The following is a 252,273-nucleotide window of genomic DNA, read 5'->3' as shown; positions in this document are numbered from 1 at the left end:
CATGTACTCATAAAGGTCTCTGCATTTGAAACCAGCCCATAAATACCAATGAAGGAGACTATTTGTAGCTCAGGGTTGAAATGAGGGGTCCTTGGTGCTCTTTGAGCTTGCTTGTTTTCTTGCAGACGTTTCATGACCCTAACTAGGTGACACCCTCAGTGCTAGTAAGGAGTGTGGTTTGCTGTCATATAAACACACTCCTTACTAACACTGATGATGTTACGTAGTTAGGGTGATGAAACGTCTGCAAGAAAAAAAAGCAAGCTCAGAGAGCACCAAGGAGCCCTCCGCCCATAAATGAAATACAGCAGCTGCACTTAAACTTCTGTACTACTTCACAGTGCTTAACAGCCCCTCTCTAAGCAATTTATAGAGTCAGCATATTCCCCCCCCCCACAATCTGGGTCCTCATTTTACTGACCTCAGAAAGACAGAAGGCTGAGTCAACCAGCTTACAATAACAATCGGGACCAGAGCTTTTGTCACTAAACAAGGCAATTGTCCTGTGCAATTGTACAATCTTTTTTGCTGCAGTCCTTATGGGAGAACACCAAGATCATGGCATCCGGCCCTCTCAATTCCTGGCAAATAGATGGGGAAGAAATGGAAGTAGTGACAGATTTTATCTTCCTGGGCTCCAAGATGACCACAGATGGGGACTGCAGCCAGGAAATTAAAAGATGCTTGCTCCTGGGGAGGAGAGTTATGGCAAATCTCGACAGCATACTAAAAAGCAGAGACGTCACCCTGCTAACAAAAGTACGTATAGTCAAGGCCGTGGTTTTCCCAGTTGCAATGTACTACTGTGAAAGTTGGACCATAAGAAAGGCTGAGCGTCAAAGAATTGAGGCCTTTGAACTATGGTGCTGGAGAAGACTCCTGCCAGTCCCCTGGACTGCAAGGTGATCAAACCGGTCAGTCCTAGAGGAGATCAATCCTGACTGCTCTTTAAAAGGCCAGATCCTGAAGTTGAAACTCAAATACTTTGGCCACCTAATGAGAAGGAAGGACTCACTGGAGAAGGGCCTAATGCTGGGAAAGACTGAGGACATTAGAAGAATGGGACGACAGAGAATAAGGTGGCTGGATGGAGTCACTGAAGCAGTAGGTGTGAACTTAAATGGACTCCAGAAGATGGTAGAGGACAGGAAGGCCTGGAGGAATGTTGTCCATGGGGTCGTGAAGGGTCAGGCATGACTTCACAACTAACAACAATGGTTGTTTAAGTGACTTGCACGATTGTTTAAGCGAATCAGACTCTTCCCATTGACTTTGCTTGTTGGTAGATCACCTGGAAAGCCACAAATGCCACATGAGCTGGTGGACAATAAAACCGTCATTAGTACATGTCCGTTGTCAAGTGCCCAAATTTTGATCCTGTGATCGTGGGGACACTGCAATGGTTGTTATATGCGAGGACCAGTTTTAAGTCACTTTTTTTTCAGCATTGTGGTATAATTGAATGGCCACTAAACAAGTGGTTGTAAATCAGGGACTACCTGTAGACTTCAATCATCCTTAGCTGGACTGGAACTAAGATAGTCTTTTGCTCATGTTCCAACACTGTCCAAAGGCAGCATCAAGACGGGTTGAATTGGATACCCATTGACTTGGTGGGAGGTGGGGGGGGGCTACAAAGACAGAAAAGCTTTTAGAAGAAGGAGGGAATGAGGAAGAAAGACAATTATCTATGCAGAACTTACCAGAAGTCTGTACTTGAGGGATTGTCTCACCCCATTGGGATTGGCCCATCCCACTGGTGCCAGCAAAGGAGGCTTGCTATAGGTCCATCAGCCCAATGACTCCGGCTGGTGGGGTCTAGGAGGAGGGCCTTCTCTTCTGTGGCTCCTGCCCTTTGAAGGTCTTGCCCCCCCCATGTGAGGTCGGCCCCAACCCTTCTATCCATTTGTAAGGGCCTAAAGATGTGGCTCTGCCAGTTAGCTTCGGGCCCCAGTGGGAGAACAGAATAAAGCAACAGAACAACAGAATAACAGAGTTGGATGGGACCTTGGAGGTCTTCTAGTCCAACCCCCAGCTCAGGCAGGAAACCCTATACCAGTGGTTCTCAACCTTTTTAATGCCACAACCCCCAACAGGTCGTAAGTTGAGGACTACCCAACCGATTGTAAGTCGAGGACTTTCCCTTCCCGGGAGCACCACGCATGCGTGGTGCTGTCCCTGCACCGGCCGAGGAGTAGCTGGCAAGCGGCAGAGACAGCGCAGGCCAACCACCGGCTGGGCCACCAGCTGGCCCAGCCCAAGGGAGGTAAGACACCCGCCGGGCCCCACATGAGCCAGCAACCCTCCCTGCGCCCGCCGACCTCCCACCTCCCACCCCTGGCCCTCTTTTACTTACATTTTTAGTAGTTGCTCAGCAGGGAGGGGTGGAAACTTCCAGACAGCTCGCCTTCACTGCAGAAAACTTGCAGCACCGTTTGCAGACTGGGACTTTTGGCGGGCTCAGCAGGGCAGAGACAGCCTGGACAATTCCTATTGGCTTTTGAAAGCCAACAGAATTAGACTCTGTTCAAGAGAGTCTATTCGATTGGCTTTCAAAAGCCAATAGAATAAAAGGGAGTAGCACAGCTAAGGAAAAGGGGGAAAAAATGGCGGACTGCGTTGTTTGGCGACCCCCGTGAAATGGTCGTTCGACCCCAAATGGGGTTCCGACCCACAGGTTGAGAACCACTGCCTTATACCATTTTAGACAAATGGTTGTCCAACCTCTTAAAAACTTCCAGTATTGGAGCGTTCACAACTTCTGGAGGCAACTTGTTCAACAGATCCTATACCATTTCAGACCAGTGGCTTTCCAGTCTCTTACAGTATTAAAAACTGTCAATGATGAAGCACGGAGGTTCTTAAGAAGAGACTGGACAGCCACTTGACTTTCCAGGCTCTGAATCGACAATCACTTAACTGATATCAGGAAGTCAATGGGCAATGCATATTGGCATTGAGGAGACCAAGGGATTCAGGTACAGTAGTTAGCAAGGGCTCCTGTGCACAGTGAGCTAGGCACCTTAGCATATAACCAACCAAGCTGACTGTTGATATGAGTCCTGAAATGTGTGCAAAGAAAAACAGACGCCCATTGAACAGTACAGGTAGTCCTCGACTTACAACCACAGCTGTGCCCAAAATTTCGGTTGTTAAGTGAGACACGAGTGAAGTGAGTGTTTCCCGATTTTACGACCTTTCTTGCGACAGTGGTTAAGTGAATCCATGCAGCTGATATGTCAGTAACTGAGTTGTTAAATGAATCTGGTTTCCCCATTGACTTTGCTTGTCAGAAGGTCGCAAAAGGGGATCACATGACCCCGGGACACAACAACCGTCATAAATATGAACCAGTGGCCAAGCATCTGAATTTTGATCACATAAATCATGGGGATGCTGCAAAGCTGGTAACTGTGAAAAATGGTCATAAGTCACAGTTTTCAGTGCTATTGTAACTTTGAATGGTCGCTAAATGAATTGTTGTAAATCAAGGATTTCCTGTATTAAGGACTAGGGGTTTAACAAAGCAGCATGCCTTCCATTCCTACATCTGACTCTAAAGATGTGAGGTAATTGATAGCCAGGAACATTTAATAATAATAATGATAATGATGATGATGATGATAATAATAATAATAATAATAATATATTATTATTATTATTATTATTATTATTATTATTATTATTATTAATTCAGAATTCAGACAGACAAGCACCTGCAACATAACACCCCAGACTTAACAATTGTCGATAAGAAAGACAAAAAAGTCTGGATAATGGACGTGGCAGTGCCTGGAGATAGCAGAATAGAAGAGAAAGAACTGGAGAAGATAACAAAATACAAAGACCTACAAAGAGAAATAGAAAGACTGTGGCAAAAGCAAGCAAGGGTAGTACCAATAGTCATAGGCTCCTTGGGTGCAATCCCAAAACAACTGGAGCACCACTTGAACACCATTGGCATTGACAAATTCGCTATTAGTCAATTGCAAAAGGCAGCCTTATTAAGAACTGCTTCCATCCTGCGACGATATCTGTAATACCATCAAACATCCACACCTGCCTATCCCAGCTCCTGGGTAAGGACTCGATAGGTAGACAAAATGCCAAATCCAGTCTGAACATCTGGCTGACTGTGTGATGATCGATAATAATAATAATAATAATAGGAAAGCCGGCCTTATTAGGAACTGCTTCCATCCTGCGACGATATCTCTAATAACATCAAACATCCACATCTGCCTATCTCAGGTCCTTGGTAAGGACTCGATAGGTAGACAAATACCAAATCCAGTCTGAACATTTGGCTGACTGTGAGATGATTAATAATAATAATAATAATAATAATAATAATAATAATAGACTTTTGCAATTGGCTAATAGCATTGACAAATTCGCTATTGGTCAATTGCAAAAGGCAGCCTTACTAGGAACTGCTTCCATCCTGCGACAATATCTGTAATACCATCAAACATCCACATCTGCCTATCCCAGGTCCTGGGTAAGGACTCGATAGGTAGACAAAATGCCAAATCCAGTCTGAACATCTGGCTGACTGTGCGATGATCAATAATAATAATAATAATAATGATGATGATGATGATGATGATGGAAGGGAAGTCATCTAGGTCATAACCATTTTATGAAGGCAATTCAAGAGAATTAGAAAAACCCAGCCAAATATTACATGTAGAGTAGATAGAATAGATATGACACAACTTTCTCTCTTCCTGCTAAGAGCCCTGGTGGTGCAGTAGTTAGAATGCAGTATTTCAGGCAAACTCTGCTCACAGCCTGGAGTTTGATCCTGATAGGGTTCAGGGTTGACTCAGCATTCCATCTTTCCCAGGTTGGTAGAATGAGGGCAATATGCAATACGCAAAACATTGTAAACTGCCCACAGAGTATTGTAAAGCACTATGGGGCAGAAGGTAAGCCTAAATGCTATTGCTAACCAAGGATGACTGAGGTTGGATATACTGAATGAGGTTTGAAGGATTGAAATGCATTTGCTCCTTGTGGTAATTTCAATTGCCTAATTGTTCCCCCGCCTAAAGAGAGGTCGAGACTAGTCATACCTGTAACGCATGCCTTTATTGTTGCATGCGTGTAAATAAACCTACGTCATAGAAATGCTCCAGGCTGTAGTTTAATCTGAACCTTTCGAACCTGTCACTGTTGGGAAATGGGATGCACACCCATAACGGGAGGCAGAATTACACAATCCTAGATTCTCTTCCCCAATGAGCTATGAAAATTTTGAACTGGTAGCACCCTTTGAACTGGTCCATGGTGCTGATTTGAACAGGATTCAAGGCCATAATTCTCAACTCCTGAAAGGCTAATCCAGAACAAATGAGGGCAGGCACTATGCATAAGCAACAGAGAAGGTTATTCAAAGAGACTTGGAGTAGAGAATTTCACCTGGTTTTTGAGCGATGAGATGGAGTCCTTGTAAACTTAGCAGATGATCTACCTTCCTTCTTTCCTCCTTTCCCTGATCTTAGAATAGAATAGAATAACAGAGTTGGACGGAACCTTATACGTCATCTTCCTAGTCCAATCCCCTGCCCAAGCAGGAGACCCTACACCAGTGGTTCTCAACCTTTTTAATGCCACGATTCCCAACCGGTCGTAAGTCAAGGACTACTCAACCGGTCGTAAGTCTACTCAACTGGTGCAGCACCGTTTGCAGAATGGGACTTTTGGCAGGCTCAGCAGGGCAGAGACAGCCTGGATAATTCCTATTGGCTTTTGAAAGCCAATAGAATTAGACTTTATTCAAGAGTGTCTGTTCTATTGGCTTTCAAAAGCCAATAGAATAAAAGGGAGTAGCACAGCAAAGGAAAAGGGGGAAAAAATGGCAGACTGTGTTGTTTGGTGACCCCCGTGAAATGGTCGTTCGACCCCAAATAGGGTCCAGATCCACAGGTTGAGAACCACTGCCCTACACTATTTCTGACAGATTGCAGTCCAGTCTGTTCTTGAAAGCGTCTAGTGATGAAGCCCCCACAACATCTGAAGGCAGATTTCTAGATTGAATCTCTCTTTGATCAGTTTCCATCTGTTATTCCTTGTCTGGCCTTCAAGTGCTTTGGAAAATAGGTTGACTCCCTCCTCTCTGTGACAGCCCCTCAAATATTGGAACACTGCTATCATGTCTCCCCTGGTCCTTCTCTTCACTAGACTAGCCATGCCCAGTTCCATTACCTCCTTAATGCAGTACGGCAATGCAGTATCAAAGGACTTAAAATTTTAACCCCAAAGCCTATACAAATGGAACTCAACCTCATGGGTGTAACACAAGAAAAGAAAACAGGGTCATCTGCCCAAATGAAGCCATCCAAGCAACATCCTCTGGGAAAAATCAGTTTTTAGAGCAACAAAACTGATTAGGGGACTGGAGGCTAAAACATATGAAGAACAGTTGCAGGAATTGAGTATGTCTGGTTTAATGAAAAGAAGAACTAGGGTTGACCTGATAGCAGTGTTCCAATATCTCAGAGGTTGCCACAAAGAAGAGGGAGTCAAGCTATTCTCCAAAGCACCAGAGGGCAGGACAAGAAGCAATGGATGGAAACTGATCAAGGAGAGAAGCAACCTAGAACTAAGGAGAAATTTCCTGACTGTTATTTATTTTATTTTATTTATTAAAATTTATAGACCGCCCTACTCCCGCAGGACTCCGGGTGGTTAACAGTAAAAACACAGCATTACATAACAAAACAAACAATACAATAACATTCATCCAGGGGTCGGATTTTATAAACCCCAGGGCTGCCGGAAAAGCCAGGTCTTAAGCAGCTTGCGGAAAACCAACAGGGTGGGAGCAGTCCTAGTCTCTGGGGGGAGCTGATTCCAAGACGTGGGCGCCATCACAGAGAAAGCCCTCCCCTGCGGCCGCACCAAATGGCACTGCTTGGCCGACGGGACCTGAAGAAGGCCCAGCCTGTGGAATCTAACCGGACGAAGGGAATTATGAGGTAGTAGGCGGTCTCGCAAATAACCTGACCCTGAGCCATATAGAGCTTTAAAGGTAATAACCAACACCTTGAATTGGGCCCGGAGACCAATAGGCAACCAGTGCAGCTCACGGAGGATAGGTGTAATGTGGGTGTACCGAGGAGCACCCACTATCACTCGCGCGGCTGCATTCTGGACCAACTGTAGTCTCCGAATACTTTTCAAGGGTAGCCCCATGTAGAGCGCGTTGCAGTTAATTAATCAGTGGAATGACTTGCCTCCAGAAGTTGTGGATGCTCCAACATTGGAGGTTTTTAAGAAGAGACTGGACAACCATTTGTCTGAAATGGTATAGGGTTTCCTGCCTGAGCAGGGGGTTGGACTAGAAAACCTTCCAGGTCCCTTCCAACTCTATTATTCTCTTAAATGAATGGAATTGACTAAGAGATATAAACCTTTTGAAGCACAGCCTGTTATCTTAAATGAGATAAAAGTGTTTTTTTGAAGCACAGCCTCTTATCTTATTAGAACGATTTCCATAGATTAGGCCTCAAAGTGCCAATGGGTGATGTTTTCTCTTTGGCATCTACTATTCCTGCCCCCCTTTCTTGATTTTTATGGGAGATGCTTCCTCTCTTGTTTTATTCTTGATTTCTCCTTTTCCTTGTCTTGAAGGTGAGCAGGAGCAGGAAATAATTTTAAATCCACAATCTATGGAAACCTGAGTAACCTATGAATGTATATGCTTACATCATCTGTTGCTCATGCTGTTCTTTTCCAAAATGTGTAGATATGAGTTCATCCCTTTTGTAAGGTGGGGCTCTTTCTCAATATCCTTTGGAAGGGAGTCCCACCACTGCATACTGTTTAATACAAAACTGCAGTGAGCCTCTATTACAGATTGTCCTCGACTTACGACCGCAACTAAGCCCAAAATTTATGTTGCTAAGCAAGAAATTTGTTAAGTGAGTTTTGCCCCATTTTCGCCCCATTTGTTAAGTGGATACCTGCCGTTGTTAAGTTAGCCACATGGTTGTTAAGTGAATCTCGTTGCCCCACTGACTTTGCTTGTCAAAAGGATGCACAAGGGGATCCCATGACCTCAGGACACTGCAACCGGTATACTGTAAATAGGAGCCAGTTGTCAAGCATCTGAATGTAAATCACAGGACCTTAGGCATGCTGCAATGGTCGTAAGTGTGAAAAATGGTCATAAGTTATTTTTTTCAGTGCCATTGTAATTTGGAACCATCGCTGGACAGCCATTTGTCTGAAATGGTATAGGGCAGTGGTTCTCAACCTGTGGGTTGGGACCCCATTTGGGGTTGAATGACCATTTCACGGGGGTCGCCAAACAACGCAGTCCACCATTTTTTTCCCTTTTTCCTTAGCTGTGCTACTCCCTTTTATTCTATTGGCTTTTGAAAGCCAATAGAATAGACTCTCTTGAATAGAGTCTAATTCTATTGGCTTTCAAAAGCCAATAGGAATTGTCCAGGCTGTCTCTGCCCTGCTGAGTCCGCCAAAAGTCCCATTCTGCAAACGGGGCTGCACCAGTTGAGTAGTCCTTGATTTACAACCAGTTGAGTAGTCCTCGACTTACGACCGGTTGGGGGTCACGGCATTAAAAAGGTTGAGAACCACTGGTATAGGGTGTGTTTGCCCCATTTTATGAGTTTTATGAGTTTTCTTCCCACCATTTTTAAAGGAATCACTGCAGTTGTGAAGTTAGTAGCATGGTTGTTAAGTAAATATGGCGTGTCTAGTCAGAACGTCACAACAGGTGACCACATGATCCCAGGACACTGCGACCATCATAAATACATGCCAGTTGCCAGTTATGGGTGCCCCATCACTGGAGGCTTTTAAGAAGAGACTGGACAGCCATTTATCAGAAAGAGTATAGGGTCTCCTACGAGACCAGGGAGTTGGACTAGATGACCTCCAAGGGCCTTCCAACTCTCTTACTGATAAACTGTTAAATCTGAATTCACTTTTTTCAATGCTGTTATAACATGGCATGGTTACTAAATGAACGATTGTAAGTTTGGGTCACCACGATGTAAAAAAGATGTTGAGACTCTAGAAGGAGTACAGAGAAGAGCAACAAAGATGATTAGGGGACTGGAGGCTAAAGCGTATAAGGAACGGCTGCTGGAATTGGGTATGTCTAGTTTAATAAAGAAAAGGACGAGGGGGGACAGGATAGCTGTGTTCCAATATCTCAGGGGCTGCCACAAAAAAGAGGGAGTCAAGCTATTTTCCAAGGCGCCTGAAGGCAGGACAAGAAGCAACGGATGGAAACTAACCAAGGAGAGAAGCAACCTAGAACTAAGGAGAAACTTCCTGACAGTTAGAACAATTAACCAGTGGAACAACCTGCCTCCAGAAGTGGTGAATGCTCCATTGGACAGCCATTTGTCTGAAATGGTATAGGTTTCCTGCCTGAGCAGGGGGTTGGACCAGATGACCTCCAAGGTCCCTTCCAACTTTATTATTATTATTGTTGTTGTTGTTGTTGTTGTTGTTGTTGTTATTAGTCAAGGACTATCTGATATCGTCCGTGTCCCTTCCACCCACCTTCTGTTCTCCACGCCATCCTTCTCTTATTTTACCTCCCACTCTTTGTTCCGTTCCTGGAATCTATACAGTCCAGATGAAAAGCCAGTCTGAACAAATGTTTTCTGAGGCATCCGGGGAATTTCCCAAAATGTAAGAAAGATCCTTTCAAAAAGTGGTTGCATGTGTATTTTTAGGGGTGTAACTCTATTGTGACAGGGCACACCCAGGCTTACATTGTATTCCTTTCCCAAAATCAAACTGGGTCACATTCAATCTCTAAGTTGCCCGTTTCCATCGGATTTGTCTTCCTTCGTGGAGCAAAATACAGATAGTCCTCGGGTTACAACAGTTCATTTAGTTGCCCTTCAAACAACAGCATTGTTAAAAATTGACTTATGACCGTTTTTCACTCTTAGGACCGTTGCAGCGCCCCCATGGTCATGTGATCAATATTCAGACGCTTGGCAACCGACTCATATTTATGACGGTTCCAGTGTTCCGGGGTCATGTGAATCACTTTTTGCAACCTTCTGACAAGCAAATTCAATGGGGAAGCCAGATTCACTTAACAACCATGTTACTAATTTAACAACTGCAGTGATTCACTTAACAGCTGTGGTCAGAAAGCTCATAAAACGGGGCCAAATTCACTTAACAACTTATCAACAGAAATCCCTGACATATGACCACAAGCGAGCCCAACTTATCTGTTGCTAAGCAAGACAGTTGTTGAATGAGCTTTGACCCACTTTAGGACTTTTCTTACCACCACTGCTAAGTGAATCATTGCAGTTAGCAACATGGTTCTTAAGTGAATCGGGCTTCCCTATTATCTTTGCTTGCCGAAAGGTCATAAAAGGTGATCATGTAACCCTGGGATACTGTAACCGTCATAAATATGAGTCAGTTGCCAAGCATCTGAATTGTGATCACGTGACCATGGGGATGCTGCAAAGGTTGTAAGTGTGAAAAACAGTCATAGATCACCTACTTTTCAGTGTCGTTGTAACTTTGAAGAGTCACTAAATCAGGGGTCCTCAAACTTGGCCACTTTCAGACTTGTGGACTTCCACTCCCAGAATTCCCCAGCCAGCATGGCTGGCTGGGGAATTCTGGGAGTTGAAGTCCTCAAGTCTGAAAGTGGCCACGTTTGAGGACCCCTGCACTAAATGAACGGTTGCAAATCAAGGGCTATCTGTATTAGAGAGGACTCTAGTAGGTTGGCATGGAGCTTTAGATAGCAACTGGTTGTTGAAATTGGCTTATTGGTTTTAGGAAACCAGTATGAGCTAAATTGGATTAATATTTGGGCTGGTGGAAAGATTGTCAAAGATAATTGTTTGGACATTATCCAAAGAAGATATGCAGAAGAGCAGAAGGCATTGCAGACCTTTCTACTAATGACAAGAAGCTCTTGGTGGAACTGAAGAAGATGGAACATGAGCGTCCCAAAGAGGTCTTTTCAAGAGGCAACTGGACTTTTTTGTTTTTCTTTTCTTTGTTTCATGTCTCCATCCAAGAAGCTTCTTCAGCTCTGACTTTTCAGCTTCAGAGCTGAAGAAGCTTCATGGATGAGAAGCGAAAGGTCTTCAAAGAAAAAACAAAGAAAGTCCAGTTGCCTCATGAATAAAAGCACCTTTGGGAGTGTCATGGCCTGGATGACGGAGAACCTCTGTAGACATGGAACATGAGAAAATTAAAGGTTTGCCTCTGGAGAAACGTCAGCAAATAATGAGCAGGGATTTCAGACTTTTCTTAACTCTAAATAGAAACAGTTTTAGTATTTAGAAATACTAAGGTGACCAACTTTTTTACAATGAGAAGGAGGACACAAATAAATTGAAGAAAAAAAAGTGAGTCTAATGCGTGCGTGTGTGCCGTGTCATGTTTCGGTAAGAAGTAAACAAAGCCACTTGCGTGCGGTGCACTCTTGCGCGCGGCGCGCTCTCTTAAAACAATTCTCCTGCGCGGAGCGCATGCGTCTCATAATCGCGTCTCGCCACACTGTACCGCGCCTTGACGAATCGTCATGTCAAATACAAATACATCACATCACATGCAATGGATCGGCATCGATCGAATACGGAGATTTACAGATTAGTCTTCAAATATCAAAAAGGAGGACATGTAGGAGGACATCTTTCGAGAGAGGACAGAACTTACAAAAGGAGGACTGTCCTCCTTAAAGGAGGATGGTTGGTCACCTTAAGAAATACAGACACAAGTACAGGATATGCATACAAGGCATGTCCACACGTATCTCACTCACTCACATCATAATTTGCCAAAAGATCTTTGGAGTGTTCTGAGGCTACAAGCTAGACAGTAGGAAAAATGTTGCTTTAGTTAGTTTGAATCAGACTAAAGATAGTCCTCAACCTACAACAGTTCACTTAGTGACGTATGAGCATTTTTCACACTTCCGCATCCCCAGGGTCACGTGATCAAAATCCAGAAGCTTGGCAACTGATTCATATTTATGACAGTGGCAGTGTTCTGGGGTCATGTGATCCCCTTTTGACAAGCATAGTCAATGGGGAAACCAGATTCGCTTAACAACCACGTGACTAAGGGAAGTGATTCACTTAACAACTTTGGCAAGAAAGGACATAAAATGTGGCAAAACTCACTTAACAAATGTCTCACTTCACAATAGAAATTTTGGGCTCAGTTGTGCTTGTAAGTCAAGGACTACCTGTATTGACTACTCAAAAAAAAATAATACAAAAAACAGTTGCATTTTGGCTGGACAGAAATTGCTTCTTAGGGGAAAGAAAAATAGCTTTTTAATTGAAAGAAAACATTGCTGGAAAGATGTGTGGCCTTGCCTTTCAAACAGAGAAAGTTAATGCCATTGGGAACTTGTTATGAAAGTAAAAACAGTAAATGAAAACTGTGGATGAATGTTGACATTTATGAAGACAAATAACGTTGCCAATCCTGTTTAGTGAACTTATTATAAATGGTGAAGAAGCAAAGGTTATAAAATACATTTTGGTTCTTGGGAAGAAAGAAAGAAAGAAAGAAAGAAAGAGAGAGAGAGAGAGAGAGAGAGAGAGAGAGAGAGAAAGAAAGAAAGAAAGAAAGAAAGAAAGAAAGAAAGAAAGAAAGAAAGAAAGAGAAAGATGGTGAATAAGCAAAGGTATAAAATAGGTTTGGGTTCTTGGGAAGGAAGGAAGGAAGGAAGGAAGGAAGGAAGGAAGGAAGGAAGGAAGGAAGGAAGGAAGGAAAGAAGGAAGATGGACAGCGGCTAGACAAGCAGAGATAAGTTCTAGGGAAGAATAAAAATTAAGCTATAATTGTAAAGGATTTTTAAGACTGCAGAGATCAAATTTGTTAAATGAATATGGTTTTTTTCCATTGAAAGTGGAAAGCTGGACTTTGAAATGGGAGCAAGAGAGAGACTTTTGAAATAAAGATCTGGAGATGGTTGCTATGAGCACTGTGAACTGCAAAAACAACTATCCAATTGGTTGTTCACAAAGCAATAATTGACTGCTGGTTATGATCAGTAAGCAGATCACTTATTGTGGTCATGTGATAGGAGAAGATGTTGAGCTATTATGGAAACTATGCTTGGTAAGGTTAAGGGAAGTAGAACAAAGGCAATAGACAGAGTGGATGGGACTGATGAAGTAATAAAATTATCAGAAGAACCTGGAAGCAGATTGTGATGAAACACATCGGTCTACAACGTTGCTTCACAAATCAGGGAACTTTAAGATGGATGAACTTCAATTTATACTGGCTGAAGCATTCTGGGAGTTGAAGTCCACCCATCTTCGAGCTGACAGAAGGTTTAGAGGTGGAGTAGAAACCCATCTGAGGAGGCTTTGGATGATCAGTTATGACCCTCTGGTCCAGGAGAAGGATCACCCAAGCAAAAAGGGATCACCTTGAAGAGGAAGATCCCTACCCACAAGCAAGAGAAAGGGGGCTCAAGAAGTGGGGGGGGGGAGAGAGATTCAGATGTAAGGGCCTGACGGATACCTGTGAAAGGAGGAGGAGCTAAGTAGCTTGGTGAGGACTTCAATCTGGCTTAACAATTTGCCCAATCATCCTTCCGCATATTAAATTACAATCGTCTGGACTTCCTGGTATTTTTATTACTAAACCCTGGTGTCTCTGAAGTAATTAATTTATTTAGATCATCCGGCAACTTAAGATAGATTTCATTAAAAAAAATTTCCCTGAATTCCACTCCCCACCCACCTTGGTAGGAACTATTCTGACTTTTTCCGGAAAAGCGTCAAGTTCAGGTCAAATGTTCGGGGGTGGGGGAGGAGGGGGGAATGGTTTACAGTTTCCACCTAAAGTTTTAGACACAAAACAACAGAGTAGTCTGTTTTGTCTGTTTGTATATACCACACACACACACATACAAACACACACGGGGGGGGGGAACAACATTGATAAAAAAGAGAAAGAGAGAAAAATCAGCACCTGTAGTCCTTGACTTATGAGCACAAATCACCCTGAGATTTATGCTGCTAAATGAAAAATTTTGTGAAGTGAGTTTTGTCCCATTTTACGACTTTTCTCGCCACATATGTGAGGCGAATCACCACAGTTGTTAAATTAGTAACACCGTCGTTAAGTGAATCTGGCTTTCTCATTGACTTTGCTTGTCAGAAGGTCACAAAAGGGGATCACTTGAACCCAGGACACCGCAACCGTCATAAATAGGAACCAGTTGTCAAGCATTTGAATGGAAATCACATGACCATGGGGATGCTGCAATGGTCACAGGTGCCGTTGTTCAGTGCCGTTGTTTGGTCACTAAACAAACTGTTGTAAGTCGAGGACTACCTATATGTCAGGAAAAGGATTTGTCTGTGCTAACTTTAAATGAACAAGGATTTATTTTGCTTTTGCTTTTAAATAATTTTATTGAATTAAAAAAAGGAATTAAAAACATTGAACATGGTAAATCAACATTTGACAGACATCTCAGTCCATATTTACATTAATTACAAATAAATGTCTTTACAGTAACATCATTCTAATCTCAATCTTAACTTATCTCATTATAATGACCTCCATTTTTTTCCTACCATCTATAAAATATATTCCATATTTGATAAAAGTCTGTTTCATCCTGATTTTTTAATCTTTTAGTTATCCTGTCTGCGCAATACATGATTTTCTGAATTAATGTTTCCCCACTCGGTACAGCCGTAGCTTTCCATTTTTGAGCAAATAATATCCTTGCCGCTGTAACCACGGGAATGAATAAATATGTGTCATCTTTACTTACATTTTTTTCAATATCAAAACAAGAGTTAAGACAACAAGGAATAGACATAGAGTGCTGGTCTTATCTCCAGATTCAAGCAAGATACACGAAAGATAAGCAAGAATGGGGTATTAATAGACAAGATATGGGGCTAGACAAAATATTGCTAGGCCTGGAGAAAAAACAAATAAAGAATATTTATAAACCCTTATTGGAGTATAGACTATTCGAAGAACAGGTCAAAGAAACAATGGTGACATGGGCGATAGATCTAGGACATAATATTAATTTGGATCAATGGCAGCAGGTATGGATGCGAAACAATAAAATCACATTGGCGTCAACATATAAAGAGAATTTGTATAAGATGGTTTACAGATGGCATCTTCCTCTAACCAGATTAGCAAAAATGTATAACGGATATTCATCTATGTGTTGGAAATGTGAAAAAGAAAGGGGCACTTTTTTCATGTTTGGTGGACATGTAGAAAATCACAGGTGTATTGGCGTATGGTCTGGGAATGGGCAATAGAAATGACTATGCAAAACATTCAGTATAAACCTGAGGCATTGTTGTTAGGAGTATTTTACTTTTTCAGCATAAGAATGTCCAGTAACTATGAGTCCCAATTAATAACTGTGATTGTGACAATTATGAAACAACTTTATTTCCTTCATGGCATCTGGGGAAAAAATTACACTTCAATTGCTAGGTTAATGCACGGGCTGGAAATCAAAGCTAAACATAACCAGCCAGTCCTGTCTGCCCATCCTGTCCTCTTTTAATATCTTGTGCTTGGCTATAATTAACTTTGCAAGTTAGCATCAAAGCTGATGGTCAGCATACCACAGAGGTCATGCCATAGCTACGGATACCACGAAGGTCCAAGAAGGACCCCGTCCCAGCAGACACAGGTGAGAGATTTGGGCTGGGGATCCCCCAGGGAGTTACAAAGGAGCTCTGTCAACGTGGGAGGGTGGAGGGCGAAAGGCTTAAGGGTCATGTGTCATGTGTGCATGTGGCAAGAGTCTTCTGTGGGATTTGCATGTCCACGTGTTTCTTACTTGAGTATCAGACAGACATAATCATAATTACAGCTCAGACCTGAATGTTCTCGAAGAACCGATTGAAATGATAAGCCTCGGGAATATGAAGGCACATCCCAAACAAGAGACAGGGCCTGTTCATAGACTACCTGAGATCACATATCACACTAAGACTGAGAAATATAGTGTGACTCACTACGTTTGGGCTCAATACATTGCATGAACCCCAACCACTGTGGTTTGTCAATAGCTCTTGCGATTAGTGTGCTATGCAAAGTTAACTGTGACTTATAAAACAAAACAAGGCTGAAGGTTTTCTGTGGATGTGAACCCTCATTCAGAACAAAATGAGACAGTATTCATTAAGTGGGTGGAAACACCAACAAAACAATTATTGCCAGAAATTAGGGCGGAACTCCTCATTTCTAATTGTTTAATAATTAGAAAGTATTAATCTCTGATTCAGATTACAAAACCGCAACCACAATAAAGGTATGCTCATATCCATTATGTATTGGTTAGGTAGTACTGGGGGGGGGGGAAACAAGAGGAGGAAGAGAGCATACCAGACTATTCTGGCACGTTACATATCTGTAGATTTTCTAACAACCATCATTCAGTTCTAGGAGCCACTACATAATATTTCATGTTTCCTACACAGTGAAAAAGTGTGACCTTCGTCTCATACACAACTACTTTGTATGCTGTGACTTGAGGACAGTACAGGTAGACCTCGACTTAGTGACAGTTTGAAGTTAGAACAGCGCTGAAAAAATGACTTATGACTGTTTTTCGTACTTATGACCACTGCAGCATCCCCATTGTCGTGTGATCAAAATTCGGGCGCTCGGCAACTGGACGTTATCTGTGAGGGCTACAGTGTCCCAGAGTCACATGATCTCCTTTTGCGACCTTCTGAGATGCAAAGTCAATGGGGAAGCCAGGTTCACTTAACAACGGTGTTACTAGCTTAACAACTACAGGGATTTGCTTAACAACGGTGGCAAGAAAGATCGTAAAATGGGGCAAAATTCACATCTGTCTTGCTTAACAATAGAATTGTTGGGCTCAGTTGTAAGCCGAATATTACTTGTATGTATTTAGATATTCTCTCATTTTACTGTCTTCCATGCTTTCGTTGGTATTTTTCTCACTGGGTTCTAAGACGACATCACAGTTTGTGAGAGGAAAAATCTCCAATTTGTAAAGCGATGACATCATGATGTGATGAGGATGATAATGATTTAAGATCAACCAAAATAAGACAATGTGAACACTTTCCAATTCTCCCAAATGTTTCATGAGCTGAAATGTTACTAAAAAAAAAAAACAATAGGGTGAGATCCAGTTTTCTTCACCGCGATGTAAAAAAGATGTTGAGACTCTAGAAAGAGAACAGAGAAGAGCAACAAAGATGATTAGGGGACTGGAGGCTAAAACATATAAGAAACAGTTGCTGGAATTGGGTATGTCTAGTTTAATGAAGAGAAGGTTGAGGGGGGGACATGATAGCAGTGTTCCAATATCTCAGGGGCTGCCACAAAGAAGAGGGAGTCAAACTATTTTCCAAAGCCTCTGAAGGCAGGACAAGAAGCAATGGGTGGAAATTAATCAAGGAGAGAAACAACCTAGAACTAAGGAGAAACTTCCTGACAGTTAGAACAATTAACCAGTGGAACAATCTGCCTCCAGAAGCGGTGAATGCTCCAACACTGGAAGTTTTTAAGAAGAGACTGGACAACCATTTGTCCGAAATGGTATAGGGTTACCTGCCTGAGCAGGGGGTTGGACTTGATGACCTCCAAAGTCCCTTCCAACTTTATTATTATTATTATTATGGATCATTGCACAGTCAGCCAGATGTTCAGACTGGATTTGACATTTTGTCTACCTATCGAGTCCTTACCCAGGACCTGGGATAGGCAGATGTGGATGTTTGATGGTATTACAAATATCATCGCAGGATGGAAGCAGTTCCTAGTGAGGCCGCCTTTTGCAATTAACTAATAGCGAATTTGTCAATGCCAATGGTGTTCAAGTGGTGCTCCAGTTGTTTTGGGATTGCACCCAAGGCACCTATTACTATTGGTACTACCCTTGTTTGCTTTTGCCACAGTCTTTCTACTTCTATTTGTAGGTCTTTGTATTTTGTTATCTTCTCCAATTCTTTCTTGTCTATTCTGCTGTCTGTAGGCACTGCCACGTCCACTATCCAGACATTTTTGTCTTTCTTATCGACAATTGTTATTATTATTTAAAGTAGTTTCTTGAAGAAAGAGTGATAAGAATCATTTTGGTTATTTTGGTTATATTGCACTAGTACAGGGATCATCCAGCTCTGAGTTTGTTTGTTTTTTTCCTCACAACTATCTTCTTTTCAGAAAAGGATGACCTGCATGGACAGACCTCCAGATATGCTGGAAACTTCTTCAGAACAACAGTTGGAATTGCGGAGTGAGGGACATGCAGACAGATTTTTCACTACAGCTCTCCTGCTGAGGGGACAGGACCTGCTTGTGGATACAACCGTGACTTTGGGTCAAAAGGACTATAAAGCCCATGGCCTCCTTCTGGCTGCAGTCAGTTCTGTCTTTCTGCAACGTTTAGAATGTGGGGTGCAAGAAGGGATGAATCTGGATGGTGTGACCACACCGTCTGGCTGGGAGGCCATTTTGAATTTTGCCTACACAGGAGTGTTAGAGCCCACCCCAATTGTGGCCGGAGACATCCTGGATGCAGCTGAGGCCCTAGGTGTCCCTCGTTTGGCTGAAATATGCAAGGTAGTATTGATAGGAATAGAGAATGAAGATAGACTAAGTCCAGTGGAAGAGAAATGGAAGACACTACAGAGGCTTGAAGAGCTGTACAATGAAGGCATCGGTTGGGACATGGAACTTAAAGCTGAAGGAGATACATTTCGAGGTATTGGGTATGTCTAGTTTAAATGAAAAGAAGGAGTAGGGGTGACATGATAGCAATATTCCAATATCTAAGGGGCTGCCACAAAAAAGGTGGTGGTGGTGGTGTCAACCTATTTTCCAAAGTGGAAATGGATGGAAACTAATCAAGGAGATAACCAACCTAGAATTAAGGAGAAATTTCCTGACGGAACAATTAAGCAGTAGAACAACTTGCTTCCAGAAGTTGTGGGTACTCCAACGCTGGAGGTTTTTAAGAGGAGATTAGACAACAATTTGTCTGAAATGGTATAGGGTTTCCTGCTTAAGCAGGAGATTGGACTAGACCAGTCCAATGCTGGCTGTGGAATTCTGGGAGTTGAAGTCCACATGCCTTAAAATTGTCAAGTTTGGGAAACACTGGACTAGACGGCTTTCAATGTCTCTTCCAATTCTGTTATTCTGAGGTGAATAAGGTAGAGTTGGTAGAAAAGCAAAAAAAATAATAAAAAAAAATAGAGTGCAAGGCCTCAATAGGTTGGGAAGAACTGGAAAAAGCCAGATTTGGGGTAGGAATTGTCTTGGAGTTAGGGTCATTATGACTTGTGTTAAAGATACAGTCCCTCAATTTCCTGACATCATCTTCTCTACTTTCAGTTCACCGCTTAGCCTTGGCTTGTGGCTGTGAATTCTTCCATGGTATGTTTACCAGCGGCATGAAGGAAACTCAACAGACCAAGGTTCCTCTTTGCACCCAATTCACTGCCGCTGATCTGGGGTTGATCATCTCCTTTGCTTACACAGGAGTGCTGAGAGGTGGATGGGATTATATATTTGAAGCTGCACAAGCTGCTCTTCAATATCAAGTCTCTGGCATCTTGGACCTCTGTCTGGATCTGTTCCACTACAAGCTCACTCCAGAAACCTGCTTGGATGTTCTGTCTTTTGCCCGTGCTTATAGTCTACATGATCTTGAAAGCACTGCAGAGAAGTTTATATTAAACAACTTTGCTTGTGTCATGAAAACGGCAAAGTTCCTAGATCTTCCTGTAAACCAGCTGGTGGACTTTCTTAGTTCTGATTCACTCTACATCCTCTATGAACTAGAAGCTTTCCAAGGAGCTGTCCATTGGTTGACTGCTGACTGGGCTGGGCGGATGAACTGTGCTGAGAAAGTGTTGCAATGCATCAGATTCCCACTGATGTCCACTCAAGAGCTCAAGCAGGTGCGGAAAGAAGAGATGATGGCTAATCCTGGTCGCCTCTACAATCTCATGGTTCAATCCTTAGCTAGCATTCCACCAGGTCCTTCCAAGATGGAGCAACTTCCTTGCCGGGTGAGATATCCAGAGAAGGTCATTGTGATTAGCGGAGGAGATACTTTGACAACAAATATGGCTACTCGCAGCCCATGCCAAGATTTCTGGTTCACCCACCGCTTCCTCAATGGCATCGGCTTGGTCAAACAAGTGGAGTGGCGTCGTCTTGGGTACCTTCCAGAGAAACCACGATTCCGACATGCTGTAGTCGTCAAAGACAATAAGATGTACCTCTTTGGGGGGAAGCATTTTTATGGCGTCAGGGATACTATGTGTTCAGTGTTCAGGTGAGCTGGAAGACCTGCTGCTTGAAGACAAGAATTGGGAAGGAAGGAGAGTACGGATGTGGTCCCATTCAGTGAAAATACTTTTGAGTAAGAGTGGGAAGATGTCAGGTTTAATGTTTTAATGAAGCATCCAATGGTCATGATTATGAGGGAAGGAAATAGCAATAGCACTTAGACTTACATACTGGTTCACAGTGCTTTACAGCCCTCTCTAGGTGGTTTACAGAGTCAGCATATTGCCTCCCAATAATCTGGGTCCTCATTTTACTGACCTTGAAAGGATGGAAGGCTGAGTCAACCTTGAGCCGGTAAGAATTGAACTATTGAACTGCTGGCAGCTGGCAGTCAGCAGAAGTAGCATGCAGTACTACATTCTAACCACCATGGCTTATTCTGTGATTGATCTAGCATTCAAATGAATGAATGCTGGAAACAACCAGCATTCCTGGTTAAGGTATCTGAAACCACAGCTGAGGGGCAGCTAAAACATTTTTATATGATTCTCCAGTGATTGGGAATACTGGTTGGGCTCTCATCATAGGTTACCATGTCCCCAAGATTCATGATGAAGCCACCGAACTAGCAACATGTCTATGGAGATTCCCAGTCATTCAGATCATGGTTGTCCCAAAGGTGCTTTTTCAAAAGGCAACTGGACTTTGTATTTCCTTGAAGATGTTTCACTTCTCATCCAAGAAGCTTCTTTTAGAACTGAAGAAGCTTCTTGGATGAGAAGCAATATGTCTTCAAGGAAAAACAAAGTCTAGTTGTCTTTTGAAAAAGCACCTTTGGGTGAACTAGCAACAATTTATATCCATCCATCCATCCATCCATCCATCCATGCATGCATGCATGTTATCTGAGAAGTTGGGATCCTTATCATCAGGAGCTTAGCCATCTGCCAACTTCTGATCCCCCCCCCCACACACAGTTCAGAAAAAAATAGAGTAAAATCCACAGTGCTCAGAAAACCTAGAATGGGTTGGACAGGGAAGAGACTTATTCCTGACACCCTGGAGTACTTCAGAATTGTTCTCTGGCCTTCTGCCTGTGTATCCCAAAGCCAGAAGAAAGAATTAATCCACTGATCTAATTTTGTTCTATCTGGTCTGATTTGGTTAAATAACTATACCATCAAGTATCTATCCAATGCTACTTTGGTGTGTGTGTGAGACCCCATCTTTGAAATAACTGGCTTTCTGTGTTTCCATAATACGTCTATCCTTCATATTATCCAGCTAAATATGTTGTGGAAATCAAAACATAGCCTAATAAATCCCAGAAGGTTTTAAGAAAGTCCAGGAGGGATTGTGGCTTCTCGGTTCTCTTGCAAATACTAATTAACCAAACTTTCTACATATGGACTCTGCAACTGAGAAATAGGAACCAGGATGTCCCTAGTTAGGCTTCCTTAACCAGGAGGAACATATCTGGCACATGGACTGTCCAGGAATAAGGACTAGTGGCCCATTCATAACCAACTTAGAGACAGAGTTAACAGAATAACAGAGTTGGAAGGGACCTTGGAGGTCTTCTAGTTCAACCCCCTGCTCAAGTAGAAACCGTATACCATTCCAGTCTAATGGTTGTCCAATCTTAGAAACCTCCAGTGTTGTAGCACCCACAACTTTTGGAATCAAGTTGTTCTACTGATTAACTGTTCTAATTGTTCTAACTTCCTCCTTAGTTCTAGGTTGGTTCTCTCCTTGATTAGTTGTCATACATCCATTGCTTCTTGTCCTGCCTTCAGGCGCTTTGGAGAATACCTTGACCCCCTCTTCTTTGTGGTAACCCCTTAGATATTGGAACATAGCCATCATGTCACCCCTATTCCTTCTTTTCATTAGACTAGGCATACCCAATTCCAGCAACATTTCTTCAGATGTTTTAGCCTCCAGTCCCTTAATCATCTTTGTTGCTCTTCTCTGCACTCTTTCTAAAGCAAACATGTCAAACACAAGGCCCGGGGGCCAGATGCGGCCCACGAAGTGGTTTCATGTGGCCCGCGAAGCCATCCTGGAAACAGTGAGGGAACGGCCCCCACTCCCTTAGCCGTGGCCCAGGCCGGCCGGGAGCCAATGTACAATTTTGTGGTGGCCATCTATGCTGAAATGCATTCAGTCTTAGCTCCACAAGGCTGTCTGGAAACAGCAAGCAACCAGCCCCTGCTGTGTCAACCCTGCCCCCTGGGTGCATGCTGGGGAGGTGTCACCCTTTGTGAGGAATGAAGAAATGCACTATCGCCTGGAAGTGGCCAGCAAATGGTCCTCGCCTCCTTCACCTATCCAGCTTGATGGGCTCTGGCGGAGGGGTTTCAGCAGGCAGTGAGGCTCCTCCAGTGGACCATGCCTTGGCATTTGCCCTGGTCCCACCCCCTTCTGCCAGAGACCCTCAGATCTGTCCCATTCCTGCCCAGGCCCCCACAGGCACCCTTGACGCGAACAATGTAGAGCTGGCCATGCCCATCCAATAGGCCACACCCTCTCCGTCCGCACCCACCCAGTAGCCACATCCTGCCACACCCGCCTGGCCCCCCGAGGGCAACCGCAATGCTTATGCGGCCCTCAATGAAATTGAGTTTGACACCCCTGTTCTAAAGTCTCAACATCTTTTTTTACATTGTGGCGTTATTTCCATAGAGAATTCTTATTCCTTTTTTTACAGGTTTGATCCTCTTTGCGGGAGTTGGGAGCGACTAGCTGACATGACCAATTGCCGGAGCTATTTTCCTGCAGTTTTCCTGCATGGTTTCTTCTACGCTCTAGGGGGGAGCTCCAATGAGGTTTATTGCCTGGATTCTGTGGAGTGCTATGAAACTCAGAGTGACACATGGAGGTAGGAGCTCATGGAGACTTAAGCAGATGTGCTAGGTCCAGGTCTGGAGACCATGCAGTGCAAAGGATATAGGTAGTCCTCAACTTAAAATCTTTCATTTAATAACCATTCTGTCACGCGCCAGGGAAATCAGGAGATCCAGGCAGTTCCAATAAGCATAAAGATTTGTTGTAAGCTTAAGCTCTCTACAAGAATCTGAACTACTAATAGTTAAATCAATTTGGCACTAAATGAGGAATTCATGGTCAGCTGGACTTAAATCTTTTGTGGGGACAAAGGATTCATGACTAATGACACATTTGATCCCTCCCTCAGGCTCCGCCTGGTCATTTCCTACACCAGTGGTGGCGAACCTATGGCACGGGTGCCAGAGGCGGCACTCAGAGCCCTCTTTGTGGGCATGTGCGCCATCGCCCCAGTCCTAGGCCTTCAGCTGGGTTTTATAAAACCTTTTCGTTTTAGGCCTCTGCCGCCGTGTGTAAAAAAAAAAAAAAGGTTCAATCAATCAGTCAATTTCAACTTCTCGCGGGAAAAAAAAAAGATCTTGCAAAGTTGGAATTGATTGATTGAACTTTTTAGTCCCACCCAGTCTGCCGTTTCCACCGCAGCCACGCCCACCCAATGGGCCACACCTACCTGCCACCTGATGATACATAAGTGGGTTTTGGGTTGTAGTTTGGGCACTCAGTCTTTAAAAGGTTCGCCATCACTATCCTACACATTTGAAGGTACAGCAGCACTGAAAAAAAGTGACTTATCACCCTTTTTCACACTTAGGACTGTTGCACCACCTATGTGGACATGTCACCAAAATTTGGACATCGCTTGGCAACTGGCATGTATTTAGGACGGTTGCAGTGTCCTGGGGTCACGTGATCCCCTTCTGCAACCTTCTGACAAGCGAAGTCAATGGGGGAATCCAGGTTCACTTTACACCTGTGTTACTAACTGCACAGATTCACTTAACAACTGTTGCAGGAAAGGTCATAAAATGGGGCAAAGCTCCCTTAACAACTGCTTTGCTTGGCCATGGAAATTTGGGGCTCAATTGTGGTCATACGTCGAGGGCTTCCTATAAATCTGAAGGGGCTGGATTTCAGAAGACAACCTAAATATCTGTTTTTCACAAATAATTTGTCGGGTTTCGATGACCTAGCTAAACATCTCACTCTATGCTCCAGCAAAGCAATTATTTTCACGTCCCTAATTTTCCTTTAGGGGTGCAATGGCTCAATAGTTAAGACCCTGAGCTTGTCAGCTGGAAAGCTGACAACCTGGGTTCAAGACCCGAGCAATGCACAACGGGATGAGCTCCCGTTCCTGCTCCAGCTCCTGCCCCCCTAACAATTTGAAAGCATCCAAACACGAATAGATTAATAGGAGCAGCTATTCTACCAGGGAAATACAATAAAGAGAAAACATATTTAATTATTCATGTAATTACGGCAGCCAGGATTGTGTTTGCACAAAATTGGAAAGCTCTGAAAGCCCCCCCAGAGGGAGAGGTGATTAGGAAAATACTGGAATGTGCAGAAATGAATAGACTAACAATGGCAATTAAAGATAAGACAGAGTCAGACCACTATGAAATCTGGGGAACTTTTTATGATTGGCTGAAAAGATAATACGGTTAAAAGATAGTTAACATCAATTTAGATGGAAGAAGAAGGAGCAGATAAGGAGGGAGACCCAGGCAGCACAGTATTGAATAACTGGAGGTTGTATAAATATTTATAGAAGTATATACCGAGAAGGTTAGATAAATAGAAGTATTAATATAAGAGAAAATTAATCTTATTGTATATAATACAGATAGGGAAATTTGGAGAGAGAAGTTGTTCAGACATTACGCCTGAATTGTATCTGAAGAGGGATGAGAGGGAAGAAAGGAGAGGAGAGAGAAAAGAGTAAAGGAGGGGAGAAGGAAGTAGGAAGGTTGGAGGAGAAGAGGAGAAGTGGGGAGAAAGGGAAGGAGAGTGGTGAAGGAAAGAGAAGAGGAGAGGAAGAAGAGGGAAGTAGGGAAGAGAAGAAAGGGAGAAAGAAGGTAGAGAAGAAGGAGTATGGATACAGTGAAAGGGGATATGGGCGAGTAACACCAAAAGTCATGTGTATGTATTTATTTCATTTTATTAAAAGTATCTTATATATGAATGTTAAAAGAATGTACGTTAACATCTGATAAATATCATGGTATATGTATGGGGGAGAGTTTGGAAAAATAAAAAATTATTAAAAGAAAAAGATTAATAGGAGCAGCTTTGGTGGGAAGGTAACAGTGTTCTATGCATCTTTGGTATATAGCAGTGGTTCTCAACCTGTGGGTCGGGACCCCATTTGGGGTCGAACGACCATTTCACGGGGGTCACCAAACAAGGCTGTCCGCCATTTTTTCCCCCTTTTCTTTGGCCACGCCCCTGCACCCAGTGATGTATAAGTGGTTGGGGGTCACCATAACATGGGGAACTGTATTATGGGGTCACGGCATTAGAAAGGTTGAGAACCACTGGTATATAGTCATGCTGGCCACAGAAAATGTCTCTGGACAACACTGGCTTCCTCAGCTAAGAAGCGGAGAAGAGCAGCGCACTCTTGAGTCCGACACGACTTGATAGGGAAACCTTTACTTTACCTTTAATTCCCCTTTATTTATTCCCACCTTTATTTTATTTCAGGCCCTGTGCACCCTTGCCAACCCCAGTCTGTGGCCATGCAGCTTGTGTCTTGGATGGATGGATCTACATCACGGGAGGCAGCGACGGCTCGTGCCGCTGTCAATCCTCCCTGATTCGCTATCGCCCAGATGGTCCACCTCTCCTTCTGGCCTCCATGCAGGAAGAGCGTGCTGGGCACATCATGGAGGTGCTGAATGGTCGGATCTATGTGGCTGGCGGTCTACGATGGCGGGACGGGCACGGGGGCTACGCTGACCAACTGGCTTGTGAGAGGTACAGTCCAGATCAAGACCTGTGGGTCACCTTGCGCCCACTTCCCCAAGCTCACGTCATCGCTGCCTCTGCCATCTTGAACGGAGAGCTCTACATTCTTGGAGGCTACAGCCATAACACCTATCGAGACACGCATCTCATTCACTGCTACAACCCTGCCCACGACCGTTGGGTCAACCTGGGGACGTTGCCCCAGGCTTATGCTGATCTAAAGGCCTGCATTTTAGAAATACCCTCCTCTTACAGACAAAGTGAGCCCTCAGTCACAGAGGCTCCCAACTTGGACATCCCTCCTGATGCTTCACTGGATGTGCCCTACCAAAACTCTGGATCAAGCTGCTGAAAGGCTTGAAGGTAGCCTACTGGCACAGGTCCTGGATTTGCATGGAGAGACCCGGGTTCAAGTGACTTCCTTGGGTGATTTTGGGGTTGTTGTGGTGGGGATAAAACAAGGGGAGAGGAGAGAAGGACTGTTCCGTGTATGCTTTGAGTTGTCAGCTAAAAGGCAATATAAATGCTAATGTTAGCAAAAATGGAGGCAGCTCTCAACTTGCAACCATTCAGTAACCATTCAAAGTTGCAACAACGCATTGAAAAATGTGACTTACGACTGGTGCTTGCACTTAAAACCAACGCAACATCCTTGCGGTCACATGACACAAATTTGTTTTTTTAGCAAGTAGCATTTATTTATGATCGTTGCAGCATCCCAGGGTCATGTGATCTCCATTCGTGACCTTCCCGACCGGCTTCTGATATGCAAAATCAATAGAGGAAGCCGGACTTGCTTAAGGAGTTCATGGTTCATTTAACAACTGCAATGATTCACTTAACCGTGGCCAAAAAAAAAAAAAAGTTGTAAAATTAACTATGACTCACTTCGCAATCGCTTTGTTTAGCAATGGAAATTCTGGTTCCAGTTGTGGTTGTTAAGTCAAGGGTTACCTGAAATAATATTATCTTTATTTCTCACTAATAACAATAATAACTGTATTTCCCCCCTTGGATTGCCACTTAATGCAAATTAGCACTGAAAAATATTTTTATCTGTTTGAAAAAGCAAAGAGACCGGAGAAAGAGCCCTCATTTCCATATGCAGATATGATTTCTTTGCAGCTGGATTTTTGTGCAGGTGAACTCAGTTGGACTGTGCAGACACAACTCAAGTGAAAACCATTGAAAAGGCAGAAATAGTAATATGTTGGTTGAGGTTCTAGATCACATGAGGAGGGCTCCACTTCCAGGACAAGGGGCGCACAAATTCTTTGAGTGGTAGTGGTTCAGGCCAGGATGATTTCATGTATGTTGTGATTAAAATTAAACCTAATTAATATTATTCTCTGGTCCTGCTTCTCACCCCCAACTTTCACCAAAGCTACACCCTTTTAATATCTACCTGCTCTGCATCTGATAAAGGCATCTAATCTGTACACATGAGAAGTCAGGCAAACAACACTACAGTGAATCTCTCCTCACTAACTTCTTAAGAAACAGGCATCTATCTGCCCCATTGTGGGGTATTTCCTGGATGACTTTCTCTGCATTTGGAAAAGCTAACCAGGGTCATGCTTACTGTTAAATGGCACTTTTATTGCCATAAAAGGAATCTAAGTAACTCCAGAACCTTACGGTATATTCTAGGCTCTGCTACAACAAAAAAAGTTAAGAATTGTCTGAACTGTATAATCCAGTGTTTCTTAACCTAGGCAGCTTCAGGATCTGTGGACTTCAACTCCCAGAATTCTCCAGCCAGCATACTGGCTAGGGAATCCTGGGAGTAGAAGCCCAAACTTCTTAAAAGTTGCCAAAGTTGAGAAACACAGGTATGACTACTAAATAGTTGATTCATGATACTCAGTTGTTGATTAAAAGTGTAAGAATAGAATAGAATAGAATAGAATAGAATAGAATAGAATAGAATAGAATAGAATAGAATAGAATAGAATAGAATAGAATAACAGAGATGGAAGCGAGGTCTTGAAGGTCTTCTACTCCAACCCCCTGCTTAGGCAGAAAACCCTATACCATTTCAGACAAATGGTTATCCAATCTCTTCTTATAATCTTCCAATATTGGCGCATTCACAACTTCTGGAGACAAGTTGTTCCACTGATTAATTGTGTCAGGAAATTTATCCTTAGTTCTAGGTTGCTTCTCTCTTTGATTAGTCTCCATTTATTGCTTCTTGTCCTGCCCTCAAGTGCTTTGGAGAATAGCTTGACTCCCTCTTCTTTGTGGCAACTGCTGAGATATTGGAACACTGCTATCATGTCACCCCTCTTCCTTCTCTTTATTAAACTAGACATACCCAATTCCAGTAACCATTCTTTATGTTTCTCAGCCTCCAGTTCCCTGATCATTTTTTGTTACTCTTCTCTGCACTCTTTTTCTAGAGTCTCACCATCTTTTTTACATCGTGGTGACCAAAATGAATCAAGTTGGAGAATTTGAAACAAAGGATAATAGGCATATGGCATCCACAGTTCAGCTTATATTGCTGAATTTATAAAGTTTTAACTAAGTTTAGTAGCCTCAATCTGTATCGCTCAAATTCACTGGGCAGATACTCTGTTACCATGACGTTCTCCAAAATAATAAAAAATTTAAAAAAGTCCATAAAGACATGCCAAACTACTTCTCTATGATGCCAAGAAAATTACATCACTCTAAGCTGCCAGGGGCCAAACTTGACTCAAACTTCTAATGAGGTATTATTTCATAAGCAGGAAGAGTCTGCCAACTTGTGTTTTGACATAACCAGCAAATCACCTCAAAGTCTTCCAAAGATCCCTCCATTTGGACCAGCCTAGGAGAAAAAAAGTATTTCTGATTTTCTGATTCATCCACTGCTTCAAATTACTGTAGAATATCTGAGGGAATTTTCTTACTCGTAACCCCGTGGGTAAGAAAAGTGATTTTTTTAATTAAAAAAAAACTGCCTATGAAAATGAGACTATCCCATATGTTTAAATATTAAAAAAAAAACAGGGAGAAAAATAGGAACATGAATGGGAAACAGCAGAACGTTTAAAACACAACCAGAAAAAGTCCATCTAATTTATTACCTGATTGAAGAGAATCTGATGCTTCTGAATGGATGCAAAAGTCCTTACGGAGAGTGTTGTGTTCAGAAACAGGAAGCATCACGGATTCTTGATTAAATGTTTGCAGGCTGGCTGTCTTTGTTATTTCTGAGTGCAATTACTTTCACAATGGATTTTTGGATTCAGCTAAAAAAACCAGCTAATCTTTTAGCAGTGATTGATAGTTGCTCTGCCCAATCTACTAGTATTCTTGCTAGTCATCCACTTTTACACATCTAACCAGAAAAAGATTCTAGGGGTGGTTCTCTTCTTAACTGGTCAAGCTCTTATGCCCACAGGATTAAACATGTGTATTTAAGAAGAATAGGATATTTCTAGCATATTTAGACTCCCAGCATGGGGCCAATTGATCAGACACTGAAGGGGGCGTTATAGAGCCATATTCAAATGCAGTAGAGAGGGTTGCAGAAGAAGCTTTGTTTTAGATAGGTAGAAATTCCATAGGTAAAGCTCATCTCTCAGGAGAAGCTCTCCACAAAAGGGAAAGCTTCAATTGTTGAGTGACATATGAACCATATAATGTAAACCTTGCTTACTATAAAAGAAAAAAAATGTTCATAATCGTAAATTGCTCCAGTGCCTAGGAAGTTAGGTGTTAGGATGGTTAATTTCATGTTTAAATGAAGCTGCTTTGGTGTATTGTGGTATTGATCAAGGAGTAGGAAAAAAGAAAGAGGGTACCTTGGATTCCAAGAAGGATCACAAAAGTTTAAAACAGGGATCTTCAAACTTGGCCCTTTTATGACTTGTGGACTTCGACTCTCAGAATTCCTTAGCCAGGCATGTTGGCTGAGGAATTCTGGGAGTTGAAGTCCACAAATCATAAAAGGGCCAAGTTTGAAGACCACTGGTTTAAGAGATAAAGGAGATACTAAAAACAATCTATGGAAGGTAGGAAGCTTATACAGCTATCTGCTGTAATCTAAAATCAATGCTGTGAACATATTATTAGCTACTGTATTTCCAGGACTAGCAAGTCTTCACATTTTGAGGTCCTGATGAAAAGGTAGGATCCAAATGTACCTGGGAAAAAAATATAAATCAATAAATGTTGGACTTTATTACGGAATTTTCCCCAATGCTAGGTCAAAATGCTTTCCACCCATTTTGAGTGGGAAAAATGAATGGCCTTGGAATGTGGTCCTTATTGCCTACTGTATATCTCTGCCTTTAGCCAAGTCCCTGTCCTCCCTAGCAATCAAAGTCTCACAGATAAGATCCATGATCAATTATAAAGAAACAGTCAGTCCCGAAATATGCTGGACATTAACAGCCATGAAGGCTTTGGAAAAAATATTGAGATGCCATGATATGGTTGTCTTGGATGGTGTTGAAAAAAGGAGAAAAATACTACAAACTACTACAGCTAAGGATTTCAGACTGAAGATACAAAGAGAATCCCAGCAAAGAAAGAAAGAAAGTAAAAAAAAAAAAAAGACAGGATATATGGGCACTAGCTAACAAAATGAAATTCAATGGTGAAAAAAGTAAGGTTCTACATTTAGGCAAGAAAAACCAAATGTACAGGTATAGTATAGGGGGTACCTTGCTCAATAGTAGTAACTGTGAGAGGGACCTCGGAGTCCTAGTGGACAATCACTTAGATATGAGCCAGCAGTGTGCTGCAGCACAAGAAGCAATGGATGGAAACTAATCAAGGAGAGAAGCAACCTAGAACTAAGGAGAAACTTCCTGACAGTTAGAACAATTAACCAATGGAACAACCTGCCTCCAGAAGCGGTGAATGTTCCAACACTGGAAATTTTGAAGAAGAGACTGGACAGCCATTTGTCCAAAATGGTATAATGTTTCCTGCCTGAGCAGGGGGTGGACTAGATGACCTCCAAGGTCCCAACTTTATTATTATTATGAGCTGCAGATGACGTAGAGATAACTGCAGTTTTGTGGATTTATAGGAAACATTAAACTTGGATAAAAAGAGTTGATAGACTGCAACTGGGCATTGTGAGTGAATCAGGCCACTAACTTAAGCCACCATATTACTTCATGTGTTTATTTCCATCCCACCTTTATTATTTTTATAAATTGCTCTAGGTGACAAACATATCTAATGACTCAAAAGTGGTGAACATATCTAATACAGTCTTCAGCTTATACCCACAACTGAGGCCAAAACTTCCGTTGCTAAGCAAAACGGTTAAGGGAGGTTTTGCCCCATTTTATGACCTTGTTTGCCACTGTTGTCAAGTGAATCACTGCAGTTGTTAAGAGAATACCATGCTTGCTAAGTGAATTTGGCTTCCCCAGTGACTTTGCTAGTCAGAAGGTCGCAAAAGGTCTGTCGTGGTTCCGACAGGTGAAACTCTTCAAAAGAACTTCGAGGCATTGTTTACCTTAAAGAATCTTTTATTCGAGTAGCGTAACATCGGCACTGCCTAATCGAAGCCAAAAACTGAATTCCTCTCCCCTGGGCACATAGTATTAAAGCACAATTTCTTCCTCCAATTAAGAGTCATAAATCACATTCCCCAATTAGCTAGAAGCACGGGCGTCCTCTCCAGTTCTCCAGCCCCACCAATTCTTTATCAGCTCCCGGCTCAATAACCTTGATTCTCACACTAGGTCTAGTGTTGTTATGTCTAGCTAGACTCTCCTTCACATCCTGCCCCTCCCAGCATCATTTAATTCTAAAAGGGAAAAAGATGGCTACATTTCCATCTGTTGTCAATGCAAAACATCCAATGTTAGCAGCGTTGACAAGGTGAACACATGATCCTAGGACACTGCAACCATCATAAATACATACCAGTTGCCAAGCAAGTGAATTTGGATCATGTGACCATGGGGAATGCTGCAAGGGTCGTTAAGTGTGAAAAACTGGTCATAAGCCACCTTTTTTCTTTCTCCCCAGTGCTATTTTAATTTTGAGCAGTCATTAAACAAATGGTTCTAAGTTGGGGATTACCTGTACTCGTTCTTCCTCCTATTTCCCCCACAACAACTACCCTGTGAGGTGGGCTGGGCTTAGAAAGAAAGAGAGAATGGCCCAAGGTCAGCTAACCAGTTTTGGTATCTACAGCAAGATTAGAATTAAGACCCATGGATACTTTTTTTTTTTCAAAAAGCAACCGGATTTTCTTGTTTTTTTTTTTCCCCTTGAAGACATTTCGCTTCACATCGAAGAAACTCTTTCCGTTCAGAACTGAAGAAGCTTCTTGAATGAGAAGCGAAACTTCTTCAAGGAAAAAAAATGCCTTTTGAAAAAAAGCATATTTGGGACAAGCATGATCTGGATGGCTGAGAATCTCCATAGACCAGTGGTGGCGAGCCTATGTCACGGGTGCCAGAGGCGGCACTCAGAGCCCTCTCTGTGGGCACATGTGCCGTCGCCCCAGTCCTAGGCCTTCAGCTGGGTTTTATAAAACCTTTTCACTTTAGGCCTCCACCGCCCTGTGCAAAAAAAAAAAAGAAAAAAGGTTCAATCAATCAGTCAATTTTAACTTCTTGCAGGAAAAAAAAAAGATCTTGCAAAGTTGGAATTGATTGATTGAACTTTTTAGTCCCACCCAGTCTGCTGTTACCACCGCAGTCACGCCCACCCAATGGGCCACACCCAGCCAATGGGCCACACCCACCCGGTACCCGACGAAGCATAAGTGGGTTTTGGGTTGCAGTTTGGGCACTCGGTCTCTAAAAGGTTCGCCATCACTGCCATAGACATTAGAATTAAGAGTTTCCTGGTTTCTAACTTGATGCCTTTAAGCACCAAGTCGCCGGCTTCAGTGAGCTGGATGCTACTTTTGATATTACATCACAATTTAACTGGGTGGCTTACATCACAGAGGAAGCCTCCACAGAGAGTCCTTGACTTACAACAGTTCATTTGGTGTCCGTTCAAAGTTACAACCGCACTGAAAATAGTGACTTAGGACTGTTTTTCACACTTAAAACTATTGCAGCATCCCCAAGGCCACGTGATCCCAATTAAGATGCTCGGCAGCTGACTCATATTTATGACGGTTGCAGTGTCCCGGGATCACGTGATCCCTTTTTTGTGACCTTGTGACAAGCAAACTCAATGGGGAAGCCAGATTCACTTAACAACCGTCTTACTAATTTAACAACTGCAGGGATTCACTTAACAACCGGGGCAAGAAAGGTGGTAAAATGGGGCAAAACACAATAAATGTCTCACTTAACAACAAAAATTTTGGTCTCAATTATGGTCATAAATTGAGGACTATCCTTATTTGTAGCTCAGGATTGAAATGAGGGGGTTTTGGTGCTCTCTGACCCTAACCATAGCCCTAATCCTAACCCTTAACCCTCAACCCCTAACCTTAACCCCCTAACTCTAACCCCCTAATCCTAACCCTAACCCCCTAACCCAGTGTTGGCAAACCTTTTAGAGACTGAGTGCCCAAACTGCAACCCAAAACCCACTTATGCATCGTCGAGTGCCGGGTAGGTGTGGCCCATTGGGTGGGTGTGGCCCATTGGGTGGGCGTGGCCAATTGGGTGGCCAAGGCTGCGGTGGTAATGGCAAACTGGGTGGGATTAAAAAGTTCAATCAATCAATTCCAACTTTGCAAGAACTTTTTTTTTCTGCGAGAAGTTGAAATTGACTGATTGAACCTTTTTTTTTTCTTTTTGCACATGGCGGTGGAGGCCTAAAGCGAAAAGGTTTTATAAAACCCAGCTGAAGGCCTAGGACTGGGGCAACGACATGCGTGCCCACAGAGAGGGCTCTGAGTGCCGCCTCTGGCACTCATACCATAGGTTTGCCACCAATACCCTAACCCTAACCCCTAACCCTAACCCCAACCCTAACCCCCTAACCCTAACCCTAAACCCCAACCCTAACCCCCTAACCCCCTAACCCCCTAACCCCCTAACCCTAACCCTAAACCTTAACCCTAACCCCAACCCCTAACCCCAATCCTAACCCTAACTGATGATGTTACCTAGTTTAGGTAATGAAACTTCTGCAAGAAAGCAAGCAAGCTCAGAGAGCAGCAAGGACCCCTCATTTTTGATATCACCATTCAGATACATCACAATTGAAGTGGGTGGGTTACATTCAGAGCAGAAGCCTCTACAGCAGTGGTTCTCAACCTTTTTAATGCCGCGACCCCCAACCGGTCATAAGTCGAGGACTACTCAACCGGTCGTAAGTTGAGGACTACTCAACTGGTGCAGCACTGTTTGCAGAATGGGACTTTTGGCAGGCTCAGCAGGGCAGAGACAACCTGGAAAATTCCTATTGGCTTTTGAAAGCCAATAGAATTAGACTCTAGTCAAGAGAGTCTATTCTATTGGCTTTCAAAAGCCAACAGAATAAAAGGGAGTAGCACAGCTAAGGAAAAGGGGGAAAAAGATTGCAGACTGCGTTGTTTGGCGACCCCCGTGAAATAGTCGTTCGACTCCAAATGGGGTCCTGACCCACAGGTTGAGAACCACTGCTCTACAGATAGTCCTATGGCCCCAACTGAGCCCAAAATTTCTGTTGCTAAGTGAGATATTTTTTAAGCATGTTTTGACCCATTTTATGGTCTGGCCACAGTTGTTAAGTGAGTCACATGGCTTTTAAGTGAGTCACAATGGCTTCCCCATTGACTTTGCTTGTCAGAAAGTCCGCAAAAGGGGATCACATGTCCTGGAGGGACACTGCAACCATCATGAGTCAGTTGCCAAACGTCTGAATTTTGACCATGGGGATCCTGCAATGGTTGTATGTGTGAAAAACAGTGATAAGTCACTTTTTTCACTGCCATTGTAACTTCAAATGTCACTAAACAATCTGATAAGGGAAAAAAAAACCCAGCTAAGAAACTAAAGATCCTGATTCGTATTAATACTTTGCTTAGTTATTTTCCAATAATTTTTAGAGACTGTCTATTTGCTTGTATACTTTTATTGTATTGATTTTGTTGGAGTGTTGTTGTGGTGGGGTGTTTTTTTTTTTGACCCGGGTTGTATTTCCTGTTTTTATTGCTCGTTTTGATTGTTTGATGTTGCTGGTCATTGATCAAATAAATAAACACAATTTCAAATCGGTCATAATTCACTTTTTTCAGTGCCTTTGTAACTTCGAAGGTCACTAAGTGAACTTGTTGTAAGTCGAGAACTACCTTTGCAGTATATATTGGAGGTGGTTGACCTTTTGAGAGCTGTCTGCAACAAAATCCCATTTTAATGTATGCTGATTAATGTACATTTAAAGTGACAATAAAGTTATTATTCTATTCTATTCTTCTATTCTATTCTATTCTATTCTATTCTATTCTACATTCTGTTCTACTCTACTGTTCTATTCTACTCTACTCTACTCTATATTCTATTCTACTCTATTCTATATTCTATTCTACTGTATTCTACTCTATATTCTACATTCTATTCTACTCTATATTCTGTTCTACTCTATTCTATATTCTATTCTACATTCTGTTCTACTGTATTCTACTCTATATTCTACATTCTATTCTACTCTATATTCTGTTCTACTCTATTCTACATTCTGTTCTACTGTATTCTACTCTATATTCTACTCTACGTTCTATTCTACTCTATATATTCTATTCTACTCTATTCTGCATTCTGTTGTACTCTATATTCTATTCTACATTCTGTTCTATTGTATTCTACTCTACATTCTATTCTACTCTACTCTATATTCTATTCTATTCTACTCTATTCTATGTTCTATTCTATTCTACTCTACTCTATTCTAAGTTCTATTCTACATTCTGTTCTACTCTACTCCATGTTCTATTCTATATTGTGTTCTAGTGTATTCTACTCTACATTCTATTCTACTCTACTCTACATTCTACATTACACTACTCTACTCTACTTGTATTACAGTAAGTTCCCGCGCTGGATCCCGGATCAAAGCGTCGAATCCTTTCCCTGCGCCTTAACGTAACGGGTTAATCCGGAGGCTTCGGGCGAGGCTCCCTCGGCTGTCTCTAAGAGGAGGAGGAGGGCCCAATTCCGTTTATCGGCAAGGCAATAAGCGCCCTATGACCGGGGGTGGCGCCTCGGCCGCCGCTCGCTTCCTTCTCCGCTTTTCCCCTCCTTGCGAGTTCGGAGCACGGAGTTCGCTCGCTCGCTTGCCCGGGAGGAAGAAGAGGGGGCGCGGGTCTGTCTCCGGCGTCCGAGTCCGGAGCTTCTCCGGGGGCTGAGGAGGAAGGGTGAGAGGGCGCAAAGGACGAGCCCGCGAGGCTCGGCTGGCACTTCGGTTTAGAGACGCCGCTGCCGCCGCCGCTTCCTGGTTAGAGCCAAGAGCGCACAAACATCATCAGCTGTCCTGGGCGGAGGGAGGGAGGAGGAGGAGGAGAAAAACAACAACCCCCTCATCGTTTTGCCGGTTGGCGGCATCGCTAAGCACCCGTGTCACGCCTCGAGCTAGGCCGTGGGGATGTGAAACACGTTTTCCCCCAGCGTGCTGAGTCATTCCCGAAGCGCTTGTTTGGGTTGTCGGGTCAATTATTTCCACTCCCCCTCCCCAAGATTTCTTGCAGATGAGAGAAGAGTTTTGAGCCTCTTTTTTTCTTCTTCTTCTTCAAAGGGATCAAAGGCGTTTTTATTGTACAGGTAATCCTCGATTTACAACAGTTTGCTCGAGCTAGGCGGTGGGGATGTGAATCAGGTTTCCCCCGAGCATAATCTCCCTCCTACATCTTGGTGTGGCTGAGGAAAAATGAGTGAACTCTGCCTTTGCACTGGTTGAGGAAGGCGCAGCATTGAGGGAGAAAGTTGCCCAAGACAATTATTTCCACTTTTTCCCAAGATTTTCTGCAGATGAGAGAAGAGTTTTGAACCTCTTTTTTTTTTTTTTTCAAAGGGCTCAAAGGTGTTTTATTCTACAGATAGTCCTTGGCTTACCATAGTTTGTTTAGTGACCGTTTGAACTTAAAATGGCACTGAAAAAAGTGACTTATGACCATTTTTCACACTTAGGACTGTTGCAGCATCCCGGCAGTCACTTGATCGAAATTCAGACACTTGGCAACTGGCTCGTATTTACAATTTAACAATCCTATTACTAACTGAACAATTTCAGTGTTTCATTTAACACCGTGGCAAGAAAAGTTGTAAAAAATGGGTCAAAACTCACTTAACAAATGTTTCATTTAACAACAGAAATGTTGGGGTCAATTGTGGTCGTAAGTCAAGGATCACCTGTAGTTTCCATTTAGAAACTACTTCAGAGTTTCTTAAACTCCACAACTTTTACATGTGTGAACTTCAACTCCCAGCTTGGAAAGGCAGGGGTTTATTCACACAAACCCGGGCATAATTTTTACATCCTGGTTTATTGAACAAATCACTGTTATGTAGATCCACAGGGATTAATGCCCCCCACACTGAACTACATAAGTCTACTCCCCCCAACAGCCCACTCCCAACAACTATTCCAGCACAAACAAAAAGTGGTTAGTTTGCTTGCAGTTTTGTGTGGGGCATTAATCTATTCTCTCTGTGAAGCTACATAATGATGGTTTGTTCAATAAACCGGTATGCAAACATTATGACTCCAGGTTTGTGTGAATAAGCTACTGCCTTTCCAAGCTGAGGTAACTGCACCAGCCTTTCCCAACCCGGCTGCCCTTTAGGAACCATTTTGGTTGAGGTTTATGGGTTATGGAACCTATGCATGCTTAATGGTTTGGGGGGCCTAGGGGGGCTTTCCTGCTGTGTCTTTCCTTAGAAATGGAGGCTACTACAGATAGTCCTTGACTTAACGACCACAATGGAGCCCTACATTTTTGTTGCCAAGTGAAATGTTTATTAAATGAATTTTGCCCCATTTTGCGACCTTTATTGCCACAGTGGTTAAGTGAATCACTGCAGTTGTTAAATTAGTGACACAGTTGTTAAATGAATCTGGTTGTCCCATTGACTTTGCTTATCAGAAGGCCGCAAAAGGTGATCACATGAACCCAGGACACTGCAACGGTCATAACTGTGAGCAACTTCCCAAATGTCTGAATTTTGATCATGTGGCCATGGGGAGGCTACCATGATCATAACTGTGAAAAATGGTCATAAGTCACCTTTTAGTGTCATTGTAACTTTGAAAGGTCACAAGTAAAGACTGCCTGTAAAGAAATTATAGGCACCTTTGTCAATATTGACCTATTCACTTTAATGTTTTATTGCGCTTGTTTTTAATCGTCCTCCTTCTCTTGTACATGCTTCCCAAGTTCAAATTTGCCCCAGAGGTAAATGTATTGGCAAACCAATCTTTGCATAGTGAGTTGGCATCACCCTGTTACACATAGGGAAGAACAAGAAGCCATGTTGGGTTTGGACAGACACGTCACCCCATTGACATGTGTGAAATGAAGGAAGTTCTTTTTTTCTCACACCCCGGATTAGTGGCAGTGACAATGAATTAACCAGGGATCCAGGGTGAGGGAAAATTGAGGCTTAAGGATTGAGCAAGTTTGTGTCATCTGAAAGATGTTTGGGGCCTTGAGTTCAGGGTAGGGAGCTCTCTAAGCCAGCGGATGGGATGTGTTCCAGGATGTGATCCAAACAAAGGTCATACAGGTTTTTAATTTTTGTTTTCTTTTTATCAAGCGTCAGAGCCAGGAGAAAGATATTTGAGCAGTAACCAGTTCCAATATTTCACCCTCAGCCACTTTAAGAGCAGTGGACTTCAACTCCCAGAATTCCCTAGCCAGCATGGCTGACTGGAGAATTCTGGGAATTGAAGTCCACTGCTCTTAAAGTTGCTGAGGTTAAGAAACACTGGCTAAATCTTCTTCAAACAGCCAAGCTCCATCTTCAGTGCTTCTAAATGAGTTTGAATTATTTGTGTGGGTAATTTGGCCCCTTTTCTAACCAGGCAAAGCATTATAACAAAGTAGTTTGTGCTTTGGGATTCTTAGTGTCTCAGCTTGGTGGTTTTCTTGCAGACATTTCATTACCAATCTAGGTAACATCATCAGTGCTAGAATGAAGTTTGTGATTTGGCCATCATAAACTGAACCTAATGTCTGTGTGTATGAGCATGTGTGGGTGCGTGGCTAGCATATAACAAAATGTGCCACTGATTAGAAATTATATTCCTATTTTTTCATCTAGGTATAAAGAAAACGCTTCTGAAATGAATTCATAAGTTACCATCTATCACAGTCTGCAGAAGTGACAGGTGAGCTGGGCCTGTCTGGTGATCCTTGGAGAGGTAAATCTTTAATCTTCTTTTCTTTATCTTCTAACCCATGGCCTTCTCAAAAATGCTATTCCATTTCAGCATTCCTTCTCCTTGACTGTGCCTTTGAGCTTATTGATTTTCCAATATCTAAGGGGCTATAACAAAGAAGAGCGAGTCAAGCTATTCTCCAAAGCACCTGAAGGCAGGCCAAGAAGCAATGGATGGAAAGTAATCAAAGTGAGAAGCAACCTAGAACTAAGGAGAAATTTCCTGACAGTTAGAACAATTAATCAGTAGAACAACCTGCCTCTAGACCAGTGTTTCTCAACCTTGACAATTTTAAGGCATGTGGACTTCAACTCCCAGAATTCCACAGAATTCCAATGCTGGCTGTGGAATTCTGGGAGTTGAAGTCCACATGCCTTAAAATTGTCAAGGTTGAGAAACACTGGTCTAGAAGTTGTGGAAGTTTTAAAGAAGAGACTGGACAACTATTTGTCTGAAATGGTATAGGGCAGGGGTAGGCAACCTTGGCTCTTTTATGACTCGTGGACTTCAACTCCCAGAATTCCTGAGCCAGCCATACTGAGGGGAAAGGGAGAGGTTTCCCAGCTGAGCCATGCTGGCTCAGGAATTCTGGGAGTTGAAGTCCACAAATCATAAAAGAGCGAAGGTTGCCTACCCCTGGTATAGGGTTTCCTACCTGAGCAAGGGGTTGGACTAAAAGACCTCCACAGTCCCTTCCAACTCTGTTATTCTGTCTTTTCTTGGTCTTCCGTGTTGCCTCATAACCCCAACCAAAGGGCTAAAAATGCAAAACAAAGGCCGAAATATTTGATTTCACCCATTCTGAAGCCAGCCTTTTTGCAGCCAGTGCTATAAAGCAGGGCTTTTCAACCAGTGGTACATTGGCACCTGGCAGGTGTACGTGACTATCCTAGAAAAGTAGTGGGGGAGGGGAATGAGCTGAACCGGTGGCAGCACCGCACAAGCCTGAGCGAGAGACGGCTGGAGCTGCAGGGCTGATAGGGCTCAGCGGAAGCGCCAGGATCAGTGCCAGGCTCCAGCTGGAGTTTGGCACTGATCCTGGTGCTTCTGCTGAGCCCAGAAGAAGCGCCGATCAGCTGGAATGTTGCAGCCTCTCCAGGGTCTTGTGATTTACATTCAGATGCTTGGCAACTGATTCATATTTATGACAGTCACACCGTCCCAGGGTCATGTGAAGTGACCAAAACCTGCTGCAACCACCCAGCAGACGGGGGTAATAAAAAACAAACACCCCCCACCCCACCCCCGCTGCCAATCCCCAACAGAAATGCTCACAACAATGAAAACCTCAGACTGGAGGAAGAGCGCCGCTGGGTGGGCAGGCAGGTGTCTTGCTTGGCTTGCCTTGGGGGGCACTTTTTTCAGTGCCATTGTAACTTTGAACAGTCACTAAGCGAACTGTTGTAAGTCGAGGTCTACCTGTACTTTATCACTTTTTTCCTTTTTTGCGGGGGGTGTCATCAAGTTTTTGACACCTAGCTAGGCGACTGGTGGTACTCGGATATTGCCCTATCCTAAAAGTGGTACAATGGGTGAAAAGGTTGAAAAGCCCTGCTATAAAGTGTCATTCTTCTTCCTTGCCTATGGCTTAAGAGCAGGGAACCCTGTCTCCTGTAATTGCTAGGGCAGTGTTTCCCAACTTTTTAAGATGTGGGTGGGGAATTCTGGGAATTGAAGTCCCAGAAGACATTGTAAAGTGGCTCAGGTGTCATAAGGGATCATTTAAACTCAGCGATGTTGGCTTAAAAATAAACTAAAAGAACTTCTGCTTCCTTTTTGCAGCAGAATCACAGTTGGTCTTGCACATCCTTGGTAAGGATGCGAGAGTTTTAAATTTAAAAAGTGCATTTTGAAATATTGTACGTACTGTCAAATTATCTTTAAAAGTTTGGTGTTTTGTCAGTCAAACAGCAAGAATATGCGGGTTGGGCTGGTTACGAAAAGGCAAGTCTTGGGCCTTTGAAAAGACAGTTTTATGATTAAAGAAAAAAAAAACACAATTACTTTTATTTCCACTTGGGAACCGTTTCTGGATTTTGTGCTCGAGGTGGAAAAAAAAATGAAAATTTGATTTTGAGTTTTATCGATTAGATCAGTTTGTTGTTGCAGAAATGACTAGTTTATACTATTATGCAAAAGTTTAAAAGTTGAGGCTTGATGCTATTACCTTATTCTACCAAAGAGAGTCGCAAATCAATACCTTTTCTTTCTTTTTCCCCTTTTTCCTACAGTTTTCCCTTTTCTTTTCCCTCCCCTGTCTTTCCTACTGTTTTCTTTTGCATTTTTGCATTTTATATTTATTTATTTATTAAAATTTATAGACCGCCCCACTCCCGCAGGACTTTCGGGCGGCTAACAATAAAAATACCATATAACTTAACAAAACAAACAATACAATAACATTCATCCAGGGGTCGGATTTTATGAACCCCGGGGCTGCCGGAAAAGCCAGGTCTTAAGCAGCTTGCAGAAAACCAACAGGGTGGGAGTGGTCCTAATCTCCGGGGGGAGCTGCTTCCAAGACGTGGGCGCCATCACAGAGAAAGCCCTCCCCCGCGGCCCCGCCAAATGGCACTGCTTGGCCGACGGGACCTGAAGGAGGCCCAGCCTGTGGGATCTAACCGGACGTAGGGAACTATGAGGTAGTAGGCGGTCTCGCAAATAGCCTGGCCCTGAGCCATATAGGGCTTTAAAGGTAATAACCAACACCTTGAATTGGACCCGGAGACCAATAGGCAACCAGTGCAGCTCACGGAGGATAGGTGTAACATGGGTATACCGAGGAGCACCCACTATCACTCGCGCGGCTGCATTCTGGACCAACTGTAGTCTCCGAATACTTTTCAAGGGTAGCCCCATGTAGAGCGCGTTGCAGTAGTGTGAATAAATTAATGATAATAAAAAAACGGTTTTAAAAGCAAGCTTGCCAGTTGAATTTGCATGCCCATTTTGGGAACAAGCAGTTCACAACTGGGCTTTTACTCAGGCACACAATCACTGCCTTTATTTTTTTTCCTCTGCAGAGACTGAAACCCTGTTGACTTTGTCCTCAAAGACTATGGATCCCGTTGCCCTACATTCCATGGAGAAGCCTTCTGTCCATGCTAATACTCCTGTTCCCCATATTCTCCAAAAACTGGAGGAATCTCGACTTCGACTTTTGAATCCTGTCCGTCCTTTAGGATTGTGGGTAGGTTCCCTGAAATCTCCTGTCACCCAGGGCCAGTCAGTGGCTGATCCCAGAACAGTTGATAACCTCAGCTTCCTTGATCTCAAATGATCCAGGTTGGCCACTCACCATGATAAGGTACAGCTAACGCTCTGTGCCTATGAAAATATTCCTAATAAGTGTTGGCTTCAACTGAATTCCTGGGTAGTTGATTTAAATGTTGTGCCTTTTTCCCAACCGCACACGATTATGAGAAACAGAAATGGGGAGGGTCTGAAAGTGGTGTCCTGGCAAGTGGGAGGCCCTGGCTGGCCTCTGTTTTTGAAAAGAAGGGTTAAGTCTAAGTGGGATAGGAGACCACAAGGAGATCTCAGAGACATACACTAGACCAGGAAGGTGAAAATGCCAGCAGCAGACTTGCTTCTATCATAAAGCCAAGAAAACTGCAGGAAGACATCTTGTGTCATCTCTAGAAATCAGGTCCAACCCTTCTGCCAAATTATCAAGCGAAATTTTCAGGGTATCGGAAGGAACAAAGGAACCGTGCCGACGCTTGAATTCAATTGTTGCTGCTCCACTTATTTAGATGTGTCTGATTGTGTCCCTGCAGAAAGATGTGGGTGAGGCGGAGAAACTTGGTTTGGCACACGTGGAGAGCTTGTGGAAAGGCCCGGAAGGATCTACAAAGAGTGACAAAGTCTCAGAGGCCAGAGAGACATCGGGAAGAAACCAGAACCAGGAACAAAACAAGTTAATGGTAAGAAAGCTGCCGCTGAGTGAAGTCAATTCAAGTGGAGCCTATTGTAGATTGAAGAATACAGGTAGTCCTCGCCTTACGACCACAACTGAGTCCAAAGTTTCTGTTGCTAAGTGAGACCATCGTTAAGTGAATTTTACCCCATTTGACAACCTTTCCTGCCATAGTTAAGTGAATCATTGCAGTTGTGAAGGGTTGTTAAATGAATCTGGCCTCCCCATCGACTTTGCTTGTTAGAAAGTCGCAAAAGGTGATCACGTGACCCTGGCACATGGCATCCGTCAGAAATATGAGTCAGTTGCCAAAGCATCTGAATTTTGATCACTTGACCACGGGGGTGCTGCAACAGTTGTAAGTATGAAAAACTGGTCATAAGTCACACCTTTTCACTGCTTTTGTTAACTACAGACCAGTGATGGCGAACGTTTTAGAGACTGAGTGCCCAAACTGCAACCCAAAACCCACTTATGCATCGTCGAGTGCTGGTTGGGCATGGCCCATTGGCTGGGTGTGGCCAATTCGGTGGGCGTGGCCCATAGGGTGGGCATGGCTGCAGTGGTAACGGCAGACTGGGTGGGATTAAAAAGTTCAATCAATCAATTCCAACTTCGCAAGATCTTTTTTTCCCCACGAGAAGTTGAAATTGACTGATTGAACCTTTTTTTTTTTTTTTTTTTTTTTTGCACATGGCGGCGGAGGCCTAAAGTGAAAAGGTTTTATAAAACCCAGTTGAAGGCCCAGGACTGGGGCGATGGCGCGAGTGCCCACAGAGAGAGCTCTGAGTGCCGCCTCTGGCACCCGTGCCATAGGTTTGCTACCACTGCTATAGACAGTCATTAAATGAACTGTTATAAGCTGAGGACTAGCTTTACTTGGGGGTTGGAGTGTGTGTGTTGTGTGTGTGTGTGTGTGTGTGTGTGTGTGTTTGACACGATGGCCTTAGATGGTGCTTTTATTTTGTTTCTTTCCCAGCTGTCTGAATTTCTGCAAACCGGGCCTAAGAAATTGCTTTCCTATTGCACCTTCTCTCAGCCAAATTTGCTGCGGTTGGAAAAGCCCTTCGGGACACAGTCCGCATTTTCCAGCCTTGCTTTGCCAGGGTTGGAAGAATCCAGAGCCCGGTTGTTGCACCCTGTTGTTCCAGCAAGCCTCTCTCTGGATTGTGCAATGCTTTTGAAAAGCTCCTCATTGCTTCATTGGCCAAAACGCAGTGCCACTGACATGCCAACTGAAGAGGAGACCTTTCAATCTTGTCATGAACTGGAGGAGCACCAGGTAAGAGTCAAACTTAAGTTAAGAAGGAAATATAGGTTGTCTTTGACACAAGACTCCCCCCCCCCAGCTGAGCCCCAGCTTTCTGTGACTAAGCAAGACAGTTGAGTTTTGCCCCATTTTACAACTTGGCTTGCCGCATTTGTTAAGCAAATCGCTGCAGTGGTGACAATAGTCACACGGTGATTAAGTCCATCTGGCTTCCCCAGTGACTTTGCTTGTCAGAAAGTTGCCCAAAAATGATCCCATGGTCCTGGGCTGCTGCAACCGTCATAAATACATGCCAGTGGCCAAGTGTCTGATTTGATCATGTGACCAGTGGTTGTAAGTGTGAATAAACAGGTGTAAGTCAGTTTTTTCAGTGGCCATTGTAACTTTGAACAGTCACTAAAAAGAATGGCTCTAAGTCAAAGATTACCTGTCATAGCTTCCACCTTATCTGTAGAAATTAAGTACCCAGTCAAGTCTCCTTCGCGTTGAGTTTGATTCCTGATGGCACATTCAAATATTTATTTCTAAATATCAGTGCAAATTATTTTTTTTTTGCACCATGGATGGGGTTTAGATGTATGGATTCCATGAAGAAGAAGGATTTGTTGTCATTGTTGAAGCTGTGTGCCATTACCTTCTTCCAGATTTTTTTTTAAACTTCTCCCAACTATTTCACAGTAGGGCAATGTTTCTCAACCTTGTCCACTTTAAGATATGTGGGCTTCAACTCCCAGAATTCCGCCGGCTGCGGAATTCTGGAAGTTGAAGTCCACATATCTTAAAGTGGTCAACGCTGAGAAACACTGCAGTACTCTAGAGTATTTTTCAATGTGCTCTAATATGACTTCTTTGTAGTCTCCCCTCTAAGTAATCTTGACTGTCTTTACTTCGTTTCTGCATGTAGGAAAATCATCAACTCTGAAGGGTAAGAATTTTCCTGCTCCAGATCAGTGTCAGTGAGCTGATTAACGGGAGACCAAATGGGGTTGAAACGGGCAACATCTACTGCTATTGTAATATCCACACATTCATTTGGAGGGCACAGGTTCAGGAAGGCTGCTGTGTGGAGATGAGTTAGAGAGGATGGCTAGACAGTGATCTAAACCGGAAATGCAAAGCGTGATTTATTGCATGCATAGCACCTGTTAGGAGCAGCTTTAAATCAAAGCTGGTGTTTCCTTGGAATTGCATTATGTCATCTTGGAAATGAACACCTTCGGTTTAGGGTGTACCTGATGGGTGCTTCTCGCAGGCAAACCTCTTCACAGATCTCTGCTTGGGAGCTTAGATTAGCTTTGAGTCTATAAGGCTGTGCAGAGAGTGGTGAGGACAGCAGAAAAGATTATTGACAGTTCATTTCCTTCTAGCCAGAACGTAGCTTATAAGCGATGTGTCAAGGTTCTGACTGACGAACTCAATGAAGCATAGCTGATATGATCCAATCTCTAATGCAAAACTTTATTGAGCAAATTGTATCGGCACAGATGAAAGGAAAACCAGCTCTGGCTATTTGGTGCCAAAGCAGCATATTAAAAGGAAAGAAAGTCCCTTCCCCCCTGAGAGTGCAGGTCACATTACCCAATTATGCTTCAGACCATTATTATAAGAAAAAGTCTTTGACTTTGAGTAAACTATGTTGCATGACCTGAATTCTCAAACTTAGCAGCTCACCACCTGCAAGGCACATTCCATTCTTCCTCCTATCCCCTGGGTCTGTCGGCAAGCCCAGAAATGGCTGAAACAGCATGAGCGTTCTTCGAGCTCGACACGATGATGACCAGGATCTGCAGCATTGTCATGGATGCTCCACACCATCTCCATGACCATGTTTCCTTGTTACCTTCTGGGAGGAGGCTTCATGTATCCGAAGTAGAATAACTAGTTTCTGTAATAGCTTTTTGAGAGTTACCAAATTAGATACTGTGTGTGGCCAATGGATCTCAAAGGAAGGTGATACAATAAACGAAAATGAACGGCGTGTTAAATGTGGTTGGCAGGCATTTGGCAAGGTAAGCATAATTTTTCAAGGACAACCTCTCCCCTGTGCCTGAAAAGTTTTCGATCAGTGTGGGCCACCTGCTCTAACATATGCCGGTGAAACATGGACACTAACCACACAATCGATACAAAAGCTACGCGTGGCGCAAAAAAAAAAAACCACGGAAAGATACATGCTCAGCATTACAAGACAAGATAGAAAAAACCTGCAGCATGGATTGGAGAACAAAAGTACGCGGTATCATCGAAGGAGTAAAAGAATTGCAATGGAAATGGAAGAACTGATGGCAGGTGGATCAAGGCAGTCACAGAATGGATCCCACTCGATAAAAAGCATCCACAAAAGAGACCTAAAATGAGATGGATCAATGAGGGCCCAATTGGCAAAGGAAAGCCCAGGACCGTATCGGTTGGAAACATGCAGAAGAGGCCTTCATCCTGCAGTGGATCGACAAAGGCTAGAATGATGATGATTTTTTTTGGAGAGTGGGCATCAGAATTTCATTTTTTTAAATGTGTGCCAGTGTGTTCACAGAAAAAAGGGACAATAAAAGCTATCTTATAGTTACTTTTTTCTCTGATGTGTTCCCATGATGTCTTCTGCTGTGCTTCAACGTCCCCTCCATGCATTTTATGGGGACTTGGGGCTGAGAGCTGCCTCTCTTTTTCAGCACTCGTTGGTTCCAGACATTTGACAAACAGTTCCTTATTAGATAGCTTGAATGGGCAGCATCGACACACGGTACGTGCTGTTGGAGCAGATCTGGAAAATCAAATGGAGGGAATGGCATCCTAAACTTCAAGATAGCAGCATCACCTTCTTTCACATTTAGTGGGTGGCCATTGCTTGTAGGATGATTTAATAATAATAATAATAGTAATAATAATAATTGTTAGAAGGGACCTTGGAGGTCATCTGGTCCAACCCCCTGCTCAGGCAGGAAACCCTATAACATTTCAAACAAATGGCCGTCCAGTCTCTTCTTAAAAACTTCCAGTGTTGGAGCATTCACTGCTTCTGGAGGCAGGTTGTTCCACTGGTTAATTGTTCTCAGTGTCAGGAAGATTCTCCTTAGTTCTAGGTTGCTTCTCTCCTTGATTAGTTTCCATCCATTGCTTCTTCTGCCTGTCAGATGCTTTGGAGAATAGCTTGACCCCCTCTTCTTTCTGGCAGCCCCTGAGATACTGGAATACTGCTATCATGTCCCCCCTCATCCTTCTCTTCGTTAAACTAGACATACCCAATTCCAGCAGCCGTTTCTTATATGCTTTAGCCTCCAGTCCCCTAATCATCTTTGTTGCTCTTCTCTGTACTGTTTCTAGAGTGTCAACATCTTTTTTACATCGTGGTGACCAAAACTGGATGCAGTATTCCAAGTGTGGCCTTACCAAGGCATTGTATAGTGATATTAACACTTCACATGATCTTGATTCTATCCCTCTGTTAATGCAGCCTAGCACTGTGTTGGCCTTTTTGGCAGCTGCAGCACACTGCTGGCTCATATTTAAGTGATTGTCCACTAGGTCTTCAAGATCCCTCTCACAGTTACTACTATTGACTTAGTGGCTTCACAGTGACTTGTATTTTTCTTCTGTTCAACGGTAGAAACAAGAGGATGAGATGGACTCATTTGGTGGCATCCCAGAATATGTCCTTGCGGTGCCGGAAGATGAGTCGGAGCAACTACAGGAGGAGGATGACACCCTGTTGTCTGAGATACAGGAGGAGGATGAAGGGTTAGCTGTAAAAGAGCAGAAGGTAAGCGGGCAACTCTTTGAGGGCGCCATGATTCCCCCCCCCCATTTTTGTGGATGTTTGCAAACAAAAACAGCTTTGCAAGCAAGAATAATGCAGGTAGCCCTTGACTTACGACCACAACGGAGCCCTATATTTTTGTTGCTGAGCGAGTTTTGCCCCACTTTACAACCGTTCTTGAGTGAATCAGTGCAGTTGTTAAGTCAGTATCATGGTTGTTAAGTGAATCTGGCTTCCCCGTTAATGTTGCCTGTCAGAAGGTCGCAAAAGGTGATCACATGACCTTGGGACATTACAACCATCATAAATACATGCCAGTTGTCAAGTCTTTGACCATGTGACCATAGGGATGCTGCAAGGTTTATAAGTTATGAAAAAGTGATCATAAGTCACTTTTTTCAGTGCTATTTTAACTTAGAACAGTCACTAAACAAATGCATAGAATAGAATAGAATAGAATAGAATAGAATAGAATAGAATAGAATAGAATAGAATAGAATAGAATAGAATAGAATAGAATAACAGTTGGAAGGGACCTTGGAGGTCTTCTAGTCCAGCCCCCTGCTCAGTGAGGAAACCCTACATCGTTTCAGACATATCGTTGTAAGTTGAGGACAACCTGTACTCATTCCTCCTCCTATTTTCCCAACAACAAGAACCCTGTGAGGTGGGCTGGACTGAGACAGAGGGACTGGCCCAAGGTCAGCGAGCAAGGTTTGGTGTCTAAGGCAGGATTAGAATTCAGAGTTGTAAGTGTAAAAACAGTCATAATTCACTTTTTTCCAGTGGTGTTATAACTTTGAACAGTCTCTAAACAGATGGTTGTAAGTCAAGAACTACCTGTGCTTCTGCATTCTTTTGTTCTAGTTTCCTACTTAGTCTGGAATGGTTTTTTTTAAAGTTCTCATGGTATCTTTTTCTCCGGATTTATAGTAGTTAAACAGTCTCTTATGGACTAGGAATTTAGAATTGGTAAGGAAATTCCCATGAGCATTACCTCAGTCTCCCCCCCCCCTTTTTTTTTTTTTTTTTTTTTAGCTAATGCTCCTGAGCTTGGTCTGCTGCTCGTTGGTGGAAGGGGCCACTTTTGGGAATCCTCCGGGGTTGCTGCAGCAGAAATTGATGAAAGTATGTAAGAATCTGGCAGAATATGAACCTGAATTCATCCTCAAGGTATGAAAGGTGGCTGTGGAGCCTGGGCTTGAGAGTTGGGGTGGGTGGGATGTGTAAGGCATTAGGAGCAGCTGTGTACCATGGATGTCCCTGAACTTAAGAGGTTATCTGATTATAATTGTTGCAGAGGTTTAGCTCTGATTGCACCATTTTTCTGTACAGGATTGACTTCCCCGGTTTATTGGGTGGTCAACTTTGTTGTGGGTATCATAGAATACCCAAAACCTTTAATAATTTCCTATAATTATAAGACTCGAAACGTTAGTCAAATGATCTGAAACACATCTTCAAATCAACCATGATTTTCACCCATTGTACCACTTTCAGGATATGGCAACATCCGAGTACCACCAGTCGCCTAGCAAGGTGTCAAAAATTTGATGACCAAAAAAAAAAAAAAAAGGAAAAAAGTGATAAAGTACAGGTAGTCCTCAACTTACAACAGTTCGCTTAGTGACTGTTCAAAGTTACAATAGCACTGAAAAAAGTGCCCCCCCCAGCCACAGCCCAGCAAGACACCTGCCTGCCCGCCTGGCAGCGCTCTTCCTTCTGTCCGAGGTTTTCATTGTTGTGAGCATTTCTGTTGAGGATTGGCAGCGGGGATGAGGGGGGGTGTTTGGTTTTTATTCCCCCCCCCCGTCTGCTGGGTGGTTGTAGCAGGTTTTGGTCACTTCACATGATCCTGGGACACTGTGACCGTCATAAATATGAATTAGTTGCCAAGCATCTGAATGTAAATCCCAAGACCCTGGAGATGCTGCAATATTCCAGCTGATCAGCGCTTCTTCTGGGCTCATCAGAAGCACCAGGATCAGCGCCGAGATCCAGCTGGAGCCTGGCGCTGATCCTGATGGTTCCACTGAGCCCTGACAGCCCCGAAGAAGTGCTGATCCTGGTGCTTCTGCTGAGCCCTGACAGCCCTGCAGCTCCAGCCATCTCTCGCTCAGACTTGTGCAGTGCTGCCACCGGTTCAGCTCATTCCCCTCCCCCGCTTCTAGGGCGGTCGCGTACCACCTGCCAGGTGCCAATGTACCGCAGGTGGTACCCATACCACTGGTTCAAAAGCCCTGGACTAGAAGACCTCCAGGGTCTTTCAACATTATACATGTCACATCAGGAGTACTGAAGTACTGAAGGGATTGAACGGTGGCATCACTGTTGCCTGTAGGGCTGCCTAGCCGGGGGGCTCCTTTCACATCCTTGTTAAGTTGCCCATGAAAGTGATCCACTTATCTACTCATTGCGGCCCGCTTTCGAACTGCTGGGTCAGGAGGTGGAGGTCCCTGTAATGGGAGCTCATTCTATCCCACGGCAGCAACCGGGTCTCAAACGCAAGCCTGCTGATCGTCATCCCAGCATCCTAACTTCGTGAGCCAACCCTATGATTCTAATGTAAAAGCTTCAGAATGGCTTTCCCAGTGCCTGGTGCTGAGCATTGTGGACAATTTAAAACATGCGGTACGTGCAAGGAGACCTAAGGGTATTTTTGAATTCTTCAAGAAAGAGAAGTATTCCAAAAGCCGGAATAGAAAAACTCTTAGCTGATTGCAAAGAATATTTGGAAACTGCTATTTCCACAAAACAGAATTATTTATAACTATTCTGACTGGAAGGACATCCAACTTTTTGCACCTATCACAATACTATTTTTTTTTTTCAATTTGTAAATGTCTGCACATCAGCAGCAAGTCTTCATTCCAACTTGCAGAACTATGTTGGGCTGTAACCTGGTACCACATTGAGGGATTGCCTACCGCTGTTTATTTGTTGTTGTTAGTTGCGAAGTCGTGTCCAACCCATCGCGACCCCATGGACAACGTTCCTCCAGGTCTTCCTGTCCTCTACCATCTTCTGGAGTCCATTTAAGCTCACGCCTACTGCTTCAGTGACTCCATCCAGCCACTTCATTCTCTGTTGTCCCCTTCTTCTGTTGCCCTCAATCTTTCCCAGCATTAGGCTCTTCTCCAGTGAGTCCTTCCTTCTCATTAGGTGGCCAAAGTATTCGAGTTTCAACTTCAGGATCTGGCCTTCTAAGGAGCAGTCGGGGTTGATCTCTTCTAGGACTGACCGGTTTGAACGCCTTGCAGTCCAAGGCACTCGCGGGAGTCTTCTCCAGCACCATAGTTCAAAGGTCTCATTTCTTTGTCGCTCAGCCTTTCTTATGGTCCAACTTTCACAGCCATACATTGCAACTGGGAAAACCATGGCCTTGACTATGCTCACTTTTGTTAGCAGGGTGATGTCTCTGCTTTTTAGTATGCTGTCTAGATTTGCCATAGCTTTCCTCCCCAGGAGCAAGCGTCTTTTAATTTCTTGGCTGCAGTCCCCATCTGCGGTGATCTTGGAGCCCAGAAAAATAAAATCTGTTTTATTTAGGGACTCTGAAACATAATTAAATCAGAATAGAGTTGGAAGAGACCTTGGAAGTGTTCTAGTCCAACCCCTGCTCAGAGCAGGGATATCTACATATATTTTGAGCAGGGATAGCTACATTTTGCACACAACTAAATCTTTAAACACCACCAATCTGATATTATTAAGTATTAAGATTCCTAACCATCCAAATAATATTAGGATTGAACTGTTTTTTGCCCACCGAAACGATCTCTTTCTCTTTGCTCAGGTTGCCTTGTATGCCCGCCAAGAACTGAACATCCGTAGTACGGCTAATTTCCTCCTGGCGTTGGCTTCCTACCTTCAGCCCTGCCGCCCACATGTGCGGCGCTATTTCTGCCATGCGGTACAACTCCCATCAGACTGGATGCAGGTGGCCAGGCTCTATCAAGTAAGAACAACTCCTATATTCTCCTATTTCCTCTTCAGCAGGGAGTTCTGGATTTCATCCAAGATGGAACCCTTGGATTGATAGATTGATTGAAGAGTACAGAGAAGAGCAACAAAGATGATTAGGGGACTGGAGGCTAAAACATATAAGGAACGGTTGCTGAAATTGGGTATATCTAGTTCTACTCGTCATCTTCAGGCTGGGGTCTTCGGCTTCGTGCTTCTGCGAGCAAAGTGTGATCGGAGCTGCCGTCTCTCTATAAATATTGGTGGGGGTGTGTGGAGTGCTGGCTTAGTTGCTGTAGGTGGATTGGTTGGCTGTGTTGGAGTTATTGTTTGCAGATTGTTTGGCTGTTTCGTAACATCCTGAGTAGTTGAGGTGCTGGCTGTGTGCCCATTAGTCTTTTGTGTTGTAACGACCTGGGTAATGGGCTGTGTGATGACATCCTGAGATCTAGTGCAGTGATATCCTGAGTTCTGTGTTGCACCATCCTGGGTGGTTGGCTATGTTGTAACATCCTGAGCTTTAGCGTTGTAGCCTCCTGAGTTCTGTGATGTGATGTCCAGGGCAGAAGGCTGCGAAGTAACACACCGGGCTTTGGTTTGGCTCCGAGTTTGTGGTCTAGCTTTGTGTTCATGGCGTGCGTCTGTTTGCTTTGTGTGGAGGTCGGAGGGAGGTGCAGCACCTGTTGATGTTGTCGTGGTTTGGCTTCTGGATGGTGGTTGCATTTCGTCTGAGGGATGGGTTTGGGCTTGGGTTTGGGTCAGGTGAGGGTGAATGGTAGTGGCGTACTGTGTTGTTCTGGGTCCTGTGTCAGTTTTCGTGGCTAGGACTCGTTTGTTGATTAGGGCTAGTTTCCAGATGTCTGGTAGGCAGGAGGTATCATCATGTTTATTCATGTTGTGGGGGTGTTTTTCTATTTCGATGGCTTCCATAATTATTCTCTTGTTGTGGTGTTCAGTTTTGGAGATTAGTTTGGTTCCTTCAAAATCAATTTCATGTCCTGTAGCTTTAAGGTGCTGGGAGGAAGTTTTTTCTTCTTTACTAACTGCGTTCTTGTGTTCTGCGATGCGTGCATTTATTCTCCTATTAGTTTGTCCAGTGTATGTGGCTGGGCAGATTTTGCATGGTATTTCATAGACTCCTTGGCTTTCTAGCTGGATCGTGTCTTTGGGGTTTCTTAAGATGTTGGCTATTTTTGGGTCAGTGCCGAAGGCTGTCTTGATATTGTGTTTGTAGAGAATTTTGCTGATATTTATCTGTGGTGCCTTTGATGTAGGGGAGGAGGGCAATATCGTTGTACTGTTCTATGTCTCGGTCCTTGGGGGATGTTTCCCTTTGGATTAGGTTGGTAATAGTATTTCTTTGGAATCCGTTGGAGATTAATACTTTTGTGAGAATGTGTAATTCAGTTTTCAGGTGGTCTTTGTCTGCCACAAAGAAGAGGGAGTCAGACTATTCTCCAAAGCACCTGAAGGCAGGGCAAGAAACAACGGATGGAAACTAATCAAGGAGAGAAGCAACCTAGAACTAAGGAGAAATTTTCTGACAGTTAGAACAATTAATCAGTGGAACAACCTGACTCCAGAAGTTGTGGATTCACCAACACTGAACGTTTTCAAGAAGAGACTAGACAACCATTTATCTGAAATGGTATAGGATTTCCTGCCTCAGCAGGAGGTTGGACTAGAAGGCCTCTAAGGTCTCTTCCAATTCTAATATTGTGTTATTCTGACTTTCCACTTGGTGCCCTTTCCCTTCTCCTCTCTGTACAGAGCCTAGCAGGGGAAGAAGGAACACTGGCTCCCATGCCTTCCTGTCTCCGCACTGGAATGGCCGATAAGTTCCGGCAGTTTGGTGCCTATCAGTTGGCCAAATACAACACACGCAAGAGCCGGGGCAAGCAACGTCACAAGCCAAAGGCTACAAAGGTAGAGTACTGGGTTTTAAAATTTAAAATTAGACTGTAAACTGGCAGATTCTTTCCTCCTCTCATCTGAGTTGCTGTGATGTCGTGGATGGTTCCCAAACATTCTAACCAATTGAAGGTCAGAAAATTCCTCAAGGGATGCGTGCAACCATTTGGATGCTGAGCAAAGTCCTGAACTAACTTTGATAATGTGTGCAGCAGCTGTTTTGGGGCCCCCTAGACTGGCCCGTGTTACATCACTGTTCCACCACCCGGTTTGCTTCTGAGTGCAATTCAAGGTGTTGCTTATTATCTATAAAGCCCTGTGTGGCATTGATCTAGGTCAGGGGTAGGCAGCCTTGGCTCTTTTATGACTCGTGGACTTCAACTCCCAGAATTCCTGAGCCAGCCACGCTGAGGGGAAAGGGAGAGGTTAATATGCTGAGCCATGCTGGCTCAGGAATTCTGGGAGTTGAAGCCCACGAGTCATAAAAGAGCCGAGGTTGCCTATCCTTGATCTAGGTTATTTGAGGAACCCTTTCACTCCTGTGAGACAGTCCCATTCCACCTGTGCTCGTAGAGCAGTGGTTCTCAACCTGTGGGTCGGGACCCCATTTGGGGTCAAACGACCATTTCACGAGGGTCGCCAAACAACGCAGTCCGCCATTTTTTTCCCCCTTTTCCTTAACTGTGCTACTCCCTTTTATTCTATTGGCTTTTGAAAGCCAATAGAATAGACTCTCTTGAATAGAGTCTAATTCTATTGGCTTTCAAAAGCCAATAGGAATTGTCCAGGCTGTCTCTGCCCCGCTGAGCCTGCCAAAAGTCCCATTCTGCAAACGGTGCTGCACCAGTTGAGTAGTCCTCGACTTACGACTGGTTGAGTAGTCCTTGACTTACGACCGGTTGGGGGTCGCGGCATTAAAAAGGTTGAGAACCACTGTGGTAGAGGAAGTGTACTGCAGATCCTGTCGATCATTGAATTCTGGCTGGTGGGGGTTCAACATAAGAGCTTTCTTTGCTGTGTCCCCAGCCCTTTGGAACATCTTGCCTCCTGAGATGAAATTGGTTCCTACCCTCCTGTAGGTGATATTTAGTTGACCTTCCTGACTTTCCTTAAGACCTCGAAGGCTCTGCCAGTTGGCCTGGGGGTCCAGATGGGAGAATTTTAGTTTGGGGCCTAAAACTGCAATAAATACAAGTTATAACGAAAGATGGGATGGAAGGGAGGAGACTGTACCAGGTATGTGTGTGGGGGGGGAGAGGTGGTAACTGCTGTTAGTCAATCAATCACCTCTCCCCCTCCCCCTGTATAGTCTCCGTCCATCTTTAGCTATAACTTGTGTTTATTGCAGCTTTAATATTTTACCTATGTTTTTATATCTCTGCGTGCACTGAGGGTTTCATTTTAACGCTGTAAGCCTCCCAGAGTCGCCTTGTGACAGGACGGGTGGCAAACAAATTTAATAACTAAATCAGAGGTCCTCAACCTTTTGGCTACCAGGGACCGGTTCCGTGGAGAAAGGTTTTTCCACGGACCGGAGAGTGTGTGGTTTTGTGTGCTGCCTGCATCCCACAGATGGGGCTTTGCTTGTTTGTGCGGCCCGGTTGCTGGCATGCTGCAGCCTGGTACTGCTTCACAGACCAGGGGTTAGGGATCCCTGACCTAAATGATAATCTAGCAACCTAGAACCAAGAAGAAATTTCCTGACACACTGGAAGTTTTTAAGAAGAGACGGGACAGCCATTTGTCTGAAATGATATTGGGTTTCCTGCCTAAGCAGGGGGTTGGACTAGGTCAGGGCTTTTCAACCAGTGGTACGGGCACCACCTGTGGTACATTGGCACCGGGCAGGTGGTACGCGACCATCCTAGAAAAGTAGCGGGGGAGGGGAATGAGCTGAACCGGTGGCAGCACTGCACAAGTCTGAGAGAGAGACGGCTGGAGCTGCAGGACTGTCAGGGCTCAGGGGAAGCGCCAGGATCAGCCCCAGGCTCCAGCTGGAGCTCGGTGCTGATCCTGGCGCTTCTGCTAAGCCCAGAAGAAGCGCCGATCAGCTGGAATGTTGCAGCCTCTCCAGGGTCTTGTGATTTACATTCAGATGCTTGGCAACTGATTCATATTTATGACGGTCACAGTGTCCCAGGGTTATGTGAAGTGACCAAAACCTGCTGCAAACACCCAGCAGATGGGGGGAATAAAAACCAAACACCCCCACCCTACCCCCGCTGCCAATCCTGAACAGATATGCTGACAACAATAAAAACCTCGGACAGAAGGAAGAGCGCGGCCAGGCGGGCAGGCAGGTGTCTTTCTCAGCTGTGGCTGGGGGGGGGGCACTTTTTTCAGTGCCATTGTAACTTCGAACAGTCACTAAGCGAACTATTGTAAGTCGAGGACTACCTGTACTTTATCACTTTTTTCCTTTTTTTTTTGGTCATCAAGTTTTTGACACCTTGCTAGGCGACTGGTGGTGCTCAGATGTTGCCATATCTTAAAAGTGGTACAATGGTTGAAAAGGTTGAAAAGCCCTGGACTAGAAGACGTTCAAGGTCCCTTCCAACTCTGCTATTCCCTTCCCTTCCCTTCGCTTCCCTTCATAATGCAGAACTGGGTGATGGAAGCCAATTGTTTGAAAGGGGGACAACTGATTGTGAGTGTGAATACTGTAGGTCTTTTATAATTAGCCTAATGTGGTAAGAGAGGTTAAGAATACAAGTAGTCCTCATTTAACAATGGCAAGTGGTATCGGTAACACATGTCACCAAGTGTCACGGTCGTAAAGCACGACCTCACCTGATCACGCCAACCTACAACAGCAGTTCCAGCAGTCATTAAGAGAATCCCACACCGTCATTAAGTACGATGTCAACTGGTTGCCATTTGCCACTTCCTGCTGGCTTCCTCATTGATTTTGCCCGTTGGAAAGTCACAAATGACAATGGCGTGACTGTGGGAGGCTATGATGTTGAAATTGTGAGCCAGTTTCCAACCACCCAAACCACGATCATGTGAGTGTGGGCCGCTGCAAACAATGGTACACCCCACTTGTTTAGCACCGTTGTGACTTTGAACAGGTGCTGAACAAGTGGTCGTTAAGCGAGGACTATCTAAAAACATTGAAAAATGCAGTTAAAGCAAAGCTGGCTGAGGAATTCTGGGAGTGGTGGTTAAGCTCGACGCAAGGCTTGAGGAAGTGGAAGACAAAGTTGACTCTTTGGATGACAAAATTCAAGACGTGGAAAGGAAGGTGGACTCCTCACAAGAAGATATTTTGATGTTTCAGTATAGACAGATGGAGTATGCCCTGAGGATTAGAGGCCTCAAGGAAGATATCAATCAAGATTTGGTGGAGGTGGTCCTTACTGATCTGGCGCTGGCCTTGGATATGGATAAAGGAGAATTACAGAGAGAAGTGGAAAAAATTTATAGACTCAACTCCTGGATTGCTAAGCAGAAGAATTTGCCTAGAGATGTGGTGATTTACTTTACAAAGAAGTCCCTGCGGAATGAGATTATACAAGTCTTTTACAACAAAAGATTTCAGATTGCCGCCCAAGATGTCATCATTCTAAAGGAAATCCCATCCAAAATTTTAAGAAGTAGAAAAGACTTTGCTTTTTTAACCAATGAGCTTAAAGCTAGATCGATGCCATTTAGATGGGAAATTCCGATGGGTATTGTTTTGAGCCATGCTGGGACACGCTACAGATTGAACACAGTTGATAAAGCTAGAGATTTTTATACTTCGGTCCTGGGTGCAGGCTCAACTTCATCTGGTCGGAAATCTTTGAGTGGTAAGGAAGCTGAGCAGCAATCTGAGGCATTAGATTTGGTTTCCGCAGGGATGATAGAAGCGGCAAAGCAACGCCAGACGGAGGCTAAAGAGCAGAGGATGACTCGTGCAGCCTATAAGCGTAAAGAGAAGGAGCAACGTAAAAAAGAGCCCAAAGAGAGTTCTCCTGGAAGTGCTTCACCGCCGGTGGGAGGAGCAAGACCCAAGAGTTATGCAACACACGCAGCTCTGTCAGATTTTGATGGTGTCTTCTCCAGGCTGCGTGCCAAGGGAGATGGCAAAGTTTTTGACCTGGAATGTTAATGGATTGAATTCTCCTCAGAAACGGAAAAAAATCTTTTATTATTTGAAGCAACATACCAATGATGTTATTTGTCTACAGGAAACTCATATTTTACTTAAAGACCAGAAATATTTAGTTAATGCTCGTTTGGGATCTCATTTTATATCTCCTGCTCCTGGGAAGAAAGGGGGAGTTGTTATATATGTTAAACAAAACCTACCAGCTTGTCTGGTAGAATCAGATCCCCAGGGGAGATATGTGATGATTGAACTTGGTATATATGGTAAGAAAGTACTTATAGTTGGACTTTACGCTCCAAATCAACAACAGGAACAATTTTATAAACAGTTACATCAAAAAATAACTTTGCTTGATTATAGATCAGTGGTATTAATGGGTGATTGGAATGGTGTCTTAGATACACTAAGGGATAAGAAAGGTTCCTCTCCTTTTCTTAAACAAGCAAGGCTACCTAAAGCCTTTTTTGACATGAAAGAAGACTGGGAATTAAGGGATTATTGGCGGGAACGTAATCAAGAGGAGAGAGACTTTACTTTTTTTTCTGATAGACACCAATCTTTTTCAAGAATTGACTTTTTCTTGATTACCACGGACTTGTATAATAAAGTAAAGAATGTAAAGATTTTTCCTAGATCACTGACGGATCATAGTCCAGTTTGGATGGAGCTGATTCAAGAGAAAGAGGAAAGAAGATCTTGGAGAGTTAATGAAAATTTGTTTAGACAAGAAAAGAATGTTCAAAAACTAAAGGAGTGTTTAAAGGACTATTTTGCTTTGAATATGTATAAGGGGACTTCAATGTCAATGGTATGGGATGCAGGTAAAGCATTTATGCGCGGTGTTTTGATAAAAATGAATAATTTTTATAAGCGAAATCAGATTCAGAAACGTAGAGAACTTGAAGATGAAATTAAATTAAAAGAAAGGGCTTTGATTTTAAATCCTTCTGATGAGAGTATTAAAGAATCTGTAAAGTTATTAAGGTCACAATTTAATATGTTGATAGCAGATCAAGCTGCAACCAACTTATTATTTATGAAACAAAATACATTTTGTAATGCCAATAAGCCTGGGAGATGGTTGGCTTATCAATTAAGAAAGAAACAGAGACAAAGAATAATAGAGAAAATAAACTATCAGGGTAAATTAGTTTCTCAGAAGGAATTGATTAAAAAATCTTTTTTGGATTATTATCAAAACCTATATAAATCTACTAATATACAAATGCTAGATATAAATAAATATTTAGCTGAGGCAAGTTTTCCTAAACTGACTGAGGATCAGAAATATGAAATTAATGGTTTAATTACTAAGGAGGAAATTACCTCAGCAATTCAACAATTGAAATTAGGGAAAGCACCGGGTACGGATGGGTTAACAGCTGTTTATTACAAAGTTCTAATAGAGGAGATGATCCAACCATTACATGATCTTTTTAATGGTATTTTACAGGGTTTAGAGATTCCTCCTTCATGGCGTAGTGCTTTTATATCATTGATTCCAAAGGAGGATCAAGATCTTACCCTACCAAAAAATTACAGGCCTATATCTCTTTTAAATGTGGATTATAAGATATTTGTAAAAATTTTGGTAAATAGGCTTATGAGGGTGGTGCATCATCTTGTGCATAAAGATCAATCAGGATTTATAACAGGAAGGTATATGAAAAATAATGTCAGACAAATTATTAATTTACTAGAATATTTAGACAAGAACAACCAAGTTCCTGCAGGGCTCATATTTTTAGATGCTGAAAAAGCATTTGATCAATTGAATTGGCATTTTATGTTAAGAGTAATGGAAGAAATGAATTTTGGTGAAAAGATATTACAAGCCCTTACGGTAATATATCAAAAACAAACGGCACAACTTATTGTTAATGGAGGTTTGTCGGAGGTTTTTACAATAGAGAAAGGTACTAGACAGGGGTGTCCTTTATCGCCATTGTTGTTTGTTTTAACATTGGAAATATTATTGATCAAAATTCGAGAGTCTCAGGAAATTAAAGGAATATATGTTAATAAAAAAGAATATAAGTTGAGAGCTTTTGCGGATGACTTGGTTGTTACTTTGTCGCAACCTGATTATTCTGTAGTAAACTTATTACAGTTGATTCATCATTATGGTTTGGTCTCGGGTTTTAAGATTAACGTAAATAAGACTAAAATTTTACCTAAAAATATGTCGAGTCAGGAGAAGCAGATTTTGGTCAACTTGACGGGTTTTGAGATTGTTAATAAGGTAAAATATTTGGGGGTGATGCTGTCTGTTTCTAATGCAAAATTATTTAAAAATAATTATGAAAGGTTGTGGGTCAGGGTACAGAAGGACTTGAAGAATTGGGAAAAGTTGCAATTATCCCTCATGGGAAGAATTGCAGTGATAAAAATGAATATTCTACCCAAGTTTCTTTTTTTGTTTCAAATGTTACCAATTTTGAAAAATGAGATTAATTTAAATGAGTGGCAGAAGGGTCTCAACAAATTTATTTGGGCAGGGAAAAAACCAAGGGTTAAGTTTAAAATTATGCAAGACTTCCGTGAGAGGGGTGGACTTAAGGTACCAAATTTGAAATTATATTATGATGCGGTGGTTTTAACATTAATTAGTGATTGGGTAAATTTGACAAATTCTGAGATACTTTATCTAGAGGGATGGGATTTACTTTATGGGTGGCATGCCTATTTAATATTTAATAAAAAAATAGATTGGGCTTTTAAATCTCATATTTTAAGAATTTCTTTACTTAGGATTTGGAGAAAATATTATAAAAGTGATTTTAAAGTACCATTATGGGCTATACCTTGGCATGCGATAGAAGGAATAAAAAGAGGGGTTAAAATGGATATGGTGTCTTATAGACAGTTACTTAAATGGGATGGACAAAACTGGCAATTAAAATCACGGGAAGAGTTAGCACAAGAAAATTTTACTTATTCTTGGTTCCAATATAGGCAATTATTAGATAGATGGAAGATGGATTGTAAGGTGGGTTTTCTTAGAGAAGATGAAAACCTTATTAATCAACTGAAGGATCAAAGACAAACCCACATTAAGAGAATTTATGGGGTTTTAGTTGAATTGGACTCAGAAACGGAACTAATTAAAGATTGTATGATTAGATGGGCGCAGAATTTTGTTGAGCCAGTTTCATTGGACACCTGGGAAACTATTTGGGTGAGAAATGTCAAATTTACTCAAGCACAGAACTTAAGGGAGAATTTTTATAAAATGTTTTATAGATGGCACCTTGATCCACAAAAAATGTCTTATAGGTATCCTGACGTGCAACCCAAATGTTGGAGATGTGGTTATAAGGAGGCTTCTTATTATCATATTTGGTGGTCATGCAGAGAGATAAAAGCATTTTGGATTAAAATATGGTGGAATATCCAGAGAATTTTTAGAAGGAAGGTAAAATTTACTCCGCAATTATTTTTGTTAGGTATTGTTACAGATTGTGATACAAAGGAGGTTGTATTGATGTTAAACTTGATCACAGCCGCTAGGCTGTTAGTAGGACAATACTGGAAGAAGGAATCTTTGCCTACATTGCAGGAATGGTTTCTTAAAGTAGCTTATCTGGCAGAAATGGCAAAGATTTCGGCTTTCTTAAAGCAACAAACGCAAGAGAAGTTTTTTGCTGTTTGGGATAAATGGATAAAATTTATACAATTTAGATTGGGTATACAAAAATATTATATAGTTTTTTCATAAGTTTTATTTTCATATATATTATAGATAATTTTTTATATATATAAATATAAAGTTTTTAATTTAATTTTATTTTTATTTTTTAAGCCTATATTCTGCTCTGGGAAGCTCAGGGGGGGGGGAAGGGAGGTTTTTTTTTTTTTTTTTGGGAGGGCTGGGGGATGGGTTTTTTTTTTTTTTATTTAATATATGTATTGTTTAGTTTTATTTTTCTGTATATGTTGCCTCTTGTTTTGTATTATTTTTCCTTAATTTGTATTATTTTTCCTTATTTGTAAAATTTATAAAACTTTCAATAAAAAAAAAAAAAAAAAAGAATACAAGTAGTCCTCATTTAACAATGGCAAGTGGTATCGGTAACACATGTCACCAAGTGTCACGGTCGTAAAGCACGACCTCACCTGATCACGCCAACCTACAACAGCAGTTCCAGCAGTCATTAAGAGAATCCCACACCGTCATTAAGTACGATGTCAACTGGTTGCCATTTGCCACTTCCTGCTGGCTTCCTCATTGATTTTGCCCGTTGGAAAGTCACAAATGACAATGGCGTGACTGTGGGAGGCTATGATGTTGAAATTGTGAGCCAGTTTCCAACCACCCAAACCACGATCATGTGAGTGTGGGCCGCTGCAAACAATGGTACACCCCACTTGTTTAGCACCGTTGTGACTTTGAACAGGTGCTGAACAAGTGGTCGTTAAGCGAGGACTATCTAAAAACATTGAAAAATGCAGTTAAAGCAAAGCTGGCTGAGGAATTCTGGGAGTTGAAGTCCACAAGTCTTAAAGTTGCCAAGGTTGAGGACCCTGGTTTAGAGGACTGAAGGCTAAAACATATAAAGAACAGTTGCTGGTTCTAGTTTAATGAAAACAAGGACTAGGAGTGACATGATAGTAGTGTCCCCATATTTGACGGAATGCCATAAAGAAGAGAGAGTCAAGTTATTCTCCAAAGTACCTGAAGCCAGAATAAGAAGCAAAGGACGGAAACTAATCAAGGAGAGAACCAGCGTAGAACTAAGGAGAAATATCTTGACAGAGAGAACAATTAGCCAGTGGAATAGCTTGCCTTCAGAAGATGTGGGTGCTCTATCACTGGAGGGTTTTAAAGTTGAGATTGGACAACCATTTGTCTGAAATGGTATAGGGCAGTGATGGCGAACCTTTTAGAGACCGAGTGCCCAAACTGCAACCCAAAACTCACGCATCATCGGGTGCTGGGTGGGTGTGGCCCATTGGGTGGGCATGGCCCATTGGATGGGTGTGGCCCATTAGATGGGTGTGGCTGCGGTGGTAATGGCAGACTGGGTGGGACTAAAAAGTTCAATCAATCAATTCCAACTTTGCAAGATCTTTTTTTTCCCCACAAGAAGTTGAAATTGTCTGATTGATTGAACCTTTTTTTTTTTTTTGCACACGGCGGCGGAGGCCTAAAGCGAAAAGGTTTTATAAAAACCCAGCTGAAGGCCTAGGACTGGGGCGACAGCGCGCGTGCCCACAGAGAGGGCTCTGAGTGCCGTCTCTGGCACCCGTGCCATAGGTTCACCACCACTGGTATAGGGCTTCCTGCTTGAGCAGAGGGTTGGACTAGAAGACCTCCAAGGTCCCCTCCAACTCCATTATTCTGTTAATTGTGAATTAGTTTGTGTGAATGAAGACATATCTATGTCTCCATATCAAATACATCTCTAATAAGGACTCTTCTAGCATGTGAGAAATGAGATTATTTACTTTGGAAGTTTGTTTCTTCCACAGTCTGCAAGAACTACCTCTTGGGACAACTGGAAAAATCACAGACTAGGCCGGAACGAACTCTTTGCGGCAAAATGTGAGGCCTTGCAGAAAACAGTAAGTGCTCTCAGGATATGTATGTGTGAGAATGGAGGAATCCCTCTGTGTTTTCTACTTCATTTTGAACAATGCAAGATGAGGTGCTATCAAGGCATGCATTGAGATTAACTCCCCACCATCAGCCATTTATAAATGGAAGGGGTTTTTAAGGTGGTTGGGGGTATTCCTGTAAAATGCCAATTGCCTGATTCTCTGTCCTTTGACTTCTGTAGCGCCGAGAGGTGATGGATTCAATAAAAAAGAAAGCAGTTGTCAGAGATTTGTTCTCCCTGAAGAATTTGATCCACCGCCTTCACATTTCTGAGCCAGCTCAGCATGTTATGAGTCTCTTGGGACGGAGGTGAGACGGCCTAGCTCAGCCTGGTGTAGCATCTGGCTTTTGAGTTTTCTGCAGGGGTGTAGAGGTATTCTCGACTTAAACAGCAGTTCATTTAGTGACCATTCTACGTTACAACGGCATTGAAAAAAAGTGACTTAGGACCATTTTTCTCACGACTGTTATAGCATCCCTGAGGTCATGTGATCACAATGTGGGCACTTGGCAGCTGGTTTGTATTTATGACGCTTGCAGTGTGCCGAGGTCATGTGATCAACTTTTGACAAGCAAAGTCAACGGGGAAGCCAGATTCACTTAACGACAACTGTGTCACTAATTTAACAACTGCAGTGATTCACTTCACAACTGGGGCAAGAAAGATTGAAAAATGGGGCAAAATTCACCACAAATGTCTAACTTAACAACAGAAATTTGGGGGCCAATTGTGGCTGTAAGTCAAGGACTACCTGTAAGCGGAGGGGGATGCTAAAACTTGGAATGGCAATTTTTCCCTGGAGCCAGCTGACGGGACAAATACCAACAGGATTCCAGAGGTGTAGTCCTCAGCTTACGACCACAGTTGAGCCCAAAATTTCCATTGCTACGTAAGACAGTTGTTAAGTGAGTTTTGCTCCATTTTATGGCCTTTTTGCCACCATTGTTAAACGAATCACTGCAGTTAAGTGAATCATGTGGTCATTAAAAGAATTGGGCTTCACCCATTGACTTTGCCTGTCAGAAAGTCATAAAAGGTGGTCACATGACCCCAGGACACTGCAACCGTCACAAATACACGCCAGTCACCAAGCATCCCCATTTTGATCAGGTGACCACAGGGATGCTGCAATGGCCATAAGTATGAAAAATGGTCATTAGTCTCTTTTTTTCAGTGCCGTTGTAACTTTGAGCGGTCACTAAGCAAGTGGTTGTAAGCTGAGGACTAACTTGTATCCATTGGTTGGTCCATGTGAAAGTTGACCCTTGTTCTCCTCGTATGTTTCTTTTTGCAGACCTTGAGTTCACAGTCTTTTTCTCTTCTCTAGGTACCCCCCAGATCTGCCCTCCTTTTCCCGAAGCCGATTGCCAGGGCCCTGGGACCCGACCCTTGCGGGCACTCGCATGCGGCTGCCGTTGCCCCAGACTTGGGATCGAGAACTGAGCCACCGTGGGAACAAGGCTGCTGTCTGGGAAGAGCTGATTGGTAGGTGGAAGAGTCGACTCCTTTCCTTCCTTTTTCATGGGCTCATCTCACTGCTGGACCCCAAAATCTGAGAAAGGTATGCTTATTAGACAGAATTACAGTGGGAACACGGGAAATAAACACACAGAGAGGCAGTCCTTGAGTTATGACTACTTGTTCAGCAACCATTCAAAGTTATAACTGCTGAGCCGAGGTGGCGCAGCAGTTAGAGTGCAGTACTGCAGGCCACTTTAGCTGACTGTGTTCAGCAGGTCAGCGGTTCAAATCTCACCGGCTCAAGGTTGACTCAGCCTTCCATCCTTCCGGGGTAGGTAAAATGAGGACCCAGATTGTTGGGGGCAATGTAAATATATATATTTACATTGCTTACTGGTGTACACCGCTTAGAGAGTGCTTGCACTTAAAGCGGTATATAAGTCTCATAAATAAATAAATAAATAAATAAATAAATAATGGCACTGAAGGAATGGCTTCACAATCTTCACAAGAGCCCTGGTGGCGCAACGGTTGGAATGGAGTATTGCAGGCTAACTCTGCCCACAGCCTGGAGTTTGATCCTGACGGGGTTCGAGGTTGACTCAGCCTTCCATCCTTTTGAGGTTGGTAAAGTGAGGACCCAGGTTGTTGGGGGCAATAAGCTGACATTGTAAACTGCCCTGAAGTGCTCTTTATACTTTACACAGTGCTGTATGAAGTGATATAGGTGTCATTGCTATCTTCGAAGTTCTGGCTTTTGCAACATTCTCCACAAATCATGTGATTGCGATTCAGGTGTTTGGCAACTGGCTGGCACTTAGGACAGCTGCAGTGTTTTGTGGTCACTTGGTTGCCATTTGTGACCTTCTGTGATGCCTTTCCACAAGCAAAGTCAGTAAAGGGAAAGATGTAATCACCGTTTGCAAGCAAAGTCAAAGAGGAAAACAGATTCACTTAGCAACTGGGTTATTGATTTAACAACGGCAGTGGTTCACTTAACAAACATGGCAAGAAAAGTAATAAAATGGGGAAAAACAGGCCCCAACATGTGCGAGTTGGAACAAATACCTCTAATACCATTTTCTTGAGCACAGGTTCTCCTCAGGGCTGCGTCTTAAGTCCACTGCTGTTCACCCTGTTGACCCATGACTGTTGTACCAGGTTTGCCACCAACCATATTGTGAAGTTCGCAGATGATACAACAGTAGTGGGCCTTATTCAGGATGACAAGGTGGAAGCTTACTTCAAGGAGGTTGAGGGTTTGGTGAACTGGTGTAAGGAAAACAGCCTAGTTTTAAATACTGGAAAAACCAAAGAGATCATTGTTGATTTCAGAAAAGGCAGGCACAGCCATGCTTCTCTGCGCATTAATGATTCACCTGTGGAGATGGTTACCAGCATCAAATTCCTGGGTGTGCAGCTAACGAGTAGGCTGACTTGGTCGCTCAACAGTGAGAAACTGGTGAAGCAAGCGCAGTAGCGCCTGCGTTTTCTGCGTCGCATGAGAAAAGCACATCTTGCTTCCCCTGTCCTGACCACTTTCTACAGGGGGATGATCGAGAGTATCCTGTCATACAGCATCACAGTCTGGTTTGGAAGCATCACTGCTTCAGACAGGAAGGCGGTGCAGAGAGTGGTGAGAATGGCCGAAAAGATCATTGGCAGTTCCCTCCCATCCAGGACATAGCACAGAAGCGTTGTTTGAGCAGGGTCCGCAATATTGTCTGGGACACTACACATCCTCTTCACGACCTGTTTTCCTTGTTACCTTCTGGGCTTCGTGGTATCCGTGGCAGAACATCCAGATTCAGCCATAGTTTCATTCCATACAGCATTAACCTTGTGAACTCTCAAGCTTCCTCCTTCCGTTATATATTCAAGATGGACAGTATTTAATATTTATTTGCTATGTATACATAGGGATGTGGGTCTATACATATGTTGTTCGTAGTATGTTTAGGTGTGCGTCATGTATGTGTTTCACTTTGAGAGCGGGCAACTAAATTTAATTTTTGATGTGTGCCGTTGTCCCACAGTAAAAAAATGACAATAAAGGTTATCCTCTTCTCTTCTCTTCTCTTCTCTTCTCTTCTCTTCTCTTCTCTTCTCTTCTCTTCTCTTCTCTTCTCATCTTATCAAAATTCACTTAGCAGCAGAAATTTTGGGCTCAATTGTGGCCGTAAATCGAGAACTACCTGTAATTCCTGTGATTACTAAGAGTTGAAACTGACTTAATGAGAAATGATCAAAAGAAATTGGGAGTGTTATAGGTAGAACGGGTTTGGAAACTTTGACAGACAAAATATTGCAGGAGTGTGATAATTGTATTTATATTACATTATGTTATATTTGAATCCCTAATGTATTGCATAATGTGACTTACAATACATTATGCTACGCTACAAATTGCATTAATGCTTACCTAGTCACATTTCATCTTATACAACCCTGTGTTATGCCCTTTACATAAACCTAATGTATATGTATGTGTATTAAAATGTTAGTACGCTTCTGTGTTAAGGAACAAGGTTAAACAAAGAATGTAATAATATATCTTGGTAACAACAATGTCATGATGAGCAACATAATGAAAATTCTTTCCTTTAAATGGCAGTCATCTAAACTGCTGGTGGAAAGGAGGATTAAATCATTAGCCAAAGGAGATGTAATACAGCAGATGATACTAAAATATTTAGAAAATGCAAAGGGCAAAACACCAACTCTTGGGGGATGCAGAGGGACCCCTCTATCCCTTTTTTACTCCATTCTCCCACCTCCCAAGCCTGAATATATGTCTGGAAAGGAAAGATATAAGAATCAGGGTGCAATTCTTGAGTTTTTACTCATTTTTTTTTTAAATCGCGGTCTAAAATATCACTTCTGCTTGCTGAGTTCCAGCTTTGTCACCCTGTAAAATTACCATCTGCTTGCTTCCTCCTAGATTCAGGGAAGCTGCCCTTCATGGCCATGCTACGAAACCTGCGCAACATTTTGAGGTCTGGGGTGAGCGAGAGGCACCATCAACGTCTCTTCAAACGCCTCGAGGATAAGGTAATGTCGTCTGTACCAGGGCTTTTCAGCCTTTTCACCCATTGTGCCACTTTTAGGGTATGGCAACATCCGAGTACCACCAGTCGCCTAGCTAGGTGTCAAAAACTTGATGACCTTCCCCCCCCAAAAAGGAAATAAGTGATAAAGTACAGGTAGTCCTCGACTTACAACAGTTCGCTTAGTGACTGTTCGCAGTTACAATGGCACTGAAAAAAGTGCCCCCAAGCCACAGCCGGGCAAGACACCTGCCTGCCCACCCAGCGGCGCTCTTCCTCCTGTCCGAGGTTTTCATTGTTGTGAGTATTTCTGTTGAGGATTGGCAGCGGGGGTGGGATGGGGGCTGTTTGGTTTTTATTCCCGTCTGCTGGGTGGTTTCAGCAGGTTTTGGTCATTTCACATGACCCTGGGACAGTGTGACTGTCATAAATATGAATCAGTTGCCAAGCATCTGAATGTAAATCACAAGACCCTGGAGATGCAGCAACATTCCAGCTGATCGGCGCTTCTTCAGGGCTCAGCAGAAGTGCCAGGATCAGTACTGAGCTCCATCTGGAGCCTGGCGCTGATCCTGGTGCTTCTGCTGAGCCCTGACAGCCCTGCAACTCCAGCCATCTCTCGCTCAGGCTTGTGCAGTGCTGCCACCAGTTCAGCTCATTCCCCTCCCCCGCTACCACTTTTCTAGGATGGTCACGTACCACCTGCCAGGTGCCAATGTACCACAGGTGGTACCTGTACCACTGCTTGAAAACTCTATACAGGTGGTCCTCAACTTACAAGCACTTGTTTAGTGCCCATACAAAGTTACACTGAGAAAAGTGACTTGCGAGCGTTTTTCACCCTTAACTACCATTGCAGCGTTCCCGTGGTCACATGATCAGAATTTGGATGCTTGGCAACTGGCATGTATTTATGATGGTTGGAGTGTCTGAGGGTCATGTGATCCCCTTTTGGGACCTTTTGACGACCAAAATCAATGGGGAAGCCAGATTCACTTAACAACCGTGTTACTAATTTAACAACTGCAGTGATTCACTTAACTGTGGCACTAGATTGTTCTATACCAGGGGTAGTCAGCTAAGCTGGCTCAGGAATTCTGGGAGTTGAAATCCACGAGTCATAAAAGAGCCAAGGTTGACTACCCCTGTTCTGTACTTTAATGTTAATAACTTTCATTCTGTTTCTGCCTTTGGCATTGCTCTCCTTCCAGGACTCTGTCATCCACAGCAGACAGCTTCCTTTCCGATTCCTTTCAGCGTACAAAGTGATTGTGGACCTGGAAAGAGAACTTAAGAAAAAGGGTGAGGAATACTTAACCCGGGTGAATGGTTGGGAATTCTTTATTAACGTTGGAAAGTGCCTCCTAAGTCATTTTATCCTGCTCTGAACTTTTTTTTTTAATGCATCCTTTTGGAATCATGCTGGAACCCACCTTCAGGGAACCTCTGTTTACCAGAGATTCCCTGAGGATGGGCTTCAGCATGAGTCCAAAACGATGCATTAAAAAAAAAAGTTCAGAGCAGGATAAAATGACTAGACTTCTGGTCCCAGAGACTGACCCAGATTGTGTCCTGAAACATTATCCTGGGACAGGTATATTTGCCTTCATTCGTGATGAGTGATGAATGTCAAAGAACGCAAAAATGCTGATGAGGTTTACTAGTCCAGGGCTTTTCAACCAGTGGTACGGGTACCACCTGTGGTACATTGGCACCTGGCAGGTGGTACGCGACCATCCTATAAAAGTGGTAGCGGGGGAGGGTAATGAGCTGAACCGGTGGCAGCACCGCACAAGCCTGAGTGAGAGATGGCTGGAACTGCAGGGCTGTCAGGGCTCAGCGGAAGCACCAGGATCAGCACTCCTTCAGGGCTCTTGGGCTCAGTGGAAGCGCCAGGATCAGCGCCAGGCTCCAGCTGGAGCTCGATGCTGATCCTGGCGCTTCCGCTGAGCCCAGAAGAAGCGCCGATCAGCTGGAATGTTGCAGCATCTCTAGGGTCTTGTGATTTACATTCAGATGCTTGGCAACTGATTCATATTTATGATGGTCACAGTGTCTCTGGGTCATGTGAAGTGACCAAAAACTGCCACAACCACCCAGCAGACAGGAGGGCATAAAAACCAAACGCCCCCTCATCCCCCCCCACTGCCAATCCTCAACAGAAATGCTCACAACAATGAAAACCTTGGATTGGAGGAAGAGCGCTGCTGGGTGGGCAGGCAGGTATCTTGCTCGGCTGTGTCTTGGGAGGCACTTTTTTCAGTGCCATTGTAACTTCGAACAGTCACTAAGCGAACTGTTGTAAGTCGAGGACTACCTGTACTTTTATCACTTTTTTCCTTTTTTTTTTTTTTTTGGTCATCAAGTTTTTGACCCCTTGTTAGGCGACTGGTGGTACTCAGAAGTTGCCATATTCTAAAAGTGGTACAATAGGTGAAAAGATTGAAAAGCCCTGGACTCGGTTACCTACGGATAAAAGTATCTATTTTCAGACAAGGAAACAGAGATCTTCCTTTCTTGTTTCTTTGAGTATCATTTTTTTTTCAGACGAGCCACTCCCAAGTAACCTACAGCTCATCGAAAAGGTCGTAAAGCAAATGAAACTACCAATGAATTTTGGGAAACCCCGATATCTACGGGGTTGCATGGAGATCCCGCTAATTTTCCAGATGGTGAAGAAGGAGAAGAAAAAACTGCTTAAATCCAAGTAGGCGGCTATAGCTAGGACTGTCCTTGTCTTCTTGCTGAGCAGAGGTTCTGGAGAGGGAGAATGAAGTGTTAGGTGTAGGATTTAGACCAGTGATGGCAAACCTTTTAGACACCGAGTGCCCAAAAACCTCCCCCCCACCTGTTCCGCCCCCACCCCGCCCACTCTGCCTCCCCTCTGCCTGCCCCCGCCCCCGCCCGCAAGGCCGCCCACCTCCATGGCCCACTGCAGCAGATCGCCCAGGCGGCCCAGCAGTGCCATGGCGGCCACTCTCTATGCCCGTGCCCTGCAGCATCATCTGCGTGCAACAGGGCACAAGGGCGGAGTCTTGTCCCCGCTGCCCGGCTGCTATGTCCTTGGCTGGGCTATTCCACGCAAGCCGCGCCCAGGCGTGACTCTCCTTTGGGAGGGGCTGCTGGTGAGGAGGGGGCCGCCGGGAGAGGCGGGACTGGGGCAACGGCGCGCGTGCCCACAGAGAGGGCTCTGAGGGCCGCCTCTGGCACGCGTGCCATAGGTTCGCCACCACTGATTTAGACCATAGTAATGGGGTGACGCGATGGCTTACAGGTTAAGATACTGGTCTGGTCTGCTGGAAAGCCAGCAGCTGAGGTTTGAGACCTGAGCGCCACGTGACGGAGTGAGGTCCTGGTCTTGCCTTAGCTCCTGCCAGCCTAGCAGTTTGAAAGCACGCACATGCAACTGGATAAATAGGTACCATTTCGGTGGGAAGGTAACAGTACGCTGCGATGTCATGCTGACCACATAATCACGGAAACACCTTTGGACAGTGCTCAAGGTTGCCTACCCCTGCCATAGACGTTCAACAAGAAAATAGTATTTTTTTTATATTTTTAGACTTTCTTCTGAAGGGTCTTTGAGGCTCTCTGAGCTTGGTAGCTCAGAGAGTACCAGGGACCCCTCATTTCACCCTCTGAGCTGCAAATATTCCCCTTTATTCAGACTTTCTTCTTTCTCAATTTTGTATCTCACAGAGACATCCGCTACACCCCGGAGCTCCTGCAACGTTACTGTCAGGCTCTCGAGAATGCAGTTGGATTATCAGTTAAGCATAATATGCACCCCATTCCTGGACGGACTCTCATCTTGATCGCTAGCTCCTATCGATTGGCGAAACCTTGCGCCCCAGGCCAAAATATGTATTGTCCAACTTACGACAAGGATAACAGCAACGATCAGAGGAAGGATCCCATGACGGTTGGTAAACAGTTAATCAGTTGTCATTTAGTTCTCCCTCTTTTTTTTGGCCCTTAATTTTGTTCAACCTTATTATGTAAGGGCCTCCTTGCAAGCATGAATGCTGTAGGTAGTCCTTGACTTATGGCCATTCCTTGAATGACCGTTCAAAATTAGGATGGGGCTGGGGAAAAAAAATGACTTAACGACTGCTCCTTATATTTACAACCGTTGCAGCATCCGCACATCAAAATTTGGGTGCTTGGCAACTGGCCCATATTTATGATGTTCGAAGCATCTTGGGGTCACGTGATCGCCATTTTACTCTTGGGGACATTGTTAAGCAAATCACTGCAGTTGTTAAGTTAGCAACGTGGTTGTTAAGTGAATCTGGCTTCCCCACTGACTTGTCAGAAGATTGCAAAAGGTGACCCTGGGACACTGCAACCGTCATAAATATGAGTCAGTTGACAAACTTCTAAATTTTGATCACGTGACCATGGGGAACGCTGCAAGGATCGCAAGTGTGAAGAACAGTCATAAGTCACTTTTTTCAGTGCCGTTATAACTTTGAACAGTCACTAAACGAACTGTCGAGGACTACTTGCATTGGCATTTATAACAAATATGGTCAGCTAAATGGTTGTTAAATGAATCATGAAGCATCTTGGGGTCACATGATCGCCATTTTACTCTTGGGGACATTGTTAAGGAAGTTGTTAAGTTAGTAACATGGTTGTTAAGTGAATATGATTTCCCCCTCCATTGACTTTTCTTGTTAGAAGCTGGCTGGGAAGGTTGCAAATAGTGATCACATGACCCTGAGATAATGTCACAAATACATGCCAGTTGCCAAGTGCCCAGATGTTGATCACATGATCATGGGGATGCTGCAGTGGTCGTAAACGTGAAAACCGATCATTGGTCACTTTTTTTTCAATGCTGTTGTAACTTTGAACAGCCACCGTTGTGCGCCTCTTTTCATGTCATTCTTCTCCTCTCTCTAGATCCGAGACTTGGCCATGTTGCTGGGATCCATGTTATATTCAGTCTGTGAACAGGCTAAGGTCTTCCTCTGCAACTTTTCAGACATTGTGGGGGCTATCCCCATGACCGGTTCTGTGCTGAAGGATGTGCAAACCTTACAGAAGATGGTAAGACGTGGAACTGAGAGAGACATTGGGCTCAGGGCAAGGATTTGATTTCAGCAGTGGTGGGGTTCAAATATGTGAACAACTGCTTCTCTGTGTGGATGCTGCTTCCGGAAGTCCATGCTGGGCCTGGGCAACAAAAAATTAAGTACCGGTTCTGCCAAAGTGGTGCGAACCGGCTGAATCCCACCGGTGGATTTCAGGCTTCATCGTCTTTTGCTTTTATCCAGATATATAGGAATAATCACACATTGCATGAATCAGCCAGAGGGTTTAAGGGGAGCAAAGAAGCAGAGATGTTTAGTGACTGGGATTGGTGTAAATTAAATCTAGTTAGGTTCCCTGACTTTAATTTCTTCATCTTTCTCCTTCATTTTTGTTCTGTGTAAGTAAGCATAGCTTTGCTTACCTCCCCAAGGGAATGTTGGGATGGGTGTATAAATTTGCATAATGAAGATTGCAAAAACAATAGGAGAAAAAGAGGTACATTTTCCTCTTCTCTCCCCCCCCACCCCCAATATAACAAAGTAGAAAGAGAAACTGACATGGAGACAGAAGAAGCTGTCAGTCATTGATTGCCAGGTGCTGATTAGCCAGTTAGTGAATCTACAGAAGAGCTCCATTTTGTAGGAGAAGAGAAGGTAAAGCTGGGGGGGGGTAGTAAAATGTGTCATCAGTTTAGAATCCTTATGTTGCCACAAGGAATCCAAGTCCTCTTTGATTTCCACTCCCTCCATCTAGCGTCAGTTTAGTGCTGGCAGTTTTAGTTGTCCAGATTCTTGTGTATAGGCCTCAATAAATCATTTATGCTACAATCTATTTGCATTTATGCTGCAAAAAAATAAATGGGAGCCCTAGTGGCGCAGTGGTTAGAATGCAGTACTGCAGGTTAGCTCTACCCACTGCCAGGAGTTTGATCCTGGCTGGTGCAAGGTTGACTCAGCCTTCCATCCTTCCGAAGTCGGTAAAATGAGGACCCAGATTGTTGAGGGGCAATAGGCTGACGCTGTAAAACCGCTCAGAGAGAGATGTAAAGCACTATGGGATGGTATATAAGTCTAAGTGCTATCTACACAAATGGTCCTGATTCTTTGTGCCTGACACATTTACAATCATGGATCGAGGAGTGGCTGATGTGTCCAATGCTTCTTCCAGTACAATACAGTTTACTACAGTAATGATTGGTCATCATCGGACGTCATCAAGGATTTCTTGACTCGGCGGGAACACGTGAGTCCATGATAAAAATGGAGGAAGCCTTCAATTAGAAGGACAGGCTGGACAAAAGGATCACTTAAAAATCCATCAGGTTAATGAATGTCGGTGTCCTCAGTGAAACAATCACTGCCTCTCTGCCTTAATGTTTCTAGAGGACCTTAGTCCCTCTTCTCCAGATAAATATGAATAATCATGAATTATGTGAATAGGCAGGTGGGTCTGAGGATAGCAAACAAATAGTAATGCTTAGTATATGGGATTGGTGTAAACTAGATCCAGTTAGGTTCTAGATGACCATTCTTTTGGATCTCATCCAAGGAATTGGTTTTTTTTTTTTTTACGATGGTAGCCTTGATTTTGCACAGCAGAAGAAAGCAAAAGTCTTTGCGCTTTCTTGGCCCAGCTGGAAAAAGAGAGGTTTAGGATGGGAGGGGTCTCAAAGCTTTGGTAGCTTCCGTAACAACCCTCAGCATTGGTTACAGCTTCCTATGATCCCATCTACAGGGTGCTGATGGGAGTTGTCGTTCAGCAACCATACACAGGTTTGGGTTGGGGAAAACCTGATGAATGCAACTGCTGGCTGCATGGAGTTGGAGGCTGTCAAGGTCTTCGCTTAAACAGAAAGAAAAAAAAGTTGCAGACACAAGCCGTTGCCTTGGAGTTTTAACATGTGCAGGTCAGCGTGATGAGTCCCTGCGTGTTACAGAGCTCTTATTTTTCTTTCCCAACTCCAGGTTGATACGATTCTCTTGCTAAGTAGTGATGTTGAGGAACTCAGCGGTTCTTGTCTCCAGACATATCGCCACCATATTGCCCCAGACTGCCTTTTCATCAACATCTGTGCTGAGCCAGGGTAAAAAGAGAGAGTGCTTCTTGCCTTAGACCAGTGGTTCTCAACCTGTAGGTCGGGACCCCATTTGGGGTCGAACGACCATTTCACGGGGGTCGCCAAACAATGCAATCTGCCATTTTTTCCCCCCTTTTCCTTAGCTGTGCTACTCCCTTTTATTCTATTGGCTTTTGAAAGCCAATAGAATAGACTCTCTTGAATAGAGTCTAATTCTATTGGCTTTCAAAAGCCAATAGAATTGTCCAGGCTGTCTCTGCCCTGCTGAGCCCGCCAAAAGTCCCATTCTGCAAACAGTGCTGCACCAGTTGAGTAGTCCTCGACTTACGACCGGTTGGGGGTCGCAGCATTAAAAAGGTTGAGAACCACTGCCTTAGGCCCAAAGATGCTTTTTCACGAGGCAACTGGACTTCCTTGTTTTTCTTCGGAGACGTTTCGCTTCTCATCCAAGAAGCTTCTTCAGCTCTGACTGGATGGTGGGGCATGGACGGATTTATATTCTTTGCAAACAGCTGATCAATTGCATTCTTTTAGAGAGTTGTTGAGGCCACCTGGAGGTTTATCTGTGTCCTGAAGGTCACCTGAGTAGTGCAAATGTGTGTGGAGCCTTGGAACTGCTGAAAGGACTGTGTTGTAGACTGGAGATAGATGATGCCATATCCCTCCTCCTCTGTTGAGAGAGGGCTGTTCAATTTTGGCTTTGGTTTGAAAGGGGGGTCAAAGAGGCCACCTATGTCAAAACTGAACAGCCCGCTCTCAACAGACCGGGAGGGATCCGACATCATCTATCTCCAGTCTACAACACAGTCCTTTCAGCAGTTCCAAGAAGGCTCCACACCCATTTGCACTACTCAGGTGACCCTGACGACACAGATAAACTGCCAAATGGGAGCTTGAGACAAGTATGACCTGGATAATCTGGGACATCTTCGGGACAAGTATGACCTGGATGACTGAGAATCTCCATAGACATCCTGCCTTAGACTGTTCATTTGTTTTTATTCCTCTTGATCAGTGGTTCATTTGGGGTCGAACGACCATTTCACGGGGGTCGCCAAACAACGCAGTCTGCCATTTTTTCCCCCTTTTTCTTAGCTGTGCTACTCCCTTTTATTCTATTGGCTTTTGAAAGCCAATAGAATAGACTTTCTTGAATAGAGTCTAATTCTGTTGGCTTTCACAAGCCAGTAGGAATTGTCCAGGCTGTCTCTACCCTGCTGAGCCCGCCAAAGTCCCATTCTGCAAACGGTGCTGCACCAGTTGAGTAGTCCTCGACTTACGACCGGTTGAGTAGTCCTCGACTTACGACCGGTTGGGGGTCGCGGCATTAAAAAGTTTGAGAACCATTGCTCTTGATGGACCCTTTCTGAAGCGCTTCACCCTGAGTGACTGAAATCTATATACCAGTGGTGGCGAACCTACGGCACGAGTGCCAGAGGCGGCACTCGGAGCCCTCTATGTGGGCACGCATGCCGTCGCCCCAGCCCCGCCTCCCCCCGCAGCTCCCTCCACACCAGCAGCCCCCCTGGAGGAGAGTCGCCCCCGGGTTCAGCCTGCTGGAGCAGCGCAGCCAAGCACATGGCAACTGGGCAGCAGATGATGCTGCGGGGCACGGGCGGAGGGCATGGCCACCATGGCGCTGCAGGGCCACCTGGGCGATCTGCAGCAGGCCATGGATGGCCCTGAGGGTGGGTGGGGTGAGGGTGGAGCAGGGCAGGGGCAGGCCAGGGGCAGGGCAGTTTGGGGGCACTCGGTCTCTAAAAGGTTCGCCATCACTGCTATATACTGCTAAAACTCTTGTGTCTGTTTGATTGTTTGTAACCTTCTGTTGTGATTCCGTGCCAGCCTGTGCTCCCAACAGCTGAGTCGGAGGAATCTGAGGAGGAGGTGGAGGAGGCATTTGGGGGGGGCATCAGAGCCAGAGGGAGACTCTGAAGTACAGTTGGATGCAGAGCCTGGGCCCTCCAGTCGTGTTTCTGATGAAGCTCAGCTGGGTGAGGAGCATGAATCAGACTTGGAAGGATCACAACAGATGGACTTGTTAATTGACGCACGCAGGCGGCGTCGATTAGCCAGAGTAAGGCAACAGAGGTCAATGAAGCACCTCCAAAGTAAGAAGAAGCGGCAAGGGGAGGCACCGCCTTAGGACTGCTAATTAAAGGGAGGAGGTGTGGGTGGTGCTGGTTGCTGAAGGCAACCCTTTGAAAACCCCGTCTTGGAATCTTGATCTGTGACTTCTCTTGTGATTTCTTGTTTGTTTTTCATCGTGCTCTTTTGGACTTAAGTTTGCTGTATTTGACAGGTTTGTCTACAATATTAAAAGGGGGTCTTGTTTTTGTTTGCAAGTCTCCAGCCTATTGCAGCAGCAGGGGTTTGGTCCTTGTGAAGTTAACAAGGATGGCAATAGGCTGGAACAGAACACCTTCCTCTGGCATAAACAGTGGATCATTGGGCTACAATTTTTGAATCCATGCACCTCAAATGGACTAACCAAATGCATCCAAAAATCCGGAATTCACGGTTCCCATGGGATTAAAATTTGGCAAAGTTGTGCCTGCTTCAGGCTGCCATGTTACCACAGTTAGCTGTGCTTATGTGATCATCATTTTCCAGACTCCCTCCCAGCTTCCTACAGGGAAAGTCAATGGGGAAGCTTTCAGGAAGTCCGAAAGTTGCTCCCACTGCTTTTTTTTTTGCCTCCCTCTGTTCCTTCTGTTTTTCTGTTTAGGTAAGGAATATTTCGGAAATAACCCAACTGGGGCACAGGTTGTCTAGTTAAACAGAATTCTGAAGTAGCATTGCACTGTGCAACTAAAGGAACACTTTTTTTGCCTTCCATCTTTAGGGAGAAGAGAACTTTTAAATCCAGAAAGGATGTGGTAATCCATGGTTTCAGCGAGCAAATGTTCAGGTAAGCCTCGGAGCTAAACCAGTGGGTGGAAATAAAAGTGGATGGTTTGTGTGAGGTGTGAATGATTACACTTTGTTATGGGATTGCTTTAAGGTGGATCACGGAAGGCTGATTCCACAGTAGAAAAGACTAAAGAGAGTTTACATAATATTGTGTTTCCCTGAAAATAAGACTCAACTGGATAATAAGCCCTAGCATGATTTTTCAGGATGCTTGCAATATAAGCCCCACCCCCAAAATAAGCCCCAGTTCAGATTGTCAGCCAGAGGGATTCATTTAGTACCATATTTCCCCAAATATAAGCCCTAACCAGAAAATAAGCCCTAATGCAACTTTTGGAGCAAAAGTTAATATAAGACCAGGCCTTATTTTCAGGGAAACATGGTAGCAATAGCTCTTAAACTTATATACTGCCCCACAGTACTTTAGACTTAGAGCACTCTCTGGGCAATTTATTTTGTTGTTAATTGCAAAGTCGTGTCTGACCCATCGCGACCCCATGGACAAGGTTCCTCCAGGCCTTCCTGTCCTCTACCCTCTTCTGGAGTCCATTTAAGCTCACACCTACTGCTTCAGTGATTCCATCCAGCCACCTCATTCTCTGTTGTCCTCTTCTTCTATTGCCCTCAGTCTTTCCCAGCATTAGGCCCTTCTCCAGTGAGTCCTTCCTTCTCATTAGGTGGCCAAAGTATTTGAGTTTCAACTTCAGGATCTGGCCTTCTAAAGAGCAGTCAGGGTTGATCTCCTCTAGGATTGACTGGTTTGATCATCTTGCAGTCCAAGGGACTCGCAGGAGTCTTCTCCAGCATCATAATTCAAAAGCCTCAATTCTCAGATTATTGCCCCCAACAATCTGGCTCCTCATTTTACCAACCTCAGAAGGATGGAAGGCTGAGTCAACCTTGAGCCCCATCAGGATCGAACTCCAGGCTGTGGGGAGAGTTAACCTGCAATACTGCATTCTAAATTCTTCTGAAGATGTTACCTAGCCTGGTAATGACTCATTCAGAAACCAACCCACAAGCTTAGAGAACGAATCTCCATCCTTATACTGCATTCTAACCACTGTGCCATCAGGGCTATCAATAAGCTTGGATAGCTAGTGGTTGTTTAAAGAAGCAGTTGGAACGAAAGCAGAAATCTCGGTAGCTGATGGGTGTCTGTATGCTTTACGGTCTGCTGGGAAATTCTAGATTGTAAAAGACCTTTCTTCCTTTGGCCAGGTTTATGTCTGAATGTGGCAATTCCCGGTTCTTAGAACATGTTGACAAAGTTGACGAGATTCACGGCTTGCCCAAGCAACGGCGAACAGCGACAGCTGAGCAGGAACCTGGAGTTGTGTCCTTGACACCTGTCCCCCAGAACAGGTGAGGTTAAGGGGAAGTAGCGAGAAAGACCACGAGTTACTCTGGGTCAATGGTTCTCAACCTTTTTAATGCCGCGACCCCCAACCGGTCGTAAGTCGAGGACTACTCAACTGGTGCAGCACCATTTGCAGAATGGAACTTTTGGCGGGCTCAGCAGGGCAGAGACAGCCTGGACAATTCCTATTGGCTTTTGAAAGCCAATAGAATTAGACTCTATTCAAGAGAGTCTATTCTATTGGCTTTCAAAAGCCAATAGAATAAAAGGGAGTAGCACAGCTAAGGAAAAGGGGGGGAAAAATGGCAGACTGCAGACTGCGTTGTTTGGCGACCCCTGTGAAATGGTCGTTCGACCCCAAATGGGGTCCCGACCCACAGGTTGAGAACCACTGTTCTGGATGGAGAATTGGGTATTGATTCCTGTTTTCCAGCAGGTGGCGCTCTGTGAGGATTTTCGTCTCCTCTACTTTCCGGGATATGCACGGTGAACGTGACCTGCTTATTCGCTCTGTTTTTCCCGAGCTTCGTGCACGAGCCGCCAAGTTCTGCTTAGCAATCCAGGAGATTGATTTGCGCTGGGGAATCACAGAACACGAGAGCCAGAGAAACAAGTATGTGGGTTGTTTATGGAGAAGGAGGCGGGCCGGGTAAATCAGTATCCATATTAAAGAAAAAAGGCTAACAGTATTTCCTAATAGTTAGAACAATTAATCAGTAGAACGAGTTGCCTCCAGAAGTTGTGAGTGCTCCAGTCCTGCAGATTTTAAAGAAGAGATTGGACAACTGTTTGTCTGAAATGGTAGAGCATCTCCTGCTTGAGCAGGGGGTTGGACTAGAAGACCTCCAAAGTCCCTTCCAACTCTGTTATTCTGTTAAATGAATGGAATTGACTAAGACAGTGGTGGCGATCTTTCATGCCACAGTTGATAAGTGAATCATTGCAGTTTTTTAAGTTAAGGACACTTCACTTGCCAGAAAGTCACAATAGATGATCACACATGACCCCGGGACACTGCCACCATCATAAATATGAGGCAGTTGCCAAGCATCCGAATCTTGATCACGTGACCGTGGGGATGATGCAGCGGTCGTAAGTGTAAAAAAAAACAGTCATAAGTCACTTTGTTCAGTGCCGTCGTAACTTTGAATGGTCACTGAATTCATTGTTGTACTCTGCAAAGGAAGAAGCAGAGCATCCGTGTCTCTTCAATGTGCTGAGACACCAAAATCTGTTAAATAAGCATGGTCACCTTGTGTAGCTCTACCTTCCCCGTGTACATCTAGGAAGGGGATGGGATCGAGGCAGAACTGAGGAGTGGGAGAAGAGAGTCACCAAGGCCTCTGTCTCTTTAGGCAGGTGGAATTGTGTCTGTCCGAAGTCTCCCGGAGTGATCTCTTCATTGGAATCCTTGGGGAACGCTACGGTCTTGTCCCGAAAGAGACTTCTTTGCCGGAGGAACCGCAGTATGCATGGGTGAGAGATGATGCTGATGTGACCTTGGGATCTGTTCCAATATCTCAGGGGCTGCCACAGAGAAGAGGGAGTCAAGCTATTCTCCAAAGCACCTGAGGGCAGGACGAGAAGCAATGGGTGGAAACTGGTCAAGGAGAGAAGCAACTTAGAACTAAGGAGAAACTTCCTGACAGTTAGAACAATTAACCAATGGAACAACCTGCCTCCAGAAGCGGTGAATGCTCCAACACTGGAGGTTTTTAAGAAGAGACTGGACAGCCATTTGTCTGGTGTAGGGTTCCTGCCTGAGCAGGGGGTTGGACTCGATGACCTCCAAGGTCCCTTCCAACTTTATTATTATTATGTTATGATCCTGAACAGTGTTTCTCAATCTCAGCAAGATGTGTGGACTTCTAACTCCCAGAATTTTCCCAGCCAGCATCTGGGATGTTGATGATCCAGAACAGTGTTTCTTAATTTCAGCAATTTGAAGATGCGTGGGAATTCTTGGGAGTTTGAAGTCCACACATCTGAAATTTGCTGAGGTTGAGAAACACTGATCATAGAAAGTGCTAAGTGAAAATTTCCTTTCCCAAATGAACAAAAAAAGTAAGCATCAATTCGATGTGCAGGAGGCAGTGATTTAGGACTTGCCTATTGTCGGCAGAGAGATGCATAGTGTATGTTTTATCAGCAGACAGGTCTGGTGGGATTTAGTGGCTCCAACAATTGTTAGGAGAAGGTCCATAGAAATAACATAGAAGCAGACTTAGTTTAGAATGAGCAGAGTAGAGCAACACAGAACAAAATAGAATACTTTATTTGGCCAAGTGTGATTAGACACGCAAGGAATTTATCTCTGGTGCAGAAGCTGTCAGTGTACATGCAAAGCAACAGAGTAATAATAGTCATAATAACGATACCAATAGAAGCGGGCAGTAGAGAAGAGGAGAAGGATAATAATAGTATAGCTGTACAATGTGGGTAAATATACTTAGACATAAGACAGTACTGTGGGCCTAATAAGTGGGCTTAATTAGTCAGTGTTGACAGGAAAGGCAGAAAATGAAGGGAACCAAGACTTAACCAGGGCTAAATGTGATCAAAGACAAAACAGCTGTTGAGATGGTTCTCAGAATAAGAGCTACTCTTTGAATATTTTCTCTGCAGGTGAAAACATATCCACCGGGCCGCTCCATCACCGAATTGGAGGCTGTTCAATTTCTGAATGGTAGCAATGATCCCTCAGCAGGATCTAGGGCATTCTTCTATCTACGAGAACCTGATTTTCTTGGGTAAATTGTTTTTATCAATTAACTTGCAGGTCTTATACACCAGTCTCAATTTACTAGGAGTCCTGATGGTGCAGTGCTTAGAATGCAGTAATCAAGTTAGTTATTTTTAAAGTCAATCAAGGCTGCCTATTCCTTTCTGCAAGATCAGTCTATCCTTTTTATTAAGTATACAGTTTAGATTTAAGTAGCAATAGTACTGAGATTTATATAGTGGCTCATAGTGTTCACAGTATTCTCTAGGTGGATTACAAGTCAGCATGTTGCCCCCAACAATCTAGGTCCACATTTTACCAACCTCAGAAACATGGAAGGCTGAGTCAACTTTGAGCCCATCAAGATTGAACTCCAGGATGTGGGCAGAGTTTTGCCTGCAATGCTGCATTCTAACCACTGCACCGCCAGATTAATAACCTTGCCCTTTGTCTCCAGTTCTTTCCACACCTTCAAAAAGTGCTTTTAAATCCCAACAGCAAATTCTCACACTGGGCTGGATTGTCTTAATCATACATTTTGAGCTGTCTGTCTCTCTTGATCTCTCCAGCTCTGTGCCAGAAGCATGGAAGAAAGATTTTGGAGCTGAGTCAGAAGAAGCTGCCCAACGCATGGCAGATCTGAAGGAACATCTCAGGAAACATGGAAGCTTGGCCGTCCTTAGCAGGTAAAGGGAGTGACATTTGTGTATGTTCTGCGACAGCTGCTGAGTGAGTGGGAGAACATACAGGTAGTCCTCGACGTACGACCACACTTGAGCCCAAAATTTCTGTTGCTAAGCAAGATCGTTGTTAAGTGAGTTTCCCCCCCATTTTATGTTTTTTCTCACCACGGTTAAGTGAATCACCGCAGTTGTTAAATTAGTTGTTAATCTGTCTTCCCCACCAATGTTGCTTGTCAGAAGGTCACAAAAGGGGATCACATGACCCTGGAGCCATCATAAATAAACACAAGTTGTCCAAATTTTGATCACATGATTGCAGTGATGCTACAGGGGTCATAAGTGTGAAAAAAATGATCATATGTCACTTTTTGACAGTGCCGTTGTAACTTCGAATGGTCTCCAAATGAATGGTTATAAAATGAGGACTATCCATAATGTGTCCTAACCTGACCTCTCTTTTTTTTTTTTTTTTGTAGCTATTCCTGTCAATGGGGTGGACTGGCCCAAGGTCAGCCTTTTGTGAAAGGTCTTGAAGATTTTGGACACAGAGTCTTGCGGGATGTGTGGAAATGCCTCCAGCACCACTTCATTGAGGTATCTGCAAACTACCAAAAAGCAGAATATTTGTAGCTCAGGTGCTCTCTGTGGCTTGGTTGTTTTCATGCAAACGTTTCATTACCAAACCTCATACGGTGGTACCTCGGTACTCATCATCCCAAAGGTGCTTTTTCAAGAGGCAGCTGAACTTTCTTGTTTCTCTTTGAAGATGTTTCGCTTCTCATCCAAGAAGCTTCTTCAGCTCTGAGTGAATGGTGGGGAATTGAAAGATTTGTACTCCTGGCAGACAGCTGGTCCTTTGCATTCTTTTAGAGCAGGGCTTTTCAACCAGTGGTACGGGTACCACCTGTGGTACATTGGCATCTGGCAGGTGGCACGTGACCATCCTAGAAAAGTGGTAGGGGGGAAGGGGAATAAGCTGAACCGGTGGCAGCACCGCACAAGCCTGAGTGAGAGATGGCTGGAGCTGCAGGGCTGTCAGGGCTCAGCAGAAGCGCCAGGATCAGCCCCAGGCTCCAGCTGGAGCTCTGCTGAGCCCAGAAGAAGTGCCGATCAGCTGGAATGTTGCAACATCTCCAGGGTCTTCTGATTTACATTCAGATGCTTGGCAACTGATTCATATTTATGACGATCACAGTGTCCCAGGGCCATGTGAAGTGACCAAAACCTGCTGCAACCACCCAACAGATGGGGGGATAAAAACCAAACACCCCCCCACCCCCGCTGCCAATCCTCAAGAGAAATGCTCACAACAATGAAAACCTCGGACAGGAGGAAGAACGTGGCTGGGCGGGCAGCAGGTGTCTTGCTTGGCTGTGGCTTGGAGGGCACTTTTTTCAGTGCCATTGTAACTTCGAACAGTCACTAAGCGAACTGTTGTAAGTCAAGGACTACCTGTACATCACTTTTTTCCTTTTTTTTTTTGGTCCTCAAGTTTTTGACACCTTGCTAGGCGACTGGTGGTAACTGGATATTGCCATATCCTAAAAGTGGTACAATGGGTGAAAAGGTTGAAAAGTCCTGTTTTAGACAGTTGTTGAGGACCCTGATGACACAGATAAACCTCCAAATGGCCTCAACAACTGTCTGCAAGGAGTATAAATCCTTCCATTCCCCACCATCCAGTCAGAGTTGAAGAAGATCCTTGGACGAGAAGCAAAACATCTTCAAAGAAAAACAAGAAAGTCCAGTTGCCTCCTGAAAAAGCACCTTTGGGACAATCATGACCTGGATGACTGAAAATCTCCATAGACACTCGTCATTAAGTGGTTCCGAGAGACACAATGAGTACCAAAAATGATGAGTACCAAACCATTTTTTCCCATAAGGACTAATGTAAATAAATTGAATGTGCTCTCAAACCAAAGGTAATGCACATTTTAAGACAATATGTAAAAAGATAGGGTTATATATTGTCAGAGCATGCGCAGCCATATTGCGCTGAGATAACCCAGGAGTAAACACAGTAAACAGTGGTGTCAAGGTTCCAATAGATCAGACATGTCAAACACAAGGCCCAGGGGCCGGATGTGGCCCGTGAAGTGGTTTCATGTGGCCCGCGAAGCCATCCTGGAAACAGTGAGGGAACGGCCCCTTCTGGGAGCCAATGTACAATTTTGTGGGGGCCATCTATGCTGAAACACATTCAGTCTTAGCTCCATAAGCCCCCCCCCCCGCTTGGCCTGAGAGGAACAGTGAGGCTCCTCCAGTGGACCATGCCTTGGCCCTTGCCCTGTTCCCACCCCCTTCTGCCAGAGACTCTCAGATCCCACTCCTACCCAGGCTCCCACAGGCATCCTTGACGCGAATGATGTAGAGCTGGCCACACTCACCCAATAGGTCACACCCACTCCATCCCCGCCCACCCAGTAGGCCGCAGCCACCCTGGCCCCACCCACCCAGCCCCCTGAGGGCAATCGCAATGCTGATGCGGCCCTCAATGAAATTGAGTTTGACATCCCTGCGATAGATGAAACCCATCAAAAGAACTTCAAGGCAAAAATTCTTCCTTAAAGAAAGGACACAGTGGTCTATATTAAATGGTGGTTTATCTTACACTATCTACAATATCATACCCCAGGAACAATATACATACATGTGCTAATACAGCAATCTCCAACACACAGTAGGAAACAAAAGAGAACGAACACAGCAGCGGAGCCTTCCCTTTTATACAGAGGCTCTTAAAGAGAGACAGATCCAGCTGGCTCTTAAAGGGACTTAGACCTTGCTGAGTCATTCCCAACATTACATCACACATCTCACATTACATAAACTGGTTAGCTGTTAAATTATTACCTTGACATATATCATTGCCTGAGAAATAAACCTAAAAATGAATACGTAAGATTAAATAAAATAAAAACTTCACTTTACCTATGTTGATGAGGAAAAAAGGGCAAAAATACTCAAAATGACCACAGAAGCTAAGATAAGACTTCAATGTGATGTACACAGGGCAAGATGTACTGTGTCACCCTTTGTTTTGACTGGAAAGGGTAGAGGGTCATGAGGTAAACAACACCAATAATTTCTAGCTTGCGCATGGAGTACCAAGCAAACGGCAAGGACCGGGACAAAATTTTCTTGTCAAAATGCATTGAGTACCAAATTTGACGAATTTCTTGACAGTTATACTGAACTGTACTGAACGCCACTGTAACATCAGCACTGCAAGAAAGCAACTAATCTCAGAGAGTACCAAGACCCCTCATATCTGCAAAACTTTGTCAAAGCTCTGCTATAGTCTAGCTTCAGGGATACTTTTTAAACGTTGTCAAGAAAATTTATTTAGAAATAAACTGAGCTTTATGTCTCTCACCTCTCAATTTAGGGAGGCGAATCTGAACTCACGACAGACTCAAAGGAAGAAGAAGGAAACGCTCTGCAAGAATCTTTCCAAGAATTGCAGCAAAGGAGATTTTGTGCCCGGACGAAGCTTCTGAATACCACAGCGGCTCAGATGCGTGGTGGCAAGCTTTACGTTGTGAGCGGTGAACCTGGCCAGGGAAAGACAGTTTTCTTGGTGAGTAAAGGGAGATCTGGAGAACTTGGGACAAGATATGGAAGCTCAGTATGCAGCAATAACAATAGCAATAGCACTTGGGCTTATATACTCTAGAAAGGGTACAGAGAAGAGCAACAAAGATGATTAGGGGATTGGAGGCTAAAGCATATAAGAAACAGTTGCTGGAATTGGCTATGTCTAGTTTAATGAAGAGAAAGATGAGGGGGGACATGATAGCAGTATTCCAATATCTGAAGGGCTGCCACAGAGTAGAGGGAGGGGGGGTGTCAAACTATTCTCCAAAGCACCTGAAGGCAGGACAAGAAGCAACGGATGGAAACTAGTCAAGGAGAGAAGCAACCTAGAACTAAGGAGAAACTTCCTGACAGTTAGAACAATTAACCAATGAAACAACCTGCCTCCAGAAGCGGTGAATGCTCCAAGCCATTTGTCTGAAATGATATAGAGTTTCCTGCCTGAGCAGGGGGTTGGACTAGATGACCTCCAAGGTCCCTTCCAACTTTACTACTACTACTACTACTACTACTACTACTACTACTACTATTATTATTATTAATATTGCTTCATACTGCTTTACAGCCCTCTCTAAGGGGTTTACAGAGTCAGCATATGGCCCCCCCAACAATCTGTAGCAAGGCACGAGGTAGTGCTGGCCCACTTACCCATTAGGAAGTAAAAATCATAATGAATGAATGAATAGCAATAGCACTTAAGACTTATATACCCCTTCATAATATATAAGCCCTCTCTTTATAATCCCTCTAGTATATAAGCCATCTCTAAATGGTTTACAGAGTCATCTGGGTCCTCATTTTACTGACCTTGGAAAGATGGAAGGGTGAGTCAACCTTGAGCTGGTGAAAATCAGACTGCTGGTAGTGGGCAGAATTAGCCTGCAGTACTGCATTCTAACCACTGCACCACCATGGCTCCAGTAATATGTTCTGGTGTGATAAAAATAGTATCACCTGTATGCAACAGGAAATATTAGTAGTTTGGAGGAGGGGAAGGAAAAGAGTCAAGTACAGATAGTACTCGACTTACAACAGTTCGTTTAGTGACCGTTGGAAGTTACAGCAGCACTGAAAAAAGTGACTTATGACCCTTTTTCCCACTTGGTGAAGCATCTCCATGGTCATGTGATCAAAATTCAGACGTTTGGCAACTGACTCATATTTATTGCAGTGTCATGTGATCACCCTTTGCGACTTTCTGACAAGCAGAGTCAATTTGTTGTTGTTGTTAATTGCAAAGACGTGTCTGACCCATCGTGACCCCATGGACAACGTTCCTCCAGGTCTTCCTGTCCTCTACCATCTTCTGGAGTCCATTTAAGTTCACGCCTACTGTTTCAGTGACTCCATCCAGCCACCTCATTCTCTGTCGTCCCCTTCTTCTATTGCCCTCAATCTTTTCCAGCATTAGGCCCTTCTCCAGTGAGTCCTTCCTTCTCATTAGGTGGCCAAAGTACTTGAGTTTCAACTTCAGGATCTGGCCTTCTAAAGAGCAGTCGGGGTTGATCTCTTCTAGGACTGACCGGTTTGATCCCTTGCAGTCCAGGGGACTCGCAGGAATCTTCTCCAGCACCATAGTTCAAAGGCCTCCATTCTTTGGCGCTCAGCCTTTCTTATGGTCCAACTTTCACAGCCATACCATTGCAACTGGGAAATTGGGGAAGCCAGATTCACTTAACAACCATGTGACTAACTTAACCACTGCCACAATTCGCTTAACAACTGTGGTAAGAAAGATGGTAAAATGGGACAAAACTCACTTAACAACTGTCTCGCTCGGGAACAGAAATTTGGGCCTCATTGTGGTCATACGTTCGAGGACTGCCTATATTAGACATTTATTCCTGCTAGCTCTGGAGATGCAGAAGAGAGAAATGGTCTTGGGGAAGAGCTTGAGGCATTTTTTATTCCTCTCTATGGAAGATGGACTTTTGTACTTTGTTAAAACTGGAGTTGCTGGACTGAAATGCTCCCTAAGAGAGAATACTTCAGCTGAGAGGAAATGGTGACTGTTTTGGTGTTTGAGGTTTGGCCGCTTAATACCACTTTACAATGCCTTGGTAAGGCCACACTTGGAATACTGCATCCAGTTTTGGTCACCGTGATGTAAAAAAGATGTTGAGACTCTAGAAAGAGTACAGAGAAGAACAACAAAGATGATTAGGAGACTGGAGGCTAAAGCATATAAGGAACAGTTGCTGGAATTGGGTATGTCTAGTTTAATGAAGAGAAGGACAAGCGGGGACATGATAGCAGTATTCCAATATCTCAGGGGCTGCCCCAAAGAAGAGGGAGTCAAGCTATTCTCCAAAGGCAGGACAAGAAGCAACGGATGGAAACTAATCAAGGAGAGAAGCAACCTTCCTGACAGTTAGAACAATTAACCAGTGGAACAACCTGCCTCCAGAAGCGGTGAATGCTCCAACACTGGAAGCTTTTAAGAAGAGACTGGACAGCCATTTGTCCGAAATGGTATAGGGTTTCCTGCTTGAGCAGAGGGTTGGACTAGATGACCTCCAAGGTCCCTTCAAACTTTTATTATTATTATTATTATTATTATTATTATTATTATTATTATTTATTATGGATCATCGCACAGTCAGCCAGATGTTCAGACTGGATTTGGCATTTTGTCTACCTATCGAGTCCTTACCCAGGACCTGGGATAGGCAGATGTGGATGTTTGATGGTATTACAGATATCGTCGCAGGATGGAAGCAGTTCCTAGTAAGGCCGCCTTTTGCAATTGACTAATAGTGAATTTGTCAATGCCAATGGTGTTCAAGTGGTGCTCCAGTTTTTTTGGTATTATTATTATTACTACTACTACTACTACTACTACTACTACTACTACTACTACTACTTCTACTACTACTACTTCAGTTCCAGGTTTGATGGAATTATAGAAGGGATTGTTATGTTGGCTGGGACCCACAGCTGAAGCTTTCTCTCCTTTTCTTTCCATCTCCACAGGCAGCACTTGCAGAGAAGCTCGGGAAGATGGTGCCGCTGGAAGGAGAAGGCCCTCCTCCCAAGTATCATGTTGTAGCCCATTTCACCAAGGCAGGACCCAATCAGACCAAAGCCCAAGTTGTGTTAGACCATCTCTGTGCCTTGCTGAGGAAGTTGCTAGAGAACCCACCAACCCCACCTAGAAGTTACAGGTTGGTAGAGTCCTAATTCTTCAGATCTGGGCTTGATTAGGTAGATGCTGGACATCATGAGAAGATTGCCTCAAGACTGCCCTCTGCCCTGCAAGTGTGACACAACAACAAAACCCAGAATTCCCAGTCAATTGGTTAATGAGGGGTCCTTGGTGCTCTCTGAACTCGGTTGAGTTGTTTTTTGCAGACTTTTCATTACCCAAACTAGGTAACATTATCAGTGCTAGTAAGGGGTGGGGTTTGCTTTCAGTTTATATTCTAGTGCAGGGATAGACAACCTTGGCTCTTTTATGACTCGTGGACTTCAACTCCCAGAATTCCTGAGCCAGCCATGCTGAGGGGAAAGGGAGAGTTTCTAAGCTGAGCCATGCTGGCTCAGGAATTCTGGGAGTTGAAGTCCACGAGTCATAAAAGAGCCAAGGTTACCTACCCCTGTTCTAATGGCTTGCCCTATCAGTGTCAATCACATGGCTGGGGCATTCTGGGAATTGAAATCCATACATCTTCAAGTAGCCAAGGTTGAGAAATACTGAATTAATCCTGATCTTGCAAGAAGGAAAGAGAGAGATTTATTTTTTGCTTACAGAGGGCTGATAACCCAATTTGAATGCCTTCTCCATGCGGTGGCCAAGTTGCTGAAACGGCGCCAGTCTTTGGTGCTTTTGATCGACGGTGCTGACTTGATCCATGATGCCGGAGGAGAGCTGGTATCTGACTGGCTGCCTGAGAAGATGCCACAGGTAAGGTGTAGCTTTCTTTCATATTTTTCCCAGTCCTTGGCTCCATTAGCCTGGTCCACATACATAAAATCCACTGCACGCCGCTGACGGGGGTGTGTGGCCTTTTTGGCAGCAGCTCGGCCGCGGCGTGCAGTCAGACTCGCTCGCCAGGCTGCCAGCTCCGAGTGCTTAGCTAGCAGGCAGTCTGTTAGTCTGAAGGAGCTGCCCCTGGTCCCAGGGAGTGAGCCCTGCCTGTTCCGTCCTTTGCCTCCGCTTGTCTTCAATGCCAGCGTAACGCTGCTTTATCTGCGTATTCCGATCGCAGCTGTTTTGACAGCCCGGGGACCTCGGTGAGATACAAAGCAGTTGGTTGGAACCTGCAAAAAGATGGAGGTGCAGTAGGTCCGCAGCCTTAAAACCCCCCCATCTGAGAGAGGGGAAGTGCAAGTCCCTCTCTCTGTCTCTCTTTCTCTGCAAATGGCGGAAGACTGGGAGCCGCAGTAGAAGGCTGAAAGAGCCACGTGCGGCTCCAGAGCCGTGGGTTGCCGACCCATGTTCTAGTCCAATCCCCTGCTCAGGCAGGAAACCCTATACCAGTGATGGCGAACCTTTTAGAGATCGAGTGCCCAAAAACTGACCACGCCCTGCTCCACCCCCTGCTCTGCCCCCCCATCCCCCACCTGCCCGCAGGGTCATTCACCACCTCCAGGGCCCGCCACAGACCGCCCAGGCAGCCCAGCAGCGCTATGGCGGTCATATTCTCTGCCCACACCCCGCAGCATCAACTGTGCATGATGGGGTGTGAGGGCAGAGTTTTGTCTACGTTGCCTGGCTGCCATGTCCTTGGCTGCACTGCTCTGAGTGGGCCACGCTCAGGGGCAACTCTCCTCCAGGGGGGCTGCTGGAGAGGAGGGGATCACGGGGGGAGGCGAGGCTGGGGCAACGGCACGTGTGCCCACAGAGAGGGCTCCGAGTCCCGCCTCTGGCACCCATGCCATCGGTTCGCCACCACTGCCCTATACCATTTCAAACAAATGGTTGTCCAATCTCTTCTTAAAAACTTCCCGTGTTAAAGCATTCACAGCTTCTGGAGACAAGTCGTTCCACTGGTTAATTGTTCTAACTGTCAGGAAATTTCTTCTTAGTTCTACGTTGCTTCTCTCCTTAGTTAGTTTCCATCTCACCCTTCCTTGGCTCTGTGTCTCCCTGCAGCGAGTCAGCCTGGTTCTCAGCGTCTCGGCAGAGTCCATGCTGCTTGAATCTCTTAAGCAACGGAAGGATGCCATCTTCATTCCTCTTGAGCATTTGGCCCCTCCAGACCGAGCTGCCATCGTCCGCAAAGATTTGGCCCTGCATGGGAAGAAATTGGAGGAGTCGGCTTTTAATAACCAGGTAAATGGCAAATCTGCAGATCTAGCCATGGTCAGCCTCAAACATTCTGTACAAACACCACCCCCGAATAACCATCCGTCATGCCTCCAGCATATACAACTTATATGCGACTTACAACAGTTCATTTATTGACCATTTAACATCACAACGGCCCTGAAAAAAGTGACTTATGACCATTTTTCGCACTTATGACCGTTGCAGCATCCCCGTGGTCACATGATTTACATTCTGATGCTTGACATCCGACTCACATTTATGATGGCTGCTGTGTCCTGGGGTCATGCATTTCCTCACATTCCCCAATTAGCTTGAAGCACTGCTATCTGGGCCCAATGACCTTGGATTCCCATGGCTGAGTTATTATTGTTATGACTAGCTGGGCTCTCATCCACATTCCCCCTCCCAGCACCAACTAAAAGCAACAGAGAAAAATGGCTGCATTTCCCTCTGTTGTCAAAGCAAGAACCTCCGACTGTTAGCAGCGCTGACCTCATAACTCCCTTCATTTGGAAGAAATGGGATAAAGAGTGGGATGAAACTCAACAAAGCAAGGCATGTCTACTTCTACAGCTGCCTTCCAGATACTACATATGGGCTGCCTTATCTTTCCTGGTTTTATTAGCTGGGAATTATGGGAGTCCTTGACACAGGTTTAGTGAGAGGCAGAAGATCGAGGACAGCAATGGAAAGGCATAATGGATCCTGGGACTCCAATCTCTTCTCTCCATAGATGCGGCTTGTGCTCCTCAAACGTGGCTCTCGGGAACCCTTATACCTAAGCTTGCTGATTCAGGACCTGCGGCTGTTTGCCCTCTACGAGAAGGTGATTGGTCCCTTAGAAGAGCTCTTAAGGCAGGCGTGTCAAACTCAATTTCATTGAGGGCTGCATCAGCATTGTGGTTGCCTTCAGGGGGGCGTGTGGGTGTGGCCAGGGTGGGTGCGGCCTACTGGGGTGGGCGTGGATGGAGTGGGTGTGCCCTACTGGGTGGGCGTGGCCAGCTTTACATAGTTCGTGTCAAAGGTGCCTGTGGGGGCCTGGGCAGGAGTGGGACAGATCTGAGGGTCTCTGGCAGAAGGGGGTGGGACCAGGGCAAGTCCAAAGGCATTGTCCACTGGAGGAGCCTCACTGTTCCTCTCAGGCCATGTGGGAGGGGGGCTGGATGGTGGTGCAGGCTGCCCGGAGCCCTGGGCAACAGAGGTCAAATGCCCAGCACCAAACCCAGCCCCACTTCCTCAAGGCTGTTGCTCAAGGTTCTCCTGGTTCCTCGCTGTTTCCAGATGGCCTTGTGGAGCTAAGGCTGAATGCGTTTCAGCACAGATGGCCACCACAAAATTGTACATTGGCTCCCGGCCGGCCAGGGCCAGGGCCAAGGCAGCGGGGGCCGTTCCCTCACTGTTTCCAGGATGGCTTCGCGGGCCACATGAAATCACTTCACAGGCCGCATCCGGCCCCCGGGCCTTGTGTTTGACATGTCTGTCTTAGGGGAAGGGTGGCTTGGAAAACCAAGACTTCAGCCTATGTCTAAGCCTCAAGAGGTTTCATCAGTCGTTCTTTTCTTTTTTTTTAAATATATCTATCTTTCTGGTTTCAGCTCTCAGAACGGATCCAGAAGCTTCCCATCTCTCTTCCGCTGATGATGCAACACTTGTTGGGTTGCTTGGAGCAAGACCATGGACTGGAGCTGGTTGCTATCACTGTGGTCTCTCTCTGGGCCAGCAGAGATGGTACATTGGAAAGGACTGTTGCCTGTGAACATTCAGCAGCATCATTGGCTCTGGGGTGTGGGTGGCAATGGCCATAAATAAGACCTTTGAGGGGCCTTAGTGCTCTCTGAGCTTGGTTGGCTTCATGCAGACGTTTCATTACCCAGGCTAGGTAACATCATCAGTGTTAGTCAAAGTTGATGATGTTGAACGCTGATGGCATTACCGAGTTTGGATAATGAAAGGTTTGCAAAAAACAATCAAGCTCAGAGAGCACCAAGGATCCCACATTTCAACCCTCGGCTACAAATATTCCACCTTTGATTGATGGGAAAGAGGGAAGCCATTGGCTTCCAGGCATATTGTGGAAGAACTTGTATTTGAACTTGATGCCTGAAGATCTAGTTTCAAGGCCTCTTAACAGAGGAAGTGACTTTGGTCTAGAGATGGGAAGGCCTGGAAAAAAAAAACTGGAAAAATTGGGAAAAAATGTTTCCTCCCCTTTTTCCCCTTGTTTTCCAAGGCCATTTTCCAGGCCTTCCCATCTCTACTTTGGCCCAGCCATTCTCTTTCAGTCCAAGGCTGGGATGAGTTTAAAATTAAGGGAGACCTTCAGCTCATCTTCCTTAAATGACAGAAGAAAGATGTTTAGATATAATTAAGGTCATGCTTTGATGCAAAATATCTAGCAGGCCCTAAGCTGCTCCATTGAAAGGCTGTTCTGCCTTTGATCCCGCAGGACTAATGGAACGAGATCTCTATTCCGTCCTCACTATGTGGAAAGAATTAAATGAGACCACCGTAACCTTGGAAAAAGCCATTAATGCTGGAAGACACGTTGGCAGCTTCCCCACTGCTCTCTTCTTTGACCTGCTACGGAGTCTGAGGGGGTAAGGGACTCACTTTTGGGCTTCTGGCTGAATAAAGATAATTCTCCCTGTAGGTTGTGAGTTGCTGTATGTCGTAGATGAAAAAATGGGGTCTTCATATGTGTGATGCCAAGTGTTCCTAAAAGATAAAAATGGGAATTAGATTAAGGATGCTGTCAGGGGGCTGCAATAATGTGAACAGCCACCAGGTGGCAGAAGAGAAACATAGAGAATCCTAACTGCTGCCCCTGTTTTGCAGTTGGACTTTGGGAGCCCTAGATAAAGTTTTCCATTGATTTTGCTGGGTGACTTTGGGCCCAATTCTTGCCTCTCAATCAAGTGTATGTCATAATGGAGAGCAGACTCTCAAGGGTCTCTAGAGCAGTGGTTCTCAACCTTTTTAATGCCGCGACCCCCAACCGGTCGTAAGTCGAGGACTACCCAACCGGTCGTAAGTCGACGACTACCCAACCGATCATAAGTCGAGGACTTTCCCTGCCCGGGAGTGCCGCGCATGCGTGGTGCCACCCCCTGTGCTGGCCGAGGCGTAGCTGGCAAGCGGCAGAGACGGCGCAGGCCGACCACCGGCTGGGCCACCAGCTGGCCCAGCCCAAGGGAGGTAAGGTACCCGCCGGCCCCACGTATGCCAGCAACCCTCCCTGCGCCTGTCAGCCTCCCACCCTGGCCTTCTTTTACTTACATTTTTAGTAGTTGCTCAGCAGGGAGGGGTGGAAACTTCCAGACAGCTCGCCTTCGCTGCAGACAAATTGCAGCACCGTTTGCAGAATGGGAGTTTTGGCGGGCTCAGCAGGGCAGAGACAGCCTGGACAATTCCTATTGGCTTTTGAAAGCCAATAGAATTAGACTCTATTCAAAAGAGTCTATTCTATTGGCTTTCAAAAGCCAATAGAATAAAAGGGAGTAGCACAGCTAAGGAAAACGGGGGGAAAAATGGCAGATGCGTTGTTTGGCGACCCCCGTGAAATGGTCGTTCGACCCCAAATGGAGCCATGTTTCTCAATATAAGCAACTTCAAGGTGTGTGGAGTTCAACTCCCAGAATTCCCTAAGCAGCAGTCTGCCTGGGGAATTCTGGGAGTTGAAGTCCACACATCTTTAAAGTTGCCATGGTTGAAAAACACTGACCTAGAGGTGTAGCAGAGCACAGATATATATATATATATATATATATATATATATATATATATATATATATATATATATATATATATATATATATAAATATATAAAAAACTAGGAAATTTGATCCATCTCTCTGCTATTTCTCCATAGTCTTCTTGGGGCATGCGGTTCCCCGTCAGAGCTTCCGGGTTCTCGGCTGCAACTCTGTGGCACCCCCTTGAGAATGGCAGTAGAACGGCGCTACTTGAAAAAACCAGGACTGGAGCATACAGCTCATGTGTTCTTGGCAGGTAAATTCCTTCAGCTTTTTTTTTTTCTTAATAGTTGGTGGTGTTTAAATAAAAGGTAGGTCACCAAGTGAGATACCCGTCTTTAATGGGAATTCAAATAGTGTGATATTTAATTTTAGTGCAAATTGTAAACTGATACCTGGTTGTGTTTAATGCAGCCCAACATTTGAGGCTGGGGCACAGTGCAATTAAAGCTAACACATGCATAGTTGCAGTTAGGGTCTTTGACATTGCAAATCAACTGTGCCCAAAGGAATAACAGAATAAGAGAGTCGGAAGGGACCCTGGAGGTCTTCTAGTCCAACCCCCTGCTCAAGCAGGAAACCCTATACCAGTGATGACGAACCTTTTAGAGACCGAGTGCCCAAACATCAACCCAAAACCCACTTATTTATCGCAAAGTGCCACATCAGCATTGTGATGCCCTTGGGGCAGGGGACATGGCCCACTTGGTGGGCGTGGCTGCAGTGGTCACGGCAGACTGCATTAGTGTGGTTGGGACCAGGGCGGCAGGGGCCAGTCCCTCACCATCTCCGGGGCATCCCCGGGGGCCAACACTGCTTGCTTGCTCACTTCCTGCCCTGTTGCTTCCAAACGCCACATGCTCGCTACTCTGGTGAACTCTGCTGGGGCAACGGCGCGTGTGCCCATAGAGAGGGTTCTGAGTGCTGCCTCTGGCATACGTGCCGTAGGTTCGCCACCACTGCCTATACCATATCAGACAAATGGTTGTCCAATATTAGAAATCTCCAGTGTTGGAACACCCACAACTTCTGGAGGCAATTCGTTCTACTGGTTAATTGTTCTGTCAGGAAATTTCTCCTTAGTTCTAGGTTGTTTCTTTCCTTCATTAGTTTCCATCCATTGTTTCTTGTCCTGCCTTCAGGTGCTTTCGAGAGAAGGAAGAGTCTGTCAGAAAAGAACAGTAGAAGTTTTAAAAAGAATAGCCTCATTATTACATTAGGACAGTGTTTCCCAAACTTGACAATTTTAAGGCATGAGGACTTCAACTTCCAGAATTCCACAGCCAGCAATGCTGGCTGTGGAATTCTGGGAGTTGAAGTCCACATGCCTTAAAATTGTCAAGTTTGGGAAACACTGCATTAGGACAAAAATTTAATGTAATTGAAACACATAAACATGGTCATAGCAGTGGCAAAGCAATGCTAAAGATATTAAAATGCCTGAATTTTAATTTTAGTCCTTATGACTCCCTGGCAATTAGGGTCATAAGTTAAGACAGTTGTAAAGTGGATCATCTTTGATCCGATTTGACAACCTTTTCTGCAATAGTCATTAAGTGAACTCTGTGGTCATTAAGCTAAACTATTGTAAGTCAAGGAATACCTGTATTTTGCTTTTTCTAATTACTCTGTGGCCCTCTTAACAATCAGTGCAAATTAAAAGCATATTCTTTTATCCTTTTCTGTGGTACTTCATTAAATATACATATAAAATTTATGTTTACCATTTTTTATTGTCCATTTCCATTGAGCTGCAACCAATTTCCACATTTTCCATGGAAATATCACTTTGGATAATGCAAGTTAGAATAATGAGATCATTTGGTGAGATTCGTTAACTGTACTTACTGAGACTTATCTGTACTTGCGTTCAATTGTGCCATGATTGAACAGATCATTGTAGCACCCCAGCCAACCTCTAGAGGGAGGCAGTGTTTTTCATAGTGGGAGACGGTGTTTAAATTCAACCTGTTGGGGGCAATAATGAGCAGTTGCCTGATATTTTCTCCTCTGTAGCTCACTGGTGGAAACTTTCAGACCCAGATGGCTCCCGGACCTTCCAGAAATCTGAGGCAGAGGCACTAACTGCCCTGCCATACCACTTGGTAAGTGACTCGAATGCTTCTAAGCAACAACTTAGAGAAGCTGGACTGTTAGTCTGAATAAAAGCAGTTCCTTGGAGACTTAAATTCCTAGACCTCATGTTTATAGAGCAAAAAAAAAAGAAAAAAAAGAAAGAGAGAGAGAGAGAGAGAGAAATTCTGTGTATATAAGGCAGTGGTTCTCAACCTGTGGGTCGGGACCCCATTTGGGGTCGAATGACCATTTCACGGGGGTCACCAAACCATGCTGTCCGCCATTTTTTTCCCTTTTTCCTAGCTGTCCTACTCCCTCTTATTGGTGGCCACACCCACTTGGGGGTCACCACAACATGGGGAACTGTATTATGGGGTCACGGCATTAGAAAGGTGGAGAATCACTGATATAAGGAATTGGAAGTGCATCTTTCAGGGGAAATTTTCCATTTTAAAACAGTTTCTTTTACATACAGAATTGTTTTTTTTTTTTCTTCTATTCAGTCCTGTCTGATTCTTAGAGACGCCCTTGCAAGTCCCTGCAGTTTCCTTGGCAAGGATTTTTGGAAGTGTTTTGCCATTCATTCATTCATTTATTTATTTTATTTATGAGACTTATATACCGCTTTAAGTGCAAGCACTCTCTAAGCGGTGTACACCAGTAAGCAATGTATATCTATATTTACATTGCCCCCAACAATCTGGGTCCTCCTTTTACCTACCTTGGAAGGATGGAAGGCTGAGTCAACCTTGAGCCGGTGAGATTTGAACCACTGACCTGCTGAACACAGTCAGCTAAAGTGGCCTGCAGTACTGCACCCTAACTGCTGCGCCACTTCGGCTCATTGCTTCTTTCCTAGGGTTGAGAGAAAATGACTGGCTCAAGATCATTCAGTTGGCTTTGTGCCCAAAACGGGACTAGAACTCACAACCTCCCGGTTCCTTTCCTGACTGGGGTATTCTGGGAGTTGAAGTCTACAAATGTCCTAGTTGCCAAAGTTGAGAAAAGCTGCTTGAAAGAGTGGCCTTCTTGAGTTATAACTCTTCTTCCGCAGGTCCAAAGTGGGCATTTGGACATTCTGGCTTCTTTCCTGACTGATTTAAAGGTTGTCAGCACGCATCTTCACCTCGGCCTCCTCCGTAGCCTCTCTAAAGCCTATGCACTCTATGGTGAGCCATTATGGGATTGAAAGTAGGGGTTCTCTCTCTCCCCCCCCCTCAATAAATTGGGGAATCACAGACCTGGAAAAGGGCTGCAACTTTTTAGCTGGGATGGAAAAATTGCAGGCTGCATTTTGGGCAGGGATGTCCAATCTTGGCAACTTTAAGACCTGGGGACTTCAACTCCCAGAATTCCCCATGTCGGCTGTGGAATTCTGGGAGTTGAAGTCCACAGGTCTTAAAGTTGCCAAGGTTGGACCTCTCTGATTTGGGGGTTGGGGCCCATTCTGTAGAAATACAAGTATGCTAAAAGGGACTGAAAATAGGAATCTATGATCCATTGTTTTCTGTAGCAACAGCTGCTGGCTCAGAGCCCAGTGAGGCAGTCAACTTGTTCGCTGATTTTTTGCAAAGAAACTTCGGGCTGCTTTCCCAAAATCCTCTGCTGCTCCTGCAACAGGCAGCAAATGAGCCTAGATCCTCAGACCTCTGCTCTCAAGCCCGGGCGGCGCTCCAGAAATGTGGGAGACCTTTCCTGAAATGGATTAACAAGCCAGAGAGGGCCCAGCTAACCAAGAGGTAAGTCTACCATGGAGGGATGAGGTCCTTTTCATGCATCTCACAATGTTATTGCTGCCCTGCACCTTTTATCTGCACATTGAATCAAGGCAAATGAACGTCTTTTCTTGTCGGTTCGAGACAGAGTAACTGCATAACTGCGGTTATAATTGCATAATTGCTGCATGCATAATTCAATCAGAATAGAGTTGGAAGGGATCTTGGAGGTCTTCTAGTCCAAGGCTTTTCAACCAGTGGTACGGGGACCACCTGTGGTACATTGGCACCTGGCAGATGGTACGCGACTATCTTAGAAAAGTGGTAGTGGAGGAGCTGAACCAGTGGCAGAACCGCACAAGCCTGAGCGAGAGATGGCTGGAGCTGCAGGGCTGTCAGGGCTCAGTGCAAGCGCCAGGATCAGCGCCAGGCTCCAGCTGGAGCTCAGCGCTGATCCTGACACTTCTGCTGAGCCCAGAAGAAGCACCAATCAGCTGGAGCTCGGCACTGATCCTGACACTTCTGCTGAGCCCAGAAGAAGCCGATCAGCTGGAATGTTGCAGCCTCTCCAGGGTCTTGTGATTTACATTCAGATGCTTGGCAACTGATTCATATTTATGACGGTCACAGTGTCCTAGGGTCATGTCAAGTGACCAAAACCTGCCGCAACCACCCAGCAGACAGGGGAAATAAAAACCAAACACCCCCACCCCACCCTCGCTGCCAATCCTCAACAGAAATGCTCACAACAATGGAAACCTCGGACAAGAGGAAGAGCGCTGCCAGCCGGGCAGACAGGTGTCTTGCTGGGCTGTGGCTGGGGGGGGCACCTTTTTCAGTGCCATTGTAACTTCGAACAGTCACTAAGCGAAATGTTGTAAGTCAAGGACTACCTGTACTTCATCACTTTTTTTCCTTTTTTTTTTTGGTCATCAAGATTTTGACACCTTGCTAGGTGACTGGTGTCTCAGGCAGGAGACACTATATCATTTCAAGCAAATGGCTGTCCAATCTCTTTTGGACAGCTAACTTTTTGCTGTTTATCCATGTAGCTTCTTCAGCTTATCAGATTGGTTATTTACATCTCAATGACTCTCTGCCTGCTCACCTAGCAAGCTTATCCAGATTAGGTGAGAAATTAAACCACCCCAAAGGGCACATATGGGGTCCCATTAACCAGCTTGCTCAGACAGACTCCCTGGTGCTTTTTCCAAAGGCAATTGGAGTGTTTTTTTTCCCCTGAGGAAGAAGCAAATGTTTTGCTTCTCCTCCAAGAAGCTTCATCAGTTCTCATCCGAGAAGCTTCAGAATCAGTGAAGCTTCTTGGATGAGAAGTGAAATGTCTTCTTCTTCGTCCTCAGGGAAAAAAAACAATTCAGCTGCCTTTTGAAAAAGCACATTGGAAACAACTGTGGCCTGGATGACTGAGAATCTCCACAGACATTTGCTCAGACTGTTAAGAAGCTGTTTGGATAAACAGCGAAAGCTTTCATACCCAAAAGACAGAGAACTGCAGTTGCCATGACTCAGCTGGATGACTGAGGATCTTCATCAACCTCTTTTATTTTATTTAACAGCCTTGTTTTGAACCTTCCGTCCACTCCTTCTTCTGCTTCTCTCGCTCCTTCGGGAAAACTGGCCGTCGTGGGTACTGTGGAAGGGACATTGCACCTGGTGGACATGAAGACCGGACAGGTAAAAACGATCTGATTTCTCAGCTTCAGAAGCCTTCCAAGTTCTGTGCTAGTGTTCCGTTAGAACAGTGCTTCCCAACCCTTTTCCTTCATTGTCCCAAACTGCTTGTCAGAAAGTCTTATCAAATATCAAAGACCGCTTGTATGTTTTTTTTCCTTCAGCATCATTTGTAACTTTGAGCAGTCGTGGGACAAATGGTTGTAACTTAAGGACTATCAGTATTATAAAAACCAACATCATTAAGTGATCTTTATGTCATTTCAATTAAATTACCATTGGTAACCCAAAGATGCTTTTTCAGGATGCAACCGGCCTTTCTTGTTAATAATCATAATCATAATCACAATCATAATAATAGTAAAATTGGAAGGGGCCTTGGAGGTCATCTAGTCCAACCCCCTACTCATGCAGGAAGCCCTATACCATTTCGGACAAATGGCTGTCCAGTCTCTTCTTAAAAACTTCCAATGTTGGTGCATTCACCGCTTCTGGAAGCAGGTTGTTCCACTGGTTAATTGTTCTAACTGTCAGGAAGTTTCTCCTTAGTTCTAGGTTGCTTCTCTCCTTGATTAGTTTCCACCCATTGCTTCTTGTCCTGCCTTCAGGCGCCTTGGAGAATAGCTTGACTCCCTCTTCTTTGTGGCAGCCCCTGAGATTTTGGAACACTACTATCACGTCCCCCCTCGTCCTTCTCTTTGTTAAACTAGACATACCCAATTCCTTTTCTTTGAAGACATTTCACTTCTCATCCAAGAAGCTTCTTCAGCTCTGACCGGATGGTGGAGAATGGAAAGATTTATATTCCTCACAGACAGCTGGTCATTTGCATTCTTTTAGAGAGTTGTTGAAGCCACTTGGAGGTTCGTCTGTGTCCTCAGGGTCACCTGAGTACTGCAAATGTGTGCGGAGCAGAAAACATCCTGCAGCCAAGAAGGCTCCCCCCACATTTGCAACTACTCCGGTGACCCTGAGGATTTAATGACCTGTGCGTTCTATTAGCAAATGCATTGGGTTAAGCAGGGAAGGATTATGTTCATTTAACGTGATACATTTAACGAATCCATGGGTTACGAATGTATTAGCTGGCTCGATGACATTCGTAACTCGAGGATTACCTGTATATTACTTTCAGCGATACGAAAAAGGATCTCGGAGTGAGTGGCAGCCCAGAACAAAGAAGAAAAACTGCTAAAAGCATCCTTTTGACCTTTGAAATTAAAGCTTGTGTAGGCTCACTGCTTCAGAGCCCTCTGCCCAAATCCACACAAGCACAAAATGTTTGCATCAGATGAGCCTGGTCGGTGAGGGTTAGGGTTGGCTCTGATTTCCGCCTGCAAATTCTCTTTCTCGTGATTTAGAAGCAGAAATCCTTGTTGACCTCCTGTGACGGAATCTCCGCCTGCGCATTCTTGTCTGAAGCAACCGTTTGTCTCGGGGCCTTCAATGGACGCTTTGAACTTTGGAGCCTGAGAGAAGGATGCAGGTAAATCCGGACCGGGGGAAAAACTTTTTTTATCTTGATTATAGATAGTCCTGGAATTACGACTGCAACTGGGACTAGAATCTCTGTTGCTATGCAAGACAGTTATTAAATGAATCGTCGTTGATTTTGCAATCTTTCCTCCGTGGTTGTTAAGTGATCGCTGCAGTTGTTAAACCAATCCTGGGATGGCTAAGTGAATCTGCCTATTGACTTTGTTTGTCAGGAAGGTTAAAAATAGTGTTCACATGACTCCAGGACGCTGCAACATGGAGTTGCCCAAAACACCCAAATTTTGATCACATGATCATGGGAATGAGGCTATAGTCCAGTGATGGCAAACCTTTTAGAGACCGAGTGCCCAAACTGCAACCCAAAACCCACTTACGCATCGTCGGGTGCCGGGTGGGTGTGGCCCATTGGGTGGGCGTGGCTGCAGTGGTAACAGCAGACTGGGTGGGACTAAAAAGTTCAATCAATCAATTCCAACTTTGCAAGATCTTTTTTTTCCCCACGAGAAGTTGAAATTGACTGATTGAACCTTTTTTTTTTTTGTACACGGTGGCGGAGGCCTAAAGTGAAAAGATTTTATAAAACCCAGCTGAAGGCCTAGGACTGGGGCGACGGCGCATGTGCCCACAGAGAGGGCTCTGAGTGCTGCCTTTGGCACCCGTGCCATAGGTTCGCCACCACTGCTATAGTCTGAAGTGTAAGGACCAGTTCATAAGTCAGTTTTTTTTCAGTGCCGTTGTAACTTTGAATGGTCGTTAAATGAATGGTTGTAAGTTGAGACTACCTGAAATAGAGGTTAACCACAGCTGGAGATGATATGATAGCAGTGTTTCAATATTTGAGGAGCTGCCAAATAAGAAGAGAGGGTCAACTTATTTTCCAAAGCACCTGAAGGCAGGATAAGAAGCATTGGCTGGAAACTAATCAAGGAGAGGAGAATTAAGAAGAAATTTCTCGACAACTAGAACAATTAACCAGTGGAACAACCTGCCTCCAGAAGTGGTGAATGCTCCAACACTGGAAATTTTGAAGAAGAGACTGGACAACCATTTGTCTGAAATGGTATAGGGCTTCCTGCATGAGCAGGGGGTTGGACTAGAAGACCTCCAAGGTCCCTTCCAACTCTTGTTATTCTGAAAAAAAAGGAAACAGAGATGCCACCCATGGAATTATGAGGCTGGAGGGTGTTGACAGCCTGTATTTGTAAAATTTAAAGTAGGGCTACAGTTTAAATCCTTGGGGTGGGCAATATGATGGTGCGTAGATCCTGATTCCTCTTTATCAGCACCTTTGGATCTCCTTCCAGGCACAAATGCAAAGGTCAGGACATAATTTCTGTCTGGTTTGAGACAGGAAATGTAAAAAAGTGAAAGTCCAGTTGACTTAGAGCCAAATGATTTAAAAAAGGGGAGAGATTTGGCTGTTCGGTCTTTACTTTTCTTGTACTAACGGCTCATTTTTCTTCTTCTAGTGCCCTTCTTTGAAGCTTAATACTCCTGCCTCAGTGGAGGAGTATATTGTAAAAATGTCAGAGCTTGCCGAGATGACAAATTTAACTTGTTTGATTAGAAGAAGAAAAAAATGAGAGAAACTTATTTGAAAGACTGGAAACCCTGATAGTTTTTGCTGAAAGAATGTTAAAAAAAAAATGATATGATGATTTATGATTTGGGTGACCGAAAAAGATGCAAATTAAGTGAGGCATGGAAGTGATTTATCAAATATCTAGGAAAAGATTCCAGATTCTTTCAAGATAAAATATTTCAAGAAAAGATTGGACAGCCATTTGTTGTTCTGCTGAGAGGGATGGTGGATAATGAACTGTTTACACCAGGGGTCTTCAAACTCGGCCCATTTATGACTTGTGGACTTCAACTCCCAGAATTCCTCAGCCAGCATGCCTGGCTAAGGAATTCTGGGAGTTGAAGTCCACAAGTCATGAAAGGGCCAAGTTTGAAGACCCCTGGTTTACACAGTAGGTTGGAACTCACTATATTTCATAACTTTTTTTTTTTTGTTTTCCATTGTTTCTTTGCTTTCCTTCATCCTGTTTAAATTTGTCGACTACCTGACGTAAAACCCGTAATGAATATACATTTTAAAATAGAGTTAGTGATCCTGCAGTAAGTCAGATCAGCGAGCCACCACATCTGAGTGCTGCTTCCGGCTTCCTGTTTCTTTATTGTTTTAGGAACCTGAGCAAGGATGCCCACAAGGCCCAAATTACAGACTGCTGCATCAATTCAGATTGTAAACTATTAGCTTCAGTATCACTGGATGGCACTCTTAAGGTATTCTTGACTGGGTTTAGGGGAGGGAATACAGAACTGGATTTAAGCATGGCTGGCTGAGGAATTCTGGGAGTTGAAGCCTACACACCTTCAGATTGTTCAGAAACCCTGGTTTAGAGCCTCATTGTCTGGGAAGGGCCCTCAACATTTCAGATTTTTAAGTTTATTTGTTACATTTGTTGTATACCAGTGGTTCTCAACCTTTTTAATGCCGCGACCCCCAACCAGTTGTAAGTCGAGGACTACTCAACCGGTTGTAAGTCGAGGACTACTCAACTGGTGCAGCACCGTTTGCAGAATGGGACTTTTGGCGGGCTCAGCAGGGCAGAGACAGCCTGGACAATTTCTATTGGCTTTTGAAAGCCAATAGAATTAGACTCTATTCAAGAGAGTCTATTCTATTGGCTTTCAAAAGCCAATAGAATAAAAGGGAGTAGCACAGCTAAGGAAAAGGGGGAAAAAATGGCGGACTGCGTTGTTTGGCGACCCCCGTGAAATGGTCGTTCGACCCCAAATGGGGTCCCGACCCACAGGTTGAGAACCACTGTTGTATATGGAAGTCCATATAAATTAAGTTTTCCTTTTTGGCTCACATGAACTCATTAATTTATTAAAATATACCTTGTTTCTGGATGTATTTGCCCCTTTTGTTTACCCCCCCCCCATAATGCATCTTTGTGGCGTCAGTCACTCTGTTCCAGCCCATATAATGCATCTTAGTGGCATTTTTAACCAAGTTAAAGTGCAGTTATTGCCCTGTTTTCTCTGTCAGCAGTTGCCAAATAGAACCATTAGAGCTTCTCCTACTGCAGGGACTAAGTCTAAATTCAGCATTAGGGGAATAATGGCAGCAATTGTAAAGCATTTACAAACCTTGGCCCCCCCCCAATTTCTCACTATTTTTTTTAAAAAAATTCTCAGCTCTGGGAAGCTGCCCAAGGACATGTGCTCCACCAGTGGGACTTCCCGTGCCCTTTGAACTGCGTGACCTTTCATCCAATGGGTCAGTTGGTGGCTACTGGTGGATGGGACAGATCGGTCACCGTCTTGGATGCAAATGGAATAAGCAAGATCTCGGTAAGGTTGAGAGGGACTCGGCATATAACTGGGAGATGCATGATTGATGAAGACCTACCAGTCCATGGAACTTGCTCTGGGAGTTTTGAGGAAGCAGACAGTTTTTTTTTTTAAAGTTTTTATTTTCCATTTTTCGTTACACTCATACAAAATACTTCAGATAAAGAATAAAATAAATTTATACACACAACTTTCGGTATTGCTCACTCATTTCCCCCCAAACCGCATCCTCCCTCTGACTTCCTCCCTTACTTCCCTCTTCCTCCCTCTTCTTCCTCACCACTCTCCTCCTCTCCTCTTTCTCCTCCACCTTCCTACTTGCTTCTCCCCTTCCTCCTACCTTCTCATCCCACTCCGGATGCAGTCCAGGGAAAATGCCCGAGCAATTCCTCTCTCCAAATTACAACATCAATATTATATACAATAAAACTATTTCTACTTATCCGACCTATTTAACCTCCAACCCACCCTCCCCCCACCCCTCTCCCCCCCCCACTTCCCAGAGCCAAGTACAGGGTTATACAAACATATTAAACATAATCTACTTAACTTTACTAATTATACAATAACCAAAATCATACTAAGCATAATTTTATAAACAAATCCATTATTCATAAAATAAATGAAACTTTGTAGTTCCATATTTCCTTTGAACATATTCTATCCATCTTCTCCAAACAATAACATACCTCTCTTGTGAATGGTCCTTTAAATAAGCAGAAATTTTGGCCATTTCTACTAAATTAGAAACCTTAAATACCCATTCTTCTAAAGTAGGCAGAGAGCCCTTCTTCCAATATTGACCAACCAATAATCTTGCTGCTGTTATTAAATTCAACATTAAAATAGTTTCTTTAGCATCAAAATCCACAAAAATACCCAAAAGAAATAATTGAGGAGTAAACTTAATCTTCCTTTTAAAAACCTTTTGAATGTTCCACCAAATCATAATCCAAAAAGCTTTAATATTTTTACAAGTCTACCAAACATGAAAATAAGTTGCTTCAGAACTACCACATCTCCAACATTTGGGCTGCAAGTTCGGATACATACAAGACAACTTTTTAGGATCCAAATGCCAGCAGACAGCTGTTTTTGACAACCGTTGTCTCTTCTAGGTCATGAAGGACCACGATGCCTCCATCCATTCCATTTCCTTCTCTTCCACTGGGAAAGTTTTGGCAGCGGCTACTTTGGCTGGCTCCATCACCCTCTGGTCGTGGCAGGAGGCCATCATCCTGGGTTCATTCAAGGCTCACTCTGGATGCATCTCCGCGGCTCGGTTCCTTTCCGACGAAAAACTTCTTACAGCAGGAGAAGACTGCAAGGTGCAGCTTGGACCAGGCTGAATGATGTTAAAGACTGAGGGGAGGGATGCAAGGGCCGTGGGCTGATCAGTTGGTTTGAGTCCTCAACTTACATTAGTTCGCTTAGTGACCTTTCAAAGTTACAACAGCACTGAAAATGGTGACTTATGACCATTTTTCACAGTTACAACCTTTGCAGCATCCTCATGACCAGGGGTAGGCAACCTTGGCTCTTTTATGACTCGTGGACTTCAACTCCCAGAATTCCTGAGCCAGCCATGCTGAGGGAAAAAGGAGAGTTTCCAAGCTGAGCCATGCTGGCTCAGGAATTCTGGGAGTTGAAGTCCACGAGTCATAAAAGAGCCAAGGTTGCCTACCCCTGCCCATGGTGATGTGATCAAAATTCGGATGCTTGGCAACTGACTCACTGGCTGTGTCCCAGGGTCACATGATCACCTTTTGCGACCTTCTGATAAACAAAGTCAAATGGGGAAGCCAGATTCACTTAACAGCCTGGTTGCTAACTTACCAGCTGCAGTGATTCACTTAACCACGATGGCAGGAAAGGTCGTAAAATGGGGCAAAACTCACTTGGCAAATGTTTTCACTTAACCACAGAAATTTTGTGCTCAGTGGTGGCCATACGTTGAGGACTAACCTTATTAGAAAATTCTCTTGCACTTATAATGTATCTGTCATAATTTCAATTTCTGCCAGTAGATTGATGAATTTACAGAAGTCTATACTAGATTATTGCTGGTTGGGAACCAGGCAGAGTTCAACGTATATATTTATTAATTATTAAATAAATTAATAATAAATTACATTAACATGTATATGTATTAATTTAATTATTATTTATTTTATATATGCAGTATGTGTGTGTGTGTGTGTGTGTGTATAAATATATATATATATATATTATTTTTATTATATATTTATTTTATTTATATATATGTGTGTGTGTGTGTGTGTGTATATATATATATAATAAATTAATAAATTAAATAAATAATTAAAAATAGTTTATCATGAGAAAAGGATCTCAATAAAAGTAAGACTTACAAATATAAGCCCAAAACAACTTTTCCTTCATAAATAAAGCATGTGAGAAGCCCATAGTCTATGGAAAGGAGTGAGAAGATTTAGACTGGGTGGGGATTCTGAGTGACCCCCAAGAGTCCGGCTTTGGGAAAAATTGGTTTCTAATTCACATTTTTCCAACTCAGCAACAGTCCACAACATGCAGCAATAGCTCACTAGGATGAAAAACTCTTGCTTTTGTTGTCATTTTCTAATCCATTTAACTAGCTGGAGACCCACTTTGATTATTAAAGAAAGACATGGCCATTAATATGAAATCCCACACCATCTGCATTGGAGTTTAGCCACAAATAGGACAAACCAATGAAGTATGATTGTGTATGCGGTCTTTTTAAAAAAAAAAAAAAACTGAAATTTTATTGAGATTTTTGGCACCTTTTTTTTATTGGCAGGTTAATTCTCTTCCCTCCCCCTCAATGAATTATATAAATATTAGTAAATCCCCATCTGTATTCCTGTGTGTGTTGCCTAATTGATCATTGTATCCTGCTGCACAGGTCCAGATTTGCAAAGGCCACTTGGGGCAACTTTGGACCAGTTTAGGATCAAGAGACCTTTCCCCAGCCTTGTGCGTGGCCTCAAACCTTGATGGAAGTCGACTGGCTGTGGGACACCATTCAGATGGCATCTGGATCTACAGCCAACCTTGGCGTAAGACAGCTATGGTTGGAAGTTTGGTGATGCAGTTTGGTTCCTTTATTTATTATGGGGAACTATAATAACTTCCTTCCTTCCTGCCTTCCTTCCTGCCTGCCTGCCTGCCTGCCTGCCTTCCTTCCTTCCTTCCTTCCTTCCTTCCTTCCTTCCTTCCTTCCTTCCTTCCTTCCTTCCTTTCCTTCCTGCCTACCTGCCTGCCTGCCTGCCTGTGTTCCTTCCATCCTTCCTTCCTTCCATCCTTCCTCCCTCCCTCCCTCCCTCCCTCCCTCCCTCCCTTCCTTCCTTCTTTCCTTCCTGCTTGCCTGCCTGCCTGCCTGCCTGTGTTCCTTCCATCCTTCCTTCCTTCCTTCCATCCTTCCTCCCTCCCTCCCTCCCTCCCTTCCTTCCTTCTTTCCTTCCTGCTTGCCTGCCTGCCTGCCTGTGTTCCTTCCATCCTCTTCCTTCCTTCCATCCTTCCTCCCTCCCTCCCTCCCTCCCTTTCCTTCTTTCCTTCCTGCTTGCCTGCCTGCCTGCCTGTGTTCCTTCCATCCTTCCTTCCTTCCATCCTTCCTCCTCCTCCCTCCCTCCTCCCTCCCTCCCCTCCTTCCTTCTTTCCTTCCTGCTTGCCTGCCTGCCTGCCTGCCTGTGTTTCCTTCCATCCTTCCTTCCTTCCATCCTTCCTCCCTCCCTCCCCTCCCTCCTCCCTTCCTTCCTTCTTTCCTCCTTGCCTGCCTGCCTGCCTGTGTTCCTTCCATCCTTCCTTCCTTCCTTCCATCCTTCCTCCCTCCCTCCCTCCCTCCCTTCCTCTTTCCTTCCTGCTTGCCTGCCTGCCTGCCTGTGTTCCTTCCATCCTTCCTTCCTTCCATCCTTCCTCCCTCCCTCCCTTCCTTCCTCCCTCCCTCCCTCCCTTCCTTCCTCCTCCCTCCTCCCTCCATTCCTTCCTCCCTCCTCCCTCCTTCCTCCTCCCTTCCTCCCTCCCTTCCTTCTTTCCTTCCTGCTTGCCTGCCTGCCTGCCTGCCTGTGTTCCTTCCATCCTTCCTTCCTTCCTGCCTACCTGCATTCCTTCCTTCCTGCCTGCCTGCATTCCTTCCTTCATCCTTCCTTCCTTCATTCCTTCCTTCCTTCCTTCCTTCCTTCCTGCTTGCCTGCTGCCTGCCTGCCTGCCTGTGTTCCTTCCATCCTTCCTTTCTTCCTGCTTACCTGCCTTCCTTCCTGCCTGCCTGCCTGCCTGCCTGTCTGAATTCCTTCCTTCCTTCCTTCCTTCCTTCCTTCCTTCCTTCCTTCCTTCCTTCCTTCCTTCCTTCCTTCCTTCCTTCCTTCCTTCCTTCCTGCTAGCTGCTGTGAGCTGTGTGTTATCTCTCCATGCTGTGGTTATTTTTACTGAGTGTCTTTATGATCTGCTCACCTGTTAAAAGTACCAGATCTCTAATCAGTCATGTGTGTACTTTTTAAAGGGAAAAAAAAAATCAGGAAAGACTGCATATTGCAGATTGAGTCTAAATTGGTCTCAAGTCTGAAAAGTATTATTAGAGCGTGAATCCTTAGATATCTTTTTCATCCATGCATGTTCTCTTATTCTTGTAGGCTTTCAGACAAGCCGGATTCATTTACAAGGAAGCGATGTGGCTGTTTGTAGCCTGGCCTGGTTACACCATGTATTTTTGGTTGTGGGCCTCGGCGATGGGTCCCTTTGTGTCTGGAAGACTTTTGAGAGTAGCTCTGACTGCTGCCATCAGTTCAAGGCTCATGAGAAAGCGGTGATGGGCCTTGCGGTGTCTGAGAAACTGGTGGCTTCTGTCTCAGGTGAGTCCAGGGACGGCTGGCTTTGACCAGTCAGGTTGCTTTGAAGACCTCAAGAACCAGAAACAATTGGGCAAAGAAAGGGAAGCTCTCCTGGAAGGATTCGGTGAGATTGAATCATGGTGGTGCAGTGGTTAGAATGCTGTATTGCAGGCTACTTCTGCTGACTGCCGGCTGCCAGCAGTTCGGCAGTTCGATTCTGACCTGGCTCAAGGCTGACTCAGCCTTCCATCCTTCCGAGGTTGGTAAAATGAGGACCTAGATTGTTGGGGGCAATATGCTGACTCTGTAAACCACTTAGATAGGGCTGTAAAGCACTGTAAAGTGGTATATAAGTCTAAATGCGATTGCTATTGCAGGTAGCAGTACCTGCCTAATATTGTCTACGCTTGATAACTAAGTATGGTCCAGCTTGGTTAGAACCTGGATGGTAGGCTACAAGTAGTTCTCAATTTATAACCATTCCTTTAGTGAATATTACCTTGGTCAATGGTAGTAACTGTGAGAGGGACCTCAGAGTCCTAGTGGACAATCACTTAAATATAAGCCAGCTGCCAAAAAGGCCAACACAGTGCTAGGCTGCATTAACAGGGATAGAATCAAGATCACGTGAAGTGTTAATACCACTTTACAATGCCTTGGTAAGGCCACACTTGGAATACTGATTACGTTTTGGTCACCACAATGTAAAAAAGATACTGAGACTCTAGAAAGAGTACAGAGAAGAGCAACAAAGATGATTAGGGGACTGGAGGCTAAAGCATATAAGGAACGATTGCTGGAATTGGGTATGTCTAGTTTAATGAAGAGAAGGACGAGGGGGGACATGATAGCAGTGGTCCAGTATCTCAGGGGTTGCCACAAAGAAGAGGGAGTCAAGCTGTTCTCCAAAGCGCCTGAAGGCAGGACAAGAAGCAACGGATGGAAACTAATCAAGGAGAGAAGCAACCTAGAACTAAGGAGAAACTTCCTGACAGTTAGAACAATTAACCAGTGGAACAACCTGCCTCCAGAAGCGGTGAATGCGCCAACACTGGAAGTTTTTAAGAAGAGACTGGACAGCCATTTGTCTGAAATGGTATAGGGTTTCCTGCCTGAGCAGGGGGTTGGACTAGATGACCTCTAAGGTTCCTTCCAACATCATCATCATCATCATCATCATCATCATCATCATTATTATTATTATTATTATTATTATTATTATTATTATTATTATTCAAAGTTACAATGGCACTGAAAAAAGTGATTTATGGCCATTTGCACATTTACAGCCATTGCAACATCCCTATAGTCATGTGATCAAAATTCAGACATTTGGCAACTGACTCATATTTATGACAGTGTCCCAGGATCATGTAGTCACCTTTTGCAACCTTCTGACAAGCAGATTGTTACTAGCTTAACAACTGCAGTGATTCACTTAACAGCCGTGGCAAGAAAGGTCGTAAAATGGGGCAAAACACAGCAACTCTCTTGCTTAGCCACAGAAATTTTGGGTTGAATTCCAGGTTTTTAGACCAGGCTGAGAAGCCAAAATCTATGCCATGGATGGCAAATCACTTCCATCAGTCTAGCACTGATGATTTAACCTACTTTGGGTAATGAAACAAGTGCAAGAAAACAGCCAAGCTTAGAGTGCATAGAGGACCTCTCCCCCTCCACTTTGCTCCCAAGGAAACTCTAGTCCAGTGATGACGAACCTTTTAGAGATCGAGTGCCCAAACTGCAACCCAAAACCCACTTATTTATCGCTGGCTGCTGGGTGGGTGTGGCCCACTGGGTGGGCGTGGTTGTGGTCATGGCAGATTGGGTGGGTGTGGCCAAGGTGGGCATGATCACCTCAATGTTGCTCGTGGGGAGGGACACCTGTGGGGGCTGGGCAGGGTTGGGGGAGATCCAAGGGGTCTCTGGCAGGTGGGGCAGTGGGAAGGAGGCTCATCCTGCAGGGTGAGGCAAGGCGAGGCAGGGCGGGCATGCCATTGTCACAGGGCAAGGTGAGGCAGGTGAGGCTGCCTGACACTATCGGCTCCTGCACACAGAGGCCGGCGAGCACATGGGTGCTGGGATGCATCCTGTTGTGATTCCGTGCCAGCCTGTGTTCCCAACAGCTGAGTCTGAGGAATCTGAGGAGGAGGTGGAAGAGGCATTTGAAGGGCCATCAGGGTCAGAGGGAGGCTCAGATGAATTACATGATTCACAGTTTGATAAAGAGCCTGGGCCCTCCAGTCGTGTTCCTGATGAAGCTCAGCTGTGTGAGGAGAATGAGTCAGACTCGGAGGACTCACACCTGATGGACATGCTAATTGATTGTAAGGACCCACCCCACTTTGCATCTTAAGAAGACAGAACTCTTAGAATAATTCTTCCAACAGGAATCCTTTATTAAGAGAAAATGGTTGTAGGCATGCTAGACAGGACTTGGGGTCCAAGCTCTCCCATTCAAGGTTTTAAGGGGTTCCCCAGTAGTCCCACCCAATCAACCCCCCTTCCAGTTATAGTTTCAAGTATCACAATTCCACTCCCTTTCTTCTTTCTTCCGTCTGGATGGAGACTTCAGATAACTACATGAAAGGCAACTTCCCTCCTTTGGTAGGTTAACGCTTCGAGGTTACAATAAACACACATTCAGCATTCAGCTCTTTGAAGTGTAAAGAAGGAAGTGAGGGCCATAAAGCCCCTTTGTTCTCCCCCTTCTCTCCCTCTTATGGCAGAATCCAGAGAAGGCAGAATTGGGAGTTTCTATATTTGATAATTTAAAGATGAAATATAATTGGATTCTGACATCCGGCCCCTCTTAACAATAAGAGAGATCCACCTGAAGAAAACACAAGTATAAAATTTAGTCAGGCTTGTTAGGATACTCTGTGTGAAACTTCTTCAATAGCTTCGGGGCTCTGACATGACGTTTATGGACCCACTCATTTTGTGAGGGAGGGAGGTGTTTCCAGGCAACTAGGTACTGAGTTGCTCCATGATATCTCCTAGAGTCAAGGACTTCCTTTATTTCGAAGTGTTGTTCACCCTCCACCATGATTGGAGGTGGTGGGGGGGGGGATTTTTGGCCGTAGAGGTGACTGATGCTCTCTTTTCAGCAAGCTGCAATGAAAAATTGGGTGTATTTGCCTGAGATTTTTGGGTAATTCTAATTCTACTGTTACTGGATTTATGATTCTTTTGATTGGAAAAGGTCCTATGTATTTTGGTCCAAGTTTTTTACAGGGCTGTAGGGACTTTAGGTATTTTGTAGATAAGTACACCATCTCTCCTATAATGAATGGTGTAGGCTCAACCCTTTTTTTATCGGCTTGTGTTTTGTAAGCCTGCCTAGCTTCATCTAGTGCTTTTCTGACTATTGGCCAGGTGTTTTGTAATTTTTCCATCCATTCTTTCAGCGAGGGGATCGTTGGTTCGTTTGGGGTTAATTCTGGCATGGGGTTGAAACTTTGACCGGTGGCTATTTGAAAAGGAGTGTAACCTGTGCTGGAGTGGACTGCATTATTGTAGGAAACTTCTGCAAAGGGGAGTAAGTCCGCCCACTCGGTCTGCTGGAAACTAAGAAAACATCTTAAATATTGCTTAAGTACTGAGTTCATTTTTTCAGCCCCCCCATTTCCTTGAGGGTGGTGGCTAGATGTCAGTCCCTGAGTGGTTCCTAAGAGGGAAAAAATTCCTTCCAAAATGCAGACGTAAATTGCACCCCCCTGTCAGAGATGATGCGTTGGGGTGCCCCATGCAATCTGTAAATGTGTTGGATGAAAAGTTTTCCTAAGGCTTTTGCAGTGGGAATCTTTTGGCAAGGGATAAAGTGCACCTGTTTGGAAAACAAGTCCGTGACCGTCCAGACCACAGTATTCCCATTGCTTTCTGGCAATTCCACTATAAAATCCATGGCTATTTCTCTCCAGGGGGCTGAGGGACTTGCCACTGTTTGCAATAGTCCTGGCACTTTCCCTTGCAACCTCTTTGCCGTGGCACATTTTGGACAACTGGCTATATAACTTTCAATGTCCTTTTTCATGGATGGCCACCAAAATTGCCGTTTAATTAAATGTAAAGTTTTTACAAATCCAAAATGCCCTGCTGATTTTGTGTCATGGCAAAGGTGCATGAAAGTTACTCTTTGAGTTGTTGGTATATATAACTTTTTCCCCTATCCAAGGCAACCCGTCTTTCATTGTGCACACATTTTTGTTTTTCTGGAACCAATCATCTGTTTCCAAACTTTTTCTGATTCAATTCCAGTTTGGCTGTCCAGTTGTGGTTTTAATTTGGCTTGGGTTCTTGTGGTTACTGGTGCTGCCAGTTGTGACTCTGCCATTATTGGTCTAGAGTCTGTGGTTCGTGCGCTGTTATATTGGGGCATGCGAGATAGTGCATCTGCCAGGAAGTTCTTTCTTCCTGGTAAATGTTTGAGCTTAAATTGGAATTGGTGAAAATGCTGGGACCAGCGGGCTTGTTTGGGATTGAGTTTCCTGGAAGTTTTCAGGGCTTCCAAATTTTTGTGATCAGTCCACACCTGGAAGGGGATTTTGTTGCCTTCCAGGAACTGTCGCCATGTGAGTAATGCCCAACGTATCCCATAAGCCTCCTTCTCCCATACGGGCCAGCGCTGTTCTGTTTCCGTGAGTTTCTTGGATGTATATGCACAGGGTTGCAATACTGCATCATCATTTTCTTGTAATAGCACAGCCCCCACTGCCACATCACTTGCATCTGCCTGTATTATGAAGGGTTTGTCCATGTCTGGGTGCCTTAGTACTGGTTCGGCAGAAAAAAGTCTCTTTAGTCTCTCAAACGCTGCTTGCACTCCATTGTCCATGTTAGTGGCTGGCTAGGTTTTACTGAGGATGTTCCCTTCGTTTTTAGTAAGTTAGTGAGGGGCAAGGCTATCTGTGCAAATGAGGGGATGAATTGGCGGTAAAAATTTGCAAAGCCCAGGAAACTTTGTAGTTGCTTTCTTGTGCGGGGTGGTGCCCATTCTAATACTGCTCTGACCTTCTCTGGGTCCATTTCAATGCCCTGTGGGGATATGCGATAGCCTAGGTAGTCTATCCTTTCCTGGTGGAATTCGCATTTTGAGAGTTTGGCATATAGGTGAGCGGCTCGCAGCTTCTTTAAAACCGCTCTGACAAGTTTGACGTGTTCTTCTTTTGTTTCAGTAAAGATAAGAATGTCGTCCAAGTAAACAAGGACCCCCTTAAACAGGTGCTCCCTTAGAACGTCATTGATTAATTGCATAAAGACTGCAGGGCCCCCTTGTAATCCAAATGGCAAGACTTTGAATTGATAGCACCCCATGGGGCAGTTAAATGCAGTCTTCCATTCGTCCCCTTCCTTGATTCTCACTCGATAGTAAGCTTCCCTTAAGTCTAGTTTAGAAAAATTTTTTCCCTTTCGATAGGTGTGACAGCATGTCTTTCATGAGGGGCAGCGGGTATAGGTTGCTTTCACTGATTGTATTCAGGGCCCTATAATCCACGCATAAACGTAAAGAGCCATCCTTCTTCTCTCTAAAAAGGACCGGGGCAGCCACTTTAGGCTTGGCTGGCTCAATGAAACCTCTCTCCAGGTTTTTTTTTATAAATCTTTCCATTTCCTCCTTCTCCTTTGGGCTCATGGAGTATAATCTGGGCTTCGGGAGTTTTGCCCCAGGCTTGAATTCAATGGTACAGTCTGTGGGTCGGTGGGGGGGAAGCTCATTCGCCCTCTCCTCACTGAAGACTTCAGCAAGGTCCCTATATTCCTCTGGTATTTCTGTTAATCTTTTTTCCTCTCCTATGGATGCTTTTTCTATTCTTGATTCTGGTAGCCTCCCTTGGGGTTTTAAGTCCATAGGGTCCCCCTTCGGGAATTTGATTTCTGTCGTCCTCCAATTTACCCAGGGGTTCCATTTTTTCAACCATTCCATCCCTAGAATCATTGGGCATTCCATACCTGGGGTCACCACAAACGTTAAGTCCTCTTCATGGTTGCCCAGGGAGAGATGTATTGGCAAAGTGGCTAGGGTAGCTGGCACCCCCCCTGCTATGGATCCATCTAGTTGGCCAAATGAGATTGGTTGTTCCAGTCTCCTGGATGGGATGCCCAGATTCCCCACTAGTGTTGGGCTAATGAGGCAGCGGGTACAGCCAGAGTCTATTAAGGCTTTCACCTTCACAGCTTCGGGCATGGGGGGGATTAATATAGTCACTGTTTTGAAGATGGGTGTGATGCATCCACTTACCAGGGGTTCGCCCTCCGAGCTGTCATCTGAGGCATCCACCGGCCCTGTGGTGTAGGCTGGAGTCCTTTCCCCTTGGTGAGCAGAGGTGGGGGTTTCTGCAATTTCCATCATTCTCATGGCCGTTTCTTTTGGCTTAGCTGAATACTTTCCGGGTTTGTTGATTGGGGATCTGTCTGGGTTGTGCTGGGGGGCCTTTGAGCGGCATTCTACAGCTCGATGCCCTTCTCTTCCGCACTTGAAACATCCCATTTGCTTCTTGGCTGTATCCGATGATTTCACCGGTTGGTGTGTCAGCTCAGGCGGGGGGCGGCTCCATTGTTTTCCTCGGCGGTGCCTCTTCAATATGTCGATCTCTGCTTCCTCTGCCAAGACGTACCATTCCTCAAGTCGATGTGGGTCCCCTCGGGGCAGGCAAGCATCATATAGATCATAGTTTAGTTCGTCTTTGAAATGGCCAAGGAGGATGTCTTCTGGCCAATTCAGTTTGCTGGCAATGGCCCGGAATTCTTGTGTATACTCAGCCACTGGGCGTTTGCCCTGCCTCATCGTTGTTATTCTTTCACGGGCTTTGCGATCAGCCAGGGGGTCTTCAAATCGTCTTCTCAAAGAGGACATGAAACGGTTGAAGTTACTGAGTTCTGGGGCATTGGAGTCATGCAAGTTCACTACCCAATCCGCAGCTGGTCCATCCAGGGCAGATTGCACGATCCGGATGCGGGCTTTGTCGCTGGGAATATCCTGCCCATATTCCTCCATGTAGCTGAGGACTTGGGTTAGGAAAAACCCCAAGCGTGTTGGCTCCCCTTTGAATTTCACTTCCAATGGTGGACGTCTTGGAATGGATCGGTGCCTCTGTTGTGGGTGGTAGTGCCTTCCGTCCAGATTGCCATCTGTGGTCCGGTAGGGGGTGGGAGCTCCTGGATCAGTAGATGTCCCTGGGGTTGCAGGTTCCATGTCCCCCTCGGTGTCTCTCCCTTTGCGGCTCCAGGAACTGGGGCGGCCGTAGGGTTCAGTATTCTCCTCTCCTAGGGAGCTGAGAGTTCTCTTCATCAGGTCAATAGCTTTCTCTAGGATCCAGTCTGAGTACGGTGCCCAGCTTCCTCCCTCTTCACTTGCGTGCAGGGATTTCTCCATCTCCTGCTTCCATTCTGGTTGCTTGGTCCCCCGTCTCAGGGTCACCTTTCTTGATTCCTTTCCCCACTCACTTTTCTTTCCAACGCCCATCGACCAGCGAGGCTTGTGGTCCTGTGTCTCCACCACTTCTTCTCCTGAGGAATCTGGCCTCTCGGATCCCAACATCTGGCAAGGTTCCAACTGGGTCAGCGGCTCTCTTTCCAGGGAGTTTTCCCCCTCTCTTGCTCCATTGTCTGACATGGTAAATTTTTGCAAAATCCCCCGGCAAGGGTCTTCCTTCCAGGTGGATTAATTTTGCAAGTCCTGTCTAATGTAAGGACCCACCCCACTTTGCATCTTAAGAAGACAGAACTCTTAGAATAATTCTTCCAACAGGAATCCTTTATTAAGAGAAAATGGTTGTAGGCATGCTAGACAGGACTTGGGGTCCAAGCTCTCCCATTCAAGGTTTTAAGGGGTTCCCCAGTAGTCCCACCCAATCAACCCGCCTTCCAGTTATAGTTTCAAGTATCACAATTCCACTCCCTTTCTTCTTTCTTCCGTCTGGATGGAGACTTCAGATAACTACATGAAAGGCAACTTCCCTCCTTTGGTATGTTAACGCTTCGAGGTTACAATAAACACACATTCAGCATTCAGCTCTTTGAAGTGTAAAGAAGGAAGTGAGTGCCATAAAGCCCCTTTGTTCTCCCCCTTCTCTCCCTCTTATGGCAGAATCCAGAGAAGGCAGAATTGGGAGTTTCTATATTTGATAATTTAAAGATGAAATATAATTGGATTCTGACATTGATGCTCGTATACGCCGGCAATTAGCAAGAGTAGATCAGCAGCAGTCAATATGACGACTCCAGGGAAAAAGGAGAAGGCACTGAGAGGCAACACCTTGGGACTGCTGTATAAAAAGAGGAGGTGTGGGCGGTGCTGGTTGCTGAAGGCAACCGTTTGCAAAGTACTTCATGGGATCCTGTTCTGTTCGTCTTGCCTGTGTCTACTCTTCTGTTTGCAACGTGTTTCATGTGGACTATTTCCTCCATTTGGATTGAGTTTTGCTGCTTTTGTTTATGGACTATTTGGCAGGTTTGTCACCCATATTAAAAGGGGTTTGTTTTGTTTTAAGTCTCCAGCCTATTTTATCAACAGGGGTTTGGTCCTTGTGCCTTTAACAAGGACGGCTATAGGCTGGGATAGAACACATCCAACCATGTGGGACCTCGGCGAGTTAGTGGGTGGCTGGTTGAAGAGGGAGGGTTGCCATTTCCAGGGCATGGTGAGCATGTCCACAAAGAGGGCTCTGAGTGCCGCCTCTGGCACGCATGCCATAGGTTCACCACCATTGCTCTAGGAAGTCACTTCAGAGCCGAACTTGACTTGAAAGAGATTTCCCTTGTCTTCTTTTGGTGAATACAGATATTGTCTCATTTACTTACATATTTGTGATAAGAGGAGAAAGGAAGAATCTGGCTCTGTAGGTAACATAAAACCTTACTTTCCAGAGATTTTACTGGAGAAGTGTATGGCTAAAATTACGTGGAGGGTGTGTTGTTTACAGGCGGGTTTATTTTTGGCATAGATGGCACCTGGATTACTTTTAAGATCCCAGCTTTGATGTTCCGGGCAGTCAGTTGGTTTGCTTGATCCTCTTAATTCTAGACAGGCTCTTTGCAGGAGCAGAAATGAGCTACAGAATCTGGAATGAAATGTTTGCAAAAGATGTCTCTGGATGTGTTCAGAATGCTTAGCTTTAATTACCTCCCCCTTTATTTGTTGAGTTTTTGCAACCCAGATTTGCAATAAAGAGGCAGTGCTTGTAAGGACAATACCACTTAGGGGGAAAGGAGTAGAATGGGTTTATATTTAACCCCATATTTATATTTATATTTATTTATTAATAAAATGTATATGCCGCCCAATCCCTAGGGACTCAGGGTGGCGTACAAAATTAAAACAATAAATATAACAATAAAATAAGTGCATTCATACAGCATGTCCCAATCGTATCCCGGCCCCCCCGGGGACATCAACCCCAGGCCTGCCGGAACAGGAGAGTTTTAATGGCTTTCTTAAAGGCCGGCAAGGTGGGAGTAGTTCGAATCTCGGGGGGAAGTTGATCCACCACGTCAGAGCCACCACAGAAAAGGCCCTTTCCCGAGGGCCCGCCAGCTGACATTGTCTAGCCAACGGGACCTGAAGGAGGCCCAATCTGTGGGACCTCACCGGACTCTGGGAACTATGCGGCAGTATGCGGTCCTGTAAGTAACCTGGTCCTAAGCCATGAAGGGCTTTAAAGGTAATAACCAACACCTTGAATTGCATCCGGAGACCCACAGGAAGTCAGTGCAGCTCGCGGAGGATAGGTGACACGTGGGTGTACCTTGGTGCACCCACAATCGCTCTCGCGGCTGCATTCTGAACCAACTGCAGCCTCCGAATGCTCTTCAAGGGTAGCCCCATGTAGAGCGCATTACAGTAATCCAGTCTTGAGGTGACAAGGGCATGAGTAACCGTGAGTAGAGCCTCCCTCCGGTCCAAATAAGGCCGCAACTGGTGCACCAGGCGAACCTGGGCAAAGGTCCCCCTGGCCACAGCCGATAGATGTTGTTCCAAATTTAGCTGTGAGTCCAGGAGGACACCCAAGTTGCGTGCCTGCACTGAGGGAGGTAAATTTACCCCCCCCAGGACTAATGATGGACCATCAGGATGACCCTTGGGGGGCAAGACCCAGAGCCACTCGGTCTTGTCAGGGTTGAGTCTAAGCCTATTCACCCCTATCCAGACCCTCACATCTTCCAGGCACCGGCACATCACGTCGACTGCTTCACTGAAAGGACACAGGGTGGAGATATACAATTGGGTATCATCCGCATACTAATGATACCTCACCCCGTGTCGCCGAATGATCTCACCCAGCGGTTTCATGTAGATGTTAAAAAGGAGGGGGGACAGGACCGAGCCCTGAGCCCTGATTTAAAGCTTCATGGTGTCCAAAGCAGAACATCCAGATTTAGTCACAGTTTTGTTCCATACAGTATTGACCTTGTGAACTGTATACAGCTTCCTCTTTCCATTATGTATTCAAGATGGACAGTGATTAATATTTATATGTTACGTATATGTAAGGGTATAGGTCTATACATATATTGTATATAGTATGTTTAAATGTGTGTTATGTATGTGTACACTTTGAGAGCAAGCTACTAAATTACATTTTTAACGTGTGCCATTGTGCCCACAGTAAAAAATAACAATAAAGGTCTGTCTGTCTGTCCGTCCGTCCCTCCCTCCCTCCCTCCCTCCCTCCATCCATCTATCTATCTATCTATCTATCTAGTTTAAAATATCAATATCAAGATGGTTGTTGGGCTAGCTAGAGCAAGGTGATGTTGAAGGAATTCAGGTGGCCACGTTTTGTGAAACTACTAAAAGACATATGTTGCTTTAACCTCGTTAAGTTTCAAACCTTTTGATTTCTCTTCACTTTTACTTTCATATATACATATATAATATTCATATTTATATTCTTACATATTTATATTTTTATGCATATATATATGTATATATATGTGTGTGTGTGTGTGTGTGTGTGTGTGTGTGTGTGTGTGTGTGTGTGTATATATATATCTTTTTCCAGAGGATTTCACCGTTGGGCTGTGGCTTTCAGAGACCTTGAGACTAGGCTCTGCTTTGGACGCTGGCACCTCACCACTCTCCATCCTCCGTGGTCACACTTCTGGGGTGACCTGTTGCGCCTTCAGCCTTGACGGCAACTATCTTGCTACTGGAAGCAAAGACCGGGTAAGGCTGTCAGATGACCGTCACCCAAGGGCAGAAGAACTTTTATCAGGTCCCAAAGGAAATGGGATGAGCTTCTGGGGTACAGCTTCCCTGTCACACCCAACCTGCCCCCCGATACTCCAGAACAAGAAGATTGGTGCATTCATCAGTTGTGCAGGCTCTGTCTCCTCACAAATGTCTGCTGGAGTAGTTTGCTCACCTGCACACCTGCCCGCTATCCTTTGTAGCCTACGTATGAATCTTTCTGACCTGTGAAAAATGGGTGCCTAAGAAAGTAGAACGAAGGAAAGAATAGGGCAAAAACTGCTGTGGTTCTTTCCTTTGCACTGAATGCATCTCCTCCCAATCTCAGGCCTTGTTTCTATGGGATGTAAGGGACCCTCTTCAGAAGACTCCGTCTCTCTTGTGCACCCTGCTTTTCTGTCACCAGGACTGGATTTCCAGCTGTGCTTGGATTGGCACCATGTTGGTGAGTTTGGAGAAATGCCCAGAGCATGCACTTCTGAGCTTCTGGGGAGGAGAGTCTCCAAGGCAGAGGTGGGGATGGGTTAGTTTCTGTCATTGTCAAAGGGATGGCCCACCACTTAGTGGCCACTGAAGTAGCATTTGCAAGCCCACTATTGTGAATCAGTAGGAAAAAAGAGCCAGGCTAGAAACCAGGAGACTGTGAGTTCTAGTCCCGCTTTAGCCATAAAAGCTGACTGAGTGAATTTGGGCCCATCACTCTCTCTCAATCCCGTTCACCTCACAGGGTTGTTGCTGTGGGGGAAAATAAGAAGAGGAAGGAGTATCAGGTATGTTCCTAGCCTTGAGTTGTTTCTAAAAATAGAAATCTAAAAAAAAATAAAATGTGTGACAGATGGGAACTTTCCTCTGAGTCAATCAAAGAGGCAGCACTTTCTTACCATTGATGTCTGCTGGGTGGCTGGATTTGCCTAGAGCAGGGGTAGGCAACCTTGGCTCTTTTATGACTCGTGGACTTCAACTCCCAGAATTCCTGAGCCAGCTAGGCTGAGGGGAAAGGGAGAGGTTTCCAAGCTGAGCCATGCTGACTCAGGAATTCTGGGAGTTGAAGTCCACGAGTCATAAAAGAGCCAAGTTTGCCTACCTCTGGCCTTGACAGTTGTTGCATTAATTGTGGAGCATTTAAGTGTTAGATGTTATCATTATTCAGACCCATCACATTTTTATTATGGCCATAAGACCAGCAGACAGGTGAAAGTAAAACAGAGGAAAATGGAAATATGCAAGGCTAAAAAAGGAAAGAAATTAGGACACATTTTCAGACCCAAGAAGATGTGAGTGGTTGCTTATATAGCAGAACTGTATCTCCTTTTTCAGGGAAAAGGACCAGGGTGCAATCATCTAAGTAAAAATAAAGTTGACTCTCCTACGGGCTTAAAGAGAGAAAAGCAGAAAAGTTTTCTTTCTAGTCACTTACAGTTAGTTCTTGACGTGCAACCGTTCATTCAGCGACTATTTGAAGCTAGGCCACTGCTGAACAAAGGGACTTACTGTACCCGAAGTTATGGCCACTGCAGCGCCCCCGTGGTCATGTGAAAAATATTGGGCACTTGGCGGTCTGCCTGCTCTTACAACCAATTATGGGTTCCTTGCAGTAGCCCCTACCCACCTATCAGTTCTGGGAGCCATTTTGTGATAAGGTAAACCCTGTGGCTTCTGTTTCCTTTGAGCATCTACATCAGTGTTTCTCAACCTTGACAATTTTAAGGCATGTGGACTTCAACTCCCAGAATTCCACAGCCAGCATTGCTGGCTGTGGAATTCTGGGAGTTGAAGTCCACATGCCTTAAAATTGTCAAGGTTGAGAAACACTGATCTACATGCTTTCAAAGGATGACAAAGGCTGGATAATCCTCATGTGGGCAATAGCATAACTTTTGACTGACTGACTGACTGACTGACTGACTGACTGACTGACTGACTGACTGATTATGTGCCTTCAAGCCACTCTCAATGGCCACACAGCTTTCTCCAGAGAGCTGGCTCCCCTCATAATGTGTCAAAAATAGGATCGTTGAAGCCCGGTTCTTTGTGTCTTAAATGAGAAATCTTGATTGATTTGTTTGATGAACCATCCATTTGTTCAGTTTTCAGTCTGGTGGCCTATCAATTAAGACAATGTTGGCAGTTCGAGACTCAAGTACCGCATGATGGGGTGAGCTCCCGTTACTTGCCTCAGCTCCTGTCAACCGAGCAGTTCAAAAGCATGCTAATGCGAGTAGATAAATAGGTACCACTTCAGTGGGAAGTTAACAGCATTCCTTGCCCCTCAGCATATCGTCATGCTGGCCACATGACCATGGAAATGTCTTTGGACAAGGCTGGCTCCCTTGGCTAGAAAATTGAGATGAGAACCACCCCCTAGAATCAGACATGACTGAACAGGAGAAATCTTTGCCTTTACCTTTATAGTTCTAAAGTTTTTTCTCTCTCTGCATTTATAACTCCTCTCTCTGACCCTTGTCCCTTTGGCAACAGCTATCCGGCTCCCATGATGGTACCGTTTGTCTCTGGGATTCTACAAATAGCGAGTGTATCCAGAAATTCCTGGGGCACCAAAGCCCAATCTGTGGTATTACAACTGAGGTAAGCCTAAGGTGGAATATTTTCAAAGGATGATTCTTTCCTAAATATGTCTTTCGTCCCCCCCCCTTTTTTTTTCTTCTCATGCAAAAAAAGGCATTTGGGCGATTTGCAAAACAAAGTGAGGGAGTTTGAATTCAGAAAGGAACCCACTGGGAACTCTGTAAAGAAGCTCAAAGACTTTAGAATTGGAAATTCTTTTAGAGCAGGGGTGTCAAACTCAATTTCATTGAGGGCCGCATCAGCCTTGCGGTTGCCCTCGGGGGGTGCGGCCGGGGGTGTGCAGCCTACTGGGTGTGTGTGGATGGAGTGGGTGTGGCCTACTGGGTGGGCATGGCCAGCTCTACATCGTTTGCATCAAGGGTGCCTGTGGGGGCCTGGGCAGGAGTGGGACAGATCTGAGGGTCTCTGGCAGAAGGGGATGGGACCGGGGCAAGCACCAAGGTATGGTCCATTTCTTCATTCCTCACAAAGGGTGACACCTCCCCAGCATTCACCCAGGGGGTGGGGCCAATGCGGCAGAGGCTGGTTCCTCGCTGTTTCTAGACGGCCTTGTGGAGCTAAAACTGAATGCGCTTCAGCATGGATGGCCACTACAAAATTGTACATTGGCTCCCAGCTGGCCTGGGCCAGGGCCAAGGCAGCGGGGGCCGTTCCCTCACTGTTTCCAGGATGGCTTCGTGGGCCACATAAAACCACTTCGCAGGCCGCATCCAGCCCCCGGGCCTTGTGTTTGACATGTCTGTTTTAGAGAGTCATTGAGGCCATTTGGAGGTTTGCCTGGATCCTCAGGGTCACCTGAATAGTGCAAATGGGTGTGGAGCCTTTTTGGCTGCAGGATGTTTTCTGCCCTGTTTCTCTTTAGTGTTGAAGACAGGCACAGGCTGTTGGGGATGAGTCTGTGTTGATTGCATCTCAAAGTGAAGCGCAAATGGTTTTTGTAGTCTGCAATGTTTTCTGGAAATCCATTCAGACTCCCGCACCGTTTGAAGGGTGTTCATCTCAGAGTTCATAGCTAAATGTCCATGGAGATTCTCAATCATCCAAGTCATGACCCTGAGGATACAGGTAAATCTCCAAATGGCCTCAACGACTCTAAAAGAATGCCAATGACCAGCTGCCTGCAAGGAATATAAATCCTTCCATTCTCCACCATCCAGTCAGAGCTGAAGAAGCTTCTTGGATGAGAAGCGAAACATCTTCAAAGAAAAACATGGAAGCCCAGTTGCTTCCTGAAAAAGCACCATTAGGACAACCATGACTTGATAACTAGAAATTGCCAGAGACACAGCTCTGAAGGGTAGCACATTTGGAAAATCTCTGTGTTGCAGCCAGCTTCAAGACTTTTTGGATGTTCCCAGCCATTCCCACAGAGCAGTTGCTACACATATCATGACTGTAACTATGCCTGATCATGCTTCTCGTTTCATTCCTCTGAACTCTTCCCTTTCTGGATCCTTGTACAGAAAGACCATGTCATCTCCATGGGCAGGGATGGGCTGCTGATAACATGGAACCTCCAGGGAGTGGAAGAAACTCGGTTCTTGGCCCACCCGAGTCAGACCAACAACTGCACTGGCTTCAGGGATCCATGTAAGAAATTTCTTGGCACTGTTTTGCAAAAATGTGACTCTGTTTTGGAAATCTGGAAGTGGGGAATGTGAAATTCCTGCCTGCATTGTTTACCCTGTAATGCAAATGAATCTTTGGTTGTGTATATCTTTATATCGGGGTTTAATTTTGATGCAGAGGATGCTTCCCGTTTGTGAAAATATACATTAAAATGTACTTTAATTTGGACAGGCCATCTTCTGTTAAGCCCAGAGATAGACACACAGAAACACTACATTTTTTGATCTAGTGGTTTGATCTAGTGCAGTGGTTCTCAACCTGTAGGTCGGGACCCCATTTGGGGTAGAATGACCATTTCATGGGGGTTGCCAAACAACGCAGCCCGCCATTTTTTCCCCCTTTTCCTTAGCTGTGCTACTCCCTTTTATTCTATTGGCTTTTGAAAGCAATAGAATAGACTCTCTTGAATAGAGTCTAATTCTATTGGCTTTCAAAAGCCAATAGGAATTGTCCAGGCTGTCTCTGCCCTACTGAGCCTGCCAAAAGTCCCATTCTGCAAATGGTGCTGCACCAGTTGAGTAGTCCTTGACTTACGACCGGTTGAGTAGTCCTCGACTTACGACCGGTTGGGGGTCGCAGCATTAAAAAGGTTGAGAACCACTGATCTAGTGGTTAATGCACCAGGCTAGAAACAGGAGACTGTGAGTTCTAGTCTTGCTTTAGGACTAGGATACCTGGCAAAGTGACTTTAGGCCAGTCCCACTCTCTCAATCTCACCTGACAGCATTGTCGTTGTAGGGAAAAATAGGAAGAGAAAAGTGTGGTGGATATATTCGCCGCCTTGAGTTATTTGTAAAAATAATAAAGGCAGGATAGAAATAAATAAAAATAACCTTGCAGTGACGTTGAGGCGTTAAAGGAATTAAATAGGACACTTCATTGTATTTAGAGCAATTCATAATATTTGGATGGGCCTTTCCCATTGGTTACCCACTGTAGAGCTGGTATGAAAACCTTTCGTTTTTATCCTCCGCAGGGCAGAAAGACTTTATGCTGGCTGCAGCTGGTGCTGATGGCACTGTGAAAATTTGGAGGCCCTTGACGGTAAGGAAGGAGGGGAATCTTTGTTTTCTTTGTTTAAGAATCCCCAATAAAACAAGCTTTTTATTACTTACTTATTGCACAGCTTTCTCCATTGCCCATTCCTGTGGCATTGGAAGCCTTTTACAAAAACAAGGGGATATGTATAGTAAAATCAGGAGCAAAGCATAGATAACTAAAAGCTACCCACACATCATAAAGCCCAAACACTCAGTGGAAAAATCTGGTTGTAATTTGCAAGAGGCCAGGGAAGCATGTGCTTCCATTATATTTGGCAGCACCAGAAAAGTTAGGTCATCGGAGCTCTCAGCTCACCCTTCCTTGACGTCACATAGGGTGGGGAAACCTTTAGTAATTGCTTGCTGTAAGAATTTGTGGGGTGAGGAGCAAATCTGAGGAGAAGATGGATGTTCTTATAGGTATGAGGAACTTCAGCCAAGTACGACTTGAGGGAGAAACAAACTGGTTACAAATGTAGTAGTTGTAGTCTAGTACAAGATGCTCAATCTTCTATCTCTGCTTAATACTGCACTTTGGACTTCTTGAAGCTTCTGAGTACTATAGTCTTCAAAGGCAGCCCCATGCAGAGCATGCAGCAGTAATCTAGCTAGATGAGTCTTTGTAGTTAAGGTACCCTGTTACAGGTATGTTTCCACAAGAGCATGGTTCTTGTGTCCCTTCCATTAAGGAATGTTATCTTGTGGGGCCCAGGAATTGGGCCTTTTCTGTAGCAGCAACTGCTCTGTGAAACAACATCCCCCAGAGATCCAGATGACCCCAACCCACAAGACATTACAGCAACCTTTCTCAACCTTGGCAGCTGGAAGATGTGTGGACTTCAACTCCCAGAATCCCCCAGTCAATATGCTGGCTGGTGCGTTTAGCGCAGTGATGGTGAACCTTTTAGAGACCGAGTGCCCAAACTGCAACCCAAAACCCACTTATACATTGTTGGGTGCCAGGTGGGTGTGGCCCATTGGCTGGGTGTGGCCCATTGGCTGGGCGTGGCTGCGGTGGTAACGGCAGACTGGATGGGACTAAAAAGTTCAATCAATCAATTCCAACTTTGCAGGATCTTTTTTTTCCCCGTGAGAAGTTGAAATTGACTGATTGATTGAACCTTTTTTTTTTGGTACACAGCAGTGAGGGCCTAAAGCAGGGGTAGGCAACCCAAAACACTCAAAGAGCCACTTGGACCCGTTTCCCACCAAAAACAAAACACCGGGAGCCGCAAAACCCTTTTGATATCTAAAATGAAGATAACACTGCATATATCCTTTTTTACCTTTATTATAAGTGTGTGTGTGTGTGTGTGTGTGCGCGCGCGTGTGTATGTATGTGTGTGTGTACACACACACACACACACACACACACACACTAAAAAAAAGTAAAAATATGACTCTTGGGAATATCCATACTATTAAAACAATGATCACCAAGAGAATGCTTTAAGAGAATAAAATTACATACACACACAGGTTAAAAAAAGGATATATGCAGTGTTATCTTCATTTTAGATGTCAAAAGGATCTCTCTCTCTCTCGTCTCTCTCCCTCCCTCCCTCTCTATCTGCCCTTGGTCTGCCACTCCTCTTCCCCCACTCTCTCTCTCTCTCTCTCTCTCTCTCTCTCTCTCCCTCCCTCCCTCTCTCTTTCTCTCTCTCTCTTTCTCCCCTCCCTCCTATCTGCTGCTCACCTGGCAAGCTTCAAGCTATTGTCCAACAAGATCAGGGGTAAGCAATCTCGTCTCTTTTATGACTCATGGACTTCAACTCCCAGAATTCCTGAGTCAGCCTAGCTGGGCTAGCTAGCTCTCTCCTGCCCTTCCTGCTTCCTGCTTCCTGCAGAGACGCAGCAAAGGGAGGAGCTCCGCCCAGAAAGCTTTTCAGCTCCTCGGAGAACACTGTGAGTACACTCTCTTTTACACATACACATACACAAAAACACAAACACACACGCACACACAGAGAGAGAGAGAGAAGCAGGGAAGCGCAATTGCCTCTCTCTGTCTCTGTCTCTCTCTGCAAAGGCAGAGGAGGCTGGGAGCCACAGGGGAAGGCTCAAAGAGCCGCATGCGGCTCCGGAGCCGCAGGTTGCCGACCTGTGGCCTAAAGCAAAAAGGTTTTATAAAACCCAGCTGAAGGCCTAGGGGTGACGGTGTGCGTGCCCACAGAGAGGGCTCTGAGTGCCACCTGTGGCACCCGTGCCATAGGTTCGCCACCACTGATTTAGGGAGTTGAAGTCCACAAAGTTGCTAAGATTGAGAAACACTGATCCAGAAGATGCTAAATGGAATTTACCTCCCTCAAAGTAAAAATGATAAATAAGTATCAGCATGAGCTGGCTGAGAAATTTTGGGAGTTGAAGTCCACATTTCTTCAAGTAGCCAAGGTTGAAAACATTGCACTTGATGTTGTTCCCTCGGGCATTTGGGTGAGGTTAAGCAAGTGCTCTCTGTTTAACGTTTTCTTGTAAATTGGAATTGTGTTTTTGTGATGTTGGACGTTACGATTTGTATTATTTAAACTATTGTTCTTAACTTTGTATGTTGGCCAGAATTATTGTCATGAGATGGGCAGCCATACACATTTAATAAATAAATCATATTTTCACTGCAACTAAGTTTTTTGTCAGTTTCAGTCCCTTTGAATTCTTGATTGCACAGTACAAATAATAGGATCAATTCTTCCAGGCACTGAAATAAAATTAGGTTACAACTTGAGAGTTGTAACATTGATGCATTAGAAAATATTGGTTGAAATGATGAAGTTTGGTTTTACTGGTTTGGGATTTTTATTGTTGTTGTCAGCTACCCAAAGTTAAGTTACTTGTAACCATATAAATATTTTAAATACAATACATACATAAACATTTATTTATTTCTCCCCATTTTTTCACTCGCATGAGCGTGAACGTGCAAGAGGACAAATTCAATATGGAAATACAGATTCCACATAATGCCTCTCATCCCGTGGTTTTCATTAACGCCTTTCTGGTGATTTGCAGATTGAACAACCTCAAGTCCTGTTTGGACACTCTGCTTCTGTCTGTGCAGCGGCTGCTACCTCATCGTCTTTCCTGACCATCTCCAAAGACAAGACAGCCCGCATATGGGCAGTTCCTAAGAACGATGGTAAGTAGATGGGTCCCGTAAAAGCCTTGCACCCTTTCAAACTCTGTGGATTGAACAAGAACAAAAAACAGAGGCAGAGATGTAGGATGAGGGTGTGAAGCATCACCTGATTACCAGTTGTCCTCAGCTTAACAACATCAGCAATTAACGTAACAACAGTGGCAAAGAAAGGTTGCAAAATAGGAAAAAACCACTGCCATGCTTAGCAACATAATTTGTAGGCTCGATTATGTTCGTAAGCCGAGGACTTCACTTATATTTTTCTTTCCCTTCTCCACAACAGGTGATTCTGAACACCTGCCTCCTCACCAGGGTGTTGTCACAGCTGTGGCTTGGTCACCTGGTGGGAACTTGGCTGCTTCTGGTGGCGAACACGGTGACCTGATTGTCTGGCAAGGAGGAGAGCTTTTGGGGATGGCAAAGGTAGGGCAGGTGTTCTGCACTTGTGTCCTCAAATGTATTTGGAGAACAGCACCTTTTGGGACTTGGGCCAGGAGCTGCAAATGGATTTAAGTGCCTGCTTTCAGTTGATGCCTGTTTTTTTAAAATCAACTTCCAGGTTGGGCCCCAGTGCATCAGTGCTCTCGGCTTCCATTCTTCTCATACAATCCTTGTGGCTTGCGATGGGATCAGCCTTTGGGATATAAGTGACAGTACACAGAATGTCAAGGCAGTTAGGTAAGATTGGGCAAAGCACCATGGGGGTGACTGTCCATCCCTTTCTCTCCTGGATTTGTATGCAGGTCACTGCTTGGAGTCTGTTTAACCCCCCAGAAATAAGACCTCTTTTGGAGGCAACCCCCCCCCCCCCGGGTCTTATTTTCAGGGAAATACGGGTAGTTGATGGTTCTTGTCATTCGTTAAGTCTTTTGAGCCTAACCTTCATTCATCAATTGAGTTTCCACAACACGCCTGAAGACAGGACAAGAAGCAATGGATGGAAACTAATCAAGGAGAGAAGCAACCTAGAACTAAGGAGAAACTTCCTGACAGTTAGAACAATTAACCAGTTAGAACAACCTGCCTCCAGAAGTTGTGAATGCTCCAACACTGGAAGTATTTTAAGAAGAGACTGGACAGCCATTTGTCCAAAATGGTGTAGGGCCGTGGTGGTGAACCTATGGCACGCGTGCCACAGATGGCACTCAGAGCCCTCTCTGTGGGCACGCATGCTGTCATCCCAGTCCTAGGCCTTCAGCTGGGTTTTATAAAACCTTTTCACTTTAGGCCTTCGCCGCCGTGTGCAAAAAAAAAAAAATTCAATCCATCAATCAATTTCAGCTTCTCTCAGGAAAAAAAAAGATCTTGCAAAGTTGGAATTGATTGATTGAACTTTTTGACTGTCCCACCCAATCTGCTGTTACCACCGCAGCCACGCCCACCCAACAGGCCACACCCACCCAATTGGCCACACATAAGTGGGTTTTGGGTTGCAGTTTGGGCACTCAGTCTCTAAAAGGTTCGCCATCACTGGTGTAGGGTTTCCTGCCTGAGCAGGGGGTTGGACTCGATGACCTCCAAGGTCCCTTCCAACTTTATTATTATTATTATTACTACTACTACTACTACTACTACTATTTGTCTTTTCCTTCTTGCTTAGCTTGACGTGTAGGAGAAAACTATGGCAAACCAAAGGAGTCTCTGTGTTGTGTATGGGGACGCTCCCCTCTCTGGGCACTTCGGTTTGTGGGCTGAGTGATGGACACTTGTTGATCCTTCAGCCTGGAGACGAGAGTTTCCAGAAGGTCACGTGAGTAAGATATCCATGGATGGTGATGAGATGGAAGAAGGGTTTTTTTCCCCCCCTGACTCTATCTAATTGTGACTTTCTCCCTGCAGAGATATGTTTTCACGTTGTTACTATGATCATAGTGCTTTTAATATATCCCCATCTGATGAAGAACGGGAGGAGGTCTTACATGTGTGGCACACCATGGAGAAACCAGGCTTGATGAAGATGGTGAGCCAGATTTGACCAAATGAAAGTCCTTCCAAAGACTGAATCCTCACACACCACGTTAGCCAGAGAACTATGGCTCCTTTATGACTTGTGGACTTTAACTCCCAGAATTCCTGAGCCAGCACGGCTCAGCTTGGAAACCTCTCCCTTTCCCCTCAGCATGGCTGGCTCAGGAATTCTGGGAGTTGAAGTCCACAAGCCATAAAAGGGGCATCGTTCCTCACCCCTGTGCTATAAGCCATTGTTTGATTTATTTGGATTTGGATCAAAATGTTGTAGAAACCCAGTGGTTGACCCTTGTGAGCTTAACACATTGTGTGAATTGATTAGAGCAGTGGTTCTCAACCTTTTTAATGCCGCGACCCCCAACCGGTCATAAGTCGAGGACTACTCAACCGGTCGTAAGTCGAGGACTACTCAACTGGTGCAGCACCGTTTGCAGAATGGGACTTTTGGCGGGCTCAGCAGGCAGAGACAGCCTGGACAATTCCTATTGGCTTTTGAAAGCCAATAGAATTAGACTCTATTCAAGAGAGTCTATTCTATTGGCTTTCAAAAGCCAATAGAATAAAAGGGAGTAGCACAGCTAAGGAAAAGGGGGAAAAAATGGCGGACTGCGTTGTTTGGTGACCCCCGTGAAATGGTTGTTCGACCCCAAATGGGGTCCCGACCCACAGGTTGAGAACCACTGGATTAGAGGTTGGGAGGTGCTTCAAGCCCACAGATTTGGGAAATAAAAGGTACTCACAGAACCTTTTCTCAAATCAGCAAGCTGACTTATCTCCTTTCTCCAACAAATGAAATTGATTTCTGGAAAAAAAATCTCTTCGGGATGTCCAGTAAAGAGACAAAAAGGAATCTTTTGTTGAATCAACGCCATTTTAATATCGCAGGATATTCAACAGCCTTAAAGTTTCTCAGCCTCACTTTTTTTCAGTGCTGTTGTAAATTTGAATGGCCATTAAACAAATAGTTTTTAACTTGAGGACTATCAGTAGTACTTTGTTAGGATTTAATTAAGAGGAGTTTCATCCGCCGTTAACCTGAGTGAATTTTCAGGGTCTGAAATGGTCTCTCTCACCTGTGTTTTGTTTTGTGATGCTTCCCCCCCCCCCAGAAATTGGGTGAGAATAAAAAGGCCAGATTCATTAAATACGTCAAATGGACACCGAACAAGCCTTCAAGCTTTGTCACCGTTGCCAGACTGGTCAAAGGTGAGGCTATGCTGGTTTCTATTTCCGCTCAAGATTCTTTGAAAGAAAATTCATGTCCAATTTCTGTGCTTATGGTAGAAGTATAATAGATATTTCTAGCCTCCAGGGCAGAGAGCGTGGAGCTATGTATTTGTTATTTCTTTTAAGAAAAATTCACCGGGGTCAGTGTTGAACCGAACAATTACAAATGTAAAACCTGTGGTAGGTGGGTTTTCTTTGGATTCAATAGTGCAGGGGTGTCAAAGTCAATTTCATTGAGGGCTGCATCAGCATTGTGGTTGCCCTCAGGGGACTGGGTGGGTGTCGCCAGGGAGGGTGCGACCTACTGGGTGGGCGTGGATGGAGTGGGTGTGGCCGGGGTAGGAGTGGGATCTGAGGGTCTCTGGCAGAAGGGGGTGGGACCAGGGCAAGAGCCAAGGCATGGTCCACTGGAGGAGTCTCATTGCTCCTCTCAGGCCATGCGGGGCGGGGGGGGGGCTTATGGAGCTAAGACTGAATGCGCTTCAGCATGGATGGCCACTACAAAATTGTACATTGGCTCCCGGCTGGCCTGGGCCAGGGCCAAGGCAGTGGGGGCCGTTCCCTCACTGTTTCCAGGATGGCTTCGTGGGTCACATGAAACCACTTCGCGGGCCGCATCCGGCCTTCGGGCCTTGTGTTTGACATGTCTGCAATAGTAGGTTGGTTAATTTCATAAGATCCAATAATATGTTTGGCAAAGAGAATCTGGCATGGACCTCAGAGAAAAGGGTCCCTGATTTGTAAAGGGATGTGAGACAGCGAGGTACACAAAGGGATGATAGACCACTGGGTAGAAGGTCATTTTAAATACTGCTTTTCCCCTTTTTTTTGGAAGACAAATTACTATTATATGGCGACTCGGAGGGATTTCTCTGGAGTCAGACTCCGCAAATAGAGGAGGAAGAGGAGGAGGAGGAACAGGAGACAGAGGATGAGGATGAAGAAAAAGAAGAGGAGGCAAAGGAGGAGGAAGTAGAGAAGGAAGAGGACGCGGAGGAGGAAGTGGAGAAAGAAGAGGAAGAGGAAGACGCATCTAAGGACTGGCACAAGAGGAAGGTGAGACAGGTTCAGAAAAATGGATGCCCAACTCTCCTTGGTTATGCCACGTGAGCAAGAATTGATGTCATGTCAGCTCAGTCAACTGATTGGCAACACCACTGCTCCCATTTGCTGACTCCCTTGCCATGACACTGGAGGGAATGATTACTTCCAGGGCAGATTCAAAGTCCGTTCTCCTTCACATAGAGATACCAGTTACTGGATCCAATTTGGGTCAGTCACCAGGATCAGAGCTTTAGTCTTCTGAGCTTTTGGACTCGTGCAGGAACCCATGCTCAGGAAACTTCTCTCTCACCAGAATGTGTGCTATTGAGCTGTTCAATGTGTAGTACTTATGTGATGCCTAGATGTGTGTGGATTTTTAATGGTTGATTGGGGTGTTGAAGACCGGTTATTAAGATGTTGGCTGTGGTTTCCTTGTGCTGTCAAGTCCTTGGCTCCTGAATATCTGATAAGCTGGTGGTAAATCAGCACCCTTGTTGACTGACAAGGGCTCTGTTTTCCAGGCTTCAATCATTTCTCTGGCTATTTTTATACCTGCTTGGCCAACAATCTGAGTAGCTGCAAAATTGAATGTATGTCCTTGTTCTTTGCAATGTGAGGCTACCAATGAGTTTGGGTCTCTTCATCTGATCACTCACTTGCAATCTGATGGTTAGTGTCCTCCCTGTCTGTCCTATGTAGTCCCAGGGCAATCCACGCAAGGGATCCTGCCAATTACTATTGTTCAACTAGGCCTGATGCAACTGCTAAAATTTACTCCAGCTTATCTTCTTTCCTCCTTAGATCCATTGTGACAAAATTACAGCTTTACATCTGATGGGAGACAGGATTATAACTGCCTCCTGCGACCAGGATGTGAAGATTTGGGATGGCAGCACAATGAAGCTGGTGAGTGACTCTGAAGATGCTGGGCTGAAATTGGGCAGATGTCATCATTGGTCTCACTTTGTTCTCCCTCAATGCAAGTTTCATTTCCCCAACTGTCTTTTCCCACATGCCAAATGCACTCGAAACACATTTGATGGTCAGAATGGCTAGAGTTAATCTAGAGATCTCTGCTTCTTACATAATTTATTTATACAAAAATTCTATCTGCCAATAATACTGGTTTTAGGACCAAGACTTGGATCAACTATTTACTGTATATATTTCTAGTTAGACAGGGAAACAAACCCTGCTACCCTCTTTAGCTAAACTCTATAGAGAAGTGTTTCTCTACCTCAACGACGTTACGATTTGTGGACTTCAAGTCTCAGAATTCCTCAGCCAGCATGCTGGCTGGAGAATTCTGGGAGTTGGAAGTCCACACATTTTTTTTTTACAAATTTTATTTATAATACAGTTAAAAAGAAACAAACATTGGATTTAACGTGACATTCCAGTATATACATTCTTATCAGATTATTCCACTTTTTACAATCAATTCTTCATCTCTACATATACACCTAAGTTTTATATACAATACTTATTCTAAAATAACATATATTTCTATCTTAACATTCATCTTTAATCCCAACCGTCCTCTTCGAATTCCTCCAGCGGTAAAATTTATCCCAGGTTTCATAATAAACTGATCCACATTTAATATCATTGTGAGCCTGTCCATTTCCGCATATGCTGATATTTTATGTATTAACTCTTCCTCTGTGGGAATTTCCTTGCTCTTCCATTTTTGCGCAAAAGCAAGCCTAGCTGCAGTCAGGATGTGTAGCAGCAGGTAGATTGTTCCCTTGTCGTATTTTTCTGTCATTATTCCCAACAAGTTCAGGTTTTAACTCTAAGTCCAGTGTTAATAGATCCCTCAACCAGTTTCGTGTCCTGTTCCAATAGGAAGTCCACATATCTTAAAATTGCTGAGGTTGAGAAACACTGCCATAGAGCGTATAAAAACATTGTGAGACTTTTTCTCATCATAAGTAGAGTCTCACTCTCTCTCTCCCAAAGTTGCAAGCTAATTCAATGTTTTGCATTCTTTTGCTGATGTCTCTTTTCTGCTATACCCCCCCCCACCCCCGTCTTGGTTACAGATTGGCCAATTCCGATGCCGGGCTCCAGTTTCCTGTCTCCAGCCCTGCCCTCGCAAGGACTCTTCTGTCTTCCTAATGGTGGGAGATACTCTGGGCAGTGTTTACTTTCTGGATTGGGACTGCCTTCGTGTGTGAAGAGCTTTCAAATGCCACTTCAAGCCTCTTCTGACCTGTTCAGATGACCCTTTTGTTTCTTGTGACCTCAAAATGGTTCCTGGGTTGCAATTGGTGGCAGCTTAATAACCACGAGACTTTAGATTGAGCCTTACAATCAGGAGAAATAAAAATTCCAAACTCCACTTGATCATAGCGGAGCCAGGATTGAATATAATTACCCCATGGTGTACACGGGAATACCTAAATTGATATAGAATTTAAAGAGATTTTTCATGTAAGATTTAAATTGAATTAAAATTAATTTCCTTTCGCTGTATGTAGTGAGTCTTTAGTATTTTTTTCTTTACTTTAGTATGTTTTTTCTTTACTTTAGTATGTTTTTTTTTTAGCCCCATCTCTCAGCCCAAGCCACCATTTATACTTTTTCTCGCCGAGTATTTGTGAGAGCATTAAGAAAATCCTATTATTGGGTTATATATTACAGAAGAAACTAGATATTATATTAAAACAGACCTGGAATTTAAATTTGCTCACTGTCAACTTACAGTAAGCCCTCAAATTATGGCTACAATTAGGACCAGAATTTCCATTGCTAACCAAAGTGGTGAAGTGAGATTTGTCTGATTTCATAAACCTTTTTTTAACTGTGGTTTTATGTAAATCAGTGCAGTTAAATTAATCACTTGGTGATTAATCTGGCTTCTCCCATTGATTTTGCCTGGGAAGATCGCAGACCATCACATCACCACATGACCCTGGGAGGCCGCAACCATCATAACTACATACTGGTTGCCAAACCCCTGAGCTTTGATCATTTTGACTGTGGGGATGCTGTGATGGTTGTGTGAGGGACGGCAATAAGTCATTTTCAGTGTTGTAACTTTGAACAGTCACAAAACGAATTGTAAGCCGAGGACGATCTGCTGCATTCCATCTCCCTTAATAGCCTCTGAGGAGTTATTCAGCTGTTTACTGTCCATATCCAGAAGCTCTAAATTAAGAGTTTCATCTGGACTTTCTTAAACCTGGCATTTTTGCCTGGTTTCTAATGACACCTCTATGGATCTCTTTGAAGGAATGATAGGGTTCAAATGCACTGCAAATAATACATCTAGTATTTGGACTTCTTGCCCGCAGATGAAAGATAAGTCATAGCTAAGAGTAATTTTGAGGTACATTCACCATTCTGTGCATGAACATATGATCTGGGCCCAGAATAAAATGGATCTTGGTTTGGGCAGAAGTGACTGGGTGACAAAACCAAGGACATCAGCAGTGGGGAAGAAGGGAGGAAACACTCCTGAATTGATGGTCTGTGCTGCAGATTTTGTTTAATCCAGAACCCAGAAAGTCCAAAGCATTCTGAGGTTACGTTCTGCAGAGCTGTGGCTGATTGTCTGTGGAGATTCTCAGTCATCCAGGTCATGGTTGTTCCATGCCTGTTTTTCAAAAGGCAACTGGACTTTGTTTTTCCATGAAGACATTTCACTTCTCATCCAAGAAGCTTCTTCAGTTCTGACAGAATGGTGGGCGATGGAAGGATTTATATTCCTTGCAGTAAATCCTTCCATCCTCTACCATTCCGTCAGAACTGAAGAAGCTTCTTGGATGAGAAGAGAAATGTCTACAAGTTGTCTCCAATTGTCTTTTGACAAAAGCATCTCTGGGACAACTATGGCTGACCTAAAACAATTTGACTCATCCTCCTGAAGATTCGAAACATTTTATGCACCTGCATGGTGAATATTTGGTCTACTAGAGCAAGGCTTTTCAACCAGTGGTACGGGTACTACCTGTGGTACATTGGCACCTGACAGGTGGTACGCAACCATCCTAGAAAAGTAGCGGGAGAGGGGAATGAGCTGAACTGGTGGCAGCACCGCACAAGCCTGAGCGAGAGATGGCTAGGGCTATCAGGGCTCAGCGGAAGCTCCAGGATCAGCACTTCTTTGGGTCTGTCAGGGCTCAGCAGAAGCGCCAGGATCAGCACCAGGCTCCAGCTGGAGCTCGGCGCTGATCCTGGTGCTTCTGCTGAGCCCAGAAGAAGCGCCGATCAGCTGGAATGTTGCAGCATCTCCAGGGTCCTGTGATTTACATTCAGATGCTTGGCAACTGATTCATATTTATGACGGTCACAGTGTCCCAGGGTCATGTGAAGTGACCAAAACCTGCTGCAACCACCCAGCAGACGGGGGGAATAAAAACCAAACACCCCCCACCCACCCCTGCTGCCAATCCTCAACAGAAATGCTCACAACAATGAAAACCTCAGACAGGAGGAAGAGCGCGGCTGGGTGGGCAGGCAGGTGTCTTGCTTGGCTGTGCCTTGGGGGGGGGCACTTTTTCAGTGCCATTGTAACTTCGAGCAGTCACTAAGTGAACTGTTGTAAGTCGAGGACTACCTGTACTCTTTCCTTTTTTTTTTGTCATCAAGTTTTTGACACCTTGCTGGTGGTACTCGGATGTTGCCACATCCTAAAAGTGGTACAATGGGTGAAAAGATTGAAAAGCCTTGTACTAGAGATGGAAGGACTATGCTACTGTATATAAAAATAAAAATTATACTAATTGAAAGATACAAAGAAATGTTATTTTCCTCCATCCAAGTCCCCAAATCACTAACATACACCAAAGAACAGAGTGAATATATTCCTTTATTTAAAAAAAAAAAATCAAGCAATTGGTGTGTTTCTACTGGAACTAATTTTCAGATCATCCAAGAAAAAAATAATGACCACCTGGAAATCCTAAGGATTAGCTTTCCTTCATAACATAGTTTTTGTCATTCAGGAGCAAACTTCAGAGCAGAAAAGTAAACTAAAACACGGCAAAAGTCTTCTAACCCGTGACAGAGTCAGTTTCAGGTGTTGAGCTCTCAGCCTGTCAGCTAGAAAGCACTTGACATGTCCCATTGAAAGAGAACCATCCACGTGCTTCAAGATGTCACTCTTATGCCAGTTTTTCTCTCCATTTTTTCCCCCCGTTCACCAAAGCTGTACAAAATTGAAGCGCACCTTCAGAAGGTATTTCATACGCACCTGGCAGGGGTCATAGACAATGAATTCGTTGTAATTCAGGGTATAGCCACGAGAGTTTGCTATCCCAGTTTCTACAGCTGGGCCCAGGGGAACAATTGCACCATGCCTGGGCAGGAAGGAAAGAGACAAGGCCACTGTGTTGAGTCCTGCAGATCCTGCCACAGTTCCATCCGTCAATTCCCAAGGTTTTAAAAGGAGAAAACCCTAATTTTGTATAATTAAAGCTAAGCTGCTCCGTGCCAATGGCTAGTGTAAAGACATTCAACCGTAAACCAAACTAGACTGTTGTTTCTCTGTGTCATATTTGTGGGTATGTGCATAATTCTGTATTTATTTATTTTTGTCATATGTAGTGTATATTGGAGGTGGTGACCCTTTGAGAGCTGTATGCAATGAAATTTCATTTTAATGTATGCTGATTAGTGTACATTCAAAGTGACAATAAAGTTGTTATTCTCTTCTCTTCTCTTCTCTTCTCTACTCTACTCCTATTCCTATTCCATTTCCGGTCCCAGTCTCCTATCCTATCCTATCCTATCCTATCCTATCCTATCCTATCCTATCCTATTTGAATATCAAGACTGAAAATTAAGTATTTTTTTGTGTATCTTTGCATGCTGGCTTTCTTTTTCTTCTTTGTTCAACCACAGTGACTTTTAAAAATTGTAAAAGAGGTTCAAGTCCCACAAAGCTACAGAATCAATATGAAATGTGATAAGTTTTATCTAGCCCAGTGTTCTCAACCTGTGGGTCGGGATCGCATTTGGGGTCGAACGACCATTTCACGGGGGTCGCCAAACAAGGCTGTCCGCCATTTTTTCCCCCTTTTCTTTGGCCACGCCCCTGGCACCCGGTGATGTATAAGTGGTTGGGGGTCACCACAACATGGGGAACTGTATTATGGGGTTGCGGCATTAGAAAGGTTGAGAACCACTGATCTAGTGGTTAGAGCACCAAGTTAGATACTAGGTGAGGGTAAGTTCATGAATGCCGGCTGGGTGACTTTGGGCCAATCACACAACTCTCAACCCAACTGACCTCACAGGGTTGTTGAGGAAAATCGCAGAAAAAAGGAGTACTGGGTACATACGTAGCCTTGGGTTATTTAATAATAATAATGACGATGATGTCAGAGAGAGTGTGGAAGAAACTTGTGTCCCGGACAGGTAGTCCTCGACCTACAACAATTGAGCCCAAAATTTATGTTGCCAAGTGTGACCTTTGTTAAGTGAGTTTTGCTCTATTTTACAACCATTCTTGTGACAGCTGCTAAGTGAATCACTGCAGTTGTCAAGTTAGTTACACGGCTTTAAGTGAACCTGGATTCCCCACTGACTTTGCTTCTCAGGTCGCAAAAAGGGGGTTGCATGATCCCGGGACACTGCAATCGTCGTAAATAGGAGCCAGTTGCCAAGCATCTGAATTTTGATCACGTGACCCACAGGGATGCTGCAATGGTCATAAGTGTGAAAAACAATCACAAGTCACCTGTTTTAGTTCTGTTGTAACTTTGAGCGGTCAGTAAATGAAACGCAAGTCAAGGACTACCTGTATTTCACTATACCAGGGGTGGGGAACCTTGGCTCTTTTATGACTCGGGGACTTCAACTCCCAGAATTCCTGAGCCATCCATGCTGAGGGGAAAAGGAGAGGTTTCCAAGGTGAGCCATGCTGGCTCAGGAATTCTGGGAGTTGAAGTCCACGAGTCATAAAAGAGCCAAGGCTGCCTACCCCTGCACTATACCCTCTTTTAAAAACCAGATTTCAGCATTTTTTTCCCTCCCCTCTAATTCAGTGTTTCTCTACCTTAGGAACTTTAAGACACGTGGACCCCACTACTCAAAAGTCCAGAATTCTGGGAGTTAAAAGTCCACTTTCTTAAAGTTGTCAAGGTTGAGAAACACGGCTTCAGCTCTCTCCTTGATTGCTTAAATCAGGGGTCCTCAAACTTGGCCACTTTAAGACTTGTGGACTTCAACTCCCAGAATTCCCCAGCCAGTCATGCTGGCTGGGGAATTCTGGAAGTTGAAATCCACAAGTCTTAAAGTGGCCAAGTTTTGAGGACCCCTGGCTTAAATCATGCTCCCCCATAGTGGCACCAGTCAGATTGCGCTGGCTAAATGTTGTGGGTGTGTCATAGCCATCTTCCCAGTTAGGGGAAACTGAGTTAAGTAGTAATTTTTCATCCCAACTGCTCCCTTCCCATCATCCCCAAACTCACAGAGAAACACAATTGGCTGGAGCAAGCTTGCCTAAGCCTTTGGTACTGTGTTTGCTGGCGGGCAGACGTTCTGCTTCTGGATCGGCCTCCAACAGTTCATTGCACTCCCCTAGGGCAACCTGTAAGCAATACAAAACTTAAGTGCTGTCTCACCTGTATTGCATAGATCAGGGGTGTCAAACTGCTGTCCTGCAGGTCAGCTGCGTCACACTGAAACTCACCCCATTGCCGGCAATGGGGAAAAAGTCGTGATATGTTGCGACATGTCATGTGACATTGCGAGTTTGACACCCCTGGCATAGATGCTGTTTAATAGACAAAGAAAGAAGGGGATTACAGTTGAGATGCTGGCCAAAAAAAAAAAAAAAACCAAACAAACCAGGAAACCAGAGAGTCAGGTTACATCTAGGTGCAAACCTACAGAATAATAGAGTTGGAGGTCTTCTAGTCCAACCTCCTGCATTAAAAATATATATAAATGTACCCTGATTATGAACTTAACTCCCAGTACAAAGAATTAGGCAAGTAGAATGATGTAACTAGATTAGAAATAGCAGAATAACAGTTTTAAGGGACCTTGGAGGTCTTCTAGTCCAACCTGCTCAAGCAGGAAACCTTGTACCATTTCAAACAAATGGTTGTCCAATCTCTTCTTAAACATCTCCAGTGATGGAGCACCCACAACTTCTGGAAGCAACTTTGTTTCACTGATTAATTGTTCTAATTGTCAGGAAATTTCTCATTATTGGGTTGGTTCTCTCCTTGATTACTTTTCATCCACTGCTTCTTGTCCTGCCTTCAGGCGCTTTGGAGAATACGTTTGACCTCCTTTTCTTTGTGGCAGCCCTTTAGATATCAGAACACTGCTATCATGTCAATCCTTCTCCTCCTCTTTATTAAACTAGACCAGGGGTCTGCAACCTTAAACACTCAAAGAGCCACTTGGACCCATTTCCCAGAGAAAAGAAAACACTGGGAGCCACAAAACTTGCGCGCCTACGCGCATCCAAGGGGTAGGGAGCTTGATTAAAGAGTTTAATTAAAAAGAAATGGAGACTGCTGTGCATGAGTGCTCTCTCTCTTTCTCTCCCTCTCTCTCTTTCTCTCTCTCTCTCTCTTTCTCTCCCCCCCCTCCGATCTTCTACCCACCTGGTAAGCTGGCTTCAGGCTGTTCTCCAACAAGCTGACACTATTATTCAGCTGGCTCTCTCCTGCCCTTCCTGCTTCCTGCAGAGATGCAGCAAAGAGAAGAGCCCTGACCAATAAGCTTGTCAGCTCATCAGAGAACGTGAGGCCACTTTTTTACACACACACACACACACACACACACACACACACACACACGGGGGGAGAGAGAGAGAGAGAAAGAGAGAGAGAAGGGAAGCACAAGTGCTTTTCTCTGTCTCTGCAAATGGCAGAGGAGGCTGGGAGCCACAGGGGAAGGCTCAAAGAGCCACATGTGGCTCCAGATCTGCAGGTTGCCGACCCGTGAACTAGACATATCCAATTTCTGCAACCCTTTTTCATATATTTTAGCCTCCCACCAAGATATCATCTCACCTCTGACAGCAGGAGGAGGCCGATGTCTTTCTCGCGAGTGGCAAAACAGTAATTGGCACTCTTAGAGGACATGTCCGCGAAGTAAATGCCTTTTCCAAACTGGGGGAAGAGACAGAACAGGAAAAGACCTCAGGCCTGATTGCTCCCCGAGTTGAATGAATCCTGGGTTCAGCGCAGCCTAAAGTAGATGCTCACCATATAGCCCGTGATGGGTGCTTCTGGTGGTGCCACACGCAATCCCTGGCTCAAAATCCCCGCCCAGTTCCCCAGGCGAGATCCATGCCACAGCAGCATCCTGAGAAGGGAAAGGAGGATGAAAGACGCAATTCGGAATGTAGCCCAAGGACAGGTTGAATTTTACCCCCCCCCCCCTTCGGCTCCTTTCTTTACCTGTTGGACAGGTCAAAACGGAAAGTGGCTTCTGAGCTTTTCTTGTTCACTTCAAAGGCCTCGACCAGAGTCATTGTGTAATCCTTGTGGGTGGGAGCATGGGTGGAGAGCAAGTAGCGCTCCAGTACCTGAAGAAGGATATGAAAGCAAGCTGAGATATAACCATCAGAATGGCTCCATCTAGGTCAGTGGCCCCCAACCTTTTGGGAATTAGGGACCGGTTCTGTGGAAGTTTTTCCGTGGACCACAGGGGATGTGGTTTTGTGTGCTGCCTACATCCCATAGATGGGGCTTCGCTTGTTTGTGTGACCGGATTGCTAGTGTGTCACAGATTGGGGGTTGGGGATCCCTGATCTAGGTTCTTCCTAGACTCGTTTGAGCTGTGGTGCTGGAAAAGGCTCCTGCGTATTCCTTGGATGGAAAAGGTGACCAACAAGCAAGTACCAGAGCCCGTTACGCCAGACATATCAATAGAAAGCCAACTCATGAAACTGTGTCTTACTTGCTTTTGGCTAGGGGGAATTCAGGGTAATTCACTGGAGAAAGCAATTATGTTTGGAAGTGTTAGCGGTACAAGGAAACCAGGCCATCACAGAACACAATGGCTGGACACCATAAAGATTGACACCAGACCAAGCATAGAAAAACTCAAAGTAGTGCAAGATCGGAAGATGTAGAGAAACCTGGTCCATAGAATCGCCCAGAGCTGGACTCAACTGAATGGAAAACATCATAATCACTATCATCACCATCATGTTCTTCCTTTCCTAGCTTATTCAGCTGCACACCTGGAAAACATCGCTGGCCTTTTCTAAGGGCTGGAGCTCACAGTCGAGACTCCTGTAGCTCCGGTCCAAAGGATGCTCCAGATCCAACTGTTCTGACTGCACATGTTTGATGCCAATACGGATCTCACTGAGAGCCTAGAAAATCAGCAGAGAGCAGTCATCACCAAGTGTAGGATTTTATAGGGCAACAACCATCTCAGAAGGAGCCCCCACTGGAGTAGATATCTGGATGGCTGCCTTCTGGATGTGGTGAGAACTGGAGTCCAAAATACACGGGAGTTTGTCAAGTTGGGAAAAGCTCGGTGGAAAGTTACGACTGTAATTGCAAGGCTCAATTACTGTCATAATTTGAGGACTATCTGTAATCCCATCTGCCTGAAAGGATATAAGCTTTGAAACTCTTACCATGTAAAGCAGGGGTGGGGAACTATGGTCCTTTTATGATTTGTGGACTTCAACGCCCAGAATTCCTGAGCCAGCCATGCTGGTTCAGGAATTCTGGGAGTTGAAGTCCACAGGTCATGAAAGGGCCATAGTTCCTCACCCGATATAAAGAAATTTAGAGATCACCTTGGTATGGAAGAACCTTTAAGAAGGGACTTAGAGAAGCAACTGTAATTCAGAACTTGAAGCAAGCATGATAAAGAAACTCAAGCCCTCCTTGTTTTTATTACCATAGGAAGGGATAAAAACTTGAAAAGATTTTCAGGCTTCTTATTATCCCATACTGTTATAAAACAGCACTACTGGTATCCTTTAGCACCTCTCTCTTGGCTAGTCTATCTTGAAAAGCTGACATATACCCCTCAACCTCATTTTCAAGTTCCGCACAGAAGCTGAAGAACTATTTATTCCCTTGATCTTAATAGTCAGACCGTCCACAACACTAATCTTTTCCCCTTAAACAATCGTGACTTTTCTTACCTCCAGTAGCTGTGCCTTTTCTTGGAGTTCCTTTAATGTCTTTATTAGTGGAGGTGTTTTCAGCCTGAAAAGGGGAGGGAGAATGAGAGCAACACTTTTTTTAAAACAAACAAACATTGCATTAAAAAGATGAATTGCCGATCGCTGAAAGTCGGAGGTGTCCGCCCACCAAAAACTTGGGAAGTAGCAACCTTCTCATAAGCACTCTTTACAAAACACTCTTCTTTGATCAGGGATGCATGTGGCTTGTTTTCCAGCATTTGATTGGACCATTGGCAAGATGTAAATGGCTATGGGAATAACCTTGGGAGACAGGAGAAAGAGCCGTAACCAGGGCAACAGTCAGAGAAGAGATATCTCAGCCCACTGAAGGTATAAGGGCGGAGAAAGCCACACAGAAGAGACCCTACTTAGATTCTCTGGGGGGGGGGGGGAAATGCTTACAAGATCTGTCGCTGTAACTTTAGAGTAAAGGCCCTATTACTACTCATGGCTTTGGTTTTGTGTCTGGGCTACTTCCGAAACACTGCAAAAAAAAAAAAAAAAAAGGTTGCACTATTACAGTGTTTCTCAACCTTGACAATTTTAAGGCATGTGGACTTCAACTCCCAGAATTCTGGGAGTTGAAGTCCACATGCCTTAAAATTGTCAAGGTTGAGAAACACTGCACTATTAGGTCAGTCACTTTATGATCACCACAATTTACAACTTTAATGGGCAGATTCCATTACAGTCGTAAGTTGAGGATGATCCATATAGAAAAGTATGAGAATATCATCTTTCCCCCAAAATAACACCCGGTTTTATATTATTTTTTGCTCCAAAAGACACATTAGGGCTTATTTTCCAGTTAGGGCTTATTTTAGGGGAAATACGGTACTAAATGCGTCCATCTGGCTGACAATCGTAACTGGGGCTTATTTTTGGGGTGGGGCTTATATAACGAGCATCCTGAAAAATCATGCTAGGGCTTATTTTCTGGCTGGCTCTTATTTTCGGAGAAACACAGTAGTGCCAAAGGAGACTGTTTTTTTTTTTTCCCCTCTCCTGGACAACTTACAACTCAAAGAAGGGAAATCAGCACTACTAACCCAAAATCATGGGGGATCCGTGTGTAGAATTCATTGCAAGCTTCCAGCAGGGCAGCACCAGTCTGACTCCGCTTCAGACACGCTTCCACTTTCTGTAATGACCGGTAGCCTGCCTGGATCTGCTCAGCGGTCAGCTTTCCTATAGCAGAAGATTTTTTAAAAAATCTTAAAAAAACTAATTAAAGAGAGAAGCAACCTAGAACTAAGGAGCAATTTCCTGACACTTAGAACAATGAACCAGTGGAACAACCTGCCTCCACAAGCGGTGAATGCTCCAACACTGGAAGTCTTTAAGAAGAGACTGGACAGCCATTTGTCTGAAGTGGTATAGGGTTTCCTGCCTGAGTGGGGGTTTGGACTAGATGACCTCCAAGGTCCCTTCCAACTTTATTATTATTACTAGGCCACTTTAGCTGACTGTGTTCAGCAGGTCAGCGATTCAAATCTCACCGGCTCAAGGTTGACTCAGCCTTCCATCCTTCCGGGGTAGGTAAAATGAGGACCCAGATTGTTGGGGGCAATGTAAATATATATATATATATATATATATATATATATATATATATATATATATATATATATATATATATACATTGCTTACTGGTGTACACCGCTTAGAGACTGCTTGCACTTAAAGCGGTATATAAGTCTCATAAATAAATAAATAAATAAATAAATAAGTGAGGCAGGCAGTTTAAACTTTACAAAAATCTACACATGGAATGTCAGGCGTAAAGGATCAGGACCGTACATTAAGTTGCAGCACGTAAGATTTATTCAAGCCTATGCATATGAATCCAGTCAACTAATGGTCAGCACTAAATTGGTGCTAGGTTTAAGAGTCAATAGAATTCAAGGGGGACTTGACTTGGGTTGTTTGTGACAATGTAAGGACTCTAAGCTGATGACACACTTAACTCCACCACCTAGATCTACCTGCTGTTCTACGTGGAGTTATGGTGCAGGACTTTCCGTGATATCTCTGCTGATGCTCACTCAAATACCCTGGTTAATCACTAATTGTCAAAAACACTCAGCCATGATCCTCTCAATAGAAGGCTTTAGTCATTTCCTGAGCCTACATTGTGAGTTAGTTGTACTCCACAATTTATTATCAGCTTGTGGCTGACTCTTGCAAATGTAGGTAGACCTCGCCTTACCACACCACAACTGAGCCCAAAATTTCTGATGCTGAACAAGGCAGCTGTTAAAGTGAGTTTTGTCCTAAGCGTGCTTTTTCACGAGGCAACTGGACTTTGTTTTTTCTTTGAAGACGTTTCGCTTCTCATCGAAGAAGCTTTTTCAGCTCTGACTAGATCAGGGGTAGGCAACCTTGGTTCTTTTATGAATCATGGATTTCAACTCCCAGACTTCAACTCCTGAGCATGGCTGGCTCAGGAATTCTGGGAGTTGAAGTCCATGAGTCATAAAAGAGTCAAGCTTGCCTACCCCTGGACTAGATGGTGGGGAATGGAAGGATTTATATTTTTTGCAGGCAGCTGGTCGTTTGCATTCTTTTAGAGTCGTTGAGGCCACTTGGAGACTTGTCTGTGTCCTCAGGGTCACCTGAGAAGTGCAAATGTATGTGGAACAGAAAACATCCTGCAGCCAAGAAGGCTCCACACACATTTGCACTACTCAGGTGACCCTGAGGACACAGACAAGCCTTCAAGTGGCCTCAATGACATGGCTGCAGGATGTTTTCTGCCCTGGGTCCCTTCGCTGCTGAAGACAGGCACAGGCTGTTGGGGATGAGTCTGTGTTGTCTGCCTCTCAAACTGAAGTGCAAATGGTTCCTGTAGTCAGCAACGTTTTCTGGAAATCTGTTCAAACTCTCGCACCATTCGAAGGGTGTTCATCCCAAAGTGCATCACTAAATGCCTATTGAGTTTCTCAAATCATCCAGGTCATGGTTGGTCCCAGAGGTGCTTTTTAAGAGGCAACTGGACTTTCTTGTTTTTCTTTGATACAAATCTTTCCATTCCCCACCATCCAGTCACAGCTGAAGAAGCTTCTTGGATGAGAAGCGAAACATCTTCAAAGAAAAACGAAGTAAGTCCAGTTACCTCCTGAAAAAGCACCTTTGGGACAACCATGGCCTGGATGACTGAGAACCTCCATAGAGTTTTGCCCTGTTTTACAACCTCTTTTTGCCACAGTTGTTAAGCAAATCACTGCAGTTTAAGGAAATCCTCTGATCATTAAGAGAATCTAGTTTCCGAATTGACTTTGCTTGTTGGAATCCAATCCAACAACACAACTGTCATAAATACATTCCAGATGGTGCCAAGTGCCCAAATTTTGATCACCTGACCTTAGGGCAGACATGTCAAACACAAGGCCCGGGGGCCGGATGTGGCCCGCAAAGTGGTTTCATGTGGCCTGCGAAGCCATCCTGGAAACAGTGAGGGAACGGTCCCCGCTGTCTTGGCCCTGGCCTGTTTTTCTCCCTCCCTCATCTCAAATATTTTCCCACCACTCTGTACTTAGGAAGGAAGGAAAGAAGGAGAGGGAGCGTCTGAGGGAAGTCCTGCCTTAGACCTGCCCTGCTGTCCTTTCACCATCCCCCTGCCCCCTCCTCCTGGCCTATCCTGGGGGTCTCCCATCCTATTGCTAAGAAAGCTTTGGATACAAAGCCGGGTCTCCTCCCATGGAGAGGGAATGGGACTCCCTCTGACTTTGCCCTTGTACCCATCATGAGCAACCTGGCTAAGGAGAGCAAGCACAGCAGCAGCAGCCGTGAGGAGGAGGTAAGTGCAGCTGGGCGCCCCCTTGGGGAAGTGGGGCTGGGCTTGGGGCCACGGGTGCTCGAGGGCCAGGCTGGGCATTTGACCTCTGCTGCCCAGGGTTCCAGGCAGCCCGCACCACCATCCAGCCCTCCCCCCCCCCCGCACGGCCTGAGAGGAACAGTGAGGCTCCTCCAGTGGACCATGCCTCGGCACTTGCCCTGGTCCCACCCCCTTCTGCCAGAGACCCTCAGATCTGTCCCACTCCTGCCCAGGCCACCACAGGCACCTTTGACACGAACGATGTAGATTTGGCCACGCCCACCCAGTAGGCCACACCCACTCCATCCACGCCCACCCAGTAGGCCGCACCCACCCTGGCCACAACCCCCTCCCGAGGGCAACCGCAATGCTGATGCGGCCCTCAATGAAATTGAGTTTGACACCTCTGCCTTAGGGGATGCCACAACAGTCATAAACGTGAAAACTGGTCATAAGTCACTTTTTTCCAATACCATTGTGAGGACTCTCTGTGATTATTGGTCAATAAGCAGGTTTCCTAAGCAAGGGAACCTTTCTCCTTTCTTCTAAAAGATGATGATAATAATAATAATAATAATAATAATAATAATAATAATAATAATAATAATAGTAGTAGTAGTAGTAGTAGTAGTAAAGTTGGAAGGGACCTTGGAGGTCATCTAGTCCAACCCCCTGCTCGGGCAGGAAACCCTACACCATTTCGGACAAATGGCTGTCCAGTCTCTTCTTAAAAACTTCCAGTGTTGGAGCATTTACTGCTTCTGGAGGCAAGCTGTTCCACTGATTAATTGTTCTCACTGTCAGGAAGTTTCTCCTTAGTTCTAGGTTGCTTCTCTCCTTGATTAGTTTCCACCCGTTGCTTCTTGTCCTGCCTTCAGGTGCTTTGGAAAATAGCTTAATTCCCTCTTCTTTATGATTCCACTCTACTGTCCTTTCTCTGCTGAACCGTTTCTTTTGGCCACATCGACCTCCTTAAGTAAGTTCAAATGAAGGGAAGAGGGACAAATTAGAATTTGCGTACCTAGTGGAGCTTTCCGGGTGTCGTACTTCATCTCGATCACCATCTCCTCCATCATCCGAATATTACATATCAGCTCTAGCAAAGCCTGCACCCGTGGCTCCAGCTGGGAAACTGGCTTGGGCTTGGAGACTGTTTTCTCAGGGCCAGCATCTGCTGAATTCTCCTGGCAGGAATGCAAAAGGAGAGCTTATGGGCAAAATATCCTTCTGATTTCTTTTTTTTTTTTTAATTTTTATTTTAGACCAGTATTTCCCAAACTTGACAATTTTAAGGCATGTGGACTTCAACTCCCAGAATTCCACAGCCAGCAACGCTGGCTGTGGAATTCTGGGAGTTGAAGTCCTCATGCCTTAAAATTGTCAAGTTTGGGAAACACTGTTTTAGACCAACAAAACAAAACAAAACACAACAAAACATTACACACATACACCCGTAATATATCCTTTTTTGTTGACAGCAATTTCCTTCTGATTTCTAAGCTGCCTCCCTGCTCTTTCCCGCCAAAAGTCTTACAGCATCTCGGGCTTCGTAGTCCAGATGAAGGAGATCATATTTGCCTGAGACTTTCTGGAAGCTGTTCCGTTTGTCCCATTCGTTTTTGGTTTTGTCTAGGAACCTCAGAGGCAAAGAAGAAGAAGAAAAAAGCCAGGTTCAGGAGAAGGGAGGTGTTGAGAGGGATAAGGACACTGCCAAGAGTTTTAGAGGGACTCACTTTTTGGTGAAGATGTCTTTGGCTTTCGCTAAATCTCCAGAGCAAGGCACAAGGGAATGCTGGCCAGGCTTACCCACTAGAAAGTAAATAATAATAATGAATGAATGAATGAATAGTAAAAAATAATCAGAATGAATGAATGAATGAATGGCAATAGCACTTAAGACTTATATACCCCTTCATAGTATATAAGCCCTCTCTATAAAATCCCTCTAGCATATGAGCCATGTCTAAACGGTTTACAGCAGGGGTGTCAAACTGCCAGCCTGCGGGCCGGACACGTCATGTGGAAGCCACGCCCAGTCCATTGCCAGCAATGGCAAAACTGGCCCGATACGTTGCGCGACGTCACGTGACATCGCGAGTTTGACATGCCTGGTTTACGGAGTCAGCCTGTTGCCCCCAACCATCTGAGTCCTCATTTTACCGACCTCGGAAGGATGGAAGGCTGAGTTAACCTTGAGCCTGTCAGGATCGAACTCCTGGCAGTGGGCAGAGTTAGCCTGCAATACTGCATTCTAATCACTGCGCCACTACAGCATGAATGAATGAATGAATGAATGAATGAATGATCAAAAGGATCATTACAGAGTACAGAAGAGGTAAAGCCACATTCTAGAACTCAGAAAAATCCAAGAATTCCAGAAGACTCCAAAAATTTGATTGACTAACATTTCAATCATTTTTTTTAAAAAAAACAGGTTTTTATGATAATTCTTATAGCTTTATAGCAGTGGTTCCCAACATTTTTAATGCCGCGACCCCCAACCGGTCGTAAGTCGAAGACTAAACCAGTCGTAAGTCGAGGACTAAACCAGTCGTAAGTCGAAGACTTTCCCTACCTGGGAGCGCTGCGCATTTATGGTGCCGCACCCTGCGCTGGCCGAGGCGTAGCTGGCAAGCGGCAGAGACGGAGCAGGCCGACCACTAGCTGGCCCAGCCCAAGGGAGGTAAGGCACCCGCCAGAAAAGGAAAAAAAAATGGCAGACAGCCTTGCTTGGCGACCCCTGTGAAATGGTCGATCGACCCCAAATGGGGTCGCGACCCATAGGTTGAGAACCGCTGCTTTATAGACAGTGAGATTCTTGATTGTATTTCTCAGTTTAAGATGTGTGGACTTCAACTCCCAGAATTCCTCAGCCAGACCCTCAAAGGCGTCTAGAGCCATGTTTCTCAACCTTAGCAACTTCAAGATGTGTAGATTTCAACTCCCAGAATTCCCAAGCAGCAGGCTGCCTGGGGAATTCTGGAAACTGAAGTCTACACACCTTGGAAGTTGCCAAAGTTGAGAAACACAATCCTAGATCTATAATTGCTAGGTGAAATAGAGCAATGATTTTTTTTTTTTAGTTTTTATTAAAAACGAAGGCCTACTCCTGTTCCAGGCTTGTCAGCTTTTGTTCTCACTTCCTTCCTCCATGACTCAGTTCCTTGCCCCAACTCACCGCGCCCCCAGCGCATCCAGACGCTGTAGTTCTGTGCATTGTCTTCTTCCAACAGTTGTATGAGGTAGTATTTATTGTTGTTGAATTGAAGGTTTGTCTGGAGGAAGCCCAAGATGGAAGAAAAGGAGCTGGTCAGAAATGAGACAACATCTTTTTTTTTTTATTGAAAATTTTTAAAATTTTACAAAAAAAAAAGTTCCCTTCCCCAAACCCTCCCAACCCACCCCAACCCTCCCCCAACCTTCCCAGAGCTGAATACAGGCTTAATTAAAATTTAAAAGAAAAAATTTTAAACACAAATGAACCATATACAAATTTGGTTACAATAATTAAACAAATCATAAAATACTTTAACACCAATACTTAAAAAACAGAAAGAGAAAAAGAAAAGAAACAAGAAGAAGAAGAAAAAAGAAAAGAAAAAAAAGAAACTAGAAAAAGAAAAAAAATATCTAAAAAATATCTTAAACTTTAAATATAAGCTATTCAAAAGCTAAATAATATTTTTAGAAATGAGACAACATCTTGTTCCTTTTCTATTTCATGTACTGCTCTCCTACATGTCTTCTGAACAAACATCTATGAAAGATCAGGTTTTCATACAATTATTTCTCCAATCTCCAATTTCTTCAGGGGAAGTTTGCTCTGTAGGATAATATGAACCCAGCTGAGGAAGTGGGGAGCCCAAATTTATCAATAAGCTTCACCTACATCAGTGGTTCTCAAGCTGTGGTCCGTGGACCACTAGGGGGGATGTCATCACAGGTGGTCTGCGAAGGCTTGAAAAAATATTATGATTTAAATCTTAAATTAAGTCTTGGGAGTCCATGGCCATGGTCTGTGGTCACAACAAACATTTAAAGGTGGGGGGGTCTGTGGTGAAGAAAAGGTTGAGAACCACTGCCCCACATCATTATAGTTTCTAGTTCTGTCTTCCCTGCCTCTTAGGAGAGCATAGATCAGTGGTGGCGAACCTATGGCAAGCGTGCCAGAGGCGTCACTCAGAGCCCTCTCTGTGGGCATGCGCGCCATGCCCCGGAGATGGCAACCGTCCCTCTTCAACCAGCCGCCCGCTAACTCACTGAGGTCCCACATGACCGGATGCATCCCAGCACCCATGTGCTCACTGGCCTCTGTGTGCAGGGGCTCTTGGTGTCAGGTAACGGCCGCCCCGGCCTCACCTTGCCCTGTGACAATGGCATCCCTGCCTCGCCTCATCCCGCAGGACGAGCCTCCTGCCCACCGCCGCACTGCCAGAGACTCCCTGGATCTCCTCCAACCCTGCTCAGCCCCCACAGGCGTCCCTCACCACGAGCAACATCGAGGTGATCACGCTGGTTGAAGAGGGACGGTTGCCATCTCCGGGGCATGGCGCGCGTGCCCACAGAGAGGGCTCTGAGTGACGCCTCTGGCACGCTTGCCATAGGTTCGCCACCACCTTGACCACACCCACCCAATCTGCCATGACCATAGCCACACCCACCCAATGGGCCACGCCCACCTGGCACCCGGCAATAAATAAGTGGGTTTTGGGCTGCAGTTTGGGCACTCGGTCACTAAAAGGTTTGCCATCACTGGCATAGATGGTTCTTCCCACAGTTTTGTCCTCCAGATAATTCTTGTTAAGAACAAGAGATTCAGAGATAGGCCTTGTCTGATCTCATTTGGTGGACCCTGTGACTGAAATCAAGAGATTAACTGAAGTCCTGCAACTGAAGTCCAACCTTTTTTTTTTCTTAACCAGGCAGAATCTCTCGCAATGACAGGTGAGAGGGGTGATCCCATGGGTGCTCTTTTTATTTGTTTGTATTTTTGGCCGTTATAGATGAAGTATGTATTGGATAGGCAGTGGTTGGTCAGATCTAGGATGTGTTTGGGGGGTTTATATTTGTTTTGGATAGCTGTCAAGGCTTTTTTGATTGGCACTTGGGTGAAGAGGGATATGACATCAAAGCTCACAAGTAGGTCGCTGGGCTGTAAGTTTTGTTTCTTTATGATCTCTATGAACTGGAATGAGTTTTTTACATGTGAGGTGATGGATTCTGCATAGGGCTGTAGTTGTTTGGTGAGAAATTTGGCTAGGTTTTGTAGAGGTGAGCCTATGGAGCTGACTATGGGTCTAAGTGGGGTTCCTTCTTTGTGTATCTTGGGGAGACCATAGAGCTTAGGGCATCTGGATGATTTCGCTCTGGGAATGATTCTTTGCTGGATCTCTTCGCTAATGGGGGAGGCTTTTATTTTGGATCTAGTGGTTTTTTCCAGGTATGTGGTGGGATCTATGTTTAGGTATGGTCCACTCACCTGATTTAACATCACGTCGTAAATGTCGTCTCCTTCACAATAAACATGAGCCTTTAGAAAAGGCAGGAAAGAGGAAGGGAGGTTATTCAAAGCAAAGGAATGAAAAAAAATTAAAAAGAAAGCCTCTTTCAAGCTAGGCTTGACTCCTAATGACTTCATAAAGACAACCATGGAGTTTCCTTGGCTGAAAAATGCAATTGTCTTCTTCCAACTTGCTAGTCTGACCTACAGCTTTTGGACTTCCTGTAGGGCTCCATCCAAGTACTAGCCAAACAAGACCCTTCTTAGCTTCCAAGACCAGACAGGATGACCACTTGCTTGCTAAAAATAGTCTAATGAGAGTCTTTTCCAGGCTACAAAAACCTTCTATTTCCCCACCAAATGCTGTTCCAACAAGCTGGATTTCAACTTCCAACATTCCCAGAAAGCATGGCTAAAAAGGGGCTGTTTTAGGCTAACAAAAGTCAGCATGAGGAAGTGGCTTAAGGCAGTGATCTTTAACCTGTGGGCTGTGGTCCTCTACTGGTCCGTGGCCTATTTGCAACTAGGACATGTGAGTGACTGGCTGGTGTGCATGCATGCACAGACCCACTCAAATGAGTACTGTAGGCCATCGGGGCCTCATACAAGTATTACGGGTGCTGATGACTTACTTTTCCCGCTTTGGCTGTGCACTCTGGGTCCACCGGAGCTTTTCCTTTCACTGTCAATGTCTTCACTGCTTCTGTAGACAAAATTAATAATAACAACAACACCACTTGGGTATCCTTCAAGCTGACAACATCAAGCACACTGAAGTCAAGAAAAAGATTAGAGGTGAATACATCAAGAGAGTGAAGAAGATCTTAAAGTCCAAACTCAATGGAGGAAATACCATGAAGGCAATCAACACCTGGGCAATTCCAGTCATTAGATACACAGCTGGAATAGTGGACTGGACTCAAGCAGAACTAAAAGCAATGGATAGGAAGACCAGAAAAATAATGACAATGAATCATGCCCTTCATCCACACAGTGACATTGACAGACTTTATCTACCAAGGCAAATAGGTGGGCGTGGAATGCTGCAAGTACATCAGATGGTTGAAGAAGAAAAAAATGGCTTTGGAAGAATATCTGAAGGACAGTGATGAAGATGCACTGAAATTAGTTTATCAGGAAGGCTTACTGACTACTGGAGAGACCAAACTGGCCTACAAGAAAGATCAAATAAAGAACAGAATAGAGGCATGGGAAGACAAAGCACTACATGGCCAGTACGTTAAAAAAATAGCTGGGAAAGCAGATAATAACAAGACCTGGCAATGGCTAAGAGCAGGAAAATTGAAGAAAGAGACCAAGGGACTAATGCTGGCTGCACAAGACCAAGCTTTAAGGACAAATGCATATAAAGTCAAAATTGAGAAGACAGCAACAGATAGTATAAGTGCCGCCTATGCAAAGAAACTGAAGAAACAATGGACCACCTGGTAAGCTGCTGCAAGAAGATCTCACAGACTGACTAAAAGCAGCGGCATGACAAAGTAGCAACAATGGTGCATTGGAAGATCTGCAAGAAATATCATTTACCTGTATGCAAGAACTGGTGGGATCATAAAATAGAGAAAGTCATAGAAAATGATAAGATTAAACTGCTCTGGGACTTCAGAATTCAAACAGACAAGCACCTGCAACATAACACCCCGGACTTAACAATTGTCGATAAGAAAGACAAAAAAAGTCTGGATAGTGAACGTGGCAGTGCCTGGAGACAGCAGAATAGACGAGAAAGAACTGGAGAAGATAACAAAATACAAAGACCTACAAATAGAAAGACTGTGGCAAAGGCAAGCAAGGGTAGTACCAATAGTAATAGGCTCCTTGGGTGCAATCCCAAAACAATTGGAGCACCACTTGAACACCATTGGCATTGACAAATTCGCCATCAGTCAATTGCAAAAGGCGGCCTACTAGGAACTGCTTCCATCCTGCAATGATATCTGTAATACCATCAAACATCCACATCTGCCTATCCCAGGTCCTTGACAAAAATGCCAAAACCAGTCTGAAATCTGGCTGACTGTGCGATGATCAATCATCATCATCACCATCCCACTTTGCATTGAACAGTGTCTACAACAGAGTAGACACCGTACAATCTCAGCATTAAAAGAACCCATGATCTTACTCCTTATGATCCTAGCGTCTCTGGGCTTAAAACAAAATGGCACTTAATTAAAGGGGTATTTCAGCAACACTAACTTCTTATCGCGATGGATCAGAGGTTAAAGACACTAAGTTTGTCAGTTGGAAAGCTGAGACCCAAGTGCCGCGTGATGGGGAGAGTTCCCATGATTGGTTATTGGTTGCATGCAAGTGCAAGTAGATTAATAGGTACCACTTCAGTGGGAAGGTAACAGCATTCCGTGCACCTCGGCGCATAGTCATGCTCGCCACATGGCCACGGAGGTGTCTTTGGATAATGCTGGCTCCCTCGGCTAAGAAACGGAGATGGGCACCACTCTCTAGAGTCGGACATGACTGGACAGAGGAAAACCTTTAACTTCTTATGAGATTCCTAATTGCAGTTCCTATTACCAACCTCCCCACCATGAATCTATTTCTGAAGGATCAGACTGTTCTTTTCATCACATTGTCATGCATTAACCCCCCAAATCATTTTCTCGGCTTTTACCCTGCCCATCTCCTTCCCCACGCGATGCTAGGGCATCTAATTCAGTCTGGGACTTCTTAGCAGGAACCGCCGTACTGGCATCCAAGTCACGGCTGTTTAGCTGGGATCCGCCCACAGCCTCTGTTGCATCTGAATCAGGAAAAGAAAGGCAGAATGGGACAGAGGTGTTAGTTGTGGTTTCAATTCCTGTGTAAGGACAGAAGGGAAGGGGCCTCCGAGGCCAAATCTATGCTCACAGCAACCTAGAACTAAGGAGAAACTTCCTGACAGTGAGAACAATTAATTGGTGGAACAGCCTGCCTCCAGAAGCAGTAAATGCTCCAACACTGGAAGTTTTTAAGAAGAGACTGGACAGCCATTTGTCCGAAATGGTGTAGGGTTTCCTGCCTGAGCAGGAGGTTGGACTAGATGACCTCCAAGGTCCCTTCCAACTTTACTACTATTACAAGATTTCCATTTGCAAGGAGCCCAGCCGAAGTTCCACAGTTCAGTTCCCAGCGTAAGAATAAATTTCTGTACCCCGATACCTGACTCCCTGCATTCCATCCGACGTTCAAATTTAGTCCGCTGGTTTGTCTGCACCATGCGGTCCGTGTCCAGCTTGTAGCGGGTCCGACCGACTGTCAAGTCCACTATGGGCTCCCGGTAACCATTCTTGGCTGCCTGTAAATCCAAGCAGGTAGCAGCGGGGTATGGATTCCAGTCGTTTTCTTGGTCTCCTTCCCATTGCCAGACCAAATCTGCACCCATGTGGGTGAACAAAGGAAAGGGAGAAGAAAATTGAATTAATATAAGAAGCAAAGGCTAACTCTCTCTCAGGTGTGAAGGAGGAGGAGAAATGAGAAACTGCCTTGTCCTGCAGCTGGTCTCCTATACAGATAAAAGTTCATCGGCCTTCAATGGGGGTCAGAATTCACTTGTCTTGTGCCCATGTAGGGATTCCAGATTAGTTCCCCATTTCACTCCTCCCCCTGGCTCCACCAGCCTCTCTCTTATATGTGGCCAAGTTTTATGATAGTTTTGTCCAAATCCATTGCTTACTTAAATCTCTCCAGATTACATATAGTCCTCGACTTATGATGACCACTGGGACCAGAATTTCCATTGTTAAGCAAGGTGGTTCTTAAATGAGCATTTATTTAACATTGTTGCCATGGTTGCTAAGCAAACCATGTCGTCATCAAGCGAATCCGGCTTTCCCCCATTGACTTTGCTTGTCAGAAGCCAGGTGGGAAAGTCACAAATGGCGATCACATCACCCAGGTAAATATGTGCCCATTGCCAAGCGTTTCAGTCAAATCATGTGACTGTGAAAAGGCTGTGATGGTTGCAAGTAAGAGGACTAGACATACTGTAGACCAGGGCTTTTCAACCTTTTCACCCATTGTACCACTTTTAGGATATAGCAACATCCGAGTACCACCAGTCGCCTAGCAAAGTGTCAAAAACTTGATGACCAAAAAAAAAAAAGGAAAAAAGTAATGAAGTACAGGTAGTCCTCGACTTACAACAGTTTCCTTAGTGACTGTTCGAAGTTACAATAGTACTGAAAAAAGTGCCCCCCAAGCCACAGCCGAGCAAGACACCTGCCTGCCCACCCGGCTGCGCTCTTTCTCCTGTCTGAGGTTTTCATTGTTGTGAGCATTTTTGTTGAGGATTGGCAGCGGGGATGGGTGGGGGGTGTTTGGTTTTTATTCCCCCCGTCTGCTGGGTGGCTGCAGCAGGCTTTGGTTACTTCACATGACCCTGGGACACTGTGACCATCATAAATATAAATCAGTGCCAAGCATCTGAATGTAAATCACAAGACCCTGGAGAGGCTGCAACATTCCAGCTGATCGGCGCTTCTTCTAGGCTCAGCAGAAGCACCAGGATCAGCGCCGAGCTCCAGCTGGAGCCTGGCGCTGATCCTGACACTTCCACTGAGCCCTGACAGCCCTGCAGCTCTAGCCATCTCTCGCTCAGGCTTTGTGGTACTGCCACCAGTTCAGCTCATTCCCCTCCCCCGCTACCACTTTTCTAGGATGGTCGCATACCACCTGCCAGGTGCCAATGTACACAGGTGGTACCCGTATCACTGGTTGAAAAACCCTGCTGTAGATCACTTTTTTCCAAGTTGTTCAACTGTGAAAAGTCACTAAATGAGTTATAAGTCAAGGACCGCCTGTATCAGAACCAAAGGGCAGGATCAGATAAAGGTGGTCACTGGAAATGTTGACCTAAAAGGCAGGATACAAATGCAATAAATACAGGCAGTCCTCAACTTACGACCACAATTGAGCCCATAATTTCTGTTCCTCAGTGAGACACTTGTTAAGGGAGTTATGTCCCATTTTACGATCTTTCTTGCCACAGTTGTTAAGCGAGTCACTGCAGTTGTTAAGCTAGTAACATAGTTGTTAAATGAATCTGGCTTGCTCCCTTGACTTTGCTTGTCAGAAGGTCGCAAAAGGGGATCACATGACCCCAGGGCACTGCAACCGTCACAAACATGAGTCAGTTGTACAAGCGTCTGGGTTTTGATTAGGGGACCGTGGGGATGCTACAGCGGTCGTAAGTGTGAAAAATGCTCATAAGTGACTTTTTTCATGGCCATTGAAATGTCTATCCCGAAGATGCGTTTTCACAAGGCAACTGGACTTTCTTGTTTTGCTTCTCATCGAAGAAGCTTCTTCAGCTCTGACTGGATGGTGGGGAATGGAAGGATTTATATGCCTGCAGACAGCTGGTCATTTGCATTCTTTTAGAGAGTCCAGGTAGCCTCAACGACTCTCTAAAAGAGTGCAAATGACCGGCTGTCCGCAAGGAATATAAATCCTTCCATTCCCCACCATCCAGTCAGAGCTGAACAAGCTTCCTGGATGAGAAGCGAAACGTCTTCAAAGAAAAACAAGAAAGTCCAGTTGCCTCGTGAAAAAGTATCTTTGGGATGGCCGTTGTAACTTCAAACGGTCACTAAATGAACTGTTGTTAAGTCAAGGACTACCTGTGTCTTAGAAATAGCGACTTACAGGATTTCTGATCCCAGACAGCCACACGGACACGGTTCTCCTCACCGCTCTGCTTGTTCCACTCCACCATCTTGCACAGGTCCACAATGTCTTCCCCAAAATCTTCTGTACTTTTCTGTTCCCTGCAGGGAACAGACGAGTTTGTATTACAACCTCTGCAATCAATTCCTGGCTGCTGCATCCTCCTCCTCCTTCTCCTCCTCTTCTTCTTCCTCCTCTTCCTCCTCCTCCTCCTCCTCCTCCTTCTTCTTCTCCTCCTTCTTCTTCTCCTCCTTCAGCTCCTCCTCCTCCTTCTCCTCCTCCTTCTTCTCCTCCTTCTTCTCCTCCTCCTTCTTCTTCTTCTCCTCCTCCTTCTTCTCCTCCTTCTTCTTCTCCTCCTTCTCCTTCTTCAGCTCCTCCTCCTCCTTCTCCTCCTCCTCCTTCTTCTTCTCCTCCTTCTTCTTCTCCTCCTTCTCCTTCTTCAGCTCCTCCTCCTCCTCCTCCTCCTTCTTCTCCTCCTTCTCCTCCTCCTTCTCCTCCTCCTCCTTCTTCAGCTCCTCCTCCTCCTCCTTCTCCTCCTCCTTCTTCTTCTCCTCCTCCTTCTCCTCCTTTTTCTTCAGCTCCTCCTCCTCCTCCTCCTCCTCCTCCTCCTCCTCCTCCTCCTTCTCCTCCTCCTCCTTCAGCTCCTCCTCCTCCTCCTCCTTCTCCTCTTCCTCCTCCTCCTTCAGCTCCTCCTCCTCCTCCTCCTCCTCCTCCTCCTCCTCTTCCAAGCCAACTTACCGAATGGCTTGGCTCAGGGCCTCACTCTGTCCAGACGGGAAGATCTGCCATTTGTTGTCACTGATCTCTCGCTCCCAGCGCAGTGCAGGCTGGGTCCCTGCATCGGCAGGCTGGACTTCAGGAGCCTTTCGTTTCCTTTTCATCCCTGTGACAACACAACACACCTAAGCGGCCAGATTGCCAATTGGGAGCCCCCAACCTGGCATGGAAGATAAGCTGCAATAGCAATAGCGCTTAGACTTACTGTACAGATAAGTCCTTGACTTAGGACTACAACTGAGCGCAACATTTCTGTTGTTCAGCGAGACATTTGTTAACTGAGTTTTGCCTCATTTTGTGACCTTTCTTGCTGCAGTTGTTAAGTGAATCACTGCAGTTGATAGGTTAGTAACACGGTGGCTAAGTGAATTTGGCTTCCGCATTGATTTTGCTTATCAAAAGATTGCAAAAGGCGGGAATCACGTGACCTTGGGACACAGCAACAGTCGTAAGTATGAACCAGTCACCAAGCACCTGGATTTTGCTCACCTGATCATGGGGATGCTACAATGGTCGTAAGTGTGAAAAATGGTCATGTTACCTTTTTCAGTGCCGTTGTAACTTTGAATGGTCACTAAATGAACTATTGTAAGTCGAGGATTAACTGTATAGAGTGCCCCATTGTGTTTTATAGCACTCTGAGAAGTTTACAAGGTCAGCATATTGCGCCCAATAATCTGGGTCTTCATTTTACCCACCTCGGAAGGATGGAAGGTTGAGTCCCATCAGGATCGAACTCTAGGCTATAGGCAGAGTTTGCCTGCAATACTCCATTTTGACCACTGCACCACCATGGCTCTAAGCTGCAACTATTACCCCATTTCTGCAAAAGGGAAGATGGGTTTCTTTCTCCACCCCTTCCCTGGGCATTGTGTGCCCAGCCATTCTTGAGCTGCTAATAGGGACTGCCAGTATAGATAGTCCTTGACTTACAATTATTTGTTTAGTGACCGAAGTTACAACGCCACTGAAAAGAGTGACTTATGACCGTTTTTCGCACTTACACGAGCATCTTAGATGAGCATCCCCATGGTCATGTGATCAAAATTCATATGCTGAGCAACTACTTCAAATTTACAACGACTGCAATGTCCTAGGTCAGGGGTAGGCAACCTTGGCGCTTTTATGACTCGTGGACTTCAACTCCCAGAATTCCTGAGTCAGCATGGCTGAGCTTCGAAAACTCTCCCTTTTCCTCAGCACGGCTGCTCAGGAATTCTGGGAGTTGAAGTCCACGAGTCATAAAAGTGCCAAGGTTGCCTACCCCTGCTCTAGGCCCTTTTGTGACCTTCTGACAAGCAAAGTCAATGGGGAAACATAGTCACTGAAGAAACGTGTTACTAACTTAACAACTGCAGTGATTCACTTAACAACTGTGGCCTGAAAGGTCGTAAAATGGGGCAAAGCTCACTTAACAACGGTCTCACTTAGCAACAGAAATTTTGGGCTCAATTGTCATTGTAAGGTGAAGACTACCTGTAAGCTGTTTTTCCTGCCTCTAAAAATCAAAGTGAATGCCTTAATAACCTTGCTATCCACAAGATTGTTATCTTTCCCTAGGAGCGTCTTTCTCCACCTATCATAAGAAATAACTTTTAGGTGCCAGGCAAATGTTTTGCAGATTTGAATCAGCTAAGTATCATTTAACCACACCTCTTTTAGGCTCTTATGGACAGTTTTGTAGGAATAGGGCAGTGATGGCGAACGTTTTAGAGACCGAGTGCCCAAACTGCAACCCAAACCCCACTTATTTATCGCCGGGTGCCAGGTGGACGTGGCCCACTGGATGGGCGTGGCTGTGGTGGTCATGGCAGACTGGGTGGGTGTGGCCAAGGTGGGCGTGATCACCTCAACGTTGCTCGTGGGGAGGGACACCTGTGGGGGTCAGGCAGGGTGGGGGAGATCCAGGGGGGTCTCTGGCAGGTGGGGTGGTGGGCAGGAGGCTCGTCCTGCGGGGTAAGGCGAGGCAAGGTGAGGCAGGGTGGGGGTGCCATTGTCACAGGGCAAGGTGAGGCAGGTGAGGCTGCCTGACACCATCGGCCCCTGCACACAGAGACCAGCGAGCGCATGGGTGCTGGGAGGCATCCAGCCATGTGGGACCTCGGCAAGTTAGTGGGCAGTTGGTTGAAGAGGGACGGTTGCCATCTCCGGGGCACGGCGAGTGTGCCCACAGAGAGGGCTCCGAGTGCCGCCTCTGGCACAAATGGTATAATTTCGCCACCACTGGAATAGGGTGTCATTCTGGATCATGAGAGAGCCGGCTTTGAAACATTTTTGTTTTTGCAGCAAATATAACATCTTATAGTTCTTTAATACCTGTTAAGTAAGTGTTCCGTATGGTTCCTTGAAGACTAACAAGTCTGTGTGGATTTGTGCATTACAATCCCCTCCTTTTGCTATTCCCCCCCCCCCCCGTAATAAAGCCACTGGTTTTGAAAGTGCCATACAACTTGTTTTGGCATCACCACCATTGCTATAGCTGCCTTTTTCCACTGGAATATAGCAAGACATTTTTCTCATCTCTTCAGTGTTTTAATTTCCTAATTAGTATGCAGTGTGTTTGTGTGGATGTTCTGAAACTTCATCCCTGGAAGTTTCAAAGGTGCTTTTTTTTTCAAAAAGGCAACTGGATTTTCTTAGTTTTTAATTTGAAAACATTTCGCTTCTCCTCCAAGAAGCTTCTTCAGCTGTAACTAACTGGTGGGAATGGAGGGATTTATATTCTTTGCAGTCATCAAATTGTTAGCTGAAAAAGAGTTTTTATCCCAGAGCTGTAACCATATTAAATAGTACTGTATAGTGCAACATTGAAGTGCAATATTAGGGGCAGAACAATGGTGAATAGAATGTGAAGGATGTGGGTATATAATGCATGTTTTTACTTGTGTGTAGTGTGCACTGTGGACAGCCCTTAATTTTGTTGTGAGATACACAATGACAATAAAGATATTCTATTCTAGCACTTTGAGAGTCATTGAGGCCACTTGGGGGTTATCTGTGTCCTCAGAGTCATCTGAATCAGAATGTAAATGGGTGTGGAGTCTTCTTGGGATTGCGTTGTAAACAGGAGATAGGTTGTGTTATATCCCTCCCCTTTTGTTGAGAGAAGGCTGTTCAGTTTTAACATAAGAGGCCTCTTTGACCCCCTCTTTTCAAACCAGTGGTCCTCTCTGTCCAGAATGTGAACTTTGCTGTCTTCAAAAGAGTGGCCCTTACCTTTCAGATGCAGATGGACTGCTGAATCCTGTCTTGATGAGTTTGTTCTGTGATGTGTTGTGCCATGCGTTTGTGAAGTGATTGTTTTGTTTCTCTAACGTACAGGTATGGACATGTCTCGCTGCATTGCACTGCATATACCACGTTGCTGCTTGTGTTTGGGTGTTCTGAGAGGACCACAGGTTTGAAAGAGGAGTCAAAAGAGGCCATCTATATTAAAATAGAATAGCCCTCCCTCAACAGAAGGGGGAGGGATATGACACAATCTACCTTCTGCTTACAACACAGTCCCAAGAGGATTCCACACTGTTTACACTCCGATTCAGGTGACTCTGAGGATACAGATAACCCCCCCAAGTGGAAACTCAGTGACTCTGCAGATAACTGCAAAGAATATAAATCCTTCTATTCCCCATCAGTCAGTGAAGCGAAATGTTTTCAAAGAGAAAAACCAAGAAAGTCCAGTTGCCTTTTGGAAAAAGCACCTTTGGGACAACCATGACCAGGATGATTGAGAATCTCCATAGATACCCATCCCTGGAAGTTACCACTACCCCACAAACCAGTGTTTCTCAACCTTGACAATTTTAAGGCATGTGGACTTCAACTCCCAGAATTCCACAGCCTTAAAATTGTCAAGGTTGAGAAACCCTGCCCAAAACAGTTTGCCAGCCACTTTTATTAGTACTGTACCCTTTTATTATGACTATCAAGTGACACTTAGCAATATTAGAAATGGCTGGTCAGTTGCATGGGAAATACAAGTAGTCCTCAACTTACAACAGTTCATTTAATGACTGTGCGACACTGAAAAAAGTGATGTTTCATATGACCATTGCAGCCCCCTCAGGGTCACGTGATCAAAATTCGGATGCTTGGCAACTTACTCATATGTCCCGAGGTCATGTGATGACCTTTTGCGACCTTCTGACAAGCAAAGTCAAGGGGGAAGCCAGATTAACTTAACAACCTTGTGACTAACTCACCAACTGCATGATTCACTTAACAACTGCCATAAAATGGGGGCAAATCTCACTTAACAAATGTCTCACTTAGCAAAAGAAATTTTGGGGACAGTTGTGGTTGTAAATCGAGGGCTACCTGTACTGTACACTCCAGCACCTGCTCAGATCTTGTCTGCCCCAATCAGAACAAAACGTAGATAAACCTCACATTCAGACTGGTATTTGGTGATAAAGTCCACTCCATTCTCCCATCCTGATTTAAATGTTGTTATTTGCAAAAAATGATGGACCAGGCAGTTTTACTGAAACCACTCAATCAACCTGGAAACACCGGCAAACAACAAAGCAAATTCTTTGGGACAACCTAAGAATTTAGGTGCTGGCGAGGATGGCAGAAAAAATGATTGGCAGTTCCCTCCCTTTCATCCAGGACATAGCATATAAGTGTTGCTCGAGCAAGGTCCGCAGGATTGTCTGGGACGCTACAGATCCTCTTCCCGACCTGTTTTCCTTGTTACCTTCAGGGTATCCGTGGCAGAACATCCAGATTCAGCAAGTTTCATGCCATACAGTATCAACCTTGTGTACTCTCAAGCTTCCTCTTTTCGCTATGCATTCAAGATGGACAGTGATTACTATTTATGTGTATTCATATGTAAGGGTGTAGGTATATACATATCTATGTATATAGCATGTGTATATGTGTTATGTATGTGTACACTTTTGAGAGCAAGCAACAGAATTTCATTTTTAATGTAAAAATGATAATAAAGGTTATCTGTCTGTCTACCTACCAATGTGTCTGTCTGTCGTCTGTCTCTCTCTCTCTCTCTCTCTCTCTATCTATCTATCTATCATCCTAAGCGTGCATTTTTCCCTCTCTCCGCCTTTTTTGCTTCCACCCCTATTCCCTCCCCCATCCATTTCTTAACAAGGTCTATTTTACTGCAAAGAGGAGTTTTTGCAACTTTGTCCCGCTGATCTCCCCCGCCCCGACTTGATGCTAATGCAAAACTAGCTTTCCCGCGTCGTGCGAACGCGTTTCCACGTTTTTTTGCAACCAACGCGCCACTCACCAGCAACTTCCGCTTTCACCACCCGGGATGCCGCTTCCGCCTTTCTCTCGCAAGGTCCTTCCCGGGAACGTTCTGCGCCCCTCCTCCGGACAGACTCCACCCCTTTTATTTGCAGTCGTCAAATTTGCGCGGCGCTCGAAAAGAAAAGCGGGGAGGTCCCACGGGGAGGAGGGGAAGAGCGGGGAGAGATCCTCGCCCATCCATTGGCTAAACCGGCTCGGGGGGAGGAAGCAGAGGGAGAAAAAGCAAAGGGCGATTTGCAAATGAAAAGAGGTGCATGATGGTCGCCGCTCGAACTTGAACTATCCATTCTCCCGCCCCTGTTTTGTTCCAAGAGGCATGTTTTATAACCTGTAAGCATTGTGTCTTTTATTTAAAGGTTTAATTTTTTTCGTACTTGGAACTGGTACAAAGACAGCTGACACAAATCAACAGTCACCATAACTGGAGAGAAAATTAAGAATTAGTGTTTATATAAGATTTGTTGTACGTGTACTAGATAATTGCTGGGAGGAAGCTCTCCGTAGAGGCCACTAGCTGGGTGTCTATCACCCTACTTCTGCCTCTGGGAAGGTCTGAGGGAAGGGCCAAATTGCCACCCTAGCAGGGTGCCACCTTCTGAAGGTGGGTGAGTTCCCAGCAATGTGGGTCTCCGATGAAGTCCTAATATTGAGGCAGGAGAAGCGGAGAGGGGTCCTAGGCTCTTCCCCGCGGATGTCTCTGTGGCTCCGTTCGGGATTTGGGAATGACTCACGGCCGGCAGCTTTGAGTACAATGGGAAGAGGTGAAGCACTGTCAGCTTCATAACCCAATTCAGACTAGTCTCCTCCCAGTATTTTCCCTGCTTTTAAATTTTGTAAAAAAAATTTTTTTTCTCTATTTCCCCCATTTTTTTCTGCAGAGCGCTACGTTGGAGATGACAATTTAGGAGAAATTTCAGAAGGGAGCAGAATTGGAGTTTCAGCTGAACTACTGGAGTAGAATCAGCATAACAGAGTTGGAAGGGGCCTTGGAGGTCCTCTAGCCCAACCCCCTGCACAAGCAGGAGATCCTATATCATTTCAGACAAGTGGCTGTCCAATCTGTTCTTAAAAGCCTCCAATGATGGAGAATCAGAGCAGAGCTGGAAGGGATCTTGGAGGTCTTCTACTCCAGCCTCCTGCTCAAGCAGGAGATTCTATACCAGTGATGGCAAACCTTTTAGAGACCAAGTGCCCAAAAACTGGCCCCGCTCCTGCTCCACCCCCCTATCTATTTCCCCGCCTGCCCGCAGGGCCACTCACCGCCTCCAGGGCCCGCTGCAGATCACCCAGCCAGCCCAGCAGTGCTATGGTGGTCACGCCCTCTGCCCGCGCCCTGCAGCATCAACTGTACACGATGGGGTGTGAGGGCAGAGTCTTGTCTACGCTGCCTGGCTGCCATGTCCTTGGCTACGCTGCTCCCCGTGGGCCATGCTCAGGGTTGACTCTCCTTCAGGGGGGCTGCTGGAGAGGAGGGGGTCAGGGGGGAGGGAAGGCTAGGGCAATGGCACTTGTGCCCACAGAGAGGGCTCCTAGTGCCGCCTCTGGCACCCGTGCCATAGGTTTGCCACCACTGTCCTATACCATTTCAGACAAGTGATTGTCCACCCACAGCTTCTGAAGGCAAGCCTTTAATTGGTTAGTCATTCTTACTTTTAAAAAATTTCTCCTTAGTTTTAGGTTGCTTCTCTCTTTGATTAGTTTCCATCTGTTGCTTCTTGTTCTGCCTTCCGGTGCTTTGGCAAATAAGGTTGACCCCCTTTTCTTTGTGGCAACCCCTCAAATATTGGGCACTACTGTTATGTCACCCTTGGTCCTTCTTTTCATTAGAAGAAGCCCACCTTCTTCTCCTCTGCTAAAGAGGATCACACTATTCACCCATGAAAACTGGTCTTCAAGTTTAGCATTCTTTACGCAGTGTTCATAATCCTACAGAAAAGCCATGGATTGGTACAAATCAACTTTATGATCAGAACGGCAAGGAATAGTTTTCTAAAACAACAATATAATGAAGGAAAAAAGAACAAAGCATACATCATGAACAGATTTGAAGATTTATTTCTGTATATTTTATATGTATTATGCAGATCGTGTGAAAGTTGCTGAAATCAGTTAGATACCTGGTCCGTGGTATAATTGGACCACTTGGAAAAGCGCTGGTGCATCATAATAACAAAGGCATTAAGAAAAAATAAATGATTGAGCCCACCTACATTTATACAGGTTGTTGTTGACTCACAACAGTTCATTTAGTGAATGTTCGAAGTTACAACGGCACTGAAAAAGTGACTTATGACCATTTTCACAATTACAGCATTCCCATGGTCATGTGATCAAAAGGTGGATACTTGGCAACGGGTTCATATTTATGACGGTTGCAGAGTCCCTATTCTGTCCCTCACAGAATAAGCTGCTGGATTCCGCTGAGACAGGCAGTTACTCAGTGAAAACAAGACAAAGAAAATATCACTTTTATTCTAGGAATCTTCAAACATCAACTTACGTTTATGTAGAAATGCATCCAGAACATAGACAGCAATAAGCTCATTCTTCACAGGTAAATTGACAATGGAATTCCCCTCTTCTGTGTAACCTTACATGTTGGAGATCTTAGTCCAGCCACCACATGGCTAGCTTTCAAGTAGTGAAAACGATACAAAGGCACAAGACAAAAGCATTCCTTCCAAGCTGGCACATAGCCAGGATATCCTGTGATGAACTTAGTAGCTCCTCCAACTGACTTGTTAAACATAGGATTCACTGAACAGCTAAACTACATTAGCCATAAACCCTTTCTTAAGGAAACAGCATCTAACCCTTTAAATGCCAAACATTCCAATATACAGTTCTTATAGCTAATACATGCTCTGGCCAGGTGATTACATTACCAGTCCCGCATAGTCCCATGATCACGTGATCCCCTTTTGAGACCTTCAGCAAGCAAAGTCAATGGGGAAGCCAGATTCACTTAACAACTGTGTTACAAACTTCACAAGTGCAGTGATTCACTTAACATCTGTGGTAAGCAAAGGTGTAAAATGGGGCAAAATTCACCTAACAGTGGTCTCACTTAACAACAGAAATTTTGGGGCTCAATTGTGGTGGTAGATTGAGGACTACAAGTACATTTTTTAGGAACGTACTTGAAGTGAGTTTTGCCTCATTTTGCAACTTTTCTTGCCACAGTTGTTAAGTGAACCACTTCAGTTGGTAAGTTAGTAACATGGTTGTTAGGAGAATCTGCCTTCCCCCTTGACTTTGCATGTCAGAAGGTCACAAACGGGGATCACATGACTTTGGGACACTGCGACCATCATAAAAACATGCCGATAGCTAAGCATCCAAATTTTGATGACGTGACCATGGGGATGCTGCAATGGTTGTAGGTGTGAAAAAGGTCATAAGTCACTTTTTTCAGTGTGTTGTAACTTTGAACCGTCACTGAACAAATGGTTATAAGTTGAGGACTACCCTGTAAATAAGGAGAGCTCTATATTAGGATTTTATGTTCCCACAATGTCTTTAATCCCATCTGTCAGATTTCTTAAACAATTATTTTGGCAGCACGTTATTACATCAATAAGTTCAAAAGTTTTGGAATTACAGATAGTCCTTATCTCACAATAGTTCATTTAGTGACTGTTCAAAGTTACAACATCACTGAAGAAATTAATTTATGACCATTTTTCACACTTATGACCATTGCCGCATCTCCATGGTCATATGATCAAAATTCAGACACTTGGCAACTGACTAACAATTGTCTCCTTTAACAACAGAAATTTTAAGCACAATTGTGGTCATAAATTGAGGGCTACAAGTACATTGCGTAGGAATCATCTGTTCCACAACTCATTCCCAGTTGTTGCATAGAAGAAAATTCATAGGGACACCATAACAGATTCCTTCCAATTCTGAATAATGCCTTAATTTATCAGGAGGAGCCCTACCCATGCAGTACCTAGGCATGAAATCTGTGCGACCATGAAGTTTCCCAATTGGTATTAGTGTCGTTGAAATAGGAGGTTGGCAGATGCAAAGGGACGTAGTCATGGCAACTGGACCCAGTCAGAGTGGGAGCACACATCAACACGTAATAGAACTTAACGTGTCCGTAATGGAGGTAGCATTTTTGCCATTTGCTAAGACCTGAACTCAACATCCTGTGAGATCTATACAAGAGATCATCGTGCCAGACATCACTGTCCCAAACTTCCACTAGAAACCTGTCATTGCCCTCCAACGTGATAGCCCCAAAGTCCAGATTTTCTGACCATTGAGGGTTGTTGTTCCCACTGATGACCCTAGTGCGCCTTTCCTGTTTTTGAAAAAAAATTTTGACGTAGGCATCGGTGGAGGAAAAATGGTCACCCCAAAGACCGGATCCACTGTCCACATGGAACCTGAGGTACGCCCTGCCCCGCTCGGTGCCACAACATTTGTCATTGATGACACCGTTTGGTATACACATGCAGGTGCACCTTCGGACCAAGCTGTTGAAGTTATTCTCGGGACAGCTTTGGCGACAATCTCTCCTTAGGGCTCTCCGTTTGATGTAGCTCACAGTGGCTTGCTTCAAAAAATTCCTCCTGGGATCCGTCTTGTTCAACAAGGTGTGTAGAGATAAAAGGGAATAAGACACCAGCCCGGGTGTCCTTTTGGTGCTCTCCATCCACTCGGAGAGATGATCCATGTTTCTGCTGTCTGAGAAGAGCATCTGTTTGTGACCTCCTATCACTTCGGTGTGCTGGGTCATATAAAGGTCGTAGAAGCTGGGTTTAGATTTCCTGAACCAGAGCTTGGCACATTCAAAATGGAAGGAAGCAACTCCCCAAAGCCCTTTACCTTTCAGGGATGTCTCCAAATCCAAACAGGCCTTGACTTTCTCCACCGTGAACCCCATTAAGCTCATGGCACAAGTTTTCAAGGCCAGCAAATAGCGGGCTCGCCCGCCCAGATACACCCGGTTGATATAATGGGTGCCGTAGATGTTGATGAAATTCTGGTATTCCTCAGGATCATAATAGGGAGGCAACCTGCCGATGGCCCAAGCAAAGTGGAAGGACAGCAGAGGATTCTGCTGAAGTCTCAGACTGCAAAGGAAAAGAACGAAAAATGCAGAATATTGTAAGCAAGGTTGTGTGTCAAAGGCACATACCCAAAGCTTATTTTCTGCCTCGGCATTCAGCAGGAAGAAGGAAGGTGATGCAACAATCATGCTGAAGGTCAGATGGTTTCTGGTGGTCATTTTATGGGTAGGAGTTCACTGCTCAGTTTGATGTGGCATTGGGAAAACATATTTTCTGTTCCCCTTTTCCTTTCCTGATTAATCTTGAAAAGATTCTCTGAAAATAGGGGGGGGGGCCTTTTTTATTTTTTCCATCATGACACCAAATAATACTTTACTGAGTCAATACCCAGTACAAGCAGACCTCAATGTATAGCCATTTGTTTAGTGACCAATTTTACAACAGCACTAAAAAAAAAGTGACATACAGCAAGTTCTCACACTTACAACTGTTGAAACATTCCTGCGGTCATGTGATCAAAATACATGCAACTGGCATGTATTTAATGACAGTTGCACTGTCCTGGGGAAGTCACGTGATCGCTATTTGTAACCTTCTTAGCTCATCTAATGAGTCAAATCAACAGAAGTCAGATTTGCTTAATGACCGCATGATTCACTTAGAAATAGAATAGAATAGAATAGAATAGAATAGAATAGAATAGAATAGAATAGAATAGAATAGAATAGAATAGAATAGAATAGAAATGATTCGCTTAACAACTGTGGCTAAAAAAACCATAAAATGGGGCAAAACTCCCTTAACACCTGTCTTGCTTAATAATGAAAGTTTTGGGATCCCTTGTGGTCATAAATCAAGAAATACCTGTAACCTGGTTGTCTGTGCCTTTTTGAAGTACCAGATCTGCAATTTATTTTAAAGGTAACCCACAATAAATCTCAGATGTCACCTACAATAAATATCCATCATAGACGGATTGTTAGATTGTCTGCAATTATGAAGCTTCTCTACCGAGCTAGAATCATGTCTGTAAAATTTCTACTGTAAACCAGGTTCTGGGTTCTGGGTTTGAATGTTTGGCCCTGTGCAGTGGTGGGATTCAAATATGTGAACAACCGGTTGTCTGTGTGGATGCCGCTTCCAGAAGTCCATTCTGGGCCCGGGCAATAAAAAATTAGCTACTGGTTTTGCTGAAGTGGTGCGAAACGGCTGAATCCCACCACTGGCCCTGTGGTTTATTGCTGTTTTTGAAGTCTGGCATCAGATCACATCCTTCCACCAGTGATTTGGTGGTTTCCAAAAGTACATCTTCTTAACCAAAAATAGGTCAAAATATTTTGGAAGAGGCTGTTTAATCTGGAATGCTGCCTCCTTGACCTCCTCAAACTACTTCCAGGTCAGAGAATTTATTTCCAGAAACCATTTAACTGCCCCACCCCAAATGGTATGGTCCAGAGAGGACACAGAACATTTTGGAGCTCTATGGAACATTCTATACCATGCTGGGAGAAATATCAACAACCTAAGATATGCAGATGATACCACTCTAATGGCAGAAAGTAAAGAGGAACTGAAGAGCCTTTTGATGTGGGTGAAGAAAGAGAGTGCAAAAGTTGGCTTGAAACTCAACATTAAGAAAACCAAAATCATGGCATCCAGCCCTCTCAATTCCTGGCAAATAGATGGGGAAGAAATGGAGGTAGTGACAGATTTTATTTTTCTGGGCTCCAAGATCACCTCAGATGGGGACTGCAGCCAAGAAATTAAAAGACGCTTGCTCCTGGGGAGGAAAGCTATGGCAAATCTAGACAGCATACTAAAAAGCAGAGACATCACCCTGCCAACAAAAGTGCGTATAGTCCAGGCCATGGTTTTCCCAGTTGCAATGTATGGCTGTGAAAGTTGGACCATAAGAAAGGCTGAGCGCCAAAGAATTGAGGCCTTTGAACTATCGTGCTGGAGAAGACTCCTGCGAGTCCCTTGGACTGCAAGGCGTTCAAACCGGTCAGTCCTAGAAGAGATCAACCCCGACTGCTCTTTAGAAGGCCAGATCCTGAAGTTGAAACTCAAATACTTTGGCCACCTAATGAGAAGGAAGGACTCACTGGAGAAGGGCCTAATGCTGGGAAAGATTGAGGGCAATAGAAGAAGGGGACGACAGAGAATGAGATGGCTGGATGGAGTCACTGAAGCAGTAGGTGTGAACTTAAATGGACTCCAGAAGATGGTAGAGGACAGGAAGACCTGGAGGAACGTTGTCCATGGGGTCGCGATGGGTCGGACACGACTTCGCAATTAACAACAACAACTTCACTGCAAAACTTATCCTGGCATTCTGCACTAGCCATAACTTCTGAATCGTTCCTTTTCTCAATTTTCAAATTCTTTTATACTGTTCTTCTTCATGCTGTAAGCTGCCCAGAGTTGCTTGAAAGTGAGATGGGCAGCATATACACTTAATAAATAAAGAAAGGTAGTCCTTGACTTGTGACACCATTGTTAAGGGAGGTTTGCCCCATTTTGCGACCTTTCTTGGCACAGTTGTTAAGCGAATCGCTGCACTTGGTAAGTTAGTAACACGGTTGTTAAGTGAATCTGGCTTCCCCATTGACTTTGTTTGTCAGAAAGTCACAAAAGGGGATCACGTGACCCTGGGACACTGCGACTGTCATAAAAACATGCCAGTTGCTAAGCATCCCAATTTTGATGGCGTGACCGTGGGGATGCCACAGTGGTCATAGGTGTGAAAAAAGGTCGTAAGTCGCTTTTTTCAGTGTGTTGTAACTTTGAACAGTCACTGAACGAATGGTTATAAGTCGAGGACTACCCTGTAAATAAGGAGAGCTCTATATTAGGATTCTCTGTTCCCACAACTTCCTTAATCCCATCAGTCATTGACTTAGTCAAATCTCTTCAACAATGATTTTGACAGCACATTATTACATTAATAAGTTCAAAGGTCACCAGTTTTGGAATTACAGATGGTCTCTGTCTTACAACAGTTCAGTTTAAAGTTACAACATCACTGAAAAAAGTGAATTATGACCATTTTTCACACTCATGACCGTTGCTGCATCCCCATGGTCATGTGATCAAAATTCAGTCACTTGGCAACGGACTCACATTTGTTACCTTTGCACTCTCCTAGAATCATGTGATCCCTTTTTTACGATCTTCTGACCAGCAAAGTCAATCGGGGAAGCCAGATTCAGCCACGCTACTAATTTAACAACTGCAGTGATCCACTTAACAACTGTGGCAAGCAAAGGCGTAAAATCGGGCAAACCTCGCTTAACAAATGTCTCACTTTGCAACATAAATTTTGGGCTCAGTTATGGTCGTAAGTCAAGGACTACTACCTGTACTGAGCTCCACCTTGTTCTCTCCAGGAGGTATCTGGTATCTGAAGAAACCTTACACCAAAGTACTGGCAGTGCTCCAGTTCTTCACTAGCTGTACTAGCCAAGCAAGCAAGGCATAACGGCAGGGCCTGGCTGGCATTGTGGCACCCACTCAGTGTGTGTTGCTATACCTTGGCAGTGAGTCCAGTAATAGAAATGCTTGTTTTCTTTTTAACTGCCACCTTACCTCTATCTTTTTTTGAGAGAGAGAGAGAGAGAGAGATTGAGAGAGAGAGAGAGAACTAAGTACAAACAATCTGTCCCCTTGCCTTTGTGTGGGAGTTCTGCAACTCAGTTGACAAGATGGAATTTAACCCTGTCCATGATTGAACCTGTCATGAGATAAAGTTTACCCCCCTTGAGATTATTGTTGCCTGGATTAATTATCTATTCTTCCCTCCCTCCAAATTGAGCCAGTTAAATTGTGTTGGAGGAATCAGGACGAGGAACCTTATTCCGAAATTAGGTTGTAGCTACTCAGCAAACATAGTATTTTTTGGTGAGGCGAGCCCTTGAAATTCTGATGATTCCAGAAAGATCTTCAAAAATCCCATCTGGAAAAGAGCAGTTATCCGACTCTTAGCCACAAACCCTCATTCCTGACCACATTCAGCTACAGCCTGAAGACCATTTTTCATATGACTGTTGCAGCACCCTCAGGGTCACGTGATCAAAATTCGGATGCTTGGCAACAGACTCATATTTATGACAGTTGCAGGGTCCCGGGGATATGTGATCCCTTTTTTTTTTTTTTATTAAAGAGTTTTATAAATTTTACAGAAAATAAAAGACAATACAAAAACAAAAAACAACATATACAAATAAAAAACAAACATTACCCAACAAAACCCCCCTTCCCCCACCCCTACCCAAACCCCCCCTTCCCCCCCCCAGGGCCTCCCAGAGCAGAATATAGGCTTAATTAAAAAAAATTAAAAAAATTTATATTTATAAAAAAAAGAATATAAAATAGAAAATATATATATATATAAAGTTAAAAATTATGAAAAAACTATATAGTATTTTTTTATATCAAATTTAAATTGTATGAATTTTATCCATTTATCCCAAAAAGCAAGATCCCCTTTTGTGACTTTCTGACAAGCGTGATCCTTTTTGTGACTTTCTGACAAGCAAAATCAATGGGGAAGCCAGATTCACTTCACAAGCGTTTGACTAATTTAACTGCAGTGACTCGCATAACAATGGTGGCAACAAAGCTCGTAAAATGGGACAGAATTCACTTAGCAACAAAAAATTTTGGTTTGATTGTGGTCGTAAGTTGAGGACTATCTGTATTTGCAGCCAAACACCAATGTGGGTTATGCACAGGCAGCCCTAGCTCAGATGCAAAATTGAAAAATAAGAGTTGTGTGTCCCCAACATTTTGACTGTGTCGATTACACAGGCTCCCCTGATTAGCGCCTATAATAGATTCATACCGAGGTCAAATAAAATGGGGGGTGCAAATCGCCTTGGGTTATCGCACGTGTTAACTGGCATGAGCGCCTAACACAGCCCTTCCACCCACTTCCCCAAAACTAATTTTGTATGGAAATACTGCAATACAGTGCCTCCAACTTTGAGTTGTTCCTAGAGGACACTACAGCTGGCAATTTCAAAAGCGTCTGGGGGGATGATGGAGAGACAACAGCTATCTGAATAAAGATTGCTTGTCGGGATGACAAAGACTAATTCATTCCCCTTAAAACAAGAATGAATGGATTTGGATGCCGGTGTTTTTTGAGATAATTGCAGTCATGCCATCAACACCCATCAAGTATCTTGTCCCCAGAGCTGATACTGGTAGCTGGACAATAGTTACTACAAGCTTCTGAGACCTAGCATGAGCGAAGCAACCTTTTGTTATAGCCCATTGGATGTTCCACAATAAAGGAGATATTTGTAGCTCAAGGTTGAAATGGGGGGGGCCCTTGGTGTTCTCTGAGCTTGGTTGTTTTCTCGCAGACGTTTCATTACCCAACTAGGAAACAACATCAGGGCTAGTGAGGAGTGGGATTTGCTGTCAGTATAAACTGAGAGCAAACCCCACTCCTTACTAGCACCGATGATCGTCCGAAAGATGCTTTTTCAAGAGGCAACTGGACCTTCTGGTTTTCCTTGAAGATGTTTTGCTTCTCATTCTTGGACGAGAAGTGAAATGTCTTCAAGGAAGCCAAGAAAGTCAGTTGCCTCTTGAAAAAGCACCTTTGGGATAACCATGACCTGGATGACTGAGAATCTCCATAGACATTTAGCATTGATGACATTTCCTAGTTTGGGTAATGAAATGTCTGCAAGAAAACAACCAAGCTCAGAGAGCACCAAGGACCCCCCACCTTCCACAATAAATTCTGGTCAACTCCAGTTCTGGATGATGGAGCTGAAATCCCTTCTTCATCATCCAAGAGACGTTCAACATTTAATAGCTTTGGGATGGGATTTGGACAGGTGGATTCAAATGAGAGTTCTCCAAAGTGGTCTTTATTAACCCCCAAGGATCAATGGAACTCTTCAAGGACTCTATTATTATTATTATTAATAATAATAATAATAATAATAATAATAATAATAATAATAATAATAATTGTAGTAGTTCTATTAGTTAAAGTAGTATTTATTAAATTATTGACATACAATACATGTTTGGAGGTCCATGAACCATCTGAAATTTCATCAAGAGGCTGATGAGCTGAAGAAATTGGGGACCCCTGATCTAAATCATCTTAATAGTAGGACTAAGATCGTTCATTTCGACTTATGTCTCTGTCTGTAGTATTATTTTCTCCAGCAAGCTGGCTACTGCAGCTGTCCCCCTCCCCGCCTCCGGTTTATTCTTTGAAGTGCTTTGATGCTTACCTGTAATGTTCGCATTCGATCTCATTCCTCAGAAAGCTGTATCTGTCCTCGCGGGTTTTCTGATGTGCAAAAATGGCCAAGTTGGAGTGAGAGCCAGCAAAAGCCACCTGGGCTTTGGAGAGCCCCAAGTCGTCCTCCATGAAATCCTCAGTGAACTCTGTTTTCCAGTCATTCTTCACTTCTTTGGCTACTGCGTTGGCCACATCTATGTCTAACTCATCCACAAAGTTGTTTGCTTGTCGTTGGCAGGTTTCCTTCTCCCGCCAATCCACCCCAACTAGGGGGAGTCTCTGCAGCTTCTCACCCATCTTATGATTCCGACACAGGGTACACGTCCCGTTGGGTCCCTGCCACTTGCTGATATCCACCACATAAGCTCCTTTCTTCTCCAGAGTGGTGATATCAACTCCTTCCCCGATAAAGTTATAGCCTGGTACGAAGTTGGCCTGATTCTTGCAGACAGGACTGGGATATGTGTCGCATTCACTGTTGTGGAAGGGGAGAGAGGAATGGAAGGAAACAAGGAAGACCATGAAGAAGAGATAAAGCTGGGACATGTTCCTCATAGAGCGTTTCATATTCTTAGACAGTTCGTTTCTGAATTATCCTGAGGAGAAAAAAAAAAGCAACAGATATTTTTTTGGGCAGGGTTTTGGAGGTGTGACAAAAAAAATTGAATCAGAACAACACCTTTCCTACATTGAAACAGGGCAGTCCAACTTGCAGGCACAAGAAAAAGAAGGTTAGGTGCTGATGATGGACACTACATTATTTGATATTAAATTTGGGAGGTCCATTGGGGAGCCTCCAATTTTCAAGGGACCAGAAATGGTCCAGAAGCTTCAGATGGTGCACATTTTGGATAAAGCTGACCAGTAATGACCCACCAAGTAAATTCCATGGCTGAGGATGCACATGAATACAGTTGGATGTTATGCATGAAACAGCTATTTGAGTTAGAATAGAATAGAGCTGGAAGGGACTTTGGAGATCTTCTAGTTCATCCCTCTCCTCAAGCAGGAAACTCTATATTTGAGACAAGTAGCTGCCCAGTCTCTTCTTAAACACCTCCAGTGATGAACCACCCACAATTTCTGAAGGCAAACTGTTCCACTGGTTAATTAACTGTTAGGAAGTTTTTCCTTAATTCCAGGTTGCTTTTCTCCTTGATTAGTTTCCATCTATTGCTTCTTAATTTGTCCTTTGTGTTTTGGAAAATAAATTTATCTCCTGTTCTTTGTCGCAGCCCCTCAAATACTGGAATATTGTTATCCTGTCACCCCTAGTCCTTCTTTTCTCTAGAATAGCCAAACCCATATCCTGCAACCCTTCTTCATATGTTTTAGTCTCCAGGTCTTTATAATCATCTTAGTTGCTCTTCTTTGCACTTTTTCCAAAGTCTCAACATCTTCTTTGTAATGTGGTGACCAAAACCGGATGCAGTGTTATAGCTAAGGAAGTCACCATTAGATGCTTTGTTCCAGAAGCCCCATACAGGGTTTGGAATGGTAAGGTAGACATCACCACCCCTACCACTATCATCAATCATCATAATCCATTCCTCTCTGGAGATAGCCACTTGCCTTTTTCTGAACCTGGATTCCGTTTCCAGCTTGGTAATAGCTAGAACTCCATCATTGCTGGTTTTGCTCTGTGATGCAGCTGCAACAAAGGAAAATGTTTCATTTGTCCTTGCACTCTAAAGAAGTCAGAATGGCAATCTTCCCTTCTTTCACCTTTAAACTGCAATTGTCATTTGATGTCTCCTATCATCACAGCCACTCTCTCGCTGTCTGGTCGACCCTTGCTGTGAAATCAAGATTGGATATATTTAGAAACTTACCTCTTTCTTTAAAACAAGCAAGTCTATACCCGAAGACCAATTCTGAGAAAAGTCTCTCTTTTTCTTGCTCTCTTTGCTTTTTGCTTCTTCCCTGTTCTAGCAAGTGTGGCTAGAATTCTAGGAGAAATGTTAGAGAAAGAGGAGGGGGGAAAATATGAAGAAATAGCTTTTCATAGCAGCATATTCCCCTTGCTTTTAGCAAAGACCGAGAGCGTTTGGTGTGTGTTTTAGTTTCGCTTCCTCTTTTTAGTTGACCGTTACTGGATTTGAAAAATTCCTGTCTGGCATCCAGAGCTGGAAAGGAACATTGACATTTAAATTTTTTCCAGATGGATGTTTATTTATTCATTTCATTTAGCAATAAAGAATTCCTTGTGATGTTCCTTCGAGAATTGGGCATTCCACTTTGGGTGGGTTTTGGGTCTAATGAGGATTCAAGGAAGAACATGATTTTACCAAAAAAGAGAAAGAGGCCTCTAATGCCTGCCCCCCCCCTCAAAAAAAAATAGAAAAAATGGGGGAGTATTTTTGCCAACAGGTCCTTTGTGTTTAATCTTCATTTTAAAAAGAAAATAAAAATGGAGGTGGCCTCATGCAAACTGTCATATCCCATTTAAAACCTGAATGCTGATTTGTGCCTTCCGAGCTAAACAGAAAAGTGGGCAGTGTCTTCTTATAAACAACAGGCCATGTTAGTAGTTACATTATTAGAAATCTCTGGTGTCTCCCTTTGTGGTTGCTTTTGATGAGGAGAAAGCTTTATTCAGAGAGAGAAAGAGGCATTTTAAAGGGAGAACAAATCAACAAAGTAGAGGGAGAAATGGATTAAAAATAGGGAGGTGAAGTACAGCAGAGATTTTCAGCTACCGTAAATGCCGGCGTATAAGACGACTTCCGCGAGCGCTGAAATCGACGCCAAAGACAGGGGTCGTCTTATACGCCGAGTCGTCTTATACGCCGGAAATACTGGTAGTTTCCGGCGTATAAGACGACATTCTAGGAATGCGGCCCGGCTATAAAGACATAAAGACGGGAGTCGTCTTATACGCCGGGTCGCCTTGTATGCCGGCATTTACGGTATGTTTTTTTTTTTCGGCCTTTCATTTGTTTGTTATAAATGGCTGAGTGAATTATATTAAGGTGACCAACTTTTTTGCAATGAAAAGAAGGACACAAATAAATTGAAGAAAAAAATATCGTAAATAAAAGAAACATTTTATTCATTGCAACAATAATACAGATAACTTGCATGTGCAAAGTTTGCCAGCTGGGTGTTTTGGCGCGCTCGGCAGCAATTCCTATTGGCTTTTGAAAGTCAATAGTGGGAGTAGCACAGCTCATGCAAAAGTTGAAAAAAAAAACCATCAAAAAAAACGTTCCAGAACACCATTCTGAGCGTTCTATGAGGGGAAAAAAAGCCATGCAGATTAGTCTTCAAATATCGAAAAGGAGGACATGAAGGAGGACACTTTTCAAGGGAGGACAGAACTTACAAAAGGAGGACTGTCCTCCCTAAAGGAGGACGGTTGGTCACCTTAATTATATTGCTTGTAAAAATGGCAGACTGGTTTAAAATTAAAAAGAGCACAAATATCTGGAATAATATTCATTAGAATATATGGTAGATAAGAAAAAGATTATAGATTACAATCCTTTGTATGCATACTGCTAAAGTTTCTTCTGACTGAAGCATTATACAATGCCGAAATAAGAAGGCCATATTTGTACCATATTTTGCATATAATACAATTCCACCTAGAAACAGCCATCTAGAAATGGTTTCCAAACTGAGTGATAGTCTGTATCAGATTTACTTTTAGGATAGAAGTTTATTTTAAGTAACAAAGCAGACTCCGAGTTAGTCATTTATCTACAGAATGAGATCAATTTTCCAATGTAAAGTATTGCATATCTTCACAGCAGTTAAGATATCCAAAGATAATTCAGCATACAGTAGTGTTATGGTTCCGGCTAATAAAACACTTCAAAGAACTTCCAGGCATTGATTTTCCTAAAAGTCTTTTATTGTTACAAAATGTCGGCACAGGCATAACGGAAGGTATGCCAAGATCTAAATTCTCTTCCCCTGAGCAATTAAATTATCAGCATGTTCTCTCCCCAAATTAGCTGTCATATATCAGGTTATCCAATTAGTATGAAGGTCAAAGGTTTCCTTCCTCTCCCTTTCCCTTTACCCTCTTCTGCTCTGCATTAACTCTAAAAATACCAGACAGTTCTGCATATTGTCAGAGCAAGAATATACAGTATTTGCAGCGTTGACACAGTAGTTTATGGGAATACATGGCTTAGTAAAAATTAAGAATATTGCAGAAAAAATGTTCCTTGGAAAAAGAATTCAACTTTTAGAATTGACCCCATTCTCATACAAAACCATTTTCTAGAATTGTTGAGCCTTACCACATTCTCACCAAATAAGAAAACAATGTCTGACCAGATTATTACATTTATCATCGTTTTTAGAAAATTATCTGTCCGTTTGAATAAGCAGAAGTAGAATAACATACCGGTGATGCAGAAAGCTTGATTTCTTATGCATTTTTTTTTTAAAAAAACCCACTGGTTCTACAGTTAGTCCTCAACTTACAACTGGTCACTTAGCGACCATTCAAAGTTATGATGGATCTCCCCAGTTCCAGAGTTCTGACAGCTAGTTCCTCTCCCTTTTCACTCATGTGACCATATTTCAAGCATTCAGCATTCATTTATGGCAGTTTATAGCATCCTATAGTCATGTGACCACAATTTACAACATTTCTGCCAGAATCCCCTGAAGTAAATAATGGGTTTGCTTAACGACTTTGGCGTTCTCCTAATGACCACCACAAAAAGTAGTGAAATTGGGGTCTGTCACGCGATGACCCACTTTACAACCATCATGACTTACAACCATAATGGCCAGGTTCCATTATAGTCATAAACCGAGGACTACCTGAACTTCTGCCAACCTCTATTCCTTCTTGTGTCCTGAAACATCCTTTCCCATTTTAGCTCCGTTTCTGATGGCATTCACTAAACAAACTTGGGTTAAGAAAGAATACCACATTTCTCATCTTCTGATCTTCTTTGTCTGAGGCTGATTCAGTCAACAAAGGACATAAAAGTTTATTGTACAAGAGTTTATTTACCAGCTAGGTGTATTATTATTATTATTATTATTATTAATAATAATAATAATATACCATCAAACATCCACATCTGCCTATCCCAGGTCCTGGGTAAGGACTCGATAGGTAGACAAAATGCCAAATCCATTCTGAACATCTGGCTGACTGTGCAATGATCAATAATAATAATAAAGTTGGAAGGGACCTTGGAGGTCATCTAGTCCAACCCCCTGCTCAGGCAGGAAACCCTATACCATTTCAGACAAATGGCTGTCCAGTCTCTTGTTAAAAACTTCCAGTGTTGGAGCACCCACAACTGGAGGCAGGTTGTTCCACTGGTTAAATGTTCTAACTGTCAGGAAGTTTCTCCTTAGTTCTAGGTTGCTTCTCTTCTTGATTGGTTTCCATCCGTTGTTTCTTGTCCTGCCTTCAGGCGCTTTGGAGAATAGCTTGACTCCTTCTTCTTTGTGGCAGCCCCTGAGATACTGGAACACTGCTATCATGTCCCCCCCTCGTCCTTCTCTTCGTTAAACTAGACATACCCAATTATCTAATACTTAATTGGAACTGCTCAGAGTTGGTTGGAAGATGGGCAGCTATATGTTTTAAATAAACAGATCAATAAATTATTCTGCTCAGTGCTCCAATATTTGAGGGGCTGTCACAGAGAGGAGGGGGTGGGGTGTCAACTTATTTTCCAAAGCACCTGAAGGCCAGACAAGGAATAATGGGTGGAAACTGATCAAGGAGAGATTCAACCTGGAAATAAGGAGAAATTTCCTGTCAGTCAGAACCATCAACCAATGGAACAGTTTGCCTTCAGATGTTGTGGGAGCTTCATTACTGGAGGGGGTTGGACTAGATGACCTACAAACTCCCTTCCAACTCTGTTATTCTGTTCTAACAAATGAGCCCAAAATTTGTTCTGCTAAGCAAGGTGATTGTTAAGTGAGCCATGCTCCCTTTTATGACCTTTTTTCATCATTGTGGTTAAGAAAATAACTTACGGTAGTTAAGTGAATCATGTGATCATTAAATAAATCTGGTTCCCCCCCACTGACTTTGTTTCCTAGAACCTCCCAATGAAGGCTGCCAATGAACATCACAGAACCCGGGGGATGCTGCAAGCATAAATAAATGCAATTGCCAAGCACTCAAAGTCTGATCATATTGCTGTGGGGATGCTGCATTGGTCATACGTACGAGAACTGGTCATAAGTCACTTTTTTGGTGCCCTTGTAACTTTGAACAATATGAGAAATGAATGGTTGTAAATTGAGGACTACCTTTATAGCCACCCATCTTATAACCCACTCTGCGCTGCTCCCAATCAAAAGTTAAAGCAACATAAAAGCCATATTAAACCTATAAAGCTAAACACATTAGCAACATCCAAAAACAACAAAAACCTGGTGCCAAGTCAAACCTCTGACGTGCGATCTCCTAACGTACTTTTCTCGGTGATTTGAGGATGATGTTCCACTGAAATTCCGCTGTTTTGAGCCCAAAAGTGGCCACAAGTTAATAATCCAAGATCTTCAGTTGTGTTCGCATGTACTTCATTCATCCATGGGTCCTTTCATCCAAGCAGATTTCATTCCCAGTTTAAGATGTATCCTAATTTGATCCAGAGTGTTTTGATTAGTTTCAGATCTGTTTGGATATCAGGACACTGGGCAGCTTTATATTTCTGAGAGATGACAGATATTGTGAAGAATCACCGGTTAATCTACATTTCCTCTATCTGTAGTCAACAGTTGACCAAGGATAAGAGCTAGCCAGCAGTTACCACCCTGTTGGGTCCATGCCTAAACACACATTCCTTCCTCCTGTTAGTACCATTTCTTTATGTTCTGTATTCGACAGGATGACTCAAATTCTTCACCGTTCCAAACTCCTATTCTGCTTGTTCTTCATTTGGGCCTTTGCAGAACATGAGCTAGAGCAAGTACAGAACAAATCATCCCTTTAACGTCCAGGGAGCAATTTGTTGATATTCCAGAAGTGGCATTCCCTGTTTTAAAACAAAATTTCCTAAATCCACATGTAGCATGGGGAAAGAAAGAGAATAAATTAAACAAATAAACAAATAAACACCCCAGGCATAGAAATATGCCAACATTGTTTACAACTGCAAATCCCACATGATCAGTAGAAAAACCTATTCTTATAAACACTGGTTCTCTGCCCGTGTTTGGAAAACCTTTGATCCTCCTGTTTCCACTAAAAGCTTATTTTCTTTTCGTTTTTGCTGAGTATTCATGTCCTGTTCAAGCAGCCACAGTATCAAAAGCAAGGCCTTACTTCACTGAACCTGCGACACTCTGTATTCCAAGAATTTAAACCCAATGGCAAGAAATGTAATTCTGATTAGTGCAGTGGTTCTCAACCTTCCTAATGCCGTGATCCTTTAATACAGTTCCTCATGTTGTGGTGACCCCCAACCCCCATCCAGCTGGCTGGGGAGGGGGGGCAGGAAGGTTGCTCTGCCGTCTCCGCCCAATATATATATATAGTCAATCAGATAAAAATAAAGAGCTCTGGGATGTAAGATAAAAGGCTTTTTTATTAATTGCTGAGCTTTCGTTAACAACCTGTTAACATCATCAGAGCAAAGGGCTAAATTAAATAAATTAATTGATTTGAGTTAGAAAATCAAGGAGTATATGAAATCCCATGCACCACTTGTCCCACCACATACATCGGACAAACCAACAGAAGAATAAGTGCACACATTGAAGAACATAAGAACTCAGTCAAAAAAGAGGAACCAACTTCTTCCCTGGTCCAACACCTTAAAGCCACAGGACATGAAATTGACTTTTAAAAGACCAGAACTATCGCCAAAACTGAACACTTTAATAACAGAATAATCAGAGAGGCCATTGAGATAGAAAAACGCCCACACAGCATGAACAAAGAAGATGATACCTCCCGCCTACCAGCCATTTGGAAACCCACCCTTATTGACAAACGAGTCCCTAACACAAAGAATGACACCAGACCCACACTCACGAAAGCCACACAGGATGTCACCACCACACGTCCACACAAAAAGCAAACCCAAACCCACACCGATGATGAGGCACAACCACAAACCAGAAGCCAGACCACAGCTGCATCATTAGCCACTTTAAACCCCTCCAATCCATACATGAAGCAAACTGACACCCACCATGAAGTTGAGGCACGACCACGAATGCAAAGCCAATCATTTGCGGTTGCGTATAAGCTTTCCCAACGACTACCATTTACACTCTGATGATGTCAAGAGTTCTTGACGAAAGCTAGGTTCAGTAAATAAAAATCTTTTATATTTTTATATTTTTATTCTCTTGGTGATCAACTATTTATTGATTTTAACATGAATATACCCAAGAGTCATATTTTTACTTGTATAGCTGATATATATATATATATATATATATATATATATATATATATATATATATGTGTGTGTGTGTGTGTGTGTGTGTGTGTGTGTGTGTGTGTGTGTGTGTGTGTGTTTTCTGAGGTTTTCGCGGGTGTTTGTATGTAGGCCTTTGGTTGTTCGGGTTTTCTCCTGCGTAAAATTGGAAGTGTCTTGGCGACGTTTCGACGAAGTCCCATTCGTCATCTTCAGGCTGGTGTTTTCAGCTTCGTGCTTCGAGGAGCAATGTGTGGTTTTAGCTGTTTCTTCCTTTTAACTGCCAGTGGGGGTATGAACTGATTGGGTGGGAGCTTGGCTGTGTTCTGATTGGGTGGAGGTATGTTCTGATTGGTTAGGGGCTTGGCTGTGCTCTGATTGGCTAGGGGGTTGGCTGTGCTCTGATTGGCTGGGGGAGTGTTCTGTTTGGGTGGGGGCTTTGTTGTGCTCAGGTTAGTCTGAGTTGCAGGGGGATTTAAGATGGTGGGCTGCCTTGCTATTTTTTGGCTTCGCGTTCGTGGTCGTGCCTCATCTTCATGGAGGGTGTCAGTTTGCTTCATGTATGGATTGGAGGGGTTTAAAGTGGCTAATGATGCAGCCAGCATGACCACAAACCAGAAGCCAGACCACAGCTGCATCATTAGCCCCTCCAATCCATACATGAAGCAAACTGACACCCACCATGAAGTTGAGGCACGACCACTAACGCAAAGCCAAACAACAGCAACGCAGCTCTCTATCTTAAGTCCCCCTGCAACTCAGACTAACCCGAGCACAACAAAGCCCCCACCCAAACAGAACACCCCCCCAGCCAATCAGAGCACAGCCAACCCCCCATCCAATCAGAACACAGCCAAGCTCCCACCCAATCAGTTCATACCCTCACTGGCAATTAAAAGGAAGAAACAGCTACGATCACACATTGCTCCTAGAAGCACGAAGCTGAAAACACCAACCTGAAGATGACGAATGGGACTTTGTCAAAACATCGCCAAGACACTTCCAATTTCACGTGGAGAAAACCCGAATAACCAAAGACCTACATACAAACACCCATGAAAACCTAAGAAAACATATATATATATATATATATATCACATATATATATATATATATATATATATATATATATATATATATATATATATATATATATATATTTGCGGACCGGTGCTGGCATGCCGCAGCCCGGTGCTGGTCCAGGAAGGGGGTTGAGGACCTCTGCACTATAAGAGGTAAGAAGAGTAAATGGAAAAACTGAATGGTAGTCAGTAGAAAAGATGGAAAAGTTAAAAAAAAAGTCCTCAAGTGACAGGAGGAAGTAAAAAATAATTAAAATAATAATAATAATACATTTAGTGACAAAGAAAATGTACATAGTGACATGAGGGAGGAAGATTCAATGAGAGTGAACTGAGTAAATATCCCTCTACTGAAAGTGAAATTGAGGGACTCATTAGATGGGTATAAAAAGAAGAAGTTTGGAAGATGATGAAGATGTGAAGGAAGAATCCTAATGATCAAAAGAAATTTGCAGAGCTGCTGGGTGAAATGGGCAGTTTTTGCTTTGCTACAGATTTACTTCCTCTTATTGTGTCTCTCGTACAGTAATAGACAGCCAAGTCCTCTGGTTTGAGGCTGTTCATTTGAAGATACAGCTGGCTTTTGGCATTGTCTCTGGAGATGATGAAGCATCCTTTCACTTTGACTGAGTACTTAATGCTAGATGAACTTGTATGTATTTCTGAAACCCAGTCAATTTCATGTCCTGTGGTTTTAAGGTGTTGGACCAGGGAAGAAGTTGGTTCCTCTTTTTGACTGAGTTCTTGTGTTCTTCAATGCGTGCACTTATTCTTCTGTTGGTTTGTCTGATGCATGTGGTGGGGCAAGCGGTGCATGGGATTTCATATACTCCTTGATTTTCTAACTCAATTTTGTCTTTGGGGTTTCTTAGGATGGTGGATATTTTTCTGTTCTTGCAGAATGCTTCTTGATGTTGTGTTTGTGGAGGATCTTGCTGATTCTGTCTGTGGTGCCTTTTATGTATGGGAGGAGGGCTTTGCTGTTTTCTTGTTCTCTGTCTTGGATTTTTGTGGGGGTTTCTTTTTGGATTAGGTTGGTAATCTTATTTCTTTGGAATCGTTGGATGTTAGTACATTAGTGAGAGTGTGTAGTTCGGTTTTTAGGTGTTGTTCATCAGCTAAACGTTTTGTTCTGGAGATGAGTGTCTTGGCTACGGAGTTGATCTGTGCTGGGTGGTGGTGTGAGAGTGCGTGCCATAGTTGTTAAGTGAATCACTGCCGTTGTTAAATTAGTAGCATGTTTGTTAAGTAAAGCTGGTTTCCCCATTGGCTTTGTTTGATAGAAGATTGGAAAAGATGATCATATGACCCGGGGATACTGGATCTGTCATAAATATAAATTTTGATCAAGTGACCATGGGGATGTAGCAATGATCATTAATGTGGAAAACTGTCACAGGTCACTTTTTTCAGTGCCCTAGTAACTTCTAACAGTCTTGATAGTGCTGAAGGAAAAGCCTTCATCATGGTTCAGTCCAAGCCGGGAATAAACAACATGGTGACTGCTTTAGAAAGAAGGTTGCGGTTTATTGAAGAGGAGAGCCAGACAGAAAGATGGCTCTGGAAGAAAAAAGAGCATATGCAGGGAGTGAGTTTTTATATCCTCTGGAGCCCTTTGTTTGGAGTTGTTCCTGTGGCATGAACTTTAGCCTGAGTCTAAGTGTGCCCTTTGGCATCTGTGGGTTAATCCTATTATGTCCTGTTTTAGAGTTTGGGTGGGGTATGTCCTGGGGAGGAAAGCTATGGCAAATCTAGACAGCATTCTAAAAAGCAGAGACATCACCCTGCCAACAAAAGTGCGTATAGTCCAGGCCATGGTTTTCCCAGTTGCAATGTATGGCTGTGAAAGTTGGACCATAAGAAAGGCTGAGCACCAAAGAATTGAGGCCTTTGAACTATGGTGCTGGAGAAGATTCCTGCGAGTCCCCTGGACTGCAAGGCGTTCAAACCGGTCAGTCCTAGAAGAGATCAACCCCGACTGCTCTTTAGAAGGCCACATCCTGAAGTTGAAACTCAAGTACTTTGGCCACCTAATGAGAAGAAAGGACTCACTGGAGAAGAGCTTAATGCTGGGAAAGATTGAGGGCAATAGAAGAAGGGGACGACAGAGAATGAGATGGCTGGATGGAGTCACTGAAGCAGTAGGCGTGAATTTAAATGGACTCCAGAAGATGGCAGAGGACAGGAAGACCTGGAGGAACGTTGTCCATGGGGTCGCGAGGGGTCGGACACAACTTCGCAATTAACAACAACAATGTAGATTTTAGGTGTCTTTGTCTTCCTAAGCTTCTCTCTGGGGGCCTCCAACCTTCCTGAATGGATTATCACATCTGCATTTCTACAAAGCTGATTTCTGCTTGGGAGAGGGAAACTTGGGGCTATTAAGAAAAACTGGGCATGCTTTTCTGCCTCTTTAAGATCCTTTGAGGAAATATAATATTCTGCCCTTTTTAATATTTCCTTCTCTGGGGGGGGCTGACTTCTCACAATAGTGACTCCCTTGCTTGGACCAAAATTCTGATCCCAATGGTCATAAGTCGAGGACTATCTATAATGATAATAAATCTGCTCATAGCCTCATTTTCTTGATATTTATTTGGGAGGAGGGTATCATTTTTATGGGCCCAGCCACAAAATCCTGTCACACAGACATATTTCCCTTCACCAGGAAATACTAAAAAACCCCAAAAGTTTAAACCTGACCACTTATTTTGTGGAGTTTGTACTTATCCCATTTGCTTATCACTGTGCAAATACATTTCAGCTTCAGATTTTTGAAAGGGTGCCAGTTTAAGGAGTTTGAGGAAGTCCGGGCATGCAAAAGAGAGATTTCCCCTTTATTTATTTGTTTTGGGATCTTCTACTTTCCTCAGGCCCATCCAAATCAATAGAGGGCACTTTAAAAAAAAAAAAACAGAAAAAGGAAAAAGAAAAAGAAAGAAAAATCTCACACCCAACATGAAACAAGCTCTTGCAGAAAGAATAGAAAGTGAAAGAGCTTCACAGCAGAAACAGACTTTGAGAAACTCAGTTGCTTGATTCTTTCAATCAAGGCTCAGTAGCAAGGGAGCGTGTCTTAGATTAAATGCTCTGGGCAGATGCAGAATCTGGATGAAAAGGTGAGTTGAATTCTTTAATATATATATATATATATATAAAGAAACTATCCTTAGCAAAAGTAGTTCTGTTTATTCCTAATGCCAGATTTTTCTGCTTTGAATATTTGAAAGTCAGACTTGAGAACTTATTTGGGAAAACATCCCACCATATATCCTCTTCACCCTAGGAAAAGTTTAATTTGTTGACTGAATGAAAATGAAAGGATGTTGTGGCTGGGCTAGTAAAAATGATACATCTGTGCTCCCCTCCCCCCCAAATAATAAAAAATAGGCTGGATTTGCACAGCACCCCTAAACATAAATTAGGCAAACCTATTTTAACAAAAGATGTTATGCAAATTCAAAAGATCAGGTTGAGGGAAATTGTGGTTCAGTCAACCATGGGATAAGTCTATCAGGTGAAGATAGTTTGAATGGGAGAGCCAGAGGGGACAAGATTTTATAGTATTAAAGCAGGGGTCTTAAAACTTGGCCCTTTTATGATTTGTGGACTCCAACTCCCAGAATTCCTCAGCCAGGCACACTGGCTGAGGAATTCTGGGAGTTGAAGTCCACAAGTCTTAAAAGGGCCAAGTTTGAAGACCCCTGTATTAAAGCATGGTCATTGCCACATCGGGCTACTGACACCCCTACTGAGAATTCAAAGAGAAGACCAAGTTTCAACAGAGATAGTAACCACTCAGATTAAATCTTCTACATTTGTGTGACATGCTTAACCATAAACTAACTAGACTAAGTTTGTACGACACATTCAGTAAAAATGCAGCAAGCTGATTTGTGGATCAGGTTAAGATTTGAGGTAAACCTCTATTGTTATCTGATGTTTTTGGAAATGTAACTGCAGAGACCAAGTTTTATCCAGCTGTGGGTAACTTCCTGACGTGCTAAGAGAGTTGAATTTGTTGGAAAGGGGTTGGGAAGCTTAGATCTGAAGGTAAGTGGAAGCAAAGGGAAGTTATAATCTATGATCATTAACTTTCTATTCTTGGAAAGAGTGATTAATTAGAGTAATTAATGCCAAAAAAGGCAAACCTGAGGTACTCTAGTTACTAGTAACTATCTCCAATATACACTGCATAAATATGACAAAAAATAAATAAAATAAGTTATGCATATACCCACATACATACACACATATGTGGCCCAGAGAAACAACACAGTCTGTATACATCTGAACTACAGTGTGTTGTTTCTCTAGACCACATATGTATGTGTTTTGGGGTATATGCATAATTTATTTTATTTATTTTTCCTCATGTTTATGCAGTGTCTATTGGAGGTGGTTACCCTTTGAGAGCTATACACAACAAAATCTCATTTTAATGTATGCTGTTTAGTGTACATTTAAAGTGACAATAAAGTTGTTATTCTGTTCTATTTTTCTACATGAAGTTGGGCATAATATAATTTGATTTTGGAGGAATATATATAGACCAGAGGTAGGCAACCTTGGCTCTTTTATGACTCGTGGACTTCAACTCCCAGAATTCTGGGAGTTGAAGTCCACAAGTCATAAAAGAGCCAAGGTTGCCTACCCCTGAATAGACCTACCTTCCTTCCTTTCTTCCTTCCTTTCTTCCTTCCTTCCTTCCTTCCTTCCTTCCTTCCTTCCTTCCTTCCTTCCTTCCTTCCTTCCTTCCTTCCTTCCGGAGTTCAAGAATGGTGTGTATGGTATTTGCTCCTGTGATTTTTCTCTGTAAGGTACTAATAACTGTAAAGATTAGGCTGAAAGAGAGGGAGTGGCTCAAACTGGTCCTAGTTTATGGGTTAGTTAGCTAGTTCTTGTCAGCCCAGTTGTGGATTATTCACTCTATGCATAGTCTGCAACAACCATTCATTTAGTTGTAGGTTTGAAGTTACTACAGCACTGAAACAAGTGAATTACAACTGATCTTCGCCCTTATGAGTGTCACAGCACCCTCAGGATCTCAGGATCAAAATTTAGGCCTTTGGCAACTGATGTGTATTTATAATGGTTGAAGCATCCCAGGGTCATGTGACTGCCATTTGCAACCTTCCAACAAGCAAAGTCAAATGGGGGAAGCTTAATTGACTTAACAACCACATGATTCACTTAACTGCAGAGATTTACTTAACAATAAATCATAAAATCGGGCATGGCTCACTTAGAGCTTTTGGTTATAAGTCAAGGATTGATTATACGACATTTTCACAAGACCTGCCTTGGGACGATAGATGAACTGAATTCATAGGATGCAGTGGGTAAAGTGTGAGTCTGGAGTCAAGAGATTTCTGATGTGTGAATTTCAATGCAACAATAAGATAATCTTGGTTGCTCTGCTGCTTTTTTCCCCCCTAGCATATTTCACAGGGTTATTTTGAAGATAAAATTGGACAAGATAATAAAATCAAACAGTCGCGATAGGACCAGGCATGTGAACAATAAAACAGATCTATGCAATCTGAAAAGAGATAGGGAAAGATGACAAATTGGAATTCATCTAGGAAAACTTTCCATCAGATGTTAATCCAATTCTTTAAAGCCAAATTATACGTCAGGCTGTCACTTAGGAACCACGGCAACTGTAGTCAGATATATTTGCTAGATATCCAGTTGGGAAAACCTGACGAATGGATCAGAGTTGTTTGAATCAAGAAGGTGATAGCAGGCTGTTGGATGAAATTTACAAATCCAGTTTGATCCAGCTTTCTTGTAGCTCCTAAAATTGAAATGGAGGAAGAGGCTATTAGAAAACAGTAAATGCGCCGCTCTGATGCACACATTTTCCAGAAATAGATGCCGTCACTGACTTTATTTAAGCATGGCCTTCCTGTAATATTGGAGGGGGAGGGATTTAAAAGCATAACCATCCTTTTAGTGGTTCCCAGATCTTTCCAGAGCAGCCAACGTTTTCAGTTCTTTTAGTGCACTGGGGGATTTTAAGGGACAAAATGGATCTTTATACTTTGCTGATGCTTAAAGAATCCATTTTGTCTTTCAACTGCTTCACACCCCCCAAAAATGGTTCTTTGCCCCCCCCCACTCTTGTTTAAAGGGTTGACATTGATGTTCCTCACAAAACCTGGGGCTGTCCTTGAGCTGATAGAGGTTTTGCACCCTTCAAATGCTTTACACCCCAAAAAGATTTTTCTTTGGCCCCCAACCTTGTTTAAAGGGCGGCCATTGAAGTTCCTCACAAGATCTGGGCTATCTTTGAGGTGATAGAAGTTGTGCATCCTTGCTTTAAGCAGCAGACTCTTTCTTCTTCCTACCATAAGACCAAAATCAGCACACTCCATTCCGCCACCCAAGGAAAAATCTGTCTGACCTGGCCTTGCAATTATCATCTATTTTATTTTTCCTCTAACTCAGTGGTTCTCAACCTTTCTAATGCCGCGACCCCATAATACAGTTCCCCATGTTGTGGTGACCCCCAACCACTTATACATCATTGGGTGCCAGGGGCATGGCCAAAGAATAGGGGAAAAAATGGCAGACAGCCTTGTTTGGCGAACCCTGTGAAATGGTCGTTCGACCCCAAATGGGGTCCCGACCCACAGGTTGAGAACCACTGGTCTAACTTCTTTATCCTAATAGATCAAAGACTGGCAACATCTGGCTTTCTGTGACTGGGAAATAGATAGGACTATCCACTGGCAAACTATCTGCTATCAGATAGTCCTCAGTTTACAACAATTTGCTTGAACAGATAATAGCATTGGAAAAAAGTGACCATTTTTCACACTTATGACCTTTCTAGCATTCCCATAGTCACACGATCAAAATTCAGACACTTAACAATTGACTCGTGTTTATGACAGTTGCAATGCCAGGGGTCATGTGATCACTTTTTCAAACCTCTGACACGCAAAGTCGAGGGGGAAGCCAAATTCACTTAACTGTATTACTAACTTAACAACTGCAGTGATTCACTTAACAACTGGGGCAAGAAAGATTGTAAAATGGGGCAAAACTCGCTTAACAACTGTCTTGCTTAGCAACAGAAAATTTGGGCTCAATTGTGGTCATAAGTCGAGGACTACCTGTATGTCACGGGCCAAGTAAATGTTTTGATGTGGGTTTTGCTAAATCTTTGTGTCTTTCCCTTGAAGACTATTCCTAGACTGTTATTCTCTTTCAGGAAATCAACTGGGCAGATGTGAAAGGAGTTGAGCGCTGCTTTCTCAGGCCAAGCAAGCTGTGAATTGTTATTTGAATAATTTTAGCAAGAGGATTATCTAAGAAAAAAAGGTTGTAGCAGCTGCTAAGGTACTGTGGAAGGCCAGAATGAATGAAGAATTCAAGATGGGGCCATCAAGTCTAGTTCGAAGAGGTGAACTTCAGGTGGTCTCTGATGAAAAAGTGCCAAGCAGGCTTAGACATGAAAATCCAATCAGGAAAACATCTGAAACAACAGAGCTTCTGTTCATTACTCTTGCAGAGCAAAGGTTGTGGAAACAGCTTCTGGAAATCCTCTCTCCATCCCTTTGGGAAGTTAAGGTTTCAGCAGCCCTCCAAAGCGATTCACCAGTCATCTCTTTCACTGGCTCTCCAGAGGTGGTTCCGAGAGCCAAAGAAACCATCAGCAAATTGCTCATTTTAGTAGGCTCCCAGGTTCAAGTCAATCGGATAGATGTTCCACACCTCAAAGCTGCTGGCTTCTTCCAACTCCAGAAGGGATCCCATCTTTTCCTTTGGGAAGGAGAAGCTTCTCACATCAGGGCAGATGCTGTGGTGAGGATCGGCACCAACGGTGGTCTGGACAGTGGAAATGCCGTGTTTGCTCAGAGGGTGTGGAGCCCAGAAAGGTCTCTTTATACGAATTTGGACATTCACTTTTCATGTCCACCAACAGCTGGACTAGCAGCTGGGATGGTGAAACTGGCCTTGGACGCCGCCTCGCGGAAAGGATTCCAGTCTGTAGTTGTAACCTACTCAGGCAGTACAATCTCTACAACTGAAGCTGAGGTAATAGTTCTAGGAACGGAGGCCTTTAGGAAAAAACATCCTGTCGGTCCCTTGAAAAGCCTTCATGTGGTCTCTGAAGACAGACATGCCACTATGCTGTTGTACAAGGAATGTCAGAAGCACTGGTCTTCTGGAAAAGATGACTCAGAGAAGTTAAGAAACATGCTATTGTCTTTAGAGTCCACCAAGATTGAGGTAGCGACCAGTCCTGATGAAAAGAAAAAAGTAAGTATCTGTTGGGGTTTTTTTTCCAAAAAAATCAGTTGACTTACTGCCATTTGTTTAATGTCCTTTTGAAGTTACGACACTGAAGAAAGTGATTCATGATCCCTTTTCACACTTATGACTATTGCAGCATCACGTGGCCAAAATTTAGAGCAGTGTTTCCCAACCTTGACTATTTTAAGGCATGTGGACTTCAATTCCCAGAATTCCACAGCCAGCAATGCTGGCTGTGGAATTCTGGGAGTTGAAGTCCACATGCCTTAAAATGGTCAAGGTTGACAAACACTGATTTAGAGGCTTGGCAACTGGCTTGTATTTATGACGGTTGTAGTATCCCTGGGTCATGTGATCTCCTTTTGTGACCTTCTGACAAACAAAATCAATAGGGAAGCCAGATTCACTTACTGGCTCTCAGAACCACCTCTGGGGAGCCAGTAACTGTGTTACTAACTCCATCTGGCAAGAATTATGGGTAAGAAACAGGAAGCTCGCTCTGGCCACCTCCTACAAAGAGAATCTCTACAAAATGTTCTATAGATGGCATCTCCCACCCATAAGGTTAGCCAAAATGGGTCCAAATTTTTCATCTACATGCTGGAAATGCAAATTGGCAACAGGGACCTACTACCATATGTGGTGGGAGTGCTCAAAAGCTTGTGATTTTTGGAATAAGATAAAAAAAATGGCTGGAAGAAATATTAATGATAGAGATAGAGCTAAAACCAGAACTTTTCCTGTTAGGCATAACTACACAGAAATATAAAGGGATATTTTACCTGATGTTACACATCCTCACTGCTGCTAGATTGGCGTATGCACAAAGTTGCAGGAATAAAGAAACCTCAACAGAAGAAGAGATACTATACAAAATACCATCGTGTGCCAATATGGACAGGCTCACAATGGAAATGAAGGACAAGACTGAGTCAGATTATTTTGAAATATGGGACAAATTCTACTATTGGTGTGAATGAAGGAGGACTGTCTGGGTTATAGTTTAGTGTCAAGATAGAAATATATATAATTTTAGGTTAGTAAATAGAGAAATAAATTAGATATTGTATAGAAAAATATGTATGTATATAGAAAGATAAAGAATCATATGTAAGAAGAGGAACAAATTGTTAGACATACTCACACTGGAATGTTACGTTATGTCCACTTTTTTTTAAACTGCATTATAAATAAAAAAACTTAAAAAAATAACTGTGTTACTAACTCAAGAACAGTAGTAATTCACTTAACAATTGTGTCAAGAAAGGTCGTAAAATAGGGCAAAACTCACTTAACAAGGGTCTTGCATAGCAATGGAAATTTTGGACTCAGTTGTGGTCATAAATTGAGGACTGCCTGTACTTATTGGGCAGGAACAGGAAGAGAAATGGAAAAATAACATGGACAGGTAAAATGAGTGTGTGTTTGCTGTAATTGTAAAAAAAAAAAAGTTTCACTAGGTTTTACTTGAACAAACTTGCATTGTTTTTGACAGGTTCTCTGGGAGCTCCTGATGCTAGTTTTGATTGTGACAGCACAGAAACATGCGTAATAAATAAACAAGTAGATAAAGACAGGATTAGACAAGTGGGAGACCAGGATTTTCGTCAGATGATTTGAAGTAGATGAATAATGGTCTACAGACGTTTCCTCATTAGAGATTTACAGCTTCTGAATAGTCATCCCACAATCATTGTGGCAGGATAAAAGTGAGGTAAATAGCTTTTCGGTTGTCATGGTGATGACTGAGTAATGGTAGAAACCACTCAAAGAAAAAAAAAGAGCTTATGATTTTCATATGTTGTGCAACAACAGTTACTCAAACCACAACCAAAAAGTGTTATGATATGCATTAATAGTTGAATTAGTTACTGAATGACCTTTTTTCCCCCTGATTCAAAAAAAAAAAAAAAAAAAAAGCTTGGGGGCCCAACTTGGAACAGCATCTGGGAAGAAGTTCCTTAATCTTGACCAACCTAAAGCTCCCATTTATGAAGGAGTTAGTAATTAGGGGGTAGTTACTAACTGCCTCATAAATGGGAGCGTTAGGTTGGTCAAGATTAAGGAACTTCTTCCCAGATGCTGTTCCAAGTTAGGCTCCCAAGCTTTTATTTTTTTTGAATTGGGAAAAAAACAGCTACTTTTAAAACATACCAAGCTTCCATTTTCATAATTTTGTACACCCTCTTATATTAACACGATGGAGGAGGACATACTTTGGAGGAATTGCAACTGGCAAGAGAAGACCCCAACCTTCCTTTGTGTTGGAGCCCTGAACTGAGGAGCAGATGTTTTTTTTATTAAATTTATATGTCACCTCACGATTCTGGGGACTTACCACAAGCGAAAAGCGTAAAACATCCATGATAAGTCAGAAATTGGGCTCCCGAGCACCTGCATCTTTTACTATGAATATCTAATTGAGTTAAAGCATTTTTTCTTTGTGGACAGGCAGACGTGGTGGTTCTGCCCCTGGTTCTGGATCCTGATGGGCTGGACTGGGGATCAGGAGTCCATGCCATCACCCAGAAGGCTCTGGAGATTGTCCCCCAATGCAGTGACCTGTGTCCAGGAGATATTCTTTCGGTGGCAGGTTCAGCCTTTCCAGAGCTTGGCTGCAGAATGATATACCTAGTAAGGTTTGATGACTTGCAGCGGACATCTAAAGAAGCTCATAAGGTAAACAGGACAGAAGCTATCATGTTGACGCCCAATATCTGTCTTCTCTCTGTGTTTTCCTTCCTTCCTTCCTTCCTTCCTTCCTTCCTTAGATATTTTTTTACCGATCTTTGATAGTGAGCTTTCTACTTTTCATTTTTCTTCTGATGTTCTATTCAAGCTTTCCAGATCTGGGGAGGTTTTATATACTTGTCCTCTACTTTTCATTCTACTGATAGAATATTTATAACTCAGGGGTTGAACTATAGGGTCTTGGTGCTCTCTGAGCTTGGTGGTTTTCTTGCAGACGTTTCATTACCCAGCTAGGTCTGATGATGTTCGGTGCTAGTACTGATGATGTTACCTAGTTGGGTAAAGAAATGTCTGCAAGAAAACCACCAAGCTCAGAGAGCACCAAGGACCTCATTTTTCATCCTTTATTAAATCTTTCAAGAGATTTTCCTCCTATGTTGTCATGTGTAGCCATTTTCCTATACTGTCCTCATAATAACACTACTAGTTAGATTGAAAGGAGGGAACTAATTCAGTCAAAACCATTTTTTGAGCATCCTAATTTTTGGCTGGGCCTAACCATACGCAGATGCATGCATTGTGTACTGTACTGTGTGCACTGTGTACAGTCCATTGTGTACTGGAAGTAATCCAGTCAAAACCATACTTTGAGCATTCTAATTTCTGTCTGGGATTAACTGCAGATGCGGGCACTGTGTATTTGTACCGTGTGTGTTGTGTACAAACCAGTGTACTGTACTGGATGTAATCTAGTCAAAACCATCCTTTGAGCATTCTAATTTCTGTCTGGGACTACCTGTATGCAAATTGTGCATTGTGTACTGTGCTGTGTGCATTGTGTACAGTCCCAGTATACTGTACTGAAATTAATCCAGTCAAAACCACCCTTTATGCATTCTAATTTCTGTCTGGGACTAACTATATGCAGATGTTTATTTATTTATTTATGAGAATTATATACCCTTTAAGTGCAAGCACTCTCTAAGCGGTGTACACCAGTAAGCAATGTATATCTATATTTACATTGCCCCCAACAATCTGGGTCCTCATTTTACCTACCCCGAAAGGATGGAAGGCTGAGTCAACCTTGAGCTGGTGAGATTTGAACCGCTGACCTGCTGAACACAGTCAGCTAAAGTGGCCTGCAGTACTGCACTCTAACTGCTACGCCACCTCGGCTCTTGACACTGTGTACTGTACCGTGTGTGTTATGTACAGTCCAGTGTACTGTACTGGAATTAATCCAGTCAAAATCATTCTTTGAACATCATAATTTCTGTCTGGGACTAACCATATGCAGATGTGTGCATTGTGTACTGTTCTATGTGCATTGTGTACAGTCCAGTGTACTGGACTTACAGTAATCCAGTTGAAACCATCCTTTGATCATCCTAATTTCTGTCTGGGACACTAACTGTATGCAGATGTGTGCATTTTGTACTTGGATGAGTCAGACTTTGATGTTCGTGTTTTGCTAGATTAAACTAACACTTTTTTGACTCATTAAGCCATGTGGATGCCATTAACTATCTACAGATGAATCAACAAAATTTCTGGGTGTTGTTCTTTGCCATGGGTTAGAAAAACACAAGCTCTTTTTTTTTTTTGCATGGTTAATATCATTTCAAACCAATACAAATACAGAGAGTCCTTGACTTACAGACATTTGTTTAGTGACCAAAGTTATAACAGTATTGAAAAAAGTGATTTACAACTGGTCCTCAAAGCATCCCCACGACCATTTGATCAAAATTTAGGCGCTTGCCAACCGGCATGTATTTACAATGGTTGCAGCATCCTGGGGTCATGTGATTGTCATTTGTGGCCTTCCGAGTTGGCTTCTAATAAGCAAAGTCGAGGAGTGATGCTGGATTTGCTTAATGACTGCATTGATTCACTTAGCAACTGTGGCAGAATCCTTGGCCTAATTTTTCCAATCGTCCTATGTATGTTGCTTTCCCAGCAGGCTATTCGAAACATGGTTTGGAGCTGTCTCAGAACCTTCTATGGGTCCTTCCTGGAATCCATTGTGTTTCCCATCCTCCAGCCAGTAGATGCAGGTCCAGTTGTGATGTGGGAATGGCTCCTTATCTTGCTGGAGGAAGTTAATCGGTTCTTGAAAAACTTTCCCAATACTTGGATGAAGCTGGTGCAAATCAGGCCCCTTCCAGGATGGATTCTGCCATGTCCGGTAACCATCATGGGCATCAAATGGTTCTGGAATATGTGTGTGTATGTATATATATATATACAGGTAGTCCTCGACTTACAACAGTTCATTTAGTGACCATTCAAAGTTATAATGGCACTGAAAAAAAGGGAGTTATGACCGTTTTTCTCACTTGCTACCATTGTAGCATCACATGATCGAAATTCAGATGCTTGGAAACTGACTCATATTTATGACGGCTGCAGTGTCCCGGGGTCATGTGATCACCTTTTGTAAACTTCTGACAAGCAAAGTCAGTGGGGAAGCCAGATTCACTTAACAACTGTGTTACTAACTTAATAACTGCAGCGATTCACTTAAGAACTGTGGTGAGGAAGGACGTAAAATAGGGCACAAACTCACTTAACAAGAGTCCTGCTTAGCAAAAGAAATTTTGGGCTCAGTTGTAAGCTGAGGACTACATTTATATCCATGTGGATTTTCAGATGAAGAAGGAAATGCAACCCAGATTGGATTTTTCAAACCTTTGCACACTTTAGATACCTCGATTTCAAAACTCAGAATTCTCCACAAGCTCATAAATCTGGGATTGCAAAGGATTAGGTCTGCGTAAGAATACAATATTGATTCCCTGCATATTTAATGCTCAGGTTACAATGTTTTTCTGGGTGTACCATCGTAAGCTAATTCTGTAATAGATGCGTTTCTTTTGAGCTTTGTGACCGAACACTACAACCTGAACAACACAAAGTCATATAGAAATTAAAATAAGCAATAGGATGCTTAATTTCTGGATATCAGTCACTCTATATTGTGAGAAGAGTGGCATATAAGTTTAATAAATAAATGATTCCATTTTTAAATAGACAAGAATGTAAATGTGCCAGTACTCGGATATCTTTATTTTTCATTTAATGTCTTTTTGTCTTAACAGATAGAAGATTCTGTCTGTTTTGCTGCAGGTAAGACCCTGCAATTCTCACTGCTGTATCAGTGAAACACAGCACAGATGTCTGGAAATGTGGTTGTTATTACTCCATACACACAGTGCATTAGTTTGACTTATGTGGCTTGCAGATGTCCTGTACAAGCCCAGTTTCAACTGTGCTACATTATGATTATCGTTATATGCTAAGGAAATGTCATGCAATGGACAAAGATATTCTTTACTTCTCCAACTATCAAAAAATATGGGAATGATTTAAATAATATATACAACATGCTTAACCTGATTATCTCAACTAATTTTCTGGGTTTATAATATATATATACTGAATTATGAACAAACTGAACAGGGTAGATTGCAAAACATGCTAATCACTAAAAATAACCAAGATTAAAATTAATCAAATAGTATATGGTGTGAATACAGCCAGTATATTTAAACCAATTAAGTGTATGTGGATCCAGCTAAAGAGTTAAAGACAGTTTAAATTCCATCTATATATTAATTCCAGTTTGATTTCTAATGTCACTTGAAAAATCTTCAAAATTTATTTGGAGATAAATCTCTATTAAAATATTTTCCTCTGTATTTTGACATAGAGAGATGCCAACGCCGGTTTGCAAATACATATATATTGTAGATTAAACATGTGTTTCAACAGAATACAAGAGAATAATAAAAACAGAATACTAAATCAGAGCTAGATAAAAGATTCCAATCAAGATAAAAATTTCAAGCAGGAAATAAACCAACCAGGGAGGTTTTTGAGATGTGTCTGAATATTAGTAGTTTGGGTGGTAGCTGGGCTGTTAGTTTGATCTCCGAGCTTGGCGATTTGGCTGCAAACATTTTGTCTCCATTTGGGGGGGGGACACCTTCAATAAGTAATGAGCAAGTTTTCTTTTTAATCAGAAATTATGAATATGACTTTTTAATCAGAAATTATGGATATGACTTTTGAAAGATAGAAAGGAGAGAGAGAGAAAGATGCAAATGTGAAGGGGGAAGTATTAGTCAATGCTATCCACAGGCTTTTTCCCCCAGATGTAAGGTCTTTAGTGAAAAAGAAGTCAGCCAGAGGTGCCACCACTGAGAAGACTCTATCCTTGTAAACTTTCAAAGCAGGATGTGCTAGTTCTTTTGTCTCATCCAAAATTACAGTTTTTTTGGGGGGGAAATAATGATAAGTAAGCATGTTGCCCATCTCGATATTACTTAGCTTTAGGTGCTTGTCTTTTCTTTATTTTGGAAATGCCATATCCACACTTAGTTAGTGTACATTTCATCTTCTTAAGTAACAAGAATCTGAAACAGAAACAGATTTTAAAACTTTGCAGCCTTTGGGGATGAGCAGGAAAGTAGTTGGATGCTGCCCAAAGTACACAGAATTGTTTCCTTCTAGGTATAATGTAGGAGAAGAAAAGGCACAGCAGGATGTAAGCTGATGGATTGATTTTATTAATTATTTACTGCGTCGTGGTCAGTGATGGGATTCAGCCAGTTCACACCACTTCGGCAGAACCGATAGCTAATTTTTTTGTTGCCCAGGCCCAGCATGGACTTCCGGAAGCAGCATCCACACAGAGAAGCAGTTGTTCCATATTTGAATCCCACCACTGGTTGTGATGGCACAGTAGTTGGAATGCAGCATTGCAGGCTGACTCTGCTCACAGCCAGGAGTTTGAGTCTCACCAGCTCAAGGTTGACTCAGCCTTCCATCCTTCTGAGGTCGGTAAAATGAGGACCTGGATTGTTGGAGGCAACAGGCTGACTCTGTAAACTGCTTAGAGAAGGCTGTAAAAGCACTGTGAAGCGGTATATAACTCTAAGTCAGTGGTTCTCAACCTGTGGGTCCGGACCCCATTTGGGGTCGAACGACTATTTCACGGGGGTCACCAAACAAGGCTGTCAGCCATTTTTTTCCCCCTTTTCTTTGGCCACGCCCCTGGCACCCAGTGATGTATAAGTGGTTGGGGGTCACCACAACATGGGGAACTAAATTATGGGGTTGCAGCATTAGAAAGGTTGAAAACCACTGCTCTAAGTGCTATTGCTATTCTGCAAATAGGACAGAAGTACAGCAGGCATGAGGAACACCTGGCCCATGAGACTAGCCCAACTGAACTTCAAGTATGGTTTTCTTCTCTGAGTCTAAACTTGCAGGAGTTTCATCAGAATTAAATTATGTGCTGAGGTCACATAACTACCGTTTGTAACCTTCCCAGTTGGTTTTCAACAAACAAAGTCAATGGGACAAGCCAGATTCGTTTGACAGCTGGGTGATTCACTTAACAACCACACTGATTTGCTTAACAACCCTGGCCGAAAGGTCATAAAATTTGTCATGACTAACTTAACCGCCACCTTGTTTAGCAAAATAAATTCTGGTGCCAGTTGTGGTTGTCATTGTTTATTTTATTGTTCTATTATGTTACTTCTGTTCTGTTCACACTCCTTTCATTTTTATTCTTTTTTTGTTATTGCAAGCTGCCTGGAGAGACAGAGGCAAATAAATATGACAAATAAATAAAATAAGCTACCCATACAGCAAATTATAAATTATTAGCAAAGTTATCCACTAGAGGGCAGCATAGGCACACTAGTTTTTAGCTCTGTCGCCGGGATAGGAAAAAAAAAAAAGCTATTTTGTAAATTTATTTTTTTCCTTGTTTTTGAAGGTTTCACAATAACAGAGTTGGAAGGGACCTTTCCTTATTTCTAATAAGATACGGTGTAAAACTCTCTTGCAAGTCTATTACTGTAATAAATTCCTGTCCTCAGTTCTTGTTTTCTCTCAAGTTTATGCATTTTTCTATTATTTTTCTGCCCCCCCAAGCTTTTTTTGGGGGGGTGGGGAGCTTTAAATCACTCACACACGCACTCACTTCAATTACCTGAACTGTGAAATATATAATTCATTTATAACAGATACATTAAATGTGAAATATGTTGTTTGGTATATCAAAGAAGCAAAAATAATTGATTTAAATAATAATGTAGTTTGGATAATGAAATATCTGCAAGAAAACAACCAAGCTCAGAGAGTATCCAGGACACCTCATAATTTATTTCCCCTAGGATGAGGTTAAACGCCCATTGAGACAAATGTTGGCTTATCAGTGACTTGCTCTTACTTATGCTGACTTCTCCCCAAGTAAAATGGCTAAGAAAGAAAAATGCGGTTGTAAGGTTTTCCACTTAGCCTCACAATTGCCCCAGCCTTACTCAGGAATTTAAAAGAGCCAAAGAAACTCCTGCATCGAGGTTTCAGCAAGCAAACAACTTTTATTTTGATCAAAATAGAGTTGGGTGACCCCATCTCTCTTCGTGGCTGGTAGAGAGATGAAGGCAACAACCAGAAAAGATGTCTTCCACCTTTTATACCTTTCCAGAACAAAAAGATCAGGTCTTGGTACTAGGCATAAGATGGCACAAAAAAATAATTCCTAGATGATGATCCGTAACTCCTTTTCCCCCCTCCCCTTACCTTGCTCTTTTCATATAAGCAATCACCTATACCTAAAGCATAAAACATTTGCTTCTATATAACTAATTTCCCAATCTAAAGCATCTACAAAGCTGCTTGCACATAAACAAATATCTATATCTATACATCTATATATCTATATCTATATATATCTATATATATATATCTATCTCCAAATTTCATTTTCTGACAAAGAATTAAAGAATTAAATTGGGAGACTAAGATGGCCATTTAGAGCTCATTCTGCTCTCTTCAGTTAGCCACACCCTTTATGGGATTCGAACCTGGGCAGTTTACATACAAGGCAGTGATTTAACCACCAAGCCACAGGCTCTCCTCCCTGTTTGCCAGCTGAGTCAAGGGAATATATGCAGGAAGTTTTTCAGACAGATTTACAATCTAAGAGATTGTAAAAAGTAAAACTGCAGTATAGCAGTTAAAAAATGTCAAGGTGTAATCAATTAGACATCTGTCTGAAAAACTTCCTATATATATATATATGTGTGTGTGTGTTTTCTGAGGTTTTCGCGGGTGTTTGTCTGTAGGTCTTTGGTTATTTGGGTTTTCTCCCACGTAAAATTGGAAGTGTCTTGGCGATGTTTCGACGAAGTCCCATTCGTCATCTTCAGGCTGGTGTTTTCAGCTTCGTGCTTCGAGGAGCAATGTGTGGTCTTAGCTGTTTCTTCCTTTTAACTGCCAGTGGGGGTATGAACTGATTGGGTGGGAGCTTGGCTGTGTTCTGATTGAGTGGAGGTGTGTTCTGATTGGTTAGGGGCTTGGCTGTGCTCTGATTGGCTGGGGGCTTGGCTGTGCTCTGATTGGCTGGGGGGTTGGCTGTGCTCTGATTGGCTGGGGGAGTGTTCTGTTTGGTTGTGCTCAGGTTAGTCTGAGTTGCAGGGGGTTATTATATATATATATATATTATATAATATATTATATATATATATATATATATATATATATATATATATATATATATAGACATATATATATGTCTTTGGTTGTTCGGGTTTTCTCCCACATGAAATTGGAAGTGTCTTGGCGACGTTTCGACGAAGTCCCATTCGTCATCTTCAGGCTGGTGTTTTCAGCTTCGTGCTTCGAGGAGCATTGCTAAAGGCTAAAGACCTATATATATATAATTACAAAATAACACTACTAATATCAATATTACTAATATCAACCTTAAGCATAATAAAATCCCTTCACACTGTTTATTTTTAAGTTTGTCCACATCATCTGTAGAGTATTTTCTGATCCCCTTAACTCAGGGGTGTCAACCTGCCGGCCCACGGGCCAGACGTGTCATCCAGAAGCCATGCCCACCCCATTGCCGGCAATGGCAAAACTGGCCCGGTAGATTGTGCAACGTCACGAGTTTGACATGTCTGCCCTAACTAGTGCCATAATAAACAAATCTGAAACCAATCTTAAGAATGCTGCCTGGTTAGCAGCACCCTAAAGAATTCTGCAAATGACACAATAGAGTTCCAACAAAATATGGTCCCTGGTGCCCGGTTTTGAAATGAATATGATTTGCTTAACAAGTTGAATGTACAGATCGCCCCTTCCAACGCTGTTATTCTGAAACCTCCAAAAACCAGGCAAAAAAATGAATTTGCAAAAGAGCTTTCACCCCTCCCTATCACAGCAACTGAGCTGTGATAGGAAAACTTACAACCATTCATTTAGTGATTATTTGAAGTGACAGTGGCACTGAAAAAAGTGACTTACAACTGGTGGTCACATTTATGACCATCATCCCTACAACCACTGATAAAAAATTCACATGTATTTCCAATGGTTGCAATATCTTGGACTCACCTCATTGTTATTTGTGATCTTCCCAGCTGGTTTCGGACAAAATCAACGGGGAAAGCCAGAAAATAGAATAGAATAGAATAGAAGAGAATAGAATAGAATAGAATAGGAACACGAACAAGAACAAGAACAGAATAGAATAGTAATTTTATTATCACTTTAAATGTACATTAATCAGCATACATTAAAATGATATTTCTTTGCATGCAGCTCTCAAAGGGTAACCACCTCCAATATACACTGCATAAACATGACCAAAAAAATAAAAAAATATGCATATGCTCACATACACACATATATATGACCCAGATAAATAACACAATCTAGTTTGGATGTACATGGCGAGAAAAAAGAATCCTGCAAATTTACAAGACAAATGACATAGGGAACAAAAGCTGTTACAGAATCTGGTAGTCCTGCTGTAAATACTTTGAAACCTCCTCCCAGAGGGGAGCAACAGAAACAGACCGTGAACTGGATATGTGGGATCAGATTTGCTTAATGACTGTGTGATCCACTTAACTTCAGTGATACACTTAACCAGGGGAAAAAATAAAAATAAAAAATTGTGCAAGACAAACTTAACTGCTTTGCTTAACAAAAGAAATTCTGGTCACAGTTGTACTTAGCCAACTGAATTGATAGCATGATTAAACAGCCACAACGTAGCTTTAGATTTGAAGATGGGATTGAGAAGACATACTTTTAGCTTATAGTTGGATAACAAAACTTTGATCTTGGCCACAGATAGTGGAATTACAGTAATCCAGACTGAGTTTATTCTCTACAACTAATTTTCAGTTTTTCCTCCCTTCCCATTTCCTGTAAAGGCATTTTTCCTTTTAAGTATTTCACGAGGGAGTAGGGAAACTAAGATCTCAGACCATGGTAGCAACCTGGCCTAATGTTCATGACATCCATCTTTCTTTCAGAGCCGGTGGGATTATGTCACATGGAAGAACCACTTTTTCTCCAGTACCTTGAGGAGAACTCAAGCGCCTTCAATGAATTTCAAGTGCAATTGAAGAAGGCTGGTTATGACATCCAGATCGACTTTGATTGGAGACTATTGATATTCCAGGCCATCAACCAGTCTATGCAGCTGCTTGACTTAGAAAAAGCCTTTGAGTTTGTGCGGAAGAAGTATGTGCTGCATTGTGAGACACGGGGAGAGATTCTAAAAGTCCTGATTGACCACCAAAGACTTATGAAGAGATACAAATCCCTCAGGATCTACATCCTTGACCGAATGTGGCTTGTAGGCCTGTTGGATGAGGTCTGTTGCTTCTTACAATGCCTTGCCCAGGAGGCATCTCAGAGGCAATTGGTGAGCTGGGAGTGCACAGCTGAACCATTGCCCTGGTATACTATTGCCAAAGATGTTGTCCTTCAGGAGATACTCCCATCCAATCCTATGATAAAGCTTGAAATTATTGCTAAGACTCCAGCAACTATCAGATTCTGGGGACCCCATCGGAGAGTCAAGGAAGCAGAGAGGCGTCTCAAGGAGCTCTTGAACACCTTCCAGATTCTACCAATACCTTTGTCTAATTTCCAGTTGCAATTTGTCAAGGCACATTGGGGCAAAGTGTTCTACAACCATTTCTTCCTAGAAAGGAGCATCCCTGTTGTTTTGGAGCTCTCTCAGGTTGTCCAAATTGCTGGCCTAGACTTGGGCAAAATGAAGGAAGCCAAAGAGATCCTCATGAAGCTAGTGTGTGAAAGGACTGTGGACATTGCAGAAGACTTGAAATGGGCTACTGAGTGTTCAGAATGGAAGGAGCTGCTGCAAAGACTGGGAACCCATAAGGAAGTAGCCATTCATCATGTGGCACCTGGTTGGGTGATCTTGGTGGGTTTCTATCCTCTGGTCTTTCAAGCAGAAGACTCTATTAAGGAATACTTGAGAGAGAATTCTCCTATGGAAGAAAAAGTGAGACTCACTGGACCAGAATTAGCTTTAGCTGGGAAGGATCTGCTTCATATAATGGGCTGGGAACGTCTCGGCATGAATGTCGCATTCCAGGTGAACAGTCAGCCGTTAGTGCTGCTGGTGAGCGGTCTTCAAAAATACGTGAAAAAAGCCCTGCCAGCCATCAAGAAGGACTTGGATTCTTTGGCGTTTGATATAGTACCTCTAAGGAAGAGAATTCTTAGTGAATACTTCTCTGGAGTTGGAGCCAGTCTGCTCAAGAACATGGCTTGGCCGTTGGGCTGCATTGCCGGGATGAAGACTGAAAATCCCGATGCTTGGAACAGCTTCATAAATAATGAGGACCTCATAAAAGAGGTAAGTATAATCCATTTTTTAATAGTTTCTATTTGGTTTTTGAAAAAGCTTGCAATGTAGTAAGGAAGATGGTTCAATTCATCCTAAACAAGGTTAAGTTAAGAATATGGGTCATTATGTGTAAAATAGTCAAAACACTGATGCTCTGCTTCTTAAGGGCAGAATCTAAACAGGTTATTTTCTCAAAATTCAGTGCTATGTTGTCTGCCCATGAGCTTGCAAAAAATTATACTAGCTTAAATTATGATGGCTTTCATTGCGCATTCAGGTGAGCATGATTAGTGCTGTCCTTACTGATCTAATGAAGGACAGCTTAAGAAAAGTGATGAGTGGCTTAGCTTTTATCCCAGATGCAGTGTCAATCTTGCGTCCATTCTAGTTAGCTGTATGAGAGTTCATTAGATTCCCTTTGACTTTACTGTCCACTTCTGGTTTTTCATTGAAAGCTGAATGGAAGCTGTCCTAGTCTTATTGGATCCTACCATTGATGGGTATTCAGGTTGTCCTCGTGACTCTATCTGGCTGGAAACAGTCCTGGAAATACTGATTTTGACAGGTTATTAAAATTGTGAATTATTAACACAATTAACAGTCAATGAACACCATGATTGGTGTTCATTGACTGTTAAGTATGTAACCAAGTTTTATTGTTTATAATGTAGCTGTTACGTTTCTGATGTCCCCTGTTAGGTGGGAGGAGGTCTTCATGTTTTCATCTCTAAAATAAATGTATTTATTTATGAGAACATGATAGAAGAGAAGTAAACATGCACGCCATCCACATAATTATATACATAACTTCTAAGGTGTTACAGCTGTGGTTCATAACTTGATATTCAGTTCAGCTATTCAGGTGATCGTCTCTGGAGTTGCTTCATGCAGATAATAATAATAATAATAATAATAATAATAATAATAATAATAATAATAATAATAGACTGACTACAAGCAGTGGCATGACAAAGTAGCAACAATGATGCATTGGAAGATCTGCAAAAAATATCATTTGCCTGTAAGCAAAAACTGGTGGGATCATAAAATAGAAAGTCATAGAAAATGATAAAATTAAACTGCTCTGGGACTTCAGAATTCAAACAGACAAGCACCTGCAACATAACACCCCAGACTTAACAACTGTCGATAAGAAAGACAAAAAAGTCTGGATAGTGGACATGGCAGTGCCTGGAGACAGCAGAATAGACGAGAAAGAACTGGAGAAGATAACAAAATACAAAGACCTACATTCGCTATTAGTCAATTGCAAAAGGCGGCCTTACTAGGAACTGCTTCCATCCTGCGACGATATCTGTAATAGTATCAAACATCCATATCTGCCTATCCCAGGTCCTGGGTAAGGACTCGATAGGTAGATAAAATGCCAAAACCAGTCTGAACATCTGGCTGACTGCGATGATCCATATAATAATAATAATAATAATAATAATAATAATAATAATAATAATAATGATGATGATGATGATGATATCTGTAATACCATCAAACATCCACATCTGCCTATCCCAGGTCCTTAGTAAGGACTTGATAGGTAGACAAAATGCCAAATCCATTCTGAACATCTGGCTGACTGTGCAATAATCAATAATAATAATAATAAAGTGGGACGGGACCTTGGAAGTCATCTAGCCAACCCCCTGCTCAGGCAGGAAACCCTATACCATTTCAAACAAATGGCTGTCCAGTTTCTTCTTAAAAACCTCCAGTGTTGGCGCATTCACCACTTCTGGAGGCAGGTTGTTCCACTGGTTAATTGTTCTAACTGTCAGGAAGTTTCTCCTTAGTTCTAGGTTGCTTCTCTCTTTGGTTAGTTTCCACCCGTTGCTTCTTGTCCTGCCCTCAGGCGCTTTGGAGAATAGCTTGATTCCCTCTTCTTTGTGGCAGCCCCTGAGATATTGGAACACTGTTATCATGTCCCCCCTCGTCCTTCTCTTCGTTAAACTAGACATACCCAATTCCAGCAACCGTTCCTTATATGTTTTAGCCTCCAGTCCTCTAATCATCTCTGTTGCTCTTCTCTGTAGAACACACATTATAGTCAGTCTGGCACAATATATTTAATAACCAGATAAATGTGAAAGTAAGATAAAAATCCATATGGCTGACTCACGCTCCTGCATCAGAAAGTAATAGGCCAAGATGGAAAATTATCAAAGATACTGATGGGAAGAATTAGTTTCTCAGCTATAAATTTAGAATGCTTCACACTGATTTTATGACTTAACATTGTAGATCATATCAAGAACTATTGTGTCCTTAACATCCAATTTTCTTTATTTTTAGAGATTCGCTACGGGTTTCTCAGAGGCAATATATGTAATGGGCAAAAGGGACCCCGTGATCTTATTGAAGCAAAATGTGGCTGGCTTCATCACAAAGTTTTCTACAAAATCCATCCGTCATGAAGCAATTGCCACTTCTAAAAATATGAACATTGATGAGTTCCTTAGAAGCATATTCCACAATTTTCCTGTAGATATCCGTTGGTCGCAGGATGATGAACTCCAGATTTGTGGTTTCCAAGAAGATGTGGAGAATGTTCTGGAAGCTGTTCATAGAAAAATTGAGAAATACCTATCTGAAATAATTGAAGTCAAAGCTCAATATGAGTCAGTCCCTTATATTGTTATTAAAAAAAGCTTGTTCCAGAAGAGATTTCCAACAAGCCCTTTTGTAAGCACAGAAATGTTGGCCAAAGATCCAGCAACTATCATATTTAGAGGTCCCCGTCAGAAGTTGGTAGAACTGAGAAGGCACTTTGAAGAACTCTTTAGTGGTTTCCAATTTTTACCGGTCTCTCTCTCCGAACTCCAGTTTCAGTTTGTCAAGGCACAATGGGGCAAGCTCTTTCACGATGGTTTTTTTTCAGAAAGGAACATCCTGGCCATTTTGGAGATCTCTGAAGTTGTCCAGATTGGTGGTTTAAGCTTGGGTGAACTCCAAGAAGCTAAAAAGCTCCTGATGGAACAAGTGTGTGAGAAGACCGTGGAGATTGCAGATCAGTTGCAATGGGTCACTGAGGAGACAGAGTGGGAAGAGTTGTTAAACAGATTAAAGTCTCATAAGGACGTTGCTGTTCATTACACTGCACCCAACCAAGTCACTGTGGTTGGTCCTTCTCCTCGGGCTGCTGAGGTAGAAGAATATATTAAGGAGCACTTAAGAGATAATTCCCCTTTGAAAGAAAGTATGATGCTTACTAGATCAGAATTAGTATTAGCTGGTGGGGAAAGTCTCCTTCATATTATGGATTGGGAACACCTCAAGGTAAACATCAAATTCAAGCCGAGCAATTGTAGGTTGTCATTGCAAGTGAAAGGACTCCGGAAATTTGTGAAGGAAGCCATTCCTGTGATCAAGAAAGATTTGGATTCTCTGATGTTTGGTCTGATACCTCTGAAGAAGAAAACATTATGCATCTACTTCTCTGAGGATGGGGCAGATCTGCTGAAGAACATGGCAGAAACCCAGAATTGTATTGTAAAGATGCAAACTCAGGGGAGCCATAATTCTAGCAATGGAACTACCCGTAGTAATGGGGAAGTATTGCAAGTAAGTGATGGTGTTTTTAAAGGCAACAGTTAATTGTTCTTCTCTGTCCTTCTGTCAAATGTATATAGGTAGTCCTTGCAACTGAGCCCAAAATTTGTTTAACAAGACAGTTGTTAAGTGAGTTGTGCCCCATTTTTACAGAGTTTCTTCCCACTGTTGTTAAGGAAATCCCTGCAGTTTATTCAGTTAGTAACATGGTTGTTAAGTGAATCTGGCGTCTCCATTGACTTTGTTTGTCAGAAGGTCATAGAAGGGGATCACATGACCCCAGGACACTGACAACCATTACAGCCAGTTGCTGAGCATTGAATTTTGATCAAATGACCATGGGAATGTTACAGCGGTTGTAAGCGTGGGCAAAAAAAGGTCCTAAGTAACATTTTTTTTAGTGCCATTGTAACTTTGAATGGTCACTAAAAAAAATGGTTGCAAGTCAAGGACTGTCTGCATTCCCCTCTTTTGTATATATGTCTTCAGGTCAGTGCTGGCACCTGTACTGGCTCCTGCAGTTTTCTTGGCAGCTAGAACTCACAGTCTCCCAGTTCTACAAAATGGAATGGAATGGAATGGAATAGAATAGAATAGAATAGAATAGAATAGAATAGAATAGAATAGAATAGGAATAGGAATAGGAATAGGAATAGGAATAGGAATAGGAATAGGAATAGGAATAGAATAGAACATTTTTCAATCTTGGCAACTTTAAGATGGGTGGACTTCAACTCCCGGAATTCTGCTGTTTTCTTGGCAACATATCAGAAGAGATTTGACTGCTTCCTAAGGCAGTGACTGGCTTAAAGTCACCAAGCAGGTTTTGTACCTAAGACAGGACTAAAACTCACCGTCTTCTAGTTCCTAAGCTACTGCCTTAACCACTATGCCAAAACTGGACCTAGCTTGTGTCAAATCCAAGCCCCAATTGAGGCATGTATTCACTATGTAAGTTTCCTGATTAATGATTGATTGGATATTTCCTCAGTACTAGAAGTACTTTTTTCTTTAAATTAGTTTTGTAGTAATTGTCTAAATGGAACTGGGAATAATTCTGGTACGTTGAGTTCTAGAAACATAAATTAAAACTTGAGGAGCACTGCGGTTCATGTGTTTAGGACACTGGGTTGGAGGTTAGCAAACTTGAGTTCAAGGCCTGAGTGCTGCTATGGGGTGGAGTGAGCTCCCATCCTTTGCTCCAGCTCCTACAGCAGTAGTTCTCAACCTTTTTAATGCCGCGACCCCCAACCGGTCATAAGTCGAGGACTACTCAACCGGTCGTAAGTCGAGGACTGCTCAACTGCTGCAGCACCGTTTGCAGACTGGGACTTTTGGCAGGCTCATCAGGGCAGAGACAGCCTGGGCAATTCCTATTGGCTTTTGAAAGCCAATAGAATTAGACTCTATTCAAGAGAGTCTATTCTATTGGCTTTCAAAAGCCAACAGAATAAAAGGGTGTAGCACAGCTAAGGAAAAGGGGGGGAAAAATGGCGGACTGCGTTGTTTGGCGACCCCCGTGAAATGGTCGTTCGACCCCAAATGGGGTCCCGACCCACAGGTTGAGAACCACTGTCCTACAGGGACATGAAAGGAGCCCTCTTACTAGGTATTCCCCAGGCAATAGTGATGTCACTGGTTAATCCTGAAAACCTGGAAGTGCCTTGGTGCTTCTGACACAAATGCAATGCATATTAAAACTGACATCCACATTTCTAACCCATTTGATGTTGATTTTCTTCCAAAAAAGTGTTCTTTTTTCCCCTCCCTTCCAGGACTTAGCTGAGGACCACAGGGCTGTGATCCATGTAGTGGGCATCAGAAGCGAAGTGACTTCACTCAAGCAGCATTTGTCAGATTTCATTGCTAAATTCCACAAAAAAACCATCTGTAGTGCCGAGCTATCAACCTTCAGTAATGACAGCCTTAAAGCCCTTTGCGAAGCTGTCTCACCTCAGTATCCAGTTGTCTTCCATCGCCTAACAGAAAAGGTGGTTTGGCTTTGTGGTTCTCAAGAAGATGTTGAAAATGTTTCTGGGAAGATTTACACCAAGTTAGAGGAAGTTCTTGTGGCAAAGATCGAAAAAGCTCAAGCTGAACACACAGATTCCAAGCTTCTGTATGAGACTATCCGTTGGCATCATAGGTCTGATGCCGGATGGTCTACTTTTGACATGCTAACCAATCGCTATCTGGAGCAGGCATATAGTGAGAAGAAAACAGAGGCACTAGTGCCATGGGATGGACAAAAACTGGCAATCAACTTTCTGACAGGTGAAGCTTTCATGCCAAGCAAGAAAAAAATCAGGATAAGGAGAGAGATCTGCTTATGGGGTAGGAAGAATGTGCCTTACTTTATTAAAAACTCTCTTTTTAGACTAGACTAGACTAGACTAGACTAGACTAGACTAGACTAGACTAGACTAGATTAGATTAGATTAGATTAGACTAGACTAGACTAGACTAGATTACTAGAATAGGATAGGGTAGGGTAGGATAGGACAGGACAGAATAGAATAGAATATAGTAAAATAATAGACTAGACTAGACTAGACTAGATTAGATTAGAAGAACAGAATAGAATATTCTTTATCGGCCAAGTATGATTGGACACACAAGGAATTTCTCTCCAGTGCATAAACTTTCAGTGTAAATACAATCAACAAAGTGATAAGTCATAGATCATACATCACAAAATACAATCATAAATCATAAGACACAAACAACAAAATGATAAATCATAAGATACCAATGATATGCCTAATGATATTTACCCATGTAATAGGAAAGATGAGAATACAGTCCTATTACATGGGTAAATATCATTAGGCATAAGACAGTGATGTGGGAATTAGGTGTTTAGCAGAATGATGACACAGGGGAAAAAACTGTTTTTATGTCTAGTTATTTTGGCATGCAATGCCCTATAATGGCATCCTGAGGGAAGGAGTTAAAACAGTTTGTTTCTAGAATGTGAGGGTTCTGTAGATATTTTCTATTCACCCTTTCTGTATCACCCTTTTTATTAGATTTTCTATGGAAGCGGTATCTACATTTCTTATATCATCCCCATTTTCACTTCTTTTTCTTACTCCATTCTTTAGTGCAGACATGTCAAACACAAGGCCCAGGGGCCGGATGCGGCCCGCGAAGTGGTTTCATGTGGCCCGCGAAGCCATCCTGGAAACAGTGAGGGAACGGCCCCCGCTGCCTTGGCCCTGGCCTGGGAGGGAGCCAATGTACAATTTTGTGGTGGCCATCTAGGCTGAAACGCATTCAGTCTTAGCTCCACAAGGCCTTCTGGAAACAGCGAGGAACCAGCTCCTGCTGCGTCGGTCCCGCCCCCTGGGTGCATGCTGGGGAGGCGTCACCCTTTGTGAGGAATGAAGAAATGGACTGTGCCTTGGCGCTTGCCCCGGTCCCACTCCCTTTTGCCAGAGACCCTCAGATCTGTCCCACTCCTGCCCAGGCCCCAACAGGCACCCTTGACACGAATGATGTAGAGGTGGCCATGCCCACTCAGTAAGCCACACCCACTCCATCCATGCCCACCCAGTAGGCCGCCCCCCCGCCCCCCAAAGGGCAACCGCAATGCTGATGCGGTTTGACACCCCTGCTTTAGTGGGTTGCTTTCTTTGACAGAGAATCTATTTTACTTGTATTTTAGCCTAGAGAAATCAACAGATATTTTTTTTACCATAACATTGCTAATAAATAAACAGCATTGTCAGGTAATTCTGACTCACCATATTCCACCCACTTGTTTATCCGATCTAAGTTTTTTTCTGCTAGGGAAAACATGTGTAAGATTTCAGCAGTATTCAGTGAAAGGTTTGACATCCCTTTTAAAAGTGTGGTCTGCATTAATAACTTTGCTTAGCAAAATAAAAATTATGGATATTTTCAAAAGGGTTATACAGTTGCTTTGAGGATATGGCCAAGCGGATCTGAGGGCAAAGGCCTCAGTCAGCAAATATTCATAACCAGCTTTATTTTTTAATATTGTATATATGTGGAAACCAGTTTGATTTTAGAGTAAAGCTTAAAAAGTGGGTTTACAAAGGAAGTGAGTGTACTTTTAAATCCTCCCAGGGATAGCTATATGGTATTCAAAATGTTTCTCTGAAAAAGAAATAATACAATATGAGAATAGACTAGACTAGACTAGACTAGACTAGAACAGAACAGAACAGAACAGAAATACAATATAGTACAATACATACAATATTTTTCAACCTTGGCAACTTTAAGATGGGTGGATTTCAACTCCCAGAATTCCTCAGCAAAAATGGCTGGCTGGGGAATTCTGGGAGTTGATGTTCTCCCATCCCCATGTTAAAGTTGCCAAGGTTGTGAAACACTTATCCATATTATAATCTATATATAATATGACATATGACACACAGATATATATATATATATATATATATATATATATATATATATATATGTATAATATAATACAAGGCTGGATAATAGAATTTGTAGCCGAGGAGCTCTCCTATTAAAGACACTTTGCACTTGTTCAGTTTGAAAGACTAATTACTGTATATTGTTGAGTTCAGCCTTGATTCTGAGCAAGCAACAGGCTTAGAAGTCAAGGTGACTTTCTTCATGCTATTGTTCTGATGTTGCAACTGAATGCTGGGCAGAGGTTCAGAGTAAAGTCAGCACTGTCACATAATTGATATATGTTGGTATTTAACCTTTTTATCATGGGAAATTCGCAAACAAACTATCCCAAGCTATGAAAAAGATAAAAAAAGTGAACAGTTTCTTTCCATTAATCTTTTATGGCCGATCCCAATGACATAAGTATAATAGATTTTGGATCTAAAACAAGGTTTCCTTTCATAATCCTATCCCAACATAAGCTATATCAAGCTGCATTGCTTAGCCAAGTTCAGAGTCATGATTATATATTAAGAGTTTCAATTGTAGTCTTTAAAAACTGCCCAGACAGCTCTGCTTTTGGTATCCTGAAGAGCAATGTTCATGTCTACATAATAATAATAATAATAATAATAATAATAAATATTATTTATTATAATTATAATAATATAATTATAATAATATAATAATAATAATAAAATAAATAGTGCCAGTGAGGCACTACCTTGACGTGGTTGTGGGGCTTGTGTACTCTGAGGAAGATGAGAGCTATACCAGAGGTTCAACCATACTGGACAGGTCTCATCAGAGGAGTCAGACAAAGAGTGTCTCTCCCATAAAAAATATGGTGAGACGTAAATTGCAGAATGCCATACCGGCTCGGACGTCGCCCGGGTTAACAAGGTCCGCACTAGATATTGGAGTTCCTGGATATCGGGTGAAAAATGGGTTACAGGACTCAGGACTGTTGGCTGAGCAACCAGGGCCAGCAGCTGCAGAACTACTGTAAGAAAAGGTGTTTACCCGTCGCAGATACACAGTGATGGAAAACAAAGAAATAATGATCTGTTACTACAGATCAAGTCCAACAAGAAGAGGATATCTAAAACGAATGCACCAGTTCTGGAAAGAACAACATCCATAATCAGAAATAACAAAACAGAGACTAGCAGATCAACGCCGATTTATAATACGAAATAAAGTATTCACAGAAACAGAATTGGACGAACTGCAAAGGTTTACCCAGGGCAAAGAAATCAAAGCCTTACAAGAAGTAATTCAGAATGTAGAGGCAAACCAGGAGGAGTTGGCAGTGAAAGAATCCAGTAGAGATATACAACTGCTCTCATTTGGAAACCAGGCACCTCTTCCTCAGGAAGAACAAAACCCTCTAACTAAAGAAATAAAAGAATTGAAACAAAGAATAATTGAGCATCTAGAACAGCACAAAAACACCAGAATAAGGCTGCCTGCATTGAAGCTTGTTCCAAAGAAACAGCTAGCACAAGCATTAAAAGATGCAAATACTGCAATAGCAAGTATAAGCACCAATTCACTGCAAGAAACAAACCAACTAATGTACAGCACAGCTGCAGTTATAACTGAATACCTGGGATGCAAAATCAACAAAGAAGAAAAACAAACAAACAGTGCACCAGAAAAATGGAAGGTTAGACTAGAAAATAAGATCAGCAAGTTAAGATCACATGCAAGCAAGCTAGAACAGATGAAAGAAAAGAAGCTGAAGAACAAGAAGACCAAAGAATACCTAATCAAGAAATACCACTTAGAAACAAGGAAGATCAAGGAAGCACTGGAAATAATAAAGCAACAAATAACAGCTATAGCCAGGAAAATCAGTAGATATGAAGCTCGAATTGCAAACTATAGGGAGAACCTCCAATTTCAATCCAATCAGAAACGTTTCTACCAATCCATCAATGGAGAAACTGCAAGGAATCAGTCAGTACCTGACAAGGAAGAAACAGTGCAGTTCTGGAAGCAGATATGGGATAACCCAAAGAAATACAACAAGGATGCGGCTTGGTTAAAAGAGGTGGATGCAAATAAAACAGAAGTTGAAATGAAAGAACTAGTAATAACAACAAAAATGGTAGAAAAAAGAGCAAAGAAAATCAAAAATTGGTCAGCACCAGGTGAAGATGAACTGCATGGGTTTTGGTTGAAACATCTAACTGTTATACACCCACTCATTGCCAAGCAGTTCAACAATATACTACAAGGAGGAGAAATTGAAAAGTGGCTAACAACTGGGAAAACCTACCTAATAATGAAAAATCCAGCAAAAGGGGCAACACCAGGTAACTACAGGCCAATTACCTGCTTACCAACAACTTTCAAATTACTAACTGGTGTGGTAGCTGATGCAGTACAACAGCATCTAGTTGAAAACAATCTCTTTCCACCTGAGCAGAAAGGAAACCGCCCCAATAGCAGAGGAACAAAAGATCAACTCCTAATAGACAAAATGATCTTGGAAAACTGCAAGAGAAGGAAGACCAACCTGAATATGGCATGGATTGACTACAAAAAGGCATTTGACTCTCTACCACATGATTGGATAATAAAGTGCCTAGAAATAACAGGAGTCAGTAGAAACATCAGAAAATTTGTGCAAAGATCGATGGCACAATGGAAGACACAGTTGCAGATCAATGGTGAGAGGCTGGGAGAGGTTAATATCAAGAGAGGAATATTTCAAGGAGATTCATTATCACCATTACTATTTGTTATTGCACTGTTTCCTCTGTCAACAATACTGAATAACTCAGGACATGGCTATCAAACATCAAAAACATCTGCCAGACTATCCCACCTCCTTTACATGGATGATCTGAAGCTGTATGGAAAAACATCATCTGAAATAGAATCGCTGCTCAACACTGTCCGTATATATAGCCAAGATATTGTAATGGAGTTTGGCTTGGACAAATGTGCCACACTTACTATCAAACAAGGAAAAATATGAAAACTGAAGGAATCAAGATGCCCCACGAAAATAACATTAAGAGTCTGGATGAGGAAGAGTACTACAAATACTTGGGTATCCTTCAAGCTCACAACATCAAGCACACTGAAGTCAAGAAAAAGATTAGAAGTGAATACATCAAGAGAGTGAAGAAGATCTTAAAGTCCAAACTCAATGGAGGAAATACCATAAAGGCAATCAACACCTGGGCAATCCCAGTCATTAGGTACACAGCTGGAATAGTGGACTGGACTCAAGCAGAACTAAAAGCAATGGATAGGCAGACCAGAAAAATAATGACAATGAATCATGCCCTTCATCCACGCAGTGACATTGATAGACTTTATCTACCAAGGCAAATAGGTGGGCGTGGAATGCTACAAGTACATCAGATGGTTGAAGAAGAAAAAATGGCTTTGGAAGAATATCTGAAGAACAATGATGAAGATGCACTGAAATTAGTATATCAGGAAGGTTTACTAAATCAACAGATATTTTTTTTACCATAACATTGCTAATAAATAAACAGCATTGTCAGGTAATTCTGACTCACCATATTCCACCCACTTGTTTATCCGATCTAAGTTTTTTTCTGCTAGGGAAAACATGTGTAAGATTTCAGCAGTATTCAGTGAAAGGTTTGACATCCCTTTTAAAAGTGTGGTCTGCGGACTTCCGGTGGTTAAAGCGGTGGAGATGGCGGCTACTTTGTAGCCGTCCTCCTGAGAAGGTGTCAGATCCGCGGAGCACAGCGTTTACCAGCTGGCCCGCGGCTCGCAATCCCCTTCCCGGGCGAAGGGAAGGGGTAGAGATCGCATGAATAGAGGTAGAACCTCTTAACTCTCCCTGGATTTTTATTTTTAGGGGGGTAGAAAGAGGGTTCCCTCGGAGTTCATTGCCTTCTCCGCCTCTCAGCTGTCTTTGTTTCTTCGGAAACAAAGCGAGACGCCGCTACCATCTCCGTACTTAAAGAAACCGTGAGTAATCTTAAACCGGACAGAACTGTTTAAAGGATTTTATCTATAGTTTAGCTTTATTTTATTTTTTTTTAGTTTATTTAGTTTATTTAGTATGTGCTGATTTTTTTTTATTTTTTTGAGCTTTCTCTTTTTTTTTTGGGCGGAAAAGTGAGAGTGAAAGTAAAATGGCGTTTTGAAAGTTTTTTCCTTTAAAAGACGGATCGGCTGAATTGTTGTTTAATACTGCTTTTTTTTTACTTTTCTATTTTTTTATTCTTGGTGACTTTTAGATTGATCTTATTTTATTCTATTTTATCTTATTTTTAATTTTTTTTTTGGATTACTTATTTTTATCGGTATTTTTAAGAAGAAAGGAAGATAAATTAAAATGGCTTCAAAACGACAACCAGCTACTGCAGCTTCTAAAGTAACTTCTTCTCCTGCTACTTCTACTGTGCAACAACAACTTAAAATAATACCCTCAGTGCAGCAACCTAAATCCACTCCACCTTCACCTCCCCCATCTGGCACATCAGCACAAGACATTAAAGAAATAATGGTAAGTGCTGTTTCACAGTTTAGGGAGGAAATGAAACAACTTTTGGACCAGAATAAATCTGAAACTAAGGAGGAAATGAAGAAAGAGATGAAGGAGCTTTTAGAACAGAATAATGCTATTTTGAGGGATGATATACTTCTAGCTCTATCTGGAATGGCCTCAGTGGTTGTGAAGCTGGACTCCAGAGTAGAGGAAATTGAAGAAACAGTTGAACTTTTGGATTATAAATTTCAAGATATGGAGAAAAAAGTGGAGACTTCACAAGATGATATTCTTATGTTCCAGTATAGACAGATGGAATATGCTTTGAGAATAAGGGGTCTGAAAGAAGATAAAACTCAAGATTTGATGGAAATGGTGATTAATGACTTGGCTGTTATTTTGAATATTGATAAAGAAGAGTTACGTGGGGATGTGGAAAGAATTTATAGAGTTAATTCTTGGATTGCAAAACAGAGGAATTTGCCTAGAGATGTGGTGATATATTTTGCTAAGAAGTCTTTGCGAAATCAGATTCTACAAACTTTTTATAATAAAAGATTTCAGATTGCTGCCCAAGATATTATTATTTTAAAGGAAATTCCACCTAAAATTTTAAGAAGCAGAAAAGATTTTGCTTTTTTGGTAAATGAACTTAAAGCAAGACAAATGCCATTTAGATGGGAGATTCCGATGGGCATTGTTTTGAGCCATGCGGGGACACGTTATAGACTTAATACAGTTGCTAAAGCTAAGGAATTTTATAAAACGGTCCTGGGAGCAGGCTCTCCTTTGCCCATGATGCATAAAGTCTTGAGTGACAAAGAGATGGAACAGAAATCTGAAGGTACAGGGATGATGACTGCTGGACAGGTGGTATGGATGTCTCAACCAGAGGTTAAAGAACAGAGAATGACCCGTGCAGCACATAAACGTAAAGAAAAAGAACAACAGAAAAAAGAAAAAGAAAAAGAAATTGAAGAATCTACTCAGCAAATTGCTTCAGTGCCGGTGGGAGGAGCAAGACCCAAAAGCTCTGCTACATATTCATCAGCAGCAGAATTTGAGCGGATCTTCTCCAGGCTGAAGGCCAAGGGAGATGGCAAAGCTCCTGTCCTGGAATGTTAATGGATTAAACATTCCTCAAAAGAGAAAAAAAATTTACCACTATTTGAAACAACATAACAATGATATTATTTGCTTGCAAGAAACTCATATTACAGCTAAAGATCAAAAATATTTAAATAATCCTCGCTTGGGATCTCATTTTGTATCTCCCGCCCCTGGGAAGAAAGGGGGTGTGGTAATCTATGTTAAACAGAATTTATCTGCTACCTTGTTAGAATCAGATCCTTACGGAAGATATGTTATGCTTGAACTTGGTTTATATGGCAAGAAAATTCTTATTGTGGGGTTGTATGCACCAAACCAGCAACAGGAGCAATTTTATAGGTTACTACATCAGAAAATAACTTTGTTGGACTATAGATCTGTGATTTTAATGGGAGACTGGAATGGTGTCTTAGATATACAAATGGACAAAAAAGGCTCTTCTACCTTTTTTAAACAGGCTAAATTACCTAAAGCCTTTTTTGATATGAAAGAAGATTGGGAATTGAGAGACTATTGGCGTGAACGTAATCAAGAAGAAAAGGATTTTACGTTTTTCTCAGATAGACACCAATCTTTCTCAAGAATTGATTTCTTTTTGATCACAACAGATTTATACAACAGGGTGAAGAATGTAAAAATTTTTCCTAGGACATTGTCCGATCATAGTCCAGTTTGGATGGAACTGTTTGTAGAGAAAGAAGATAGGAGATCCTGGAGGGTGAATGAGAATTTATTTAAACAAGAAAAAAATGTTCATAAATTAAAGGAATGTTTAAAGGAATATTTTACTTTAAATATGAACAAGGGAACATCAATGTCAATGGTCTGGGATGCAAGTAAAGCTTTCATGCGTGGTATTTTGATAAAAATGAATAATTTGCATAGACAGAAACAGACTCAGAAACGGAAAGACTTGGAAGAGGAGATTAAATTAAAAGAGAAACTTTTAATTTTAAATCCCTTAGATGAAAAGGTTAAAGGAGCTTTAAAATTGTTAAAAACACAATTTAACATGCTGATGGCTGATCAAGCTGCAACTAATTTGCTATTTATGAAACAAAATACATTTTGTAATGCTAATAAACCAGGGAGATGGTTGGCTTATCAGTTAAGAAAAAAACAGAAACAGAGGAATATAGATAAAATAAATTATAATGGTAAATTGGTTTATCAGAAAGAATTGATTAAGAAATCTTTTTTAGAATACTATCAAAAATTATATAAGGGTACTAATATTCAAATTACAGATATAAATAATTATTTAGGCAAAGTTAACTTTCCTAAATTAACAGAAGATCAGGAAAAAAAGATTAACGGTTTAATTACTAAGGAAGAAATTGTTACAGCTATTAAACAATTGAAATTGGGCAAAGCGCCGGGTACGGATGGGTTGACATCTATTTATTATAAAGCTTTAGTAGAAGAGATGATTCAACCGTTGTGTGAACTGTTTAATAATTTATTACAGGGGTTAGAGATCCCTCCATCCTGGCGTAATGCATTTATATCATTGATTCCAAAAGATAGTCAAGATCTTACTTTGCCTAAAAATTATAGGCCTATATCTCTTTTAAATGTGGATTATAAAATTTTTGCAAAAATTTTAGCTAACAGGCTTATGGGGATCTTGCAGCAGTTTATACATAGGGATCAATCGGGTTTTATAACTGGAAGGTATATGAAGAATAACGTTAGACAAATTATTAATTTATTAGAGTATTTAGAAAAGAATAACCAAGTCTCTGCAGGCCTGATATTTTTGGATGCTGAAAAAGCCTTTGACCAAGTGAATTGGCAGTTTATGCTGTGTTTAATCAAGGAGATGAATTTTGGACAAAATATATTACAAGTATTATCCAATATATATCAAAAACAGACTGCTCAAATTATTGTAAATGGGGGTTTGTCAGAGGCTTTTGTAATAGAAAAAGGAACAAGACAGGGATGCCCGTTGTCTCCGTTATTGTTTGTTTTAACACTGGAAATTTTGTTGATTAAAATTCGGGAGTCTCAAGAAATAAAAGGAATAGAAATTAATAAAAAAGAATATAAATTAAGAGCCTTTGCAGATGACTTGGTTGTTACTTTGTCTCAACCTGTTTCTTCGGTGGTGAAATTATTACAATTGATTCAACAATATGGACGTGTTTCTGGCTTTAAAATTAATAATAATAAGACCAAAATATTAGCTAAAAACATGACTAATGGTGATAAACAGGCTCTAGTTAACTTAACAGACTTTGAAATTGTTGATAAGGTAAAATATTTGGGGGTTACATTATCTGCTTCTAATGTAAAATTGTATAAAAATAATTATGAAAAGCTGTGGATGGAGGTACAGAAGGATTTAAAAAACTGGAATAATTTACAGTTATCCCTTATGGGCAGAATTGCAGTTATTAAAATGAATGTCCTGCCAAAGTTTATTTTTTTGTTTCAAATGTTACCTATCTTAAAGAACGAACGTAATTTAGATGAATGGCAAAAAGGTATTAATAAATTTGTTTGGGCAGGGAAAAAACCAAGGGTGAAACTTAAAATAATGCAAGATTTTCGTGAGAGAGGTGGACTCAAGGTACCAAATATGAAATTGTATTATGATGCTGTAGTATTGACATTGATTAGCGACTGGGTGAATTTAACAAATACAGAAATACTTCATTTGGAAGGCTGGGACCTACTTTTTGGATGGCATGCCTATTTAATATTTAATAAAAAAGTGGATTGGGTTTTTAAGTCTCATATTATAAGAAACTCTTTGCTAAGAGTGTGGAGAAAGTATTATAAAAGTGACTTTAAAATACCATTATGGGCTATACCTCGGCATGCCATAGAAGGTATAAGGAAAGGGGTAAATATGGACAAGGTCTCTTACGTACAGTTATTAAGATGGGATGGCCAAGACTGGCAGTTAAAATCTTTGGAAGAATTAACACATGAAAACTTAACTTATTCATGGTTCCAATATAGACAAATAGTGGATAGATGGAAGATGGATTGTAAAATGGGCTGGCTTAGAGAAGATGAAATTTTTTTAAAACAAGTAAGAGATCAAAGGCCAACCCATATTAAGAGAGTTTATGGGGTTTTAGTGGAATTAGATTCAGAACTTGAACTAGTTAAAGATTGTATGATTAAATGGGCACAGAATATTGGTGAAACGATTTCAATGGATACTTGGGAACTTATTTGGATAAGAAATGTTAAATTCACACAAGCGCAAAATTTAAGAGAGAATTTTTATAAGATGTTTTATAGATGGCACCTTGACCCAAAGAAAATGTCCATTATGTACCCTAATCTACAGCCGAAATGCTGGAGATGTGGATATTTGGATGCTACCTATTACCATATTTGGTGGACGTGTAAGCATATAAAAGCTTTTTGGATTAAGATATGGTGGAATATTCAAAGAATTTTTAAAAGGAGGGTAAAATTTACTCCGCAATTATTTTTACTAGGTATTGTTATTGACTGTGATGCTAAGGAGGTTATATTGATGTTAAATTTGATTACAGCCGCTAGGTTGTTAATAGGACAATATTGGAAGAAGGAATCTTTGCCTACTTTACAAGAATGGTTTCATAAAGTTTCGTATTTGGCAGAAATGGCAAAGATTTCGGCTTTCTTAAAGGAGCAATCTCAAGAAAAATTTTTTGCGGTATGGGAAAAATGGATAAATTTTATACAACAAAATTTGGATATGGAAAAATATTATTTAGCCTTTTTATAATTTGTAATGATTGTTTTTTCTTTCTTTCTTTCTTCTTTTTCTTTTTTATATATATACATTTTTTACGTATTATTATTCATATATTTTTTTCCCTTTTTTTTTTTATATATATATGCTTTATTCTTCGTCTACTTTCTTCTTTCTTCTTTCTCTCTCTCTCTTCTTTTTTTATTTTTTTTTTAGTATATATTATTCATTTTAAAGTTCATGTTATGTATATTATTATTATATATATTATTACTGTGATTTTTATTATTATTATTAATTATTTTATAAGTTGCAAATGTTATTTTTAAAATATTTGTTAAATAATCCTATATTCAGTTCTGGGAAGTCGGGGGGGGGGTGGGGTGGTTGGGGAGGGGGGGGGTGGATTCTTACTTGTAAAACTTTTGAAAAATTTCAATAAAAAAAAAAAAAAAGTGTGGTCTGCATTAATAACTTTGCTTAGCAAAATAAAAATTATGGATATTTTCAAAAGGGTTATACAGTTGCTTTGAGGATATGGCCAAGCGGATCTGAGGGCAAAGGCCTCAGTCAGCAAATATTCATAACCAGCTTTATTTTTTAATATTGTATATATGTGGAAACCAGTTTGATTTTAGAGTAAAGCTTAAAAAGTGGGTTTACAAAGGAAGTGAGTGTACTTTTAAATCCTCCCAGGGATAGCTATATGGTATTCAAAATGTTTCTCTGAAAAAGAAATAATACAATATGAGAATAGACTAGACTAGACTAGACTAGACTAGAACAGAACAGAACAGAACAGAAATACAATATAGTACAATACATACAATATTTTTCAACCTTGGCAACTTTAAGATGGGTGGATTTCAACTCCCAGAATTCCTCAGCAAAAATGGCTGGCTGGGGAATTCTGGGAGTTGATGTTCTCCCATCCCCATGTTAAAGTTGCCAAGGTTGTGAAACACTTATCCATATTATAATCTATATATAATATGACATATGACACACAGATATATATATATATATATATATATATATATATATATATATATATGTATAATATAATACAAGGCTGGATAATAGAATTTGTAGCCGAGGAGCTCTCCTATTAAAGACACTTTGCACTTGTTCAGTTTGAAAGACTAATTACTGTATATTGTTGAGTTCAGCCTTGATTCTGAGCAAGCAACAGGCTTAGAAGTCAAGGTGACTTTCTTCATGCTATTGTTCTGATGTTGCAACTGAATGCTGGGCAGAGGTTCAGAGTAAAGTCAGCACTGTCACATAATTGATATATGTTGGTATTTAACCTTTTTATCATGGGAAATTCGCAAACAAACTATCCCAAGCTATGAAAAAGGTAAAAAAAGTGAACAGTTTCTTTCCATTAATCTTTTATGGCCGATCCCAATGACATAAGTATAATAGATTTTGGATCTAAAACAAGGTTTCCTTTCATAATCCTATCCCAACATAAGCTATATCAAGCTGCATTGCTTAGCCAAGTTCAGAGTCATGATTATATATTAAGAGTTTCAATTGTAGTCTTTAAAAACTGCCCAGACAGCTCTGCTTTTGGTATCCTGAAGAGCAATGTTCATGTCTACATAATAATAATAATAATAATAATAATAATAATAATAATAATAATAATAAATATTATTTATTATAATTATAATAATATAATAATAATAATATAATAATAATAATAATAATAATAATAATTATTATTATTATTATTATTATTAATAATAATAATAAAATAAATAGTGCCAGTGAGGCACTACCTTGACGTGGTTGTGGGGCTTGTGTACTCTGAGGAAGATGAGAGCTATACCAGAGGTTCAACCATACTGGACAGGTCTCATCAGAGGAGTCAGACAAAGAGTGTCTCTCCCATAAAAAATATGGTGAGACGTAAATTTCAGAATGCCATACCGGCTCGGACGTCGCCCGGGTTAACAAGGTCCGCACTAGATATTGGAGTTCCTGGATATCTGGTGAAAAATGGGTTACAGGACTCAGGACTGTTGGCTGAGCAACCAGGGCCAGCAGCTGCAGAACTACTGGAAGAAAAGGTGTTTACCCGTCGCAGATACACAGTGATGGAAAACAAAGAAATAATGATCTGTTACTACAGATCAAGTCCAACAAGAAGAGGATATCTAAAACGAATGCACCAGTTCTGGAAAGAACAACATCCAGAATCAGAAATAACAGAACAGAGACTAGCAGATCAACGCCGATTTATAATACGAAATAAAGTATTCACAGAAACAGAATTGGACAAACTGCAAAGGTTTACCCAGGGCAAAGAAATCAAAGCCTTACCAGAAGTAATTCAGAATGTAGAGGCAAACCAGGGGGAGTTGGCAGTGAAGGAATCCAGCAGAGATATACAACTGTTCTCATTTGGAAACCAGGCACCTCTTCCTCAGGAAGAACAAAACCCTCTAACTAAAGAAATAAAAGAATTGAAACAAAGAATAACTGAGCATCTAGAACAGCACAAAAACAACAGAATAAGGCTGCCTGCATTGAAGCTTGTTCCAAAGAAACAGCTAGCACAAGCATTAAAAGATGCAAATACTGCAATAGAAAGTATAAGCACCAATTCACTGCAAGAAACAAACCAACTAATGTACAGCACAGCTGCAGTTATAACAGAATACCTGGGATGCAAAATCAACAAGAAGAAAAACAAACAAACAGTGCACCAGAAAAATGGAAGGTTAGACTAGAAAATAAGATCAGCAAATTAAGATCACATGCAAGCAAGCTAGAACAGATGAAAGAAAAGAAGCTGAAGAACAAGAAGACCAAAGAATACCTAATCAAGAAATACCACTTAGAAACAAGGAAGATCAAGGAAGCACTGGAAATAATAAAGCAACAAATAACAGCTATAGCCAGGAAAATCAGTAGATATGAAGCTCGAATTGCAAACTATAGGCAGAACCTCCAATTTCAATCCAATCAGAAACGTTTCTACCAATCCATCAATGGAGAAACTGCAAGGAATCAGTCAGTACCTGACAAGGAAGAAACAGTGCAGTTCTGGAAGCAGATATGGGATAACCCAAAGAAATACAACAAGGATGCGGCTTGGTTAAAAGAGGTGGATGCAAATAAAACAGAAGTTGAAATGAAAGAACTAGTAATAACAACAAAAATGGTAGAAAAAAGAGCAAAGAAAATCAAAAATTGGTCAGCACCAGGTGAAGATGAACTGCATGGGTTTTGGTTGAAACATCTAACTGTTATACACCCACTCATTGCCAAGCAGTTCAACAATATACTACAAGGAGGAGAAATTGAAAAGTGGCTAACAACTGGGAAAACCTACCTAATAATGAAAAATCCAGCAAAAGGGCAACACCAGGTAACTACAGGCCAATTACCTGCTTACCAACAACTTTCAAATTACTAACTGGTGTGGTAGCTGATGCAGTACAACAGCATCTAGTTGAAAACAATCTCTTTCCACCTGAGCAGAAAGGAAACCGCCCCAATAGCAGAGGAACAAAAGATCAACTCCTAATAGACAAAATGATCTTGGAAAACTGCAAGAGAAGGAAGACCAACCTGAATATGGCATGGATTGACTACAAAAAGGCATTTGACTCTCTACCACATGATTGGATAATAAAGTGCCTAGAAATAACAGGAATCAGTAGAAACATCAGAAAATTTGTGCAAAGATCGATGGCACAATGGAAGACACAGTTGCAGATCAATGGTGAGAAGCTGGGAGAGGTTAATATCAAGAGAGGAATATTTCAAGGAGATTCATTATCACCATTACTATTTGTTATTGCACTGTTTCCTCTGTCAACAATACTGAATAACTCAGGACATGGCTATCAAACATCAAAAACATCTGCCAGACTATCCCACCTCCTTTACATGGATGATCTGAAGCTGTATGGAAAAACATCATCTGAAATAGAATCGCTGCTCAACACTGTCCGTATATATAGCCAAGATATTGTAATGGAGTTTGGCTTGGACAAATGTGCCACACTTACTATCAAACAAGGAAAAATAATGAAAACTGAAGGAATCAAGATGCCCCACGAAAATAACATTAAGAGTCTGGATGAGGAAGAGTACTACAAATACTTGGGTATCCTTCAAGCTGACAACATCAAGCACACTGAAGTCAAGAAAAAGATTAGAGGTGAATACATCAAGAGAGTGAAGAAGATCTTAAAGTCCAAACTCAATGGAGGAAATACCATAAAGGCAATCAACACCTGGGCAATCCCAGTCATTAGGTACACAGCTGGAATAGTGGACTGGACTCAAGTAGAACTAAAAGCAATGGATAGGCAGACCAGAAAAATAATGACAATGAATCATGCCCTTCATCCACGCAGTGACATTGATAGACTTTATCTACCAAGGCAAATAGGTGGGCGTGGAATGCTACAAGTACATCAGATGGTTGAAGAAGAAAAAATGGCTTTGGAAGAATATCTGAAGAACAATGATGAAGATGCACTGAAATTAGTATATCAGGAAGGTTTACTAACTACTGGAGAGACCAAACTTGCCTACAAGAAAGATCAAATGAAGAACAGAATAGAGACATGGGAAGACAAAGCACTACATGGCCAATACATGAAAAAAATAGCTGGGAAAGCAGATAATAATAAAACCTGGCAATGGCTAAGAGCAGGAAAATTGAAGAAAGAGACCGAGGGACTAATTCTGGCTGCACAAGACCAAGCCTTAAGGACAAATGCATACAAAGTCAAAATTGAGAAGACAGCAACAGACAGTAAGTGCCGCCTATGCAAAGAAGCTGAAGAAACAGTGGACCACTTGGTAAGCTGTTGCAAGAAGATTGCACAGACTGATTACAAGCAGCGGCATGACAAAGTAGCAACAATGGTGCATTGGAAGATCTGCAAAAAATATCATTTGCCTGTAAGCAAAAACTGGTGGGATCATAAAATAGAGAAAGTCATAGAAAATGATAAAATTAAACTGCTCTGGGACTTCAGAATTCAAACAGACAAGCACCTGCAACATAACACCCCAGACTTAACAATTGTCGATAAGAAAGACAAAAAAGTCTGGATAGTGGACGTGGCAGTGCCTGGAGATAGCAGAATAGAAGAGAAAGAACTGGAGAAGATAACAAAATACAAAGACCTACAAATAGAAATAGAAAGACTGTGGCAAAAGCAAGCAAGGGTAGTACCAATAGTAATAGGCTCCTTGGGTGCAATTCCAAAACAACTGGAGCACCACTTGAACACCATTGGCATTGACAAATTTGCCATTACTCAATTGCAAAAGGCGCCCTTATTAGGAACTGCTTCCATCCTGCGACGATACCTGTAATACCATCAAACATCCACATCTGCCTATCTCAGGTGGGTAAGGACTCGATAGGTAGACAAAATGCCAAATCCAGTCTGAACATCTGGCTGACTGTGCGATGATCCATAATAATAATAATAATAATAATAATAATAATAATATAATAATAATAATAATAATAATAATAATAATAATAATAATAATAATCACTGCCACGTCCACTATCCAGACTTTTTTGTCTTTCTTATCGACAATTGTTAAGTCTGGGGTGTTATGTTGCAGGTGCTTGTCTGTTTGAATTCTGAAGTCCCAGAGCAGTTTAATTTTATCATTTTCTATGACTTTCTCTATTTTATGATCCCACCAGTTTTTGCTTACAGGCAAATGATATTTTTTGCAGATCTTCCAATGCACCATTGTTGCTACTTTGTCATGCCGCTGCTTGTAGTCAGTCTGTGCAATCTTCTTGCAACAGCTTACCAAGTGGTCCACTGTTTCTTCAGCTTCTTTGCATAGGCGGCACTTACTGTCTGTTGCTGTCTTCTCAATTTTGACTTTGTATGCATTTGTCCTTAAGGCTTGGTCTTGTGCAGCCAGAATTAGTCCCTCGGTCTCTTTCTTCAATTTTCCTGCTCTTAGCCATTGCCAGGTTTTATTTATCTGCTTTCCCAGCTATTTTTTTCATGTATTGGCCATGTAGTGCTTTGTCTTCCCATGCCTCTATTCTGTTCTTCATTTGGTCTTTCTTGTAGGCCAGTTTGGTCTCTCCAGTAGTTAGTAAGCCTTCCTGATATACTAATTTCAGTGCATCTTCATCATTGTTCTTCAGATATTCTTCCAAAGCCATTTTTTCTTCTTCAACCATCTGATGTACTTGTAGCATTCCACGCCCACCTATTTGCCTTGGTAGATAAAGTCTATCAATGTCACTGCGTGGATGAAGGGCATGATTCATTGTCATTATTTTTCTGGTCTGCCTATCCATTGCTTTTAGTTCTGCTTGAGTCCAGTCCACTATTCCAGCTGTGTACCTAATGACTGGGATTGCCCATGTGTTGATTGCCTTTATGGTATTTCCTCCATTGCCTGTAAGCAAAAACTGGTGGGATCATAAAATAGAGAAAGTCATAGAAAATGATAAAATTAAACTGCTCTGGGACTTCAGAATTCAAACAGACAAGCACCTGCAACATAACACCCCAGACTTAACAATTGTCGATAAGAAAGACAAAAAAGTCTGGATAGTGGACGTGGCAGTGCCTGGAGATAGCAGAATAGAAGAGAAAGAACTGGAGAAGATAACAAAATACAAAGACCTACAAATAGAAATAGAAAGACTGTGGCAAAAGCAAGCAAGGGTAGTACCAATAGTGATAGGCTCCTTGGGTGCAATCCCAAAACAACTGGAGCACCACTTGAACACCATTGGCATTGACAAATTCGCTATTAGTCAATTGCAAAAGGCGGCCTTACTAGGAACTGCTTCCATCCTGCGACGATATCTGTAATACCATCAAACATCCACATCTGCCTATCCCAGTCCTGGGTAAGGACTCGATAGGTAGACAAAATGCCAAATCCAGTCTGAACATCTGGCTGACTGTGCGATGCTCGATAATAATAATAATAATAATAATAATAATAATAATAATAATAATAATAATAATAATAATAAGAAGAAGAAGAAGAAGAAGAAGAAGAAGAAGTTGGAAGGGACCTTGGAGGTCATCTAGTCCAACCCCCTGCTCAGGCAGGAAACCCTATAACATTTTCAGACAAATGGCTGTCCAGTTTCTTCTTAAAAAACTTCCAGTGTTGGAGCATTCACCACTTCTGGAGGCACGTTGTTCCACTGGTTAATTGTTCCAACTGTCAGGAAGTTTCTCCTTAGTTCTAGGTTGCTTCTCTCCTTGATTAGTTTCCATCCACTGCTTTTTGTCCTGCCTTCAGGTGCCTTGGAGAATAGTTTGACTCCCTCTTTTTGGGGGCAGCCTCTGAGATATTGGAACACTGCTATCATGTCCCCCCTCGTCCTTCTCTTCATTAAACTAGACATACCCAATTCCAGCATCCTTTGCTTATATGCTTTAGCCTCCAGTCCCCTAATCATCTTTTTATTAATGCACAGAATAAGCCCAAAGTCTTTTCTTTTTTTTAATGATAGATATACAGGTAGTTTCTTGACTTACGATCGCAATTGAGCCCAAAACGCACATATTCCAGAGAGAGAGGATGGGCTCCAGCTTATAAGAATAAGCCTGTGGTCCCAGGGACCGACTCAGATTGGATCCCGAGCCCTAAATTTCCATTCCTAAGCGGGTTTTGCCCCATTTTACAACTTTTTGCCACAGTTGTTAAGCAAATCATTGTGGTTGTGAAGAAAATCATGCAGTCATATGCAAATCTGGCTTCCTCCCATTGACTTTGCTTGTCGGCAGCTGGCTAGGAAGGTAATTTCATGATTCTGGGACAGTGCAACAGTTATAAGTACATGCTAGTTGTCGGAAGTGTCAGAATTTTGATCGTGTGACCCTGGAGATGCTGCGGCAGTCGTAAGTGCGAGGATGGGTCATCAGTCACTTTTTTCAATGCTGTTGTAACTTTGAACAGTCACTAAACGAATGATTGTAAGTCTAAGACTACTTGTGCAATTGTTCAGTTTTCCCTAGACAGAGAAGCTCTCTGGCATCCAATGCAGAGACTAAAACAGAGGTGTTAGACTGACAAATCTCTTATTTTGAGTCAATTATAATAGATTCAAAGCCATCTTCAAGGGCAGCCTCACATATAGCATGTCGTAGTGGCCCAACTGTGTGAAGATGAAGACATGAGCCACGGTTATAATGGCTCCCTAGTCCAAAATAGCTGGTGAAGGCTGGCGATTATGGGACTCAGCTTTCCCTGCCCTGAAAAGAGACCACTGACATAAAATCAAGTACCAGCTATAAATTCTGGTCTTTCTTTTTCTGTAGAAACCCAACCATTGAGTCCTACCATGTCATGAAAAGAAGGACTAGGGGTGACATAATAGCAGTGTTCCAATACCTCAGGGATTGCCACAAAGAAGAGGGAGTCAAGCTATTCTCCAAAGCACCTGAAGACAGGACAAGAAGCAGTGGCTGGAAATTAATCAGGGAGAGAACCAATCCAGAACTAAGGAGAAATTTCCTGCAGAACAATTAACCAGTGGAACAGCTTACCTTCAGAAGTTGTGGGTGCTCCATCACTGGAGGTTTTTAAGAAGAGATTGGACAGCTCTTTGTCTGAAATGATATAGGGTTTCCTGCTTGAACGGGGGTGGACTAGAAGACCTCCAAGGTCCCTTCCAACTCTGTTATTCATTTCCTGCTTATCACTCAAGAGGTCCACTCCCCAGCACTTTTAAATCCCCAATGTTCTCTCCACGTTTCATTTATTTATTCAATTTCTACAGCTATCCCCTTGGTCAATGACTCTAGGCAGTTTACAGTTCAAAAAAGATACAATTAAAATACTGAAAACATTTTAAAATAATAAAAAACAATAGAAACATCCAAAATAAATATACACAGCAGCTGAGATACTTGACCAGTTAGCCATGCAGCCAGGAAACGGGGTCCTTAACTCATTCAGCACTTCAAACCAGCATATGCATTTCCTGCATCGGATGAGGAACCACATTTTTTTCCTTCTGTCCTGGCCACTTTTTACAGAGGCACGATTGAAAGCATTTTAACAAACTGCATCACTGTCTGGTTTGGTGCCTCAGACACAAAGTCCATACAGAGATTGGTAAGGACAGCCAAGAAGATCATAGGAACCTTGCTTCCTGGTATTCAGGGTGCTGCTTATAAGTGCTTATATGTGCTTAGAGCTCAAAGCCTTGTTAGAGACCCCACACACCCACTTTACAGTCTGTTTCTGTTGCTCCCCTCTGGGAGGAGGTTTTGAAGTATTTATAGCAGCACTACCTGATTCTGCAATAGCTTTCTTCCTTATGCCATCCATCTAGTAAAGTCGCAAGATTTGTTTTTCTCTCCATGCACATGTATATATAACCCGAACTAGACTATTGTTTCTCTGTGTCATGTAATATATGTGGGTATATGCATAATTCTGTATTTATTTTTGTCATATTTATGTAGTGCATGTCGGAGGTGGTGACCCTTTCAGAGCTGTATGCAACAAAATTTCATTTTAACGTATGCTGATTAGTGTACATTCAAAGTCACAATAAAGTTATTATTCTATTCTAACCAGTTTTTTGGGGCATTACAAAAGGCTAACAGGGTTGGGACCATTTTAATTTCCAATGGGAGGATATTCCATAGATCAGGGGCCACTGCGGAGAAAGCCCATCTTTGGCTGATGGGATCTGCAGCATATTGGACCATCCTAGACCACAATAATAGCAGCAGTCCTACTTGGTGGTCTCTCTCACACAACACTCGATTCTGCCTTGGACACTCATCCTATTTCATCCTGAGCATCACAATTTAAGATTTACTGTAGAATACTTAAGTATATGAGGATTTAAATCATTCTTCTCTAAGTGAAATAAATAGATTGATTGCAAAAGCCTAGGTTGTCTACATGATTTACTGGATGAATTTGTCAAGGCAGACGACTTTCCATGGTCAAAAATGTTCTTCCTACCTATACAGTGTATCAGAAGAGAACCGTAGTTCATTTATTCATTTGTTCATTCAATTTATTTGTTGCAGACAAGAATATTGCTCCCTACTGGGAAGCCATGGATGGATTAGTTAAGAAAGTGGAACTGCAGGCACATTCAAAGGAATATCAGGATGTTGTGAAGAATTTCAACAAGACAGCTGGGAACTACAATGTTGTCAAAGTAAGTTGTGATCAATTGGAGACCTTGCTATTAAGATAAATTAATGTAGATCAGTCTTTTCCAACCTTAGCAACTTTATTATTTCTGGACTTCAATTCCCAGAAATCCCCAGCCAGCCTGTAGTTTTTTTTTTAAGGCATTCCGTTCTCTAAATCAGATGATAAAATTCAGACTATAATAGATAAGAAGCATAGAATAAGCACAAAGCAGGGAAAAAGAAAAATAGCTAATTTTAAATTATTTAAGCAAGAGAGCCCAGTCACATATTACAATAGTGCCAAACTTTCTTTTAAAAGTTGAGATTTGATATAGTTCATTTCATGATAAAGTGATCCCTTACATATCTAGATGCGGGTAGCAAAAAGTAACAAAACTCCACAAAACTCTTATTATACTTTTCTCAATCTACAATTTAAGATGTGTGAAAAATAAACCTGTGACTCAAGTTTCTGTTCATATTCTTTCTCTCTCTCTCTCTCTCTCTCCCCTTCCTTTCCTCTCCTTCCTTATTTCCTTCCTTCCTTCCTTCCTTCCTTCCTTCCTTCCTTCCTTCCTTCCTTCCTTCCTTCCTCCCTCCCTTCCTTTCCTCTCCTCCCTCCCTTCTTTCCTCAGACACACAGGGCTCAATAAAATAAAATGACTCACCAAGATTCTTGCTTTTTCCATATAGGTAGAGAGGATCCAAAACCGATATTTGTGGGTTTCTTATTGCTGGAAAAAAAGCTGGATGGAGAAAAGAAATCCAGAAGGGACAAAGAATGAACTTATTCTCTATCATGGGACGCTGTCAGAAAACTGTTCCTCTGTCTGTGAGATTGGCTTCAAAAATGCTTTTCGAAAGCGTAAGTGACTGAGAAAGGGGTTCCTATCGTTCTTTCCCAAAAGTTGTTTAGTTCACCACTCTCGAACAAATAAATCGATCAGTAAAGAGTCCAATACATGATAATTTTGCTGCCGGTTTTTATTATCCTAACTTCAAGTCTTGCTAGAAGAGAGACAATAAAAAGGGTGGGGAACCAAAAGAAGGAATAATATCTGCATAATTCAAGGAGATATAGATAACATAAGAAACCAGAGCTCATAACACAGAGCTCAATCTTTTTAATGCCGCGACCCCCAACCGGTCGTACGTTGAGGACTACTCAACCGGTCGTAAGTCGAGGACTACTCAACTGGTGCTGCACCGTTTGCAGAATGGGACTTTTGGCGGGCTCAGCAGGGCAGAGACAGCCTGGACAATTCCTATTGGCTTTTGAAAGCCAATAGAATTAGACTCTATTCAAGAGAGTCTATTCTATTGGCTTTCAAAAGCCAATAGAACAAAAGGGAGTAGCACAGCTAAGGAAAAGGGGGGGAAAAATGGCGGACTGCGTTGCTTGGCGACCCCCGTGAAATGGTCGTTCGACCCCAAATGGGGTCCTGACCCACAGGTTGAGAACCACTGTCATAACAGAAGAGATTTAAGGTTGGGGTGAGCTCTTGAATAGCCTTAAAATTCTGAATATTCAGTCAATAGAAATCGGTTGTTTTTAGTGTCTACCGGGGGAGATTTTTGTTTGAAGTATAAAAAGCAAACTATTTCTTGAATAGCGCAAACTTCAAACTATTCACATTTGTAGCACTGTAACTTACACTGTTTTTAGAACAAAATCACCAAAAGGACACCCTGCCCTCCAGCACTGTTTCCTTCGGTCAATTTTGGTTTGCTTTTTATTTGCAGTTCAGAGGTTGAGCTATACGAATGTCAATCAATCAATCAATCAGAATAGAGCTGGAAGGGATCTTGGAGGTGTTCTAGTCCATAGGCCCCAAAACCTTTGGGCACCAGGGACTGGTTCTATGGAGAAATATTTTTCTCCGGACCAGAGGGGGCATGGTTTTGTGTGCTGCCTGAATCCCGCAGATGGGGCTTCGCTTGTTTGGGCGGCCCGGTTGCTGGCATGCCATGGCCCGGTGCCGGTCCGTGGACTGGGGGGGGCTGTTCTAGTCAAACCCCCCTGCTCAATCAGGAGACCCTATACATTTCAGACAAGTGGCTGTCCAGTCTCTTCTTAAAAATCTCCAGTGATGGGACACCCGCAACTTTTGAAAGTAAGCTGTTCCACTGGTTAATTATCCTCACTGTTAAGAGGTTTCTCCTTAATTCCAGGTTAATGTCTGAGAAACATCCTGGAAAGATGAATTCCACAGATCAATACTCATCTTTTACATGTGACTAATTCTAAAATGTGCATATCGTCTGGGTCTATGACAGTGATGGCAAAGCTTTTAGAGACCGAGTGCCCCAAAACCACCCCCACCCCCGTCCCCGCTCTGCCCTGCCCACTGGGCCACCCACCACCTCCACTGCCCACCACAGATCACCAGCCAGCCCAGCAGCGCCATGGTGGCCATGCCCTGTGCCCATGCCCTGCAGCATCATCTGCATGCAACAGGGCACAAGGGCAGTCTTCTCCCCGCTGCCCGGCTACCATGTCCTTGGCTGCGCTGCTTCGCATGGGCCGTGCCCAGGGGTGACTCTCCTCCGGGGGGGCTGCTGGTGAGGAGAGGGCCATGGGAGGAGGCGGGGCTGGGGAGATGATGTGTGTGCCCACAAAGAGGGCTCTGAGTGCCGCCTCTGGCACCCGTGCCATAGGTTCGCTACCACTGGTCTATGAGAACTAAAAATATGGTCCATATTTTCTTGACCTCATTAAAACTTGCCACATTTAGAGGGATGTGAGAGATTTAGAATTAGAATTGATAATTTTTGTTTTAAATTTTTAACTATTGTAATTGTAAACTGATAAAACTATAATACAGGTTTAATAGTGATAGAAATTAAAAATAGAAATGGGATATTTAAATGTATTATGTTATTTGAGGGGAATAGAGAGGAGATAGTGAAATGTATTGAGTTGTGTTGTTTATATATATTTTTACTTTTGAATGTTTGACCACCCAACCACCACGGTGGGTCCTGAGTACTTTTTCTTAAGAATTTAAATAAAAAAAACCAATAAAATGTCTTATAAAAAAAAACTTGCCACATTTACAAGATCTAATGTAAGTCCAAAGGTTCATGAACAATGGAAGATCCACACTGGTCATATATGTGTAAATTCAATGTATTCTGACTATATTTGTTATAAATACAAATACAGGTAGTCCTCGACTTACAACAGTTCTCTTAGTGACTGTTCAAAGTTACAGCAGTGCTGAGAAAGGTGACTTATGACCGCTTTTCACACTTACGACCGTTGCAGCATCCCCTTGGCCACGTGATCAAAATTCAGACACTGTGCAACTGACTCATATTTATGATGGCTGCAGTGTCCCGGGTTCATTGGGTAATCACTTCTGGTGACTTTCTGGCAAGCAAAAATCAACAGGGAAGCCAGATTCACTTAACAAACCGTGTTATTTAATTAACAACAGCAGTGATTCACTTAACAGCTATGGCAAGAAAGGTCGTAAAATGGGGCAAAACTCACATAGCAACTGTTTTGCTCAGCCATAGAAATATTGGGCTCAGTTGCGGTTGTAAGTCGCGGATCCCCTGTACAGGATGCTTAAACAAACAAACAAGTCAAATGACACCAGTGAATTCTAAGTAGATCAGGAGGAAAGGTGTACAGAACACTGAGAAGTAAAAGAGTAACTATATAAGTATGACGGGTTTTTTTTTGTTTTGTTTCTTTTTCTAGAAAGTCTCTATGGACAAGGCATTTATTTTTCTGTGGCTGCTGGCCGTGCTGTGTACTATGCCAAACCAGATCCGCAAGGGCTCCGATACGTTTTTCAAGCTCGCGTTCTTACGGGAGAATATGGTTGTGGGAAAGAAAATATGATATTGCCTCCAATGAAACAAGAGGGAAACGGCCGCTATGATAGTTTGGTGGACGTTCTTTCCAAGCCGAATATTTTCGTGGTATTTTTTGACGATCACGCGTACCCTGAGTACTTGATCACCTTCCGAGGCATGACATCTTCATAGCAGTTCTGAGGGACCGGAAACAACCTCAATGGAACACAAGTGGAAGCACACAGATTTTCCGATGGGAACAAAGAAGAAATAATTTATTTCAGGGGGTATATAGTGTATCGCCGGAGGAGAGATTGTCGGAGAATTATGAAACATGCAATTCAATTTCAGTTGGAGGTCTTAGCCTCTGGAAATGGTTTGTGGAACATTCTCATGTCAGGACAAGGAGGCTGTGTGAATATACGAATGAATTGTACCGTTCCTAACTTATCCTTCTAAAGCCACACAGTTTATATGTGTGACACAGCTCTAGCTACTTTGCAATTCTCAGCCTCTCTGAGATTAAGTATAAATTTTGGGTGAAATAAATATTAAAGGTAGTTCTAGTCCAGTGTTTCTCAACCTTGACAATTTTAAGGCATGTGGACTTCAACTCCCAGAATTCCACAGCCAGCATGGCTGGCTGTGGAATTCTGGGAGTTGAAGTCCACATGCCTTAAAATTGTCAAGGTTGAGAAACACTGTTCTAGTCATCAAAAGGTTACCTGGGCTTGTTTCATTTCCAAAATCGCTCACATAACAGAAAAAACAGAGGGGACATCATTACAGAATCAAAATTTAGTATCCAAATCTTTCCCCGCACGGTCAAATATCCATTTTCCCAGCTATTGCTCATTTCTGCTTCCAGTACATCAGCTTTTCTAAAACCCATGTGCAAACAATAAACCTTGTGCAGTATAATTATTGTTTTGTTTTTCTGTCCACAAGAGTAATGTAAAATTTTGAAAGTGTTGGGGTATACCGTGTTTGCAAGAAGAAATCATTTTGGGATAGTTCTGCTTTAATCCTTGTCATATTTTCAGTCAGTTAGGCCAAAAGTATAGCGTGTGGTATAAAACATTGTCTTCTGTGGGACTTCAGTACTGCAGAATCCTAAGATATAATTCTTTAGATGGATGGGTAGATATCAGGACCACAAAGATAAAGATTTCCCCTGTCTGGTCATGTCAAATTCTGGGGGTGAAGCTCATTGCTGTTTCTTAGTTGAGGGAGCCAGCATTCCGTGGTCATCTGGCCAGCATGACTATAGGCCGAGATGCATGGAACACTGATACCGTCCCACTGAAGTGGTACCTATTTATCTACTTGCATTTTCAAACGCAACCTACTACTTGATAAGATAGTAAAGCATTTGAATCACTGCAGTTGTTAAGTTAGTAACATGGTTGTTAAGTGAATCAGCTTTCCCCATTGACTTTGCTTGTCAAAAGGTCGCAAAAGATGATCACATGACCCCGGGACACTGCAACCGTCATAAATATGAGTCAGTTGCTGAGCACCTGAATTTTGATCATGGGGATGCTGCAATGCTTGTAACTTTGAATAATGGTCATAAGTTATTTTTTTTCCAGTGCAGTTTTAAATTTGAACTGTCGCTAAATGAACTGTTGTAAGTCGAGGACTATCTATAATACTGTTATAGAGTTCACAATGCCAACACAAGATTTTGCCAAAGCAAACTAAAAGAATTAGAATAACCATATTATGCATAACTCTGTAGTATAAGTACAGATGTAATTTAGGTGCTGTTTATTATTTATCCAGTTTTTATCCTCTGCTGAAGTTGTGCATCTGTGCATGAAGAGACTAACATGCAGTATTATGAATAATTCCTCCCCCCTGGATTTAATTTAAACTTCCCTACAACAACCCTCAATTTAATCCCTAATCGTAGTTATTCTCTGATTTAGTATTATGGTAATAAATTTGATGCTTTGAAATTCCACAAAATAGAAAGGACTATTACGCCAAGTCTTTCTAGCTTTCCTTTGACATATTGTATATTAAAAGGGTGGCAAAAGAACATCCAAAGAAGTAGAATTATTTGTAAATAATTATTAGTAATTCTCTTGCAACACACAACATCCACTATCAGAATCAGAATCATCCCGTCAACTCATTATCTGAACCACAAAAAAACCCCCAAACAACTTTGGGCTATTGAAGCTAATTTTTGTTTGCCTTCTGCACCATTTCTTTTACCTAATCTCAGCTATGGATTATATCTCTGATTCTGAAACCTACCAGCAGCATCTGCTCTCTAGGTGTATTGGAATGCTGTATTTTGAAATCTGCCCAAATTCCAGGGTGATGAAGTAAAAAATCTTGATATAATGTGGAATCTTTTAAATCAGACATCCAAGCCTTCACATACGTGCACTCTAAATGCCACTTCTGATAATGGCTGTTATTAGACCAAGGCATACTTGATAATGTTTTGCACACTTGCAGACTCATTGCCTAATATTATATCATGTCTGGCTAAAATATATAAAGAACGGTTGCTGGAATTGGGTATGTCTATTTTAATGATAAGAAAGACTAGACATGATAGCAGTGTTCCAATATCTGAGGGGCTGCCACAAAGAAAAGGGAGTCAAGCTATTCTCCAAAGCACCTGAGGGCAGGACAAGAAGCACTGGAAGTTTTTAATAAGAGACTGGACAACCATTTGTCTGAAATGGTATAGGGTTTCCTGCCTGAGCAAGGAGTTGGACTAGAAGATCTCCAAGATCTTCTATTCTTCAAATCAAATAGAGTTTCTTCTCCTTTCACTACCATTACCATTTCCTGGTTATTTCTGTACTATACAGGTAGTTTTCAGTTCACAAGCATTAGTTTAGTGATAGTTTGAACTTAAAACGGCCCTGAAAAAAGTGACTTGTGATCAGTCCTCGCACTTATGACCATTTCTCTTCCCTACCTGACAGGATCAAAATTCAGGCTCTTGTCAAATGGCATGTATTTGCATCAGCTGCAGGGGTCATGGAATCATCACATGTGACCTTCCCAGCCTGCTTCCAGTAAACAAGGTCAATGGGGGAAGCTGGATTCACTTAACAATTGTGTGATTCACTTAACAACCGTGCCAAAAATGTCATAAAATTGGTTGTGACTCACTTAAACAACTGCTTTGCTTAGCAATGGAAATTCTGGACCCAATCATGGTCCTAAGTCAAGGTAGTCCCTGACTTAAAGCCATAATTAAGCCCATAATTTCTGTTTCTAAATAAGACAGCTGTTAAGTGAGTTTTGCTCCATTTTACAACCTTTCTTGCTAAAGTGAATCACTGTAGTTGTTAAGTTAGTAACAGTTGTTAAGTGAATCCGGCGTCCCCATTGATTTTGCTTGTCAGAAGATTGCAAAAAATGATTGCATGACTCTGGGACACTGCAACCATCAAAAGTATGAGCCAGTTGCCAAGCAGCCAAATTTTGACCACATGACCACAGGGAAGCTGCAAAGATCATAAGTGTGAAAAATGGTCATAAATCGCCTTTTTTCAGTGCCATTATAACTTTGTACTGTCACTAAACAAAAGATTGTAAGTCAAGGACTACCTTTACCTATATTGTATCTATTGTTGCACATCTGCAACCATGGGGTCCTCTCATGAGTAACACAGTTAGCAAACTATAGATGGCTTCTTTATAGTTTTGGGTTTTGTTTTTTTTTAAACTCTGTTGGGTCAAGCATTATCTGATATCAACAAACAAGAGAAAATAAACAAAAATTGGATGTAGATGTGATGTATCTTTAGGAAGTTTATATAAAATAGGATTATAGAAAATTACTAGAGAAAGTAAAATTTAGAAACATTATATACAATATTAGCATAAAACAAGAAAGGAGGAATTATTATATATGTCAAAGAAAAAATCAAATCAATATACTTGGATGAAAAGGGGTGAATTTTAATGTTGGAAATAGTATTAGAGTAAAAACAGTATATGCACTAAATAATAATTAACGTGAGTCTTTTTTTAAAAAAATAAGGTATATAAGAAGCTAGTGGATTTGGACTATGAGAATATTTGTATGATCACCAGGCCTAGATGGAATCCCGGTCGAGTCTTATAAAAAATACAAGAGTTACTACAGTAATAATATTGGAAATTTAAAATGAGGTGTTGGTAGAGGCAATATGTGTATAATAATGTATAATAATAATAATATGAATTATTTCTAGTAAGTAGTAGAATATGAAAGAAGGAAAACGTAAATAAGAAACAATGGGGCAATAAGGACAAATATTTCAAAGAAGAATGAGGGAGGAAATGTAAATAATAGAAGAGTACTGTTACAAATTGCTGTTAACAAAAAAGGATATATTACGTGTCTGTGTGTAATGTTTTGTTGCATTTTGTTTTGTTGGTCTAAAATAAAAATTAAAAAAAGAGAAAATAAACAAAATCTATGCTTGTCTGGATTGTTCATCTCTATTCTATTTACCAAACACAGATAGATAGTTGCGCTATTATGCTTCTTCGTGATTAATAATCTATAAAATTTATAACCAGGACCATAATCTGTCAGATTTATAGTTGTTGCAGACTAAATTTCCCTATTCTTTAAGGCCCATTAAGCAAAAATCATTTGCAGGGCCAATGATGGGCTCTCAGGATGGAGGGAGAGGCGGGGCTTGAGCACCTGCCACTTCCTGCTCTCCTTTTCCCGCCTTTTCCCACATATTGCTGCTCTTTTCTAGGGAGAGACACCCCCTCCAATGCTCCAGTCTCCATGGCAACCTAATTCGGCCTGCAGAAAAACATACAAAAATCGCCTGCATGGCCATCAAACCTGGCTCCTCTCTGGCCTGCAGGGATAGGGCCATTTTACAAGATGGCTGCGGGTTAAAAAGGGCTTCTCTGCCTTAAGCACTGCTGGGCCAGTCTGGAGGATCTCAGGGGACCCTTGTCCATTTCTGGCAGAGCTGTGCCTTTTTGATTGCTCTTGCAGAAATTTGCAGAAATTTGCCATCCTCCTTGCACTCCTAATTAAGAAAGGAGGCCTGAGTAGCCCTCATTTCCTTTCCCCACTTCAAGACTGCTCATAAAAAATTACAAAGAGCTAGTCTAAACCCTGCATGTTTCAGGCATTAAGCAGGTAAAATAAAACAGAGGCTTTTGAAACTTTGTTTTTTTTAAACTTTTGTTTTTTAAAAATGAGGGTTGACATGGTGGAAATATGGAGAAATATGGGAAGGCTGGATTTAAATCTATGAAAAGGGACACGTGCTTCAACTTGGCACATAAGAATGGTGCACTTTATAGAGGGAATCCTGGCTTAGTTGGTCTTTGGGTTGCTACACACATGACAAACATGGCAAGCATTTTCAAGTGTTTTTAAAGCAAAATGCATTGTTCAGATGATGAAAAGAAGAAATGACTGTTAATGCTTATGGAGATTCTCAGTCATCCAGGTCATGGTTGTCTTAAAGGTGCTTTTTTTGCAAAAGGCAACTGGAGCTTCATGGTTCTTTTCTTTCTTTTTGAAAACATAGAACATAGAATAATAGAGTTGAAAGGGACCTTGGAGATTGAACAGAACAAAACAAAACAAAACAAAACAGAATAGAACTGGAAGGGATTTTGGAGGTCTTCTAGTCCAGCCCCTTGCTCAAGCAGGAGAACCTATACCATCTCAGACAAATGACTGTCTATCCTCTTCTTAAAAATCTCCAGTGAGATTATTAATTGGATGATTTAATATAGTGAGAAATAGATAACTTTTAGGAAATAGAACAAGACTATATTCAAATAGATAAGATGTGTATTTTGAATATTTGATTCTGTTATGAATTGAGATAAGGGAAACTTTGGTTACCTAAAGCCTGGAAATTATAAATATCAAATGTGAAGGAATTATCCAGGGTGACAAACTTTAGCCCTTTAATTAACAATGAGCTGGAGGATAGTGGTGATGGTAGTAGTGAGTTGGGGAATTAAAGAGATGAAATTGGTGCCTTAAAACTCTGCAAAGTTTAAGACATGCATTTTGCTCCTCACTCCAAATACTGAAAGACCCCATAACGAAGAGAGGTGGAGGTGGGGGACACAAGGTTCATATCTACTAGGCCACACTTTGAAACAATACTCTGGAGTCCAAAATATCTTGTAAGGTCCCATCCCTTACTTAATCTTGAGATACCATATCAATCTAATTTGATAACCCAAGCGGAGACTTCTTGATCAAGCAGCACTTTATTTGGTCAAAATAAGCAGCTGGGTAGCCCACAATCTGGAACGCTGGCAGAGTTCCATCCAGAAGTGCCACACATTAGAAAGTTGGTAGCATTGCTTTATAAACTATGTTAGCCAATGAAAATCAGACAACAGAGGCATTACATCATAAAGAAGACATCAATCATTCCTGTACACTCCCTTATTCCCTCCTTCAGTATATCCCATCCATGTACATGTTTCCCACACATGCATGAAATTTCTCTGGTGCAAAAGCTGATTACAAAAAGCAAGAAAGCAACAGTTAGACTAAACAATTTCCCTTTGTTCCAGAACCCTTCAATCTCTTTGTTATTCCTGCTTTCACCAAATTCATGTCTTTCAGATATATTGGCCAAACTGGTTTGGAATGACAAAAAAATACTTCAACCGAATTTGGAAGGCAACAGTTTGAGGCAGGTTGTTTTGCTTCATTTATTTCCTTTGATCCATCATATCAATTTATTAGGTTCAGTTGTAATTCTTTGGTTGTTTAGACGTTGCAAATTTATTTAGTATCTTTCTTATACTGTCAGAAGGGATGCTGGGAACCGTAGTTCAGGAGCATCACATGTTCTACGCTCTTATTGTACTGTAATAGCAAATGTATTTGCATTTGAAGGGGAAAAATGATTTTAAGTCCTTCTGAATACCACCTCTGTGTCTGATCAAATGACCATATTTTTTTCTAAATTCAGGTCTGTGTTGAGACTAAACCATATAAGAAATCTAAAAATGTTGACAGTAATATTTTTTTTTGCCCTATAACTATGATACTGTGTAGTGAATGCTATATAACTCTTCCACAGGAATCCTTTGTGATACATTTTCCTTGGCTGCAATAATATGTCTGTCTGTGAGGATATGCTTCTTTGCAATTATCGCAAATGTCGAGTCAAGCTTTCAGGCTACGCATGGGTCACGGCCTGCTCACATATCTTCTGTGACCAACATGGCAGTGGAGAGTTCAGCCGATCGCCAGCAGTCTGTCCAGCATGCACCAGTGCCCTCTCTGGCAAGTTGGATATTGTTCGGACAGAGCTCAGTCCTTCGGAGGAATATAAAGCCATGGTATTAGCTGGATTGCGTCCAGAAATTATTCTGGATATCAGCTCCAGGGCTTTGGCTTTCTGGACGTATCAGGTAAATTATATCCAGTAATGGCAGTTTGAGTTAGAAAGAATTCTTTGGTTAAAAACTAGCTAGGTACCTTGCTCCTAGGCATATTTAGTCTGAATACAGGTACAGAACTGATGGGAAACTGTTCAACCTGCGAAGACCTCAGGCTGTCACCAAGGTAAAGGAGACTGTGCTACAAGATCTCCTCTTTGCTGATGACTGTGCCCTTAATGCAGGATCGGAGCAGGAAATGCAAGCCAGCATGGACAAATTCGCAGCTGCTTGTGACAACTTTGGCCTCTTCATCAACACGAAGAAAACTGAAGTGATGTACCAGCCAGCTCCAAAAGCCCAATATCAAGAGCCTACCATCACAGTAAAGGGACAAAAGCTGCAAGCAGTGGACCAATTTACGTATCTTGGTAGTACCCTCTCCCGTGCAGTGACAATTGACATCGAGGTCAACTGTAGAATTGCCAAGGCAAGTTCTGCATTTGGCAGATTGCGGACTAACATGTGGGACCGCCGTGGAATAAGTCTTGCTACCAAGCTTAAAGTTTACCAGGCAGCAGTGCTAACTACCCTATTGTATGCTAGTGAGACCTGGACAGTGTACAGGAGGCATGTTAGGCAACTGAACTACTTCCACATGACCTGCCTTCGTAGAATTCTGAGGATCTGGTGGCAGGATAAGATACCGGACACAGATGTCCTCTCCAGAGCAGGCCTATCATCAGTTTACACTCTGTTGATGAAAGCCCAGATGCACTGGGCAGGCCATGTTGTAAGGATGCCAGATCATTGCATCCCTAAACAGCTCTTCTATGGTGAACTGTCTCAAGGAAAGCGATCGCACGGGGAACAAAAGAAGCGATACAAAGACACGTTGAAAGCTTCTCTTAAGTTCCTGGACATTAACACCATCTCTTGGGAACTTCTGGTGCATGATCGACCAACATGGTGCACCTTGGTGTACCAGGGTTGCCAAACATATGAACACAGAAGGAGAATCTTGGCACAAGAAAAGCGAGCACTCCGCAAAGCCAGAGCTGCAAATGCTGAAGTAACAGTGTCTACATTTCTTTGCTCAGTATGTGGCAGAACATTCCGTGCTAACATCGGTCTTATTAGCCACCTACGGACACATCATTGATGGCGCATAACCCACAAGATGTCAAGGTCTTCATTGAAAATCGATGGACGAACAACAACAACTATTTAGTCTGAATATTTTTATCATTCTTATTGCTTTAAAATGTTTTCAGTACTTTTAATTAGAAACACACTTTTTTTAATTGTAAGCCACTCAGAGTCATTGAGAAAGGCTGCTATAGAAATGGACTAGATAGATAGATAGATAGATAGATAGATAGATAGATAGATAGATAGACAGATAAATTTAAGATTGAGAATCTCCACAGACACATAGAATGCTGTATTGAGTGACAAAAGTAATTTCATTCAAATCTTCCCAAGACTTACTCCTTGCTATTTGTTCTTTATATTTACGTAGGTCCATCAAGAGCGCCTGTATCAAGAATATACTTACAGCAAAGCAGAGGGCCATCTGAAGCAAATGGAGAAAGTCTACACTCAGCAACTCCAGAGCAAAGATATGGAGCTGACATCTATGAAGAGTGAAGTCTCTTCCTTAAAGAAAGTATTGGAGGAATACAAAAAGAAATTCACTGAGCTGTCAGAGAAACTCATGGAGCGTAATCGTCAGTACCAAAAACTGCAGGGCTTGTATGACAGCCTGAGATTACGGAATATTGCTGTGGCCAATCAGGAGGCAGGACAAGAGCCTGCCATGATGCCTCAGCCTGCTGTTTTTGGTTTCCCTCTGGGTAAGAATGGTGACTTTTAGTATGATACTTCACAAGCACTTCATTGACAGGGTGAATAATGCTTGGATGAAATCCATACACACAGAGCATTATTAAAATGACATAGGACTGATAAAGATACTGGGCGTTAGACAACTACATGAGTGTGGCAAGTATTATATACTATGTTATGCTCCCATTAATAACTTACTGAGCATATCTGGCTTTCCTAGCAATTTAAAAATGTATTATCATAACATAGTGGTTAACTAGACCTTTTAATTATCACATTTCACTGACTGACTGTTCTCTACTTACGTTGTGTCAATGCATAACCATAGGGAAAAATAACATCTGCTTTTTATGACTGTGAAGGTTTTTTCTGATTACTTGCATGCATTGGATCATACAAAACATAGACTGCATCAGTAAACTGCAAGAAAAGCAGTATGTTGTTCTGTCTTGGGGTTTGGGAATTGTAACATGAAACATAAAAATGAATCCCATCCATTTTTAGCTATTATTTTGAATCTAAGCTATTTTTAAACAATCTGGATATTAAGGGCTTCCTGAATAAATATGATGCCAATCAATATTTGCATGTTTTCTCTTCTGGAGCAAATAGCTTTGGGAGTTTAAATTGGAAAATTGTGAAGAAATATTTCAGTAACTTGTCCCTAGCATCAAAGTATAGATTCCTACTTCCTGTATCTGTAATATGGTTTACTTTAAAAATAAAGAGAGATTCTGATTATGGATCTCTCACCTAAATATAATCTCTCTAGAGGGTACCTTGCTCAATAGTAGTAACTGTGAGAGGGATCTCGGAGTCCTAGTGGACAATCATTTAAATATGAGCCAGCAGTGTGCTGCAGCTGCCAAAAAAGCCAACACAGTGCCGGGCTGCATTAACAGAGGCATAGAATCAAGATCACACGAAGTATTAATACCACTCTACAATGCCTTGGTAAGGCCACACTTGGAATACTGCATCCAGTTTTGGTCACCGTGATGTAAAAAAGATGTTGAGACTCTAGAAAGAGTACAGAGAAGAACAACAAAGATAATTAGGGGACTGGAAGTTAAAACATATAAGGAAAGGTTGATGGAATTGGGTATGTCTAGTTTAATGAAGAGAAGGACGAGGGGGGACATGATAGCAGTCTTCCAATATCTCAGGGCTGCCACAAAGAAGAGGGAGTCAAGCTATTCTCCAAAGCGCCTGAAGGCAGGACAAGAAGCAATGGGTGGAAACTCATCAAGGAGAGAAGCAACCTAGAACTAAGGAGAAATTACAGTTAGAACAATTAACCAGTGGAACAGCTTGCCACCAGAAGTTGTGAATGCTCCAACACTGGAAGTTTTTAAGAAGAGACTGGACAGCCATTTGTCCAAAATGGTATAGGGTTATCTGCCTGAGCAGCGGGTTGGATTTGAAGACCTTCAAGGTCCCTACCAACTTTATTATTATTATTATTGTGATGGTGATGATGATTATTATTATTATTACGTGCATGTATCAGTGTTTGGCACCAATGTAGCTAATAAGGCCATTTTTACAGGAGAGGAAATTTAAGCCCTTCTCTAACATCATGTTTCTCACTCACATGTTCTAGGTAACGCTGCCAGATTCTCTCGGAACACTACACCTATCCAGGGCCGGCATGGTGAGGGGGACTTCCATTTCAAGCCCTTCTTTGCCTCCTCTCCACCCATGGGCGAGTCTGCCAACGGCTTCTTTTCCTTTGCCTCTCCTGACAATGATTTGGAACACCACGCAGGAGGCAACAGAGCGTATAAAATTAAGAGAATGTAAATCCTAATGTGCATTTCAGTTCAACTGCAGGAACTTCTGAAAACCCAGTTCAATATTTACAGGCCCGAGGTTTAAAACTAAACAAAATCTCAACCCAAGAAACCAACTTTTCGTTACATCAGTGAACGTCAAATATTTTCCGAGCCATGTCATATGTTAAAGCAAGAGAGGGACACTTTGCAAAGTCAATGTTTTTTGAACGGTTAGATAGTATACTGGGTTACCATAGTTTACATGTGCATGAGTTTGTTAACAGTATACAGCTTGTCATTGTTCCTCTATATAGCAACCTCCTTGCAAACACAACACTTCTGACACATTTGCAGTGATTTAATTATTGTGCATTATGACGCAGTTTAATTAGTGCTCAAACACTTAATAATTGCTTATTGTAACAAGCTTGTTATAATGTTTTAATCCACTGGTGACTGTTTTCAACTCTCACATCTTAAAACAGCATGTTTTCTTCGATGGGTGTGTAAATATATTTGCAAGGATTTTTTCTTTGTTTCATTGTTACTTGTAAATAAAAATATATGGAGGGGAAAAAAATTACCTGTGTGTATATATTTCCATTGGTATAAACATCTGTGGATGTCCTTTTTGTGTTTTGTCATTAAGCATGAAATGTTTTTCTGGTCATCAGAAAAAATAGACCACGACCTCCTCCTC

At 43.0% G+C, this 252,273-nt stretch overlaps 6 protein-coding genes across 21 annotated transcripts; 4 read left to right on the top strand and 2 right to left on the bottom strand.

Moving 5' to 3' along the window:
- The first annotated feature begins 15,501 nt into the window (after positions 1 to 15,501).
- On the top strand, positions 15,502 to 28,033 carry KLHL33 (kelch like family member 33). Of its 2 annotated transcripts, XM_039350111.1 has the most exons (5): positions 15,502 to 15,676; positions 18,190 to 18,730; positions 19,363 to 20,311; positions 22,976 to 23,146; positions 25,819 to 28,033. In XM_039350111.1, exons 1-5 carry the CDS (start codon positions 15,596 to 15,598, stop codon positions 26,432 to 26,434), a joined length of 2,358 nt encoding a protein of 785 aa, XP_039206045.1. In that variant the 5' UTR covers positions 15,502 to 15,595; the 3' UTR covers positions 26,435 to 28,033. The 2 variants fall into 2 exon arrangements, with proteins under 2 accessions (XP_039206045.1, XP_039206046.1); XM_039350112.1 differs by lacking the exon at positions 15,502 to 15,676 and having other exon boundaries at positions 18,534 to 18,737.
- Positions 28,034 to 36,073: 8,040 nt separating this feature from the next.
- On the top strand, positions 36,074 to 137,277 carry TEP1 (telomerase associated protein 1). Of its 5 annotated transcripts, none has more exons than XM_039350104.1 (59): positions 36,074 to 36,349; positions 36,727 to 36,752; positions 39,252 to 39,351; positions 42,393 to 42,559; positions 43,149 to 43,295; positions 44,268 to 44,570; positions 48,163 to 48,315; positions 49,351 to 49,485; positions 52,109 to 52,270; positions 54,046 to 54,201; positions 63,752 to 63,844; positions 64,060 to 64,187; positions 65,207 to 65,364; positions 68,282 to 68,391; positions 69,599 to 69,689; positions 70,935 to 71,094; positions 72,087 to 72,309; positions 73,296 to 73,442; positions 74,595 to 74,669; positions 75,392 to 75,510; positions 78,350 to 78,415; positions 79,639 to 79,782; positions 80,211 to 80,390; positions 81,133 to 81,253; positions 82,403 to 82,527; positions 83,069 to 83,185; positions 83,659 to 83,776; positions 86,574 to 86,765; positions 89,756 to 89,946; positions 90,533 to 90,686; positions 91,878 to 92,057; positions 92,788 to 92,880; positions 93,650 to 93,782; positions 94,501 to 94,651; positions 95,923 to 96,062; positions 97,823 to 97,911; positions 98,937 to 99,051; positions 99,396 to 99,621; positions 101,175 to 101,292; positions 102,651 to 102,775; positions 104,976 to 105,075; positions 105,997 to 106,152; positions 107,271 to 107,480; positions 109,061 to 109,214; positions 110,784 to 111,002; positions 122,015 to 122,148; positions 122,501 to 122,617; positions 124,651 to 124,758; positions 126,222 to 126,348; positions 127,364 to 127,431; positions 130,434 to 130,560; positions 130,844 to 130,983; positions 131,120 to 131,238; positions 132,161 to 132,310; positions 132,400 to 132,520; positions 133,638 to 133,734; positions 134,591 to 134,811; positions 135,601 to 135,705; positions 136,845 to 137,277. In XM_039350104.1, the coding sequence occupies exons 4-59, from the start codon at positions 42,428 to 42,430 to the stop codon at positions 136,977 to 136,979; spliced, it is 7,878 nt and encodes a 2,625-aa protein (XP_039206038.1). In that variant the 5' UTR covers positions 36,074 to 36,349; positions 36,727 to 36,752; positions 39,252 to 39,351; positions 42,393 to 42,427; the 3' UTR covers positions 136,980 to 137,277. The 5 variants fall into 5 exon arrangements, with proteins under 5 accessions (XP_039206038.1, XP_039206037.1, XP_039206034.1 ...); XM_039350103.1 differs by having other exon boundaries at positions 36,076 to 36,349; positions 80,214 to 80,390; positions 121,985 to 122,148; XM_039350100.1 differs by having other exon boundaries at positions 36,076 to 36,349; positions 121,985 to 122,148.
- On the bottom strand, positions 130,566 to 167,088 carry PARP2 (poly(ADP-ribose) polymerase 2). Of its 4 annotated transcripts, none has more exons than XM_039350110.1 (19): positions 166,961 to 167,088; positions 161,665 to 161,809; positions 160,906 to 161,027; positions 158,422 to 158,634; positions 157,895 to 158,023; positions 155,874 to 155,944; positions 155,221 to 155,271; positions 152,920 to 153,016; positions 151,475 to 151,550; positions 151,276 to 151,378; positions 150,763 to 150,925; positions 146,974 to 147,112; positions 145,883 to 145,946; positions 144,959 to 145,093; positions 144,171 to 144,298; positions 143,976 to 144,075; positions 143,781 to 143,879; positions 142,221 to 142,339; positions 130,566 to 130,603 (listed from the first exon to the last, which is right to left on the bottom strand). In XM_039350110.1, the coding sequence occupies exons 2-19, from the start codon at positions 161,805 to 161,807 to the stop codon at positions 130,597 to 130,599; spliced, it is 1,959 nt and encodes a 652-aa protein (XP_039206044.1). In that variant the 5' UTR covers positions 161,808 to 161,809; positions 166,961 to 167,088; the 3' UTR covers positions 130,566 to 130,596. The 4 variants fall into 4 exon arrangements, with proteins under 4 accessions (XP_039206044.1, XP_039206041.1, XP_039206043.1 ...); XM_039350107.1 differs by lacking the exon at positions 130,566 to 130,603 and adding an exon at positions 139,598 to 140,105; XM_039350109.1 differs by lacking the exon at positions 130,566 to 130,603 and adding an exon at positions 139,598 to 139,999.
- A 3,246-nt stretch (positions 167,089 to 170,334) lies between these two features.
- Positions 170,335 to 184,954, bottom strand: LOC120311010 (perforin-1-like). Of its 5 annotated transcripts, XM_039350097.1 has the most exons (5): positions 184,691 to 184,954; positions 180,114 to 180,230; positions 179,854 to 179,932; positions 178,271 to 178,877; positions 170,335 to 172,073 (listed from the first exon to the last, which is right to left on the bottom strand). In XM_039350097.1, exons 4-5 carry the CDS (start codon positions 178,846 to 178,848, stop codon positions 170,942 to 170,944), a joined length of 1,710 nt encoding a protein of 569 aa, XP_039206031.1. In that variant the 5' UTR covers positions 178,849 to 178,877; positions 179,854 to 179,932; positions 180,114 to 180,230; positions 184,691 to 184,954; the 3' UTR covers positions 170,335 to 170,941. The 5 variants fall into 5 exon arrangements, with proteins under 5 accessions (XP_039206031.1, XP_039206028.1, XP_039206032.1 ...); XM_039350094.1 differs by lacking the exon at positions 180,114 to 180,230 and having other exon boundaries at positions 179,854 to 180,077; XM_039350098.1 differs by lacking the exon at positions 180,114 to 180,230.
- A 5,439-nt stretch (positions 184,955 to 190,393) lies between these two features.
- Positions 190,394 to 241,158, top strand: LOC120311009. Of its 3 annotated transcripts, none has more exons than XM_039350092.1 (11): positions 190,394 to 190,845; positions 194,949 to 196,000; positions 198,446 to 198,673; positions 200,652 to 200,876; positions 201,790 to 201,817; positions 208,042 to 209,399; positions 211,698 to 212,966; positions 214,730 to 215,288; positions 236,680 to 236,813; positions 237,484 to 237,655; positions 240,500 to 241,158. In XM_039350092.1, exons 2-11 carry the CDS (start codon positions 195,095 to 195,097, stop codon positions 240,787 to 240,789), a joined length of 5,169 nt encoding a protein of 1,722 aa, XP_039206026.1. In that variant the 5' UTR covers positions 190,394 to 190,845; positions 194,949 to 195,094; the 3' UTR covers positions 240,790 to 241,158. The 3 variants fall into 3 exon arrangements, with proteins under 3 accessions (XP_039206026.1, XP_039206025.1, XP_039206027.1); XM_039350091.1 differs by having other exon boundaries at positions 200,649 to 200,876; XM_039350093.1 differs by lacking the exons at positions 190,394 to 190,845; positions 194,949 to 196,000; positions 198,446 to 198,673 and having other exon boundaries at positions 200,615 to 200,917.
- Positions 241,159 to 245,405: 4,247 nt separating this feature from the next.
- On the top strand, positions 245,406 to 252,050 carry CCNB1IP1 (cyclin B1 interacting protein 1). 2 transcript variants are annotated; one of them, XM_039350186.1, is made up of 5 exons: positions 245,406 to 245,725; positions 247,187 to 247,256; positions 247,650 to 247,983; positions 249,473 to 249,806; positions 251,402 to 252,050. In XM_039350186.1, the coding sequence occupies exons 3-5, from the start codon at positions 247,687 to 247,689 to the stop codon at positions 251,599 to 251,601; spliced, it is 831 nt and encodes a 276-aa protein (XP_039206120.1). In that variant the 5' UTR covers positions 245,406 to 245,725; positions 247,187 to 247,256; positions 247,650 to 247,686; the 3' UTR covers positions 251,602 to 252,050. The 2 variants fall into 2 exon arrangements, with proteins under 2 accessions (XP_039206120.1, XP_039206121.1); XM_039350187.1 differs by lacking the exon at positions 247,187 to 247,256.
- Positions 252,051 to 252,273: the final 223 nt, after the last annotated feature.

This window comes from Crotalus tigris, unplaced genomic scaffold (genome assembly GCF_016545835.1).
Source record: "Crotalus tigris isolate CLP2741 ecotype Arizona unplaced genomic scaffold, ASM1654583v1 scf7180000018306.2785112, whole genome shotgun sequence".
Classification (NCBI taxonomy): domain Eukaryota; kingdom Metazoa; phylum Chordata; class Lepidosauria; order Squamata; family Viperidae; genus Crotalus; species Crotalus tigris.
The sequence above is the reverse complement of the archived record's forward strand: the minus strand, read 5'-3'. Positions and strand labels throughout refer to the sequence as shown.

Bases quoted from the DNA above. Each gene is read 5' to 3' on its own strand.
- TEP1 (XM_039350102.1), top strand. From the start codon at position 42,428: ATGGATCCCGTTGCCCTACATTCCATGGAGAAGCCTTCTGTCCATGCT. The intron at 43,296-44,267 runs GTAAGAAAGCTG...TTTCTTTCCCAG, and splicing joins AGGAACAAAACAAGTTAATG to CTGTCTGAATTTCTGCAAAC. The intron at 94,652-95,922 runs GTAAGGGACTCA...ATTTCTCCATAG, and splicing joins CTGCTACGGAGTCTGAGGGG to TCTTCTTGGGGCATGCGGTT.
- CCNB1IP1 (XM_039350187.1), top strand. From the start codon at position 247,687: ATGTCTGTCTGTGAGGATATGCTTCTTTGCAATTATCGCAAATGTCGA. The intron at 247,984-249,472 runs GTAAATTATATC...ATATTTACGTAG, and splicing joins TGGCTTTCTGGACGTATCAG to GTCCATCAAGAGCGCCTGTA. The intron at 249,807-251,401 runs GTAAGAATGGTG...CACATGTTCTAG, and splicing joins TGTTTTTGGTTTCCCTCTGG to GTAACGCTGCCAGATTCTCT.
- PARP2 (XM_039350107.1), bottom strand. From the start codon at position 161,807: ATGAAAAGGAAACGAAAGGCTCCTGAAGTCCAGCCTGCCGATGCAGGG. The intron at 153,017-155,220 runs GTGAGTGGACCA...GGCTTCCTCCAG, and splicing joins ACGACGTGATGTTAAATCAG to ACAAACCTTCAATTCAACAA. The intron at 143,880-143,975 runs GTGAGCATCTAC...CTCTTCCCCCAG, and splicing joins CACCCATCACGGGCTATATG to TTTGGAAAAGGCATTTACTT.
- LOC120311009 (XM_039350091.1), top strand. From the start codon at position 195,095: ATGAATGAAGAATTCAAGATGGGGCCATCAAGTCTAGTTCGAAGAGGT. The intron at 209,400-211,697 runs GTAAGTATAATC...CTTTATTTTTAG, and splicing joins ATGAGGACCTCATAAAAGAG to AGATTCGCTACGGGTTTCTC. The intron at 212,967-214,729 runs GTAAGTGATGGT...CCTCCCTTCCAG, and splicing joins GTAATGGGGAAGTATTGCAA to GACTTAGCTGAGGACCACAG.
- LOC120311010 (XM_039350097.1), bottom strand. From the start codon at position 178,848: ATGAAACGCTCTATGAGGAACATGTCCCAGCTTTATCTCTTCTTCATG. The intron at 172,074-178,270 runs GTAAGCATCAAA...TTTCCTTTGCAG, and splicing joins ATCGAATGCGAACATTACAG to TCTGAGACTTCAGCAGAATC.
- KLHL33 (XM_039350111.1), top strand. From the start codon at position 15,596: ATGGTCAGCATACCACAGAGGTCATGCCATAGCTACGGATACCACGAA. The intron at 18,731-19,362 runs GTATTGGGTATG...CTCTACTTTCAG, and splicing joins TGAAGGAGATACATTTCGAG to TTCACCGCTTAGCCTTGGCT. The intron at 20,312-22,975 runs GTGAGCTGGAAG...CTTTTTTTACAG, and splicing joins ACTATGTGTTCAGTGTTCAG to GTTTGATCCTCTTTGCGGGA.